This window comes from Chiloscyllium plagiosum, unplaced genomic scaffold, assembly GCF_037043375.1.
Source record: "Chiloscyllium plagiosum isolate Xiang-an unplaced genomic scaffold, Cpla_swu_hap1 HiC_scaffold_32, whole genome shotgun sequence".
NCBI classification, from domain to species: Eukaryota; Metazoa; Chordata; class Chondrichthyes; order Orectolobiformes; family Hemiscylliidae; genus Chiloscyllium; species Chiloscyllium plagiosum.
This window is the reverse complement of record NW_028270170.1, coordinates 52,927,574-53,215,931: the sequence shown is the minus strand read 5'-3', so window position 1 is coordinate 53,215,931 and position 288,358 is coordinate 52,927,574. Positions and strand designations below refer to the sequence as shown.

Here is a 288,358-nt window from a genome sequence, read left to right as displayed (position 1 = left end):
TTGGTACTCGGTAATGAACCGGGACAAGTGGTGGACTTGTTAGTGGGTGAACATTTTGGTGATGGTGACCACAATTCTGTGACTTTCACCTTGGTTATGGAGAGAGATAGGTGCGCACAACAAGGTAGATTTTATAATTGGGGGAAGGGAAATTACGATGCTGTAAGGCAGGATTTGAGGAGCATACGTTGGGAGCTTAGGCTGTCAGGGAAGGATGTGGTGGAAATGTGGAACTTTTTCAAAGAGCAGATACAACGTGTCCATGATATGTATGTACCTATCAGGCAGGAAAGAAATGGTCGTGTGAGGGAGCCTTGGTTGACGAGAGAGGTTGAATGTCTGGTAAAGAGGAAGAAGGAGGCTTACATAAGGTTGAGGAAACAGGATTCAGACAGAGCAGAGGAGGGATACAGGATAGCCAGAAGGGACCTGAAGAAAGGGATTAGGAGAGCTAAGAGAGGGCATGAAAAATCGTTGGCGGATAGGATCAAGGATAACCCCAAGGCATTTTATGCGTATGTGAGAAACCTGAGAATGACGAGAACGAGGGTAGGTCCGATCAAGGACAGTAGTGGGAGACTGTGTATTGAGTCGGAAGAGATAGGAGAGGTCTTGAACAAGTACTTCTCTTCAGTATTTACGAACGAGAGGGACCGTATTGTAGAAGAGGAGAGTGTGAAATGGACTGGTAAGCTAGAAGAGATACCTGTTAGGAAGGAAGGTGTGTTGGACATTTTGAACAACTTGAGGATAGACAAGTCCCCCGGGCCTGACGGGATATATCCTAGGATTATGTGGGAAGCAAGAGAGGAAATTGCAGTACCGTTGGCAATGATCTTCTCGTCTTCACTGGCAACGGGGGTGGTACCAGGGGACTGGAGAGTAGCAAATGTTGTGCCCCTGTTCAAAAAAGGGAATAGGGATAACCCCGGGAATTACAGGCCAGTTAGTCTTACTTCTGTGGTAGGCAAAGTAATGGAAAGGGTACTGAGGGATAGGATTTATGAGTATCTGGAAAGACACTGCTTGATTAGGGACAGCCAGCACGGATTTGTGAAGGGTAGGTCTTGCCTTACAAGTCTTATTGAATTCTTCGAGGAGGTGACCAAGCATGTGGATGAGGGAAGAGCAGTGGATGTAGTGTACATGGATTTTAGTAAGGCATTTGATAAGGTTCCCCATGGTAGGCTTATGCGGAAAGTCAGGAGGCATGGGATAGAGGGAAATTTGGCCAATTGGATAGAAAACTGGCTAACCGGTCGAAGGCAGAGAGTGGTGGTAGATGGTAAATATTCAGCCTGGAGCCCAGTTACAAGTGGAGTTCCGCAGGGATCAGTTCTGGGTCCTCTGCTGTTTGTAATTTTTATTAATGACTTAGATGAGGGAGTCGAAGGGTGGGTCAGTAAATTTGCAGATGATACGAAGATAGGTGGAGTTGTGGACAGTGAGGAGGGCTGTTGTCGGCTGCAGAGGGACTTAGATATGATGCAGAGCTGGGCTGAGGAGTGGCAGATGGAGTTCAACCCTGTCAAGTGTGAGGTTGTCCATTTTGGAAGAACAAATAAGAATGCGGAATACAGGGTTAATGGTAGGGTTCTTAGTCAGGTGGAGGAACAGAGGGATCTTGGGGTCTATGTACATAGATCTTTGAAGGTTGCCACTCAGGTGGATAGAGTTTGTAAGGAGGCCTATGGAGTATTATCGTTCATTCGCAGAGGGATTGAATTCAAGAGTCGTGAAGTGATGTTGCAGCTGTACAGGACTTTGGTTAGGCCACAGTTGGAGTACTGTGTGCAGTTCTGGTCGCCTCACTTTAGGAAAGATGTGGAATCTTTGGAGAGGGTGCAGAGAAGATTTACCAGGATGTTGCCTGGAATGGAGAGGAAGTCGTACGAGGATAGGTTGAGAGTTCTCGGCCTTTTCTCGTTGGAACGGCGAAGGATGAGGGGTGACTTGATAGAGGTTTATAAGATGATCAGAGGAATAGATAGAGTAGACAGTCAGAAACTTTTTCCCCGGGTACAACAGAGTGTTACAAGGGGACATAAATTTAAGGTGAAGGGTGGAAGGTATAGGGGAGATGTCAGGGGTGGGTTCTTTACCCAGAGAGTGGTGGGGGCATGGAATGTGCTGCCTGTGGGTGTGGTAGAGTCGGAATCATTGGCGACCTTTAAGCGGCATTTGGATAGGTACATGGATGGGTACTTAATCTAGGTTAGAAGTTCGGCACAACATCGTGGGCCGAAGGGCCTGTTCTGTGCTGTATTGTTCTATGTTCTATGTTCTATGTTCACAGAGTTACTGCTCACCTCCAGGTTCTCTCTGGATCATCAGGAGCGAGACCCGATTCATTGACAAATCAAACTGTTTTAATTCCAAAGACTGGATGACAAGGACAGCCTTAAAGTAATTGATAACCAGAGACCTATTTTACTATTGGCCTGATTTTAGCAAGTCTTTTCCCTGAGGGTTTAAGCGAGGAGACTCAGTTTGAATTTTGGACAGAATGGTTGTAATGCAGCAACACTGGGCTGTAATGGAGATACAGCCTTCTTACAAAATATTATTCAAAAGGAGCCCAGAGCAATAGAAAGGATCTTTCCGTTGTCTTGGAACTGGCTACAGCCTTCAACTCCATCACAAACTGCTGGTGTTAAAAACTTCAGAAGGTTTGTGTCCCTAAATCATTTTATTCAACTAATTACTGATTTATATTCTAAATCACACAGCAATTGCCCTCGAACAGGAGAGTAGGCTAAACCCATTTCGGGAATGGTGGGGGATGTGGCTCTATTTGTGGATGGGGTGTCCCTGGAAGCCTTGCTTGTGTAGTCACCGTTGAGAGAGTGTTTGTTCAGATTTTTATCTCACGATGTTTAGTTGTACCTCATGGTTCCTCTGGTACTGGCAGTGGGAGAGTGTACCTGTTTAACTCATTGCTTGTTTTTAGCTGGTTTTACTGGTCTTTGGACCTGAGTACTGGCTTTAGGTTTGTGGTACAGCCGGTTGGCTTGGTCTGGCTCGATCCACTGTTGACCCGTGTGGATTGTAGGCACTGCCATTGGACGGTGCTATTAAATAAATAATGGGAGATTTAGTTAATCTCCTGAGTTCTGGATGGACAGATACCTGGCCACACCCTGTACGCTCACTTGTGCTGGGGGGGATTGTGACAAATATTAGTCACACCAGAAAAATGACTACCATCTCAACACTAACTGACCGCTGGAGACCCACAGATCTGTGTCCATTGCTGATATCAGGTTGTAAGCCCATCGGGTCAGTGAATAGATCAGAGAGTGACGTTAACCTCCAATAAAGGCTCATGTGGTTTAGGACTAATGGAGGTTTTTTTCCACTCACCACCTGATGGAGCCAACGAGTAGAGGAAATGGATGATCATTCGTGGGGTGGGTCCCAGAACAGCAGCAGGACCCAATGGTATTGGGTTAAAGGAAATAAATGGCATTAAAAAGACAGTTCAGAAATTGTGTGAACATGTTGGTAAATACCGTTAGAAAACATTTGTAGAAGTTTGGATAAGAGCTGAGGATGAAAGATGATGGAAGTTGGACATTATTCTCCGGAAAATGTTTGGTGGTCATTGTCGATGTCACGGGTGTGTTTGAGAAGGAGGACAGTTCACTGGAGAAGGTGTGCAATGAAAACGTGCACAATCTTCCCACACAGCTAGTTAGTTTTCATTCAGTCAGCAAACTTACATCCAGAACCTCAACCTGAGTAACAAATCTTCACAAAACTCACCAAACATTAGTACAATTACTGAGATAATTGGTCATTTAGCTGGACTCCTGTTAATTCCATCCCCCAGTAGAGACAGAACTATTCAGGGGTATGGGTTGACCCTTGGGCAGGTCCACAGGAAGCAGGATGGGAGGAAAAATTGCAAAAACCTGGTCTAATTTAAAATCAACTGCTCTAAATGTCAAAAGTGTCATTCTTTCAAACAATGACTCCCCACAAGTGTACCATCTGATTTTAAATAGAAGCATCTCAAAACATCCAAAGTATTAGTAATTTTACAAAAGGAGGTCCACCATCTTCCCATGATACAACCGCTGGGATCATCTGCCCAAGGAACAGGGATGGTGGCCGTGGGATGCTGAGACTGAGAGACACATTCCCATTCCAATCATTAACCAGGAAAACCTGGAATCTCCCACCAGAGTGGGCCTGGCCGCCTCCTATTTCCGAATGGAATTTGTCAAACTCCATTTAAAGGGCAAAGAACAGCTGGGTGGCATTAGAGTTCAACTACAAGGGAGCTATGGAACTGTGAACACCCATCAGTTCCCCAATATCCTCCAAAGGGTATATTCCATCTCTGTCCAGTCTTGTAAAGACAGACTCCATTCTCTCAATGTCACTACTAGTCTGATAATGACTTGTTGAGAGCAGTTAATGATGTTCTGAAAAAAACATGACACATGAACTAATTAAAAGGTCATCATGCCAAGTACATAATTAGATAGACTTCATTCTCCAAATACATGACTAGATGTGACCACAGAACGGATTTGAGCTGAGACTCCAAGGACAAACCGAATGCTTAGGTAGTGAGGAAAGTGGGCCCTATTTTTGTGGTCAAAGGGAGACCAATTAGTTCTGGCTTGTAGGTGAGTTACTGATGAGTGGTGGAGGACAACAATGTGCAACCTGACCCATGGAGGGCAAGTACTGAAACTGCATTTAATAAACTTGGATATTCATGAACTTCGGCTTCCAACTGAGCCAAGACCACAAAGTCGAGCTGTCACAATCTTCAGTTGTGTGGGTTATTATCCCAAATTCATTGTTCACATGGAATTAATTGGTGTTGATGGGATCAAGGGATTAAGCTCAGATGTGCATTTGTCAATCACTTTTGTTAAGTGGGACTCAGTCATAACCAGAGTGGATTAGTTCATCCTCCATGTCTTCATGTCCAGACTGAATTAAGCTGCTCCAGCGTAGCTTGCACTATTTTAAATGGAGCCGAGCGTTTGGGTATAGATAGCTTTAACTAAACACTGGCTCCAAGTAGAAAGCCAGGTCATATTTCTGCTTTGCCTCAGTGAGACAGTGTGCCTCAATATAATTAACAGACACCTGGAGTAGTGAGGATCCATGATTAAGGCAGGGGCGGTCATTGAAGGGTTAACTGCTCTCAGAGCAAAACTCTAGCAGTAGATAGAACACCCTGGAGGTTTCAGGCTTGCTCTCACCACCTCTTTACCATCCCTTCCTCAGCCTCCTCCAGGTCTTGGGTGACTGGATCTATTCATCTCAATCACTGATCATGGGACAGTGGTTAACTCACCACATTATGCAGTTACAGTTCTGTTGTTTATTAAAGTCAGTGTAGCAGTTTAATTCCCCGCACAAAGGACTTATCAGTCACTGTATTGGCAGGGACAGCAAGTGAAGAGAATATCATGCAAATTCCCTGCTCTTCAAGATAAACAACGTGGTGAGATAAACCAGACAGTCTGAATTCTACATCAATCCAGCTCCCTGTCCCGGTCACCGCGCTCCCCGCTGTTTAATCCAGCTCCCTGTCCCAGTTACTGCACCCCCTGCTTTTCCAGCACCTTTCTAATCTAGACTCTAATCTAGTCCCTGCCATTTCACCCTCCGTTCCAGTGAAGGAGGGTCAGATCAATTCCTTCTGGAACCTGGAGCCAGGCTGGTCGTGGTTTCCATCCCCACCCTCTCAGATGGTGCACACTCCAGAATCAGTTTAGTGCCGATTGTCAATTGTGGGTCAGTTTGTGTTTTGTTCCAGTGAGGGACAAGTCAGTGGGAACAACCATTTCTCAGATTAGCAGCTCTTCCCTACAATCCTAACTCCATCTCACAGTACAGTCTTTTACTTTCATAAAAGAATTCCTTTCCTCTCCAGATGGAGAGGGTTTTTTCACTGGGAATTGGAGGATTGTTTGGAATACAGAGAGACAGGAAAGGAGAAACATGATTTCGAGTAGACACCAGCTGTTGGCCAGGAACAAGCTGCTCCAACACCTTCCACTGGTTTCCCAGACTGAGGAAGGGCCTGAACATTTTCCTTGATGCTCAAACCCACATTGAGAAGGTTTCTCCCCCTGCCAAGAGCAAGCTAGACTTGTATCTGTTAGCAATCCCCCTTCTCTGTACTAGTTGTCCTTGTCCCTCACAGCTACAGAGCAGTGTCTATCCACACAGCCTCCCGAACTGAAAGGGCAGCTCCTGACCCACAGGCCCTTTTAATCAGCTGCTAATCAGCCCCTTAGCTGCTTCAGCTGAGCAATCACTCAGTGAGAGATTGAAAACAAAGTGACCCTGAGGAGATGGAACAGACACAAAGAAACTATTTAAAGAGACAGCCTTGGAAAAATGGAAATTCCAGAATATAGAAAATGACTGAGCTAGGAGATGGCTAAACATACTTGATGTGTATGTATTTATTAATGATCTATATTTTGTTAATGTGACAAGAAAATGTTCATTCTAATAATCATGTTTTAACTTTAAGAATGTTTTGAAAACTACAAAACATGAGCTACGAGTTTCAATTGCAGAGCTTCGTTTTGAGATGGGAGAATCTCATGTGAGGTGCTCAGAACAAGTCACTGGGTGAGGGAGAGAATGGAGAGAAAGGGAACTAAATTGTGAGAGACAGAGAGAGACCATCTGTCAGTCTGTCTATGTATGGGTTGGATAAAGAGACAGTGAGGGACACACCTAGAGATGAAAATGTGACAGACCGAGAGGGAGTGACCTGAATAGTCAGACAGACAAAGATTTCTTTTCTTTTTGAGATCTGGATGGAATGTTTTTCTCTGCTGAGGCCTAGGCAGGAGAGGAGCCTGTTGTGTTGATAATCAGGGACTTCATCCACAAGCACAGGGAGGGCCAGGGGCAGCAGGGTGGGCTGTGGGACACAATGGCCCTCATTGGCCAGAAGCTGCAGCAGGGCAGACAGTCATGTGACTGTCCGGCTGGGCCCGTCTCTCCCTCAGGGTCTGCTGGAGGGGTGTACACTTAATCAGAAGAAAAAGACATGACCAGTTTCGTATTCTGAGCTTTTATTCAGAGATGGGATGTGGATATTTGTTGCCTGTCCCTAATTGCCCTTAGCTGAGTTGTTTCATTTCAGATAACAATTAAGAATCAGAGTCAATCACCTTGGTCTGGAGCCCCGTGTCAGCCAGACTGGCCAAGAATGGGAGATTTCCTTCCCTAAAGTATATTATGAACCAAGTGGTTTTTCACAATAATGGCCACGTAGCCACCATGAGGGAAGTTTTTAATTCTCAATGTTATTGATCACTTGCTGCAATGAACTTTGAACTGATATTCCCGGGATATTAGCCTCGTGCTCCTGATTACGGATAGGAACATGACCATGCTTCCCGCTAAAGTCTACTGATCAGCAATTACACCCTGCTGGATTTCATAATCACAAAACCCGAGATTTTTACAAAACAGATGGAACCTATTTGGTTTTGCCTTTGAAGGAATTGCTTTGTTTTGTCTACCCTGCCTGCTATGTTCGCTGGAACTGAAAATTCCTCATAACATGATTTATCCTGTTCCATTTGAAACCCAGGATTGAATCTGCTTCCATCAAGTCCTGAGGCAGTAGATTCCCAGATTTAAACAACTCTCTGCAGCTGAAAACAATTTCCTTTTTTCTCCTCAGCTTTTAAAATCCTTCTCGTAGTGAATGGGTCCTTGAAAGTAATGTCCATTATGTATCAGTTAAGGTCAATCGTATGTTTCAGAGGAGTCAGTGCTGCCAATGCTGACCCCTGGGCAATATCACGGTGTTCTCGCCTTCCAATCTGAACCATGACCATTCACCCATTCCCATTATAATCTGTCCCTTAACCAATGCCTTATCCACACTCTCACTGCACCTTTTTCATCAACGTTTTTCAGTTTCTTAATGTGTGTGAATTAAAAGCCCATCAACAACCAAATGGATTAACCCAATAGCTACTCCTCATCTTCTCTATTACTTCACCAACAGAATTTCATAAAATGAGTCAGAAGCGATTTTCCTTTCATGTATGTTTGCTACTTTTCAAATATTATCTCATGGTTTTTCTGAGCCCCACACTAAATTGTCCCAAAATGTGGAATTTAAAAGCTCCCTACATATATTTTATTGACAGTAGACTGACTGTTCTGTAGTTGAAGGGTTTAGCCATCTCGACTTTAATTGTGAAAGATGAAGTCGTGCACACTGTTCGAGGGAGCAGGGTCTTACAGAGCACGAGACATCCATTTTTAACAGTGAGCATTGAAACATATGTTGGATTCAGTTTGACTTAACCCATATTCTCTCGACTATGGATCTGTCCTGTGTGGCTGTCTGTTTATGTAATAAATATATATATTGACAGGAAAAACAGCTTCCATGTCATAGAGTCATAGAGATGTACAGCATGGAAACAGACCCTTCGGTCCAACCCGTCCATGCCGACCAGATATCCCAACCCAATCTAGTCCCACCTGCCAGCACCTGGCCCATATTCCTCCAAACCCTTCCTATTCATATACCCATCCAGATGCCTCTTAAATGTTGCAATTGTACCATCCTCCTCCACATCCTCTGGCAGCTCATTCCATACACGTACCACCCTCCGTGTGAAAATGTTGCTCCTTAGGTCCCTTGTATAGCTTTCCCCACTCACCCTTAAAGTGTGCCCTCTACTTCTGGACTCCCCCACCCCAGGGAAAAGACTTTGTCTATTAATCCTATTCACGCCCCTCATAATTTTGTGAACCTCCGACTCTCCAGATGTTTGGAGGTTTTAGATTTTTTCTATTGCATCCAGGTTGTTTCAGTAAGTAGGTGTTTATTGAGTCACTACTGGTAAAGGGATTGTGATCTCCCACCAAGGCCTGGTTGAAATATGTAGCTGGTTGGAGCTGAGCTACCCAGCAACACCCCGTCAGTCGGAGCTCAGTCGATGGTGGCTGGGTTAAGGCAAAAAGATGGGCAGGTTTCTGTGATGCCCCCATGAGTTGAACTGCTTGTGGCACTCTCTGAATAAGCCGACGGTGGCCATCGATGCATTGTCACTCATGACTAAGTAGAAAGCAGTTTCCCGCCTCCTGATTTGGAAGATTTTGGGTTCAATCTTTATTCTTGAGGCTTGATCAGGAAATGCAGGCTGATACACCCCTGTTCAGTACAGAGGCAGCGGTGCACTGTCAGAAGTGACCATTCTTTCAGATGAGATATTAAAAGAGATCTTGTCTACCCCTCAAGTGGGTGTAAAAGATCCTATTTTAATAAATTTCATGGGAATTCAAGTCAGGCCAATAATTACCAGTATCCTTCATTCACCATCACTTCAAATAAAAATGGGAGATCAGTGATCAGCCTGCTATGTGTCTGGACTTGGTGTGTGAAAATCAGCTGCTGTATTTTGTTACAACAATGATCACATTTCACAAAATAATTTGTCCGTCATGGAATGCTTTAGAGTCACCTCCCCTATCTGTTGTCACCTTTAGAATCACCTCCCCTATCTGTTGTCACCTTTAGAATCACCTCCCCTATCTGTTGTCACCTTTAGAATCACCTCCCCTATCTGTTGTCACCTTTAGAATCACCTCCCCTATCTGTTGTAACCTATAGAATCACCTCCCCTATCTGTTGTCACCTTTAGAATCACCTCCCCTATCTGTTGTCACCTTTAGAATCACCTCCCCTATCTGTTGTCACCTTTAGAATCACCTCCCCTATCTGTTGTCACCTTTAGAATCACCTCCCCTATCTGTTGTCACCTTTAGAATCACCTCCCCACCTGTTGTCACCTTTAGAATCACCTCCCCTATCTGTTGTCACCTTTAGAATCACCTCCCCTATCTGTTGTCACCTTTAGAATCACCTCCCCTATCTGTTGTCGCCTTTAGAATCACCTCCCCGATCTGTTGTCACCTTTAGAATCACCTCCCCGATCTGTTGTCACCTTTAGAATCACCTCCCCTATCTGTTGAAGTATTGAGCAAAGGAGCATCCATGACCCTCTTGAACAGCAAAGTCTGAAAATTCAGAATCCTTTGGGTGAAGAAATGTCTCCTGTCATCTCAGTCTGAAATGATTGGCCCTTTCTCCTGAGTGTCACATGTTCCAGATTTCCCAGCTTGTGGGGAAAACACCTCTGTGTTCATCTTACGAAATCCCTTCCAACTGTGCATATTTCTGTGAGATCACCTGGAATTCCTTTCAAGTGAAGAGACTGTAGATCTAATCCACTCAGCTGCTCATAAGGCAGTCCTGTCATCCCAGGGACCAAGCTTTGCTGTATGACCTCCAATATATCCTTCCTTAAATAGAGAGAGTGAAACTTTGCATAGTATTCGAGATGTGGTCTCATCAAATACCTGTAGAATTATACCAACACGTCCTTATCCGAGCACTCCAGTTCCTTTGTAGTAAAAGCCAACATGTCTTGCCTTCCTAATTGCTCACTGCACTTGTATGCAAACTCTGTGTTCTGTATAAGACTACAGCCAAGTCTCCCTGAACATCATCATCTCCAACTTTCCCACCTTTTACAACATAGTCACCTTTTCCATTCGCCCACTTAACTGCAATATACTCCGTCTGTCACCTTGTTGCAGGCTTACTTCACCGGTCTGATCACATTGCAGCTTCTTTGTGTCCTCCTCACAGCTTTATACTGCCAACAAACATTAATCTGAAACTCCCTCTCTAAATTATTAATCTTGGTTGTAAATAGCTGAGGCCCAAAGCTGTTCCTTGCTGCACTCCTTTAGCCATAGCCTGCCCAACACTAAAAGCGAGTCCCAGAGACACATTGATTCTCTTTCTCTCTCCACTTCCTGCTTTTTATTACAGATCTCCAGCATCCCCAGGACTTTGCGCTTTACTTTAAAAGTGTCTTATTTCTGCCTGTTCTCTGCTTCCTATCTGTTGACTAATTCTCTCTCCATGCTCATACCACGGCCCTGTGAGCCCAGAGCTTATTGAAGATGCTCTAATCCTGCAGGTTTATATTTTTTCGACATTGCTTGTAGAGCAGGACCACAACAACAGTTAGTGCTTTTTGGAGCAAGCACATAGTCCCTGTAGTCGTTGCCAATTTGTCCTTTGTCTGTCACAGCCTTTTCTGCACAGTGCGATCTTTGAGAGAATTGGCGACGTCCTGACTTGACATTGTTTCCCAGATGGCAGTACCATGTGTGAAGCTCTTCAGCTTGTCTGATCTGTGTCAGAGGATCTTGCATCTCTCTCAACACAGCATTAAATTACATGGAATGTGATTCACACATGACCTTGGTTTTGCTGCTTCTGCAGGTGGATCTCCCCCAGTTGGAGAACATGTGGGATTTGTACTGGGTGTTCGCACTAGAACAGGGTTAGCTGCCCCATATTTAGCAAATACATGGAACTGATAGCACAGAAGCAGGCCGTTCCCCTGCCCTTCACATCCCAAACACAGATTGAATCGGTGTTTATATTGTGCAAGAACCTTCTCCCTCTTTGATGTCTGACCTAATGTTGACCACGTAAGCACTGTCAAAAAAATCCACCTGGTTTACTAGTTTACTTCAGGGAAGGAAATCTGTCACCGTTACTGGATCTGGCCAACATGTGACCCACAGCAATGTGGTTGACTTTGAATTGCCCACTTAGCAAATCCAGAGGGTAATAAAACACTGGCCAAGTCAGTGACACCAACATCCCATGATCCATTAAAAGAAAAACAAAAGCCCTTTTCCCACACTGCTCCTTCTCTCACCTTCTCCCTCATTTCCATCAAACTGCTGCATCCTTCTGAAGGCTTCCCAGTTCTTCACTGAAGGATTTTTTGTTACAAAAGCCACGAGCCTCTTCAGTCTTTTACTTTTTCCATCTTGCTGCAGTTATACAGGGCCTTGGTGAGGGTACACCTTGAGTATTGTGTGCAGATTTGGTCTCCTAGTCTGAGGAAGGACATTCTTTCTATTGAGGGAGTCCAGTGAAGATTCACCAGACTGATTCCTGAGATGGCAGGACTGAAATGAAGAAAGACTGGACTTGGACTCACTGGAATTTCGAAGAATGGGGGGTGGGGGGGGTGGATTTTGTAAAAAAATATACAATCGTGATGGGGCTGGACAGGCTAGATGGGGGAAGACTATTCCCAATGTCAGGGAAGTCCAGAACAAGGGATCACAGTCTAAGGATAAGGGATAAGCTATTCACAACTGAGATGAGGAAGAATGCCTTCCCTCAGAGTTGTGACCCTGTGGAATTCTCTATCACAGAAAGCTGTTGGAGCCAGTTTGTTCGATAGATTCACGAGGGAGCTGGATGTGTCCCTTGCGGCTCAAGGGTTCAAGCGATATGGAGAGAAAGTGGGAATGGGGTATGGAGACAGCATGGTCAGCCATGGTCACATTGAATGGGGATGCAGGCCTGAAGGACCAATCAGCGTACTCCTGCACCGATTTTCTATGTTCACTGGCAGCTCGTCCACTCAATCCTGATCATACCCTTATCAATCGTTTCTGCAGGTTTGTCATTGGGTCATTATCCCTTTTCTACATCAGAGCTGCTGGTGTAGGCTTCCACATTATTGTCAGCTAGACTGCCTGTTTTTTACCCTCAAAGTTTAAGAAACAGCCATACTCGGGGCCCCTTGCTGAGATATTTGTATCATCAATAGTCACAGGTGAGGTACTGGAAGACTGGGGGTTGACTAACGTGGTGACACTATTGAAGAAGGGTGGGAAGGACAAGCCAGGGACCTATAGACCAGTGAGCATCCGAGGAACAGGAGAATCGACGTTTCGGGCATAAGCCCTTCTTCAGGAACGTCGATTCTCCTGTTCCTTGGTTGCTGCCTGACCTGCTGCACTTTTCCAGCAACACATTTTCAGCTCTGATCTCCAGCATCTGCAGCCCTCACTTTCTCCTATAGACCAGTGAGCCTGACATCGGTGGTGGGCATGTTGTTGGAAGGAATCCTGTGGAACAGGATTTACATGTATTTGTAAAGGCAAGGACTGATTAGGGATAGTCAACATGGCTCAGTGCTTGGCAAATCATGTCTCAAACTTGATTGAGTTTTTTGAAGAAGTAACAAAGAGGATTGATGAGTACAGAGCAGTAGATGTGATCTATATGGACTTCAGTAAGACGTTCGACAAGGTTCCCCATGGGAGACTGGTTAGCAATGTTCGATCTCACGGAATACAGGGAGAACTAGCCATTTGGATATAGGACTGGCTCAAAGGTGGAAGACAGAGGGTGGTGGTGGAAGGTTGTTTTTCAGACTGGAGGTCTGTGACCAGTGGAGTGCCACAAGGATCGATGGTGGTCCTCTAGTTTTTGTCATTTACATAAATGATTTGAATGTGAGCATAAGGGGTATAGTTAGTAAGTTTGCAGATGACACCAAAATTGGAGGTGTAGTGGACAGCGAAGGTTATCTCAGATTACAACAGGATCTTGATCAGATGGGCCAATGGACTGAGACGTGGCAGATTGAGTTATATTAAATAAATATGAGGGGTTGCATTTTGAAAAAGCAAGTCTTAGCAGGAGTTATACACAAAACGGTAAGGTCCTAGAGAGTGTTGCTGAACAAAGAGATCTTGGAGTGCAGGTTTATAGCTCCTTGAAAGTGGAGTCACAGGTAGATAGGATAGTGAAGGCTACGTTTGGTAGGCTTTCCTTTCTTGGTCAGAGTATTGAGTACAGGAGTTGGGAGGTCATGATGCAGCTGTACAGGATGTTGGTTAGGCCACTTTTGGAATATCGCGTGCAATTCTGTTCTCCTTCCTATGGGAAGGATGTTGTTAAACTTGAAAGGGTTCAGAAAAGATTCATAAGGATGTTGCCATGATTGGAGGATTTGGGCTACAGGGAGAGGCTGAATAGGCTGGGGTTGTTTTCCCTGGAGTGTTGGAAGCTGAGGGTGGCCTTATTAAGATTTATAAAATCAAGAGAGGCATGGATAGGACAAATAGATAAAGTCTTTTCCTTAGAGTGGGGGATTCCAGAACTAGAGGGCAAAGATTTTGGGTGAGAGGGGAAAGATATGAAAGAATCATAAGGGGCAACGTTTTCATGCAGAGGGTGGTGCGTATATAGAATAAGCTGCCAGAGGAGGTGGTGGAGGCTGGTACAATTGCAACATTTAAAAGGCATTGGGATGGGTATGTGAATTGAAAGGGTTATGAGGGATATGGGCCGGGTGCTGGCAGGTGGGACTAGACTGGGTTAGGATATCTGGTCAGAATGGACGGGTTGGACTGAAGGGTCTGTTTCTGTGCTGTACATCTCTATGACTCTCCCTTCCTAAGAAGGATTGAATGTTTCAGACTGACCTTTATGCAATTTCTCCAATTTCCCTCAGCAACCCTCTTACATTCCACCCAGACAGGCTAACAGTTTTAGTTTATGGTGGGACATAAAGTGCTGGATTGAAAGAGGTTAATTGGACTTGGTTGTTCAGTGTTTCTGACTGATGTCAGTCTCCATGGATCCTAATTGTGTCACTGCAGAGTTTCTGACTTTTATTAATAAGAGGTTCCTTTTAATGCATTACCCCACAGGATCAGCAGGAACATCACCTTCCAGCAGCAACAGGCCTCTGGACAGAGGGAAAGGAGAGATTGGAATCTGAGAATAGATTGGAATTTACAACAATGGACAAAGGATTAGACTCCGCTCTCTACATGCTTTCTCTAGATCGAACCCCATTAGAATGGCGGGTCAGATTCACACTTCAGGTTATTCAAGTCGGTTACTATCCCATCCTGGCTATGCTTGGTGTCCCTGGTAAGTCTCTCTAACTAGTTATTGACTTGATGACCCATATTTAACTCTATTATTGTTCCTGTCGTTGACATTTTGTGAAGCCTTTAGATTTAGATTAGATTAGATTACAGTGTGGAAACAGGCCCTTCGGCCCAACAAGTCCACACCGACCCGCCGAAGCGAAACCCACCCCATACCCCTACATTTACCCCTTACCTAACACTACAGGCAATTTAGTATGGCCAATTCACCTGACCCTGCACATCTTTGGACTGGGGGAGGAAACCGGAGCACCCGGAGGAAACCCACGCAGACACGGGGAGAACGTGCAAACTCCACACAGTCAGTCGCCTGAGGCGGGAACTGAACCCGGGTCTCTGGCGCTGTGAAGCAGCAGTGCTAACCACTGTGCCACCGTGCCGCCCACAATGAAGCCTGTAACCAGTTGCTTCATTTCCAATGACAAATCCCATTCCCTGTGCCTTGATACAAACCCCTTCCCTGACCAAAGGCTAAGATAGAAGCAGAATGGTCCCAACCTTGGGTTCTCGTGTACACAAAGCTGATTTCAACCCCCTTCACCTCTCCATCCTAATCCCCTGATAACCACATCCATTATGTCACCCATCTCCATCTTTTCCTGAGTCTGTCTGCTCAATAAATACACACCAAACACTTCCTCAAGTCTGTGAAAAGACAGAGGTGATAAAGTGAGACTTTGTTCCATTGAATATGACACTGAGGGAAACAAGGAAATAGCAGAGAATTTGAGCATGTCAGTCGGATCGGTCTTATAGTTGGGATCGAGAAAATAATTCAAGAACAGTTGAAAATCTAGAGGGAAAGGGAGGGAGAAAGTTTAAACCAGCATGGTCATGAGACAAACGTATGAAGCAAACAACAGAATTAAATGCTGTCAAGTGCCATTTACCTGCCAACCACATTTTAATATCTTCTAAAAGTGATTAGATTAGATTACTTACAGTGTGGAAACAGGCCCTTCAGCCCAACAAGTCCGCACCAAACCGCCGAAGCGCAACCCACCCAGACCCATTCCCTTACGTTTACCCCTGCCCCTAACACTACGGGCAATTTAGCATGGCCAATTCACCTAACCTGCACATTTTTGGATTGTGGGTGGAAACCGGAGCACCCGGAGGAAACCCACGCAGACACGGGGAGAATGTGCAAACTCCACACAGTCAGTCACCTGAGGAGGGAATTGAACCGAGGTCTCTAGCACTGTGAGGCAGCAGTGCTAACCACTGAGCCACCGTGCTGCCCACTGGTTGCAGACATTGTTGTACTTCTGTTATCCAATGTCTCATGTTATTTATGTTAAGCCTTATCTGCACTGCTCATCAATAAACACCATTAGGTAAGAGTTTTGTAAACTATCTGAAGATTCAAATAAGTTGAGAGTCAGCCATGGATCAGCTGAACTGCAAATGTAAATGGGCTCAGGAATTTACTGCAGATGGAAATCGTACGAGTGTTTCAAAAGGTAAACCCTCTGGAGCTTGGGTCATTCAAGCATTGACATATGGAAGATCGAGGGTTTTGATGGGACAGACACAGAGAAACTGTGTTCCATTCCAAGATTGACACATTGACAGATATTTTAGATGAATTGACATATTTGCTGGTCTCTAACCTGTTCTGTCTGTGCTCGTCAATTGCCCTGTTAGGCTTACTCTCACTCTGGTGGCTGGTCTTGGTTTTATTCCAACATCCTCATGTTCCATTCCATCCCTAATTATAATTTGCATTTTATACTCGCTTTCTTTGAATGTTAATCTGTCTCAAGCAGATAATTCTGTGGCAGGTACAATCATTTCAATACATCACTAGGCAGAGTAACAGAGATAAAAAAAGACAGTAAATCATGAGCCAAATCAATATCTTTGATCCAAACTGATGAATAACCCTTGTTTAATTCCTTTTGTTACAGTTAACATAGTGACGATTGTGATACTGTCTCAGGGTAAGTGCGGTCTCTCAATGTGTTCCATACAACCTGGTGGCCTTGGCAGCAGCTGACCTCCTGGTTATCATCCTTGATCTGATATTGAGGCACATTCCAATTGTTTATCAGGAGCAGTTTGTCTTCCTGGAGTCCATCCCAGTGTGTAATATCCACGCCATCCTGCTTTATGCAGCCATTGACTGTTCCGTCTGGTTCACCGTCACTTTCACCTTTGATCGGTTTATGGCCATTAGTTGCCAGAAGCTGAAAAGCAAATATTGCCCCAAAAACACTGCAGCTGTGGTTCGGGGAACAGTGACTGTGCTGAGTGGATTAAAGAATACTTAGCCGGATACTCCTTGCAAACTCCGGCGCGCAGATCTAAATTTCCTGTTTTCGACAATCGTTCTACACTCTTTAAACATAATGGTATCCTTTTAAAGAATTACCAATAACTATGTTTTATCTGAACTCACAGGTTTGAAGCTCCTCTGATCCTCAAAGCCAGCTTACTGGATAAAGCTTACTGACAAACCTATCCCAACAGTCACTGGGTCAGAGGTCAGATCGGTTTTCCTTTGTGTGAATCCAAGGAAAGTGATGGGACGAGATGGAATACCAGGCCGTGCTCTCAGAGCATGTGCAGATCAACTAGCAGAGGTCTTCTCAGACATCTCCAACCTCTACCTGCAGCAGGCCACTCTCCCTGCCTGTTCCAAGAGGGACAACATCATCCCTGTGCCTAAGAAGGATCTTGCAGCCTGTCTCAATGACAACCGCCCAGTGACCCTAACTTCGGTGATCATGAAGTGCTTTGAAAGGCTGGTCATGGCATTAGTCAACTCCAGCCTCCCCACTACTCTTGACCCACTCCAATTTGCCTGTCAGACCAACAGATCCATGTCAGATGCCATAATCACTTGCCCTTCACTCCTCCCCAGAACATCTTGACACCAAGAACAGCCAAGTAAGAATCCTACTCATTGACTACAGTCCGGCCTTCAACACTATTATCCCCTCGAGACTGATTACTAAACTTAGTGATCTCGGACTAAGCCCCACTCTCTGCAACTGGATCCTGACCCACAGGCCACAATCAGTGAAGATTGGGGACAATATTTCATCCTCACTAACACTCAACACTGGAGCCCCTCAGAGGTGCATACTCAGCCCCCTACTGTACTCACTGTATACCCAGGACTGTGTCGCTAAATGCTAGACTAATGCCATTTACAAGTTCGCTGATGACTCCACCATAGTCGGTCGAATATCAGATGGTGATGAAACAGACTACAGACGGGAGGTGGAAGACCTAGAAACATGGTGCACTGAGAACAACCTACTCTCAATGCTGGCAAAACCAAGGAACTCATTACTGACTTTCAGCAGGATGTTACTCATGCCCCCCCCCCCCCCCCCCCTACACATTAACAGCACAGAGTTGGAGCGAGTGGACAGTGTCAAGCTCCTGGGAGTGGTCATCCACAACAAGCTTTCTTGGACTCTCCATGTGGACGCACTGGTTACAAAGGCCCAGCAACATGTCCTCTTCCTCAGGCAGCTGAGGAAATTTGGTATGACGGCGAATACCCTTGTCAACTTTTATAGGTGCGCCATTGAGAGCATTCTGTCTGGATGTATCACTACCTGGTATGGCAACTGTACCATTCAAGATCGGAGACGGTTACAGAGAGTGGTGAACTCGGCCCAGACAATCACAAAGGCCAACCTCCCATCTATAGAATCCATCTACCAGGCCCACTGTCAAGGAAAGGCCACCAGCATTCTCAAAGATCCATCCCACCCGGCAATGTTTTTCTACAGCCCCTACCATCGGGGAGAAGGTACAGATGTCTGACCACACGCACCAGTTGGTATCAAAACAGTTTCGACCCGACTGTTGTTAGAATACTGAATGGGCTCACAAACTCTCAACATTCGCCTGAATGTGGTTTTGTTTTTGCTGCTGTTTCCTTATTATTTACTATCGATGCTACTTAACTCTGGGATCTGCCTGTATTGCTCACAAAACAAAGGTTTTCACTGTGCCTCGGTACATGTGACAATAAATTCAGTTAAATTCAAACCGCCCTCTGCGTGAAAAAACTTGCCCTTTATGTCCCTTTTATATCTTTCCCCTCTCACCCTGATCCTCTGCCCTCTGGACTCCCAACCCCAGGGAAAAGACTTTGTCTATTTATCCTATCCATGCCCTTCATGATTTTATAAACCTCTATAAGGTCACCCCTCAGCCTCCAACTCTTCAGGGAAAACAACCCCAGCCTGTTCAGCCTCTCCCCATAGCTCAAATCCTCCAACCCTGGCAACATTCTTGTAAATCTTTTCAGAATCCTTTCAAGTTTCACAACATCTTTCCAATAGGAGGGAGACCAGAATTGAACACAATATTCCAAAAGTGGCCTAACCAATGTCCTGGACAGCCACAACATGACCTCCCAACTCCTGTACTGAATGCTCTGACCAATTAAGGCAAGCATACTAAACGCCTTCTTCACTATTCTATCTCCCTGCGACACATATTATCCTGGAAAAAAATCTGTCCTTTTCTCATCCTGGTCTCTAATCTGTTATACCCTCAAAATATCCGACAGTAATTCACAGGCAAGCAGCAATCATGGAAGGAAGAATGAGATAAGACAAAATAATTGTCATTGTACAGTTTTGAACAGAATGACCAGGGGGTGCATGAACACAAATTTTTGAATGTAGCTGGACACTTTAATGAGGCTGCTTATAAAAAGCTTCATTCATGGAGACATGGAGCAGCAAATCAAGGGATTATCCGGAATCCTTCGACATTCCTGACTTCTTCAGCTGAAAGGTTGCCTTCAATTCTGAGCACCAGATGTTAGAAAAGATGTCAAGGCTTTCAGAAAGTGTTTTCCAGAATACCATCAGGCACCGACACAGCAAAGGTTAGAAGGCCAATGGCAGATTGTATTCAACAACATTCAAGACGCTCAAAGCCATCCAGGGCAACACAGTTTTCTGGAATGGTATCCCACTCACAAGCTTCAACATTCAGTCCCTTCACTACTGAAGCACAGTGTGTACCATCTACAGGATCTACTACAGTAACTCACCAACGTTCCTTTGACAGCATGTTCCATACCTTCAAGTTCTACCATCGAGAAGGACACGGGCACAGAATCACAGGCAGACGGCCACTTCCAAGTGCCCCTTACCTCCCAGTCACACAGTATTCTGACTTGGAGTGACTGGTTTTAATCTCATGTGGGTGGTGGAAATCACTGGCTGGCCAGCATTTATTGCCTTTCCCTAGCTGCCCTTAAACTGTTTGCCAAGTCATCTCGAGGGGTAGTTAAGAGGTCAAAATTTGTGAAAAGATATGTAGCTCGGGTGCTCGTTGTTGTGGTTGTGTTCGCCGAGCTGGGAATTTGTGTTGCAGACGTTTCGTCCCCTGTCTAGGTGACATCCTCAGTGCTTGGGAGCCTCCTGTGAAGCGCTTCTGCGATCTTTCCTCCGGCATTTGTAGTGGTTTGAATCTGCCGCTTCCGGTTGTCAGTTCCAGCTGTCCGCTGCAGTGGCCGGTATATTGGGTCCAGGTTGATGTGCTTATTGATTGAATCTGTGGATGAGTGCCATGCCTCTAGGAATTCCCTGGCTGTTCTCTGTTTGGCTTGTCCTATAATAGTAGTGTTGTCCCAGTCGAATTCATGTTGTTTGTCATCTGTGTGTGTGGCTACTAAGGATAGCTGGTCATGTTGTTTCGTGGCTAGTTGGTATTCATGAATGCAGATCGTTAGCTGTCTTCCTGTTTGTCCTATGTAGTGTTTTGTGCAGTCCTTGCATGGGATTTTGTACACTACATTGTACACATGAGAAAAACCAGCTCGGCGAACAGAACCACAACGGTAGTTAAGAGCAAACCACATTTCTGTGGGTCTGAAGTCACATACAGGCCAGACCAGGTAAATATGGCAGATTTCCTTCCCTGGAGGACTCTCGTGAGGCAGATGGTTTTTTTCTTAAACAGCAGTTGGCAATGGCTTCGCTGGGGTGGGGACTGGGGTGGGGACGACGTGTGGCTGGGATGGGAGCTGTGAGGGATTGGGGTTGGGGCTGTGAGGGACTGGGGTGGGGGCTGTGAGGGACTGGAGTGGGGGCTGTGTGGGGCTGGGATGGGAGCGGAGAGGGACTGGGCTGGGGGCTGTGAGGGACTGGGGTGGGGGCTGGGGTGGGAGCTGGGTTGGGGACTGTTTGGGGCTGGGGTGGGGGCTGTGAGGGACAGGGGAGGCACTGGGGTGGGGACTGGTGTGGGGGCTGGGATGAGGAGGGGGGTGGGGGCTGGGGTAGGGGCTGTGAAGGACTGGGGTGGGGACTTCGTGGGGCTGGGGTGGGGTACAGGCTTTGGCTCCTCCTCCTTTCAATGGATTCGTCTCCGAAACAGCAGAGAACCCCAAATACACAGCAAACCAGACACAGAGATATGCACACGTTAAATGCAGACACACAAACACAGACATTGGCTCACAGACAGACAGAGACACACACACACACACACACAGAAACACAGGCAGGGGCACACACTGAACCACTCACATTGCTCAGTTGGGAGAGCAATCGACTGAACATTTAAAGGCCCCTTGGTTCTCTCCTGTGCTTCAGCAGTGAATACATTTAACTTCACTGACCAAGTATCTGCTTTCTTGGCCATCAATGGTCAGTAATTCTCTGGTCTCTGATCACAGTCCGGTCAGCAAAGCTATCAAAGGTAATTTGTCAGGTTGAACTGATAACGCGACCTCAGTGAAAGAAAATAAAGAGCTCGTGTTTGCTTAATTGGAATGTTGTTTCCAAAGGGTACTCTCAGGATTCAGTATTTGTTCCCTGCCTTTCCTGGTACACCCCACCACCTGGAATTAATGTAGAGAATTACAATTTACAGATGGCATGGTAGTGATAGTGAAGGACAAATCTGCAGACTGCAAGCTGATGGAAATCAATCAGTCAGTTGAGTAGGAAAGGGGAAAGTGTAACTCGATTCGGCAAATGTGAATTCATGCAAATAACGGAATTCACAACAAGCAACAAATTGCAATCCTAGCTGACTGTTTACAAATCTAAAGTTAAAAATCACACAACACCAGGTTATAGTCCAACAGGTTTAATTGAAAGCACTAGCTTTCTGAGCGCTGCTCCTTCACCAGGTGGTTGTGCAGGCCACAATTCTAAGGCACAGAATTTATCGCAAAAATTTACAGTGAGATGCAACTGAAATTATACATTGAAAAATACCTGGATTGTCTGTTGAGCCTTTCATCTGTTTGAATACCATGATAGTTTCACTTCTTTCATGTGTAAATCACAAAACCTTTGTTTAAAAAGCTTCATTCTCAGGTTAGCTGTAACAATTGGTGTTAGCAAGACAATATGTTGAAGGTGTTTCATATGTTGAACAATGATCTGTTTGAGGTTTGGCGGTTGTTTAAAGGCAAGCAGTGGAGGTGTGGGGAAGGTCTTGGTGAGGTGCTCATCCTCATTGATAATGTGTTGCAGGTCACGAAGAACATGGCGTAGTTTTCCAGCTCCTGGGAAATACTGAACAACGAAGGGTACCCTATCGGTCGCAGCACGTGTCTGTCTCCTGAGGAGGTCATTACGGTTCCTTGCTGTGGCACGTCGGATCTGGCGGTCGATGAGTTGAGCATCGTACCCCATTCTGGAAGGGCAGCTCGTGTATTCACAACTCTCGGGATCAGTGAGAGCATCGACTCTCCCTCAGAGCGCCAGCACGGACTCTATAGCGATGAGTGATCTTCACTCCACCCTTGGCTGGAGCGCTCCTCTGGGTCACTGCAGGAGCGAGACAATCCTGAGGAACTTCCCGGACCGCTCGACGTCTCTGTCTGTGTAACCCTGGCATTTTCTGAAAAACATTTTTCTGTCCCTAAACATGTTTACACATAAAACGTGGAAATCTAGGGAACAAAATATTTCATTTGAAAATTGCAAAAGGAATCCAGTGGGAAACGATTGTCTGTGATTCTTTGGCTGCAGTGAGATCAATGAGAGTGGGATGAGGCCATGTTTTATGGGAAATGGTGGTGTCGTGGGAATGCTTCTGGGTTTGTAAACCAGAGGGCCAGGAGACAGGAGTAACAATGTCAATCTCCCACCTGGGGGGGAGTTTCTCTGAAATATTAATGAATAGGTGGGAACTGAGGAAACAGGAGCTGGAGGAGGGCACTCACAGCCCTCTGCCTCATTTAACTCTAACAGATTTGTTCTTCCACACCCTGCTATTTTCCCACGTGATGCTCAGCTTCCTCACAGGTTTCATAATGAGAAACCGATCTCGTTTTGTCCGGCACATAGTCAGGAACCGAAGCCAAACAGCACTTGGGCAAAGAGACCTCCACAGAGAGGGCATTAGCCCTGAGAAGGAATGTTATTTATTGAAATTGATTCTCTCTTTCCCTGGTCTTTATCCCCCTTTTCTAGAAGCCACTGAAATCTAGAAAATTGCAGAACGGTCAGTTCTGGTGAGCATGAAATTATTATCAATTGGACTGAAGATCCATTGGTTTATGGATCACTGTGTCTCAGGTCTCACTTGTGAATCCAGACTGACCGAGTTGGTTAACTCTGACAGATCAGTGCAAAGCCCCAGCAAGCTATTTGGCTTTGGCAATAAGAATCAGTGCGGATTGCTAGCCCCTCCTTCAATCCGCAGTCAGTGAGATGGATAGTTTGAAACAGTCGCTGTCAGCTGGGAGAGAGTGGACAGCAGGTGGAAGGAGGAATATCAGGTTAACGTTGAAGTACACAAAAGCAGTTCAGGGGGTGGGGCTGTCGTGTTTAACCACAGGCTAACCCCACACGGATTGGAACAGCAAAGACTATGAATTTGAATTTTCTAAAAACAGATTTCTGTCCATTCTGTGGAATCTCTTGGGTAGAGTATAAACAATGAAGAACTCGCCCACAATGAGGACAATGTGGAAGGAAGAGGCGACCGTCAGTCCCAAGGATGGAGAAACCGCACTTGCAGTGGTTCAGGTGCACAGAAATGTTGGTACAAACTGAAAGAAGAAGAAACACAAACATGAGTAATTATAACAAAAAGCTCCAGAATTTCTTTCTGTGGCTGGTGGTGAGAAGGGCTCTGGCTGTGAGAAGAACATGGGAGAGGCTGGACCAGCCGCTATCTCTGGACAAGCTGTCCAAGGCTCTCGAGTCCTTCAAAAAGAATAAAACTCCCGGAAGAGACTGTCTGTTCCCCGGGACGCATACCAAGACGAACATCAACTGTGCCTGGAGGATCATCAACTCGGTGAAGGACGCTCTCTGGGCGGTCCGAAACCTGTTGATCTTCCAGCTGAAGGAGTTGACCCCCGACTGAGTGTTGCAGATTGGAACATTTCAAGGTCCAGGACTACGTGTTGGGGCAGCTGCTGCCAAGGCGCGGTGGGGAAAGACCACCGTGTAATATCTGCCATCCTGAGAAGAACAGGGGCCTACGCAGTAATCGGGCCCCGCTGACGCCTCAGCTAAATATATGGATATATAACTGATAAACGTACAGCCCTGTATATATGAATGATAAATTCCGATCTCTCTATGCAAATGTTTACGTATGTATGGCATGACCAACTGTACAGACCTTCAAATTATTTTATGAATAAAGTAGATTTTTGAAATAAAATAAAGCAGCTTGAAGGAGGAAGATGGCTCGATAACATCATCTCAGGCTGACGTCATGAGGATCAGTAAATCCTTCGATGCCAGTCTGTATGACATGAAACCGACCGACAGCACGGCCTCCCAGTCATTCCTGTCCTCTATCACGGAGGTCTTAGACGACAGAACACGGGGGAGGCTGGACCAGCCGCTATCTCTGGACGAGCTGACCAAGGCCCTCGAGTCCTTCGAAAAGAATAAAACTCCCGGAAGCGACGGCTTACCGGTCGAGCTCTATTCCGCTCTGTGGGACTTGATTGGCCAGGACCTGCTGGAGGTGTATGTCAGTATGCTTCGGGCAGGTACCATGAGTGAATCCATGAGGAAAGGCATCATCACCCTCATCTACAAGCGGAAGGGGGAGAGGGAGGAACTCAGACATTGGAGACCAATCTCACTATTGAATGCGGATTACGAAATTCTCTCAAAGGTAATTGCCAACCGGGTCAGGTCTGCTCTGGGGTCTCTGGGGTGATTCACCCTGACCAAACCTGCGCTGTACCGGGCAGGAAGATCGCTGAGAGTCTCGCACTCCTCAGGGATACGATCGCCTACGTGCAGGACAGAGGGTTGGACACCTGCCTCATCAGCCTGGACCAGGAGAAAGCCTTTGAGAGGATGTCACACAGGTATATGAGAGATGTTCTCTCCAAAATGGGCTTTGGGGAGGGAATCTGCAATTGGATCAGACTGCTCTACACCAACATTGTCAGTGCAGTCTCAATCAATGGGTGGGAATCAGATAGCTTCCCAGTCAGATCTGGAGTCAGGCAGGGCTGCCCTCTCTCTCCTGCCTTGTTTGTGTGCTGCATAGAGCCATTTGCCGAGTCCATCAGGAAGGATGCGAGCCTGAGAGGGGTGACTATTCCTGGCAGCGGGGGCCTGCAGGTTAAGGCCTCCCTGTACATGGATGACGTCGCCGTTTTCTGCTCGGATCCGCTGTCCATGCACAGACTCATGCGCATATGTGACCAGTTCGAACGGGCCTCGGGGGCCAAGGTAAACCGAGGCAAGAGCGAGGCCATGCTCTTCGGGAACTGGGCTGACCAATCCTCGATCCCCTTCACCGTCAGGACTGACCACCTGAAGGTGCTGGGTATTTGGTTCGGGGAGGGGAGGGTTGGGGCGTGTGCCAAGTCTTGGGAGGAGCGTATCAGCAAAGTGAGGCAGAAACTGGGCAGATGGAAGCTACGGTCGCTCTCCATCGCAGGAAAAAACCAGATCAGGTGTGAGGCACTGTCATTGCTGTTATACGTGGCACAGGTCTGGCCTATTCCCAGAACCTGTGCTGCTGCAGTCACCCGGGCCATCTTCCAGTTTATATGGAGGTCAAAGATGGACCGGGTTCGAAGGGACTCGATGTATAAAGATCTGGGCAACGGGGGAAAAAATACACCCAATGCCACCCTCACCCTGATGGCCACCTTTGTGTGTGGCTGCATCAAGCTGTGCGTGGATCCCCGGTACGCAAACACCAAGTGTCACTACGTACTGAGGTTCTACCTGTCCCCGGTGTTGCGAAGGATGGGCTTGGCCTCGCTGCCTCGGAACGCTCCGAGTAGTTGGACCGTTCCGTATCACCTGTCCTTCGTGGAGAAGTTTATGAAGAAAAACACCTTTGACCACAAGTCCATCAGGAAGTGGTCAGCACGTAGTGTCCTTGAGACCCTTTGGGAAAAGGAGAGGACAGATCCTGTCGAGCGGTTCCCTGGGCAGACTGTCAAAGCCGTGTGACAGAATGCCTCATCGCCAGAACTTTCCAACAAGCACCAAGACATGGCTTGGCTGGTGGTGAGAAGGGCTCTGCCTGTGAGATCCTTTATGCACGCCTGGAGTCTCAGCCGCTCCGCAAGCTGCCCTCGAAGCGGCTGCGGGGGGGACGAGACTGTCACACACCTCCTTCTGGAATGTGCCTACGCAGAAGAAGTCTGGAGAGGAATGCAGTGGTGTTTGTTGAGGTCCGTCCCGAGCAGCGCCTTGACGCGGGACTCCGTGCTCTACGGCCTGTTCCCTGGGACACACACCGAGACGAACATCAACTGTGCCTGGAGGATCATCAACTCAGTGAAGGACGCTCTCTGGGCGGCCCGAAACCTGCTGATCTTCCAGCTGAAGGAGTTGACCCCGACTGAGTGTTGCAGACTGGCATATTCCAAGGTCCAGGACTACATACTGAGGGACGTGCTGAAGCTTGGGGCAGCTGCCACCAAGGCGCGGGGGGGAAAGACCACCGTGTAACATCTGCCAGCCTAAGAAGAACAGGGGGCCCACGCAGTAATCGGGCCCCGCTGACGCCTCAGCTAAATATATGGATATATAATTGATAAACGTACAGACCTGTATATACAAATGATAAATTCCGATCTCTGTATGCAAAGAAATGGAATCTTTACGTATGGATGGCAGGACCAATTGTACAAATCCTTGCCTGCAGCGTATGAGACAGACAAAGTGAGTACCTGCCGCGTACACGGTGGGAGGTGTCCCGAAGTGTCATGGTGGTATCGTGTCAACACTCTGACACACCATGCAGCAAGGTGTGACAAGGTTGTGTGGTGCTGTCCTGAAAACCAGGCAGTTTGCTGCCAGCAATGATCTGTTTAAGGTTTGGTGGTTGTTTAAAGGCGAGACATGGAGGCGTGGGGAAGGTCTTGGCGAGGTGCTCATCCTCCAATAATGTGCTGCAGGCTGTGAAGAACATGGTGTAGTGTTTCAGCTCCTGGGAAGTACTGGCCAACAAAGGGTGCCCTATCTGTAGCTGCTGATGCTGCCTGGCTTGCTGTGTTCTTCCAGCCTCCAGCCTGTCTGTGATAGAGCAGTGAAGGCAGAGTCAATTGTGACATCCAATTGGGAACGGGATCATTATCTGAAAGAAAAACATTTGAAAAGCTACAGGCAAAGAATAGGCCAGTGGGACTGGCTAACTTCATGTTGCAGAGGGCTGCATGCACATGATGGGCCAAATGGTCTCCCTCTGTGCTATAACCAGACTGTGATTGTATTTACATCAACAGCTTGTTTCAGGAAACAATTCCAAAATACACTCGATTGCAATCTACAGAAACACACCAGCTCATATTCACAGAGAAAAACACTCCGTCCAGAACTCACGAAGAAAAGATCTCTCTCTGTGTCTCTCACACACAGTTTAGTTCCCTTTTTCTCCACCTCTCTCTCTCTCCCTCACCCACTGACTTGTTCTGAGTCTCTCACATGAGATTGTCTCTCATCTCAAATGCAAACTCTGCAATTGGACATTTTAGCTCATACACTATCACTTTCAAAACATCTTCAAAATTAAATCAAGGATGTTAGAAATTACAATGTTCTTGTCACATTTACAAAATATTGATCATTAATATATAAACACACACCCAGTATCTCAGCTATCTTCTATATTCTGGAATTTCCATTTTTCCAAGGCTGTCTCTTTAAATAGTTTCTTTGTGTCTGTTCCGTCTCCTCAGGGTCACTTTTTTTTTCTTCTTTTTCTTCTTTTTTTTTTACTTTCATTTTTTTAATTTAACCCCCACATTACGACCTAAGTGCGGTAGTGCTTATTTTCTCCCCAGCACCCATGGTGTGTGTGTGTGCAGGTGTGAGACACAGTGAGAGACACAAAGTGCACCAATCTTTATTCAATTTCCACCACCAGGAAGATAGGAAAACACCCGGGTGGCCAGTGACAAGCAGTGCCCTTCACATCAAGGGACAGTGCTGTGTGATCAAACAGTGAAGGGGAGGGTAGGGACTAAATCAAAATAGAATTGGAGGGAGAAATGAGTCATTTTGTTTTTGTTTTTTTTTTCTTCTTTTTTTTTTAATCCCTATTTATATATATTTTTTTTTTTCTTTTCCTTTTTCTCTTTTTTCTTTAAACCCCCACACTACCACCTAAGTGCGGTAGTGCTTATTTTATCCCCAGCACCCATGGTGTGTGTGTGCAGGTGTGAGACACAGTGAGACACACAAAGTGCACCAATCTTTATTCAATTTCCACCACCAGGAAGATAGGAAAACACCCGGGTGGCCAGTGACAAGCACTGCCCTTCACATCAAGGGACAGTGCTGTGTGATCAAACAGTGAAGGGGAGGGTAGGGACTAAATCAAAATAGAATTGGAGGGAGAAATGAGTCATTTTGTTTTCAGTCTCTCACTGAGTGATTGCTCAGCTGAAGCAGCTAAGGGGCTGATTAGCAGCTGATTAAAAGGGCCTGTGGGTCAGGAGCTGCCCTTTCAGTTCGGGAGGCTGTGTGGATAGACACCACTCTGTAGCTGTGAGGGACAAGGACAACTAGTACAGAGAAGGGGGATTGCTAACAGATACAAGTCTAGCTTGCTCTTGGCAGGGGGAGAAACCTTCTCAATGTGGGTTTGAGCATCAAAGAAAATGTTCAGGCCCTTCCTCAGTCTGGGAAACCAGTGGAAGGTGTTGGAGCAGCTTGTTCCTGGCCAACAGCTGGTGTCTACTCGAAATCATTTTTCTCCTTTCCTGTCTCTCTGTATTCCGAACAATCCTCCAATTCCCAGTGAAAAAACCCTCTCCATCTGGAGAGGAAAGGAATTCTTTTATGGAAGTAAAAGACTGTACTGTGAGGTGGAGTCAGGATTGTAGGGAAGAGCTGCTAATCTGAGAAATGGGTGTGACCACCGACTTGTCCCTCACTGGAACAAAACACAAACTGACCCACAATTGACAATCAGCACTAAACTGATTCTGGAGTGTGCACCATCTGAGAGGGTGGGGATGGAAACCACGATCAGCCTGACTCCAGGTTCCAGAAGGAATTGATCTGACCCTCCTTCACTGGAACTGAGGGTGAAATGGCAGGGACTAGATTAGAGTCTAGATTAGAGTGGTGCTGGAAAAGCAGGGGGTGCAGTTACTGGGACAGGGAGCTGGATTAAACAGCGGGGAGCGCGGTGACCGGGACAGGGAGCTGGATTGATGTAGAATTCAGACTGTCTGGTTTATCTCACCATGTTGTTTATCTTGAAGAGTAGGGCATTTGCATGATATTCTCTTCACTTGCTGTCCCTGCCAATACAGTGACTGATAAGTCCTTTGTGTGGGGAATTAAACTGCTACACTGACTTTATTAAACCACAGCACTGTAACTGCATAATGTGGTGAGTTAACCACTGTCCCATGATCAGTGATTGAGATGAATAGATCCAGTCACCCAAGACCTGGAGGAGGCTGAGGAAGGGATGGTAAAGAGGTGGTGAGAGCAAGCCTGAAACCTCCAGGGTGTTCTATCTACTGCTAGAGTTTTGCTCTGAGCAGTTAACCCTTCAATGACCGCCCCTGCCTTAATCATGGATCCTCACTACTCCAGGTGTCTGTTAATTATATTGAGGCACACTGTCTCACTGAGACAAAGCAGAAATATGACCTGGCTTTCTACTTGGAGCCAGTGTTTAGTTAAAGCTATCTATACCCAAACGCTCAGTCCATACTGTTGGCTCCATTTAAAATAGTGCAATATACACTAAAGCAGCTTAATTCAGTCTGAACACGGAGACATGGAGGATGAACTAATCCACTCTGGTTATGACTCTCCTGATGAGTCCCACTTTCTGAAAATGATTGACAAATGCACATCTGAGCTTAATCCCTTGATCCCATCAACACCAATTAATTCCATGTGAACAATGAATTTGGGATAATAACCCACACAACTGAAGATTGTTGACAGCCCGACTTTGTGGTCTTGGCTCAGTTGGAAGCTGAAGTTCATAAATATCCAAGTTTATTAAATGCAGTTTCAGTAATTGCCCTCCATGGGTCATGTTGCACATTGTTGTGTCCTCCACCACTCATCAGTAACCCACCTACAAGCCAGAACTCATTGATCTCCTTTTGACCACAAAAATAGGGCACACTTTCCTCAGTCACTAAGGATTGTTTTTCCTGGGAGTCCCAGCTCAGACTGTTCAGTGATCACATCTAGTCATGTATTATGTGGAAAATGAAGCCTGTCTATCTAATTATATACTTGTCATGATGACCCTTAATGAGTTCATGTTCTGAAAAACATGACTCAACCTCATTAACTGCTCTCAACAATATCAGACTGCTCGTGATCTTGATGTGAGAGTCTGTCTTTACCAGACTGGGCAGAGATGGAATATACCCTTTGGAGGATATTGGGGAACTGATGGCTGTTCATGGTTCCATAGCTCCTTTGTAGTTGAACTCTAATGCCACCCAGCTGGCATTCTGTTATTTGCCCTTTCAATGGAGTTTGACAAAGATGGGCCACCCATACTTCCCAATGTGATGCTGTAATTTGTTGATCTTGTGCTTTTTAATCTCAGCATTTTTTGAAAAACAAACTCTCATTTGAGAGATGGAATAGTCTCTATTGGTTCATGATGTCAACATTAATCTTTCAAACATGGTCTGCCTTGAGGCAGTGATTCTCAGGGGGTATAAATAGTCTGGAGATTTAATTTGGAAGATCCCATTTAAAGCTGTTTCAGTCTATGAATCGGAGACCTTGTCTCCCTTAAAGTAACCAATTCCAATTAACCCATTTGGCAGACTCAAACTCCCTCCTATATCTTATGGTTAATAGCAGATGTTCAAATCTGTACAGGGTTCCAGGGATTTATGTTGCTCTGATGTGAGGGTTTTGCTGGGATTTCTCTCACACTTCAACTTCTTTGAAAACCTTCAACTGAAGAAGCTCGAACTTCCCAAATTCCTTTCCATTCGGAAATGGGAGGAGGCCTGGCCCACTCTGTTGGTGGGAGATTCCAGGTTCTCCTGGTTAATGATTGCAATGGGAATGTGTCACTCAGTCTCAGTCTCAGCATCCCAAGGCCACCATCCCTATTCCTTGGGCAGATGATCCCATCGGTTGTATCATGGGGACGATGATAGACGTCCTTTTTGTAAAATTACCAATAATTTGAATATTTGGAGATGCTTCTATTTAAAATCACATGGTACACCTGTCGGGTGCCATTGTTTAAAATAAAAATCTCCACTTTTAGTGTCAGTGTGGCTGATCTTAAATTAGCCCAGATTTTTGCAATTTTTCTTCCCATCCTGCTTCCTGTGGACCTGCCCAAGGGTCAACCCATACCCTGAATAGTTCTGTCTCCACTGGGGGATGGAATTAACAGGAGTCCAGCTAAATGACCAATTATCTCAGTAATTATACTAATGTTTGGTGACTTTTGAGGAGAATTGTCACTCAGGTTGAGGATGTGGATATAAATTTGCTCACTGAGCTGAATGAAAACTAACGTCCCAGCTCAGTGAGCAAACTCTCATCCAGAAATGTTTTATCCACATGGGGTCAAATGAACTCCTTGGTCTCTCATGTTTAATGACCAAGCCAGTACAATCTCAACATTGACCTGTTTCCAGGTTTCTGGTTATCCCCTGCTGAGTTGCTTTAGTGCTATATTGTTGGTGAAGGTCAAAGTGGAGCAGTTAATCTAATCCTCATGGAAAGGTATAACGCCATGATCAGCTTCCTCCAAGGCTGCAAAGCAAGGGATCCGACACTGTTGAAGAGAAATCTCCCTGCTTCACTCCCCTCTTTCTGTACTAAAACACTACAAAATAGTGCCATCTTTGAGTTTTATTGTTGCTCATCAACACCTTTCTGGATACCTCTATCGCGAAGCCAGCTCGATGTTAGAGACGGCAAAATAATAACTCACCTGACAATTGGCCAAGTGAGGGACGTTGAGCTGGGTCCAATAAGCTGCTCGGTTAGTTCTCACACCTAAAGCTGTCACTTGTGTTGTGTGAAATTGAGAAGACCCCAATTACCCATCACCCTGCGAGTGAACTAAATTACAATCAACTTTATTAATATCAACAAATCACTACACTAAAATTATTAACTATCATTAAAGATCTGCAAAAGTTCAAGAGTCAAAGATCTAACCAATTGAAATGCACGCTGGCAGAAAAGTTTAAACTGGTGAATCACTTGGGGATTCAAAATTTTATCATTTGTCTTCACCCACTTTCCACCAGGACCCATTACAAACCCATAACAAGATGGAGTCACTCCTCTTGTTAATCCCGTTAGCTGTGTGGGAAGGTATTTGTTCGTCCACACTTGCATCACACACCACCTCCAACACACCCGAGACATCGACAATGACCACCAAACCTTTCCTGGAACATAATGTCTGACTTCCATCCTCTGCTCTTATCCAAGCTTCTACATACAATTTCTCAACTATCTTTTAATGCCATTTAATTCTCATTTGTAACTGCAGGGCACCAGCTGGGGGTATGTGGAAGTGTTTCATATGGGGTAGAACATCTCTGACAAGCCTGTCTTCCGATATCTTTCATGGCTAAGGGTTGTTCCAGTGGATATAAATCTGGAGGTCTTCCTAATTATTGCTGTCTTTCTCCACACGTTGGAGATTCTTGAAGTATCTCACTTGCCTCCATTGTCTCCAGCTATTACTAAATAGGCTCACCATTATCTTGTTCTTCCTCATCCACACCATCATCTGGTCATATTTCTTGAGCCTTTCATTTTGCCAGCATCCTTAGAACATTGGTATTGCTTTCTTTTGCTGTACTGAAAGGAAACGTGGATTACATTATCAGTTGGTTTTTCACGTTTTCTTCATTGTGACTGGTAGAACACCAGTTTGGAGCCACGATGAAACCAGCCTGGACAGACGTGTACTATCATCCATATGAATGGACTCGGTCTCCTTTAACCCAATACCATCGGGTCCTGCTGCTGTTCTGGGATCCACCCCATGAATGATCATCCATTTCCTCTACTCGTTGGCTCCATCAGGTGATCAGTGGAAGTAATACCTCCATTAGACTTAAATCATATCATGAGCCTTTATTGGAGGTTAATGTAACTCTCTGATCTATTCACTGTCCCGATGGGCTTACAACCTGATATCAGCATTGGACACAAATCTGTGGGTATCAAATGGTCAGTTAATGTTGAGACGGTAGTCATCTTTCTGGTGTGGTTGATATTTGTCACAATACCCTCAGCACAAGTGAGCTTACAGGGTGTGGCCAGGTATCTGTCCATCCGGAACTCGGGAGATTGACTAAATCTCCCATTATTTAATAGCACCATCCAATGGCAGTGCCTACAGTCCACACGGGTCAACAGTGGATCGAGCCAGACCAAGCCAACCAGCTGTACCACAAACTTAAAGCCAGTACTCTGGTCCAAAGACCAGTAAAACCAGCTTAAAAACAAGTGACAGGAGTTAAAAAGGTACACTCTCCCAATGCCATTACCAGAGGGACCATGAGGTACAGTTTGTGATGGAGTTGAAGGCTGTAGCCAGTTCCAAGACAACGGAAAGATCCTTTCTATTGCTCTGGGCTCCTTTTGAATAATATTTTGTAAGAAGGCTGTATCTCCATTACAGCCCAGTGTTGCTGCATTACAACCATTCTGTCCAAAATTCAAAGAGTCTCCTCGCTTAAACCCTCAGGGAAAAGACTTGCTAAACTCAGGCCAATAGTAATAGGTCTCTGGTTATCAATTACTTTAAGGCTGTCCTTTTCATCCAGTCTTTGGAATTAAAACAGTTTGATTTGTCAATGAATCGGGTCTCGCTCCTGATGATCCAGAGAGAACCTTGAGGTGAGCAGTAACTCTGTGAATGTTAATGGCCTCCAGGTTCATCCCATTGGGTCCTGGGACACGTTTCGGATTGATCTCCTCAATCCTTTGGGCGGCACAGTGGCACAGTGGTTAGCACTGCTGCCTCACAGCGCCAGAGACCCGGGTTCAATTCCTGCCTCAGGCGACTGTGTGGAGTTTGCACGTTCTCCCCGTGTCTGCGTGGGTTTCCTCCGGGTGCTCCAGTTTCCTCCCACAGTCCAAAGATGTGCAGGTCAGGTGAATTGGCCATACTAAATTGCCCGTAGTGTTAGGTAGGGGGTAAATGTAGGGTTATGGGTGGGTTGCGCTTCAGCGGGGCGTTGTGGACTTGTTGGGCCGAAGGGCCTGTTTCCACACGAAGTAATCTAATCTAATCTAATCGCTGCCTTGATTTCACTTCCTTCTATGGGGCTCATCAGGAGCTTGACATTCCCCCTGATGGTATATGGCTAGAACTAATGTCTCAGCTTCATGATTGGGAATGGATCATTCCCCACTGTATACCCTTTCCAGCTCCTCACTGGGTAGAGGACAGAGGGGAACAGTCAGTGTCCCAGAGTTTACTGGGTACATTATCTCCTATTGTTATTCAGTATTTGAGTCTCTTTATTGGGATTTCTTAGCCAAATGTTTCCAGGCAACACTATTGATGTCCTCTTTCTGCCTTCTCTTACTAGTCCTCTGTGACCTCCTGCCATGATCTGCTTTTCCTCCCTTTCCCTGAAGTTGTTTCTCCTTGAGTCAATGATTCCGTGTTCTGAGCCCCAGACCCTGCTCTCGTTTCTGGATCCTTTTTAACTGATTAATTCTTCTGCCTGGAGTTAATTGTTCTTCAATATCTGTATGGGAGTATAGGCAGGTCATTGAATAATCTCTTTAGCAATCTCAAGGAGTTGGATTTACTGAACTGATTCCATACCTAAATTTTCAATGTTTTCCAAAGGTCCTTCCCCTTGGGATGGGGAAGGGGCTTGAGCTCCATGGAGTTGTGAATTACTGGTTCAGTAACACTACCATTATACCAGCATCGCCTCACCTGTCAGTCTAGGACAGGGAGATGGGCATTAACTGGGATCGGCATGCTGGGTAAATTCTCATGTACCACTGAGATGCTGCTGAGTCGTTTCCAGTCTGTGACATACAGCACAGAAACTGACCCTTCGGTCCAACCCGTCCATACTGACCAGGTTTCCCAATCTGAACTTGTCCCACGGGCCTGCATTTGGCCCATATCCCTGTGAGCCTTCCCTATTCATGGACCTGTCTTTAAATGATATATCTGCCTCTCCCACTCCCTCTGGCAGCTCATTCCATATGTGCACCAGCCTCTGAAAATAACGGAGATGCAAATGGAACATTGCTCTTCATTCCATTAAACTGATGGAACACTCCCGTGTTATACAAAGCAGATGGCTTTCTGAATAAAGCATCCTCTGAGCTATCGCAATATTAGACCACACTGACGACCAAGTGTGACCATGTTTAAAATCCTGTCGTCGGCTCTCCAGTGGGACTGACTTCAAAGTGAGTGGAGAGAGGCCAAGTACTTAATTCAGGGCCATTGGGGTCTTCACGAGTGACCGTGCAGGATGGGGTGTTGTGACTGTGTCTGTAGACCAATTCCATTTTATAACAATCTCCATGTAATGCCTTTCCTCGTGGAAGGATTTGAAATTGAAATTCAAATTAATTTCTTGTAGTCAATGTTTGTTTTTTTTCTGGGATGTGGGTATTATTGAGAACACTGGTGTTTGTTACCACCCCTAATATCCCTCATCCAGTCAGCTGCTCAGTTCAGAGTCAGCCATGTTGCTGTTGATCTGGAGTCACATACAGACCAGACCAGGTAGAGACAACAGATTGTTTTCCCTGGAAAGCTGTGTGTAAGCTAGAGGCTTGCTGAACATTTGTTGTCTCGGTCCCCAATCCTCAGACCAGCTTTACATTCCTGACTTTTTAGCTGAAAATCCATTGGCCTGCCAGGACACAGTATTTGAACCCATGTTCCCAGAGCAGTAGCTGAGCCTGCTGGGTTGTGAGTCTAGTGACGCTGCCATCGTACCAGCATCTTCCCCACCATCCCGCCCTCCCCTTGCCTCTATCTAATTGACTCCCCTTCAAAATGAAGGCTCCTACCTGAAACACTGACCTCTCCTCCTCCTCCTGATGCTCCCTGGCTTGCTGTGTTCCTCCAGCCTCCTGCTTGTCCACTTTCTCTTCAAAATGGCTGTCAAATTGAACTGCATCTACTTCCTGCACTGATTACTGTCCAATTGTCTGGCAAGCTCTTCAAATCTCTCACCTCACATGGCACTGCAACAAGTTTTCATCTTGGAGGGTTTCAATAACTTCTAGTATTTCCAACTTGGTTTCTGTGGGCAGTCTCTAACATATAATGCATGTGTTCCAGTGTCATGCCTTATTCAGGCAGCTCTTCAAACTCCTGAATACCAACTGCCCATCATAATTACACCCCCAAATCTAAACGAGGTCAGGGTTTAGTGTCCACTGGAGTTGAAAGTAAGTGGAAGCTGAACTGAAATGGAAGACTTTGTGGATGTGGAAAAGCTGTTCTCGTTTGGGACAATCTAGAACCAGAATTTGCTGTTTGTTTTAAAACAGTCATCAACTGAAGAGAGATGAGAATTTTGTTTTTCAGAAGATTGGTCTGGAGCTGCCTTTATCAAACAAGGAAAGCGGAGTCTTTGTTTGAAGGTGGAGGTAGGTTTTTGATCATGAAGAGTTGGTTTGTAACGATGGCAGTGTGGAGCGACCAGATCAGCTATTATCCTGGTGAATGGCAGCACAGGCTTGTGTGGCTACAGCCTGAGCTTAATGCTAATTCTGTTTGTTCCAATTTCTAACTCAGCCCAGACTCTCTGGCACATATCACATTGAAATATGAAGATCTCAGTTAACTAATAAAATCTGACTTTTAAATGAATGAGGATTGTCAAGAGGCATGTTAACATTTCAGCAAAGGCTCTGTCACTGTGGATCACAGACCTATCACAACTGCTCAGTGAAAGTAACATGAATTGACTTAAATGTTGTAATGTCTCATTCAAACTGGCTGCAAGCAAACTAAATGGGAGAGGGAGGGGGAGCAGGATTTGGGTGGGTGGGTGGAATGGTGTTAAAGAGCGTGTTGGTGTCTGTCCAGTGAAGAGTTGGAACGCATCGATATTTTACCCAGAATGAAACTGATGTGTGGAGGAATCCACTGAAACAGGAAACTGTTCAGCCCATTGGCCAGTTCCTGGGGTTCTCATTCATCTTCTGGACTTCAGATGAAGTTCAACACCTTTTTTTAAAATTGTGAACCTTTCCTTGCCTTAAGCTTGTTATCATCTCCCCTCGGGGAGAAAGTGAGGTCTGCAGATGCTGGAGATCAAAGTTGAAACTTTATTGCTGGAACAGCACAGCAGGTCAGGCAGCACCAGGGAACAGGAGATTCGACGTTTCGGGCACAGGCCCTTCTTCAGGATTCCTGAAGAAGGGCCTGTGCCCGAAACGTCGAATCTCCTGTTCCCTGGATGCTGCCTGACCTGCTGTGCTGTTCCAGCAATAAAGTTTCAACTATCATCTCCCCTCCCCCATCCCACTTACTGTCCTTTCCAGGCTGGCAGAAGACACACCATTAATCTGTCGGTCTCACTTTCTGATCACAGAAGCTGAACGATCAACATCTTTTCCCCAGCAGCACCTTACACCCACTACCCCCACTCCAGGCACACCCCCGCCCCCCCCACCCCCCCAAACTGCAGCATCATGACTGTCCCCTCCACACTTCACTTCAGCTCTGATAAAGAGCCATCTAGACTCGAACCATGAGCTTGCTGTCTCTCCATGGATGCTGCCTGACCCCCCTGTGATCTCCAGCGTTTCTGCCTGACATGTGACTCCAGATCCAGAGCAATGTGGCTGACTCATTTTTTTCCTTGTTGGTCTTCATTGTGTCTGACACCTGCACACAGATGACAAGTGTGTACCTTTTGATTTATATTCCACCACCAGGAAGAAAGGAAACACCCGAGTGGCCAGTGACAAACACTGCCCTTCACATCAAAGGGTAATGCTGTGTGATCAAACAGCGAAGGGGAGGGCAGGGACTAAATCAAAATACAGTTGGAGGGGAAAATAATGCACTCCACTCCCAATATATACATGGTTCATGCACTCCACCGGAACCATGCACTCCACTCCCTGGCAGGGTGGGGCCCGCACCACGGCCCTCGTGGTCCATTCCTGGGATCAGAGACCGCTCCAGTATCGAGTACCTTGTCAGAAATAGGGTCCACTCCTTAAGGCAGCAAATACCCACCCGACAGCACGCAGGTGTTCATCTCCATGGAGGCCTGGCCCATCCTTGGAGAACCAGGCCCACTCACACAGGAACACAGTATATTGTAAAGGTGCAGTCAACTCAGGGGTTTGGTCCATTCAGTGAAGGCAGGATCTTCTCCCAAAATCCAGGATACCGCAAGTGCTCACCTCCCAACACACACGTGTTCAGTCTTTACAGAGGCCCAGTCCCAGGGCTAAGCCTACCCACAGGAACAGCTGCTCTGGTCAGGTGCATTTTCTCACAAGGGCTCAGTCCAAACACCAAAAAGAAAAGTGAAGACACAAAAAAAAAAACCAAGAATTAGAGTGCAAGGGCCAAGCCCTGCCTCAAAATCAACCCTGTCCTTTTCTCAAAGTAAAAGAGAAAAGAGTAACACAGGCAGTAACCAGCCAGTGCAACAACAACCCCCTAATGAGGCCTGAGTTACACCTGAAACACACTGGCTGTGGGGATCAGGCAGTTTAGAAATCAGTCCTCGGTTTTTTTAACAAAGGAATGAGTTTACAAAACTGGCTTTGTAAACCAGCCAGTTCAAGAATCGGGCTTACCCCAAAAATCACAGTAACCAAGAGCACCAGCACACCCTGGATGTGGGCAGCCATCTGAGTCAGTCCCCTCCCTGATACAAAGGGAGAGTCCTGGACACTGATCCAGTTCCCTCAGAGGCAGCTCTCAGAATGAACAGGATATCTGACACTCCTCCTGTTTATCATTTCCCAGCACCCATGGTGTGTGTGTGCAGGTGTGAGACAGTGACAGGCACAAAGTGCATGAATCTTCATTCAAATTCCACCACCAGAAAGATAGGAAAACACCCAGGTGGCCAGTGACAAGCAGTGCCCTTCACATAAAAGGGCAGTGCTGTGTGATCAAAGTGAAGGGGAGGGCAGGGACTAAAACAAAATAGAGTTGGAGGGGGAAATAATGCACTCCACTCCCCGCGGCACCCACCTCTCCCTGAACAACTCCAGGGTGTTGGTGGACACCGCGTGCTCCTTCTCCAAGGACCCCCGGGCCCTAACGTAACCGCGGAAGAGGGGCAGGCAGTTGGCCATAACTACCCACTTCACGGCCCGCTGCCTGGACCTGTTGATGGCCAGTTTGGCTAGGCCCAGGAGCAGACCCACGAGGAGGTCTTCAGACCTCCCCTCCCTCCTCCATACCGGGTGCCCAAAGATCAGGAGCGTGGGACTGAAATGCAGCCAAAAACAGGAGAAGGTTAAGGAAGTCAAAAAGGGAGTGCAAACGCGCACACCCAATATACACGTGGTCCACGGACTCCACAGCGCCACAGAACAAGCAGTTGGGCTGGGAGTCTGTGAACCACCGCAATCTGCGGTTGCAGGGGACTGCTGCGTGCAGCACCCTCCACCCCAGATCCCCGAGAGAAAGGGGGAGGACTCCCGCGTAGAGAGCCCTCCACTGGGGATCCCCACCGCCCGGTGGCAAATGGGCACGCCAAGGCGTGTCCGGACGGTGGATGAGGGAGAAGAGGTGGATGGTGTGCAGCAGCAGTCTGTACAGGGCCCTCCATTTTACCCCCAGAAGGGAACAAAGATTAATATTCCGGAGGCGGCTCAGGTTGTGGGGCACAGGCTCCCGCGGGAAGTACGGGACCTTGGGGCCAATGTGAAATTCCGTCCGGGCTGGGGTGAGCGCGGACGGGATCCCACCGCACACCTGAGCGTCCTCCAACTGGTGCACTACGTCGGGTCCGAGCACCGCCGTTTTAAGGCGTCGGATGGCGGTGGCCACGTACTGGACGTCTACCTCTGCCCTGCCTGCTATGTCCTGCGGCAGCGTCCAGCCCAGGCCCCCGGCACCCAGCACGTCCCCGACCCTGGTCACCCTCGCCGCCGCGGCCCTCCCCTCCGACAGCCACTCGAACCCGCGAGTACGGAGGTGCGGATTCCTGAGCAACGGCTCCCTGACGACAGCCGCTACTCCAGCCGGAGGGTAGGCGCGACGCGATTCGACCATGTTCCAGACAGTGATCAGGTCCTGGTAAAAGACAGGCAGCGTCTTGAGGGCGACCTCCAAACCGTCACGGTTGACGAACAGGAGCTGTGTGTCGTAGTTGAGGTTACGCACCTGGCGGAAAAAATACGTCGCCAGGGGGCACCACCTAGGAGGAGGCTCGACGTAAAGGTATCGCCGCAAGGTCTGACGGCGGAACGTCGCGACCTGGGTGCGGACGCACACCAGCGACTGACCGCCCTCCTCAATAGGGAGACTCAGAACCTGCGCGGCGACCCAGTGCATCTTTTTGTCCCAGAAGAAATCGACCAACGTTCTCTGGATGTCAGCGACAAAGCCAGGAGGAGGGACCAAAGTGACCAGCCGGTACCACAGCATGGCGGCCACCAGCTGGTTTATGACCAGCACTCGACTCCTGTAAGATAGCACTCGGAGCAGTCCTGTCCAGCGGCCTAGGCAAGCCCAGACTTTGGCCTCCAGCTCCTGCCAGTTGGCCGGCCAGGATTCCTCAGCCGGGCTGAGGTAGACCCCCAGGTAGAGGAGATGGGTGGTGCTCCAGCTGAACCCCCGTAACTCCTCCGGCAGAGAGTCCACCCGCCACGGACCGACCAGTAGTCCGGAACATTTGGCCCAGTTGATCCTGGCGGAAGATGCCGCCGAGTACACGGCCTGGCACTCGCGCATCCTCCCCAGGTCAGCCGGGTCGGTGAAAGTGAGGAGCATGTCGTCGGCGTAGGCCGAGAGGACCACCCCCGTGCCCGCGCCGCGAAGAACCAGCCCCGACAACCTCCTCCGCAAGAGGCGCAGGAAAGGCTCCACGCACAGGGAATACAGCTGGCCGGACAGGGGGCAGCCTTGACGCACTCCTCTCCCGAAGCGAAGGGGCACCGTCAGGGACCCGTTAACTTTAACCAGACACTCTGCGGTGGCATACAAAGGTCGGATACGGGCGACGAACTGCGTCCCGAACCTGAATGCCCGCAGAGTCCCGAGCAGGTACTCGGGATCGACCCTGTCGAACGCCTTCTCCTGGTCGAGAGACAGGAAGGCGCTCGGCAGACCAGCCCGTCGACAGAAATGGATCAGGTCCCGGACCAGGTGGACGTTATCGTGTATCCTCCGGCCCGGGACCGTGTAGGACTGGTCCGGGTGAATCATGTGGGCCAGCACGGAGGCCAGGCGAGAAGACAACACCCTGGCAAAGATTTTGTAATCCGTGCTGAGGAGGGAGACCGGACGCCAGTTCTTTAAGGAACGAAGGTCCCCCTTCTTTGGCAGCAGGACGATGACTGCCCTGCACCAAGAAAGGGGCAGCAGTCCGGCATTTAGGCACTCCCCCAGGACCTGTGCGTCGTCGCTCCCCAGGACGTCCCAGAACGCCCTGAAGAACTCCACAGTCAGCCCGTCCAGCTCCTCCAGGCGGTCGATTCTGGACGCTCCGACCCCAGGCCTCACGAAGGTGAAGGCGATGGAGTCGGGATGGAGATTCCGCCAGACGTCCACCAGGTCGAAGGACTTGGTCAAGTCCCCCAACCTCTTCCCCGATGCCCAGCCAGTGCGGGCACCGCCGTGGCCCCTGCCCTCGAGGACGCAGTTAAAATCTCCCCCGAGGACGACGCACTGGTTCTCGTCGATGGAAGCGAGATGAGCGGACACTTCTTCGAAGAAGCTTGCTTGCCTCGGCCCGGCCAGGGGAGCGTAGACGTTCACCAAGTGAGGCACCGCGCCCCCCAACCGAACCGTCAGGTGAAGCAAACGGCCTGGCACTGGCTCCCTGACCCCCAAGATCTCCGGCTGAAAATGGGGGGCCAACAGGATAGCCACCCCGCCAGATCTGCGGGTGAGGTGACTCATGTAGACCCCCCCCTCGCCACTCCAGGAGCCAGGTGGCTTCGTCTCCCGGGGTAGTGTGGGTTTCTTGCAGGAAGCACACCGCATACCTCCCGTCCCGAAGGACCGAGAGGGTCTGGAATCTGCGCTGCGACTCCCTGCTGCCGTTGATGTTGAGGCTGGCTATAGTCGTCTCCATGTCGGAAGCTTTGTGCAACCACCACCGGTACAATTAACAAACCCGTGTATATATTTACAGGGAGGACGAGGGAGGGGCACTGAAGTCCCTCACCCTCACCAGGAGTGCCCCCAGGAAGTTCCTGACTCGCTTTCGCTCGTTAATGTCGAGCCCAGGCGCCTGGCGGGCAGCGAGGGTCGACCAGTAAACTTTCTCAAAAGAGCTCCAGCGGTCGAGCGCCAGTTGGGCTCTATCCCGGTGACTCCGAGTTTCCTCGACAAATTCCCGGAGTTCCTCGAGGGGGATGAGGGGGAGATCGGTGGGGGGCACCCGGGACTCAAAAACGTCACTGCAGACGGAGTCCGCGTCGTCCCCGGTGTCCGCCACCGATCCCAAACCCTCCTCCGGGAGGTCGCCCTCGGTCACCGACCCCTCCCCCACCGAGAGGATGGGGGCTGGTCCGGCGCCGCCAACCGGCCTCAAACCCCCGGCGACCCCACCCCCAGGGTCACCGGCGGTACCTTCCTCGACGCACCCCTTCCCGGAACGCCCCGAGTTCGGGTCGTCGGGCGGCAGAGGCTCGGGGCCCCGCTCCTCTCCCGACACCGGGACGCCTGGCTCCTCGGGGAAAAGGTCATCCCCCAGGAAAAGGTCATCCCCCAGGGCCAAGGCCCCCGGATAAACAGTTTGGGAGGGAGGAGCGAGGATTACACCCTCCTCCCCTCCACCGCTCGACGACCCAGCAGAGGGTCCTCCGTCGTCGCCCGCACCACGGCCCTCGTGGTCATCGAGGTCCTCCCCAGGGGCCGGAGGAGTCGAGGCAGCAGGAGGCCCTGCTGTAGCCCCCAGGGGTTTGGGCGAGTCGGGCCGCGGTGCGAGACAGTCGAGGGGCACTGTTGGTTCGTCCCCCAGTGAGGGGCAGCACCGCCGGCGCGCTGCTGGAGAGCCACTCCCCTCCCCACCCCGGGCCGGTGCCTCTTCCCCAGAGAGACCGGGGGATTTATTTTTTTTTTTTTTGTTTTTTATTCTAATAGAGACCGGGGGGGATTTTTTTTTTTTTTTTTTTTTTTTTTTTCCTTCCCCCACACTACCATCTAAGTGCGGTAGTGCTTATTTTATCCCCAGCACCCATGGTGTGTGTGTGCAGGTGTAAGACACTGTGAAAGACACAAAGTGCACGAATCTTTATTCAGTTTCCACCACCAGGAAGACAGGAAAACACCCGGGTGGCCAGTGACAAACACTGCCCTTCACATCAAAGGACAGTGCTGTGTGATCAAAACAGTGAAGGGGAGGGTAGGGACTAAATCAAAATAGAATTGGAGGGAGAAATGATGCACTCCACTCCCTGCGGCGCCCACCTCTCCCTGAACAACTCCAGGGTGTTGGTCGACGCCGCGTGCTCCTTCTCCAAGGACACCCGGGCTCTAACGTAACCGCGGAAGAGGGGCAGGCAGTCGGCCCTAACGACCCCCTCCACGGCCCGCTGCCTGGACCTGTTGATGGCCAGTTTGGCCAGGCCCAGGAGCAGACCCACGAGGAGGTCTTCAGACCTGCCCTCCTTCCTCCGTACCGGGTGCCCAAAGATCAGGAGCGTGGGACTGAAGTGCAGCCAAAAACAGAGGAGAAGGTTTTTCAGAAAATCAAAAAGGGAGTGCAAACGCCCACACCCAATATACACGTGGTCCACGGACTCCACAGCGCCACAGAACAAGCAGTTGGGCTGGGAGTCCGTGAACCACCGCAATCTGCGGTTGCAGGGGACTGCTGCGTGCAGCACCCTCCACCCCAGATCCCCGAGAGAAAGGGGGAGGACTCCCGCGTAGAGAGCCCTCCACTGGGGATCCCCACCGCCCGGTGGCAAATGGGCACGCCAAGGCGTGTCCGGACGGTGGATGAGGGAGAAGAGGTGGACGGTGTGCAGCAGCAGTCTGTACAGGGCTCTCCTGTTCACCTCCCTAAACGAAACAAAGTTAAAATTTCGGAGGCGGCTCAGGTTGTGGGGCACAGGCTCCCGCGGGAAGTACGGGACCTTGGGGCCAATGTGAAATTCCGTCCGGGCTGGGGTGAGCTCGGACGGGATCCCACCGCACACCTGAGCGTCCTCCAACTGGTGTACTACGTCGGGTCCGAGCACCGCCGTTTTGAGGCGTCGGATGGCGGTGGCCACGTACTGGACGTCTACCGCCGCCCTGCCTGCTATGTCCTGCGGCAGCGTCCAGCCCAGGCCCCCGGCACCCAGCACGTCCCCGACCCTGGTCACCCTCGCCGCCGCGGCCCTCTCCTCCGACAGCCACTCGAACCCGCGAGTACGGAGGTGCGGATTCCTGAGCAACGGCTCCCTGACGACAGCCGCTACTCCAGCCGGAGGGTAGGCGCGACGCGATTCGACCATGTTCCAGACAGTGATCAGGTCCTGGTAAAAGACAGGCAGCGTCTTGAGGGCGACCTGCAAACCGTCACGGTCGACGAACAGGAGCTGCGTGTCGTAGTTGAGGTTACGCACCTGGCGGAAAAAATACGTCGCCAGGGCGCACCATCTAGGAGGAGGCTCGACGTAAAGGTATCGCCGCAAGGTCTGAAGGCGGAACGTCGCGACCTGGGTGCGGGCGCACACCAGCGACTGACCGCCCTCCTCAATAGGGAGACTCAGAGCCTGCGCGGCGACCCAGTGCATCTTTTTGTCCCAGAAGAAATCGACCAACGTTCTCTGGATGCCAGCGACAAAGCCAAGAGGAGGGACCAAAGTGACCAGCCGGTACCACAGCATGGCGGCCACCAGCTGGTTTATGACCAGCACTCGACTCCTGTAAGATAGCACTCGGAGCAGTCCTGTCCAGCGGCCTAGGCGAGCCGAGACTTTGGCCTCCAGCTCCTGCCAGTTGGCCGGCCAGGATTCCTCAGCCGGGCTGAGGTAGACCCCCAGGTAGAGGAGATGGGTGGTACTCCAGCTGAACCCCCGTAACTCCTCCGGCAGAGAGTCCACCCGCCACGGGCCGACCAGTAGTCCGGAACATTTGGCCCAGTTGATCCTGGCGGAAGACGCCGCCGAGTACACGGCCTGGCACTCGCGCATCCTCCCCAGGTCAGCCGGGTCGGTGAAAGTGAGGAGCACGTCGTCGGCGTAGGCCGAGAGGACCACCCCCGTGCCCGCGCCGCGCAGAACCAGCCCCGACAACCTCCTCCGCAAGAGGCGCAGGAAAGGCTCCACGCACAGGGAATACAGCTGGCCGGACAGGGGGCAGCCTTGACGCACTCCTCTCCCGAAGCGAAGGGGCGCCGTCAGGGACCCGTTAACTTTAACCAGACACTCTGCGGCGGCGTACAAAAGTCGGATCCGGGCGACGAACTGCGCCCCGAACCCGAATGCCCGCAGAGTCCCGAGCAGGTACTCGTGATCGACCCTGTCGAACGCCTTCTCCTGGTCGAGAGACAGGAAGGCGCTCGGCAGACCAGCCCGTCGACAGAAATGGATCAGGTCCCGGACCAGGTGGACGTTATCGTGTATCCTCCGGCCCGGGACCGTGTAGGACTGGTCCGGGTGGATCATGTGGGCCAGCACGGAGGCCAGGCGAGAAGACAACACCCTGGCGAAGATTTTGTAATCCGTGCCGAGGAGGGAGACCGGACGCCAGTTCTTTAAGGAACGAAGGTCCCCCTTCTTTGGCAGCAGGACGATGACCGCCCTGCGCCAAGAAAGGGGCAGCTGTCCGGCATTTAAACACTCCCCCAGGACCTGTGCGTAGTCGCTCCCCAGGACGTCCCAGAACGCCCTGAAGAACTCCACAGTCAGCCCGTCCAGCCCCGGGGTTTTGCCCCTCGAGAGCCGGTCGAGGGCGCCGGTCAGCTCCTCCAAAGTGACGGGAGCGTCGAGCCTTCCGGCGTCCTCCGGGCCGAGCTGCGGCAGGTCCTCCCACAGAACTCTGCGAGCATCCTCGCTGGACGGATCCGGAGAGAACAGGGCTGTGTAATAGTTTCGGACGTGGGCCCTGACGCCCTCCGGATCCGAGACGAGGGACCCGTCGTCGGCCAGCAGCACAAGGAGCTGCTGACGGGTGCCACGCCTTTTTTCCAGCGAGTAGAAGAAGGGGGAGCCGCGGTCCAGGTCCTGGAGGAGCTGGATCCGCGACCTCACGTACGCGCCCCGAGCCCCGACGAGCTGCAGGTCCCGGAGCGCGGCCTTCTTCTCTTCGTACACCCCGCGCAGGGCCGGGTCCGCGTCGGGCTGACCGAGGCGTGACTCCAGGTCGAGCAACTCCCTCTCCAACTCCCCGATCCTGGATTTCCGCCTCTTCGTCGACCCCCTCGCGTACTCCTGACAGAAGACGCGGACGTGAGCCTTGCCCACGTCCCACCATAGCCTCAGGGAGGGGAAGCTTCCCCGCTTCCTTCTCCAGCCGGCCCAGAAGCGACGAAACGAGTCCCGGAACCGCTCGTCCTCCAGCAGCAGGTTGTTAAAGTGCCAGTACGCGGAGCCGAGCCTGGCGCCGAACGGAAGGAGTTCCGCCCACACCAGGTGGTGGTCCGAGCACGACACCTGCCGCGTGGAGGCCTTCGGAAAACAGGAGGCGTACGCCCGCGAAACGTACAGGCGGTCGATTCTGGACACTCCGACCCCAGGCCTCACGAAGGTGAAGGCGATGGAGTCGGGATGGAGATTCCGCCAGACGTCCACCAGGTCGAAGGACTTGACCAAGTCCCCCAACCTCTTCCCTGACGCGCGGTCAGTGCGGGCACCGCCGTGGTCCCTGCCCTCGAGGACGCAATTAAAATCTCCCCCGAGGACGACGCACTGGCCCTCGTCGATGGAAGCGAGATGAGCGGACACTTCTTGGAAGAAGCTCGCTTGCCTCGGCCCGGCCGGGGGAGCGTAGACGTTCACCAAGTGAAGCACCGCGCCCCCCAGCCGAACCGTCAGGTGAAGCAAACGGCCTGGCACTGGCTCCCTGACCCCCAAGATCTCCGGCTGAAAATGCGGGGCCAACAGGATAGCCACCCCGCCAGATCTGCGGGTGAGGTGACTCATGTAGACCCCCCCTCGCCACTCCAGGAGCCAGGTGGCTTCGTCTCCCGGGGTAGTGTGGGTTTCTTGCAGGAAGCACACCGCATACCTCCCGTCCCGAAGGACCGAGAGGGTCTGGAATCTGCGCTGCGACTCCCTGCTGCCGTTGATGTTGAGGCTGGCTATAGTTGTCTCCATGTCGGAAGCGTTGTGCAACCACCACCAGTACAATTAACAAACCCGTGTATATATTTACAGGGAGGACGAGGGAGGGGCACTGAAGTCCCTCGCCCTCACCAGGAGTGCTCCCAGGAAGTTCCTGACTCGCTTTCGCTCATTGACATCGAGCCCAGGCGCCTGGCGGGCAGCGAGGGCCGACCAGTAAACTTTCTCAAAAGAGCTCCAGCGGTCGAGCGCCAGTTGGGCTCTATCCCGGCGACTCCGAGTTTCCTCGACAAATTCCCGGAGTTCCTCGAGGGGGATGAGGGAGAGATCGGTGGGGGGCACCCGGGACTCAAAAAAGTCACTGCAGACGGAGTCCGCGTCGTCCCCGGTGTCCGCCACCGATCCCGAACCCTCCTCCGGGAGGTCGCCCTCGGTCACCGACCCCTCCCCCACCGAGAGAATGGGGGCTGGTCCGGCGCCGCCAACCGGCCTCAAACCCCCGGCGACCCCACCCCCAGGGTCACCGGCGGTACCTTCCTCGACGCACCCCTTCCCGGAACGCCCCGAGTTCGGGTCGTCGGGCGGCAGAGGCTCGGGGCCCCGCTCCTCTCCCGACACCGGGACGCCTGGCTCCTCGGGGAAAAGGTCATCCCCCAGGAAAAGGTCATCCCCCAGGGCCAAGGCCCCCGGAAAAACAGTCTGGGAGGGAGGAGCGAGGATAACACCCTCCTCCCCTCCACCGCTCGACGACCCAGCAGAGGGTCCTCCGTCGTCGCCCGCACCACGGCCCTCGTGGTCATAGAGGTCCTCCCCAGGGGCCGGAGGAGTCGAGGCAGCAGGAGGCCCTGCTGTAGCCCCCAGGGGTTTGGGCGAGTCGGGCCGCGGTGCGGGACAGTCGAGGGGCACCGTTGGCTCGTCCCCCGGAGAGGGGCAGCACCGCCGGCGCGCTGCTGGAGAGCCACTCCCCTCCCCACCCCGGGCCGGTGCCTCTTCCCCAGAGAGACCGGGGGATTTATTTTTTTTTTTTTTTTTTTTTTTTTTTATTTTTTCCCCAGCACCCATGGTGTGTGTGTGCAGGTGTAAGACACTGTGAAAGACACAAAGTGCACGAATCTTTATTCAGTTTCCACCACCAGGAAGACAGGAAAACACCCGGGTGGCCAGTGACAAACACTGCCCTTCACATCAAAGGACAGTGCTGTGTGATCAAAACAGTGAAGGGGAGGGTAGGGACTAAATCAAAATAGAATTGGAGGGAGAAATGATGCACTCCACTCCCTGCGGCGCCCACCTCTCCCTGAACAACTCCAGGGTGTTGGTCGACGCCGCGTGCTCCTTCTCCAAGGACACCCGGGCTCTAACGTAACCGCGGAAGAGGGGCAGGCAGTCGGCCCTAACGACCCCCTCCACGGCCCGCTGCCTGGACCTGTTGATGGCCAGTTTGGCCAGGCCCAGGAGCAGACCCACGAGGAGGTCTTCAGACCTGCCCTCCTTCCTCCGTACCGGGTGCCCAAAGATCAGGAGCGTGGGACTGAAGTGCAGCCAAAAACAGAGGAGAAGGTTTTTCAGAAAATCAAAAAGGGAGTGCAAACGCCCACACCCAATATACACGTGGTCCACGGACTCCACAGCGCCACAGAACAAGCAGTTGGGCTGGGAGTCCGTGAACCACCGCAATCTGCGGTTGCAGGGGACTGCTGCGTGCAGCACCCTCCACCCCAGATCCCCGAGAGAAAGGGGGAGGACTCCCGCGTAGAGAGCCCTCCACTGGGGATCCCCACCGCCCGGTGGCAAATGGGCACGCCAAGGCGTGTCCGGACGGTGGATGAGGGAGAAGAGGTGGACGGTGTGCAGCAGCAGTCTGTACAGGGCTCTCCTGTTCACCTCCCTAAACGAAACAAAGTTAAAATTTCGGAGGCGGCTCAGGTTGTGGGGCACAGGCTCCCGCGGGAAGTACGGGACCTTGGGGCCAATGTGAAATTCCGTCCGGGCTGGGGTGAGCTCGGACGGGATCCCACCGCACACCTGAGCGTCCTCCAACTGGTGTACTACGTCGGGTCCGAGCACCGCCGTTTTGAGGCGTCGGATGGCGGTGGCCACGTACTGGACGTCTACCGCCGCCCTGCCTGCTATGTCCTGCGGCAGCGTCCAGCCCAGGCCCCCGGCACCCAGCACGTCCCCGACCCTGGTCACCCTCGCCGCCGCGGCCCTCTCCTCCGACAGCCACTCGAACCCGCGAGTACGGAGGTGCGGATTCCTGAGCAACGGCTCCCTGACGACAGCCGCTACTCCAGCCGGAGGGTAGGCGCGACGCGATTCGACCATGTTCCAGACAGTGATCAGGTCCTGGTAAAAGACAGGCAGCGTCTTGAGGGCGACCTGCAAACCGTCACGGTCGACGAACAGGAGCTGCGTGTCGTAGTTGAGGTTACGCACCTGGCGGAAAAAATACGTCGCCAGGGCGCACCATCTAGGAGGAGGCTCGACGTAAAGGTATCGCCGCAAGGTCTGAAGGCGGAACGTCGCGACCTGGGTGCGGGCGCACACCAGCGACTGACCGCCCTCCTCAATAGGGAGACTCAGAGCCTGCGCGGCGACCCAGTGCATCTTTTTGTCCCAGAAGAAATCGACCAACGTTCTCTGGATGCCAGCGACAAAGCCAAGAGGAGGGACCAAAGTGACCAGCCGGTACCACAGCATGGCGGCCACCAGCTGGTTTATGACCAGCACTCGACTCCTGTAAGATAGCACTCGGAGCAGTCCTGTCCAGCGGCCTAGGCGAGCCGAGACTTTGGCCTCCAGCTCCTGCCAGTTGGCCGGCCAGGATTCCTCAGCCGGGCTGAGGTAGACCCCCAGGTAGAGGAGATGGGTGGTACTCCAGCTGAACCCCCGTAACTCCTCCGGCAGAGAGTCCACCCGCCACGGGCCGACCAGTAGTCCGGAACATTTGGCCCAGTTGATCCTGGCGGAAGACGCCGCCGAGTACACGGCCTGGCACTCGCGCATCCTCCCCAGGTCAGCCGGGTCGGTGAAGGTGAGGAGCACGTCGTCGGCGTAGGCCGAGAGGACCACCCCCGTGCCCGCGCCGCGCAGAACCAGCCCCGACAACCTCCTCCGCAAGAGGCGCAGGAAAGGCTCCACGCACAGGGAATACAGCTGGCCGGACAGGGGGCAGCCTTGACGCACTCCTCTCCCGAAGCGAAGGGGCGCCGTCAGGGACCCGTTAACTTTAACCAGACACTCTGCGGCGGCGTACAAAAGTCGGATCCGGGCGACGAACTGCGCCCCGAACCCGAATGCCCGCAGAGTCCCGAGCAGGTACTCGTGATCGACCCTGTCGAACGCCTTCTCCTGGTCGAGAGACAGGAAGGCGCTCGGCAGACCAGCCCGTCGACAGAAATGGATCAGGTCCCGGACCAGGTGGACGTTATCGTGTATCCTCCGGCCCGGGACCGTGTAGGACTGGTCCGGGTGGATCATGTGGGCCAGCACGGAGGCCAGGCGAGAAGACAACACCCTGGCGAAGATTTTGTAATCCGTGCCGAGGAGGGAGACCGGACGCCAGTTCTTTAAGGAACGAAGGTCCCCCTTCTTTGGCAGCAGGACGATGACCGCCCTGCGCCAAGAAAGGGGCAGCTGTCCGGCATTTAAACACTCCCCCAGGACCTGTGCGTAGTCGCTCCCCAGGACGTCCCAGAACGCCCTGAAGAACTCCACAGTCAGCCCGTCCAGCCCCGGGGTTTTGCCCCTCGAGAGCCGGTCGAGGGCGCCGGTCAGCTCCTCCAAAGTGACGGGAGCGTCGAGCCTTCCGGCGTCCTCCGGGCCGAGCTGCGGCAGGTCCTCCCACAGAACTCTGCGAGCATCCTCGCTGGACGGATCCGGAGAGAACAGGGCTGTGTAATAGTTTCGGACGTGGGCCCTGACGCCCTCCGGATCCGAGACGAGGGACCCGTCATCGGCCAGCAGCACAAGGAGCTGCTGACGGGTGCCACGCCTTTTTTCCAGCGAGTAGAAGAAGGGGGAGCCGCGGTCCAGGTCCTGGAGGAGCTGGATCCGCGACCTCACGTACGCGCCCCGAGCCCCGACGAGCTGCAGGTCCCGGAGCGCGGCCTTCTTCTCTTCGTACACCCCGCGCAGGGCCGGGTCCGCGTCGGGCTGACCGAGGCGTGACTCCAGGTCGAGCAACTCCCTCTCCAACTCCCCGATCCTGGATTTCCGCCTCTTCGTCGACCCCCTCGCGTACTCCTGACAGAAGACGCGGACGTGAGCCTTGCCCACGTCCCACCATAGCCTCAGGGAGGGGAAGCTTCCCCGCTTCCTTCTCCAGCCGGCCCAGAAGCGACGAAACGAGTCCCGGAACCGCTCGTCCTCCAGCAGCAGGTTGTTAAAGTGCCAGTACGCGGAGCCGAGCCTGGCGCCGAACGGAAGGAGTTCCGCCCACACCAGGTGGTGGTCCGTGCACGACACCTGCCGCGTGGAGGCCTTCGGGAAACAGGAGGCGTACGCCCGCGAAACGTACAGGCGGTCGATTCTGGACACTCCGACCCCAGGCCTCACGAAGGTGAAGGCGATGGAGTCGGGATGGAGATTCCGCCAGACGTCCACCAGGTCGAAGGACTTGACCAAGTCCCCCAACCTCTTCCCTGACGCGCGGTCAGTGCGGGCACCGCCGTGGTCCCTGCCCTCGAGGACGCAATTAAAATCTCCCCCGAGGACGACGCACTGGCCCTCGTCGATGGAAGCGAGATGAGCGGACACTTCTTGGAAGAAGCTCGCTTGCCTCGGCCCGGCCGGGGGAGCGTAGACGTTCACCAAGTGAAGCACCGCGCCCCCCAGCCGAACCGTCAGGTGAAGCAAACGGCCTGGCACTGGCTCCCTGACCCCCAAGATCTCCGGCTGAAAATGCGGGGCCAACAGGATAGCCACCCCGCCAGATCTGCGGGTGAGGTGACTCATGTAGACCCCCCCTCGCCACTCCAGGAGCCAGGTGGCTTCGTCTCCCGGGGTAGTGTGGGTTTCTTGCAGGAAGCACACCGCATACCTCCCGTCCCGAAGGACCGAGAGGGTCTGGAATCTGCGCTGCGACTCCCTGCTGCCGTTGATGTTGAGGCTGGCTATAGTTGTCTCCATGTCGGAAGCGTTGTGCAACCACCACCAGTACAATTAACAAACCCGTGTATATATTTACAGGGAGGACGAGGGAGGGGCACTGAAGTCCCTCGCCCTCACCAGGAGTGCTCCCAGGAAGTTCCTGACTCGCTTTCGCTCATTGACATCGAGCCCAGGCGCCTGGCGGGCAGCGAGGGCCGACCAGTAAACTTTCTCAAAAGAGCTCCAGCGGTCGAGCGCCAGTTGGGCTCTATCCCGGCGACTCCGAGTTTCCTCGACAAATTCCCGGAGTTCCTCGAGGGGGATGAGGGAGAGATCGGTGGGGGGCACCCGGGACTCAAAAAAGTCACTGCAGACGGAGTCCGCGTCGTCCCCGGTGTCCGCCACCGATCCCGAACCCTCCTCCGGGAGGTCGCCCTCGGTCACCGACCCCTCCCCCACCGAGAGAATGGGGGCTGGTCCGGCGCCGCCAACCGGCCTCAAACCCCCGGCGACCCCACCCCCAGGGTCACCGGCGGTACCTTCCTCGACGCACCCCTTCCCGGAACGCCCCGAGTTCGGGTCGTCGGGCGGCAGAGGCTCGGGGCCCCGCTCCTCTCCCGACACCGGGACGCCTGGCTCCTCGGGGAAAAGGTCATCCCCCAGGAAAAGGTCATCCCCCAGGGCCAAGGCCCCCGGAAAAACAGTCTGGGAGGGAGGAGCGAGGATAACACCCTCCTCCCCTCCACCGCTCGACGACCCAGCAGAGGGTCCTCCGTCGTCGCCCGCACCACGGCCCTCGTGGTTATTGAGGTCCTCCCCAGGGGCCGGAGGAGTCGAGGCAGCAGGAGGCCCTGCTGTAGCCCCCAGGGGTTTGGGCGAGTCGGGCCGCGGTGCGGGACAGTCGAGGGGCACCGTTGGCTCATCCCCCGGAGAGGGGCAGCACCGCCGGCGCGCTGCTGGAGAGCCACTCCCCTCCCCACCCCGGGCCGGTGCCTCTTCCCCAGAGAGACCGGGGGATTTTTTTTTTTTTTTTTTTTTTTTTTTTTTTTGTTTTAACCCCCACACTACCACCTAAGTGCGGTAGTGCTTATTTTATCCCCAGCACCCATGGTGTGTGTGTGCAGGTGTAAGACACTGTGAAAGACACAAAGTGCACGAATCTTTATTCAGTTTCCACCACCAGGAAGACAGGAAAACACCCGGGTGGCCAGTGACAAACACTGCCCTTCACATCAAAGGACAGTGCTGTGTGATCAAAACAGTGAAGGGGAGGGTAGGGACTAAATCAAAATAGAATTGGAGGGAGAAATGATGCACTCCACTCCCTGCGGCGCCCACCTCTCCCTGAACAACTCCAGGGTGTTGGTCGACGCCGCGTGCTCCTTCTCCAAGGACACCCGGGCTCTAACGTAACCGCGGAAGAGGGGCAGGCAGTCGGCCCTAACGACCCCCTCCACGGCCCGCTGCCTGGACCTGTTGATGGCCAGTTTGGCCAGGCCCAGGAGCAGACCCACGAGGAGGTCTTCAGACCTGCCCTCCTTCCTCCGTACCGGGTGCCCAAAGATCAGGAGCGTGGGACTGAAGTGCAGCCAAAAACAGAGGAGAAGGTTTTTCAGAAAATCAAAAAGGGAGTGCAAACGCCCACACCCAATATACACGTGGTCCACGGACTCCACAGCGCCACAGAACAAGCAGTTGGGCTGGGAGTCCGTGAACCACCGCAATCTGCGGTTGCAGGGGACTGCTGCGTGCAGCACCCTCCACCCCAGATCCCCGAGAGAAAGGGGGAGGACTCCCGCGTAGAGAGCCCTCCACTGGGGATCCCCACCGCCCGGTGGCAAATGGGCACGCCAAGGCGTGTCCGGACGGTGGATGAGGGAGAAGAGGTGGACGGTGTGCAGCAGCAGTCTGTACAGGGCTCTCCTGTTCACCTCCCTAAACGAAACAAAGTTAAAATTTCGGAGGCGGCTCAGGTTGTGGGGCACAGGCTCCCGCGGGAAGTACGGGACCTTGGGGCCAATGTGAAATTCCGTCCGGGCTGGGGTGAGCTCGGACGGGATCCCACCGCACGCCTGAGCGTCCTCCAACTGGTGTACTACGTCGGGTCCGAGCACCGCCGTTTTGAGGCGTCGGATGGCGGTGGCCACGTACTGGACGTCTACCGCCGCCCTGCCTGCTATGTCCTGCGGCAGCGTCCAGCCCAGGCCCCCGGCACCCAGCACGTCCCCGACCCTGGTCACCCTCGCCGCCGCGGCCCTCTCCTCCGACAGCCACTCGAACCCGCGAGTACGGAGGTGCGGATTCCTGAGCAACGGCTCCCTGACGACAGCCGCTACTCCAGCCGGAGGGTAGGCGCGACGCGATTCGACCATGTTCCAGACAGTGATCAGGTCCTGGTAAAAGACAGGCAGCGTCTTGAGGGCGACCTGCAAACCGTCACGGTCGACGAACAGGAGCTGCGTGTCGTAGTTGAGGTTACGCACCTGGCGGAAAAAATACGTCGCCAGGGCGCACCATCTAGGAGGAGGCTCGACGTAAAGGTATCGCCGCAAGGTCTGAAGGCGGAACGTCGCGACCTGGGTGCGGGCGCACACCAGCGACTGACCGCCCTCCTCAATAGGGAGACTCAGAGCCTGCGCGGCGACCCAGTGCATCTTTTTGTCCCAGAAGAAATCGACCAACGTTCTCTGGATGCCAGCGACAAAGCCAAGAGGAGGGACCAAAGTGACCAGCCGGTACCACAGCATGGCGGCCACCAGCTGGTTTATGACCAGCACTCGACTCCTGTAAGATAGCACTCGGAGCAGTCCTGTCCAGCGGCCTAGGCGAGCCGAGACTTTGGCCTCCAGCTCCTGCCAGTTGGCCGGCCAGGATTCCTCAGCCGGGCTGAGGTAGACCCCCAGGTAGAGGAGATGGGTGGTACTCCAGCTGAACCCCCGTAACTCCTCCGGCAGAGAGTCCACCCGCCACGGGCCGACCAGTAGTCCGGAACATTTGGCCCAGTTGATCCTGGCGGAAGACGCCGCCGAGTACACGGCCTGGCACTCGCGCATCCTCCCCAGGTCAGCCGGGTCGGTGAAGGTGAGGAGCACGTCGTCGGCGTAGGCCGAGAGGACCACCCCCGTGCCCGCGCCGCGCAGAACCAGCCCCGACAACCTCCTCCGCAAGAGGCGCAGGAAAGGCTCCACGCACAGGGAATACAGCTGGCCGGACAGGGGGCAGCCTTGACGCACTCCTCTCCCGAAGCGAAGGGGCGCCGTCAGGGACCCGTTAACTTTAACCAGACACTCTGCGGCGGCGTACAAAAGTCGGATCCGGGCGACGAACTGCGCCCCGAACCCGAATGCCCGCAGAGTCCCGAGCAGGTACTCGTGATCGACCCTGTCGAACGCCTTCTCCTGGTCGAGAGACAGGAAGGCGCTCGGCAGACCAGCCCGTCGACAGAAATGGATCAGGTCCCGGACCAGGTGGACGTTATCGTGTATCCTCCGGCCCGGGACCGTGTAGGACTGGTCCGGGTGGATCATGTGGGCCAGCACGGAGGCCAGGCGAGAAGACAACACCCTGGCGAAGATTTTGTAATCCGTGCCGAGGAGGGAGACCGGACGCCAGTTCTTTAAGGAACGAAGGTCCCCCTTCTTTGGCAGCAGGACGATGACCGCCCTGCGCCAAGAAAGGGGCAGCTGTCCGGCATTTAAACACTCCCCCAGGACCTGTGCGTAGTCGCTCCCCAGGACGTCCCAGAACGCCCTGAAGAACTCCACAGTCAGCCCGTCCAGCCCCGGGGTTTTGCCCCTCGAGAGCCGGTCGAGGGCGCCGGTCAGCTCCTCCAAAGTGACGGGAGCGTCGAGCCTTCCGGCGTCCTCCGGGCCGAGCTGCGGCAGGTCCTCCCACAGAACTCTGCGAGCATCCTCGCTGGACGGATCCGGAGAGAACAGGGCTGTGTAATAGTTTCGGACGTGGGCCCTGACGCCCTCCGGATCCGAGACGAGGGACCCGTCGTCGGCCAGCAGCACAAGGAGCTGCTGACGGGTGCCACGCCTTTTTTCCAGCGAGTAGAAGAAGGGGGAGCCGCGGTCCAGGTCCTGGAGGAGCTGGATCCGCGACCTCACGTACGCGCCCCGAGCCCCGACGAGCTGCAGGTCCCGGAGCGCGGCCTTCTTCTCTTCGTACACCCCGCGCAGGGCCGGGTCCGCGTCGGGCTGACCGAGGCGTGACTCCAGGTCGAGCAACTCCCTCTCCAACTCCCCGATCCTGGATTTCCGCCTCTTCGTCGACCCCCTCGCGTACTCCTGACAGAAGACGCGGACGTGAGCCTTGCCCACGTCCCACCATAGCCTCAGGGAGGGGAAGCTTCCCCGCTTCCTTCTCCAGCCGGCCCAGAAGCGACGAAACGAGTCCCGGAACCGCTCGTCCTCCAGCAGCAGGTTGTTAAAGTGCCAGTACGCGGAGCCGAGCCTGGCGCCGAACGGAAGGAGTTCCGCCCACACCAGGTGGTGGTCCGTGCACGACACCTGCCGCGTGGAGGCCTTCGGGAAACAGGAGGCGTACGCCCGCGAAACGTACAGGCGGTCGATTCTGGACACTCCGACCCCAGGCCTCACGAAGGTGAAGGCGATGGAGTCGGGATGGAGATTCCGCCAGACGTCCACCAGGTCGAAGGACTTGACCAAGTCCCCCAACCTCTTCCCTGACGCGCGGTCAGTGCGGGCACCGCCGTGGTCCCTGCCCTCGAGGACGCAATTAAAATCTCCCCCGAGGACGACGCACTGGTCCTCGTCGATGGAAGCGAGATGAGCGGACACTTCTTGGAAGAAGCTCGCTTGCCTCGGCCCGGCCGGGGGAGCGTAGACGTTCACCAAGTGAAGCACCGCGCCCCCCAGCCGAACCGTCAGGTGAAGCAAACGGCCTGGCACTGGCTCCCTGACCCCCAAGATCTCCGGCTGAAAATGCGGGGCCAACAGGATAGCCACCCCGCCAGATCTGCGGGTGAGGTGACTCATGTAGACCCCCCCTCGCCACTCCAGGAGCCAGGTGGCTTCGTCTCCCGGGGTAGTGTGGGTTTCTTGCAGGAAGCACACCGCATACCTCCCGTCCCGAAGGACCGAGAGGGTCTGGAATCTGCGCTGCGACTCCCTGCTGCCGTTGATGTTGAGGCTGGCTATAGTTGTCTCCATGTCGGAAGCTTTGTGCAACCACCACCAGTACAATTAACAAACCCGTGTATATATTTACAGGGAGGACGAGGGAGGGGCACTGAAGTCCCTCGCCCTCACCAGGAGTGCTCCCAGGAAGTTCCTGACTCGCTTTCGCTCATTGACATCGAGCCCAGGCGCCTGGCGGGCAGCGAGGGCCGACCAGTAAACTTTCTCAAAAGAGCTCCAGCGGTCGAGCGCCAGTTGGGCTCTATCCCGGCGACTCCGAGTTTCCTCGACAAATTCCCGGAGTTCCTCGAGGGGGATGAGGGAGAGATCGGTGGGGGGCACCCGGGACTCAAAAAAGTCACTGCAGACGGAGTCCGCGTCGTCCCCGGTGTCCGCCACCGATCCCGAACCCTCCTCCGGGAGGTCGCCCTCGGTCACCGACCCCTCCCCCACCGAGAGAATGGGGGCTGGTCCGGCGCCGCCAACCGGCCTCAAACCCCCGGCGACCCCACCCCCAGGGTCACCGGCGGTACCTTCCTCGACGCACCCCTTCCCGGAACTCCCCGAGTTCGGGTCGTCGGGCGGCAGAGGCTCGGGGCCCCGCTCCTCTCCCGACACCGGGACGCCTGGCTCCTCGGGGAAAAGGTCATCCCCCAGGAAAAGGTCATCCCCCAGGGCCAAGGCCCCCGGAAAAACAGTCTGGGAGGGAGGAGCGAGGATAACACCCTCCTCCCCTCCACCGCTCGACGACCCAGCAGAGGGTCCTCCGTCGTCGCCCGCACCACGGCCCTCGTGGTTATTGAGGTCCTCCCCAGGGGCCGGAGGAGTCGAGGCAGCAGGAGGCCCTGCTGTAGCCCCCAGGGGTTTGGGCGAGTCGGGCCGCGGTGCGGGACAGTCGAGGGGCACCGTTGGCTCGTCCCCCGGAGAGGGGCAGCACCGCCGGCGCGCTGCTGGAGAGCCACTCCCCTCCCCACCCCGGGCCGGTGCCTCTTCCCCAGAGAGACCGGGGGATTTATTTTTTTTTTTCTTTTTTTTTTTTTTTTTTTTTTTTTCTTTTTTTTTTCTTTACCCTACACTACCACCTAACTGCGGTAGTGCTTATTTTATCCCCAGCACCCATGGTGTGTGTGTGCAGGTGTGAGACACAGTGAAAGACACAAAGTGCACCAATCTTTATTCAATTTCCACCACCAGGAATATAGGAAAACACCCGGGTGGCCAGTGACAAACACTGCCCTTCACATCAAAGGGCAGTGCTGTGTGATCAAAACAGTGAAGGGGAGGGTAGGGACTAAATCAAAATAGAATTGGAGGGAGAAATGATGCACTCCACTCCCTGCGGCGCCCACCTCTCCCTGAACAACTCCAGGGTGTTGGTCGACGCCGCGTGCTCCTTCTCCAAGGACACCCGGGCTCTAACGTAACCGCGGAAGAGGGGCAGGCAGTCGGCCCTAACGACCCCCTCCACGGCCCGCTGCCTGGACCTGTTGATGGCCAGTTTGGCCAGGCCCAGGAGCAGACCCACGAGGAGGTCTTCAGACCTGCCCTCCTTCCTCCGTACCAGGTGCCCAAAGATCAGGAGCGTGGGACTGAAGTGCAGCCAAAAACAGAGGAGAAGGTTTTTCAGAAAATCAAAAAGGGAGTGCAAACGCCCACACCCAATATACACGTGGTCCACGGACTCCACAGCGCCACAGAACAAGCAGTTGGGCTGGGAGTCCGTGAACCACCGCAATCTGCGGTTGCAGGGGACTGCTGCGTGCAGCACCCTCCACCCCAGATCCCCGAGAGAAAGGGGGAGGACTCCCGCGTAGAGAGCCCTCCACTGGGGATCCCCACCGCCCGGTGGCAAATGGGCAAGACCGGGGGATTTATTTTTTTTTTTTTTTTTTTTTTTTTTTTCTTTTTTTCTTTGCTTTTTTTCTTTTTTTTTTTTTTTTTTTTTTTCTCCCCCTTTCTTTTTTAACCCCCACACTACCACCTAACTGCAGTAGTGCTTATTTTTTTTCCCCAGCACCCATGGTGTGTGTGTGCAGGTGTGAGACACAGTGGAAGACACAAAGTGCACCAATCTTTATTCAAATTCCACCACCAGGAAGATAGGAAAACACCCAGGTGGCCAGTGATAAACACTGCCCTTCACATCAAAGGGCAGTGCTGTGTGATCAAAACAGTGAAGGGGAGGGTAGGGACTAAATCAAAATAGAGTTGGAGGGAGAAATGATGCACTCCACTCCCTGCGGCGCCCACCTCTCCCTGAACAACTCCAGGGTGTTGGTGGATACCGCGTGCTCCTTCTCCAAGGACACCCGGGCTCTAACGTAACCGCGGAAGAGGGGCAGGCAGTCGGCCCTAACGACCCCCTCCATGGCCCGCTGCCTGGACCTGTTGATGGCCAGTTTGGCCAGGCCCAGGAGCAGACCCACGAGGAGGTCTTCAGACCTGCCCTCCTTCCTCCGTACCAGGTGCCCAAAGATCAGGAGCGTGGGACTGAAGTGCAGCCAAAAACAGAGGAGAAGGTTTTTCAGAAAATCAAAAAGGGAGTGCAAACGCCCACACCCAATATACACGTGGTCCACGGACTCCACAGCGCCACAGAACAAGCAGTTGGGCTGGGAGTCCGTGAACCACCGCAATCTGCGGTTGCAGGGGACTGCTGCGTGCAGCACCCTCCACCCCAGATCCCCGAGAGAAAGGGGGAGGACTCCCGCGTAGAGAGCCCTCCACTGGGGATCCCCACCGCCCGGTGGCAAATGGGCAAGACCGGGGGATTTATTTTTTTCTTTTTTTTTTTTTTTTTTTTTTTTTTTTTCTCTATTCTTTTTAACCCCCACACTACCGCCTAAGTGCGGTAGTGCTTATTTTATCCCCAGCACCCATGGTGTGTGTGTGCAGGTGTAAGACACTGTGAAAGACACAAAGTGCACCAATCTTTATTCAATTTCCACCACCAGGAATATAGGAAAACACCCGGGTGGCCAGTGACAAACACTGCCCTTCACATCAAAGGACAGTGCTGTGTGATCAAAACAGTGAAGGGGAGGGTAGGGACTAAATCAAAATAGAGTTGGAGGGAGAAATGATGCACTCCACTCCCTGCGGCGCCCACCTCTCCCTGAACAACTCCAGGGTGTTGGTGGACACCGCGTGCTCCTTCTCCAAGGACACCCGGGCTCTAACATAACCGCGGAAGAGGGGCAGGCAGTCGGCCCTAACGACCCCCTCCACGGCCCGCTGCCTGGACCTGTTGATGGCCAGCTTGGCCAGGCCCAGGAGCAGACCCACGAGGAGGTCTTCAGACCTGCCCTCCTTCCTCCGTACCGGGTGCCCAAAGATCAGGAGCGTGGGACTGAAGTGCAGCCAAAAACAGAGGAGAAGGTTTTTAAGGAAATCAAAAAGGGAGTGCAAACGCCCACACCCAATATATACATGGTCCACGGACTCCACAGCGCCACAGAACAAGCAGTTGGGCTGGGAGTCCGTGAACCACCGCAATCTGCGGTTGCAGGGGACTGCTGCGTGCAGCACCCTCCACCCCAGATCCCCGAGAGAAAGGGGGAGGACTCCCGCGTAGAGAGCCCTCCACTGGGGATCCCCACCGCCCGGTGGCAAATGGGCAAGACCGGGGGATTTATTTTTTTTTTTTTTTTTTTTTTTTTTTCTTTTTCTTTCTTTTTTCTTTTTTTTTTCTCTTTTCTTTTAGTTTTTAAAAATTTAACCCCCACACTACCGCCTAAGTGCGGTAGTGCTTATTTTATCCCCAGCACCCATGGTGTGTGTGTGCAGGTGTAAGACACTGTGAAAGACACAAAGTGCACGAATCTTTATTCAGTTTCCACCACCAGGAAGACAGGAAAACACCCGGGTGGCCAGTGACAAACACTGCCCTTCACATCAAAGGACAGTGCTGTGTGATCAAAACAGTGAAGGGGAGGGTAGGGACTAAATCAAAATAGAATTGGAGGGAGAAATGATGCACTCCACTCCCTGCGGCGCCCACCTCTCCCTGAACAACTCCAGGGTGTTGGTCGACGCCGCGTGCTCCTTCTCCAAGGACACCCGGGCTCTAACGTAACCGCGGAAGAGGGGCAGGCAGTCGGCCCTAACGACCCCCTCCACGGCCCGCTGCCTGGACCTGTTGATGGCCAGTTTGGCCAGGCCCAGGAGCAGACCCACGAGGAGGTCTTCAGACCTGCCCTCCTTCCTCCGTACCGGGTGCCCAAAGATCAGGAGCGTGGGACTGAAGTGCAGCCAAAAACAGAGGAGAAGGTTTTTCAGAAAATCAAAAAGGGAGTGCAAACGCCCACACCCAATATACACGTGGTCCACGGACTCCACAGCGCCACAGAACAAGCAGTTGGGCTGGGAGTCCGTGAACCACCGCAATCTGCGGTTGCAGGGGACTGCTGCGTGCAGCACCCTCCACCCCAGATCCCCGAGAGAAAGGGGGAGGACTCCCGCGTAGAGAGCCCTCCACTGGGGATCCCCACCGCCCGGTGGCAAATGGGCAAGACCGGGGGATTTATTTTTTTTTTTTTTTTTTTTTTTTTTTTTTTTTTTTTTTTTTTTTTTTTGCTTATTTTATCCCCAGCACCCATGGTGTGTGTGTGCAGGTGTGAGACACAGTGAAAGACACAAAGTGCACCAATCTTTATTCAATTTCCACCACCAGGAAGATAGGAAAACACCCGGGTGGCCAGTGACAAACACTGCCCTTCACATCAAAGGGCAGTGCTGTGTGATCAAAACAGTGAAGGGGAGGGTAGGGACTAAATCAAAATAGAGTTGGAGGGAGAAATGATGCACTCCACTCCCTGCGGCGCCCACCTCTCCCTGAACAACTCCAGGGTGTTGGTGGACACCGCGTGCTCCTTCTCCAAGGACACCCGGGCTCTAACATAACCGCGGAAGAGGGGCAGGCAGTCGGCCCTAACGACCCCCTCCACGGCCCGCTGCCTGGACCTGTTGATGGCCAGCTTGGCCAGGCCCAGGAGCAGACCCACGAGGAGGTCTTCAGACCTGCCCTCCTTCCTCCGTACCGGGTGCCCAAAGATCAGGAGCGTGGGACTGAAGTGCAGCCAAAAACAGAGGAGAAGGTTTTTCAGAAAATCAAAAAGGGAGTGCAAACGCCCACACCCAATATACACGTGGTCCACGGACTCCACAGCGCCACAGAACAAGCAGTTGGGCTGGGAGTCCGTGAACCACCGCAATCTGCGGTTGCAGGGGACTGCTGCGTGCAGCACCCTCCACCCCAGATCCCCGAGAGAAAGGGGGAGGACTCCCGCGTAGAGAGCCCTCCACTGGGGATCCCCACCGCCCGGTGGCAAATGGGCAAGACCGGGGGATTTATGGGCCTTCCCCTCCCCGCCCGCCTCGGTGGTCATGCGGCCCGGGGTCCCTCCCCCCAGCCTTTCCAGGAATACGAATGGCTGGGGGAAGACAGGGGGCGTGGCCAAGGTGGGGAGGGCCATTTGTGTCACTTCCTGCCCTGCCCCGGGTTTATCAGGGAGGGCGGGCGGGGCAGGGGCCCAGTTCCCTCTCCGGGTCCCGGAGACATGGTCGCTGCAGGAGGTGGGCCAGCGGTGGTTCCCCCAGGTTAGTGCCAGGGCGTGGCTGGGTTGGGCAGGGCTCGGGCTCAGGGGCCCCCGGGCCAGGTGTCACGGCACCAGGGTTGGGCGTCAAGGCCCGAGGGGTTTCTCCATCGGGGTGGGGAGTGGATGTGGGGTCAGGGTCAGGTAAGGGTCCGGGGGTTTGAGGGTCAGGGTTCCCGCGCCGGGGCGATGCTGGCACGGCCGCAGGGGCATTGTCGTGCCGGGGTGGGGCAGGTCGTGGGCTAGGTTCCGGGGAAGGGGATAGGGTGGTCTCCCCGTGGGCGGGCCTGACGCGCCGCGTCTTCTTCTGCGCCTTCTGTCCGGCCGGACGCTCACCCCCCTCCCTGCCAGAGGCTGGAGCATTGCCAGCCCCCGGCTTAGCCTCCGGTGCCGGGGCTGGGGGTGTTGGCTTCGGGGGAGGGGGTGTGTGTGCGGCGGCACCACCATCAGCCATCGGCGCGGGCTGGGCGACCTTCGGGGTGGGGCAGCTTTTCCGTATGTGCCCCACCTCGCGGCACAGGTGGCACCGCACGCCGTCCGCCGTCCAGAAGGTGCGGTAGGCCGCGCCCTCATGGAGGACGGTGAATGAGCCCTCGGTGACCTCCTCCCGGGCCAGGCAAATAAACACCTGGCGCCGGAAGGAGTAAATGTGTCTGAGGGCAGGGTCCTTCAGACCGAGCAGGAGCGGCTGGACCCCTGACCGGATCTCCCCCAGGGTGGTGAGGTGGGGGAGAAGGAGCTCGCTGGCAATGAAGGGCGGGACGTTAGAGATCACGACCCTCTGGGCCGTAACCTCCAGAGGGTCGACGGGCAAATGTGTCCCGCCCACAGCGAGCCCCCTCTCCACGGCCAGGTGGACCGCCTGCTCGGTTTTTAGGAAAAATACGGCCTTCCCCTACATGCGGGCCGCAGCGACGATGGCCAGTGGGCCGACCACACTAGCCATGGCCTTGCTGCAGGCCTCGATGGTCATGTTGGGGTGGGGATAGGCCTTGACCCCCAGGCGTTTGGTCAGGTGCCTGAAGGGGGTTGACGTCGCAGCCGGGGTTGGGACAGCCGAGCCCAAGGCAGCGGCTACCCCGGCGTAGGTGCGGCTGGGCCCCGCGACCTTCGGGCTCGCCATATTCTGCTGCTGGATGTTGGCAGGCCCCAGGCAGCAGCAGCAGTGGTGGGGGTTGTAGGGAGGGGCCAAGGCGAGTCCCAGGCAGCAGTGGAGGAGGCAGGCCTCAGGCGACAACAGCAGTGGCAGCAGGCCTCGGGCGAGTCCTAGGTTGGCCCTCAGTCACGGCGGTGGGGGCAGACCTGTTAGGGAGGGTCCCCAAGGCAAGTAAAGTCCCAGGCAGCCCCAAGGCGAGTCCCAGGCAGCGGTGGCGGAGGCAGGCCTCAGGCGACAGCAGCAGCGGTGGAGGTCCAGCAAGGGGCCCCAAGGCAAGTCCCAGGCTGCAGCGAGGCAGGCCCCAAGCAGCAACAGCCAAGGCAGGTCCGGGCAGGGCCCCAGAGACCAGCAGTGGCGAGGCCTAGGCTGCAGCTCCAAAGGCAGGAGCCAGACCACAAAGGCTCCCACCTCCTGCTTCTGCCTCTGCCTTCCTTCTTCTTCTTCTTTCTCTTTCTCCTCCTTCTTCTTCTTCCTTCTTCCTTCTTCTTCTTTCTCTTTCTCCTCCTTCTTCTTCTTCCTTCTTCCTTCTTCTTCTTTCTCTTTCTCCTCCTTCTTCTTCTTCCTTCCTTCGTACGTACGTGTGTGCGTAAGGCAGTAGCACAGGGGCAGTGCCCCTTAAGGGGGAGAGTCCCAGCACGTGAACTCACTCCCGCTGGCGCGCTGCTGGAGAGTCCCTCCCCTCCAGGGGCCGGTGCCTGGACCTGTTGATGACCAGTTTGGCCAATCTCCAAGTTATATTTGTTAATCAGGACCTCCTGATTGGGGTCTTCAAGCCCAGGCCAATCAGGGACCTTGTAGCACACAAATCCCCCCACCCTCCCAGGGGACTGGGTCACCTCCTCTTGTAGCTTTTCCTGTGATGTTTCCACCCCAGCTCCGGTCCCTCTGATGCGGACTCTGACACGGCCTGTACCGGACTGTAGTTCCTCTCCTTGTATCCGGAACATCTCGAGAATTTCCTCCTCTTCCAGCGGTAATGGTATCGAGGCTCATCCATCTTGGACCCTGAGGTTTCCTCGACACCAGCCAGAGGGGAGAGCCCATGGTTTCTGACAGGCTTTCTGGTTGTTGACAGGGGCCTAGTATGTTTTGCTCCTGCCCTGTTTGTGAGGGAACAGTTTTCAGGTGATCCACATGTTGGTTCAGGATTGCCTCACTTTCCCCAAACTTTGTAAGTCACGGGACCTGACCTCACGGCAACCTCACCTCGTACCCATACAGAGGTGTTGCCATGGTTCTGGCACCAAACGTCATCCCCTCAATGAAATGGTCTCCCTCACTTCGAGGAGGCATGTGGCTGGCATTGGTGATCCTGCTGCTGTTTCACTCCAACAGCCCTCCCCCAGTTTGGGAAATATCAGGTTTAACCTGGTGCAGTGTCTTCTCCCCATCACCAACTCTGGAACTATCCTGTTGTTGCGTGTGGGCTGGGCCCAGAATCGATTAGGAACTGGGACTGTTTGGTATCGAGTGACACTGTAGGCTGCTGCTTTAATCCTGCCTTCAACATTTGGAACACACTTTCCACCAGACCATTGGATGATGGTTGGCATGGAGCTGTCCTTATGAGGAAAATGCCGTTTTCCCACAGAATGTGAGTATTCCCTGAGGTCAATGATGCTCCACTCTCTATGACTGATACTTCCTGGACTCTGTGTATCGTGAACGATGCTCACAGCTTCTCCATCATTATCATCCCTGAGTTTGCTGAATAAACTTTCTGCGCGTCCAACCACTTAGTTCCTGGTCATTGTCAATGCCCATTGTGCCCATGGAAGGACCTGCATAGTCGATGTGTAACCGAGCCATTCCCACAATGATGGGAGCTCAGCTGGTGGTAATTTTTATCCTTGGTACTCTGGGCACTGCCCACCAATGCAGCTGTGTTAGCATCCAATCCCAGCCACCAGACATAATTCCTTGTTTGTATCTTCATCTTGGACACCCCTGGATGACCCTGGTGGGGTTCAGTCAGTATCTGGTGATGTCCTTAACTCTGACAATCCCACTTGCTCCACATAGTAATCTGCCGTCCTCGATGGTGACCTGGTCTTGCTGGGATCAGAAAGGTTTCAATCCTGGTTGTGATGGCCCTTCTCCTTCCCCCATTCCCACCAGCTGCTTGTTTCACCAGGACAGGATCTTTGTGCCCACAGTCGGATATTGTCAGGAGTGACCGCAAGGGTGTCCAGGATGTTTTATACCAGAACAGACCCTTCCATGGGAACTGGGAGACCATTTACCCAAACAGTGTTTTTAATACCATCTGATTTGGATGTTGCTAAGCCATTGAATTGTCCCAACCCACGTGGAGGGGGGCTTTGCGAGGTGGGCACTCTCCTGGGCACCAGCCGACAAGTTTATTACTCAGGTCAGACTTTGTGGGACCCTTTGCTGTCTTGAGTCCACATTCCAGCAGCGACTACAATGGCGTCTGAGCCAGATCCTGAAGGACTCTTCAGCCAATTGGCTGAGGTCCTGCTGAGGGCTGGCCTTGGGCCCCTCTGTTCAGGACATGCCCAGCTTGAGGCTCTGGGATTGTCTACACTCAAATGGTGCTGCCCAAGCTCAGTCAGACAGGTGAGAGTGTCCCCTTCATTGGGATGGCCCGACAGCTCCCATGATGCACTTGCTGCAGTTTCTAATGACAAACCCAGGTGTAGTAGCTGTTTGAAGTCCAGTTGGGCTTCAGCCGGTAGATCCCTCTGTGTGGTTATGTCATTAATCCCACATCCCCACGTACTGACTAACAATGGGAAAGCTGGCTCCACCCCCATGTCTCCCATGCCTCAGAACGGTCTCTCAGCATCTCCTTCAGTATTAACCCAAAACCACCTGCCTCTGCCAGTCGTCTCAACCTCGTCAAAAATCTCTACGGATTCTCCAGTCCTCTAACAGCTGAAGAAAACCGATGGCGTCTTAGGACGAGAGATGGTTTGTGGTCGGAATATTCCTTAAACAACTGTCAATTCTCGGAAAGTTCTGGTACTTGGTGTCTCTGGGAACATTTAAACCCCCTGTGACTGAAAATGCTGTGGGTCTGCGAGCAGTCCGAAGGATTGCTCATTGCTTTTCACCTGCCCCAGTGTCAGTTGCCCAGAAAAAATATTGCATTCTTTCTTGCATCCTGGGCCCAGTCTTCGACAGCAGGATCAAGTAAATCAAGATTCACAAAATAAACCAGAAACGCTTAGCCCAGCAATAAGATCAAAAGTTCTTCAGGCGCGTCCTGTTTTCTCCCATAGCCACAGAAATGACTGCGCTGATGTTTAAATTTTCTGTTCCTCAGAGTTCTTATCATCTCTGGAAGTGAGTTTTTAAGTTCCAGAATAATTTCTCTCCGATCCCTGTATGTCTCTTCTATCTTTAATGCCCTCCCCTATCTATGGACGTTATGTTTAATACTTTCCAACCAGATACATGTCTGACCTGGTTCCTTTGTTGCCGACCTGCTGCCTATATGTTTCTGAAATCCATTTGTAGCCACTCGAGAGCCTGTTACCATCTTCACAATCTCTTCACACCCCCATCTGACAGCGCTGCAAACACCTCACTCGCCCCACCTACCAACTACCACTGGGGGGAACGACCATTACCCCCACAGTCTCTGGCCCAGTCATCTGCCTCGCCAGTCTCTCAAAAACAATGAAAAAGGCTTTGACATCTTTGTTATTGAATTTTGGTAATTTGGAAATTTTAGCCTGTCTGCTAATTCTGAAAGTTTCTTTCTAAACTTCCTCGGCAAATTTGGGAAGCTTCTTCAAACCCAGAACGTTTTTCACAATGTTAAAAGCCGCTTCCCCCAGCTTGTGATTTAACCAACCACAAGTAACCAAAACTAACCGTATCTTTCCACCGAAGGTTTATTTTAAGGTCTGGGACAGTAATCCCCAAGTCTGTTTGAACCGATCCAAATCCATCCCGATCTGGGCCCTGAGCCCCCAAACCCTGTCACCATATCCCCCTTGATTTACTTGGGCAGAGTACACTGGCTGTGAGCAGCCAGCTCCGAGTCAGGTTCCTGAACTGAGGAGATTCTCAATCCCCTGGTAATACTGGTCAGCCAGGGCTTCCTGATTTGGCCCAGATTAACATCCCTCATCAAGGAGCTCATAGTCCACCAGATCCACCTGGTCCCAATCACTACACGGGGGGGGGGGGGGGGGAGGGTCACTGTGACTGTCACCCACACAGCTCCTTCCAGTGGGGAGCCCTGGGTACAGTGGGGTGCTGCCAACTTCCTCGTGACCATGACTGGGTTTGGGGTGCCCTGCAGTCGTGGGCAAAGTCTCCAATTCAGCTGCATGGGGTAGGTCCAGAGGAAGGGGGTGCTGGCTTGTTCTGGAGGTGGGTGAGGTCTGTCAGGGGCTTTGTGGTATATTCCTGCCCCTTCACCTATTTATGCCCCTTCTCCCATTCCTGCCAGTTGGAGGGGGGTGGCTGTAGGAAGTCTGGACCACACTTAGACGGACTGACTTTCCTGGATGGCTGTTGTGTCCTCATGTCCCTCTCTCCTATAGCGATCAATTTGTGGATGACCCCGGCCTCATTACAGGAGGTGTTAGAGGGGTTGAATTCCACAGACCCCTCCCTCCCCCTTTTGAGGTAATGGGAGACAAAGGTGTGGACCCAGCTTTTGCCTGTGGGTTAGTGTGGTGTGGGTCATATCCCCGAAATCTTGGACAAACTGGACACAGTCTCTGGGCAAAACTGTTGGAGTGTTTGCCTGGTTGGCTGCATTTGTCTAGCACCTCGATGGGGTCTGCCTTATCTTGCCCGATGGCAGGGAGGACCTCAGTTCCTGGTGTCAGGGGTCTCCCTCCTGAGTTGCTGGTTCTCAGGGTGGGTCTGAATGGCCTGCTGGCCTGAGGCATGTGACCCTCAGTGTCCAGTCAGTGTGTGACAGCCTGGAGATAGATTTAATCAAAAAACAGACCTGAGTCTTCCTTCCCCTGGGTACATGGGTCAGGGGGTGGGTGCTGGGGGCACAGTCACCCTGGGGAAAGATGGTGGGGCTCCCTGTCTGTGGGCCAGAGGGGGATCAGGTGTGGCTGGGTCAGTGTCGAGCCTCTCACTTCTCTCCATGGGGAGGGAGAACCCCAAAGCTGCCCGTTAGCCCGTTCTGGGCTGAGACCGGTTCCTCCTGGGGACTGGATTTGTTCCTGGGACTTTGTTCTGTGTTAGGGTCAGATGCGTATCACTCCATGTTACAGACTTGGAGGAGACCGGTACAGTCCCTTGGAGCTGACTGTAATGTTGTCTCAATCAGTCCATGTACAGTAAGGCTGTCTCCTGGTCCCCAGTGACCCTCCCCTCACTAGAATAAGCATTTCCAAATGGTGGCTGGAACTGTTCCACATGGATCAAGCTTTCCTGTAACTTTCAGTCTTGTTCCTTGTTGAAGAGCTCGAGCCTTGCATTCTGCTCTGTTCTAGTGTGGAGTTGAGTTTGGGATTGCCTGGATCCCATGCTGCCTTCCCCTGGGGAGTCTGTCCCAGCTGCAGGCAGCAGCAATCACTGGGATAAGCTTTATAGCTTTCTTCCCCACTTCCCAATGGGCTTCTCCCCACAGCTCCTGGACCAGGGAACCTTCACCCCAACGCCAGGCTGGCTCCCTGGCACATGCTGCCCCTTTGGGACATTTCACACAGAGATTGCTTCAGGGTGTCCTGCTGTTTTTGCCATTGGGATCCCTTGTCATTTTAACAGGTTTATGTCGTCCTTTAATCAATCCGTTTAAAAGGAAAATGAGGATCCAGTGTAGTTACCCGGCCCGTGCTTTGCCTGTCCCAGTTTAAGGCTCCATGGTGGTCAGTGTCAGTGTTTCTCATGTTCAGTTTATACCCTGGCCTTCACGTGGGGCAGCTGCTCTCTTAAAGACCAGCTCAGGCTGAACGTGCAAGATACCGGCAAGGAAGGCAGTTCAGGTTAAAAGGACGTAAAGGGTCACTTTGTACTGAAGCCAAAATGTTATATGGAACAAGGGGCCTCTAAGACCCTGTGGACACCTTAACCAATGTACACAATATTATCTTCCCCAGGCACCATGGGGTGTGTTCGGAAGGGGCTACACAGCACAAGTCTGCAGGCAGGGAACCAGGTCTCAACTTTATTTGAACCAAGGTTAAGAGTTCAAGTTCAAACTTTGACCAACTATTTATTTTGAACTATCTGATTCTTTAGAAACTGAAAATCCTTCCCAGATGCTGGTAGCTGGTCTGTCGAATGGCTTGTCGAATCTGAGTTCATCCCTTGTGGTTTGAGGAGAAAGTGAGGACTGCAGATGCTGGAGATCTTCGAGGAGAAAGTGAGCAACACGATGGCTGGAGGAAGAGCGCCTCATCTTCCACCACCTCCATATACATCGTATCATCCATCGTCATTTCTGCCACCTCCAAACGGACCCCACCACCAGGGATATATTTTCCTCCCCTCCCCCCATCAGCGTTCCGAAAAGACCACTCCGACCGTGACTCCACTGTCAGGTCCACACCCCCCACCAACCCAACCTCCACTCCCAGCACCTTCCCCTGCAACCGCAAGAAATGCAAGACGTGCGCCCACACCTCTCCCCTTACTTCCCTCCAAGGCCTCAAAGGATCCTTCCATATCCGCCACAAATTCAACTGCACCTCCACACACATCATTTACTGCATCCACTGCACCCGATATGGTCTCCTCTATATTGGGGAGACAGGCCGCCTACTTGCGGAACGTTTCAGAGAACACCTCTGGGACACCTGGACCGACCAACCCAACCACCCCGTGGCTCAACACTTCAACTCCCCCTCCCACTCCACCAAGGACGTGCAGGTCCTTGGACTCCTCCATCGCCAGACCATAGCAACACGACAGTTTGAGGAAGAGTGCCTCATCTTCCGCCTGGGAACCCTCCAACCACAAGGGATGAACTCAGATTTCTCCAGTTTCCTCATTTCCCCTCCCCCCACCTTGTCTCAGTCAAATCCCTCGAACTCAGCACCACCTTCCTAACCTGCAATCTTCTTCCTGACCTCTCCTCCCCCACCCCCTCTCCAACCTATCACCCTCACCTTATCACCCTCACCTCCTTCCAACTATCGCATTTCCAATGCCCCTTCCCCCAAGTCCCTCCTCCCTACCTTTTATCTTAGCCTGCTGGACACACTTTCCTCATTCCTGAAGAAGGGCTCATGCCCAAAACGTCAATTCTCCTGCTCCTTGGATGCTGCCTGACCTGCTGTGCTTTTCCAGCAACACATTTTCCGCTATATTCACATGGTACAGGGTTCTTTCAATCTGGCATTGTTGAATTTCATCAGAAATCAATTGGTTTGGGAATCTTCGGCCACAGTCCCTCCTCTTGATCCTGAACAAAAGCTCGTACCAAAAATAGAAGACCAGTCTCTGTCCGGTGGGTATAAAACCATTCAGACTCGAGTAAAGCACAATACATACATAACCAACTGGAGTGTTACAGATGGCATGAGAAAGGTACATGTAACTCGTATCAGAAACTGGAATAAATAAGGTATCGGAAACATGAGCAAATACAAAACAAGAGGGAAACTACAATGGCCACACGTTATAAAGTCATTAATAATAAAAGAAAATCAAACCGTATTCATGCACAAGGGTGGCTAAGATTCACTTGCCTGATCAAACAACAAATGAAATGACAAAGCGAAACAAGTTCTAAAATCAGAAACAAATTTCTAACAAAATGTTTCATAACTGGAAACTTGAAAGTGAAGAAACGTTATAAAAACCGGGAAAAACTTTATACGTTGGAGAGTGGAAAATGGGAATATCAAGCAAATGGTTTAAATCTCAAAATTCGCTAAGAAAATAAATATCGCAGAACATTGTATGCACAATGGGAACGAAGACTGATTTAATTGGGTCTAATCAAATATCGACAAGGTTTCAATAGGCTGGGGGAGACCGGAAGTGGACGGAGAGTTTGACAGTTTGTTCTTCCAGTGGGTAAATGTAACAGTGAGGACTGGTGATGTACACTGGGCTCACCAGAGTCAGCAACACACACCGTTCTCACTGTCAGGAAGGCAGACACAGGAATGGATTTGTGTGTTGGAGCCCCAGTCCCAGAAATCCTCCCACCAAGTCATTACTCGAGTCTCCTTTACCTCTTTGTTGGTATCATGGGCCTGCTGTATCGCCTTGGTGATGGCTCTATGGGCTGTGTCCAACCGGGCTTGAATCTGCTGTGACTCCTCCGGCAGGGGCAGGAGACCGGGATTATACTTCACCGGATATTCCTGCAGCATTTGCCTGAGTTTCTCACTCCCATTGAATTCCACCCTGTCCCTTTTGTGTCTATTTATCAGCTGAGTTTGGCCTATTCTGGCAGGGATGTGGGGCCTGGTACAGAAGGTGGTGGTGGTGCTGACATTGCATTGGGCTGTCCCATACTGATAAGGGCGAGAGGAGGTTGGGGCAGTATTTCCCCCCCCCGGGTTATGTTGGTGCCCAGATTGCGAACCTTTCTGGGGCAATTCAGGCTGATGTTTGTCTTGAAGCCACACAGTGCGTGTGAATTTGAATAAATTGGGTACAGGCCTGTTATCACAGGATTAATTTGGTGATATTTGTCCAAAGTGGTGCCTATGAACCTCCTATTCTTCTCTACTACGTACTCTCCTATCCATAGATCCTCATGAATCATGCCTGTGTTTACTGCCTCAGGCACCTTTTGTCCAATTCTGTTGTGTGTCATTATTGGGAATCCTAACACCATCCCTAATGCTTTCCCAGGAGTCCCTTTACAGTCTCTGTTGAGCCAGACTCTGGTCAGTTGCCTCCGTTGGCAGTCTGATCATTTGGAGTGTTTCTTTCCCTTAAATAATTATTCGATCTGTTCATCGCTGCTCCAGAATGGACCCTGTCCCTGTCTATCACCCACTGTCCATGTATGCTGCACAGGGCCCAGTTCTGTTACATGCTGTCATCTTCTAATTTCCCTCATCATCTGGTGTATTGTTTTGGAATGTCCTTCCAGCCCAGCTAATTTCACCCACTCGCCATGTGAATGGATCGTGTCCTTTACAAGTTTTATCGTCACTTGTTGACGTAAGTGTACCCCATCTCGCTAACCGCAGCCAGACGATCTTAAAGGGAACGGGATAAAATATTATAAACCAGAATCACTGATTAAAGTGAGGAATGAGCTGGGCTTTTCAACCGTGCGGTTATATTACTGCTCATCATTTGTTGTGTTTAAATTACACCAGTGTTACCCACCACCCTTAATTAGTGAATTAAATTAATTTACTTTTATTATTAAAACATTAAAATGTTAAAATACGAAATAAAATTTAACCTATAACCTAATTAAAATTAATCTAAAATTAAACATTTAAATATTCTAAAGTTATTAAATAATGTCAAATAGAGAATCCTATGAGTCCATAAAAATCCTTAAAAGCTCAAGAGTTAAAGAAAAAACTAGATTCGTGATGTTTTGGGCAAAAGTTTTAAATTTCTCAATCCCGAGGTCTTTCATTAGTTCATTGTTCTTCTCAAACCATTTTCCTCGGGATCCCGTTACGAATCCATAAAAGGATACTCTTGTTCCTTTTGTGAGGGCAATAATTTCGCTCTCTCGATGTTTATATTTTTCTTTCTTTTCCTCCCAAGCCTGTTCAAGTGAGTTAGGTTGCATGTTCATTCTGTTACGTCTATCACCAAAACACGATTTTCCTTCTTCAAGATTAAGTCTGGGATCCATAATTTCCCAGTTTTGTCTTTTGTACGTGGTTCCACATATGTTATCCATCCTCTCATCTTAACAAACTTTGTTAATTCCGCTATTCTATTGTGTCTCTTAATCCTCATTTTTTTAAGTAGGGACACCATCCCGAAATGTGCGCGACCGTTCCTGAGGTCTCATTACAACGCTGACAATTCTGGATGTTAAATGGCCCTCCATAGGTTAACGACGCCCTTGTAGGATATAAATTTGTTCGTAATAAAATCGAGTTTATTGCTTTGGATGTCTTCGTAAGCTGAAGTTTTGTCAACCAATTATTGGAGATGGTATTGAAGTAAAGGGTGCCCGCTCCTTGACAGGGCAAGGCCACCCATTTCTGATGTTCTATATTCCTCCAGTTGGTATAGTTCTTGTTACTAAACTCTTCTATACCATTGTTCTCCTCATCAGTAATAACCATTTCTTCCAATTGCCCATTTATATTTGGATTCCAGATTTCCTTTAACGGTTTCACATTACTAAATTTTGGCATTTTTGTCGTAAGACAGGAACCCTTGAATGAAAATGTGGCATGTAAAATTTCATCCTTGGATCTGTATAACTTTTCATATTTCCTTAAAATGGCAATTGGAATAAATGTAGATCGTTTATTCAGCACCAGGCTTCCATCGCGAGTCCTAGTATATAAAAACCCATCTGTGATAGATTGTGGGAGATGTAATAATTCTTTAACCGCACTTTCAATTATATTATCAAGTCTATTAAGATAATTTAGTGATGCTTCTGATAAAATTAATAATAATAAAGTCTAGGGATAAAATATACTTTCAAGAGTTCCAATTTCTGTACGGGTTTTAAGAGATCTTGTAAGATTATCTATCCAGTCTCCTAGCAGGTCTTCACAATGCGATTGGCTTATCCCAATCCATAGATCAATTTTTGCACCTAGGTATTTTTTGGCGCTTCCAGGATCTATAAACTGTACCTCTCACTCATAAAATTTCCAGTTATCCCTATTATTATAAATAAAAGTTTCATTTTTATAAGCAAAGTAAAATCCTTTAGTTTTTCTTACGTTAACCTCCACACCAGTAATATTGCAAAATCTTTGTCAGTTTTAAATTGTAAGCCATTCCTTCATAGGATTGTCTGATAAATGCTGTATCATCGTAAACACTAGGGTTGCATAATGGTGCCTCTCCCTATCCTGACCTAAAATTATTCCTTTTTAACCCTCTTCAATAGTGTTTATGACAGGGTCCATAACTATATTAAAAAGAATCGGTGACAAGGAGTCACCCTGTTTAACTCCTTTTAAAACCTTGATCAAACTTGTTTTACAATTAAAACCTTCAATTTGACTAAAATTATTATATAAACTTATTAATTCAATAAAATCTGGAGGAAGTTGAATTCTTTTGAGGGCATTAATTATCAATTTGTGCCCAACGGTATCAAAGGCTTTAGCCAGGTCGACAAATACCACAGCTAAGTCAATTTTCTTTTTCTTGGCTCCATTGATAATGTTTTCAAGTATTTTGATGTTTTCTCCACAACCTGCGACCCCTGCCAAAAAACCTTTTAGCCGTTCATTTACATTTATTACTTAACCTATTTGCTATAATTTTTTGTAAACATTCTCAGCAACATTCGGCCCATTGTGATGGGTCTCCAATTATTAATGTCCTTTAAACAGACCTCATCACTGACTTTAGGGATTAATATAGTTCTGCTTATCTTTAATACATCTGAGATACTGCCTATTTTAAGTCAGATTGTATAAATTCTGGGGATTACTGTATTATCTTTGTTAAATATTTTAATCACATTTGAATGTCATCTGTTTCAGTCCCGCCGCGGTTTTCACATCCATCACCTTTAAGGCCTGATTGATGTCTTCCACCGTGACTGGGATGGTCAGAATATCACAGAGAGACCCCTCAAGTTGATCTTTATACTTGGCAAAGCCTCTTAAGTTACTTTTATCATTAGGAATAGACAATCTATTTTTAAAATAATCTTCTAGCTCCTCCTTGCTGAGTGGGCATTCCCATTTGGATGGAGCTCCCATCATAGTTCTAGCTCGGAACTGTCTTTTATTTTTGTGTAAAACCTGAATCTCTTTTAAATTTTCCTTCTTTCCTACTATATCTTCTCTTAGCATTGTTTAATCTTGTATTATCTTTGTCTAATATCCTTATGCTTAGTAATTAAATCCTTTTTGTTTCATTTTATTTGCTTTATTACTCTCATTAATCTACCAATGACCATATCCATAACGCTGTCATAGTCAGTTATTGTTGCTTTTGCTTATACTTATTTTTTTCCTCCATCATCTCTAATAATTCTGTTAGTGGCCGAGTTATAGATTCTGAACTCCCATTAGTATTAATATTTCCTTGATGACTATTCCCTTCTATTACTACACCTTCCATTGGAGTATCTAAATCCATGTCCCTATTCTCCTCATTTCTATTATCATTAATGGGGACTATTTCTTGACTTAGTGCCCACTTCCTTATCGCTCGTCCTATTTTGTTTTGAGTAATCTTCTTTTATCGGAGATTTGTTTTGGTGTTTTAGTTCTTAGTTTTTCTGTGAAAAGTTTATGAATATTTTTACAGCCTGTGAGTTCCTGCTCTAACCCTTTTACCATTTCTATTTCGGCGTTGGACCAAACTCCTACCTTTCTCTACCTTTTCCAAAATGCCTTTCTTTTCTTTATTTCTTTTAATATTCCTTAAATTTGGGTGCACGTGCCTCTCGTTCTGGCCCAAACCTATGGCTGTTGTAAATCTAAGTGGCCAAATTTCACATTGGAATAGTTTATCTACTTCATTACTACTTTGTTTACTGTTACATTTCGGATAGTGACAAGCGACTGAGGGGTAACTACCCTCCCAGCCACATTTACTACATTTAACTCTTACTGCTTTTATCCCCTGACACTGATTGAAGTGTTTTCTAAATAGTCCTGTCGTATTAAAAATGTTGTTACAAAATTTACAAATGAAATTATTTATCGTGTACTCTATTATTATTTCTATTTTATCTTTCTCAGTAACAATCGGAGGAAAACCCCTACTCTCTCTCCTCTCTCTATCGCTCTCTGATTCTCTGTTTTGACTAAAATTAAAGGGCCCTTTAAAATTCGAATTAAAAATTGTCCAACTATTAAAAGAACTAGATTCTAGAGGGGCCTTCTCTATGAATCCTTTAATTCGATCATGACATTTCTCGGCACTTTTCCTGGCTCCCTCATGCCTGCCTGAGGGCGGAGTAACAATTATGGTCTCTTCTGTTTGCATAGAAACGGATGGTCGAGTCCTTATTTGGCTAATGCATTTGGCACACGGTGCCGCCAATAGCAACCGTACGGGATGGTTATTTTCCCGGTCTCCCACTCAACTGGAAATTTTGGAACTCGACATAATCACCAATCTGCCAAAATAAAAGGCATTTCTAAAATTGACCGACAGGTCACCAGCCGTCTCGTGTTTTTACTCTGGTCGTATTAGCCGACCTGGTGCTCATGGAACAGAAAGAGTAAATTAAAACCACCAGTGGCTACACAGCGCTGGATAAAACCAATGATAAAATCCACACCAGTAAAACCACATAAAGCAAGCTAAAACCACTCCTCTGTTATTGAGCTTCCTCCCTCAGGCCATTTCCAGGGGAACCACGTGGCGGTTCGACCAACTTTGCACCCGGTAAAAATATATAAAAACGATTACAAAGGTGACGACATAGGCACAGTTGGGAGACCAACCAAACAAATCAATCTATCATCACATCACCCAACAAGACTGCTGGCTTTATTCCCAACTATTTCCTCGTTGGCATCCTGCTCATTAAGTGTCCAAAGTCTGTTTCCCTTGTTGGGTGAGGACTCTGAGCTTATTGTCCTGGGCGGCCAAATCAAGGGCATGACTGGTTGATGCTCCTGCCCCATGTGCTGTTGCTAAGTCATTCAATATTTCCCTTTTATGTTGTATCTCTGTCCCGGGTTTGGTCTTTCTGTCATCTGTCCCTATCTCTACCTCCCAGTGTCCCACCAATAACTGGGACGATAGTGTTTGAAGCTGGAGGGAGCACCATTTCGGCAGTTGGGTTCCTGCTAAATTCACCACCACAGGTGCCAATTCATGGGGATGTTTTCATGCAGGACTTTCCCAATTAGTTTTAAAACCAGTCTGTTTTGTGAAGCGGATGTGGCTTCAAGACAAAAGGGTTAGGGTGCCTTTGTGGCTGGTTTCAGGCCATTCCTAATCTCTTATAGAATGAACTTTCCCTTTTGAGTTTCCTGGGATATCGCTGCCAGAGTTCCAATCTCTTTTCTGGGTCTCTTGGTAAGCCTCCTGTCTCGGGGACACCCATCGCTGGAGAATCCCCACCAATCACCTGTGATTGCTACACTCCGGTAACAGTCACTTGAGCTTCCATTTCCTTTTCTGTACACTGCTCGCTGATTGTTACACCCGAACATGATACTTTTATTGGGGCATCCCCCACAGCGCACCATCCTCCATTCACCCGCATCTGGTGGGTCAAACCGTTTGTACCCCAGGGGCTGTACATCCCCAGAAATTGAAAGAGAAGTTTGGGAAGTGCAGACTTGGAAATGGTTCTGGTGAAGGGGAGAAGGATGAAAACTGGAAACAGTGACTGAAGTTATCTGAACCCCTCACTCCTGCACCATCACTCAAGCTACGTATTCATCCTGCCTATTCTTTCATTTCTACTCTGACTGGTACGTGGCACTGGTAGCAATCCTGAGATGACTTCCTCTGAGGTTCTACTTTGTAACTTGGCTCTAACTTCCTAAATTCTGCCTGTAGGACCTTATCCCATTAATTCCCTTCCTCATGTGGCCTACTTTATTACAGAGAAAACAGCTGAGCTTTCTTACTTCCCTTTCCCCTCAAAGGTTTCCTGTTTACCCTGTGGTGAACTATCATTAATATCGTCAACAAGATGTCCCTTTTCCCTTACCACGTGAGGATTTCCATTTTTCCCCAATTTCTATCCCTCTCAGATTGAAATTGATGTTGGAAGCCAAACTTAGATTTATGAACCAACTCACAATCATCTGCCTTTTCCGCTGATAACCTTGCAATCTTAACTCGCTCTTCCACGTGAGGTCTCGTTACTTCAGGAAGTGAATTTTGAAATCCTCCTTGATAATTGTCTCTCTAAGATTGTCCCATGTCTGATCGATTTTCAATGCTCTTATCCACCACTCAAAGTTACTTGGTTTGATCCTTTCAAACTCTGTGACACCAGGCCCCTCCTTAGGTTCTAAAATGTCTATAAGCTTCTGGTTGGAGCTCCTATGCACTGAAGATGGCTTTTTTCATCACCTGATACTCCCCAGATACCTCCTGATAATGACACAAATACTTCACCAGCTCCACCTACCAACTTCACTTGGATCAACAATACCCACATGGTCACTGGCCATTTCATTTGTTTAGCCACTTTCTTCAATGAAATGAAAAAGCCGCCTACATTTTTCTTGTCAAATTGAGGCAACACTTGAACATATTTAAATAGATTTGATAAAGTGTGACACTGGAAAAGGCACAGCGGGTCAGGCAGCATCTGAGGAGCAAGAGAGTCAATGTTTCAGGCATAACCCTTCATCAGGACTGGGGGAGAGGGAAGGGGGCTGAGAAATGGGGCATGGGGCTAGGGGGAAGGTAGGGTGGGCTAAGGTAGGATGTGATTGTGATTGGTCAGTGGGAAGAAAGATGGGCACGTCGGTCAGGTCAAGAGGGCAGTGCCGAGTTGGAGGGTTGGATTTGGGAGGAGAGATTTGGAAACCGATGAATTCCATGTGAAGCTCTACACTTTATCGACTCTGTCCAGCATCTACAGTCCTTGCTGCCTCCTTGTATTTAACCCAATCCTCACCACCCCTTGGCTATGATGTGATCACTCTCCACCATCCCCATCAATCCTTTCACTTCTGTCTCTGCCATTTTAAATTAAACTTTTTGTTTGCATGTTCCAACATCTGAAGTACAAGAGCTCTCTCTTTCTCCTTTTCTTCTGTAAGGTCCATCCTTCCCTTTTGTTTCTCCTGTTTTTAATTGTAATTCAAACTCTTTCATTTCCTTTTCTCTTTATTTGTTTGTTGCCTGGGACAAGCTTTCTTCCTCTTCATCCCTCGCCAAAGCCTCCAATTCAAGCTGTTGGATTTGCAATTGAATTTTGCCAGTCTCCAATAATTAGATTACTTAGTGTGGAAACAGGCCCTTCGGCCCAACAAGTCCACACCGCCCCGCCGAAGCGCAACCCACCCATACCCCTACATTTACCCCTTACCTAACACTACGGGCAATTTAGCATGGCCAATTCACCTGACCTGCACATCTTTGGACTGTGGGAGGAAACCGGAGCACCCGGAGGAAACCCACGCAGACACGGGGAGAATGTGCAAACTCCACACAGTCAGTCACCTGAGGCGGGAATTGAACCCGGGTCTCTGGCGCTGTGAGGCAGCAGGGCTAACCACTGAGCCACCGTGCCGCTTGTGGCATTGGAGTTGGAGCTGTACCCCTACAGGAAGATGAGGATGGGATTGAACTGCCAGTTGGTTACTTTTCAAAGAAGATCAACATCCACCAAAGGAAAGACTCCCTGATCGAAAAGGAACTATTGGGTTTGATGCTGACCTTATGAGATTTTAATGTGTACGTCATGAACAATGTGTCGGAGAGGGTTGTGCACACTGACCTCAATCCGCTTACGTTCTTAGAATCCTTTAAGAATGAGACTATTTCGTTGGAGTCTTATGTTACAGACTTTTAAATTTTAAATATCATATTTGCTGCAGGTCGTTAGAACGCAATTGCAAACGCATTAAAGAGTTTAGATGAAATTTGTATATATCTGCCACAGCAGCAAGTGTTCTCAATAAACTAACAATACAACACTTGGTTGAACATCCTAATTAGCTAGTTACCTGGGGACAAAAATCAAATTCAGCCAGTTTAAATTATATCCCAAAATGCCAACCTCCAATCAAGTTTAAAATTGAGTATATTGTCAATCTTAAAAGCCAATGATACATTCATTTCAAGGTCAAAGAGCATTAGATTGTAATAAGATAAAGAGAGGATACAGAAGGAGGTGTTAATATTTAATATCCGGGCTGCTATAACTTCATAGGGCAGTCAGCATTCATATCCTGGTGCTATGTAGTCAGTGCGGTGACTGGGTTCCTGGAGAGACAGACAGGGAGCACCCCTGGGCCTTCAGGAGCTGTGATGTCATTGTGAGGCAATGAATCACAGCAAAAGCTCAACATTTACAATTACCAGGAAAGCAATCAGCATTTGTGGGTGGCACAGTGGTTAGCACTGCTGCCTCGCAGCGCCGGAGACCCGGGTTCAATTCCCGCCTCAGGCGACTGACTGTGTGGAGTTTGCACATTCTCCCCGTGTCTGCGTGGGTTTCCTCCGGGTGCTCCGGTTTCCTCCCACAGTCCAAAGATGTGCAGGTCAGGTGAATTGGCCATGCTAAATTGCCCCTAGTGTTAGGTTAGGGGTATGGGTGGGTTGTGCTTCGGCAGGGCGGTGTGGACTTGTTGGGCTGAATGGCCTGTTTCCACACTAAGTAATCTAATCGAATCTAAAAAGCATAGATGGTGACATTAAAAGGTTTTGAATAGTTTGGTCTAGCTAAAACTGGTTAATATTACTTTCAAATGGGCGAATGCCTCCTGCATTGTTCTATCAAGATTAGGTTACTTACAGTGTGGAAACAGGCCCTTCGGCCCAACAAGTCCACACTGACCCGCAACCCACCCAGACCCATTCCCCCACATTTACCCATTGACCTAACACTACGGGTAATTTAGCATAGCCAATTCACCTAACCTGCACATTTTTGGATTGTGGGAGGAAACCGGAGCAACCGGAGGAAACCCACGCAGACACGGGGAGAATGTGCAAACTCCACAGTCGCCTGAGGCGGGAATTGAACCCAGATCTCTAGCGCTGTAAGGCAACAGTGCTAACCACTGTACCATCGTACTGCCCATATAAAAGTTTCTATCCACTGAAACTTTGGTGTTCTTCAGCAAATCAGTCAATGAAGTTAATACACTGCTGAAGATTGGAACAAACTTCCAACAGAACTCGCTGCGTCTTAAGAATCAAAGCACCTCTTTCTTCGAGGTTGGTCATGGAAATTCCTCAATGGCCTTTGCATCCCATGGGATCAACCTTCCATGACCGATGTTATGTCCCAAGAATGTCACCTTTGCTATTGCGAATTCAGTTTTATTTAAGTTTGTCACCAGTTTTGCTTCTCGAAGTCATTCCAAGAGCACTGCTAACTGTACCATGTGATCTTTCCAGGACTTACTAAAGATCACTACATCGTCCAAATAGACTGCACAGTTTATTAACCCAGCCACAACCCTGTTCCTGAGTCTTTGGAATGTGGTGGGTGTGTTCTTCATTCCAAGGGGCATCACCTTAAACTGATAAAGGCCATTTGGGTTTACAAACACAGACATTTTTTTTCACCGACTCTGGTAAAGGTTACCTGCCAGTAACCCCACAGTAAGTCCAACTTGGTGTAACTGGCTTGTCTGTCTTTCTGGATATGAGCGTAGAACTTGGATTGGATATGAGCCTCCACTCCTTCATCTTTCTCTTTACTTCTCACTTCATTCTGTGACTTAAGACAGTGGATCCGGTTACTACTCAGTCTGGGAGGATACCAGGATAGTCCTGTTTTAACCCCCAGTCTCTTGGTCTTCCTTGGGCTTCCCCACAATAAGGGGTGTCACTTCCACCTTGGATCCAGTCAAATCATTCCCAAGAACAAACTAAATTCCTGGTACTGCCACTCTGTCAGTTACTCCCCCTGTAACTTCCCCAGTCTTGAGTTGGCACTCCAACCTGATTGTACATGTGGGAACGTTAACTTTCTGTCCATCTATCCCCCAAATTACCACACTCTCGGGTAACAGATCAGAACGAATGCATATTCGCTCATCCTTTACGATCAGCGACTGGTTAGATCCTGTATCTCAAATTCAAACTGCTTTTCCTTCACCTTGTTCTTTGAGTAAACTTTACACACAGAGGCGAATACTTTGTCGAGATCAGGTACTAACTCCATACCCAGCCCCTGCTGAGGCTGTGCACTCTCCTGCAGCTCCTCGACTCTTCTTGGGGTCTCCTTTACTCCCTTCACTAATGCCACTGGCTTAGCTCCTTTTCCCACATCTTTTCCCACAATGCCTTTCTTTAACGACCAGCGCTGTAACTTGTGTCCCACCTTCTGGCAGTGAAAACACCTTTTCCCAGTGTCCTTCTGAAGCCACCAGCGCTGTAATGTTCTGTGTCCCACTCCATTACAGTGAACACACCTGAGGCCTTTCACCTCCTGCCCACCCTCTTCGGCGGCTTCTTTATCCTGTGGGAAATTCTTACCAGTGTTCTCTATTCTTTCTTTCGTAGTGTAGGATCTGCCCTTCTCCCAAAGTCTATCCCTCACAGGACGACATTCTGGCTGGAAGCTTGTCTGATGCACCAACATGTATTCACCTGCCATTTCTGCTGCCCTTCTCACTTGCTGAACTTTCTGTTCCTCCACGTGAATTCTTTCCATTTCTAGAAGTTAGTTTTTAATCTCCTCCAGCAGAATAATCTCTTGTGAAGACTCAAAAGTCCAATCAATTTTCAAAGCATGCGTCCATCTATCAAAATGAAATGTTTGAATTATTTGGAACTCAACGTAAATCTGACTTGATTCCTTCTTTGTGTTTCTGAACCACTGTCTAGATGGGTCTGGTACCAATTCATAAGCACTTAAAATAGCCTGTTTCACCTCGTCATAATCTCTCGACCCCCCATCTGACAGCACAGTCAGTACCTCACTGGCTCTGCCTACCAGCTCAGTCTGAACCAGCATTACCCACAAATCCTTGGGCCACTCTCTCTGATGAGCCAATTTTTCAAATGAAATAAAGAAAGCTTCAACATCTTTCTCATCAAAACGTGGCAGAGTTTTGCCATATTTGTATAAATCACTCACTACCTTCTTTCAATCTCTATCCTGTTAACTTGACTTTGCTGAGAAAGTCACAACTTCTTCAGTCCAAAGTCACTCTCTCTTTGTGCTCAGCGAAGAACCTCTCTCCCTCTCTGTTTATCTTCTCCCTCCATTTTCCTCAATTGTAATTGAAGTTTTTCTACCCCACTGCACTTATCTGTTTCTCTGACACCTAATTGAGTAACTCCTGAACAATTTCAGCTTTGTTTTTGTCCTTGGTGAAATCCAAATCTAACCTCTTTGCTAATTCTAAAAGTATGGCCTTTTTCTTCCCTTCTAAACTTCCTTGGCAAATTTGAGAATCATCTTCAAACCCCAGAACCTCTTCAGCAATTTTCAGAGCCATTTCTTTCACTTTTAATGGAACCAACCACAAGTCACCGAAAGTAAACACATTGTCTCAGCTCCATTTTATCTAAAGGTCTAGGACACTAACCTGCAAGAGTTTTAATCTGCTGGGACTTCTCACACCCCAAATTTATTCAAATCTGTCTAAACCAGTTCAAATCCCAGACAAAAGCCCCCAAATTGTTTCCTCTAACCTATTGTTCATTTTCCCTTCTAAAATACTCGTCCGTTTGGTAATTTTGGGGTATAATTTAAACTGGTCAAATTCAAGTACGTTTTTGTATCCAGGCAACCAGCTACTCTAACTGCTGGACTAAAAGGTTATGATGTAACTTCTCCAGCACCATGAGTGTATCTCTCTGAGTCCTTCACTCTCTGAAAGGTACAGTACACTTCTATACCTTCATAACACAGTGTGTCCCTGAAACACAACCTCGACAGTGTCTCCCACCCCTACTCTTCCTCTAACGAGAAAAAGGTTCTGTACGCCAGATTGGTAAGGTTACTGGTTTTATTTTTTATTTTTCAGTAATCACTGTGTGAATTGAGGTTAGTGGGAATGGAAGTTAGGGCAGTTGAATGTTCCTCCTGCAGAATGTGGGCGGTAAGGGTTACCACTCGTGTCCTTACTGACTACATCTGCAGGAAGTGCACCCAACTCCAGCTCCTCGAGAACCGCATTAGGGAACTGGAACTGGAGGTGGATGAACTTGGGATCATTCGGGAGGCGGAGGGGGTTATTGAGAGGAGTTACAGGGAGGTAGTCACACCTCAGATACAAGGAGGAGGTAGATGGGTTACTGTCAGGGGACTGAAAGGGAACCGGCAGGCAGTGCAGGCTTCCCCTGTGGCCATTCCCCTCAATAACAAGTATAGGTTTTAGATACTATTGAGGGAGTATGGTGGGGAATGATTTACTAGGGGTAAGCTGTGGGGTACAGGTCTCTGGCACAGGTCCCTGTTGCTCAGAAGGGAAAGCGGAGAAAGGAGCAGAACATGAGTCACTGGGGACTCCATAGTTAGGGGGATAGATAGGAGGTTCTGTGGGAATGAGAGAGATTCGCGGTTGGGGTGTTGCCTCCCAGGTGCCAGGGTTCATGATGTCTTAGATCGTGTTTTTTGGGATCCTTGAGGGGGAGGGGGAGCATTCCCAGGTTGTGGTCCACAGAGGCACCAATGACATAGGTTGGGAAAGGGATGGGAATGTAAGGCAGAAATTCAGGGAGCAAGGGTGGAAGCTTAGAGCTAGAACAAACCGAGTTATTATCTCTGGTTTGTTACCTGTACAACGTGCTAGTGAGGTCAGGAATAGGCAGAGAGAGAGGAGTTGAACACTTGGCTACAGGGAGGGTGCAGGAGGGAGGGTTTTGGATACCTGGATAATTGGGGCTCATCCTGGGGTAGGGGGGACCTCTACAAACAGGATTGTTTACACTTGAACCAGAGGGATCCCAATTTCCTGGGGAGGATATTTGCTAATGCTCTTTGGGAGAGTTTAAACTAATTCAGCAGGGGGATGGGAATCGAAATTGTAGTTCCAGTGTCCAAGAGGTTGACAGCAGTGAGGTCAGAAATTAAGGTTTTAAGGTCGCAAGAGTGCACCAACAAGCAGGAAGGTGGTTTGACGTGTGTCTACTTCAACACCAGGAGCATCAGGAATAAGGTGGGTGAACTTGCAGCAAGGATTGGTACCTGGTACTTCAATGTTGTGGCCATTTCGAAGACATGGATAGAGCAGGGACAGGAATGGTTGTTGCAGGTTCTGGGGTTTAGATGTTTGGGTAAGAGTAGAGAAGATGGTAAAAGAGGGGGAGGTGTGACATTGTTAGTCAAGAACAGTATTACTGTTGCAGAGAGGATGTTTGATGAGGAATCCCCTACTGAGGTAGTACAGGCTGAGGTTAGAAACAGGAGAGGTCACCCTAGTGGGAGTTTTCTATGGGTCTCTGAATAGTTCCAGAGATGTAGAGGCAAGGATTACAAAACTGGTTCTGGATAGGACTGAGGGTAACATGGTAGTTGTTATGGGAGATTTTAACTTTCCAAATATTGACTGGAAATACTATAGGAGAAAGTGAGGACTGCAGATGCTGGAGATCAGAGCTGAAAATGTGTTGCTTGAAAAGCGCAGCAGGTCAGGCAGCATCCAAGGAGCAGGAGAATGACGGAGATCGGCGTGGGGGCGGGGTTAAGCGTGGTGATGGAGATCGGCGTGGGGGTGGGGTTAGGTGTGGTGACCTTTAGTTGGTGACCAACCAACCCAACCACCCTGTGGCTCAACATTTCAATTCCCCCTCCCACTCCACCAAGGATATGCAGGTCTTTGGACTTCTCCATCGCCAGACCACAACAAAACGACGGCTGGAGGAAGAGCGCCTCATCTTCCGCCTAGGAACCCTCCAACCACAAGGGATGAACTCGGATTTCACCAGTTTCCTCATTCCCCCTCCCCCCCACCTTGTCTCAGTCAAATCCATTGAATTCAGCACCGCCTTCCTAACCTGCAATCTTCTTCCTGACCTCTCCGCCCCCACCCCAGTCTGACCTATCACCCTCACATTGACCTCTTTCCACCTATCACATTTCCGACGCCCCTCCCCCAAGTCCCTCCTCCCTACCTTTTATCTTAGCCTGCTGGACAAACTTTCCTCATTCCTGAAGAAGGGCTTATGCCCGAAACGCCGATTCTCCTGCTCCTTGGATGCTGCCTGACCTGCTGCGCTTTTCCAGCAACACATTTTCAGCTCTGATCTCCAGCATCTGCAGACCGCACTTTCTCCTGTGGAGAAGGTAGCAAAGAGTAAAATAGGTCGATAGAATAGCAATAGCACCCAGCTCAGCACCGTCCTTGTGACCTGTCCTACCTGCCAATCTTCCTTCCCATCTATCCTCTCCACCCTCCTCTCTGACCTATCACCTTCATCCCCACCCCCATCCACCTATTGTGCTCTTTGCTACCTTCTCCCAACCCCCACCCCTTTCTCATTTATCTCTCCACCCTGGAGGCTCCCCGCTTTCATTCCTGATGAAGGGTTTTTGCCCAAAACTTCGATTTTCCTGCTCCTTGGATGCTGCCTGACCTGACTGTGCTTTTCCAGCAACACTCTAATCGAGACTCTGGTTTCCAGCATCTGCAGTCCTCACTTTTGCCTGAGGGACTTTGAGGCTGTTTTTGTTAGAGAGAAGAAGGTTAAGAGGTGACTTGATTGAGACATATAAGATAATCAGAGGGTTAGATAGTTTGGACAGTGAGAGTCTTTTTCCTCAGATGATGCTGGCTAGAATGAAGGGACATAGCTTTAAATTGAGGGGTGATCGATATAGGTGAGATCTCCAAGGTCGGTTCTATACTCAGAGTAGGAGGGGCATGGAATGCACTGCCTGCAACAGTAGCCAAACTCGCCAACGTTAAGGGCATTTAAATGGTCAATCGATGGGCATGTGGACAAGAATGGAATAGTGTAGGATAGATGGGCTTCAGATTGGTTCCACAGGTCAGCAAAACATCGAGGGCCGAAGGGCCTGTACTGCGCTGGTAATGTTCGATCTTCCAACACAGATACATTGAGTGAGTGGACAAAGATTCTGCAGATGGAATACAATGTTGGTAAATGTGCAGTCATCCATTTTGGGAGGAGTAACAGGAACAAGGATTATAAATTGAACAGTAATAAATTGCAGCATGCTGCTGTGCAGAGGGACCTGGGTGTCTTGTGTGTGAATCACAGAGGGTTGGTCTGCAGGTACAACAGGGAATTAGGAAGGCAAATGGAATTTTGTCCTTCATTGCGAAAGTGATTGAGTTTAAAAGCAGGGAGGTTATGTTGTAGCTGTACAAGGTGCTGGTGAGGCCACCCCTGGAGGACTGTGTGCACTTTGGGTCTCCTTACTTGAGAAAGGATGTTCTGGCACTGGGGTTGGTGCAGAGGGGGGTCACTAGGTTGGTTCCGGAGTTGAGATGATTGGCTTATGAGGTGAGACTGAGTAAATTGGGATTATATTCATTGGAATTCAGAAGAATGTGGGTGTGTCTTAGGGAATGGTTAAGATAGGAGTAGAGAGGATGTTTCCACTGGCCGGTGAAACTAGGACAAGAGGGTATTGCCTCAAGATTAGGGGAACCTCTTCACCCAGAGAGTGTTAATCTATGGAATTCCTTGCCCAGGGAAGCAGTTGATGCTGGTTGAGTAAATGTTTTTAAGGCGAAGGTAGATCATTGTTTTTGAAAACCTAAAGGAATTAAGGGATACGGTGAGAGTGGGGGTAAGTGGTTCTGAGCCCACAAATAGATCAGCCATGACCTGATTAAATGTTGGAGCAGGCTCGAAGGGCCGGACGGCCTACTCCTGCTCCTGGTGCTTACATCCTTATGTCCCAGATCAGTTCAGGTGGAGCCCGTCCAAATGGTGCAGTCTCAAGCTGTCCCAATGAAGACATCAATGTCCCACGAATGTGAATCCCTCTTTCCCACATCACTCCTTCACCCATGTGTTTACTTCCCTCATCTTCTCACGTCTTTAGCATTTTACACATTTTCTGGTAATAACTCAGCGATTACATCCCTCGAAGTCCTTTTTAAACAGATTTTGTTCCTAATTACTGAGGTTCCCCAAACAGTACCTCTTGCCTGTTCCTGCCTATGTAGTTAGTGTTAACAGGCACCATGATACAGCACGGTCACTCAGTAGTGCCTCACAGCGCTAGGATCCTGCATTTGATTTCAACCTTCGGGGTGTGGAGTTTGTACATTCTCCGTGTGTCTCCGTGGGTCCCTCTGGGTGTTCTGGTTTCCTCCCACAGTCCAAAGATGCGAACGTGAGGTAGATTGGCAATGCTAATTTGCTCACTGTATCCCTGGATATGTAAGATAGTTGGATTAGCCTATGGGGATTGTGTGGTTACAGGAATGGGGTGAGTCTGTGAGTGATGCTCTTCCGAAGGTAACTGTGGACTCAATGGGCTGAATGGCCTGCTTACACACTCTGCATATTCTATGATTCTGTCCAACAATGAAACCCTCCTGTTCCCTCACCAGTATCCTCTCAATTCCTCTCGTGTTGTGCTTCACAGTGGCATCAGACACACAGGTCCCCATCTGATTTTTTTAATGATTCAGTGGCTCGGAAAGAATTGATTGTCCATCCCTAATTGCTGAGAGGGCTGTTAGGAGTAAACCACATTGCTGTGTGTCTGGACTCACATGTAGGTCAGAAACGGTAAGGATGGCAGTTTCCTTCCCGAAAGGAAGTTATTGAACTCGATGGATATTATTTCCTGACAATCAGCAATGGGCAGCATTAGACCCTTAATTCCAGGGTTTATTAAATTGCATTTTGTTCACCATCTGTCATGAGGAGACTCAGACCCTGAAACTCGGAACATTACCTGGGTCTTGTGAGTAATATTCTTTTGATAATACCACTGGGCCACTACCCCCCCTTATCTGTCACTCAAAGGATGCTATCTGTCCTCCTAATTATAGCATTACCAACCATTATCACTTTCATTGGTCCCCCAGTCCAATGGCTTGGTTTACAACAATACACTGCACAGTTTGATGATGCACGCTGCAGAGCACTTCCTCGTCTGCAGCGGCCATCTCTAAAATGGTGAGGGATGGTGTGAGCAATGTTAGAAACAGTAACTCCATTACTTTCCAGCACGGTTACGGGTATGAATAATTATTCATTCTTAAGTCAGACTTGTCCTGTTGTAACGCTTGGTTGACAGTCAAATTAATTCCCCGTTCTAAATATATTTCAACATCAGGGAATTAACCCAGCTGCTGCATTCTGTTTATTCAAACATTACATCAGAAAGAGTGCAGTCCCCTCAGATCCTGAGAGAGACCAGGCAGGTGATATAAAAAGAGATTGTACCATATCAGAATATGATTTACGGTGACACCCTGACACTTGAAGGAATGTATCATTTTGATAGAAAATGCATCGTCCCATTCAGACAGTCAGGAACATATTCTATCTGATCCTTGGTGTAATTGGCCTTCCTGGTAAGTGACTATAACCGTTGGGGGTTCTGCATAATTCTGAGTGAGCTGGTTTCTGCCATTAAACTGTGATTGAGAACGTCACTTGCTAATCTGATGGAACTGTTGGAAGGACAGCTCGTCAACAAAACATTTTCATTAATTCAAATATCCTCTGCTCTAAATACTCTGTATAAGCCCATACCAGAAAAGGAAAAGTTCAGTGATGATAGGTTGAGGATGTTAGAACTACTCTCCGTGAAGGGAAGGAGGCAGAGGTGAGATTTGATAGTGATTTCCAAACTCATGAGCCAGCTGTAAAGAACAGATATGAAGAAGCTGTTGTTGCTGGTGACATCAAAAGAAAAATGAGAGGGGAACAATTTAATGTGTAATGTGGGTTATGATTGATTTGTAAGACAAGCTTTTTCACACGGTCAGTAATTAGGGTAAAGTGTCTGGAAATATAGTGGAAACATGTTCAATCAAAGCATTCAAAGGGGCACGGGATCATTATTTGGATTGGAATAGTGTGCAACATTCTGTAGGAGAGGCAGGGGATCGGTATCAGGGGAAGCTGCCAGTTTGAGCGGGCTGTGCAGACACAGACGGGTGAATGGTCTCCTCATGTGCAGTACCAATTCTGCAATTCTGTGACAGCCTCCTATTGAAGTGCTATTAGCTGGAGAGGTTCATACATTGCCTGTGGTTTTACTCTTGCTACAACTCTCCTTATTCCAAACCAACTTGGGAAGGCTGTGTGAGTCATCACAGTGCAGGGTTTTGTCCTGTTGAATGTGAAAGGACACTGTGAGGGAGAGTAAGACTGGAATCATCTTTCAGTGTAGAATATCACCGAGCGTGTGTCATCATCATTGTAAGGGCATGTCAACAAATGTCCATGGGTTCATGGCATTAACTGCCCGCTAACAATATCAGGAGTGAAGTAGACTCCCTGGAATAGAACGCATCTCTGTGCCCCAGAGATGATGTATTATCTCCAGTAATTAGTGTTGAATAATTATAGGCATCCTCCTCGATCATCGTACCTTCTCTGCAAGCTCAGTTTGGCTTAGACCTATCTGGGATTGATTACTAATCCTTCCTGAACAAGGCCATGACGTCCTTTCATTCGTGGGTAGACACAGCTTTACCAAGTCTCCTTATGTGGAAGCACATCGATAATCATCAGATTTAATGTTATAGCAGATACAAAAACATTGGGATTATACTGATTAAATATTCGAGCCAAGGAGTTGCAGCACACAAACTGTTCATTCGGTAAAACTCTGCTCTGTCTGTCTTGAAACCTCCTCCATGAATGGACTGTGTTCGTTGAAGGCTGAGGTGTGACCTGATGGAAGTGTATATTATGAGAGACACCATTACAAATTATTATATGATTTTATGTGAGGTGGATAGTCACAATATCGTCTGCAGGGGGGAAATGTCAAATGCTCGAGCACATAGTTTGACGCTGAAGTGGTGAATCTCTAGAGGATCTGTGTGAACTAAATCAATTGTATTTACAGAGAGGGGGCTCGGTGCCTGGAATGTGCTGCTGGGGAGGTGATAGAAATAGATACGATAACAATGTTTAAGATGCATTTACACAGACACAGAGACAGACAGATGGCAGAGGGTTATGGAGCATGTGCAGACAGTTGGGATTTGTTCAGAATTGCACCGTCGTTACCCATAGATCCAGTTCCTGTGATCTACTCTATTGTAATTTCAGACATACCTTTCATTGGTTTGAGGAGCTATTCAATGGACACAATCCACTCCAAGTTTCCCAGCAATTTGTTTAAACGTCTCAGGGACAGTGTGATCATAATACCGAATACGTGCTCCAAACGTCGATAGTTTTATGAGGTGAAGACAAGTATTGCATAATATAATCAAGGTTTGTGCTCCCCAAAGTCTGTGTCATTGTGAAATTTCATTCTGTTTATTGATCGTCCTCTCGAATTGAAAACCAGTTCTTCGAGCATACCTTCACAGGTGTTGGAAGTTTAATCTTAAACATTTATTGTCTACACCTTTCTATCCGTTATGCACCAATCATCGTGTAATGTCCGAGAAAGCCGAGGGCCTGAAGCCTGACTGTGTTGTACGAAATTGGAAGGAAGGTTCCCTCATCCCAGAAATGATCCAAGAGGACGATGGTGATACCATCCCATTCCAGGGAATTTGTTCAACCTCAGCAGGTGTCTCTCAGTGACCTGCCTTTGGTTTCTTCATCACACTGCAGCTCTGCCTCCTGGGAGCAGCTGATTGGATATCCCATGTCAGATGTTTCAGACTGACAGTTGCACGCTTTGTAGCAATGTTGAGTTCATGTTTCAGATTCAATAAATTCTGCTCTGATTGGTGTTTGTGTGGTTTTACAAACTTTCATCATTTACTAAGAAACGGAATTGACTTTGATAAATAATTTCTAATCTCTTTTCCCTTTTCTCTCTCTTATAGTGAATTTAGTGGCTATGCTGATCTTGTCCAAGGGAAAATGCGGTGTTTCCCCTTGCACCACACGCTATTTGGTGGCAATGGCAGCGACAGATCTACTGTTCATTATACTTGAGATTATAATGTACCGATTCAATTTGTACTTTTTCCCTTGGAATTTCCTGGACATTACCCCTGTGTGCAGTGTTCGTTATGCCCTCCGCCGTGCGGTCACAGATTGCTCTGTCTGGTTCACTGTCGCCTTTACTTTTGACCGTTTTATCGCCATTTGTTGCTCGAAGCTGAGATCAAAATATTGCAATGAGAAAACCGCAGTTGTGGTTCTAGCAACTAGTGGCATTCTGCTCTCGCTGAAAAATATTCCAATCTACTTTAGATTTAGACCTTCTGAGATTTTCAACAATATACCCTGGGCATGTGTGAACACACAAGCTTATTATCATGATCCTGTATGGAGTGTGTTTAGGCTATTTGAAAAGGTTCTAACCCCAATGCTCCCATTCATTTTAATTTTGCTGTTGAACACTCTAACTATCAGACACATTGTTGTAGCCAGTCATGTTCGTAAAGTACTGATGGGTCAGAAACAGAGGCAGGATCACTCTGACACTGAGATGGAGAGCAGAAGGAAGGGTATGGTTTTACTGTTCACCATATCTGGCAGCTTCATCATTCTGTGGCTGTGGTACCTCTTAGATTATTTTGGAGTTCTAAATCACATGTTAGATGATGACTCTAAATACAGGTTTGAAAAAATTGCATACATGCTTCGGGATTTAGGTTCCTGCACAAATACTATTATTTACGTAGTGACACTGTCCAAGTTTCGGGAGAAAATTAGGAACATGGTGAAAGTTCTTTTCTCCTGAGTTGTTCAATGTGACCTGCAGCAAAATCCATTGGGAGCAATGGGGGACTAATGCTGATTGCTATAAACCGAAAAGAAAATGCCTGAAGGAGGAATGAGTAAAGTATAATTATTGACTGTGTGAGCAGTTACGTTGGAATGGACAGTTGGAAATAAACTCACAGCATTAGCTGGATGTTGGAGAGAGCCCGTTATGAAATCTGACACCCGGGGCACCTCAAGTCAGTGAGGAGGAAAAAGATCAATAGGACAATCAAATACATTTAATCTTGTGACCTACAGGTACGAGAATGGCAGAAATTAGTGACGCAAAACATGGTGAGTGGCTTAAATAAGCTAAGCTTTGAAGAAGTGATCAGAAAGAGTCCAGCAGGTGGGAATGACAGACCCTGCAGCACTGGGAGGAAAATCATGTGTACAGTCCATCCTCCAACTGCAATGTTTGACTTGTCAGCTCCTCATCTCTATTCAGAAAGAACAAGATATTCTTGCAAAAGCAAATTCTGCTCGCTATCAGAGAGCCTCTTGGGACAATTCATGTTATCGCCATTGTTAGTATCATTCTTACTACCGTTATTATGATCATAATTACCACAGTTATGATTGTCATCATTCCTATCATTATTGGTATCATTTGTGTGTCATTGGCAGAATTCTAGGCCCTAAACTCGTCATGTTGTGACAATATTCATACATTGCGTGCATTTCGGTGTTATGGAGTTGAAGGTATGTACTGTACCTTTAAGAGAGAGTGAAGTTTGCTTGCAGTCAGAATGCACAGTGAACTGTTATGTCACTGACGAGCAGTCTCAGTGTATTAGACATTTGAAAATATGTAACATTTGGCTGTGAAATGGATAATTCAGTTGTTTTGACCACCATTTGAACTTAACAAGTCAGTTTAAATTATGCTCCAGGAAACTAAAACTCAATCCAATTTGCATGTTACTGTTTTGACAACAATCAATGATGTTTGGGACATAAATAAGCGGCATTTTGAAAGTTAGTCAGAGAGAGAGAGAGAGCACCAATGGCTATTGAGAGACTGCCTGAAAAACACACTATATCAAAGAGACCTTTTTCATCTGAAATACCTTTGCAGCAGAGAACTGAAGACGACCCAGGGGTGATCCCCAAACAGAGGAAGACAGACACTGGAGACCACAGCCACTGTCTGGATTTGAAAATTAATTTCTTGTGATTTTAACAGGTGGTGTTATTGGATCAGTATTTTATTATAGGGTGGGAGATCAATAACAAGCCTTTAATAGGAAGGAGGTGCAGAGTTGAAAATAGTTGTTGGTTAATGTTCTTTTTAGAGTCAAAGAATAGAATGGAAAAGATTTTTCTTTAAATTGTGGAATTTGGGGAGTTCTCTGGCACTCCCCCTTTAACAGATTAGGATTCTTAGATTACTTACGGTGTGGAAACAGGCCCTTCGGCCCAATAAGTCCGCACTGACCAGCCGAAGCGTAACTCGCCCAGACACATGCGGATCAGTGTCCTAGATCTTTAAATGAAATGTAGGTGAAACAATTAGTTTAATGTCAGTTACTTGTGGCTGGTTAAATTAAAAGTGAGAGAAATGACTCTTAAAATTACTAAAGAGTTTCTGGGTTTGATTCCCAAATTTCCCAGAAAGTTTAGATTGAAAGAAAAAAAGACCTTACTTTTCTAACCTCTTTGTTAATTTGAATTGGGTTTAACAAAAGGCAAAAGTAAAGCTGGAATTGAGAGTTTGTTACTCAAGCACGTAGGTGTGTCAGAGAAATAGACAAGTGCAGTACAGTTAGAAAAACATAACGCACAATTGAAGAAAATGTAGTTCGACAATAAACAAAGGGAGAGAGAAAGAGAGAGAGAAGAAAGAGGGACAGAGTAAAAAGTGAGAGGAAAAGGAAGAGAGACAGGAAAAAAGGGAGAGAAGTTCTTAGCTGAGCAAAGAGAGAGAAGAAAGTGAGAGAGAAAAGGAGAGAGAATTTGAACTTCAGAAGTTGTGACTTCGTCGGGAAAGTCAAGTGAACAGGATGGAGTTGAAATGAGGAGGTCGTGATATATGTAAATATGTTAAAACTCTGTCACATTTTGATGAGAACGGTGTCGAAGCCTCCTTCATTTCATTTGAAAAATTGGCTCTCAGATGGAGTGATCAGAGGACTTGTGGGTAATGCTGGTTCAGACTGAGCTGGTCGGCAGAGCGAGTGAGGTACTTGCAGCACGGACAGATGAGGGGGTCAAGAGATTATACAGATGTCAAACAAGCTGTTTTGAATGCTTATGAATTGGTACCAGCAGCATATAGACAGTGATTCAGAAACACAAAGAAAGAACCAGGTCAGACTTATGTTAACTTTGAAAGCATTAAACACGGTAATTTTTTAAAATAGATAAGACTTATGAGGCTATAAGAGAGATTATTCAGCAAGAGGAATTTAAAAGCTCCCTCCTGAGGTAATAAGAATTCACGTGGATGAACAGAAAATTCAAGAATTGGGTCGAGCAGCAGAGATGGCGGATGAATATACATTGGTGCATGAGGCAATGTTTAGCTTCCAGCAAGAATTCCATCTGTGAGGGTGAGAAATTGGGAGAAGGGGAGGTCCTACACTACAACACAGAAGAGAATACTGGGAATCGTTTACCACCGGTTAAAAGAGGGTGGAAAGGAGGTGAAAGGCCTCATGTGTTTCCTTGTGGTAAAGTGGGACATAGCCAGTCACAGTGCTGGTCGGTAAAGAAAGGCATTGTGGGAAAAGAGGCTGAGCCAGTGGCATTAGTGAAAGTAGTAAAGGAAACTCAAAACAATTTGAGGAGTGCAGGAGAGTGCACAGCCTACACAGGGCCTGGGTATGGAGCTACTGTCTGATCTCGATAAAGGATTCACCTCTGTGGGTAAAGATTACTCAGGAAGAATGAGGGAGAAAGGAAAGAAGTTATAATTTTGAGAGATACAGGATTTAACCAGTCCCTAATATTAAGAGATGAACTTAATTGCACTCTGTCTGACCTGTTACCCAACAGAATGCTAAGTTGTGGTATAGATGGACAGAAATTTAGCGTTTGTTGTGGAAGAATCACTCAATGTTCTATTTAAAAAATTACCGGGAAATGCAGAAAATCCTTCACAAAATTAAACTTTAATCTTGCAAAATTAAAGCTATGGGAACCAGCAAAATGTTTTCCTGACTCCCCACAATCTCTTTGATCTCCTGCAATTCATACAGTTATCCTTCCCGTGTCTATCTGATAGCATTAGCATCCCCAATCACACTGGCGTGCTTTGCCTTTCTAACCTGATCGTCATCTGCCACACTAGTTCCCTCCATCACATTTACCCTGTCACATTACAGCACCATCATCTTCAGCATTAACTCATCTCCGAGTGATTTAACTAACCAATCACAATGCTCTACCATTATCTGTTACTGGAGCCCTGCAGAATGATCCCAGGCATACATTGTAGCACTAAGTTAACCACATAACTGCCAGAATTAAGGTCCATACCTTCCCCGATGTAAGATCAGGTTGGAGTGCCAACTCGAGACTGGGGAAGCAACAGTGGGAGTGATTGACAGAGCGTCAGTTCCAGGAATCCAGTTTGTTTTTGGGAACAATGTAGTAGGATCAGGGTGGGAGTGAGATTCCTTGTTGTAGAGAAACCCAAGGAAGACCAGGGAACTGAGGAATTAAAAGAAAAAATATCCTGGAATTTTCCCAGACTGTGGAGTAACAAGGTCCCACTGTCATAAGTCACAGCACGAAGCAAAAACTAAAGAGCAAGATGAAGGAGTTGAGGTTCAGTGAGCAGACCCCCTGATTGACGTAACGGTGCAGGACAAACCTGGACAGACAGAGGGCCAGGCAGAAGTGTTTGGTCCTGAAAGGCTAATGGACTTACAGCAGAAAGACAAGGCAATAAAAGGTGATGCACACTCCGAAAAGGAGGCAGAGACTATTCCTGAGGGTCATTATCTTCAAGATAAAAATGGAGACCACGGCAGGTTAGTGCAGAAGAAATGGACCAAAGTGCACCAGATTGTGTTGCCGGGAGCATACAGACAGGAAGTGACACGGGGGGAGGGGTAGCACACGAATTACCAGGAGGAGGTCACCCAGGTGTATGGAAGACTCAGGCTAAGGTACAAAAACATTTCTATTGGCCTGGAATGCACAAGGATGTGGTTAACTTTTACTGTCCGTGTCATACACGGCAAATGGTAGGGAAGCCACAGGCGGTAATAAAACCAGCACCTTTGTTGCCAATTCCCACAGCCCCAGACCCTTTCACCCGGGTTATGGTTGATTGTGTAGGTCCCCTCCTGAGAACTAGAAGCGGGAACCAGTACTTGCTCACCGTAATGGATGTGTGCACCAGATTTCCGGTGGCAATTCCATTACGGAGTATGAACGTAAAATGGGTGGGAGAGGAGTTAGGAGCTTTCTTTGTGCAGTTTGGATGACCCAGAGAGATTCAGTCAGACCAAGGGGCTGATTCACAAGCCCAACTATCCTGCCTGACCTGTCGTCTTGGCACCGACCTCGACTCCATCCTCTCCCCCTTAGTTCAGGCACTTCCCACTGACATCCGTGATTCCAACCATGTCCTTAATCTCTCCAGCAGCTTCCTGTTCCCCGGCCCCCAGCGCTTTATCTTCATTATGGACGTACAGTCCTTACATATGTCCAGACCCCACACAGAAGACCTCCAAGCCCTCAGCTTCTTCCTCTCCAACAAACCCATCCAGTCCCCCTCCACCATTACCCTCCTCCACCTCACTGAACTGGTCCCCACCCTCAAAACCCTTTCCTTCAACTCCTCCCATTGCCTTCAAATCAAGGGAGAGGCCATGGGCACCCGAATGGGCCCCGCCTACACCTGCCTCTTTGTTGGTTATATCGAACAGTTCCTCTTCAGTACCTACACAGGCACTGTGCCTCAACTCTTCCACCGTTACATCGGTGACTGCATCGGTGCAGCGTCCTGCACCCAGGCTGAACCGGAGCAGCTCATCAACTTCACCCACAACTTCCACCCTGCCCTCAAACTCACTCGGTCCATCTCAACTCCCTCCCCTTTCTTGACCTCACCATTTCCATCTCCGGTGACAGACTCCAGTGACAAACCCACAGACTCCCATAACTACCTGGAGTACTCCCCCTCCCACCCAGTGCCCTCCATCCCATTCTCCAAATTCCTCTGCATCTGCAGCATGTGCTCTGACGAGGAGACATTCCGCACGCGAGCATCCCAGATATCCACATATTTTGAACAAAGTGATTTTCCTCCCTATGTTATCCAGACAGTCCTCCTCCACACCATCTCCATTCCCTGTTCCACTGGTCCAAACACCCCCTATTGCAATAAAGACAGAGTCCCCCTTATTCTCACCCACCAGTCTCCTCATCCAACGTATCATCCTTAAACAGTTCCGCCAACTCCACCTAGACCCCACCACCAAGCACATCTTCCCCTCCCCCACCCCTCTCTGCCTTCCACAAGGACCTCTCACTTCAACAATCCTTGGTTTGTGCCCACTCTCCCCACCGACCCCCCTGAACCCCCAGGTACCTTCTCCTGCAACCAGAAAAGATGCCAAACCAGTTGGCACACCAGCCCCCTCACCTCCATCCAGGGCCACAAACACTCCTTCCAGGTGAGACAGAGATTCACCTGCCTCTCTTCCAGACTAGTTTACTGCATCAGGTGCTCCCGATGTGGTCTTCTCTACATCGGGGTGACCGAATGTAAACTTAGACGTTCTGTTCACCGAGCATCACAGCTTGGCCCACAGAGGCCGACCGGACCTCCCGGTCACCACCCATTTCAATTCCCACAATCACTCCCTTTCAAACATGACCTCTTCCATTGTGGCAATGAACCACTGTGCAAATTGGAGGAACAACACCTCATCTTCCACCTCGGCAGCCTACAGCCTGGAGGACTCAATATTGAGTTCTCCAACTTCAAATAACCTCCCTGCTCATCCCCCAAATCCCTTCCCAGCCCCACCCCTCCCTCCCAAAGCTCCCTGCCCCCAACCGATTCATTCCTCCCATTGACAAAACCAGCTCATACCCTCTACCTATCTTCACCACTTATCTGCAGCTCCTCCCACACCGACTCCGAGTCCTGAAGAAGAGTTATATCTGGAACATTGACTCTCCTCCTGCTGATGTTGCCTGGCTTGCTGTGTCCTTCCAGCCTCCTGCCTGTCTGTTTTGGATTCCAGCATCTGCGGGGTTTTTTTTGTCTCTCAGGCTGCTTAAGGAAGTCATTGACAGCTTCGGCAGACAGCATTTTAAATCAAGTGTGTATCCCCCTGAATCCCAGGGAGCTGTAGAAAGGTGTCATTACACCCTGAAGATCATGGGAAGACCATCCTGTCAGGATGACCCGAATGATTGGGATAAAGGTATCCCATTTGTATTGTTCTCCATTAGAGATACCCCAAATGAATCTACTCAGTTTAAATCCTTTGTGTTTATATTTGAATGTGATGTGACAGGGCCTTTGAAATTAATTAAAGAGAATCTGACAGGAGCAAAGTCGAGATCTCGCACTTGGATTATGTATCGGAGGTGAGGGAGAGAGGAAATCAGGTTGGTGAGTTAGCTAAACAGCACCTGAAGAGGGCACAGTGTAGAATGAAGCAGGTGTCAGTGAACATTCTGAAATTTGGATGTTTTCCCGTTGGGATGACTTATTAATATTGTCACGAGTGATCAGAGATCCTTCCAAAGCAAGGTTTAGTGGTCCTGATCAAATTGAGCAAAAGCTGAGCCAGGTAAACTATCTGGGAAAGATGCTGGATCGGAAAAACAATCTGTATCGGGTCTGTCATGTGAAGATGTTGAAACCTTAGAATAATAGAGAGAAGATGGAAATGTGTTGCTGGAAAAGCGCAGCAGGTCAGGCAGCATCTAGGGAACAGGAGAATCGACGTTTCGGGCATTAGCCCTTCTTCAGGAAGGATAATAGAGAGAAGGAAATGGAGGAACAGGTATTAATTACTGTCCCACAGAGTGCGGAATCCAATCCAGATATCGGGGAGTTTGATGTGTCTCAAATTACATTAAAGAATGAGGAAGTCTTTGAGGAGTGGGATAGGTTAGTGAGCTGTGTCTCAGGAGCAAAGAACCCAGCTGAAAGGCTTGTTGCAGCAGTATGAGGACATATGCAGGAATAAGATGGGGAGGATTAATGCTACTGTACATGAGGTAGATGTCGGGAATGCTGTTCAGATAAAACAACACCCCTATAGACTTAATCCTTTCAAAGACGCACAGGTCCTGAAGGAGGTGCATGAGATCCTCAATGAGGATATCATCGAACTGAGTCAGAGTGAGTGGAGATCACCAATCGCCTAACTTCCCAAACCCGACGGGACTCTATAATTCTGTGTGGATTATTGGAAGGTCAACGCTGTAACAAAATCAGACTCGAACCCAGGACCAAGATTGGAGGACAGTATAGAGAAAGTTGGGCAAACCAGTTACATCACAAAGTTAGACTTACTGCGTGGTATTGGCAGGTACCTTTATCAGTGACAGTGAAATAAATGTCTGCGTTTGTAACCCCACATGGGCTACATCAATTCAAAGTGACGTCCTTTGGAATAAAGAACGCACCCACCACATCCCAAAGACTCAGGAACAGACATTGGAAAGGTAGGTTAACAAACTGTGCAGTGTTTCTGGATGGTGTAGTGATCTTTAGTGAGTCATGGAGCGGTCACATGGTACAGTTGGCAGAGCTCTTTGAACGGTTCTCAGAAGCAAAACTGATAATAAATTTACAGAAAACAGGATGAGCAAAGGCAAAGGTGATGTTCTTGGGACATAACATTGGGAATGGAAGATTGAGCCGAAGGAACACAAAGATGAAGGATACCGAGGAATTTCCACGACCAACCTTGAAGAAAGAGGTGCTTCGATTTGTGGATGAAGCGGATTTTCCTGGACGTTTGTTCCAACCTTCACCAGTCTAGTCTCACCGTTAACAGATTTGCTGAAGGAGAAGACAACATTTTGGTGGACAGAACAATGCCAGGAGGCATTGGACTATTTGAAAGCAGTATTAACCACCACATCAGTTTCAGCGACACCAACCGTTTTGAAACCCTTCAAACTGCCATCAATGTTAGTGACATAGGAGTTGGAACTGCTACAGGAAGGTGATGATGGAATTAAACTGCCAGTCGGTTACTTTTCAAAGAAACTCAATACCCACCAGAGAAAATACTCTCTGATTGAAAAGGAACTATTGAGCTTGGTACTGGCCTTACAACGTTTTAATGTTAATGTCATGACAATGTGTCGGAGACGGTTGGGTGCACAGATCACAATCCTCTTACATTCTTGGAATGATTTAAAGACAAGCAAATGAGACCATTTCATTGGGGTCCTGTGTTACAGACTTTTAATTTATACATTGTACATGTCGCGGGTTGTAAGAATGTGACAGCAGATACATTATCGAGAATTTAACAGATAAAGTATCGATAAAATTGAACAGATACTGATGTTTTGTACATATATTATACGTATTTCATTGTAATTGGGTTAAGAATCAGGGGAAAATGAAACAATATTTTCATTATAATGCTTCATTTCTTTCTTAAGGGGGTGTGGTGTTGTGAAGTTGAAAGCATGGACTCTACCATTAAGAGAGAGTGAAGGCTGTTTTGGCAGTGAGAATGTGCAGGCAGCTGTCATGTGACTGACTAGCAGTCTCAGAGTATACCGGAAAATTGAAAATATGTAACATTTGGCTGTAAACTATACTTCAGTTGTTTAGACCACCCTTTGAATTTAACCAATCTGTTTAAATTATTCTAGGAGGAAATGAGGAGTGCAGATGCACCTCCGGTCAGGCAGCTTCCGAGGAACAAGGGAATCATCAATTCTCCTGCTCCTCGGATACTGCCTGACCAGCTGTGCTTTTCCAGTACCACAGTCTCGAGTTTAAATTATGTCCCAAGATGTTGTTGTGGTTCAGTTCGCCGAGCTGGGAATTTGTGTTGCAGACGTTTCGTCCCCTCTCTAGGTGACATCCTCAGTGCTTGGGAGCCTCCTGTGAAGCGCTTCTGTGATCTTTCCTCCGGCATTTGTAGTGGTCTGTCCCTGCCGCTTCCGGTTGTCAGTTCCAGCTGTCCGCTGCAGTGGCCGGTATATTGGGTCCAGGTCGATGTGCTTGTTGATTGAATCTGTGGATGAGTGCCATGCCTCTAGGAATTCCCTGGCTGTTCTTTGTTTCGCTTGCCCTATAATAGTAGTGTTGTCCCAGTCAAACTCATGTTGCTTGTCGTCTGCGTGTGTGGCGACTAAGGATAGCTGGTCGTGTCGTTTCGTGGCTAGTTGATGTTCGTGGATGCGGATCGTTAGCTGTCTTCCTGTTTGTCCTATGTAGTGTTTTGTGCAGTCCTTGCATGGGATTTTGTACACTACATTGTACACATGAGCAGTGAGATTCACTTTCTGATATCTATTGCTATTTTCTATTCTGGTTTACATCATATACCTCATCATTCTTCTTCAAGTTCTTATCAACATCGTGAGTCATCCATGGTCCTGTCGCTCTGGATAGCCAAGATTTATTTCTCATGGGTATGTACCCAGCTTGTACCCTTTTCAACCCTCCTTTGGAAGTCTCCCATTTGCCGACCCATCCAAGATATCATCCTTCCTCCCCACAATAACCAACGCAACAGCAGCCCTTCCACATTTGCATACAGGATTGTCCTCTTGTAGATCCTGTACCTCAGAATGGGCAGTTCCTATTCCTGACCCTGTCTGGACCATGTCTCCGTGATGGTAACTACATTGCAGTTCCATGTATATACTCAAGCCCTTGGCATATTTCTATTCACTGTAATGCAGCAGCCAGTAAAGGAGAGGTTATCCAGCCTTGTCTAATACGCGTGAGAGTGATGGAGTATTAGGGAAATAATAGCTAAAATTCTCCATTTTGTAAGTCTCCTTTTCACAATAATTACTTGCCTGTTAAAATGGCCAAGCACAGTGACCACGAGAATGGAATAAGGAATGGATGAATCTTGGCATAATCAAGTAACTGCCTGTTTCCCAGACAGTCGCTATAACGTCATACAGATTGTAACCTCGGTATTATCTCAGTGACACAATAACACCACATTTACAGGATTGTTTATTTTACATGCAAAACAACACTAATGTATTAATTACCACTTGAGAATCTAATTAAAACGAGAAACATTATACAGTGGGAATTGGAGAAAAATGATATGATTGTGCACATTCAGGGTACAAATTATGCTGCCTCTTTCCTGAGTCATATCTGATTGATTACTTAGTCTTTTTGCCTATTGATCTCTCAGCTGGCTTGCTAACAATACAAGAGTGCTCCTTTGCAAACTCTGAGTGGTCCGAGAATTCCCAAGTTCACATCTGGTGCCATGACTCGGTTCCCAACATAGGGAACATTTCTCTAGGCTGATTAAACAAACAAATGTTTGTGTCAGACTCAACCCTGAGGTGGGGCCCTTAGGTATTTTACCTTCAGACCACTCCTTGTGTCCCAAGAGATGATCTGCCCCTTGCCGAGTGAGACTTGTACCTTGAAGGGATCAAAAGGACCATTTAGTCCGTCAGTTTGAGGTAACTTTAAGTCTATTCTGTTTTTGTTTAATATCATCTGTTGAAAGTTGATATGTTTTGTTTAATATGGCCGTTTGAAATGTGAGACTTTTTGTTTATGTGTCCGGCTGAAATGTCTCTTTGTTTACTGTGGGGTAACCTGGCGTTTCTGTGTTCCACACAGAGAACTGACTCTTTCAGATATGGCCAGGAGAACCTTTTTAGATAATTGAAAATGGAAGGGAGTCTTGGTAATTTTCTCACTTTGTGTGTTAATATGGCCAGTGGAAATTATGAGATATTAGACATTCTGTTGTGTTAATATGATCGGTTAAAGTTGTGAGGTTATAGAGAAAGGAGGACAAGGCCGGTTGATTTTTATTTTGTTGAGCACGGAGTCATAAGCTACAACAGGACAGTCCCTCGATGCAGTTGGAAAGACTTCTCCCTTTCAACTATGTATGAGATGATATCTGATCAGGAAAATGATTCCTGGTGTTTGGAAACCCCTCAGATAAATTGGACATTTTGTTAACTCCTTTTACATGAATTGAGCAACTTGCTAAATTTTAATTGACATTTTAAAGGACACCCTGTTTGAATCATTGAATGATTGTGATAGTGTGCATGTGAGAGACATGCATGGGGAAATGATTCCAAAACTATGACTTATTCAAAAAAAAGGGTGAAATGGACAGAATAAACTGAGAAGCCACTGCCACCTGATGGCACATTTAATTGAGAACGCATAAAACAATTGGCAGAAAGTATGAATTCTTCCATTCGGCGAAGAGAACCGAGAGATGGAGAGACAGAGAGAGAGACAGAGAGAGAGACAGAGAGAGAGACAGAGACAGAGAGAGAGACAGAGAGAGAGTGACAGAGAGTGACAGAGAGTGACAGAGAGAGACAGAGACAGAGAGAGACTTGCTGTGAAGTGTTAACTCTTTGTGGTCTATTTTGAATGTACTTTTTGTTCATTAGTGATTACTTGTGCTCTTATGTAATCTTTGTTTTTTCTGTCCCCTGGAATTCCTGATCTGGGAATGTTTTGATTTAAGTCAACATTTTGGAAATCCTTATTGATTTTGATATGTTGTCTGGGCCTTTTATAAGTTTTGATCGTGCATGTTTCATGTTTTTTTTCCTTTGGAAGTGTTTTTTGCACTAATTTACATCTGTATCTGCCAGGATATGTTCATTAAAAGAGATTAGAGTGGAAACATTGGTTCAATTTATCTCTTGGAATTTGATTTTACCACATTTGGAATTTCATTTTCTGGCCAGAGTTAATTTCCAAATAGGATAAACTAATCTTTTATTTCCAGGAATGCAGTCACTTTTGAACTAAATTTTCTTCACATTTTTGACTTTCTGAGAAAGCTGATGGAGATGTGGGGGTGAATTTGAACGATATTTGGATTTTGCGGGAGATGCAGGGATACCTGCCCTTGTATGTGCTGTTGGAGACCGATAATCAGTTATGCTTGTACTTTAAGAATCTCTACAGGATATACTTAAATAAAACTCTCTCTTCTCTGGAAATAACATGTAGTCTTCTGCTGTGGAATTAAGATGTTGGCATTTCAGTCAGTATTCATGGTTAGAATATAGAACATTACAGGACAGTACAGGCCCTTCAGCACTTGGTGTTGCACTGACCTGTGAGACCAATCTGAAGTCCATCTAACCTACAATTTAAAGCTATGTCCCCTAGTTCTAGCCATCACCATCTGAGGAAAAAGGCTCTCACTGTCCACCCTATCTAACCCTCTGGTCATCTTATATGTCTCAATTAAGTCACCTCTCAACCTCTTCTCTCCAATGCAAACAGCCACAGTTCCCTCAGAAGACCTTCCCTCCATACCAGGAGAAAGTGAGGACTGCAGATGCTGGAGATCAGAGCTGAAAATGTGAAGCTGGAAAAGCGCAGCAGGTCAGGCAGCATCTAAGGAGCAGGAGAATCGACGTTTCGGGCATGAGCCCTTCTTCAGGAATCCTGAAGAAGGGCTCATGCCCGATCGTTTATTCTCACCTCATACGTTTCCACAGTAAACTCCATTTGCCATCTCTCAACCCAGCTCTGCAGCTTATCTATGTCCCTCTGGAACCTACAACATCTATCGGCACTATCCACTACCAATCTTCGTGTCATCCACAAATTTCCGTGCCCATCCTTTTGTGGCCTCATCCAGGTCCTGACCAGAATTGTACACAATACTCCAAGTGTGGCTGCACCAGAATTTTGTATAACTGCAGGATGACCAACTGACAAACAGCAGTGGCCTCAAAACAGATCCTTATGGTACACCACTAGTAACTGAACTCCGGGATGAAAATTTCTCATCAACTACCACCCTCTGTCTTCTTTCAGCTAGCCGATTTCAGATCCAAACCATTAAATCACCCTCAATCCCATGCCTCTGTATCTTTTGCAGTAACCTACCGTGGGGAACCTTATCAAACAGCTTACCGAAATCCATATACATCACATCAACTGCTTTACCCTCATCTACCTGTTTGGTCACCATCTCAAGAACTGAGAAAGCTTTGTGAGGCACGACTTACCCTTCACAAAACTCTGTTGACTATCCTCAACCAACTTATTCCTTTCCAGATGATTATAAATCCTAACTCTTATAACCTTTTCCAACACTTTACACACAACCGAAGTAATGCTCACTGGTCTATAATTTCCAGGGTTGTCTCCACTGCCCTCCTTGAACAAGGGGACAACATTTGATACCCTCCAGTCTTCTGACACCATTCCTGTGATATGGATGTTATGTTTTTTTGCTTCTTGACCCTATTCCTGACCCTTTCAGATAGTTTCACATGCAACTATGTCATTTATTCTAAATATTTAATTACGATTATTGTAGCCAGTGAAGCAGCTATTTTGACTTTATTGTTATTTTTATACAATTCAGCTTCTGGAATGTATAGATTGACCTGAGAATTCTAATCATTATCTGTTATATCACTTATTTAGTTTATTTTGTGAGAGGCACTTGCAAATGTTGTTGTTTCTGTAAAAATCACAAGGCGGAATCATGAGGGGGGGTGCACCAAGAAATAACTAACCGAAAAGGGAGGTGGTCGACTGGTACAAACAGATGTATCGACATGACCATTGCAATTGTCACGCACGTAGGGAGTTGGTCTGAACAAGATAACCAAATAAGGTGTAAAATAAATATGAGTGGGTGGGGGAGGGGGGGGTGCGACAGGCTTAGAGTAGTGGGAGGTGTAAACAGAGGCGATGTGAAGCTAGAGCTTGTGATAGGCTATGCACAACAGCAAAAGCAACCAATGGGGTTAAATGGGAGTACCAAGAGACTCATCTGAACTGTATAAATTGTAATGTAACCTTCTGATCGAGGTGCCTATTTGTTAGACACCCGTCTTGCAAGAACGTTTCAATAAAATTCGCTGCTTCAGAATTTGACTCGGACTGAAATGATTGAACAGTGAGCTTTGTTTCTCACAATTGGAGCTCGTATCCGGGATCCTGTTATAACCGGTGGAGTAGGCACCGCGACGGCTGGGAAGACGCGTCCCGTTACCTTTTAGAATGGTCCTGTGTTTCTCAACGGTGGGTGCCCCTCCTGGTAGACTGACCAGAGTCCTCAGAGAGTCATTCTGAACCAGGAAAGAGTTAAGTGGTAATACTTGAACGGTAGGCTCTGGGAGATGTCAAGCCAGGCAACTCCATGCACGGACCAAGGTGAGAAAATTGAATTTTAAGGACTACTTTGGTGGCTGGGATTGAGTTATAGGAATTAATAAGGGACTAACTAAAGAGCTTTACATGGGTAGTGCCAGGAGTAAAGAAGGAGCCTCTGGGTAAAAAGAAATGGAAATAGAGGCGGGGTCCCTGGCAACATACCTCCAGAAAGTCCATTAGGGAGGATGTTGAGGAATTGGAAACATAATACTTGGACAAGGGAAAAGGATAAGAAGAAGATGATTAAATATTGTTGTTTTGTATGGACTAAGGAGCTCATTCTTCGTCCCTCCGTCTTCTGGCCAAAGTACGGCTTGGACGAGGACTGGGCTTGTCAATATTTGAACTTATATGTCAACAGCAAACAGCCCCTCAGTCAGGAGGAATCAGATTATGCTTCATGTTGGAAGAGTGGTTCAGGAACAAATATTCATTATTTAAAACAGAGAAGAGACTCTCCCATGGCACCGCCTCCATGGGAAGTATTAGATAATCTGCCGTCCCCATATAAGGAACCTGCAAATAGGGCAGAAGGGGACTCAGGAGGAGCAGGGACAGGGGAATCGGCGGCAGGGACAGGGCCAGAGCCAGAGTCAAAGTCAGGACCAGGGTCAGGGCCGGGGGAAACTAGAACGACAGGGACGATTACCCGCAAACAAAAGGAAAGGCAGAAGGAAAAGTTGGACAAAGACCCACAAGGTAGTTCCACTATGTATTCCCTCGGTGAAGTCCCAATAGGGGATAAGGAAATCGGGTGTGTAAGTGCACCCCTAATGAGCGGGGAGGTACGGGCCTTTAAGAAGGAATTGAAGGCCCTCAGAGAAGACCCGGTGGGATTGTCCGAACAAATTGACCAATTTCTAGGTCCCAGTTTATAGACTTGGGCAGAACTAATGTCTATATTAACCATTTTATTCACTGGAGAGGAAAGAGGGCTCATTAGAGGAGCCGCGAATAAGATCTGGGACAGGGAGCATCCAGTCGGGGACGGGCAGGCTGGTGAAGGTGAAGCAAGGTTTCCCCTCAGGGACCCCGGGTGAGATAATCAAAATGAAGATCATAGAGAGGAAATGAAAGAGCTCAAAGACTTAATATTAAAGGGAATCTGAGAAGTGGCTCCGAAGTCACAAAATCTGACAAAGGCGTTTGAAGTGTGCCAGGGGAGGGGTGAGAGCCCCTCGGCCTTTCTCCAAAGGTTAAGAGATTCTATGAGAAAGTATTCTGGAATAGACCCAGAAGGGTCAGTAGCGGAAGGGCGACTGAGGGAACATTTCGTAACAAAATCATGGCCAAACAACCAGAAAAAGATTCAAAAGATAGAGGGGTGGAGTGAGACGCCCCTAGCTGAGTTGTTGCGGGAAGCTCAGAAAGTGTTTGTGAGGAGAGAGGGTGAGAAACAAAAACAGAAGGCAAAAATGATGGTAGCCATGGGGTTGATCAGGTAGTTAAGAAAAGAGTGGAACCGATAGTAAGCAACCAGAGTGATGGCTGGCAGCATGTTGAAAACAGAGGTAGGGGCACAGAATGAAGAGGACCCTTTAGGTGGGTCCAGTTGACAGGGACAGGGAGTAAGGTGGAAATCCCCACAGGCTGGATGTTACTGCTGTGGAAAGACAGGTCACTTTAAGCGGGAGTGTCTGGACCTTAAAAAGGGAAGAGATGGCGATACCGCTTATGAACTTTGATGAAGAATAGGGGTGTCAGGGGTTCCTGCCCCCGGGGACCCACCAGGAACCCTTGATAAACTTAAATGTGGAACCTTATAAAGAGGATGTCATTTTCTTCGTCCATAAGGGGGCAGAGAGGTCATCTCTAAATTTCAAGCCCAAGGGAGTGGGAATTTCGAAGCAAATATTAACTGTTTCTGGGGTAAAAGGGGAGGGATTTCCAGCCCCAGTTTTTAAACCTATGATAATTGAAATTGGAGAAGAGATAGTCAAAGGCAAACTGTTCTATATCCCTGATATTGGAAGTAATTTATTGGGGAGGGATTTAACCATACTCTTGGGACTGGAAATTGGAGAATGGGACCAGAGATTAGTGATACAAATGGCCATCCCGACCGAGGAAGAGGAGAGAGAAATAGAACCCATGGTATGGGCTCGGGAAGGGAATCGTGGAGGATTACAAATACTTCCTTTAGAGTTCAGTTTAAAGAGAGAGGGAGACGTAGTGTGCAAAAGACAGAATCCAATTTCAACAGAGGGACACAGGGGATTGCAGCCAGTGATTGAGGGATTGATTGAAGATGGATTATTGGAGCCCTGTATGTCCCCTTACAGTACCTCTATTCTTCCAGTAAAGACTTCAACTGTTCTCCATAAATCACTTTTATGTAAGGATAAAAGAGATTAGTTAGAAACTGATAGTAAGGCAGTCATGACCTGTAAAAAGAACAGGAGTTAACATTTTATTTCATTATCTGTAAAATCCTTAACCTTAAAAGAAATCATGTTAAAATTTCCATAGTAGAAATGAGATTCAAAACAGTCCCAGATCTCAAGCTCCAGGGAACATTCAATCACCAACAAACAAATGTGCATTCAAACCAAATCACAAAGGGTTAAACTTACTACTAGCTGTACAGCTCTCTCTCTCTCTCTCTCTCTCTCTCTCTCTCTCTCACACACACACACACACACACACACACACACACACACACACACACACACACACACACAGACACCGTGTCTCACAGACACTTTGAGCTTCCCGCAACGACTCCTCCAGCTTTTGAATATTTTTCTGGACGTCTGGCCATAAGTTAGTTACGAAGTGCACCCTCAGTAGCCCTTCAGCTACTAGCCCTTCTGACACGGGCTGTTTTCCATTGACATATGCTTAATTTTATATATCGCCAATTCCCCGTACTTTCGTACGTCCCGACCACCAAGACAATACTTAAAGGTCTCTTTTCTTACCTTGGTCTGTGCACAGAGTTACCTGGTCATTTTGGTGCGCCCCGGCCTGCGGCAATTCCTGCAGCAAATACCGCTGCCCCCGGTCGCCCGGATATATCCTTTAAGACCTTTCCCTACCCGGGTCTTGTGCACAAGAGTTGCCCGACCAAACCCACGGCGTCTGCCCGCCTTGTTTCCAGGGTCTCCCAGTCCGGATCGTACTCTCCCAAACCGCGAGCAACAAGCAAGGGAGTCGGAGATCACCGAAATCGGCGAGGTGCACCTCCCCCGTCGTCCCAAGAGTGTCGAGCGGTCGGAGTTTTGGATCCTGGACAAGTCCCCAATTGTGAGAAACAGAACTTACTCATAAATCAGCCTGAGACAAAGCCTTGGAAACAAGAGCAATTTCTTACAGCCTTGCAAGTACCGGACGCTTCTGCAATCAAGCAGAAATGCGTGCCAAAACAGAGCATCTAAGCTTTCTTATTCAGTTTACAAGTTGCGGAATCACTCCTCCCTTTTCCCATCCTATCATAAGCTGATTACCTCACTTGTTAGCTATTTTCTTATCTGGCCATCCTGCTGTCATTGTATGTCTGCATTCTTTGTTCCTTGTTTGTTACAGCTTGTTCTTTTATCCAGTTTCTCTTATCATACTATAAGCTTTATTGTGAAATGCCCCTACTCCTGCTTTTTGTGGTCAACTACAACACTTTAAAGTTATTTCCGAGCTTAAAACTATTTTCTTTAAAAGACCCTCTATATTCATTAAAGTCTTAGCCCTAAGTACGCTACATGCTACATGCTACATGCTACATGCTACATGCTACATGCTACATGCTACATGCTACATGCTACATGCTACATGCTACATGCTACATGCTGCAAGAATTCCATGACCGTTTGTATAATGTTCCCCTTCCCTTCCCCCCACCACACCCCCTCCCCCACCTGCAAAAACAACATTTCTAATCTCCCACAGAAGCTAGATTAACATCCTTACAATAAACTAATTGTTATCCACTCCCACAGACTCTGTTGCGCAACTAGTTTGTCTGCTTGCTCACTCAGGATGTTTTGGTAAGAGGAGTGATGGAGCCTTTTGCTTTCATTTTTGCTTGAGAGTGAGTTACTGCAAGTTTATACAACTGGCTGACAAATATAAACAGAAGTCTCTGAGATCCTCCTCTTTATAGGGACTGGCTCTGAGCTAGCTGGTCAGATTCCATGTACTTTGCATATGTAAACAAAGGGTGACTTGGTGATGGGATACCGACCTCTGGGATTTATTTCAAACTGAAAACATGAATTTCAGAAGAAAAAAAGTTCCAAAGCAGTAAACCAATAATTGAATTAACAAATAAACAATAAAAATGGCCATGGGAAAGTGCCAATACAGAACTAAGACTTTTCTTCCTTTCAATTAACAAGCAAATCTACAAAGAGATCCCCAGAATAGGCCCAAGTCCTAATCCCAAAGAAGGGGAAAGAGTGTAGCCAGGGAGTTGGGCTTATTGACATTGATCTTCATTCACTTTCGTTGATGCACACTCTGGGCTAGCCTTGGAAGTCGTCAAATGATACTGGGGGTTGAAAGTGGGTTAATTTGGGGTTTCTCCCCAGCTGTGTCGATCGGGTTTTGAGAAGGGAGGAAGAGGAAGGAAAGGTTGTGAGTGCTTGGATCACTCTAATTTTCAAGGTTCACACACTTTTTCCTTCTCGTGTGCACATTCTTCCCTCTCCCTCCCTCCTTCACACTCTCTTGCTCTCTCATTCCCATATACTGCCAAATTTCCTGTTCCTTCCTTTCTCCTCCTCCCAACACACATACACATGCTCTCAATATCTATCTCTTCCTTTCTTGCATCCACCCTTTCTCCCTCATCTATATACTCTCCGTCCATCACACATACCCTCTATCTTGCTCTCCCCTAATGACACACACATACTCTCTCACCCTCACTCCAACAGATATATTCTCTCTCCACCTCACTCACTATCTCCCATATACAGGAGGTCATGCTGGGAAATGCAAGCTTTACCTCTGCAACAGTTGTGGGCGGCACGGTGGCACAGTGGTTAGCACTGCTGCCTCACAGCGCCAGAGATCCGGGTTCAATTCCCGCCTCAGGCAACTGACTGTGTGGAGTTTGCACGTTCTTCCCGTGTCTGCGTGGGTTTCCTCCGGGTGCTCCGGTTTCCTCCCATAGTCCAAAGATGTGCAGGTCAGGTGAATTGGCCATGCTAAATTGCCGGTACTGTGAGGTAAGGGGTAAATGTAAGGGTATGGGTGGGTTGCGCTTCGGCGGGTCGGTGTGGACTTGTTGAGCCGAAGGGCCTGTTTCCACACTGTCATGTAATCTAATCTCTGGACTCATAGCAGAAGCTGTAATGCAAAGGTTAGAACAGTCTTACCACAAATTCACTCCAAACTCTGGGTCAGATATGTGGATGACACCTTTGTAATCATTAAAAACACAGAAATAGAAAACACACACCAGATCATCAACGCCACACTCACAGGAATCCGATTGACTAGAGAGGAAGTAAAGGACAACCAACTCCCATTCCTAGACGTGATGGTACAGAGAGCACCGAACGGAGAATTCACCACAAAGGTATACAGGAAAGCCAAACACACAGACCAAGTCCTGAACTACGAAAGCAACCACCGCAACTCACACAAAAGAAGTTGCATCAAGACACTGTTCAAAAGGTCCACAACACACTGCAGCACACCAGAACTGCAAAAAGAGGAAGAAGAACACCTCTACAATGTATTCGCCAAAAACGGATACCTCGCAATTTCATCAACAGATGCCTAAGGGAAAGTCAACGGAATGAGGACATGCCACAACCCAAAGGACTAGCCACACTACCATACATCAAGAACATTTCTGAACTGACAGCCAGATTGCTACGACCACTAGGACTCATAACAGCACACAAACCAACAGCCACTCTCAGACAACAACTCACCAGGACAAAAGACCCGATACCCAGCATGAGCAAAACTAATGTAGTGTACAAAATCCCGTGCAAGGACTGCACAAAACACTACATAGGACAAACAGGAAGACAGCTAACGATCCGCATCCATAAACCCAGCTCAGTCTTCCTCATTCACCCACAGACATGGGGACCTGAGGGATGAGAGGTAATTGCTCCACCATTCATATTAGACAGCCTATATTGTACATGGAGCTGAAAGGGTTAATGCTGGTTTTAGTGTGTGTTGTGGAGATTTTGTCAGAGTAAAGAAGGAGCTTTTAAGGGACAGACTGGGTTTAGTGTTCTCCTAATAGCCTCTGTTATAATGTAGGATAGATTCATATAATTTGTGAATAGTTACAGTACAACAATAAACTTCGTATTGTTCACTCAGTGAGAAATCTATGAGAGATTACTTTGAGCTTGAAGGGACCCACATACAATGGCATTGGTCTCTGCTTTAATAGATAGGTGGCCTTTGATTGAAAGGAAACTACAGTACTCTGTTTTGTTGCAAAGAAAATCTCCAAGGATTAAGCCTAAACAGTTCAATGCCCGCAACGTGCACATTTGACAGAGTAACAATGCTGAATGTCCACACCAATACTGTACTCCATCACCGCACTGAACTCCTCATTAATGGTGAGCAGCAGCTCCTGTAACGTTGCTGGCTCACCACGTTTTGCTTTATTTCCCAGACCACATTCACGCAGCTTGCCTTCCACTTCATAAAAAACACAAAATGGAAGTGAAAGAGGTGGGTTTCCCTTGCATGGTTTGGTGAGATCTTCCCCTTTCCTGGTAATGACATTGTTCAAGTGGCAAAGCTCACGCTTGTGGTATACTTGTAACATTTGAGCTCATAACCAACCCACACAGTCCCATATCTGTAAGTGGTTGATATTTCTGAATTGCCTGAAATTGTCCCTCACTTGGAGGAAAACAAAAGTCAGGAGTGTTGCTGTGGTCTGTAGCTGAACCCCCTGGGGAAATTCTCTGTGAAATTGTGCCCATGATGCTGAGCTCTCTCTATTTGCTGGGAGTTCACATCTCCTTGCTGTTGCAGATTATTATCAAATGTTTTGCATCTCGGTTTTGGGAAATACATTAGAAATTTGGGAACCTGAGGATAAAAGAGGAAGAGGTGATTTTAAGTGCATTTTACAACACAATGCCTATTCCCCAAATCAGGATTGTGAAACGGATCACCCATTTTAGAATCTGGAAGAATGAAGCAAGCATCATTGGGTGATGATGGGATTTACAGGGAGAGGGTGTGAGGGCGGGAGAGAGGATGGTTACATCTCCTTAGGTTATTGATAGGCTCTTCCAGCAATTCCCCTTCAAGGAATCTTGTTCTTCATATCCTGTTTCACTTCTCACAACCTTGTCCTTGAAATGTTTGAAAAAAAACGCAGAGTGGAAAAGCCAGGAATTTCAAAGAATGTGAGAGAGGAGTACAGAAACGTTTTGTGCTGAAGAGTTGGAATACCGGCCGGAACTCTATCAACAAACACATTGACTTTCATCCCACTTACCACCCCTGAGAAAAAGAACAGGAAATTACATCACCACAAGAAATGGCATCACTAAATTAAATGACATCACCAACCTGTAAATAGAAACTCTGCCACCAGGGTTTCATCCAGATGCTCACTGATAATGTTACCTAGCATGATGACGAAACATCTGAAAACAAACCTTCCAGCTCAGCGAGCAAACTTACATCCATAAATAAAAGTATGTGGTGTGAACTCACAAATAATTGCATTGGCTTTCCATATGATTTCACCTGATCTAGACTTCAAACCCCACAAGCATCACAAAGGAGCTGAAACCCCCAAATGAAACTGGAAATTAGGAAACAGAAATGCTGCTTGTGATGAACTTAAATGGGGGATAAAAATGGCAAATATTGCTTTATCGTCACTGACTGTAAAACTTGGGAACAAGGCAGTGGACAATTTGGAACAACTTTATTAAATTTCCCCTTAACCATGTCTATTTGTCAACCCTGTTCCAATTCTAATTAGAATTAGATTTAGCCTTTGTTCCAGTAAATTTCTCTCCAAGGCCTGAACAACCTTCTGAAAATGTGGTGTCTGGATTTCTTTGCATTAAAGTGAAAACCATTGACAAAACCAGCTATGATTGCACATGCACAGAGGTGAACTAAGTTCCTGAACTGCTGAAATCTGCAGGATGAAGACACTAGAACAGTACTACTCAGCGAGGTAGCAAGTTCCAGTATTTCAACCAAGTGACAATGAAAGAATGTTGATATATTTTTATGTCAGGATGGTGTGCGACATAGACAGGAATTCTCAGAATAGTAATTCTTGGTGGTGTTCTTATACAGGCTGTTGTTCTTGTCCTTCTTGGATATAGAGGTTGTGGCTTCATAAATATTTCTAGGAAGAGGATGGAGAGCTGTTGCAGTGCATCTAGCAGATGGTACACACTCCAGCCACATAATGCTGATGGTGGAGAGAATAAAAGCTGAAGTTGATGGATGGGTTATTAATGAAATGGGCTGCTTTGCCCTGAGGCACCAAGCTATTAAATGTTGCTGGAGTTACATTGATCAAGACAAGTAGAGAGCACTCAAACACATGCTCGACTGATGCCATGTTGATGGTGGTAACATAGCCTAGAACTCTGTGGGAAGCCAGGGAAGTGATTGCTGGGACCCTTGTTGTTTCATCGATAGTCACAGGTGAGACGTCAGAAGACTGGAGGTTGGCGAACGTGATGCCACTATTTAAGAAAGGTGGTAAGGAAAAGTAAGGGAACTATAGACTAGTGAGCCTGACATAGGTGGTGGGCATGTTGTTGGAGGGAATCCTGTGGAACAGGATTTACATGTATTTGGAAAGGCAAAGACTGATTAGGGATAGGAAGCATGGCTTTGTGCATGGGAAATCATGTCTCACGAACTTGAGTTTTTGGATGAAGTAACAAAGAGTATTGATGAGGGCAGAGAGGTGGACGTAATCTCTGTGGATCTCAGTAAGGCGTTTGACAAGGTTCCTCATAGTGGATGGGTTAGTAAGGTTAGATCTCATGGCATACAGGGAGAACTAGCCAAATGGATACAGCACTGGCTTGAAGGCAGAAGACAGAGGGTGGTGGTGGTGGAGGGTTACTTTTCAGACTGGAGGCCTGTGACCAGTGGTGTGCCACAAGGATCGGTGATGGGTCCACTACTTTTCATCATTTATAAATGATTTGAATATGTCAACATAGGGGGTACAGTTCGTAATTTTGTAGGTGAGATAAAATTGGAGGTGTAGTGGGCAGCAAAGCAGGTTAGCTCAGAGTACAATGGGATCTTGATGGACCAATGGGTTCTTGATGGATCAGATGGGCCAATGGGCTGAGGAGGGGCAAATGGAGTTCAATTTTGATAAATGTGAAGTGCTGCATTTTGGAAAAGCAAATCAGGGCAGGACTTAAACACTTAAAGGAATGATGAAGGTTGGGAGAGTGGTCCAGGAAATGGCTGATGGAATTTAACGTGAGCAAGTGCGAGGTCTTGCACTTTGGCAAAAAGAATAAAAGCATAGACTACTTTCTAAATGGTGAGAAAATTAATAAAGCCAAAGCACAAAGGGATCTGGGAGTGCTAGTCGAGGATTCTCTAAAGGTAAACATACAGGTTGAGTCCGTGATTAAGAAAGCGAATGCAATGTTGTCTCTTTTCTCAAGAGGGTTGGAATATAAAAGCAGAGATGTACTACTAAGACTTTATAAAGCTCTAGTTAGGCCCCATTTGGAGTACTGTGTCCAGTTTTGGTGCCCACACCTCAGGAAGGACATACTGGCACTGGAACGTGTCCAGCGGAGATTCACACGGATGATCCCTGGAATGACAGGTCTAACATATGAGGAACGGCTGAGGATACTGGGATTGTATTCGTTGGAGTTTAGAAGATTAAGGGGAGACTTAATAGAGACGTACAAAATAATACATGGCTTGGAAAAGGTGGATGCTAGGAAATTGTTTCAGTTAAACGAGGAGACTAGGACCCGTGAACACAGCCTTAGAATTAGAGGGGGTCATTTCAGAACAGAAATGCGGAGACATTTCTTCAGCCAGAGAGTGGTGGGCCTGTGGAATTCATTGCCACGGAGTGCAGTGGATGCCGGGACGCTAAATGTCTTCAAGGCCGAGATTGATAGATTCTTGTTGTCTCGCGGAATTAAGGGCTACGGGGAGAACGCTGGTAAGTGGAGCTGAAATGCCCATCAGTCATGATTGAATGGCGGAGTGGACTCGATGGGCCGAATGGCCTTACTTCCACTCCTATGTCTTATGGTCTTATGGTCTTATGGAAGGGTTTTTGCCCAAAACATCGATTTTCCTGCTCCTCGGATGCTGCCTGACCTGCTGTGCTTTTCCAGCACCACTCTAATCTAGACTCTTATCTTCAGCATCTGCAGTCCTCACTTGTACCGAATGGGACCTTAGAGTACAGGTTCATAGTTCCTAAATAGCGGACTTGCAGGTAGATAGGAAAGTGAAAGAGATGTTTGGTATGCTTTCCTTTATTGGTCAGAACATTGGGTTCAAGAGTTGAGAGGTTGTCTTGCGGACGTATGGGATATTGGTTAGGTCACTGTTGGAATATTGTGTGCAATTCTGATCTTCTTCCTATCAGAACGATGTTGTGAAACTTGAAAGGGTTCAGAAAAGATTCACAAGGATGTTGCCAGTTGGAGGATTTGAGCTATAGGGAGAGGCTGAATAGGCTGGGGCTGTTTTCCCTGGAGTATCAGAGGCTGAGGGGTGACCTTAACATAGAACATAGAACATAGAACATAGAACAATACAGCACAGAACAGGCCCTTCGGCCCACGATGTTGTGCCGAACATTTGTCCTAGCTTAAGCACCCATCCATGTACCTATCCAATTGCCGCTTAAAGGTCACCAAAGATTCTGACTCTGCCACTCCCACAGGCAGCGCATTCCATGCCCCCACCGCTCTCTGGATAAAGAAGCTACCCCTGACATCCCCCCTATACCTTCCACCCGTCACCTTAAATTTATGTCCCCTTGTAACACTCTGTTGTACCCGGGAAAAAAGTTTCTGATTGTCTCCTCTATATATTCCCCTGATCATCTTATACACCTCTATCAAGTCACCCCTCATCCTTCGCTGTTCCAATGAGAAAAGGCCTAGCACACTCAACCTATCCTCGTACGACCTATTCTCCATTCCAGGCAACATCCTGGTAAATCTTCTCTGCACCCTCTCCAAAGATTCCACATCTTTCCTAAAGTGAGGCGACCAGAACTGCACACAGTACTCCAAATGTGACCTAACCAAAGTCCTGTACAGCGGTAACATCTCTTCACGACTCTTGAATTCAATCCCTCTGCTAATGACCTTGTAGATGTTTATAAAATCATGAGGGGCATTGATAGTATAAGTAGGGGAGTCCAGAGCTAGAAGGTATAAGTTTAGATTGAGAGGGGAATGATTTAAAAGAGATCTAAAGGGCAACTTTTTCATGCAGAGGGTGGTATGTGTATGGAATTGGCTGCCAGAGGAAGTGGTGGAGGCTAATACAATTGCAACATTTAAAAAACACCTTGGTGGGTATATGAATAGGAAAGGTTTAGAGGGATATGATCTAAGTGCTGGGGCAAGTGGTGCGAGATTGGGTTAGGATATCTGGTTGACATGGACGAGTTGGACTGAAGGGTCTGTTTCTGAGCTGTACATCTCTATGACTGTGGTATAATAAAGTTATTGCAATTACCTAGTTCCACCATGATGGCATCACTCCTTACATTTTTAAAAAGTAAAATGATGTGATTTATTGTGATGCTGTTCATTTACTTGAGTTGCCATTGAGGTGTACAGCATGGAAATAAACCCTTCGCTCCAACTCGTCTACACCGACCAGGTTCCCCAAACTAAACGTGTCCCATTTGCCTGCATTTGTCCCATATCCCTCTAACCCTTTTCTATTCATGTCCTGGTCCAAATGTCTTTTAAATGTTCTAACTGTACCTGCATCGCCCACTTTCTCTGGCTGTTCATTTCACACACCAACCATCCTCTTTGTGAAAACGTTGCCCCTCAGAGCCCTTTCAAATCTTTCTCCTCTCATCTAAAACATGTGCCCTTTAGATTTGAAGGCCCTACCCAAGGGGACTGATTTGACACTTGAAACAGTCATATTGAGAATACACCAGATATAGTGGGCGGCACAGTGGCACTGTGGTTAGCACTGCTGCCTCACAGCGCCAGAGACCTGGGTTCAATTCCCACCTCAGGCGACTGACTGTGTGGAGTTTGCACATTCTCCCTGGGTCTGTGTGGGTTTCCTCCCACAGTCCAAAAATGTGCAGGTTCGGTGAATTGGCCACGCTAAATTGCCCGTAGTGTTGGGTGAAATGTAGGGGGGTGGGTTGTGCTTCGGTGGATCGGTGTGGACTTGTTGGTCCGAAAGGCCTGTTTCCACACTATACGTAATCTAATCTAATCTAATAAATGTCACAAGATTTCTTCACATGGATTCAGACAGCTCAGTAAAGGCCCTTCAGCCCAACGAGTCTGTACCGACATAACTACCACTCAGAGTGCGCTAATCTTAATTTCCTCCATTTGTCCCATATCCTTGAATGTTATGATACTTTAGGTGCTCATCCAAATTTATTTTTAAAGGTTGTAATGTTCCGACCTCCATTGCCTTCCCAGGCAGTGCATTCCAGATTCCCAGCACTCACTGAGTGAAACGGTTTTTCCCAAAATTCCTCTGAATCTCCTGCCCCTTAAAACTATGCCTCTTATGATTGATCCCCTCAGCCAAGGGGAACAGCTGCTCTCTACCTTCCTGTTCATATCCCCCATGATCTTATGCACCTCAATCGTGTCCCCCATCAGGCTTCTCTGCTTTTAAGAAAATAATCCAAGCCCATCTAATCCCTCCTTAGAGCTCAATTTCTCCATCCCAGGAAACATCCTGGTGAACCTCCTCTGTACCCCCTCTCGTGCTATCATATCCTTCCTGTAGTGAGGTGACCAGAACGGCACACATTGGCCTAATCGATGCTGTGTACAATTCCAACATTACTTTCTTGCTCTGATGCCATGGCTGATGAAAGCAAGTGTCCCGTGGGCCTTCTTATCCTATTCATGTGCTCTGCCACCTTCAGGGATCTGTGAATAATTACCCTCAGATCCCTCTATTTCTCTTAGCTCCCCAGTGTCCTGCCATTCATTAAATATTCCCTCATCTTGTGTCTTCTTCCAAAACATATTCCCTTGTACGTATCAGGGTTAAACACCATCTGGTCTGCTCATCTGATCAACCCATCGATATCTTCTTTACAATTAACCACTTTACCAATCTTGGTGTCGTCCAGAGCAACATTTGTTTTTCTCAGTATTAATTGCAGGATGTTTGACAGAAGTTTTTAATGGAATGGAACTCCCTGAGGGAATGTTAAATATTTTCTGTTGATATTGCATGGAATTTGATGAGTGGACATCGTGGACATTGGGTGAATGGCTCTGGAGGAATCACGTGTGCATGGAGTAAGGAGTCGGGAGGGGAGATTTCTGGAGCTTTTAAATAATGTCAGGCATCATGTTCCAGTTGTGAAAGCTGTGGGGGTGGGGGGGGATCCCTGCACCCATACTCCTCCAATGGCTCACAAACTGCATCGCAAACCCAAACTCTGAGGGAAAACAACCAGAAATATCATGGGAAACTTCACACTGCAGTTGGGAGGGTGGTTTGTGAGCTGTGAGAGCTCCGACCTGGAGAATGGTCCTCCAAGAGAAAAATCCAGCTGACTCAAAACATAAAAATGCACAAAACATTCAAAACAACACAGAAAAGGTGTATCATGGACAGTAAATTACATTCTTGTTTTAACTCAATTTATTTCTTATCATTATATTAAAATTTTAATTATCTTTCTGGAGAATGGTTTGTCTTCTTGTGTGTTCTACCTTCTAGATCACCCCAACTCCCAACAAGTGATTAAACTGCACTGCTGTCCCAGACTCTGTGACACACCTGCTTTGCTCTCATTCAGCCATCGACAGTGTTGTTACCCAGTCTCCTTCTGCATCCTGCCCTGTCTTGACTGTGCTGTTAGCCTCTCTCCCTTTCTGTGTTGCAGTGCCTTTCCTTTTACCGAGTTTCTTACCATTGTCTGCTACCAATTGGCTCAGTCTTTGGCTGCTGCTGTGGTTCCATCTCATTCAGTCTCTCTTTGCTGTACCACCTGCCTGCTCTTTCTGCTCAAAGTTTCCCTTCTCATTCAGTCACTTAGTACTGTGCTATCTGCTGGGTCTTCTGTGTTGTACAGTTTCTCTTTGCTCTGTGTTTTGCTTGGCCTCTTTCTATTAGCTTCCATGTACTTCTGAACGGTCAGCCTCTCTTTACTGGACTTTCTGCTTACTCTGCCTGTATGTGTTACAGCCCCGTTCTACTAGTTAGCCTCTCTTTGCTCTGCTGTCTGCTTCCTCTCTCTCTGTTGGCTGCAGCATTGTTTTGGCCACTGGATTTCTCTCTGCTATGTTCTCTGCTTTTCCTGCCTCTGTGCGCACTCTCCTGGATATGCTGACTGTGTGCTCTGCCTCTGTCTGGTGGAGGAAGCCTCCCCCCTTTGTTTCTGAATCCTTTCTTTCTTTGGTGGTGTGGATCCTTCAATTGACAGTCAGGTGAACTATCCAGTAAATATACCAGATAGAGAAAAAAGGTATCGAGTATGTCATGTGACCATGTTGACACCGTACTATATTGGAGAGAAAGAACTGGAGAAAAAGGTGTTAGTTACTGTCCCACAGAGTGAGGAATCAAATCCAGATGGTGTGAATTTTGATGTGCCTCAAAATAAACCAAACAATGAAGCAGTCCTTGAGGAGTGGGAAAGGTCAGTGAGCTATCTGCCTCAGGAGCATAGAATGGAGTTGAAATATTTGTTACTGCCCGATAAGGACATATGTAAGAATCAGATGGGGTGGACTATTGCTATTGTACATGAAGTAGACATAGGGAATACTGCTCCTGTAAAACAACACACCTATCGGCTTAATCCTTTCAAAGCCAGACAGGTCCAGATGGAGGTGGAGGCCATGCTCGACAAGGACATCATCGAACCAAGCCAGAGTGAGGGGAGCTCACCGATCGTCTTAGTTCCCAAACTGGATGGGACTCAACGATTCTGCATGGATTATCATAAAGTCAAAGCTGTCACAAAATCAGAATCATATTCAGTTCCTAGATTGGAGAACTGTATCATGAAAGTTGGACAAGCCAGTTGAAATGCCCATCAGCCATGATTGAATGGCGGAGTGGACTCGATGGGCCAAATGGCCTTACTTCCACTCCTATGTCTTATGGTCTTATGGTCTTATCACCAAGTTGGACTTATTGCATGATTACTGGCAAGTATCTTTAACAAAGACGGCAAAAGAAATTTCTGCATTTGTACACCCAAATGGCCGATATCAGTTTAAGGTGATGCCCCTTGGAATGAAGAACACACCCACCACATTCCAAAGACTCAGGAACCGAGTTGTGGCTGGGTTAACAAACTGCGCAGTCTATTTGGACGATGTCGTGGTAAGTCCTGGAAAGATCACATGGTACAGTTGGCAGAGCTCTTGGAATGACTTCGAGAAGCAAAACTGGTGACAAATTTAAATAAAACTGAATTCACAAAAGCAGAGGTGACATTCTTGGGACATAACATCGGTCATGGAAGGTTGACCCCACAGAATGCAAAGGCCATTGAGGAATTTCCATGACCAACCTCAAGGTTTGAGGTGTTTCGATTCTTAGGACTCAGTAGATTCTATCGGAAGTTTGTTCCAAATTTCAGCAGTGTAGTGGCACCGTTAACTCATTTGCTGAAGAAGAACACAAAGTTTCGGTGGACAGAACAATGCCAGGAGCCAATCAACCATTTGAAAGTAATATTAGTCACCAAACCAGTTTTAGTTAGATCAAACTTTTCAAAACCTTTTGAAGTCACTATTGATGCTGGTGACCGAGGAGTTGGAGCTGTACCCCTACAGGGAGATGAGGATGGGATCGAACTGCCAGTTGGTTACTTTTCAAAGAAGATCAACATCCCCCAGAGGAAAGACTCCACAACCGAAAATGAGCTATTGGGTTGTTGCTGACCTTACAGCGGTTTAATGTGTATGTCATGAACAATGTGTTGGAGATGGTTGTGTACACGGATCACATTCCACTTACCTTCTTAGAACACTTCAAAGACAAAAATATTTCATTGGACTCTTGTATGACAGAATTTTAATTTAAAAATTGTACATTGCGGGTTGTAAGAATGTAATTGCAGCTGCATTATCATTGATTTAACTGATAATGTTGGGATGAGATTTGTATTTATCCAGTGTTTTGTATACATGTGTGCGTATGGGTATATGTGGGAAGAACTTAAGGAAACCTTAGGTGAAAGTTATCTTTATGTTATGGTAATGTGTTTAAAGAACAGAGAAACAAAGAAGCCTTTTCTCATTCTGATGGTTGGTTTTTTTCTTTGGGGGAGGTGTTATGAAGGTGGAGATGTGTACTGTACCTTTAAGAGAGTTGAAAGACTTTGCAAGCACAGAGAGAATTGGAAAATATACAATGTAACATTTGTTCCAGCAGCTCGCAGTACCTCGGTTGTTATGTGACAAAAAAAAAATTCATATTTGGCCAATCAGTTTAAATTATGCCCCAAGATACTACAATGCAAACAAGTTTGAATTTGGTATTTTGACAATATTAAAACCAATGAAACAATCCGATGGTTTGGAGTATAAATATGAAGGAGAAAGTGAGGACTGCAGATGCTGGAGATCAGAACTGAAAATGTGTTGCTGGAAAAGCGCAGCAGGTCAGGCAGCATCCAAGGAGCAGGAGAATCGACGTTATGCCCGAAACATTTTCAGCTCTGATCTCCAGCATCTGCAGTCCTCACTTTCTCCTCCATCAATAGTGGGAGAATATAATAGAGAATATAATATGGACTAAGGCAAATACCCACTGGATAAAAATAAGTTAATACCAGACAGACAACATGGCTTTGTGAAGAGTAGGTCATTTCTAGAAAGAAACTTGAGTTCTTTGATGAGGTGACACAGGCAGAGAATGAGAGTACTCCTGTGGATGTTGTATATTGGAACTTTCAAATAGCATTTGATGCCACACAGCAGGATGGTTCCCAAATTAGAAATGTCTGGGATTGAGTCCTCGGCAGCACGGAATAGAAGTTGGCGAAATGAGAAGATACAGGGTGGGGCTGTAGGTGGGCATTTTCCAGTTTGGAGATGAGTTGAAATGAGTGTTTTCCAGGGATTGGTATTCATACCCTTGTCTCATCTGATTGAGAGATGGGTGTTGTTGCAAACTCTCCAAATGTGTCGATGATACCACGATAGGGAGAATGGTGAATTGTGAGAATAGAGTCATGCAGCATGGAACAGACCCTTCAGCCCACCCAGCCCATGCAGACCATGTTCCCAAACTAAACCAGTTCCACCTGCCATATTAAGGCCCATATTGCTCCAATGCTTTCTTATTCAGGAACTTATCGAAACCGATCAATTCCATTGGTCCACGACAAGTTGGTCAAAATGTGCAGATACCTGGCAAATGAATGTCAATGCTGAGAAATGTGAGGGAGTGTATTTTGGTCCAATAAATACAGACAGAAACCACAGGCTCAATGTCACAATTTTGAGGGGAATACAGGAGCTGAGGGACTGAGGGGACCATGTGCATAATTCTATGAAGGTTATCCGGCAAGTGGCAAGAGCAGGTAATAAGGCTTATCAGATCGTTGGGTTTATAAACACAGGGATAGAACATGAAAGCACGGGAGTAATACTACACCCCGGCAAATTATTGGTCAGATTACATTTGGATTCTTGTATTCAGTTGCTGGAACCTTATACATTGTTTCCACGAGTTTGTCTGTCAGTATCTGGATGATAGATTACAGAGTTATACAGCACGTACACAGACTCTTCAGACTAACTTGCCCATGCCGACCAGATTTCATAAAGTGCAGCAGTCCCATTTGACAGCGTATGGCCCATGTCACTCTAAACCTTTCCCATCCATGTCCCCATCTGGATGCCTTTTAAACGTTGTAACTGTCCCTGTCTCCACCACCTCCTCTGGGAGCTCGTTCCACACATGCACCAACTTCTGTGTGAAAAGATTGCAGCTCGAGTTCTGTTTTAAATATTTCCCCCTCACCTAAAGACAAAGGCCCTGCCTGAAACTGTGTAAACCTACCCTGGTTTATCAGAGCAAAATGGAACTCCTCACATTTATCTAAATCAAACTCCATCTGCTATTTATCGGCCCACCAGCCCAGTCGATCAAGATCATGATGTTTGCTTAGGTAAACTCCTTCACTGTCCTTTTTACCATTAATTTCGGTGTCATGTACAAACCTACTAACTATGTCTCTGAAATTCATATAACATAATTTACTGCCAGGCACAGACCTCCAGTCTTAACCAAAACCCTCTACCACCACCCCGTCTCCTACAATCAAACCAATTTTGTATCCAGTTGGCAAGGTCTCCATAGACCCCATGTGATTGAACATTCCTAACCAGTCTACCACGCAGAACCTTGACAAATATCTTGCTAAAGCCCATGTAAACAATGTCTACTGCTCTGCCTTCATGTATTTCCTTGATCACCTCTTCAAGAATCACAATAAGGTTTGTGAGACATGATTTCCCAGGTACAAAGCCATGTTGGGTATTCCTGACGTTTCCAGAATTAGGAGATCATTCCAACCCTCATGTTGAAGTTTCCAGAAATGAAAAATAGTAAACACAGTGCCCAGGGCCAAGCAGAAACCTGTTTTGGACTCATCTGTGGCAACAGAAGTCAGGAAATATGTTCTCACAGTCATTCTTGAGTTTAGATGCAGAGTCACGAGACAATAGTAATAGGGTGGTTGTTATGGGGGACTTTATGGGGGCCAGGTGTTAGAATTGGAGGTAGGTGAGCACTTTGGGGACAGTGACCACAATTCGGTGACTCTAGTGATGGAGAGGGATAAGTGTGCACTACAGGGCAAGAGTTATAGCTGGGGGCAGGGAAATTATGATGCAGTGAGGCATGACCTAGGATGCGTGGCTTGGAAAGGTAGGCTTCAAGGCATGGGCACAATTGATATGTGGAGCTTATTCAAGGAGCAACTATTGAGTGTCCTTGATAAGTATGTACCTGTCAGGCAGGGAGGAAAGGGTTGTGTGAGGGAACCGTGGTTTAATAAGGAATTGGAATCCCTTGTTAAATAGAAGTGGGTGGCCGATGTAAAGATGAGGCATGAAGGTTCAATTGGGGCAATTGAGAGTTATAAGGTAGCCAGGAAGGACCTGAAGAGAGAGCTAAGAGCAGCAAGGAGGGGACATGAAAAGTCCTTAGTTGGTAGGATTAGGGAAAACCCTAAGGCTTTCTATAGGTATGTCAAGAATAAAAGAATGACTAGGGTAGGAATAGGTCCAGTCAAGGATAGTAGTGGGAAGTTGCGTGTGGAGCCTGAAGAGATTGGGGAGACACTGAATGAATACTTTTCATCAGTATTCACTCAGGAACAGGACATTGTTGCCGATGTGAATATTGAGTCACAATTAATTAGAATGGACGGCTTTGAGGTATGTAGGGAAGAGGTGTTGGAAATTCTGGAAAGGGTGAAAATAGATAATTCCCCTGGGCCTGATGGCATTTATCCTAGGATTCTTTGGGAAGTAAGGGAGGAGATTGCAGAGCCATTGGCCTTGATTTTTATGTCTCGTTGTCTACAGGAATAGTGCCAGTAGACTGGAGGATAGCAAATGTGGTTCCCTTGTTCAAGAAGGGGAGTAGGGATAACCCTAGTAACTATAGGCCGGTGAGTCTCACTTCTGTTGTGGTCAAAGTCTTAGAGAGAATTGTAAGGGATAGGATTTATGAACATCTGGATAGGAATAATGTGATCAAGGATAGTCAGCATGGTTTTGTGAAGGGCAGGTCGTGCCTCACAAACTTTATTAAATTCTTTGAGAAGGTGACTAAGGAGGTAGACGAGGGTAAAGCAGTAGATGTGGTGTATATGGATTTTAGTAAGGCGTTTGATAAGGTTCCCCATGGTAGGCTACTGCAAAAAGTACGGAGGTATGGCATTGAGGGTGAGTTGGAGGTTTGGATTAGGAATTGGCTGGCTGGAAGAAGACAGAGGGTAGTAGTTGATGGTAAAGGTTCATCTTGGAGTGCAGTTACTAGCTGTATTCCGCAAGGATCTGTTTTGGGACCATTGCTGTTTGTCATTTTTATAAATGACCTGGAGGAGGGGCTAGAAGGTTGGGTGAGCAAGTTTGCGGATGATACGAAAGTCGGTGGAGTTGTTGACAGTGAGGAAGGATGTGTCAGGTTACAGCGGGATATAGATAAGTTTCAGAGCTGGGCAGAAAGGTGGCAAATGGAGTTCAATGTAGGTAAGTGTGAGGTGATTCACTTTGGTAAGAGGAACAAAAAGACGGGGTACTGGGCTAATGGTCGGATACTTGGTAGTGTGGATGAGCAGAGGGATCTTGGTGTCCATGTACACAGATCTCTGAAAGTTGCCACCCAGGTAAATAGTGCGGTGAAGAAGGCATATAATGTACTGGCTTTTATTGGTAGAGGAATTGAGTTCCGGAATCCTGAGGTCAAGTTGCAGTTGTATAAGACTCTGGTGTGGCCTGGAGTATTGTGTGCAGTTTTGGTCGCCATACTATTGGAAGGATGTGGAGGCACTGGAACGGGTGCAGAGGAGGTTTACCAGGATGTTGCCTGGTATGGTAGGAAGATCGTATGAGGAGAGGCTGAGGCGCTTGGGGCTGTTTTCATTGGAGAAAAGAAGGTTTAGGGGTGACTTGATAGAGGTGTACAAGATGATTAGGGGTTTAGATAGGGTTGACCATGAGAACCTTTTTCCACGTATGGAGTCAGCTATTACGAGGGGCCATAGCTTTAAATTAAGGTGTGGTAGGTATAGGAAAGATGTTAGGGGTAGATTCTTGACTCAGCGAGTCGTGAGTTCATGGAATGCCCTGCCAGTAGCAATGGTGGACTCTCCCTCTTTATGGGCATTTAAACGGGCATTGGATAGGCATATGGAGGATAGTGGGCTAGTGTAGGTTAGGTGGGCTTGGATCGGCGCAACATTGAGGGCCAAAGGGCCTGTACTGCACTGTATTTTTCTCTGTTCTATGTTCTATGTTCTAACCCCTGATCACAGTATTGTTTTAAAAAATTCTCAAGGTCAGGTTCGTAGGAGAGTAGTCTGACACAGAACAAACGACCAAGAGGCGAGTCTGCTAGAATATGGGCATTTTATTCCCCGCAGCGTCGCCACAACTGGTCTGGCTTATACTCACTCTACATGTTACCGGAACTGGGAGCCGTCAGTTCTCGTAGAGCGGTTGCCAACAACCCACGCTCGGCGGTTAAACGTAACCCCGGAGCAGACTCACCGAACTGGAGACTTTTCCAGCTGATATACTCTTTTCCAGATATAAACATTCATGTGAACAGCAGAGCAAGGCTAAAAAACACATTCCATTCTGGTTACATACAGATAAGAAGATTCACACGGGGAGGTGTGTAATAAGATTCACACAGGACTAAGCAACACCTCCATTCCGGTTAGATTCACACATGTATTGGGACATAATTTTTAACCGTTTCACCACATTCCACTGCTTGGCCCAATACATGTGTTACATTATGATTCACACATGTATTGGGACATAATTTTACACCACATTCCACTGCTTGGCCCAATACATGTGTTACATTATGCTTAATTCAGTTCAATTCGTTTCAGTTAATTTCAGTTCAGTCAATTCAGTGTAGTTCAATTCAGCTCAGTTCAGGTCTGTTCAGTTCAATTCACCTGTGTTCAATTCAGTTCCGTCCATTTCAATTCAATTTAGCTCAGTTCCATTTTGTTCCGTTCAATTTGATTCACTTCAGTTCCACTCAGTTCAGTTCAGTTCAATCCCATTCAATTCTGTTAACTCCGCTTCAGCTTTTTGGACATGCCCACATCCTCCGCTGTACCCCAGGCAAGGGGTTCTTCGGCAGGACTGGGATCCTTTCTCAAACAAACTGCCACGTACATGCCCACATCCATGCCATCCCGGGACGGTCGGGACCTCCACAGTTTGTTCTTCTGGTTTCTTAGTCTTTTTCCAAAACATTGTTCTGTATCAAAATCTCTCCTCAATTGCGATTGACCCTGCTCGACTACGCCAAATGTTTTAAAAAATTCTCAAGGTCAGGTTCGTAGGAGAGTAGTCTGACACAGAACAAACGACCAAGAGGCGAGTCTGCTAGAATATGGGCATTTTATTCCCCGCAGCGTCGCCACAACGGGTCTGGCTTATACTCACTCTACATGTTACCGGAACTGGGAGCCGTCAGTTCTCGTAGAGCGGTTGCCAACAACCCACGCTCGGCGGTTAAACGTAACCCCGGAGCAGACTCACCGAACTGGAGACTTTTCCAGCTGATATACTCTTTTCCAGATATAAACATTCATGTGAACAGCAGAGCAAGGCTAAAAAACACATTCCATTCTGGTTACATACAGATAAGAAGATTCACACGGGGAGGTGTGTAATAAGATTCACACGGGACTAAGCAACACCTCCATTCCGGTTAGATTCACACATGTATTGGGACATAATTTTTAACCGTTTCACCACATTCCACTGCTTGGCCCAATACATGTGTTACATTATGATTCACACATGTATTGGGACATAATTTTACACCACAAGTATTCATGGGAATTTGTAGCTCAGGTTGTGGATGAGGTTGTTGACTTGCTCACTGAGCTGGCGAGTTTGTTCTCAGACATTTCCTCACCATTCTAGGGAACAGAATCAGTGAGCCTCCGGTGAAGCATTGGTGTTCTGTCCTGTTTGCTGTTTAAGTGTCCGGGTCTGCTGGGGTTGGTCGTGTCATTTACAGCTTTGCTGCTGGTTCTGTTTCTTAGTGATTGGTATATGGGACCCAACTCGACATGTTTGTTCATGGAGTTCCGGGTTCAGTGCCAGGCTTCCAGGAATTCCCGTGAATGTAACTGGCATGTCACAGGATGGATACGTTGTTCCAGTCATACAGTCACAGAGTCATATAGTCCTACAGAATGGAGAGAGACCCTTTGGCCTAAACTGGGTCATGCTGACCAAAATTCTCATCAATACTCAGTCCATTTCCCTGCACTGGACCCTTGTCCATCTCATCCTTTCCTATCCATGTTATTGACCAAGTGCCTTTTAAATGTTGTTACTGTACCCACCTCACACACTTCCGCTCATTCCATGTGTGTACCACTTTCTGTGTAAAAAAGTTGCCTCTCAGGGTCCCTTTTATTCTTTCCCCTCGAAACTTCAACTGATGCCCTCTAGTCCTCGATTCCCCAACCCTGGGGGAAACAACCTGATGCATTCACTATATTCATGCCTCTTATGATCCTGCATAAGACCCTTCTAAAAGATCCCCCCCTCACTCTACTACGCTCCAAAGATAAACGTTTTAGCTTGTCTAACCTCTCCCTGTAACTCAGACCGTTGGATCTTGGCAACAGCTTCGTACATTTCTTCTGCACTTTTTCCTGTTTCATAACATCGTTCTGAAAGCACGGTGACCAAAACTGAACACAATACTCCAAGTGCGGCCTCGCCAATGTCCTATAAAACTGCAACATAACTTCCCAACTTCAGTACTCAATGCCCTGACTGATGAAGGCCAGTGTTCCAAAAGCCTTCTTCACTGCCCTGTCTACCTGGGACTCCACTTTCAGAGAACCATGTACCTGAACTCCAAGGTCTTTCTGTTCCACTACACACCTTAAGGCCCTACCATTCACTATAAAACCCCTTCCTTCATTTTATTCTCTTAGATGCAAGACCTCATACTTATCTGTATTAAACTTCATTTGCCATTTCTCAGGCCACTTCCCCAGCTTATCAAGGACCTTCTGCAATTTCTGATAACATTCCTCACTGTTGATGATATTGTCTATTTTATTATCATCTGCAAACTTACTAATCATGTCTTGTACATTCTTATTCAAATTATTGATGGAGATAACAAACAGTAATGGGCCCAGCACTGAACCCCGAGGCATTCCGCTAGTCACAGGCCTCCAGTCTGACAAACATCCTTCCACTATTACCCTCTGCTTCCTACTATCAAACCAATTGTGTATCCAATTTGCCAGCTCCCCCTGGATTCCATGCGACCTAACCTTCCACAGCAGCCTACCATGTGGAACCTTATCAAAGGCCTTTCTGAGATCCACATAGACTACTTCTTCTACCCTTCCCTCATCAACCGTCCTGGTCACTCCTTCAAAGAACTCTAACAAATTTGTGAGGCTTGATCATCAAGCCACAATGCTATGCTGAATACTCCTAATCAAACCCTCTCTTTCCAAATACATGTATATCTTATGTTGAATTGGAGTCCTTCATTGTCTGTGCGTATGTCCAAGTGATAACTGGTCATATCTCTTGGTGGCTGGTTGGTGTTCGTGTACCCTGGTGGCTAATTTCCTTCCTGTTTGCCCGATGTAGTGCTTTTGACAGTCTTTATGTGGTATTTTGTCTCTAATGCTGGTCCTGTTGTTTGTGGGTATGGGATCCTTTCTCATTGTCAGTAGCTGTTGTAGTGTGGGCCACCATGACACCCAGACATCGGAGTGGTCTGGTGGTCATTTCTGATGGGTCATTAATATATGGCAATGTGGCCAATGGGTCTGGATGTGTTGTGCCTTCCTGTTCTGGTCTGTCATGTCGGTGTTCTTTTTGGGAACCCCTTGTTTCTGAAAACGTTGTGTGGGTGTTCTTCTTCTGCTTTGCACAGTTCCAGGGTGCTGCAGTGTGTTACAACTCACTTAAACAACGGTCTGATACAGCTCTGTTTGTGGGTGTGGGATGGCTGCTGTTGTAGTTGAATACTCACTCTGTGTGGGTGCCCTTCCAGTATACGTTGGTCTGGAGCTCCCCACTGGCCTTGCGTTCCAGCATTATCTCCAGGAAGGGGAGGTGGTTGTTGCTGTCTTCTTCCTTAGTGAATTGCATGCTGGGAAGGATATTGTTTGTGAGTTGATGGGTTTCCTTGGCAACAAATGGACAGATAACCACACTCCAGCAAGAAACAATATGTGGCAGACTGGCCTGTCCATCCTATACTGCATTGCCATAGTTAGACAAGAGTCAGCCAGTGGCTCAGTATTTAGCACCTGCTGAGAATGAAAATAACACAAACATCATCATTCATAACTTGTTTATAAAATTAGTATATCATATTAAAATACAGAAAGTGCAAGAGTAATGAACAATTAATATCTGAACTTTGATCTAGGTTTGGCTGACAATCAACTTATCTAACTGTATAAGAGGGCTGGAATATTCTTTGATGACCTAATTGGTTAATTGGAGATGTTTCATTCCAAATAGCCTGACGTTACATTCATATATTCCACCCGGGTACATCGGACCTGATAGTCATTAAATATGTCAGGTCACCAAATCGGACAATGTGCCCACGTTTCTGAAACTCAGCCTTTTTCAATCATCACAATAGAGCCCTCCAAAACACAAATCACAAACTGACTGTATTGTACCTTTCCGACACTGTTTGTGTTTTGATTGGTTCTTGAATCATTTTGATATTTCTTTTCAGCTCAAACACAAGAAGTGAACTTCAGCTACAGACGGTGTTTCTCTCATGTCACCGTCCATCCTGAAACTGATTTGGAGATGCCGGTGTTGGACTGGGGGGTACAAAGTGAAAAACCACACAACACCAGGTTATATCCAACAGGTTTAATTGGAAGCTCTAGCTTTCGGAGCATTGCTCCTTCATCATGACAACCACCTGATGAAGGAGCGACGCTCCGAAAGCTAGTGCTTCCAATTAAACCTGTTGGATATAACCTGGTGTTGTTTGGTTTTTAACTTTGTCCATCCTGAAACTGATCTTCTTCTGGTTTGAAATACCTTCCCTGAGAAAATCGGTCGGCATGTTGTTGTCAGAACCCAGGCATTAAAATCCTTCAGGTATATCGGGCTACAGCAGAAAACACTTACACCTGAAATGTTATCCTTCACATCTCATTCTTGTGCTGCGTTAAATCGCTCTGTAAAACTGTCCTGAATTCTGACTTTGTAGAAATGATTGAATCCATAAGAGATACTGAGCTCTGACTAAGGCAACATTAATCACTCAGATAATCAATAGGCAAGGTATGTAAACATAGATTTAAATATTTATTCCAAGAAGTTCAAAGCACAGCAGTTGTTCAGACTGCACGTAGTTTTTGACTGATATCATTAAGTAAAAAATACTTTTCATTTCTCAATATGGTGAACAGGAAGATCTTTGTGCTGCACTACAGCATAATGATGAGCTATCTGCTGAGTTGGCCATGAGATACTCCATGCAGAATCACTGTCTCTGAAACATTAATGCAGTTCCTGTTCAGGATGCTGCCAGACCTGCTGTGTCTCCCTTTATTCTTCCATTCAGACTCCCCGGATCTGCAGTTCTTTATTTTATTGTATTTAATTATATGGTGATTCCTTGATGGACAGTATACATTTCAGAGACATCATGAAACATGGCTTTGATTTGACAGAACATTAACTCTGTGGTCGGTAATAGTCCTCAGTGGTTCAGGCATTGGGCTTTGTAAAACTTTCATTCAAACCTCGAAAGCCTTGAATGAAGATCCACATTTGGCTCAAAGTTGCCGTGTTGCCCCAGAATTCATGGCCCGAGCTGAGTCACACACTGGAGAATATCCAGAGAATGAACATTCATGAAATTAGTGACCAGAGGCCTCACTCAATGCAATGCTGCTTAGAGACTTGATGGTACATATACCCAACATTGTTTCACCTTTTTATAATCTTCACTACTTTGTATTTCCCCCAGTTTCACCTGAACACATTTGCGGTGATGAAAGAGCGTTTCTTTATAAATATGGAAAGCAACAATGGGTGGTCTTTCCTTCCATTGATGTTTTCTTCTTCCCTTGTCAGATTAGCGGGTTTGATCATTCATTTCTGTTCCGTCCTGTGTACGGCTGAGGATCAATGTTCGACTCTGTGAGAATTCTTTTGAGTGGACAGGAGATGGAAAATGAACATGGCTGAATCTGTCCGGAAATATTTCAAGATTGTTGAAATTAAATGTTCATGAAATAACTTTCTTTATGGATAATGATACCTTTGCAAATTAAAGACAGAAACAGATTGTGTATAATCAGCGAATATCGATGGAATGCATTTTTGTCAGAATGTGCAACTATTCTGCATGATAGATATTCCACACGTTTGCAAGAACAATAAGTTGCTATCCAATGAGAAAGGTAGGACGAGATCGACAAAATGGGAACTGAAGAATCAATATGATAGGTGTGCCTGATAATTATAAATATTTAGACAGGTGAAGTAACTCCAACGAGACTGGTACCCAGTCAGCAAGTCACCTTTCCTTTACACGTGTACGGTACATGGAGTCTGCCTCCATCTCGCAGAGCCAGGCCCTAGGATGAGGCGATTTTCTGAATCTCCTGGATGTACCTATTAGCCAGGGCTCTCTGGCCCAGGGGAACAAGCCCAGGCAAAGATCTCATTGTCAATGAAATCCACCTGGCCCCAGTCCCAGGGATGGAGGCCTGTTCCTCATCATGTAGCTTCTCCTGGGATGTTCTCACCTCAGGTCCAATTCTTCTGTCTCTGACTCAGACACGAGGGGCGTGTATCGGACCGTAGCCCATCTGTTGTATCTTAAGAGGCCACAGTTAGAGCTTTGCATTCATTTCTGTACGCCACATTACAAAAGGGAAGTAGAGGCTTTGGAGAGAGTGCAGAAGAGGTTTGCCAGGATGCTGTCTGGATTAGAGGGGATGAACTATAAGGAAAGACTAGAAAACTTAGGTTGCTTTCTCTGGAGTGGCAGAAGCTGAGGGGAGATTTGATAGAAATATATAAGATTATGGGATGTACAGATAGGATTGAAGGTCACATTATTTGCCTCTGAATTGAAATGTCTGATACTGGTGAGCATGCATTCAAGGTGAGAGAGGGTTAGTTCAAAATCTTTCTACACAGAGAGTGGTTGGAGACCTAAACGCACGGCCAGGGGTGGTGATGGTGGCTGGTACGATCGGGGTGTTTAAGGATCTTTTAGATATAAATATGCATGAATATGCAAGAAATGGAGGGCTATGGCAGGCAGAAATGATTAGTTTAATTTGGCATCAAGTTTAACATAACTTTCTGGGCTGAAGGGCCCAATCCTGTGCTGTACAGTTCCATGTTCTGTGTTCTATTTTTGGGGGTCAAATGCAAAAGGAAATAATACAGTAGATAGCAGGATTCTTCGGAGTATTGATATACAGAGGGATCTCGGAGTGCCAGGACACAGCTCCCTAAAGTGGAAGTACATGTCGATAAGGTGCTGTAGAGGGTGTATGGCATGCCTGTGTTTATTCATTGGCACATCGAATAGAAAAGTTGGCAAGTCATGCCAGTTGGCAGCTGTAAGTAAACAGTTAGGTTCCAGTGCAGTTGGGAATGCTGTTCTGGTTATCCCACGGTGGGCAGGACGTGGAGGCTTCGTGTGTAACATTATGAGAAGCAGGAATGGAGTGCAGAGTCGGAGTCATGTTTCGAGGATGGAGATGTCAAATACAAGGTTTTATTGATAAGGTGAGAGGGAGAAAGTTTAAAGGAAGTGTGTGAGGCAACTGTTTCTTTCCTGGGATGTGTGGTAGATGCCTAGGAGGTCCCATGATAGCAGCAGACGTGATAGTAACGCCTGAGAGGCATTTAGATGGGGATGTGCCCAGGCTGGAATAGAGGAAATGGGTCCTGTGCAGCCAGATGGAATTAGATTAACATTGAATTATTGTCAGCAGAGACATGATTGGCTGAAGGGCCTTTTGCTGTACTGTGCTATGTGCTAGTATGACCACACTAATTTGATTTTTTTAAGAAAACTTTCATCCCAGCCTGTCAAGTCAGAGGACTGGCTCAGTGCAATCCTGTATTTTTCTCTGTCTTTTTTTTCCCTTTATTAGAGTCAAAGAATCCTAGAGATATACAGCCTGGAAACAGACCCTTCGTTCCAAATCGTCAATGCTGAACAGATATCCTAACCTAATCGAGTTCCATTTGCCAGCACTTGGCCCATCTCTCTCAAACCCTTCCTATTCATATACTCACCCAGATGCTTTTTATTGTCCCAGCCTCCACCACTTCCTCTGGCAGCCTCATTCCATACATGCACTACCCTCTGCATTAAAAGGTTGTCCCTCAGGTCCCTTTTAAATCTTTTCACTCTCACCCTAAACTTATGCCCTCTAGTTCTGGTCACCCTCACCCAGGGAAAAGACCTTGTCTATTTACCCTCGCCATGCCCCTCAATATGTTATAAACCTCTATAAGCTCACCCCTCAGCCTCCAATGCTCCAGGGAAAACCCTCCAACCCCCAACCCCCAGCAACAAAGCTCATAGAATCCCTACAGTGTGGAAACAGGCCCTTCGGCCTGACAAGTCCACACTGACCCGCCGAAGAGTAACCCGCCCAGACCCAATCTCCTAACCTATTATTCTACATTTACCCTCTGACTAATACACCACAACTACACATCCCTGAACATTACGGGACAATTTAGCTTGGATAATTCACCCTAACCTGCACATCTTTGGACTGTGGGAGGAAACCGGGACACCCAGAGGAAAACCACGCAGACATGGGGAAGAGAACATGCAAACTCCACACAGAGAGTCATCCTGAGGGTGGGATCGAACCCAGGTCCCTGGTGCCGTGAGACAGCGGTGCTAACCATTGAGCCACCATGCTGCCCCTGAGCCACCGTGGGGTGGGGTTGGGGGGGTTGGGTGAATGAGGGGTTGGGGGGTCAGTCCGGTAGAAAACTAAAAAAGCCCACCGACTCTCCCACTGCATCCACTGTCTTGTTAAACTGTTATTAAAACCATGCCAGGACATCTTGTTCTTGTTTAATGTTCCACATGACTGTCAGCCCCATTTTCAGGATACCTGGGCTCGGACATGACTGTATATTAGAGGCGTATGCTTATTACTTCAGCATCAGATGAAGTGGTAACAAGGTGAAGTTTGGTCCATTCTGTGTGTACATGTTACTGGTATGGACTAGGCCAGACCACTCAAAACATACTGAAGCAGGCAACCCAGAACAGAACCTTTCAATTTGTTTCGGTACGTGTACAGTGACAATTACCCGGAGTAAGTTCACTCGGTTGACTACCAGGTTTCAAAACAGGAAAAAATGTATTCACAAAATTACACAATGCAACACATAGAACAGAATAAAGAACCCCTTCAGAACTCAGTCTATCCAAACTAAACTTAATTAGGATGCTCCGAACATACACAACAGTCCCAATATGCAAAACAGCTTTAAAACTTGGTAAAAATGGAACCAATGCTTACAGAAAAGCAGAAAGAGAGAGCGAGAGTTTTCGCAGCCTGTTTCCACACAGCTGAGTTCCTAACTAGTTCTGGACTGAACTGCTCAGCTAGAGAGCTGGCCACTCCCCTATCATTATACAGGTCATTTCTAAAACATGACCACTTTGGCCTGAAGTCTCATCTGTTGACACATAAACAAAAAGGCCTCTCAATACTCTTTAATCTCTGTATCAAACCAGTCGAATTATAACCAAGAGCTATTTATAACTCTTCTGAATAAAACCAAGGACACAGTATCCTTGGGAAAGGCAACAGCTTTTAGAGAAATGGACCAGCTTTGTGACGTTGCTGATTTACTGTTTTCGATTATTTATTCCGGGATGCAGTTTGATACAAAACAGGCAGATCACCAGACGTGGCTGTGCCAGAGTAAGCAAAGAAGTTGGTTCTAATAGCACTCCAGTGAAATGTAGGGTCGGTCAGTCAGAAAGGAAAGCAAACAGCTGCAGTTTCATCCAGGTGGACGGGTTTATAAAGGGATGCTGTAGCGACAGAGTTTGAGACAGGTGCTGAGTAAAAGGTTATCATTTTCACTGCAAGAAATGATCTACTCTAGTTCAAAAACACCATTCTCTTGTCTGTACAGATGCAAAATGTCTGCTTAACATCTTTCTGAGGCTGCACAGTGTTATGAAGTTGAAGGTATTAATCATGTCTCACAAACTTGATTGAGTTTCTTGAAGAAGTAACAAAGAGGATTGATAAGGGCAGAGTGGTAGATGTGATCAATGTGGACTTCAGTAAGGTGTTCGACAAGGTTCCCCATGGGAGGCTGATTAGCAAGGTTAGATCTCACGGAATACCTCAGAGTACAATGGGATCTTGATCAGATAGACCAATGGGCTGAGAAGAGGCAGATGGAGTTTAATTGAGATAAATGTGATGTGCTGTATTTTGGGAAAGCAAATCTTAGCTGGACTTATCCACTTAATGGTAAGGTTCTAGAGAATGTTGCTGAACAAAGGGACCTTAGAGTGCAGGTTCATAGCTCCTTGAAAGTGGAGTCGCAGGTAGATAGGATAGTGAAGAAGGCATTTGGTATGCTTTCCTTTATTGGTCAGAGTATTGAGTACAGGAGTTGGGAGGTCATGTTGCAGCTGTACAGGACATTGGCTGTCTCTTATCTCAAGAGGGTTGGAATATAAAAGCAGAGATGTACTACTAAGACTTTATAAAGCTCTGGTTAGGCCCCATTTGGAGTACTGTGTCCAGTTTTGGTCCCCACACCTCAGGAAGGACATACTGGCACTGGAACGTGTCCAGCGGAGATTCACACGGATGATCCCTGGAATGACAGGTCTAACATATGAGGAACGGCTGAGGATACTGGGATTGTATTCGTTGGAGTTTAGAAGATTAAGGGGAGACTTAATAGAGACGTACAAAATAATACATGGCTTGGAAAAGGTGGATGCTAGGAAATTGTTTCCGTTAAACGAGGAAACTAGGACCCGTGGACACAGCCTTAGAATTAGAGGGGGTCATTTCAGAACAGAAATGCGGAGACATTTCTTCAGCCAGAGAGTGGTGGGCCTGTGGAATTCATTGCCACGGAGTGCAGTGGAAGCCGGGACGCTAAATGTCTTCAAGGCAGAAATTCTTGTTGTCTAGAGGAATTAAGGGCTACGGGGAGAACGCTGGTAAGTGGAGCTGAAATGCACATCAGCCATGATTGAATGGCGGAGTGGACTCGATGGGCCGAATGGCCTTACTTCCACTCCTATGTCTTATGGTCTTATTGTCTTATGGTCTTATGGTTAGGCCACTGTTGGAATATTGCATGCAATTCTGGTCTCCTTCCTATTGGAAGGATGTTGTGAAACTTGAAAGGTTTTCTGAAAAGATTTACAAAGATGTTGCCAGGGTTGGAGGATTTGAGCTATAGGGAAAGGCTGAACGGAATGGGACCATTTTCCCCGGAACATTGGAAGCTGAGGGGTAACCTTATAGAGGTTTATAAAATCATGAGGGGCATGGAGAGGATTAATAGACAAAGTCTCTTCCCTGGGGTCGGGGAGTCCAGAACCAGAGCACATAGGTTTAGGGTGAGAGGGGAAAGATATAAAAGAGACCTAAGGAGCAATGTTTTTACACAGAGGGTGATACGTGTGTGGAATGAGCTGCCAGAGGAAGTGGTGGAGGCTAGTTCAATTGCAACATTTAAGAGGCATTTGAATGGGTATATGAATAGGAAGGGTTTGGAGGGGTATGGGCCAGGTGCTGGCAGGTGGGACTAGATTGGTTTGGGATATCTGGTCGGCATGGACGGGTTGGACCGAAGGGTCTGTTTCTGTGCTGAATATCTCTGTGACTCTGCAACTCTGTATGTGCTATATCTTTCAGAGAGAGTGAATGCTGATCTGAACTGAGAGATTCCGAGTGTTTGTGTATGTGACTAGATGCCAATCCCAGCCTGTTCATGGCTTGTGTAAAGAATTGTGACTTGGGTGCCACTTGTTGTGGTTGTGGGTGTGCTCACCGAGATGGGACGGTGATTTGCAGATGTTTCGTTCCCTGTCTCGGTGACCTTTTCAGTGCTTTTGGAGTCTCCTGTGAAGTGCTGCTGTCATGTGTCTTCTGGAAGTTATTTGGTTCCATTCCTGCAGCTTCCAGATGCCATTCCAGTTGTTCATTGCAGTGCCAGTGTATTGGGTGTATGTCTATGTGTTTGTTGATGGAGTTCATGGATGAGTGCCATGCTTCTAGAAATTCTCTGGCTATCCTCTGTTTAGCTTGTCCTATGATCATTGTGTTATTGCAGTCGAGTTTGCAGTCTTTGTCATCTGTGTGTCTGGTTACTGGGGACAGCAGTCATGGCGTTTAGTGCTTGGTGGTGTTTTTTTAAAAATTACATTCTCAAGTTAACTTTAACAATTGGTGTTAGCCCAGATTATGTTTTAAAGGTGTTAGCCCCCTGTGTGCTGCTGTCTGTACCATAATGTTTAGACTGATTCTAATCTAAAAAAATGAATTAACAGAACCATACATGGATTCATGCAGTTCCTGAGCAAAGTACAATATAACTCTGCAACTACAAATTCACCCCACAGAGTTATATGCATATGTGTGAGCGTGTGTGTGCCTGTGTCTGTGTGTGTGTATGTGTGTGTGTGAGAGTGTGTGTGTATAGTGTAATGGGGTCACCTGTAGTATGACATGAATCCGAAGTCCCGGTTGAGGCCCTCCCTATGGGTATGGAACTTAGCTATCAGCCTCTGCTCAGCCACTTTTCGCTGCTGCCTGTCCCGAAGTCCGCCTTGGAGGATGGTCACCCGAAGGTCCGAGGTCGAATGTCCTGGACCACAGAAGTGTTCCCCAACTGGGAGGGAACCCTCCTGTCTGTTAATTGTTATACGGTGCCCATTCATCCGTTGTCGTAGCCTCTGCTCGGTTTCCCCATTGTACCAAGCCTCAGGGCATTCTTGCCTGCAACGTATAAGATAGACAACGTTGGCTGAGTCACATGAGTACCTGCCACGTACATGGTGGGAGGTGTCCCCATGCGTAATAGTGGTATCTGTGTCGACACTCTGACACATCTTGCAGCGTCTACGGTGACAGGGTTGTATGGAGTTGTCCTGAAAGCCGGGCAGTTAGCTACTAACAATGATCTGTTTGAGGTTTGGTGCTTGTTTAAAGGTGAGCAGTGGAGGTGTGGGGAAGGTCAGGTTTAGTGGTCCCTACCAAAACGAGTAGAAGTTGAGTTTGGTGAACTATCCAGTAAAGATGCCAGATAGGAAAAAAATGGTATTGAGTATGTCATGGGAACATGTTGAAACTGTATTGTACCAGAGAGAAAGAAGTGGAGAAACAGATGTTAGTTACTGTCCCACAGAGTGAGGAATCAAATCCAGGTGATGTGGATTTTGATGTGCCTCAGAATAGATTAAAAAAGAAAGAACTCCTTGAGGAGTGGGATAGGTTAGTAAGCTATCTGCCTCAGGAGCACAGAACACAGCTGAAAGATTTGTTACTGCCCGCTAAGGACATACATAAGAATCAGATGGGGAGGACTAATGCTATTGTACGTGAAGTAGACGTAGGGAACACTGCTCTGATAAAACAACACCCCTATTGGCTTAATCCTTTCAAAGCCAGACAGGTCCAGATGGAGGTGGAGACCATGCTCGATGAGGACATCATCGACCCAAGCCAGAGCGAGTGGAGTTCACCGATCGTCTTAGTTCCCAAACCGGACGGGACTCAACGATTCTGTGTGGATTATCGGAAGGTCAATCCCAATACAAAATCAGAATCATACATTCCTCCAATCTAGGAGCTGGATATCAAGAAATTTGGCCAAGCCAGTTACATCACCAAGTTGGACTTATTGCGTGGTTACTGGCAGGTACCTTTATCAGAGACAGTGAAGTAAATTTTTGCCTTTGTAACCGCAAATGGCTCATATCAGTTTAAGGTGATTGACTCGAGGTATGTTCTTCATTCCAAAGGCCAAGAGTCATAGAGATGTACAACATGGAAGCAGACCCTTCGGTCCAACCCGCCTATGCCGACCAGATATCCTAACCCAATCTAGTCCCACCTGCCAGCACCCGGCCCATATCCCTCCAAACCCTTCCTATTTGTATACCCAGCCAAATGCCTCTTAAATGTTGCAATTGTACCAGCTTCCACCACTTCCTCTGGCAGCTCATTCCATACACGTATCACCCTCTGCGTGAAAACGTTGCCCCGTAAGTCTCTTTTATGTCTTTCCCCCCGAAACCTATGCCCTCTAGTTCTGGACTCCCCAACCCCAGGGAAAAGACTTTGCCTACTTACCCTATCCATGCCCCTCATAATTCTGTAAACCTCGATAAGGTCACCCCTCAGCCTCCGAGGCTCCAGGGAAAACAGCCCGAGCCTGTTCAGCCTCTCCCTATAGCTCAAATCGTCCAGCCCTGGCAACATCCCTGTAAATCTTTTCTGAACCATTTTGAGTTTCACAATATCTTTCTGATAGGAAGGAGACCAGAATTGCATGCAATTTTCCAACAGTGGCCTAACCAATGTCCTTACACATTCCAAAGACTCATGAACAGAGTTGTGGCTGGGTTAACAAACTGTGCTGTCTGTCTGGATGATGTAATGATCGTTAATAAGTCCTGGAAAGATCACATGGTACAGTTGGCAGAGCTCTTGAATGACTACAAGAAGCAAAACTGGTGATAAACTTAAATAAAACGGAATTTGTGAAAGCAGCGGTGACATTCGTGGGACATAACATCGGTCATGGAAGGTTGACCCCATAAAATGCCAAGACGAAGGCCATTGAGGAATTCCCACAACCAACCTCAAAGAAAGAGGTGCTTCAATTGTTAGGACCCAATGGATTCTATCAGAGGTTTGTTCCAAACCTCAGCAGTGCAGTGGCACCAGTAACCGATTTGCTGAAGAAGAACACTAAGTTTCAGTGGACAGAACCATGCCCAGCGGCGTTCGACCACATGATTATAATATTAACTCCCAAACCTGTTTTCGGGACACCAAAAACTTTTAAAATCACCATCGATGCTTTTGAGGTTGGAGTTGGAGCTGCACTGCTACAGGAAGATGAGGTTTGGGGTTGAGGTGCCAGTTGGTTACTGTTTGAAGAAACTCCACATCCATCAGAGAAAACATTTCACAATCGAAAAGGAACCATTGAGTTTGGTACCGGCCTTTCAACATTTGAATGTGTATGTCACGAACAATGTGTCGGAGACGGTTGTGTAACGGATCACATTGCACTTACCTTCTTTGAACGCATTAAAGACACGAATATGAGACTATTTCATTGGAGTCTAATGTTACAAAGTTTTAATTTAAAAATCATACATGTTGCAGGTCACAAGAAAGTAATTGCAGATGTGTTATCGTGGGTTTAACTGGTAAAGTTTCACTCAGATTTGTATTTATCCAATGAAGAGACATTAGGTGAATTAATTGCTATGAAAGCTATTGGTATGTTATGGCAATGTGTTTATAGGATAGAAAAAAGTGAAGCCATCTTTTCATTATGATGGTACATTTTTTTCTAAAGGGAGAAGATGGTATGAAGGGGTGGAGGTGTGCTTTACCCTTAAGAGAGTTGAAGGACTAAGCAAGCACACAGACTGCTGGAGAATTTACAATGTTACATTTGGTCCAGCAGCTAGCAGTACCTGGGTTGCCATGAGACAAAGAAAAAATCAAATTCGGCCAATCGGTTCAAATAATGCTCCAAAATACCAACTCCAATCAAGTTTGAATTTAGGATTTTGACAATATTGGCAGAAATGAAATGATCCAATGCTTGTTTAATTAACAGTGGGGGGGGGGGGGGGGGGGGGGGGAGCAGGGTTAACCCTTGTAGTAACAGAAGGTACAGGGATATCTGCTCTTGGGGAATGCTCTGTCGAGGTGTTCTTCTTCTTCCCTTCGTGGATGGGGAGTGCTGCAGTGTGTTGTAGCCCTTTTGAAGAGGGTCCTAATGCAGCTTTGTTTGTGTGTGTTCGGCTGGTTGTGGTTGTAGTTCAGGACGTGGTCAGTGTGTGTGCCTTTCCTGGATAGGTTTATGGTGCATTCACCGTTCTGTGTTCTTTCTAACATCACATCCAGAAACGGCAGTTGATAGTTAGCTTTTCCCTCTCTCGTAAATCTGACCCTTGTGAGTATGGGATGGATAATCCGGTGTGGATGCTCAATTTCTGTTGTCTTCATGATAAGAAAAGTGCAGTGCATGTATCTGATCCAGAATTTGGGTTGGATTTGTTGGAGAGCTGTTTGTTTCAGTCTTTGCCTCATTGCTCCTGCTGTGAGCCCAGAGATGGGTGAGCCCAGAGGTGTCCCATTGATCTGTTCATATATTTGATTGTTGAAAGTGAAGAGTATCATCCAGCACAGGTCTAGTAGTTTGAGTGTGCAGTCCTTGTTGATAGGTTCCCCATCATGCTGTCTGTTCTATTTGTCTATTTGGTTATTGTCTCTCTGGCTAGGGTTATGTCAGTTGAAGTGAACAGTGCCGTTATATCCAATGAGACCATTGCTTCACCCTTGTCTATGTTTAAGTTCTTGATGTTGTTTCGGAATTCCTGTGATGATTGTACGGAGTATTTGGATCCGCTGATAAGATGTTTCAGATTTTGTTGAAGTCCTTTTGCCATTTTATATGATGGAGTTTGAGAGAGTGCCTCAATGGGTCTAAGTGAGATGATTGGTTGGTGTACTTTGGGTAATCCAGAAAATCTTGGGGTGTTATTGCTTTGTGGTTTCATCCTTTGTCGATCAATTCTGGTTATGAGTCTGTTTTTTGTTGGTTTTGTAGTGTGTTGTTTATTCTATTGGTTACTGTGGTGTGAGGTCACACTCCCTCTGGAGGTAGGTGTCAGTATCTGCAAGTAGTTTCTCTGCTCTCTGAATATATTCGGTCTGGTCCATGATGACCAGCATTCTGCCCTGGTTCGCTGGTACTATGATTATGGAATGTTATTTTTGACGTTTTTTATGGCTTCTCTCTCTTTGGTGGTGAGGTTGTTCGTTTGTCTTTTCTTTGTTAGTAAGGGTACAAGGGTTTGCCTGACTGCTTGCTGTGCCTCTTCAGTGAGTCTGTTAGTTCTGGGTGAACATTCTAGTGCAGCTGGGAAGTCTGTTGTTTTTGTGTCAGTGTGATTGCAGTTGAGTCCTTTGGCTAGTCCAGCTTTTCTGTGTCTGTCAGCTGTCTTTTGGAGAGGTTTCTTACTCGGATGTCTGTCATGTTGTCTTCTCTGCTGTTGGTGAGCTTAGTCATTTTGTCTTGTCGTGCCGTTCTCCTTCTGTGTGGACGTAATTGTTCATTCTGAGTGATAGTTGGGCATCTCTGATTTCCTTTGTGTCCATCATGTCAGAGCGTTTGGTGGATAGACTATCCAGTTCTGTCACCTCCACCTGAGAATCTTCTATCTTTCAGAAACGACTCCTCTCAATCTTCCAAACTCCGGCTCCAGTGGATTACCGTTGGTCATAAACTGATGTTACACACAACAGGAAACCCTTCTGCTAATTAAAGAAAACACACAGAAAAGTTCACCATGCCTCCTCATCTGTTAAAGTAGGATAAACATGAACATTAAACAACAACTACTTACAACTCTACACCTCCTTTCTTTTAAAGGTTTGTTATCTATCTCCCACTCTATAATAATAGACTGATCCAATAAAAACACCTAATAAAATGACAGCAACTTAATTTTCAAAACCAGACAGTGGCTGTGGTCTCCAGTGTCTGTCTTCCTCTGTTTGTTGATCACCCTGAATTGTTTTCAGTCTTCTGCTGGGGAGAGGTTTCTCATGAAAACCGTACCTTTGATGCAGAGTGTTTTTCGTGCAGTCTCTCAAGAGCTGTTGGTGTTGTCGTTCGTTGTGTCTCTCGCTCTCTCTCTCTCTCTCAATGTTGGATTATTTATACACCAAACGTCGGATCATCTCAGTGGTTCGATGCTGTCAAAACAGAAATATTCAAAATTGATTGGGATTTAGTATCCTGGGGCATAATTTAAACTCAAGAGTGTGGTGCTGCAAAAGCGCAGCTAGTCAGGCAGCATCCAAGGAGCAGGAGAACCATCGATTCAATTGTCCCTCAGATGCTGCCTGACCGGAGGTGCTTTTCCAGCACCACACTCTCGACTCTGATCTCCAGTATCTGCACTCCTCACTTTCTCCTAACATAATTTTAACAGATTGGTTAAATTCAAAGGGTAGTCTAAACAACTGAAGTATAGTTTACAGCCAAATGTTACATATTTTCAATTTTCCGGTATACTCTGAGACTGCTAGTCAGTCACATGACAGCTGCCTGCACATTCTCACTGCCAAAACAGCCTTCACTCTCTTAATGGGAGAGTACATGCTTTCAACTTCATAACACCCCCCCACCCCCCACCTTAAGAAAGAAATGAACCATTATACTGAAAATATTGTTTCATTTTCTCTCCTAATTATAATGAAATATATATAATATATGTATAAAACATCAGTATCTGTTCAATCTTATCTATACTTTATCTGTTAAATTCTCGATAATGTATCTGCTGTCACATTCTTACAACCCGCGACATGTACAATGTATAAATTAAAAGACTGTAACACAGGACCCCAATGAAATGGTCTCATTTGCTTGTCTTTAAATCATTCCAAAAATGTAAGAGGATTGTGATCTGTGCACCCAACCGTCTCCGACACATTGTCATGACATTAAAATTAAAACGTTGCAAGGCCAGTACCAAGCTCAATAGTTCCTTTTCAATCAGAGAGTATTTTCTCTGGTGGGTATTGAGTTTCTTTGAAAAGTAACCGACTGGCAGTTTAATTCCATCATCACCTTCCTGTAGCAGTTCCAACTCCTATGTCACTAACATTGATGGCAGTTTGAAGGGTTTCAAAACGGTTGGTGTCACTGAAACTGGTGCGGTGGTTAATACTGCTTTCAAATAGTCCAATGCCTCCTGGCATTGTTCTGTCCACCAAAATGTTGTCTTCTCCTTCAGCAAATCTGTTAATGGTGAGACTACACTGGTGAAGGTTGGAACAAACTTCCAGGAAAATCCACTTCATCCACAAATCGAAGCACCTCTTTCTTCAAGGTTGGTCGTGGAAATTCCTCGGTATCCTTCATCTTTGTGTTCCTTCGGGTCAATCTTCCATTCCCAATGTTATGTCCCAAGAACATCACCTTTGCCTTTGCTCATCCTGTTTTCTGTAAGTTTATTATCAGTTTTGCTTCTGAGAACCGTTCAAAGAGCTCTGCCAACTGTACCATGTGATCGTTCCATGACTCACTAAAGATCACTACACCATCCGGACAGACTGCACAGTTTGTTAACCCACCTTTCCAATGTCTGTTCCTGAGTCTTTGGGATGTGGTGGGTGCGTTCTTTATTCCAAAGGACATCACTTTGAATTGATGTAGCCCATGTGGGGTTACAAACGCAGACATTTATTTCACTGTCACTGATAAAGGTACCTGCCAATACCACGCAGTAAGTCTAACTTTGTGATGTAACTGGTTTGCCCAACTTTCTCTATACTGTCCTCCAATCTTGGTTCTGGGTTCGAGTCTGATTTTGTTACGGCGTTGACCTTCCAATAATCCACACAGAATTGTTGAGTCCCGTCGGTTTGGGAAGTTAGGCGATTGGTGAACTCCACTCACCTGTCTTTGAAAGGATTAAGTCTGTAGGGGTGTTGTTTTATCGGAACAGCATTCCCTACATCTACCTCATGTACAATAGCATTCGTCCTCCCCATCTTATTCCTGCATATGTCCTCACACTGCTGCAACAAGCCTTTCAGCTGGGTTCTTTGCTCCTGAGACACAGCTCACTAACCTATCCCACACTTCAAAGACTCCCTCATTCTTTAATGTAATTTGAGCCACATCAAACTCCCCGATATCTGGATTGGATTCCGCACTCTGTGGGACAGTAACTAATACCTGTTCCTCCATTTCCTTCTCTCTATTATCATAAGGATTCAACATCTTCACATGACAGACCCGTTACAGATTGTTTTTCCGATCCAGCATCTTTTCCAGATAGTTTACATGGCTCAGCTTTTGCTCAATTTGATCAGGACCATTAAACCTTGCTTTGGGAAGGATCTCTGATCACTCGTGACAATATTAATAAGTCATCCCAACGGGAAAACATCCAAATTTCAGAATTTTCACTGACACCTGCTTCATTCTACACTGTGGCCTCTTCAGGTGCTGTTTCACTAACTCACCAACCTGATTTCCTCTCTCCCTCACCTCCGATACATAATCCAAGTGCGAGATCTCGACTTTGAAATTAATTAAAGAGAATCTGACAGGAGCAAAGGCCCTGTCACATCACATCCAAATATAAACACAAAGGATTTAATCTGAGTAGATTCATTTGGGGCAACTCTAATGGAGAACAATACAAATGGGATACCTTTATCCCAATCATTCGGGTCATCCTGACAGGATGGTCTTCCCACGATCTTCAGTGTGTGATGACACCTTTCTACAGCTCCCTGGGATTCAGGGGGATACACACTTGATTTAAAATGCTGTCTGCCGAAGCTGTCAATGACTTCCTTACGCAGCCTGAGAGACAAAAAAAAAACCCCGCAGATGCTGGAATCCAAAACAGACAGGCAGGAGGCTGGAAGGACACAGCAAGCCAGGCAACATCAGCAGGAGGAGAGTCAATGTTCCAGATATAACTCTTCTTCAGGACTCGGAGTTGGTGTGGGAGGAGCTGCAGATAAGTGGTGAAGATAGGTAGAGGGTATGAGCTGGTTTTGTCAATGGGAGGAATGAATCGGTTGGGGGCAGGGAGCATTGGAAAGGAGGGGTGAGGCAGGGAAGGGATTTGGGGGATGAGCAGGGAGGTTATTTGAAGTTGGAGAACTCAATATTGAGTCCTCCAGGCTGTAGGCTGCCGAGGTGGAAGATGAGGTGTTGTTCCTCCAATTTGCACTGTGGTTCATTGCCACAATGGAAGAGGTCATGTTTGAAAGGGAGTGGTTGTGGGAATTGAAATGGGTGGTGACTGGGAGGTCCGGTCGGCCTCTGTGGGCCCGGCTGTGATGCTCGGTGAACAGAATGCCTAAGTTTACATTCGGTCACCCCGATGTAGAGAAGACCACATTGGGAGCACCTGATGCAGTAAACTAGTCTGGAAGAGAGGCAGGTGAATCTCTGTCTCACCTGGAAGGAGTGTTTGTGGCCCTAGATGGAGGTGAGGGGGCTGGTGTGCCAACTGGTTTGGCATCTTTTCTGGTTGCAGGAGAAGGTACCTGTGGGTTCGGGGGTTCGGAGGGGAGAGTGGGCACAAACCAAGGATTGTTGAAGTGAGAGATCCTTGTGGAAGGCAGAGAGGGGTGGGGGAGGGGAAGATGTGATTGGTGGTGGGGTTGAGGTGGAGTTGGCGGAACTGTTTAAGGATGATACGTTGGATGAGGAGACTGGTGGGTGAGGATAAGGGGGACTCTGTCTTTATTGCAATAGGGGGTGTTTGGACCAGTGAACAGGGAATGGAGATGGTGTGGAGGAGCACTCTCTGGATAACGAAGGGAGGAAAATCACTGTTCAAAATATGTGGATATCTGGGATGCTCGCGTACGGAATGTCTCCTCGTCAGAGCACGTGCTGCAGATGCAGAGGAATTTGGAGAATGGGATGGAGGGCACTGGGTGGGAGGGGGAGTACTCCAGGTAGTTATGGGAGTCTGTGGGTTTGTCACTGGAGTCTGTCACCGGAGATGGAAATGGTGAGGTCAAGAAAGGGGAGGGAGTGTCTGAGATGGACCGAGTGAGTTTGAGGGCAGGGTGGAAGTTGTGGGTGAAGTTGATGAGCTGCTCCGGTTCAGCCTGGGTGCAGGACGCTGCACCGATGCAGTCACCGATGTAACGGTGGAAGAGTTGAGGCACAGTGCCTGTGTAGGTACTGAAGAGGAACTGTTCGATATAACCAACAAAGAGGCAGGTGTAGGCGGGGCCCATTCGGGTGCCCATGGCCTCTCCCTTGATTTGAAGGCAATGGGAGGAGTTGAACGAAAGGTTTTTGAGGGTGGGGACCAGTTCAGTGAGGTGGAGGAGGGTAATGGTGGAGGGGGACTGGATGGGTTTGTTGGAGAGGAAGAAGCAGAGGGTTTGGAGGTCTTCTGTGCGGGGTCTGGACATATGTAAGGACTGTACGTCCATAATGAAGATAAAGCGCTGGGGGCCAGGGAACAGGAAGCTGCTGGAGAGATTAAGGACATGGTTGGAATCACGGATGTCAGTGGGAAGTGCCTGAACTAAGGGGGAGAGGATGGAGTCGAGGTTGGTGCCAAGACGACAGGTCAGGCAGGATAGTTGGGCTTGTGAATCAGCCCCTTGGTCTGACTGAATCTCTCTGGGTCATCCAAACTGCACAAAGAAAGCTCCTAACTCCTCTCCCACCCATTTTACGTTCATACTCCGTAATGGAATTGCCTCCGGAAATCTGGTACACACATCCATTACGGTGAGCAAGTTCTGGTTCCCGCTTCTAGTTCTCAGGAGGGGACCTACACAATCAACCATAACCCGGGTGAAAGGGTCTGGGGCTGTGGGAATTGGCAACAAAGGTGCTGGTTTTATTACCGTCTGTGGCTTCCCTACCATTTGCTGTGTATGACACGTACAGCAAAAGTTAACCACATCCTTGTGCATTCCAGGCCAATAGAAATGCTTTTGTACCTTAGCCTGAGTCTTCCATACACCTGGGTGACCTCCTCCTGGTAACCCGTGTGCTACCACATCCCCCCCCCCCCCCCACCCCGTGTCACTTCCTGTCTGTATGCTCCCGGCAACACAATCTGGTGCACTTTGGTCCATTTCTTCTGCACTAACCTGCCGTGGTCTCCATTTTCATCTTGAAGATAATGACCCTCAGGAATAGTCTCTGCCTCCTTTTCGGAGTGTGCATCACCTTTTATTGCCTTGTCTTTCTGCTGTAAGCCCATTAGCCTTTCAGGACCAAACACTTCTGCCTGACCCTCTGTCTGTCCAGGTTTGTCCTGCACCGTTACGTCAAACAGGGGGTCTGCTCACTGAACCTCAACTCCTTCATCTTGCTCTTTAGTTTTTGCTTCGTGCTGTGACTTATGACAGTGGGACCTTGTTACTCCACAGTCTGGGAAAATTCCAGGATGTTTTTTCTTTTAATTCCTCAGTTCCCTGGTCTTCCTTGGGTTTCTCTACAACAAGGAATCTCACTCCCACCCTGATCCTACTACATTGTTCCCAAAAACAAACTGGATTCCTGGAACTGACGCTCTGTCAATCACTCCCACTGTTGCTTCCCCAGTCTAGAGTTGGCACTCCAACCTGATCTTACATCGGGGAAGGTATGGACGTTAATTCTGGCAGTTATGTGGTTAACTTAGTGCTACAATGTATGCCTGGGATCATGCTACAGGGCTCCAGTAACAGATAATGGTAGAGCATTGTGATTGGTTAGTTAAATCACTGGGAGATGAGTTAATGCTGAAGATGGTGTTGTAATGTGACAGGGTAAATGTGATGGAGGGAACTAGTGTGGCAGACGACGATCAGATTAGAAAGGCAAAGCAAGCCAGTGTGATTGGGGATGCTAATGCTATCAGATAGACACGGGAAGGATAACTGTATGAATTGCAGGAGATCAAAGAGATTGTGGGGAGTCAGGAAAACATTTTGCTGGCTCCCATAGCTTTAATTTTGCAAGATTAAAGTTTAATTTTGTGAAGGATTTTCTGCATTTCCTGCTAATTTTTAAAAATAGAACATTGAGTGATTCTTCCACAACAAACACTAAATTTCTGTCCATCTGTACCACACGGTGGCACAGTGGTTAGCACTGCTGCCTCATAGCGCCCGTGATCCGGGTTCAATTCCCGCCTCTGGCGACTGACTGTGTGGAGCTTGCACGTTCTCCCAGTGTCTGCGTGGGTTTCCTCCGGGTGCTCCGGTTTCCTCCCACAGTCCAAAGATGTGCAGGTCAGGTGAATTGGCCGTGCTAAATTGCCCGTCATGTTAGGTAAGGGGTAAATGTAGGGGCATGGGTATGTTGCGCTTCGGCAGGTCGGTGTGGACTTGTTGGGCCGAAGGGCCTGTTTCCACGCTGTAATGTAATGTAATCTAATCTAATCTAAAATCTAAACAACTTAGCATTCTGTTGGGTAACAGGTCAGACAGAGTGCAATTAAGTTCATCTCTTAATATTAGGGACTGGTTAAATCCTGTATCTCTCAAAATTATAACTTCTTTCCTTTCTCCCTCATTCTTCCTGAGTAATCTTTACCCACAGAGGTGAATCCTTTATCGCGATCAGACAGTAGCTCCATACCCAGGCCCTGTGTAGGCTGTGCACTCTCCTGCACTCCTCAAATTGTTTTGAGTTTCCTTTACTACTTTCACTAATGCCACTGGCTCAGCCTCTTTTCCCACAATGCCTTTCTTTACCGACCAGCTCTGTGACTGGCTATGTCCCACTTTACCACAGTGGAAACACATGAGGCCTTTCACCTCCTTTCCATCCTCTTGGGCTTCTTTTTTAACCGGTGGTAAACGATTCCCAGTGTTCTCTACTCTGTTGTAGTGTAGGACCTCCCCTTCTCCCAATTTCTCACCCTCACAGATGGAATTCTTGCTGGAAGCTAAACATTGCCTCATGCACCAATGTATATTCATCCGCCATCTCTGCTGCTCGACTCAATTCTTGAACTTTCTGTTCATCCACATGAATTCTTATTACCTCAGGAGGGAGCTTTTAAACTCCTCTTGCTGAATAATCTCTCTTACATCATCATAAGTCTTATCTATTTTTAAAAATTACCTTGTTTAATGCTTTCAAAGTCAACATAAGTCTGACCTGGTTCTTTCTTTGTGTTTCTGAATCACTGTCTATATGCTGCTGGTACCAATTCATAAGCATTCAAAACAGCTTGTTTGACATCTGTATAATCTCTTGACCCCCTCATCTGTCCATGCTGCAAGTACCTCACTCGCTCTGCCGACCAGCTCAGTCTAAACCAGCATTACCCACAAGTCCTCTGACCACTCCATCTGCCGAGCCAATTTTTCAAATGAAATGAAGGAGGCTTCGACACCGTTCTCATCAAAATGTGACAGAGTTTTAACATATTTATATATATCACAACCTCATTTCATCTCCATCCTGTTCACTTGACTTTCCCAACGAAGTCACAACTTCTGAAGTTCAAATTCTCTCCTTTTTTCTTTCTCACTTTCTTCTCTCTCTTTGCTCAGCTAAGAACTTCTCTCCCTTTTTTCCTGTCTCTCTTCCTTTTCCTCTCTCTTTTTACTCTGTCCCTCTTTCTTCTCTCTCTTTCTCTCTCCCTTTGTTTATTGTCGAGCTACATTTTCTTCAATTGTGCGTTATGTTTTTCGAACTGTACTGCACTTGTCTATTTCTCTGACACACCTACGTGCTTGAGTAACAAACTCTCAATTCCAGCTTTACTTTTGTCTTTTGTTAAACCCAATTCTAACCTCTTTGCTCATTTGAAAAGTAAGGTCTTTTTTCTTCCAATCTAAACTTTCTTGGCAAATTTGGGAATCAAACCCAGAACCTCTTTAGTAATTTTAAGAGTCATTTCTCACTTTTAATTTAACCAGCCACAAGTAACTGACATTAAACTAATAGTTTCACCTACATTTTATTTAAAGATCTAGGACACTGATCCGCATGTGTTTAAATCTGATGGGATCTTTTACTCCAAATCTGTTCAAATCCACCAAAATCTCAGACTGGATCTGGCTAAACCTCTCCAAATCATGGACCAGACCCCCCAAAACCGATATGACATGGTGGGAAACCCTCCTGCAAATTCAACTCGATGCTCAGAAAAGCTCACCTTGCACTGCTGCCTCACAGCGCCAGAGACCCAGGTTCAATTCCCACCTCAGGCGACTCTCTGTGTGGAGTTTGCACATTCTCCCCGTGTTGTGTGGGTTTCCTCGGGTGCTCCGGTTTCCTCCCACAATCCAAAAATGTGCCGGTTAGGTGAATTGGCCATGCTAAATTGCCTGTAGTGTTATGTGTAGGGGTAAATATAGGGGAATGGGTCTGGGTGGGTTACGTTTCGGCAGGTCAGTGCGGACTTGTTGGGCCGAAGGGCCTGTTTCCACACCGTAAGTAATCTAAGAATCCTAATCTGTTAAAGGGGGAGTGTCAGAGAACTCCCCAAATTCCACAATTTCAAGAAAAATCTTTTCCATTCTATTCTTTGACTCTAAAAAGAACATTAACCAACAACTATTTTCAACTCTGCACCTCCTTCCTATTAAAGGCTTGTTATTTATCTCCCACCCTATAATAAAATACTGATCCAATAACACCACCTGTTAAAATCACAAGAAATTAATTTTCAAATCCAGACAGTGGCTGTAGTCTCCAGTGTCTGTCTTCCTCTGTTTGGGGATCACCCCTGGGTCGTCTTCAGTTCTCTGCTGCAAAGGTATTTCAGATGAAAAAGGTCTCTTTGATATAGTGTGTTTTTCAGGCAGTCTCTCAATAGCCATTGGTGCTCTCTCTCTCTCTGACTAACTTTCAAAATGCCGCTTATTTATGTCCCAAACATCATTGATTGTTGTCAAAACAGTAACATGCAAATTGGATTGAGTTTTAGTTTCCTGGAGCATAATTTAAACTGACTTGTTAAGTTCAAATGGTGGTCAAAACAACGGAATTATCCATTTCACAGCCAAATGTTACATATTTTCAAATGTCTAATACACTGAGACTGCTCGTCAGTGACATGACAGTTCACTGTGCATTCTGACTGCAAGCAAACTTCACTCTCTCTTAAAGGTACAGTACATACCTTCAACTCCATAACACTGAACTGCACGCAATGTATGAATATTGTCACAACATGACGAGTTTAGGGCCTAGAATTCTGCCAATGACACACAAATGATACCAATAATGATAGGAATGATGACAGTCATAACTGTGGTAATTATGATCATAATAACGGTAGTAAGAATGATACTAACAATGGCGATAACAAGAATTGTCCCAAGAGGCTCTCTGATAGCGAGCAGAATTTGCTTTTGCAAGAATATGTTGTTCTTTCTGAATAGAGATGAGGAGCTGACAAGTCAAACATTGCAGTTGGAGGATGGACTGTACACCTGATTTTCCTCCCAGTGCTGCAGGGTCTGTCATTCCCACCTGCTGGACTCTTTCTGATCACTTCTTCAAAGCTTAGCTTATTTAAGCCACTCACCATGTTTTGCGTCACTAATTTCTGCCATTCTCGTACCTGTAGGTCACAAGATTAAACGTATTTGATTGTCCTATTGATCTTTTTCCTCCTCACTGACTTGAGGTGCCCCGGGTGTCAGCTTTCATAACGGGCTCTCTTCAACATCCAGCTAATGCTGTGAGTTTATTTCCAACTGTCCATTCCAACGTAACTGCTCACACAGTCAATAATTATAATTTACTCGTTCCTCCTCCAGGCATTTTCTTTCCGGTTTAGAGCAATCAGCATTAGTCCCCCATTGCTCCCAATGGATTTTGCTGCAGGTCCCATTGAACAACTCAGGAGAAAAGAACTTTCACCGTGTTCCTAATTTTCTCCCGAAACTTGGACAGTGTCACTACGTAAATAATAGTATTTGTGCAGGAACCTAAATCCCGAAGCATGTATGCGATTTCTTCAAACCTGTATTCAGAGTCATCATCTAACAAATGCTTTAAAACTCCAAAATAATCTAAGAGGTACCACAGCCACAGAATGATGAAGCTGCCAGATATGGTGAACAGTAAAACCATACCCTTCCTTCTGCTCTCCATCTCAGTGTCAGAGTGATCCTGTCTCTGTTTCTGACCCATCAGTACTTTACAAACATGACTGGCTACAACAATGTGTCTGATAGTTAGAGTGTTCAACAGCAAAATTAAAATGAATGGGAGCATTGGGGTTAGAACCTTTTCAAATAGCCTAAACACACTCCATACAGGATCATGATAATACGCTCGTGTGTTCACACATTCCCAGGGTATATTGTTGAAAATCTCAGAAGGCCTAAATCTAAAGTAGATTGGAATATCTTTCAGCGAGAGCAGAATGCCACTAGTTGCTAGAACCACAAATGCGGTTTTCTCATTGCAATATTTTGATCTCAGCTTCGAGCAACAAATGGCGATAAAACGGTCAAAAGTAAAGGCGACAGTGAACCAGACAGAGCAATCTGTGACCGCACGGCGGAGGGCATAACGAACACTGCACACAGGGGTAATGTCCATGAAATTCCAAGGGAAAAAGTACTCATTGTATCGGTACATTATAATCTCAAGTATAATGAACAGTAGATCTGTCACTGCCATTGCCACCAAATAGCGTGTGGTGCAAGGGGAAACACCGCATTTTCCCTTGGACAAGATCAGAATAGCCACTAAATTCACTATAAGAGAGAGAAAAGGGAAAAGAGATTAGAAATTATTGATCAAAGTCAATTCCGTTTCTTAGTAATTGATGAATGTTTAGAAGGACACACAAACTCTGATCAGAGCAGAATTTATTGAATCTGAAACATGAACTCAACATTGCTACAAAGCGTGCAACTCTCCGTCTGAAACATCTGACATGGGATATCCCATCAGCTGCTCCCAGGAGGCAGAGCTGCAGTGTGATGAAGAAACCAAAGGCAGGTCACTGAGAGACAGCTGCTGAGGTTGAACAAATTCCCTGGGATGGGATGGTATCACCATCATCCTCTTGGATCATTTCTGGGATTAGGGAACCTTCCTTCCAATTATGTACAACACAATCAGGCTTCAGGCCCTCGGCTTTCTCGGACATTACACGATGATTGGTCCATAACGGATAGAAAGGTGTAGACAATAAATGTTTAAGATTAAACTTCCAACACCTGTGAAGGTCTGCTCCAAGAACTGGTTTTCAATTCGAGAGGACGATCAATAAACAGAATGAAATTTCACAATGACACAGACTTTGGGGAGCACAAACCTTGATTATATTATGCAATACTTGTCTTCACCTCATAAAACTATTGACGTTTGGAGCATGTATTCGGTATCATGATCACACCGTGCCTGAGACGTTTAAACAAATTGCTGGGAAACTTGGAGTGGATTGTGTCCATTGATAGCTCCTCAAACCAATGAAAGGTATGTCTGAAATTGCAATAGAGTAGATCACAGGAACTGGATCTATGGGTTACCACGGTGCAATTCTGAACAAATCCCAACTGTCTGCACATGCTCCATAACCCTCTGCCATCTGCCTGTCTCTCTGTCTGTGTAAATGCATCTTAAACATTGTTATCTTATCTATTTCTATCACCTCCCCTGCAGCACATTCCAGGCACCGAGCACCCTCTCTGTAAAAACAAGTGATTTAGTTCACACAGATCCTCTAGAGATTCACCACTTCAGCGTCAAACTATGTGCTCGAGCATTTGACATTTCCCCCCTGCAGACGATATTGTGACTATCCACCTCACATAAAATAATTTGTAATGGTGTCTCTCATAATATATACTTCCATCAGGTCACACCTCAGCCTTCAACGAACACAGTCCATTCATGGAGGAGGTTTCAAGACAGACAGAGCAGAGTTTTCCCGAATGAACAGTTTGTGTGCTGCAACTCCTTGGCTCGAATAATTAATCAGTATTTTCCCAATGTTTTTGTATCAGCTATAACATTAAATCTGATGATTATCGATGTGCTTCCACATAAGGAAACTTGGTAAAGCTGTGTCTACCCACGAATGAAAGGACTTCATGGCCTTGTTCAGGAAGGATTAGTAATCAATCCCAGATAGGTCTAAGCCAAACTGAGCTTGCAGAGAAGGTACGATGATCGAGGAGGATGCCTATAATTATTCAACACTAATTACTGGAGATAATACATCATCTCTGGGGCACAGAGATGCGTTCTATTCCAGGGAGTCTACTTCACTCCCAATATTGTTAGCGGGCAGTTAATGCCATGAACCCATGGACATTTTTTGACATGCCCTTACAATGATGATGACACACGCTCGGTGATATTCTACACTGAAAGATGATTCCAGTCTTACTCTCCCTCACAGTGTCCTTTCACATTCAACAGGACAAAACCCTGCACTGTGATGACTCACACAGCCTTCCCAAGTTGGTTTGGAATAAGGAGAGTTGTAGCAAGAGTAAAACCACAGGCAATGTATGAACCTCTCCAGCTAATAGCACTTCAATAGGAGGCTGTCACAGAATTGCAGAATTGGTACTGCACATGAGGAGACCATTCACCCGTCTGTGTCTGCACAGCCCGCTCAAACTGGCAGCTTCCCCTGATACCGATCCCCTGCCTCTCCTACAGAATGTTGCACACTATTCCAATCCAAATAATGATCCCGTGCCCCTTTGAACGCTTCGATTGAACATGCTTCCACTATATTTCCAGACACTTTACCCTAACTACTGACCGTGTGAAAAAGCTTGTCTTACAAATCAATCATAACCCACATTACACATTAAATTGTTCCCCTCTCATTTTTCTTTTGATGTCACCAGCAACAACAGCTTCTTCATATCTGTTCTTTACAGCTGGCTCATGAGTTTGGAAATCACAATCAAATCTCACCTCTGCCTCCTTCCCTTCACGGAGAGTAGTTCTAACATCCTCAACCTATCATCACTGAACTTTTCCTATTCTGGTATAGGCTTATACAGAGTATTTAGAGCAGAGGATATTTGAATTAATGAAAATGTTTTGTTGACGAGCTGTCCTTCCAACAGTTCCATCAGATTAGCAAGTGATGTTCTCAATCACAGTTTAATGGCAGAAACCAGCTCACTCAGAATTATGCAGAACCCCGAACGGTTATAGCCACTTACCAGGAAGGCCAATTACACCAAGGATCAGATAGAATATGTTCCTGACTGTCTGAATGGGACGATGCATTTTCTATCAAAATGATACATTCCTTCAAGTGTCAGGGTGTCACCGTAAATCATATTCTGATATGGTACAATCTCTTTTTATATCACCTGCCTGGTCTCTCTCAGGATCTGAGGTGACTGCACTCTTTCTGATGTAATGTTTGAATAAACAGAATGCAGCAGCTGGGTTAATTCCCTGATGTTGAAATATATTTAGAACGGGGAATTAATTTGACTGTCAACCAAGCGTTACAACAGGACAAGTCTGATCTAAGAATGAATAATTATTCATACCCGTAACCGTGTTGGAAAGTAATGGAGTTACAGTTTCTAACATTGCTCACACCATCCCTCACCATTTTAGAGATGGCCGCTGCAGACGAGGAAGTGCTCTGCAGCGTGCATCATCAAACTGTGCAGTGTATTGTTGTAAACCAAGCCATTGGACTGGGAGAGCACCAATGAAAGTGATAATGGTTGGTAATGCTATAATTAGGAGGACAGATAGCATCCTTTGAGTGACAGATAAGGGGGGGTAGTGGCCCAGTGGTATTATCAAAAGAATATTACTCACAAGACCCAGGTAATGTTCCGAGTTTCAGGGTCTGAGTCTCCTCATGACAGATGGTGAACAAAATGCAATTTAATAAACCCTGGAATTAAGGGTCTAATGCTGCCCATTGCTGATTGTCAGGAAATAATATCCATCGAGTTCAATAACTTCCTTTCGGGAAGGAAACTGCCATCCTTACCGTTTCTGACCTACATGCGAGTCCAGACACACAGCAATGTGGTTTACTCCTAACAGCCCTCTCAGCAATTAGGGATGGACAATCAATTCTTTCCGAGCCACTGAATCATTAAAAAAATCAGATGGGGACCTGTGTGTCTGATGCCACTGTGAAGCACAACACGAGTGGAACTGAGAGGATACTGGTGAGGGAACAGGAGGGTTTCATTGTTGGACAGAATCATAGAATATGCAGAGTGTGTAAGCAGGCCATTCAGCCCATTGATTCCACAGTTAACTTCGGAAGAGCATCACTCACAGACTCACCCCATTCCTGTAACCACACAATCCCCATAGGCTAATCCAACTATCTTACATATCCAGGGATACAGTGAACAAATTAGCATTGCCAATCTACCTCACGTTCGCATCTTTGGACTGTGGGAGGAAACCAGAACACCCAGAGGGACCCACGGAGATACACGGAGACTGTACAAACTCCACACCCCGAAGGTTGAAATTGAATACAGGATCCTAGCGCTGTGAGGCACTACTGAGTGACCGTGCTGTATCATGGTGCATGTTAACACTAAATACATAGGCAGGAACAGGCAAGAGGTACTGTTTGGGGAATTTCAGTAATTAGGAACAAAATCTGTTTAAAAAGGACTTCGAGGGATGTCATTGCTGAGTTATTACCAGAAAATGTGTAAAATGCTAAAGATGTGAGAAGATGAGGGATGTAAACACATGGGTGAAGGAGTGATGTGGGAAAGAGGGATTCACATTCGTGGGACATTGATGTCTTCATTGGGACATCTTGAGACTGCACCATTTGGACGGGCTCCACCTGAACTGATCTGGGACATAAGGATGTAAGCACCAGGAGCAGGAGTAGGCCGTCCGGCCCTTCGAGCCTGCTCCAACATTTAATAAGGTCATGGCTGATCTATTTGTGGGCTCAGAACCACTTACCCCCACTCTCACCGTATCCCTTAATTCCTTTAGGTTTTCAAAATAAAAAAATCTACCTTCGCTTTAAAAACGTTGACTCAACCAGCATCAACTGCTTCCCTGGGCAAGCAATTCCATAGATTAACACTCTCTGGGTGAAGAGGTTCCTTCCCAATTCAGTCCAAAATCTGCTCCCTCTAATCTTGAGGCAATACCCTCTTGTCCTAGTTTCACCGGCCAGTGGAAACATCCTCTCTACTTCTATCTTAACCATTCCCTAAGTTACACCCACATCTGGCCTTGCCCCCTTGTTGGCTTGTCTACATACTACATTCTATACATACTGTATAGAAAATTCCCAACAGGGTAACCTCTTCTTTCCGGTTTCTAATCTCAACATATACTACCTCAGTAGATGAGTCCTCAAACACCCTTTCTGCAAACATAGTACTGTCCTTGACTAATAATGCCACACCACCCCCTCTTTTACCATTTTCTCTGTTCTTTTCGAAATATCTAAATCCTGAAACCTGCAATAACCATTCACTATCCTATCTACCTGCGACTCCACTTTCAAGGAGCTATGAACCTGCACTCCAAAGGTCTCTTTTGTTCAGCAACGCTCCCTCGGACCTTACCATTAATTTGCTTTCCCAAAATGCAGCACCTTGCATTTATCTGAATTAAACTCCATCTGCTACTTCTCAGCCCATTGGCCCATCTGATCAAGATCCTTTTGTAATCTGAGGTAACCTTCTTCGCTTATATTCCCAGCAACCCCTTGATCTTTCAGCCACCTCTTGCTCTGCTGCTGTCTGTAAAATGAAGGCTGCTCTCATGCTCAAGGTAAGTCCTTGAAGTGGGAAATTGACCTTCCCAGCAGCCCCCACCTCACCCTCTGCTTTCAAACTGACCAATCTCCCCTGGCAACAGCAGAATTGAGGGGCTGTAGTTACCTCCCTCACTAATATTGACCAACAAGGTCTAGTCAGTAAGAGCTCTGTGGGTCCCAAGGGTCAGCTTATCCAATACCAGCAATCTTATAACAAACAATTCTCGTTCTTCCTGTTTAGCCGGGGGCTGACAGGAAGGTGAATCACGATTTTAAAACTTACCTCATGAATAGGCGGAGCGCACGCTGAGCAGGAGCAGACTCGGGACTGCTGGGTAAGTGAAGGAACATATTTGGGCAGTTACTTTAACCAAAACACTACTTAATTAGTGCCTCCCACCCATCCTTATCCTTTAATCAATCAATAAAAGTTCTGAGAGACAGGTTGGTAAGATAACTTGCTTTTCTTTATTTATTTTTCAGAAGACTCGTTAGGAATTTGGAATAGTGAGAATGGAGGTGAGGGCAGTTGAATGTTCCTCCTGAGAATGTGGGAGCTAAGGGTCACTTGTGTCCTTACTGACTTTATCTGTGGGAAGTGCACCCAACTGCAGGTCCACGAGAACTGTGTAAGGGAACTGGAGCTGTAGGTGGATGAACTTGGGATCATTCGGGAGGCGGAGGGGGTTATTGAGAGGAGTTACAGGGAGGTAGTCACACCTCAGGTACAAGGAGGAGGTAGATGGGTTACTGTCAGGGGACAGAAAGGGAACGGGCAGGCAGTGCAGGGATCCCCTGTGGCTGTTACCCTCAATAAAAAGGAACCCATTTTGGATACTGTTGGGGGGGGGGGGGGGGGGGGGCAGGGAAATGACTTACCAGGGGTAAGCAATGGGGCACAGGTCTCAGGCAGATTCTGTCCGTGTTGCTCAGAATGAAACAGGAACAGGAGAAGAGCATTAGTCATTGGGAACTCTATAGTTAGGGAAACAGATAAAGGTTCTGGGGAAACAAGAGAGACTCACGGTTGGTGTGTACCCTCCCAGGTGCCAATGTCTCAGATCGGGTTTTTAGGATCCTTGAGGGGGAGGGGGAGCAGCCCCAAGTCGTGGTCCACATTGGCACCAACGTAAGTAGGAAAAGGGATGGGGATGTAATACAGAAATTCAGGAGCTAAGCTGGAAGATTAAAGCTGGTTGTTCGCTGTGCCACATGCTTGAGGGGGGTGAGGAATAGGGAGAGAGAGGGGTTGAACACGTGGCAACAGGAATGATGCAGGAGGGAGGGATTCAGATTCCTGGATAATTGGGGCTCATTCTGGGGTAGGAGGGACCTCTACAAACAGGATGCTCTTCACCTGAAACAAAGGGGTGACAATATCCTGTGGAGCAGGGCGGGGGGAGGAGGGTCCTCAACTGGGACCTTGGGTTCATGTCATACTACAGGTGACCACCATTGCACTATACACACACACATCCCCTCACAGACTTAAGACACACACACACACACATTTTGTGGGGTGAATTTGTACTTGCAGGGTTACATTGTACTTTGCTCAAAAACTGCATGCATTCATGTCGAACTCTTCTCACTTTTTAGATTAGAATCAATCTAAACATCATGGCATAGACAGAGAACACAGGGGGCCAATACCTTCAACATATTGTCTAGTTATCACCCATTGTTACAGCTAACTCGAGAATGCAACTATTTAAAAAAGGTTTTGTGATTTACACATGAAAGAAGTGAAACTATCAAGGTATTCTAACAGATGAACGGCTTAACACAATCAATGTCTCAATGTATAATTTTAGTTACATCACACTGTAAATCTTTGCTATAAATTCTGTGTGTTAGGATTGAGCCCTCCACTATCACCTGATGAAGGAGCGATGCTCCGAAAGCTAGTGTGCTTCCAATTAAAGCTGTTGGACTATAACCTGGTGTTGTGATTTTTAACTTTGTACACCCCAGTCCAACACCGGCATCTCCGAATCATTGGTGGAGGAGATAATTGAGATGACTGTTCAACTCCAGGTCAAACAGAGCACCAAGCTCATGAACAGTCTGGTTCAGACTCAAAGTTACTCAGGATAAGGTGGAGTCAGTGGCTGGCAGAGCTTGTCACAGGAGCAAGGTCATTAATTCAGGAATCCCAAAACCCCTGACAAAACAGTCTACATGTCCAAAGCAAAATGTTGGACAAGAGGTTTGGTAACACAGGGTGGTATGGGGATTGAAGATGGTGGTTTCAGATAACTGCGGCTTCATCAGCCAAAAGGTTCAACCAAATTAATGAAAAAGTGGAAAATTTAAATTCACAAGAGAAAACATTTTGTTTAGTGGATGGTTATTACTTCAAGATGTGATGGAGGCAGATTAATTCATTCAAAAAAAAAGCTGGACAGTTACCAAGAGAGAAACAATTTACAGAGCAACAGGGAATAAAAACAAGGGATGTGACACAGATGATTTGCTAATACAGAGAGCCAGCACAGACAGGAACAGGCTGAATAGACTCCTTCTACATTGTAGTCTTTCTATCATTTGAGGTGTTATTTTGATTATAGCACATTTAGAGTGAAGTTTAAGCTATTGGGTTAAAGGCTCTTCACAATTAGTTGCTGTGCTCAAATTCAAACCAGTGATCAGCAGACACTCCACTGGGAATCTGATATTGTGTTGACAAATCACTAATAGCATTAGAAAGAGGGTACTGGACCAATGATTACATTCTATCCTATCTCCTTCAAGTGACTGTCACAAACAGAACAAAGCACCCTCCATCCAAATAATATCGAACAGGAAAATCATCTCCATAGCATCCAGGCACCGTTTCTTGACTATCGCATAGGGAATGTTTTGCTGTGACTGGACATTATATTGTAGCTGTTACCCATTTGTCAAGAACATAAACAATGTGCTGGATTGCAAAATAAGTAGACATTTTTTCATTTCATTGAAGAAAGTGGCTAAACAAATGAAATGGCCAAGTGACCATGTGGGTATTGTTGATCCAAGTGACGTTGGTAGGTGGAGCTGGTGAAGTACGTGTGTCATTATCAGGAGGTATCTGGGGAGTATCAGGTGATGAAAAAAAGCCATCTTCAGTGCATAGGAGCTCCAACCAGAAGCTTATAGACATTTTAGAACCTAAGGAGGGGCCTGGTGTCACAGAGTTTGAAAGGATCAAACCAAGTAACTTTGATCGGTGGGTAAGAGCATTGAAAATCGATCAGACATGGGACAATCTTAGAGAGACAATTATCATGGAGGATTTCAAAATTCACTTCCTGAAGTAACGAGACCTCACATGGAAGAGCGAGTTAAGATTGCAAGGTTATCAGCGGAAAAGGCAGATGATTATGAGTTGGTTCATAAATCAAAGTTTGGCTTCCAACATCAATTTCAATCTGAGGGGGATAGAAATTAGGGAAAAATGGAAATTCTCACGTGGTAAAGGAAAAAGGGCATCTTGTTGAAGATATTAATGATAGGTTTCCTCTTTACCCTGTGGTGAACTGAGGGGGAAAAGGGAAGTAAGAAAGCTCAGCTGTTTTCTCTGTAATAAAAGTAGGCCACATGAGGAAGGGAATTAATGGGATGAGGTCCTAAAGCAGAATTTAGGGAGTTAGGAGCCAAGTTACAAAGTAGGATCTCAGAAGAAGTCATCTCAGGATTGTTACCAGTGCCACGTGCCAGTCAGAGCAGGAATGAAAGAATAGGCAGGATGAATGAGTGGCTTGAGAGTTGGTGGAGGGGGGAGGGGTTCAGATTTTGGGACATTGGGACCGATTCTGGGGGAGGTGGGACTATTACAATCGGATGGTCGACACCTGGGCTGGACTGGATCCAATGTCCAGGGAGTGCTTTTGCTAACGCTGTTGTGGAGAGTTTAAACTAATGTGGCGGGGGGGATGGGACCCAAATGAGGTGGTGGTTAGTGGGCAGTAAGGAGGTAGTAACTAAAACCTGTAAGGAACGAGAAAATGAATTCAGCGTGACTAAGGGGAAGAGTAGGCAGAGACCAGATGAAGAGGACAAAGGGATTGATGGTCTGAGATGCATTTGTTCTGATGTAAGAAGTCAAGTGAACTTTGGGTGTGGATTAGTACCTGGGAGTACAATGTTATTGCTATGACAGACTTGGTTGAGGGAAGGGCAAGATTGGTAACTAAATATCTCAGGATATCGATGCTTCAGATGGAATAGAGAGGGAGGTAAAATGGGCGGAGGAGTTACATTACTGGTCAGGGAGGATATCACAGCTGTACTGAAGGAGGGTACTATGGAGGACTCAAGCAGTGAGGCAATATGGGCAGAGCTCAGACAGGAAGGGTGCAGTAACAATGTTGGGGCTGTACTACAGGCCTCCCAACAGTGAGCATGAGAGGAGGTACAAATATGTGAACAGATTATGGAAAGATTCGGAGCAACAGGGTGGTGGTGTTGGGAGATTATAATTTTCCCAACATTGCCTGGAATTCACTTAAATTCTGCTCCATTTAGACCTCTAACACTAAGGGGCATCCAGGAGGGCTTTTATAGAGCAGTATGTAAATAGTCCAAACTTGGGAAGGTGCCATTCTGGACCTGGTGTTGGGAAATAAGCCCAGCCAGGTTGTTGAACATTCTGTCATGAGTTACTTTGGGAATAGTGATCAGAATTCCATAAGTTGTAGAATACTCATGGACAAAGACAAGAGTGGTCCAAAAGGAAGACTGCTACATTGGAAGGCGGCCAATAACAGTATAGGAGTTGGGAGGTCATGCTGAGGCTGTACAGGACATCGGGTAGGCCACTTTTGGAATAGAGTGCAATTCTGGTCTCCTTCCTATTGGAAGGAAGGATGTCATGTAACTTGAAAGGGCTCAAAATACTTACAAGGATGTTGCCAGGTTTGGAGGATTTGAGCTAGAGGGAGAGTCATAGAGTCAGATGTACAGCATGGAAACAGACCCTTCTGTATAAGAGGCTGAATGTGCTGGGTCTGTTTTCCCTGAGCGTCAGAGGCAGAGGTTTATAAAATCATGAGGGGCATGGATAGGATAAACAGACAAGGTCTTTTCCCTGGGGTGGGGGAGTCAGGAACTAGAGAGCATAGGTTTAGGGTGAGGGGGAAAAGATATAAAAAGGAGAGTGGTGCATGTTTGAATGAGCTGCCAGAGGAAATGGTGGAGGCTGGTACAATTACAGCATTTAAAAGGTACCTGGATGGGTATATGGATAGTAAGGGTTTAAGAGGGATATTGGACTATAGGATTAGATTAGACTGGAATATCTGGGTGACATGGATTTGGATGGAAGGGTCTGTTATATCTCTATGACTATGACTCGAAAAAGCAGCTGGATGGGTAGATGAGTAGGAAGGGTTTAGAGGGATATGGGCCAAGTGCTGGCAAATGGGACTAGATTAATTGAGGACATCTGGTCAGTATGGATGAGTTGGACCAAAGGGTCTGGTTTCATGCTGTACATCGCTGACTCTGAATAGCAAAATTTAGCAGGAGCTGGAAAATGTGGATTGGGAACAGCTGTTTGAAGGTAAATCCAAATTTGATATGTGGAAGGCTTTTAAAGCGACGATGATTAGTACGGGATAGACATGACCCTGTGAAAATGAGGGCTAGAAATGGTGAGATTAGGGAACAAGGGATGACTGATGAAATTGAGAGACTAGCTCAGAGGAAAAAGGAAGCATACATAAGGTCTAGGTGACTGAAACCAGACAAACATTTGGAAGAATAGGGGAAAAGTTAGACCAATCTGGAATGGGGAATTAAAAGGGCTAAAAGGAATCATGAAATATCTTTAGCAAATAGGGTTAAGGAAAATCCCAAAGCCCTTTATTCATATAAAAGGGGCAAGAGGGTAATGAGAGAAATTTTTAGTCCACTCAAGGACAAAGGAAGGAAGTTATGCATGGAGCCAGAGAAAATGGGTACTTGGCATCAGTATTCACAGAGGAGAGGGATACGACGGATGTTGAGGTTAGGGATAGATGTTTGATCACTCTAGGTCAAGTCACGTCTGCAGAAGGAGGGAGGAAGTGTTCCGTATTCCAAAAGGCATTAAGATGGACAAGCTCCCAGGTCCAAATGGGATCTCTCAGCGAGAGCACGTGCGAGCGAGAGCGCGCTGCAGCCTTGACATATCTTTGCAGCATCCGTGAACACAGGTGAGGGCCCAGAGGATTGGAGAGTTCCTAATGTTGTCCCCTTGTTTAAGGAGAGTAGCAAAGATAATCTAGATAATTATAGACCAGTGAGCCTGACATCAGTGGGAGGGAAGCTGCTGGAGAAGATACGGAGGGATAGGATCTATTTACATTTGGAAGAAAATGTGTGTATCAGTGAAAGGCAGCTTGGTTTTGTGCAGGGCAGATCACATCTTACCAATTTAATAGATTTATTTGAGGAAGTGAAAAAGGTGATTAATGGGAGAAGAGATGTAGATGTTATAGACATGGACTTCAGTAAGGATTTTGCTAAGCTTCCCCATGGTAGGCTGATGGAGAAAGTGAGGTCGCAAGGGGTCCAGGGTGTCTGAGCTAGGTGGATGCAGAACTGCCTGGGCAACAGGAGACAGTAGTACTAGTGGAAGGGAGTGTCTCAAAATGGAGACCTGTGACCAGTGGTGTTCCACAGGGATCCATGCTGGGACCACTGTGTTTGTGATATACATAACTGATCTGAAGGAAGGTATAGATGGTCTAATTAGTAAGTTCGCAGATGGCAATATGATTAGTGGAGTTGCAGAGGACAGACGGACAACTCAGTGAGCGAGTTTCTCAAAAGATTCTATCACCAAGTCCCAGCAGATGAGGGGTTGACCGAGTGGTAGGTTTAGAGAGAGACCATGGTGAAGCTTACCTTGTGGACCCATCTGTCTCACACAACCAACATTCAGACAATCACTTATTCATTTCACCTGGAAGTTCCGTGTATGTTGGAGTCCCACCGCTGCTACCATCTGTTCAGTTCTTTTCCCTGAGGTTTCACACACGAGATGCAATTGGCACACACCAACTTCTGCAAACAGTTGAAGTTTATTAAAGCCTGTACAAGCAAGGTGACCACTTTTGACCCTCTTCACGGGCATGCAAGGTCAAGCCAATGTGAAGCCCTGAAGAAAACACATCCTTTTTATACAGGTCAGTTGGTAATGTTCACATGTACTCTGGCCATGCCCTCACAGTCACATGTTACCCCAGGTACAATGGTAGGATGAGATCATCCTCAGGGATAATGCAAGTGCTAAATGTCCTAATCCTGGGGAATCATTATGCAGATGATTTCATATCTCTGATTCCCCAAGACAATGCAGGTGTGACATACCTAGCTTCAGGGTCTGGCTAGGAAGCATTTCCGAATAGAAGAGATTGAATGATAGTCATTTGCTATTACTCCCCATACCATTATCAAATTAAAATTGTCTAATGGGGGGGGGGGAATGATTCACATTCTTGCATGAATGTTGTCCCCACCACTTTCAGAATATTCAAATCAGTGCAGTTTAACCCTTTGATATTACATTAATGTCCAGAGATATTCCAATTTAATCGTGAAACATTACATTCCACCCTTTGATCATTCCATGATCACTACCCAGATGACACCAGCAGCTTTCATCAGACCGACAGCCAGTTTGCAGAATTCTCCCACATGGGGACAAAGTTCACCAGTAAAGTTCTTAAATCCACAGTCCTTAGGGACCACTCTGTCCCCTCCAAGTCGAGTGGAAATGAGCCAATTCTCCAAAATCTCCTTCAGTAAAGTCCAACCTGAAAATAAAATCCCGTCTGTCCTTGCACTCCACGGAGAAATCTGAATTCTTGGGCAAGGACAGTTAAATACCTAACAAAACTGACAAGACTTGCAGAGCTGCTTCAGACAGAGGATACCAGCATATCTGTGGGTGCAGTGTAACAGCTGCAGCTCCAGGCTCAGTGAACACAGCATTCTTTGCTGGGCCTACCCCCACTCTGCTGTCAAATGTAACAGAGCCAACTGGCTGTTGTGATGTGAGCTTGATCCGTGAACCTTCATATCCCTTCAATGATCGAAAGAGAGGGTAACGTTCAGGTGGTTTAATGCCCAGAGGAAGGCCACTGACAAAAAGCGTGTGGACCTCCTCTTCACTGCTGATAGCTTCTTGACTTTTCGTGCTGATGACTGGGGAGCTGATTAAGTCCGTTGGATCAGGTTGTGGAGAGGTGGGCGTTGGGCCGAAGGCATGCTTTACCTGTGAATGGAGAAACTCTAGAGACTGTCAGCTGCTGGAAGTATCTCTGCATTTCCTCTCTCATTTCTTCCTTGTCAAGGTGGTTATGACAACAGTCACACATTTACCTGCACTAAATTGTAATCAACATTCTCAGTCATCTTGAACTCTTACACTGTTCATCATTTATGACATTAGAAGTTTATGGATTGTATAAAACTTGATAACTGAATTGTTTCGGCAGTACAAGTTTTTTTTTTTTACAAACAACAATCCACGGCCTAAAATCAAACCCTCGGGGAACATCATTCAGGTTAGTCAAAACTATTTTCCTTTGACAAATTGATACTTGGCTAATGTGAAAGCTCAGGTAAGCATTTTTCCAAAATCTGGAACAGCAAGAAAACAGCAATGTTTCCTATCCTTTAGAAATTGAAGAGAAACTTTCAGTTCAGATTTAAATCTCAAACACTCACAGGAAACAAATGCAGGACATTTAATGTAAATCTGGGCCAAATCAGGAAGCCCTGGCTGACCAGTATTACCAGGGGATTGAGAATCTCCTCAGTTCAGGAACCTGACTCGGAGCTGGCTGCTCACAGCCAGTGTACTCTGCCCAAGTAAATCAAGGGGAATATGGTGACAGGGCCTGGGGCATCAGGTCCCAGATCGGGATGGATTTGGATCGACTTAAACAGACTTGGGGATTACTGTCCCAGACCTTAAAATAAACCTTCAGTGGAAAGATATGGTTAGTTTTGGTTACTTGTGGTTGGTTAAATCAAAAGCTGGGGGAAATGGCTTTTAACATTGCGAAAAATGTTCTGGGTTTGAACAAACTTCCCAAATTTGCCGAGAAAGTTTAGAAAGAGAAACTTTCAGAATTAACAGACAGGCTAAAATTTCCAAATTACCAAAATTCAATAACAAAGGTGTCGAAGCCTTTTTGAATTATTTTGAATAACCGGTGAGACAGATGACTCGGCCAGAGACTGTGGGGGTAATGGTCGTTCCCCCCAGTGGTAGTTGGTAGGTGGGGCGAGTGAGGTGTTTGCAGCGCTGTCAGATGGGGGTGTGAAGAGATTGTGAAGATGGTAAACAGGCTCTCGAGTGGCTACAAATGGATTTCAGAAACATATAGACAGCAGGTCGGCAACAAAGGAACCAGGTCAGACATGTATCTGGTTTGAAAGTATTAAACATACCAACGTCCATAGACAGGGGAGGGCATTAAAGATAGAAGAGACATGCAGGGATGTTAGAGATATTATTCTGGAACTTAATGTGTTCATTTGATCCTGCTGTCGAAGACTGGGCCCAGGATGCAGGAAAGAACGCAATATGGTTTCCGGGAAACTGACACTGGGGCAGGTGAAAAGCAATGCATAATCCTTCGGACTGCTTGCAGACCCACAGCATTTTCAGTCACAAGGAGTTTAAATGTTCCCAGAGGCACCAGATACCAGAACCTTCCAAGAATTGACAGTTGTTTAAGGAATATTAGAACCACAAACCATCTCTATTCCCAAGATGCCATTGGTTTTCTTCAGCTGTTAGAGGACTGGGGAATCCGTAGAGATTTTTGACGTGGTTGAGGCGACTGGCAGAGGCAGGTGGTTTTGGGTTAACACTGAAGGAGATGCTGAGAGACCGTTCTGAGGAATGGGAGACATGGGGATGGAGCCAGCTTTCCCATTGTTAGTCAGTACGTGGGGATGTGGGATTAATGACATAACCACACAGAGGGATCTACCGGCTGAAGCCCAACTGGACTTCAAACAGCTACTACACCTGGCTTTGTCATTAGAAACTGCAGCAAGTGCATCATGGGAGCTGTCGGGCCATCCCAATGAAGGGGACACTCTCACCTGTCTGACTGAGTTGGGCAGCACCATTTGAGTGTAGACAATCCCAGAGCCTCAAGCTGGGCATGTCCTGAACAGAGGGCCCTAAGGCCAGCCCTCAGCAGAACCTCAGCCAATTGGCTGAAGAGTCCTTCAGGATCTGGCTCAGACAGCCATTGTAGTCGCTGCTGGAATGTGGACTCAAGACAGCAAAGGAGACCCACAAGGTCTGACCTGAGTAACAAACTTGTCGGCTGGTGCCCAGGAGAGTGCCCACCTGGCAAAGCCCCCCTCCACGTGGGTTGGGACAATCCAATGGCTTAGCAACATCCAAATCAGATGGTATTAAAAACACTGTTTGGGTAAATGGTCTCCCAGTTCCCATGGAAGGGTCTGTTCTGGTATAAAACATCCTGGACACCCTTGCGGTCACTCCTGACAATATCCGACTGTGGGCACAAAGATCCTGTCCTGGTGAAACAAACAGCTGGTGGGAATGGGGGAAGGAGAAGGGCCATCACAACCAGGATTGAAACCTTTCTGATCCCAGCAAGACCAGGTCACCATCGAGGACGGCAGATTACTATGTGGAGCAAGTGGGATTGTCAGAGTAAAGGTCATCACCAGATACTGACTGAACCCCACCAGGGTCATCCAGGGGTGTCCAAGATGAAGATACAAACAAGGAATTATGTCTGGTGGCCGGGATTGGATGCTAACACAGCTGCATTGGTGGGCAGTGCCCAGAGTACCAAGGATAAAAATTACCACCAGCTGAGCTCCCATCATTGTGGGAATGGCTCGGTTACACATTGATTATGCAGGTCCTTCCATGGGCACAATGGGCATTGACAATGACCAGGAACTAAGTGGTTGGATGTGCATAAAGTTTATTCAGCAAACTCAGGGATGAGAATGATGGAGAAGCTGTGAGCATCGTTCACGATACACAGAGTCCAGGAAGTATCAGTCATAGAGAGTGGAGCATCATTAACCTCAGGGAATACTCACATTCTGTGGGAAAATGGCATTTTCCTCATAAAGGACAGCTCCATGCCAACCATCATCCAATGGTCTGGTGGAAAGAGTGTTCCAAATGTTGAAGGCAGGATAAAATCTGCAGCCTACAGCGTCACTCGATACCAAACGGTCTCGGTTCCTGGTCGATTCTGGGCCCAGCCCAAACGCAACGACAGGATAGTTCCAGCAGAGTTGGTGATGCGGAGAAGACACTGCACCAGGTTAAACCTGATATTTCCCAAACTGGGGGAGGGCTGTTGGGGTGAAACAACAGCAGGATCACCAATGCCAGCCACATACCTCCTCGAAGCGAGGGAGACCATTTCATTGAGGGGATGACGTTTGGTGCCAGAACCATGGCAACACCTCTGTATGGGTACGAGGTGAGGTTGCCGTGAGGTCAGGTCCCGTGACTTACAAAGTTTGGGGAAAGTGAGGCAGTCCTGAACCAACATGTGGATCACCTGAAAACTGTTCCCTCACAAACAGGGCAGGAGCAAAACATACTAGGCCCCTGTCAACAACCAGATAGCCTGTCAGAAACCATGGGCTCTCCCCTCTGGCTGGTGTCGAGGAAACCTCAGGGTCTAAGATGGATGAGCCTCGATACCATTACCGCTGGAAGAGGAGGAAATTCTCGAGATGCTCCGGATACAAGGAGAGGAACTACAGTCCGGTACAGGCCGTGTCAGAGTCCGCATCAGAGGGACTGGAGCTGGGGTGGAAACGTCACAGGAAAAGCTACAAGAGGAGCTGACCCAGTCCCCTGGGAGGGTGGGGGGATGTGTGTGCTACAAGGTCCTTGATTGGCCTGGGCTTGAAGACCCCAATCAGGAGGTCCTGATTAACAAAAATAACTTGGAGATTGGCCAAACTGGCCATCAACAGGTCCAGGCACCGGCCCCTGGAGGGGAGGGACTCTCCAGCAGCGCGCCGGCGGGAATGAGTGACTGACTGTGTGCGTGTGCTGGGACTCTCCTCTGCTATCGCCTTACGGAGGAAGGGAGAAAGAAGAAGAAGAGAGGCAGGAGGTGGGAGCCTTTTTGGTCTGGCTCCTGGTCTTGGAGCTGCGGCCTGGGCCTCGCCACTGCAGGTCTCTGGGGCCCTGCCCGGACCTGCCTCGGCTGGTGCTGCTTGGGGCCTGCCTCAATACAGCCTGGGACTTGCCTTGGGGCCCCTCGCGGGACCTCCACCGCTGCTGCTGTCGCCTGAGGCCTGCCTCCACCACTGCTGCCTGGGACTCGACTTTGGGGACCCTCCCCAACAGGTCTGCCCCCACCACTGCAACCGAGGGAACTTCCCAGGACTCGCCAGAGGCCTGCCTCCACCGCTGCTGCCTGGGACTCGCCTTGGGCCCATCTCCACCACTACTGCCTGGGACTCTACTTCGGGGCTGCCTGGGACTTGCCTCGGGGACTCTCCCCAACAGGTCTGCCCCCACCACTGCGACCGAGGGCTTACCTTGGACTCGCCCGAGGTCTGCTTCTGCCACCGCTGTTGCCTGAGACAGGTCTCCGCTGTCGCTGCCTGGGACTTGCCTTGGGCCCTTCCTCACAGCCTCCGCCACTGCTGCTACCAGGGGCCCACCTCCACCGCTGCCTGGGGCAGAAATACAAAGCGGCAGAATATGGCGAGCCCCAAAGTCGCGGGGCCCAGCCGCACCTACGCCGGAGTAGCCGCTGCCTGAGGCTCGGCTCCCACAACCCCGGTCTCTAACGTAAGCCCCTTCAGGCACCTGACCAAACGCCTGGGGGTCAAGGCCTATCCCCACCCCAACATGACCATCGAGGCCCGTAGCAAGGCCATGGCTAGTGTGGTCGGCCCACTGGCCATCGTCGCTGCGGCCCGGATGTACGGGAAGGCCGTCTTTTTCCTGAAGACCGAGCAGGCGGTCCACCTGGCCGTGGAGAGGGGGCTCGCTGTGGGGGGGGGGAACACATCTGCCCGTCGACCCTCTGGAGGTTACGGCCCAGAGGGTCGTGATCTCCAATGTCCCGCCCTTCATTGCCAGCGAGCTCCTTCTCCCCCACCTCACCACCCTGGGGGAGATCCGGTCAGGGGTCCAGCCGCTCCTGCTCGGTCTGAAGGACCCTGCCCTCCGACACGTTTACTCCTTCTGGCGCCAGGTGTTTATTTGCCTGGCCCGGGAGGAGGTCACCGAGGGCTCATTCACCGTCCTCCATGAGGGCGCGGCCTACCGCACCTTCTGGACGGCGGACGGCGTGCGGTGCCACCTGTGCCGCGAGGTGGGGCACATATGGAAAAGCTGCCCCACCCAGAAGGTCGCCCAGCCCGCGCCGATGGCTGATGGTGGTGCCGCCGCACACACTCCCCCTCCCCCGAAGCCAACACCACAGGCCCCGGCACCGGAGGCTAAGCCGGGGGCTGGCAATGCTCCAGCCTCTGGCAGGGAGGGGGGTGAGCGTCCGGCCGGACAGAAGGCGCAGAAGACGACGCGGCGCGTCAGGCCCGCCCACGGGGAGACCACCCTATCCCCTTCCCCGACACCTAGCCCACGACCTGCCCCGCCCCGGCACGACAATGCCCCTGCGGCCGTGCCAGCGTCGCCCCGGCGCGGGACCCCTGACCCCCACACTCCCGAACCCTTACCTGACCCTGACCCCACTGACCCCACATCCACCCCCCACCCCGATGGAGAAACCCCTCGGGTTTTGACGCCCGACCCTGGCGCCGTGACACCTGGCCTGGGGGCCCCTGAGCCCGAGCCCGAGCCCTACCCAGCCACGCCCTGGCACTAACCAGGGGGGGAACCACCGCTGGCCCACCTCCTGCAGCGACCGTGTCTCCGGGCCCCGGAGAGGGCACCGGGCCCCTGCCCCGCCCGCCCTCACCTGATAAACCTGGGGCGGCGCAGGAAGTGACATAAATGGCCCTCCCCACCTTGGCCACGCCCCCTATCTTCCCCCAGCCATTCGTATTCCTGGAAAGGCTGGGGGGAGTGACCCCGGGCCCCATGACCACCGAGGCGGGCGGGGAGGGGAAGGCCCATAAATCCCCCCCTGCTGCACGCAGCAGTCCCCTGCAACCGCAGATTGCGGTGGTTCACGGACTCCCAGCCCAACTGCTTGTTCTGTGGCGCTGTGGAGTCCGTGGACCACGTGTATATTGGGTGTGGGCGTTTGCACTCCCTTTTTGATTTTCTGAAAAACCTTCTCCTCTGTTTTTGGCTGCACTTCAGTCCCACGCTCCTGATCTTTGGGCACCCGGTACGGAGGAAGGAGGGCAGGTCTGAAGACCTCCTCGTGGGTCTGCTCCTGGGCCTGGCCAAACTGGCCATCAACAGGTCCAGGCAGCGGGCCGTGGAGGGGGTCGTTAGGGCCGACTGCCTGCCCCTCTTCCGCGGTTACGTTAGAGCCCGGGTGTCCTTGGAGAAGGAGCACGCGGCGTCGACCAACACCCTGGAGTTGTTCAGGGAGAGGTGGGCGCCGCAGGGAGTGGAGTGCATCATTTCTCCCTCCAATTCTATTTTGATTTAGTCCCTACCCTCCCCTTCACTGTTTTGATCACACAGCACTGTCCTTTGATGTGAAGGGCAGTGTTTGTCACTGGCCACCCGGGTGTTTTCCTGTCTTCCTGGTGGTGGAAACTGAATAAAGATTCGTGCACTTTGTGTCTTTCACAGTGTCTTACACCTGCACACACACACCATGGGTGCTGGGGATAAAATAAGCACTACCGCACTTAGGCGGTAGTGTGGGGGTTAAATTTTTTAAAAGAAGAAAAAGAAGAAAAATAAAAAAAAAAAAAAAAAAAAAAAAAAGAAAAGAAAAAAAAAAAAAAAAAAAAAAAAATAAATCCCCCCCTGCTGCACGCAGCAGTCCCCTGCAACCGCAGATTGCGGTGGTTCACGGACTCCCAGCCCAACTGCTTGTTCTGTGGCGCTGTGGAGTCCGTGGACCACGTGTATATTGGGTGTGGGCGTTTGCACTCCCTTTTTGATTTTCTGAAAAACCTTCTCCTCTGTTTTTGGCTGCACTTCAGTCCCACGCTCCTGATCTTTGGGCACCCGGTACGGAGGAAGGAGGGCAGGTCTGAAGACCTCCTCGTGGGTCTGCTCCTGGGCCTGGCCAAACTGGCCATCAACAGGTCCAGGCAGCGGGCCGTGGAGGGGGTCGTTAGGGCCGACTGCCTGCCCCTCTTCCGCGGTTACGTTAGAGCCCGGGTGTCCTTGGAGAAGGAGCACGCGGCGTCGACCAACACCCTGGAGTTGTTCAGGGAGAGGTGGGCGCCGCAGGGAGTGGAGTGCATCATTTCTCCCTCCAATTCTATTTTGATTTAGTCCCTACCCTCCCCTTCACTGTTTTGATCACACAGCACTGTCCTTTGATGTGAAGGGCAGTGTTTGTCACTGGCCACCCGGGTGTTTTCCTGTCTTCCTGGTGGTGGAAACTGAATAAAGATTCGTGCACTTTGTGTCTTTCACAGTGTCTTACACCTGCACACACACACCATGGGTGCTGGGGATAAAATAAGCACTACCGCAGTTAGGTGGTAGTGTAGGGTAAAGAAAAAAAAAAAAAAAAAAAAAAAAAAAAAAAATCCCCCCCCGGTCTCTCTGGGGAAGAGGCACCGGCCCTTGGAGGGGAGGGACTCTCCTGCAGCACGCCGGCGGGAGTGAGTGACTGTCTGTGTGCTGGGACTCTCCTCTGCTATTGCCTCACACAGGAAGGGAGAAAGGAGGAGGAGAAGAAGAAGAAGAAGAAGGAGAAGAAGAAGAAGGAGAAAGGCAGGAGGTGGGAGCCTTTTTGGTCTGGCTCCTGTTTTTGGAGCTGCGGCCTAGGCCTCGCCACTGCAGGTCTCTGGGGCTCTGCTCGGACCTGTCTCGGCTGTTGCTGCTTGGGGCCTGCCTCCAATACAGTCTGGGACTTGCCTTGGGGCCCCTCGCGGGACCTCCACCGCTGCTGCTGTGGTCTGAGGCCTGCCTCCGCAACTGCTGCCTGGGACTCGGCTTGGGGCTGCCTGGGACTTGCCTTGGGGACTCTCTCCAACAGGTCTGCCCCCACCACTGCAACCGAGGGGACTTCCCAGGACTCGCCAGAGGCCTGCCTCCACCGCTGCTGCCTGGGACTCGCCTTGGGCCCATCTCCACCACTACTGCCTGGGACTTGCCTCGGGGACTCTCCCCAACAGGTCTGCCCCCACCACTGCGACCGAGGGCTTACCTTGGACTCGCCCGAGGTCCGCTTCTGCCACCGCTGTCGCTGCCTGGGACTTGCCTCTGGCGACTCGCCTCGGGCCCCTCCACCACTGCTGCTACCAGGGGCCCACCTCCACCGCTGCCTGGGGCCGAAGTACAAAGCGGCAGAATATGGCGAGCCCCAAAGTCGCCGGGCCCAGCCGCACCTACGCCGGGGTAGCCGCTGCCTTGGGCCCGGCTCCCACAACCCCGGCTGCGACGTCGACCCCCTTCAGGCACCTGACCAAACGCCTGGGGGTCAAGGCCTATCCCCACCCCAACATGACCATCGAGGCCTGCAGCAAGGCCATGGCTAGTGTGGTCGGCCCACTGGCCATCGTCGCTGCGGCCCGCATGTACGGGAAGGCCGTATTTTTCCTGAGGACCGAGCAGGCGGTCCACCTGGCCGTGGAGAGGGGGCTCGCTGTGGGCGGGACACATTTGCCCGTCGACCCTCTGGAGGTTACGGCCCAGAGGGTCGTGATCTCTAACGTCCCGCCCTTCATTGCCAGCGAGCTCCTCCTCCCCCACCTCAACACCCTGGGGGAGATCCGGTCGGGTGTCCAGCCGCTCCTGCTCGGTCTGAAGGACCCTGCCCTCCGACACGTTTACTCCTTCCGGCGCCAGGTGTTCATTTGCCTGGCCCGGGAGGAGGTCACCGAGGGCTCATTTACTGTCCTCCATGAGGGCGCGGCCTATCGCGCCTTCTGGACGGCGGACGGCGTGCGGTGCCACCTGTGCCGCGAGGTAGGGCACATACGAAAAAACTGCCCCGCCCAGAAAGCCGCCCAGCCCACACCAATGGCTGACGGTGGTGCCGCCGCACCCACTCCCCCTCCCCCGAAGTCAACACCACAGGCCCCGGCACCGGAGGCTAAGCCAGAGGCTCCCAATGCTCCAGCCTCTGGCAGGGAGGGGGGTGAGCGTCCGGCAGGCCAGAAGGCGCAGAGAAAGACGCGACGCGTCAAGCCCGCCCATGGGGAGACCACCCTATCCCCTTCCCCGGAACCTAGCCCACGACCTACCCCGCCCCGGCACGACAATGCCCCTGCGGCCGTGCCAGCGTCGCCCCGGCGCGGGACCCCTGACCCTCAAACCCCCGAACCTGTACCTGACCCTGACCCCAATGACACTACACCCACTCCCCACCCCGATGGAGAAACCCCTCGGGCTTTAACACCTGGCCCGGGGGCCCCCGAGCCCGAGCCCTGCCCAACCCAGCCACGCCCTGGCACTAACCTGGGGGAGGCCACCGCTGTTCCGCCTCCTGCAACGGCCGTGTCTCCGGGCCCCGGAGAGGGAACTAGGCCCCTGCCCCGCCCACCCTCACCTGATAAACCGGGGGTGGGGAAGGAAGTGACACGGCTGGCCCTCCCCACCCTGGCCACGCCCCCTGTCTTCCCCCAGCCATTCGTATTCCGGGAAAGGCTGGGGGGAGGGACCCCGGGCCCCATGACCACCGAGGCGTGCGGGGAGGGGAAGGCCCAGAAATCCCCCCCGGTCTCTCTGGGGAAGAGGCACCGGCCCTCGGAGGGGAGGGACTCTCCTGCAGCGCGCCGGCGGTGCTGCCCCTCTCCGGGGGACGAGCCAACGGTGCCCCTCGACTGTCCCGCACCGCGGCCCGACTCGCCCAAACCCCTGGGGGCTACAGCAGGGCCTCCTGCTGCCTTGACTCCTCCGGCCCCTGGGGAGGACCTCGATGACCACGAGGGCCGTGGTGCGGGCGACGACGGAGGACCCTCTGCTGGGTCGTCGAGCGGTGGAGGGGAGGAGGGTGTTATCCTCGCTCCTCCCTCCCAGACTGTTTTTCCGGGGGCCTTGGCCCTGGGGGATGACCTTTTCCTGGGGGATGACCTTTTCCCCGAGGAGCCAGGCGTCCCGGTGTCGGGAGAGGAGCGGGGCCCCGAGCCTCTGCCGCCCGACGACCCGAACTCGGGGCGTTCCGGGAAGGGGTGCGTCGAGGAAGGTACCGCCGGTGACCCTGGGGGTGGGGTCGCCGGGGGTTTGAGGCCGGTTGGCGGCGCCGGACCAGCCCCCATTCTCTCGGTGGGGGAGGGGTCGGTGACCGAGGGCGACCTCCCGGAGGAGGGTTCGGGATCGGTGGCGGACACCGGGGACGACGCGGACTCCGTCTGCAGTGACTTTTTTGAGTCCCGGGTGCCCCCCACCGATCTCTCCCTCATCCCCCTCGAGGAACTCCGGGAATTTGTCGAGGAAACTCGGAGTCGCCGGGATAGAGCCCAACTGGCGCTCGACCGCTGGAGCTCTTTTGAGAAAGTTTACTGGTCGGCCCTCGCTGCCCGCCAGGCGCCTGGGCTCGATGTCAATGAGCGAAAGCGAGTCAGGAACTTCCTGGGAGCACTCCTGGTGAGGGCGAGGGACTTCAGTGCCCCTCCCTCGTCCTCCCTGTAAATATATACACGGGTTTGTTAATTGTACTGGTGGTGGTTGCACAACGCTTCCGACATGGAGACAACTATAGCCAGCCTCAACATCAACGGCAGCAGGGAGTCGCAGCGCAGATTCCAGACCCTCTCGGTCCTTCGGGACGGGAGGTATGCGGTGTGCTTCCTGCAAGAAACCCACACTACCCCGGGAGACGAAGCTACCTGGCTCCTGGAGTGGCGAGGGGGGGTCTACATGAGTCACCTCACCCGCAGATCTGGCGGGGTGGCTATCCTGTTGGCCCCGCATTTTCAGCCGGAGATCTTGGGGGTCAGGGAGCCAGTGCCAGGCCGTTTGCTTCACCTGACGGTTCGGCTGGGGGGCGCGGTGCTTCACTTGGTGAACGTCTACGCTCCCCCGGCCGGGCCGAGGCAAGCGAGCTTCTTCCAAGAAGTGTCCGCTCATCTCGCTTCCATCGACGAGGGCCAGTGCGTCGTCCTCGGGGGAGATTTTAATTGCGTCCTCGAGGGCAGGGACCACGGCGGTGCCCGCACTGACCGCGCGTCAGGGAAGAGGTTGGGGGACTTGGTCAAGTCCTTCGACCTGGTGGACGTCTGGCGGAATCTCCATCCCGACTCCATCGCCTTCACCTTCGTGAGGCCTGGGGTCGGAGTGTCCAGAATCGACCGCCTGTACGTTTCGCGGGCGTACGCCTCCTGTTTCCCGAAGGCCTCCATGCGGCAGGTGTCGTGCACGGACCACCACCTGGTGTGGGCGGAACTCCTTCCGTTCGGCGCCAGGCTCGGCTCCGCGTACTGGCACTTTAACAACCTGCTGCTGGAGGACGAGCGGTTCCGGGACTCGTTTCGTCGCTTCTGGGCCGGCTGGAGAAGGAAGCGGGGAAGCTTCCCCTCCCTGAGGCTATGGTGGGACGTGGGCAAGGCTCACGTCCGCGTCTTCTGTCAGGAGTACGCGAGGGGGTCGACGAAGAGGCGGAAATCCAGGATCGGGGAGTTGGAGAGGGAGTTGCTCGACCTGGAGTCACGCCTCGGTCAGCCCGACGCGGACCCGGCCCTGCGCGGGGTGTACGAAGAGAAGAAGGCCGCGCTCCGGGACCTGCAGCTCGTCGGGGCTCGGGGCGCGTACGTGAGGTCGCGGATCCAGCTCCTCCAGGACCTGGACCGCGGCTCCCCCTTCTTCTACTCGCTGGAAAAAAGGCGCGGCACCCGTCAGCAGCTCCTTGTGCTGCTGGCCGACGACGGGTCCCTCGTCTCGGATCCGGAGGGCGTCAGGGCCCACGTCCGAAACTATTACACAGCCCTGTTCTCTCCGGATCCGTCCAGCGAGGATGCTCGCAGAGTTCTGTGGGAGGACCTGCCGCAGCTCGGCCCGGAGGACGCCGGAAGGCTCGACGCTCCCGTCACTTTGGAGGAGCTGACCGGCGCCCTCGACCGGCTCTCGAGGGGCAAAACCCCGGGGCTGGACGGGCTGACTGTGGAGTTCTTCAGGGCGTTCTGGGACGTCCTGGGGAGCGACTACGCACAGGTCCTGGGGGAGTGTTTAAATGCCGGACAGCTGCCCCTTTCTTGGCGCAGGGCGGTCATCGTCCTGCTGCCAAAGAAGGGGGACCTTCGTTCCTTAAAGAACTGGCGTCCGGTCTCCCTCCTCGGCACGGATTACAAAATCTTCGCCAGGGTGTTGTCTTCTCGCCTGGCCTCCGTGCTGGCCCACATGATCCACCCGGACCAGTCCTACACGGTCCCGGGCCGGAGGATACACGATAACGTCCACCTGGTCCGGGACCTGATCCATTTCTGTCGACGGGCTGGTCTGCCGAGCGCCTTCCTGTCTCTCGACCAGGAGAAGGCGTTCGACAGGGTCGATCACGAGTACCTGCTCGGGACTCTGCGGGCATTCGGGTTCGGGGCGCAGTTCGTCGCCCGGATCCGACTTTTGTACGCCGCCGCAGAGTGTCTGGTTAAAGTTAACGGGTCCCTGACGGCGCCCCTTCGCTTCGGGAGAGGAGTGCGTCAAGGCTGCCCCCTGTCCGGCCAGCTGTATTCCCTGTGCGTGGAGCCTTTCCTGCGCCTCTTGCGGAGGAGGTTGTCGGGGCTGGTTCTGCGCGGCGCGGGCACGGGGGTGGTCCTCTCGGCCTACGCCGACGACGTGCTCCTCACTTTCACCGACCCGGCTGACCTGGGGAGGATGCGCGAGTGCCAGGCCGTGTACTCGGCGGCGTCTTCCGCCAGGATCAACTGGGCCAAATGTTCCGGACTACTGGTCGGCCCGTGGCGGGTGGACTCTCTGCCGGAGGAGTTACGGGGGTTCAGCTGGAGTACCACCCATCTCCTCTACCTGGGGGTCTACCTCAGCCCGGCTGAGGAATCCTGGCCGGCCAACTGGCAGGAGCTGGAGGCCAAAGTCTCGGCTCGCCTAGGCCGCTGGACAGGACTGCTCCGAGTGCTATCTTACAGGAGTCGAGTGCTGGTCATAAACCAGCTGGTGGCCGCCATGCTGTGGTACCGGCTGGTCACTTTGGTCCCTCCTCTTGGCTTTGTCGCTGGCATCCAGAGAACGTTGGTCGATTTCTTCTGGGACAAAAAGATGCACTGGGTCGCCGCGCAGGCTCTGAGTCTCCCTATTGAGGAGGGCGGTCAGTCGCTGGTGTGCGCCCGCACCCAGGTCGCGACGTTCCGCCTTCAGACCTTGCGGCGATACCTTTACGTCGAGCCTCCTCCTAGATGGTGCGCCCTGGCGACGTATTTTTTCCGCCAGGTGCGTGACCTCAACTACGACACGCAGCTCCTGTTCGTCGACCGTGACGGTTTGCAGGTCGCCCTCAAGACGCTGCCTGTCTTTTACCAGGACCTGATCACTGTCTGGAACATGGTCGAATCGCGTCGCGCCTACCCTCCGGCTGGAGTAGCGGCTGTCGTCAGGGAGCCGTTGCTCAGGAATCCGCACCTCCGTACTCGCGGGTTCGAGTGGCTGTCGGAGGAGAGGGCCGCGGCGGCGAGGGTGACCAGGGTCGGGGACGTGCTGGGTGCCGGGGGCCTGGGCTGGACGCTGCCGCAGGACATAGCAGGCAGGGCGGCGGTAGACGTCCAGTACGTGGCCACCGCCATCCGACGCCTCAAAACGGCGGTGCTCGGACCCGACGTAGTACACCAGTTGGAGGACGCTCAGGTGTGCGGTGGGATCCCGTCCGAGCTCACCCCAGCCCGGACGGAATTTCACATTGGCCCCAAGGTCCCGTACTTCCCGCGGGAGCCTGTGCCCCACAACCTGAGCCGCCTCCGAAATTTTAATTTTGTTTTGTTTAAAGAAATAAAAAGAAGAGCCCTGTATCGACTGCTGCTGCACACCATCCACCTCTTCTCCCTCATCCACCGTCCGGACACGCCTTGGCGTGCCCATTTGCCACCGGGCGGTGGGGATCCCCAGTGGAGGGCTCTCTACGCGGGAGTCCTCCCCCTTTCTCTCGGGGATCTGGGGTGGAGGGTGTTGCACGCAGCAGTCCCCTGCAACCGCAGATTGCGGTGGTTCACGGACTCCCAGCCCAACTGCTTGTTCTGTGGCGCTGTGGAGTCCGTGGACCATGTATATATTGGGTGTGGGCGTTTGCACTCCCTTTTTGATTTCCTTAAAAACCTTCTCCTCTGTTTTTGGCTGCACTTCAGTCCCACGCTCCTGATCTTTGGGCACCCGGTACGGAGGAAGGAGGGCAGGTCTGAAGACCTCCTCGTGGGTCTGCTCCTGGGCCTGGCCAAGCTGGCCATCAACAGGTCCAGGCAGCGGGCCGTGGAGGGGGTCGTTAGGGCCGACTGCCTGCCCCTCTTCCGCGGTTATGTTAGAGCCCGGGTGTCCTTGGAGAAGGAGCACGCGGTGTCCACCAACACCCTGGAGTTGTTCAGGGAGAGGTGGGCGCCGCAGGGAGTGGAGTGCATCATTTCTCCCTCCAACTCTATTTTGATTTAGTCCCTACCCACCCCCTCACTGTTTTGATCACACAGCACTGCCCTCTGATGTGAAGGGCAGTGTTTGTCACTGGCCACCCGGGTGTTTTCCTATCTTCCTGGTGGTGGAAATTGAATAAAGATTGGTGCACTTTGTGTCTTTCACTGTGTCTCACACCTGCACACACACACCATGGGTGCTGGGGATAAAATAAGCACTACCGCACTTAGGTGGTAGTGTAAAAAAAAAAAAAAAAAAAAAAAAAAAATAAATCCCCCCCTGCTGCACGCAGCAGTCCCCTGCAACCGCAGATTGCGGTGGTTCACGGACTCCCAGCCCAACTGCTTGTTCTGTGGCGCTGTGGAGTCCGTGGACCACGTGTATATTGGGTGTGGGCGTTTGCACTCCCTTTTTGATTTTCTGAAAAACCTTCTCCTCTGTTTTTGGCTGCACTTCAGTCCCACGCTCCTGATCTTTGGGCACCCGGTACGGAGGAAGGAGGGCAGGTCTGAAGACCTCCTCGTGGGTCTGCTCCTGGGCCTGGCCAAACTGGCCATCAACAGGTCCAGGCAGCGGGCCGTGGAGGGGGTCGTTAGGGCCGACTGCCTGCCCCTCTTCCGCGGTTACGTTAGAGCCCGGGTGTCCTTGGAGAAGGAGCACGCGGCGTCGACCAACACCCTGGAGTTGTTCAGGGAGAGGTGGGCGCCGCAGGGAGTGGAGTGCATCATTTCTCCCTCCAATTCTATTTTGATTTAGTCCCTACCCTCCCCTTCACTGTTTTGATCACACAGCACTGACCCTTGATGTGAAGGGCAGTGTTTGTCACTGGCCACCCGGGTGTTTTCCTGTCTTCCTGGTGGTGGAAACTGAATAAAGATTCGTGCACTTTGTGTCTTTCACAGTAAAATAAAGAAAAAAAAAATAAATCCCCCCCGGTCTCTCTGGGGAAGAGGCACCGGCCCTCGGAGGGGAGGGACTCTCCTGCAGCGCGCCGGCGGCGCTGCCCCTCTCCGGGGGACGAACCAACGGTGCCCCTCGACTGTCCCGCACCGCGGCCCGACTCGCCCAAACCCCCAGGGGCTACAGCAGGGCCTCCTGCTGCCTTGACTCCTCCGGCCCCTGGGGAGGACCTCGATGACCATGAGGGCCGTGGTGCGGGCGACGACGGAGGACCCTCTGCTGGGTCGTCGAGCGGTGGAGGGGAGGAGGGTGTTATCCTCGCTCCTCCCTCCCAGACTGTTTTTCCGGGGGCCTTGGCCCTGGGGGATGACCTTTTCCCCGAGGAGCCAGGCGTCCCGGTGTCGGGAGAGGAGCGGGGCCCCGAGCCTCTGCCGCCCGACGACCCGAACTCGGGGCGTTCTGGGAAGGGGTGCACCGAGGAAGGTACCGCCGGTGACCGTGGGGGTGGGGTCGCCGGGGTCGGTGACCGAGGGCGACCACCCGGAGGGGGGTTCGGGATCGGTGGCGGACACCGGGGACGACGCGGACTCCGTCTGCAGTGACGTTTTTGAGTCCCAGGTGCCTCCCACCGATCTCCCCCTCATCCCCCTCGAGGAACTCCGGGAATTTGTCGAGGAAACTCGGAGTCGCCGGGATAGAGCCCAACTGGCACTCGACCGCTGGAGCTCTTTTGAAAAAGTTTACTGGTCGGCCCTCGCTGCCCGCCAGGCGCCTGGGCTCGATGTCAATGAGCGAAAGCGAGTCAGGAACTTCCTGGGGGCACTCCTGGTGAGGGCGAGGGACTTCAGTGCCCCTCCCTCGTCCTCCCTGTAAATATATACACGGGCTTGTTAATTGTACCGGTGGTGGTTGCACAAAGCTTCCGACATGGAGACGACTATAGCCAGCCTCAACATCAACGGCAGCAGGGAGTCGCAGCGCAGATTCCAGACCCTCTCGGTCCTTCGGGACGGGAGGTATGCGGTGTGCTTCCTGCAAGAAACCCACACTACCCCGGGAGACGAAGCCACCTGGCTCCTGGAGTGGTGAGGGGGGGTCTACATGAGTCACCTCACCCGCAGATCTGGCGGGGTGGCTATCCTGTTGGCCCCGCATTTTCAGCCGGAGATCTTGGGGGTCAGGGAGCCAGTGCCAGGCCGTTTGCTTCACCTGACGGTTCGATTGGGGGGCGCGGTGCTTCACTTGGTGAACGTCTACGCTCCCCTGGCCGGGCCGAGGCAAGCGAGCTTCTTCGAAGAAGTGTCCGCTCATCTCGCTTCCATCGACGAGAACCAGTGCGTCGTCCTCGGGGGAGATTTTAACTGCGTCCTCGAGGGCAGGGACCACGGCGGTGCCCGCACTGGCTGCGCGTCGGGGAAGAGGTTGGGGGACTTGGTCAAGTCCTTTGACCTGGTGGACGTCTGGCGGAATCTCCATCCCGACTCCATCGCCTTCACCTTCGTGAGGCCTGGGGTCGGAGCGTCCAGAATCGACCGCCTGTACGTTTCGCGGGCGTACGCCTCCTGTTTTCCGAAGGCCTCCACGCGGCAGGTGTCGTGCACGGACCATCACCTGGTGTGGGCGGAACTCCTTCCGTTCGGCGCCAGGCTGGGCTCCGCGTACTGGCACTTTAACAACCTGCTGCTGGAGGACGAGCGGTTCCGGGACTCGTTTTGTCGTTTCTGGGCCGGCTGGAGAAGGAAGTGGGGAAGCTTCCCCTCCCTGAGGCTATGGTGGGACGTGGGCAAGGCTCACGTCCGCGTCTTCTGTCAGGAGTACGCGAGGGGGTCGACGAAGAGGCGGAAATCCAGGATCGGGGAGTTGGAGAGGGAGTTGCTCGACCTGGAGTCACGCCTCGGTCAGCCCGACGCGGACCCGGCCCTGCGCGGGGCGTACGAAGAGAAGAAGGCCGCGCTCCGGGACCTGCAGCTCGTCGGGGCTCGGGGCGCGTACGTGAGGTCGCGGATCCAGCTCCTCCAGGACCTGGACCGCGGCTCCCCCTTCTTCTACTCGCTGGAAAAAAGGCGTGGCACCCGTCAGCAGCTCCTTGTGCTGCTGGCCGACGACGGGTCCCTCGTCTCGGATCCGGAGGGAGTCAGGGCCCACGTCCGGAACTATTACACGGCTCTGTTCTCTCCGGATCCGTCCAGCGAGGATGCTCGCAGAGTTCTGTGGGAGGACCTGCCGCAGCTCAGCCCGGAGGACGCCGGAAGGCTCGACGCTCCCGTCACCTTAGAGGAGCTGACCGGCGCCCTCGACCGGCTCTCGAGGGGCAAAACCCCGGGGCTGGACGGGCTGACTGTGGAGTTCTTCAGGGCGTTCTGGGACGTCCTGGGGAGCGACTACGCACAGGTCCTGGGGGAGTGTCTAAATGCCGGACTGCTGCCCCTTTCTTGGCGCAGGGCAGTCATCGTCCTGCTGCCAAAGAAGGGGGACCTTCGTTCTTTGAAGAACTGGCGTCCGGTCTCCCTCCTCAGCACGGATTACAAAATCTTTGCCAGGGTGTTGTCTTCTCGCCTGGCCTCCGTGCTGGCCCACATGATTCACCCGGACCAGTCCTACACGGTCCCGGGCCGGAGGATACACGATAACGTCCACCTGGTCCGGGACCTGATCCATTTCTGTCGACGGGCTGGTCTGCCGAGCGCCTTCCTGTCTCTCGACCAGGAGAAGGCGTTCGACAGGGTCGATCACGAGTACCTGCTCGGGACTCTGCGGGCATTCGGGTTCGGGACGCAGTTCGTCGCCCGGATCCGACTTTTGTACGCCGCCACAGAGTGTCTGGTTAAAGTTAACGGGTCCCTGACGGCGCCCCTTCGCTTCGGGAGAGGAGTGCGTCAAGGCTGCCCCCTGTCCGGCCAGCTGTATTCCCTGTGCGTGGAGCCTTTCCTGCGCCTCTTGCGGAGGAGGTTGTCGGGGCTGGTTCTGCGCGGCGCGGGCACGGGGGTGGTCCTCTCTGCCTACGCCGACGACGTGCTCCTCACTTTCACCGACCCGGCTGACCTGGAGAGGATGCGCGAGTGCCAGGCCGTGTACTCGGCGGCGTCTTCCGCCAGGATCAACTGGGCCAAATGTTCCGGACTACTGGTCGGCCCGTGGCGGGTGGACTCTCTGCCGGAGGAGTTACGGGGGTTCAGCTGGAGTACCACCCATCTCCTCTACCTGGGGGTCTACCTCGGCCCGGCCGAGGAATCCTGGCCGGCCAACTGGCAGGAGCTGGAGGCCAAAGTCTCGGCTCGCCTAGGCCGCTGGACAGGACTGCTCCGAGTGCTATCTTACAGGAGTCGAGTGCTGGTCATAAACCAGCTGGTGGCCGCCATGCTGTGGTACCGGCTGGTCACTTTGGTCCCTCCTCCTGGCTTTGTCGCTGACATCCAGAGAACGTTGGTCGATTTCTTCTGGGACAAAAAGATGCACTGGGTCGCCGCGCAGGTTCTGAGTCTCCCTATTGAGGAGGGCGGTCAGTCGCTGGTGTGCGTCCGCACCCAGGTCGCGACCTTCCGCCTTCAGACCTTGCGGCGATACCTTTACGTCGAGCCTCCTCCTAGGTGGTGTGCCCTGGCGACGTATTTTTTCCGCCAGGTGCGTAACCTCAACTACGACACGCAGCTCCTGTTCGTCGACCGTGACGGTTTGGAGGTCGCCCTCAAGACGCTGCCTGTCTTTTACCAGGACCTGATCACTGTCTGGAACATGGTCGAATCGCGTCGCGCCTACCCTCCGGCTGGAGTAGCGGCTGTCGTCAGGGAGCCGTTGCTCAGGAATCCGCACCTCCGTACTCGCGGTTTCGAGTGGCTGTCGGAGGGGAGGGCCGCGGCGGCGAGGGTGACCAGGGTCGGGGACGTGCTGGGTGCCGGGGGCCTGGGCTGGACGCTGCCGCAGGACATAGCAGGCAGGGCAGCGGTAGACGTCCAGTACGTGGCCACCGCCATCCGACGCCTTAAAACGGCGGTGCTCGGACCCGACGTAGTGCACCAGTTGGAGGACGCTCAGGTGTGCGGTGGGATCCCGTCCGCGCTCACCCCAGCCCGGACGGAATTTCACATTGGCCCCAAGGTCCCGTACTTCCCGCGGGAGCCTGTGCCCCACAACCTGAGCCGCCTCTGGAATTTTAATCTTTGTTCCCTTCTGGGGGTAAAAAGGAGGGCCCTGTACAGACTGCTGCTGCACACCGTCCACCTCTTCTCCCTCATCCACCGTCCGGACACGCCTTGGCGTGCCCATTTGCCACCGGGCGGTGGGGATCCCCAGTGGAGGGCTCTCTACGCGGGAGTCCTCCCCCTTTCTCTCGGGGATCTGGGGTGGAGGGTGCTGCACGCAGTAGTCCCCTGCAACCGCAGAGGTTCACGTACTCCCAGCCCAACTGCTTGTTCTGTCGAGTCAGTGGACCACGTGTATATTGGGTGTGGGCGTTTGCACTCCCTCTTTGATTTTCTGAAGAACCTTCCTCTGTTTTTGGCTGCACTTCAGTCCCACGCTCCAGATCTTTGGGCACCCGGTACGGAGGAAGGAGGGCAGGTCTGAAGACCTCCTCGTGGGTCTGCTCCTGGGCCTGGCCAAACTGGCCATCAACAGGTCCAGGCAGCGGGCCGTGGAGGGGATCGTTAGGGCCGACTGCCTGCCCCTCTTCCGCAGTTACGTTAGGGCCCGGGTGTCCTTGGAGAAGGAGCACGCGGTGTCCACCAACACCCTGGAGTTGTTCAGGGAGAGGTGGGTGCCACAGGGAGTGGAGTGCATCATTTCCCCCTCCAACTCCATTTTGATTTCGTCCCTACCCTCCCCTTCACTGTTTGATCACACAGCACTGTCCTTTGATGTGAAGGGAACTGCTTGTCACTGGCCACTTGGGTGTTTCCTTTCCTCCTGGTGGTGGAAGCCAAATAAAGCTTGGTGGACCTTGTGTCTCTCACTGTAATAAGGAAAAATATTAAACAGGGGATGTCATACATCATGTTGGAGAGAGCTGGCTCTGAGGGAGTTGGATCAGTGTCAAGGACTTCCCACATACAAAGAAAGGATGACTCGGTGACAGAACACCATCCTTTGTGGAGTTATTTCAGCAATGTGCGACATTTTACTTTCCTGACCCAAGAAAAAGAAACCCTTAATTGATTATTACTTTCATGAATTCTGCCAGTAATAATAGCAAATTTATATACTAATAGCACTATAGTAGAAGGTTTTTGACATTTTCAATAAAGGTACAAAGCAGGGAGATTCATTATCACCTGTTTTCAATATCTCTATTACCCTCTTCGAGTACTTAAGAGGGTCAAAAAAAAAAAATCCCTTTAAATCCCACTGGGGACAACTATCATTGCATTAGTAAGTCGTACGTGCGAAGGAATGGCATTTAACCTTAAAATAGAGCAGAAATTGAGTGATTACAGAATTGGACGTAAACATCAGGAAAACTGAAGGGTTACATTTTATTTGTAAAAATGTAATGTTTATAATAGGATTAATTGGACTCAATATATTAAAGTTCATCGAGCCCGGAAATGTGGGCAAGTATCTTGGAGCTGAAATTGGTCCATGGCCGAGTATAGACATGGCCAATCAGGAAGAGGTTTTCAAACATTGGGTAAGGAATTTAAAAAGATCCTGACTTAAATAACTCTGCTTTCTGCACCTGTTTCAAACATTTTATCCCCAGATTATACAACTATTTAACCTTTAGTAGCTTCACAAAATTATCTTTCCAGATTAGATATGATAATTCAGGGTTTGAGAGAGTTGACATCTGCCAGTCGATTACAGATGGCTTTTTACATGCCCGTAAGAGAGGTGGTGGACTCGGACTAAGTTAGCGATTTTAATTCCAATCGCAGTAATACGAAAGTACGAGGCATTTACAAGATCCTCTGACAAGATACCTCACTCCGATGTAATGAATCTGAAATATCGGAAAGAATTAGAGAATCCTCGAATTAGTACCCAGTCAGGTGGATCCGGGACTACGCAGCTTACAAATAATTGTGAAGAGATAGAGGAGACCATTAGTAAAAATGATAAATGGAGGGAATTAGAGGTAGAGAAGTGGATGGTGTTGCCCAGTCAAGGGGCTGGCGTCCACTACTTTAAAAATGATCACCTAATAATTGGACTAGATCATGGTTATATACAAAGACATTGAAGGTCATCAACACTTTTCTACTTAAAACCAACTCCTATCCCACAAGGTCAACTCCTATCCCACAAGGTCAACTCCTATCCCACAAGGTCAACTCCTATCCCACAAGGTCAACTCCTATCCCACAAGGTCAACTCTATCCTTTCAGTAACAAGAATTGTAGGTGATGCAATGTAGCCATGGAAACAGTTCCTCATATTGAGATTAGATTCAATTCCCTACAGTGTGGAAACAGGCCCTTCGGCCCAACCAGTCCACACCGGCCCTCCAAAGAGTAACCCACCCAGACCCATTTCCCTCTGACTAAAGGCACACAACACTATGGGCAATTTACCACGGCCAATTCACCTGGCCTGCACATCTTTGGACGGTGGGAGAAATCCGGAGCAAACCCACGCAGACACGGGGAGAATGTGCAAACTCTACACAGACAGTCGCCCAAGGCTGGAATTGAACCTGTGACCGTGATGCTGTGAGGCAGCAATGCTAACCACTGAGCTACAGTGCTGCCTCTAAATTGGTGCCCCATGAACATGAGGATTAAGAGCCATAACAAAGTTGTAGAAGAGTTCACTCAATTTACAAAGGAAATGGTTGGACAATCTTTATTGAAGCCCATTTAAAAGATATGGAAGGGACGCTGGGGATTCCTGACCTAAATCGTGCCTAAGGATAATTGAGCAGTATTGGTGGGCATCACTATATGGTTTGAAAATGAAAATGATTCTTTGCAATTAGTATGGGAAGAGAAGGTAAAGAAGGAACAACATTGAAAGGAGGAGATTTTGCACCGAACTAAAAAGGTGCCAATATATCCTTTTCTGGCTTCATGATAGGATCAAGGGGGTAGATGGCATGAGAATAATGAATTGATGAAGATATTAGGAATTAAACATGACAAGACATTTACCCAAGAGATCATTCGTCTTACAAGTTCCCTAACAGTTAATTCACATTTTTATGGACTTTTTAAATCAGCTTGCTAACTTTAATTATAAATGTTAAATTCCCAGTTATATTTGTTTTAATACATTTTAATATTTTACATTTAATTTTAGTCATAAAGTGTTATATTTTAGAGTTGCCTCTCTAAATCTGTGGCAACAATAGATTGGGGTTTGGTCTCACATCGACGAGAGACGACAACAAAACTCTGAACAGACACGACCCATACAATAGATGGCGAGTGTTCAATGTCACCAAATGCCTCGCCATCTAATTATTGATGCGCATGAATGGATGAACGAGATTCCCACTGTCCCTACCTACTATCGAGCAAAAACACAGCCAAGGGAACGGGCTTGGCAGCATTAATGGGAAAAGAAGAATTCTCTCAATGTCTGCACTGTTTTAAGGTTAAATGCCATTCCTTGAGGTTGCTAAGGAGATTATGCAATTACCTGCCTATTGTCTAATACAGATCCTGAAGAACAATTAACTCAGGCAGAAGAATTAATCAGTTAAAAAGGATCCAGAAACAAGAGAGCAGGGGCTGGGGCTCAGAACATGGAATCATTGACTCAAGGAGAAACAACTTCAGGGAAAGGGAGGAAAGCAGATCATGGCAGGAGGTCACAGAGGACTAGTAAGGGAAGGCAGAAAGAGGACATCAATAGTGTTGCCTGGAAACATTTGAGTAAGAAATCCCATTAAAGAGACTCAAATACTGAATAACAATAGGAGATAATGTACCCAGTAAACTCTGGGGCACTGACTGTTCCCCTCTGTCCTCTACCCAGTGAGGAGCTGGAAAGGGTATACAGTGGGGAATGATCCATTCCCAATCATGAAGCTGAGACGTTAGTTCTAGCCATATACCATCAGGGGGAATGTCAAGCTCCTGATGAGCCCCATAGAAGGAAGTGAAATCAAGACAGCGATTGAGGAGATCAATCCGAAACGTGTCCCAGGACCCAATGGGATGAACCTGGAGGCCATTAACATTCACAGAGTTACTGCTCACCTCCAGGTTCTCTCTGGATCATCAGGAGCGAGACCCGATTCATTGACAAATCAAACGGTTTTAATTCCAAAGACTGGATGACAAGGACAGCCTTAAAGTAATTGATAACCAGAGACCTATTACTATTGGCCTGATTTTAGCAAGTCTTTTCCCTGAGGGTTTAAGCGAGGAGACTCAGTTTGAATTTTGGACAGAATGGTTGTAATGCAGCAACACTGGGCTGTAATGGAAATACAGCCTTCTTACAAAATATTATTCAAAAGGAGCCCAGAGCAATAGAAAGGATCTTTCCGTTGTCTTGGAACTGGCTACAGCCTTCAACTCCATCACAAACTGCTGGTGTTAAAAACTTCAGAAGGTTTGTGTCCCTAAATCATTTTATTCAACTAACTACTGATTTATATTCTAAATTGCCCTCGAACAGGAGAGTAGGCTAAACCCATTTTGGGAATGGCGGGGGATGTGGCTCTATTTGTGGCTGGGGTCTCCCCGGAAGCCTTGCTTGTGTAGTCACCGTTGAGAGTGTTTGTTCAGATTTTTATCTCACGATGTTTAGTTGTACCTCATGGTTCCTCTGGTACTGGCAGTGGGAGAGTGTACCTGTTTAACTCTTATTGCTTGTTTTTAAGCTGGTTTTACTGGTCTTTGGACCAGAGTACTGGCTTTAGGTTTGTGGTACAGCCGATTGGCTTGGTCTGGCTCGATCCACTGTTGACCCGTGTGGATTGTAGGCACTGCCATTGGACGGTGCTATTAAATAAATAATGGGAGATTTAGTCAATCTCCCGAGTTCCGGATGGATAGATATCTGGCCACACCCTGTAAGCTCACTTGTGCTGGGGGGATTGTGACAAATATTAACCACACCAGAAAAATGACTACCATCTCAACACTAACTGACTGTTGGAGACCCCCAGATTTTTGTCTATTGCTGATACCAGGTTGTAAGCCCATCGGGTCAGTGAATAGATCAGAGGGTGACGTTAACCTCCAATAAAGGCTCATGATGTGGTTTAAGTCGAATGGAGGTATTATTTCCACTGATCACCTGATGGAGCAACCAGTAGAGGAAATGGATGATCATTTGTGGGGTGGGTCCCAGAACAGCAGCAGGACCCAATGGTATTGGGTTAAAGGAAATAAATGGCATTAAAAGACAGTTCAGAAATTATATGAACATGTCGGTAAATACTGTTAGAAAACATTTGTAGAAGTTTGGATAAGAGCTGAGGATGAAAGATGATGGAAGTTGGACATTATTCTCCGGAAAATGTTTGGTGGTCATTGTCGATGTCACGGGTGTGTTTGAGAAGGAGGACAGTTCACTGGAGAAGGTGTGCAATGAAAACGTGCACAATCTTCCCACACAGCTAGTTAGTTTTCATTCAGTGAGCAAACGTACATCCAGAACCTCAACCTGAGTCACAAATCTTCTCAAAACTCACCAAACATTAGTATAATTACGGAGATAATTGGTCAGTTAGCTGGACTCCTGTTAATTCCATCCCCCAGTGGAGACAGAACTATTTAGGGGTATGGGTTGACCCTTGGGCAGGTTCACAGGAAGCAGGATGGGAGGAAAAATTGCAAAAACCTGGTCTAATTTAAAAATCAACTGCTCTAATGTCAAAAGTGTCATTCTTTCAAACAATGGCTCCCCACAAGTGTACCATCTGGTTTTAAATAGAAGCATCTCAGAACATCCAAAGTATTAGTAATTTTACAAAAGGAGATCCACCATCTTCCCATGATACAACCGATGGGATCTGCCCAAGAAACAGGGATGGTGGCCTTGGGATGCTGAGACTGAGTGACATATTCCCATTGCAATCATTAACCAGGAGAACCTGGAATCTCTCACCAACAGAGTGGGCCAGGCCTCCTCCCATTTCCGAATGGAAAGGAATTTGTCAAACTCCATTTAAAGGGCAAAGAACAGCTGGGTGGCATTAGAGTTCAACTACAAGGGAGCTATGGAACCGTGAACACCCATCAGTTCCCCAATATCCTCCAAAGGGTATATTCCGTCTCTGTCCAGTCTGGTAAAGACTGACTCCATTCTCTTAGTCACTACCAGTCTGATGAGGACTTGTTGAGAGCAGTTAATGATGTTCGGAAAAAAAATGACAACATGAACTAATTAAACGGTCATCATGCCAAGTACATAATTAGATAGACAGACTTCATTCTCCAAATACATGACTAGATGTGATCACAGAACTGATTTGAGCTGAGACTCCAAGGACAAACAGAATCCTTAGGTAGTGAGGAAAGTGTGCCCTATTTTTGTGCTCAAAGGGAGACCAATTACTTCTGGCTTGTAGGTGGGTTACTGATGAGTGGTGGAGGACACAACAATGTGCAACATGACCCATGGAGGGCAATTACTGAAACTGCATTTAAGAAACTTGGATATTCATGAACTTCAGCTTCCAACTGAGCCAAGACCACAAAGTCGAGCTGTCACAATCTTCAGTTGTGTGGGTTATTATCCCAAATTCATTGTTCACATGGAATTAATTGGTGTTGATGGGATCAAGGGATTAAGCTCAGATGTGCATTTGACAAATCATTTCAATTAAATTGGACTCCTCAGTGGAGTCATAACCAGAGTGGATTAGTTCTACACTGAAGCTGCTTCAGTGTAGATTGCACTATTTTAAATGGAGCCAACATTATGGAGCTGAGCGTTTGGGTATAGATAGCTTTAACTAAACACTGGCTCCAAGCAGAAAGCCAGGTCATATTTCTGCTTTGCCTCAGTGAGACAGTGTGCCTCAATATAATTAACAGACACCTGGAGTAGTGAGGATCCATGATTAAGGCAGGGGCAGTCATTGAAGGGTTAACTGCTCAGAGCAAAACTCTCGCAGTAGATAGAACACCCTGGAGGTTTCAGGCTTGCTCTCACCACCTCTTTATCATCCCTTCCTCAGCCTCCTCCAGGTCTTGGGTGACTGGATCTATTCATCTCAATCACTGATCATGGGACAGTGGTTAACTCACCACATTATGCAGTTACAGTGCTGTGGTTTAATAAAGTCAGTGTAGCAGTTTAATTCCCCGCACAAATGGCTTATCAGTCACTGTATTGGCAGGGACAGCAAGTGAAGAGAATATATGCAAATTCCCTGCTCTTCAAGATAAACAACATGGTGAGATAAACCAGACAGTCTGAATTCTACATCAATCCAGCTCCCTGTCCCGGTCACCGCATTCCCCGCTGTTTAATCCAGTTCCCTGTCCCAGTAACTGCACCCCCTGCTTTTCCAGCACCTCTCTAATCTAGACTCTAATCTAGTCCCTGCCATTTCACCCTCAGTTCCAGTGAAGGAGGGTCAGATCAATTCCTTCTGGAACCTGGAGTCAGGCTGGTCGTGGTTTCCATCCCCACCCTCTCAGATGGTGCACACTCCAGAATCAGTTTAGTGCTGATTGTCAATTGTGGGTCAGTTTGTGTTTTGTTCCAGTGAGGGACAAGTCGGTGGGAACAACCATTTCTCAGATTAGCAGCTCTTCCCTACAATCCTGACTCCATCTCACAGTACAGTCTTTTACTTTCATAAAAGAATTCCTTTCCTCTCCAGATGGAGAGGGTTTTTTCACTGGGAATTGGAGGATTGTTCGGAATACAGAGAGACAGGAAAGGAGAAACATGATTTCGAGTAGACACCAGCTGTTGGCCAGGAACAAGCTGCTCCAACACCTTCCACTGGTTTCCCAGACTGAGGAAGGGCCTGAACATTTTCTTTGATGTTCAAACCCACATTGAGAAGGTTTCTCCCCCTGCCAAGAGCAAGCTAGACTTGTATCTGTTAGCAATCCCCCTTCTCTGTACTAGTTGTCCTTGTCCCTCACAGCTACAGAGCGGTGTCTATCCACACAGCCTCCCAAACTGAAAGGGCAGCTCCTGACCCACAGGCCCTTTTAATAAGCTGCTAATCAGCCCCTTAGCTGCTTCAGCTGAACAATCACTCAGTGAGAGATTGAAAACAAAGTGACCCTGAGGAGATGGAACAGACACAAAGAAACTATTTAAAGAGACAGCCTTGGAAAAATGGAAATTCCAGAATATAGAAGATAGCTGAGATACTGGGTGTGTGTTTATATATTAATGATCTATATTTTGTTAATGTGACAAGAACATTGTAATTTCTAACATCCTTGTTTTAATTTTGAAGATGTTTTGAAAGTGATAGTGTATGAGCTAAAATGTCGAATTGCAGAGTTTGCACTTGAGATGAGACACAATCTCATGTGAGAGACTCAGAACAAGTCAGTGGGTGAGGGAGAGAGAGAAGTGGAGAAAAAGGGAACTAAACTGTGTGTGAGAGACACAGAGAGAGATCTTTTCTTCGTGAGTTCTGGACGGAGTGTTTTTCTCTGTGAATATGAGCTGGTGTGTTTCTGTAGATTGCAATCGAGTGTGTTTTGGAATTGTTTCCTGAAACAAGCTGTTGATGTGAATAGAATCACAGTCTGGTTATAGCACAGAGGGAGACCATTTGGCCCATCATGTGCATGCAGCCCTCTACAACATGAAGTTAGCCAGTCCCACTGGCCTATTCTTTGCCTGTAGCTTTTCAAATGTTTTTCTTTCAGATAATGATCCCGTTCCCAATTAATGTCACAATTGACTCTGCCTTCACTGCTCTATCACAGACAGGCTGGAGGCTGGAAGAACACAGCAAGCCAGGCAGCATCAGCAGCTACAGATAGGGCACCCTTTGTTGGCCAGTACTTCCCAGGAGCTGAAAAACTACACCATGTTCTTCACAGCCTGCAGCACATTATTGGAGGATGAGCACCTCGCCAAGACCTTCCCCACACCTCCATGTCTCACCTTTAAACAACCACCAAACCTTAAACAGATCATTGCTCGCAGCAAACTGCCTGGTTTTCAGGACAGCACCACACAACCTTGTCACACCTTGCTGCATGGTGTGTCAGAGTGTTGACACGATACCACCATGACACGTCGGGACACCTCCCACCGTGTACGCGGCAGGTACTCACTTTGTCTGTCTCATACGCTGCAGGCAAGGATGCCCTGAGACACGGTACGAGCAGAGGCTACGACAATGAACAAATAGACACCGCACAACAATCAACAGCCTGAGGGGTTCCCTCCCAGTCGGGGAACACTCCAGCGGTGAGGGACATTCGGCCTCGGACCTTCGGGTGACCATCCTCCAAGGTGGGCTTCAGGACAGGCAACAACACAGAGTGGCCGAGCAGAGGCTGATAGCCAGGGTCGGTATCCATGGGGATGGCTTCAACCGGGACCTTGGGTTCATGTCACTCTACAGGTCACCCCACTGCACCACACACTCTCACACTCACACTCACAGTCACACTCTCTCACTCACGCCTACAGAGCCATACACTCACGCAGATGGTCTCTCATCTCCGAGATCTGTCATTCACTCACATATGTAATCCCCTCACACACACACCCTCTCTCACAGACACTCACACACCCCTGACACACCCACCCTCTCCACCCTCCTGCTGCACACACACACACACACACACACATATAAATGTGGGGTTGAATTTGTACTTGTACAATTACATTTATTTTGCTCAAAAACCGTGTAAGATTCGGTAAATTGCTTTTTTTGAAATAGTATAAATCTGAACATTGGAACACAGACAGACAGACAGACTTTATCCTCACACCCTTGATGCATTATCTGAGCTGACATGGCACCTATTGTATTAGTTCACTTGAGAATGTGACTTTAAATAAAAGGTTCTGGGATCTTCAATCTGAAAGAATTGAAACCGAGGTGGTCATTCTAAAAGATGAGAGATTGAACAAACAGCCCCAGGTCTTTTTCCAAATATCGTTCCAGGAGATCCAAGATGGCGGTGACCCAGCAAGTCTGAGTCTATCGTGCTCCTCCCAAGACTTGGGAAAAATGGGCCACCCACCTCCACCACACTCACCAAACCATTTAAAATAGTTTTTATTTAATGTAATTAGTTGCTCTGTACTAAGTTTAAACAGTCTAGTCTCCTGCAAAAATGTCTAAGGGGAAAGGTGCCCGCGGTTCTCAGCAGGCGGGAACCCCTCCCCCACCCTCCCCAGCTGCAGCAGAGGGATCCGCAGCCTCCCCGGGGGACTTACCTACGGTGGCGAGCCTCGTGGAAATAATTTCCAAACTGGACGTGAAGATCGACGCCTTCATCGAAGAGTCCCGGAGCCGGTGGGACTCACTCTCGGCCGCGCGACAAAAGCACGGCCGAGACATCGAGGAAATCGAGCGCCGAGTCAGAGGGGTGGAGCTAAAGGCTGCAACCTCCGAGACTACCCAGCATCGGCCGTGGGTCGGGTCCGGACTCTCGAACAGTGAGTCTGGACCTTAGAGAATCACATTGATGACCTGGAGAATCAAGGTCATCAAAGAAATATTTGTTTGCTGGGCCTTCCCGAACGGGAAGAGGAAGGCCAGCTTACAGTGTCCCTCGAGCAGTGGCTTCCACATCTGTTAAATCTGGAGGCTGGATCAGGCCAGGTAAGGGTGGAATGGGCCTACCGGGTCGCAATACGCGGGCTCGACTCGATCCAGCACCCCTGCCCGGTCATGTTCCGGCTTCAGAGCTACAAGGAGAGGCAGATAATCTTAGAAGCTTCCAGAACTCTTGGGAAAGATCCCCGAGCCAAGATTTACAAATGATCCAAGATTATGCTATTTTAGGACATTTCCCCAGCTTTGGTCAGAAAGAGTAAGGTGTTTGACAAAGCGAAGAAGCGTTTAGGGGACTTAAACATTCAGTACTCCTTGCGCTACCCAGCGACGCTACGTTTTAGCCATGAAGGGTCCGTGTATAACTTCGGATCGCCGGAGAAGGCCAAGGAATTTCTGGACTCTCTTAGATAAATTGTAAGAGTTAATTTGAGTGGTGAATGATGTTGTTCTGCCCTCGCCACACACCCCCACCCCGGTTGACCCCCTTTTTTTTCCTTTTCCTTACTGTTTAATATTATCTCCGGGGGGGGGGGGGGAGAGGGGTTTATTTATTTGTTCTTCACTTCGCGATTTCCCATCTTTTTTATTTTTTATATATATATATAGGCCAGGTGGTCTAGTTAATGTTGGTGGGGGGAGGTGGTTACCTTATCCTATTTTCTCTCTGTCTTTAGGAGCGGGGTTGTTTTCCCCTGTTATTTTGTATTACTATATTTAATTATTATTTGTTGAGACTGTAATTTTATAGTTATATATGTTCATACATGGTATTAACGTTACCAAATATATCCAGGGGGTGGGGGGGTAGGGTACTCATTTCCAGTGCGAGCAGCAGCGAAGGTAAGACCGTTTGGTTTTAAAAGTACTTACCGGTAGCGGGCAGCGGTGTTTTTTTTCTCTCTCTTCACAGAAAGAGCGGGAGCACCAGGGGGAAGTGACGACGACCAGAGGGGCAGCCGAGACCCGGAAGCAGTTAGTGTAAGCTTACCTGGGTAGGTTTTTTCCCCCTTTAAAAGCGCGAAGGAGAGGAACCCGAGGCACTACACGGGTAGTGCCTCCCACCCGCCCTCCTCCTCTAACCTAATAATAACACCTGTTGTGGTAAGTAGGTAAGTGCTGAATTTTGCTTGTTGTATTCTTTAGACCCAGTTTTTTTTTTAAAATAAAAGTTAGCTTTAGAGGGATGGCAGTGAAGGCAGTGCAATGTTCCTCCTGCAACATGTATGAGGTGAGGGATGCCATCGACATCCCTGCTGATTACACTTGCAGGAAGTGCACCCATCTCCAGCTCCTCCAAGACCGTGTTAGGGAACTGGAGCTGGAGTTGGATGAACTTCGGATCATTCGGGAGGCAGAGGGGGTCATAGATCAGAGTTATAGGGAAGTAGTAACTCCAAAGATGGCAGATAGATGGGTGACAGTGAGGGGGACTGGGAGGAAGCAGCCAGTGCAGGGACCCCCTGCGGCCGTTCCCCTCAAGAACAAGTATACCGTTTTGGATACTTGTGGGGGGGACGACTTACCAGGGGTAAGTAACGGGGCTCAGGTCTCTGGCACGGAGCCTGTCCCCGTTACTCAGAAGGGAAGGGTGAAGAAGAGCAGAGCAGTAGTAATTGGGGACTCGATAGTTCGGGGCACAGATAGGCGGTTTTGTGGGAACGAGAGAGACTCACGTTTGGTATGTTGCCTCCCAGGTGCAAGAGTACGTGATGTCTCTGATCGTGTTTTCCGGGTCCTGGAGGGGGAGGGGGAGCAGCCCGAAGTCGTGGTCCATATTGGCACCAACGACATAGGTAGGAGGAGTGCCGAGGATGTTAGGCAGGCTTTCAGGGAGCTAGGTTGGAAGCTCAGAGTTAGAACGAACAGAGTTGTTGTCTCTGGTTTGTTACCCGTGCCACGTGATAGAGAGTCGAGGAATAGGGAAAGAGAACACTTAAATGCGTGGCTACAGGGATGGTGCAGGAGGGAGGGATTCCGGTTTTTGGATAACTGGGGTTCTTTCTGGGGACGGTGGGACCTCTATAAACAGGATGGTCTACACCTGAACCTGAGGGGCACCAGTATCCTTGGGGGGAGGTTTGCTAGTGCTCTTGGGGGGGGTTTAAACTAACTCTGCAGGGGCATGGGAACCCAGATTGTAGCTTCAGGGTGCAGGGCCTGGAGTGTAGGGAGGTTAGGAACATGGCATCAATTTCCAAGGAGGGTGCCTGTAAACAGGAAAGTGGCTTGAAGTGTGTATACTTCAATGCAAGAAGTATACGAAATAAGGTAGGTGAACTTGCAGCGTGGGTTGGTACCTGGGACTTCGATGTTGTGGCTATTACGGAGACATAGCTAGAACAGGGACAGGATTGGCTGTTGCAGGTTCCAGGATTTAAATGTTTTAGTAGGGTCAGAGGTGGGGGTAAAAGAGGGGGAGGTGTGGCATTGCTTGTCAAAGATAGTATTACAGTGGTGGAAAGGACGATGGATGAGGACTTGCCATCTGAGGTAGTTTGGGCTGAGGTTAGGAATAGGAAAGGTGAGGTCACCCTGTTAGGAGTCTTTTACAGGCCTCCTAATAGTCCTAGAATCATTGAAGAAAGGATAGGGAAGGTGATTCAGGAGATGAGTGACAGTAATAGGGTGGTTGTTATGGGGGACTTTAACTTTCCTGATATTGATTGGGAAAGCTATAGCTCAAGTTCGTTAGATGGGTCAGTGTTTGTTCAATGTGTGCAGGAGAGTTTCCTGACACAATATGTAGACAGACCAACAAGAGGTGAGGCCATACTGGATTTGGTTCTGGGTAATGAACCAGGCCAGGTGTTAGAATTAGAGGTAGGTGAGCACTTTGGGGACAGTGACCACAATTTGGTGACTTTTACTCTAGTGATGGAGAGGGATAAGTGTGCACTACAGGGCAAGAGTTATAGCTGGGGGCAGGGAAATTATGATGCGGTGAGGCATGACTTAGGATGTATGGCTTGGAAAAGTAAGCTTCAAGGCATGGGCACAATTGATATGTAGAGCTTGTTCAAGGAGCAACTATTGAGTGTCCTTGATAATTATGTACCTGTCAGGCAGGGAGGAAAGGGTCGTGCGAGGGAGCCGTGGTTTAATAAGGAATTGGAATCCCTTGTTAAATGGAAGAGGGTGGCCTATCTCAAGATGAGACGTGAAGGTTCAATTGTGGCGATTGAGAGTTATAGGGTAGCCAGGAAGGACCTGAAGAGAGAGCTAAGAGCAGCAAGGAGGGGACATGAAAGGTCCTTAGTCGGTAGGATTAGGGAAAACCCTAAGGCTTTCTATAGTATGTTAGGAATAAAAGAATGACTAGGGTAGGAATAGGTCCAGTCAAGGATAGTAGTGGGAAGTTGCGTGTGGAGGCGGAAGAGATTGGGGAGACACTGAATGAATACTTTTCTTCAGTATTTACTCAGGAACAGGGCATTGTCGTCGATGTGAATACTGAGTCACAAATAAGTAGAATGGATGACTTTGAGGTATGTAGAGAAGAGGTGTTGGAAATCCTGGAAAAGGTGAAAATAGATAAGTCCCCTGGGCCTGATGGCATTTATCCTAGGATTCTCTGGGAAGCAAGGGAGGAGATTGCAGAGCCATTGGCCTTGATTTTTATGTCCTCTTTGTCTACAGGAGTAGTGCCAGAAGACTGGAGGATAGCAAATGTGGTTCCCTTGTTCAAAAAGGGGAGTAGGGATAACCCTAGTAACTATAGGCCGGTGAGTCTCACTTCTGTTGTGGGCAAAGTCTTAGAGAGAATTGTAAGGGATAGGATCTATGCACATCTGGATAGGAATAATGTGATCAAGGATAGTCAGCATGGTTTTGTGAAGGGCAGGTCGTGCCTCACAAACCTTATTGAATTCTTTGAAAAGGTGACGAAGGAGGTTGATGAGGGGAAAGCGGTAGATGTGGTATATATGGATTTTAGTAAGGCGTTTGATAAGGTTCCCCATGGTAGGCTACTGCAGAAAATACGGAGATATGGCATTGAGGGTGAGTTGGAGGTTTGGATTAGGAATTGGCTGGATGGAAGAAGACAGAGGGTAGTAGTTGATGGCAAAGTTTCTTCATGGAGTGCCGTCACTAGCGGTGTTCCGCAAGGATCTGTTTTGGGACCATTGCTGTTTGCCATTTTTATAAATGACCTGGAAGAGGGGTTAGAAGGTTGGGTGAGCAAGTTTGCGGATGATACGAAAGTCGGAGGAGTTGTTGACAGTGAGGAAGGATGTGGCAGGTTACAGCAGGATATAGAGAAGCTGCAGAGCTGGGCAGAAAGGTGGCAAATGGAATTCAATGTAGCTAAGTGTGAGGTGATTCACTTTGGGAAGAATAACAAAAAGATGGGGTACTGGGCTAATGGTCGGATACTTGGTAGTGTGGATGAGCAGAGGGATCTTGGTGTCCATGTACACAGATCTCTGAAAGTTGCCACCCAGGTAAATAGTGCGGTGAGGAAGGCATATGGCGTACTGGCTTTTATTGGTAGAGGAATTGAGTTCCGGAGTCCTGATGCAGTTGTATAAGACTCTGGTGCGGCCGCATCTGGAATATTGTGTGCAGTTTTGGTCGCCATACTATAGGAAGGATGTGGAGGCACTGGAACGGGTGCAGAGGAGGTTTACCAGGATGTTGCCTGGTATGGAAGGAAGATCGTATGAGGAAAGACTGAGACACTTAGGGCTGTTTTCATTAGAGAAAAGAAGGTTTAGGGGTGACTTGATTGAGGTGTACAAGATGATTAGGGGGTTAGATAGGGTTGACAGTGTGAACCTTTTCCCGCGTATGGAGTCGGGTATTACAAGGGGGCATAGCTTTAAATTAAGGGGGGGTAGATATAGGACTGAAGTTAGGGGTAGGTTCTTCACTCAGCGAGTTGTAAGTTCATGGAATGCCCTGCCAGTAGCAGTGGTGGACTCTCCCTCTTTATGGGCATTTAAGCGGGCATTGGATAGGTATATGGAGGATAGTGGGTTAGTATAGGTTAGGTGGGCTTGGATCGGCGCAACATCGAGGGCCAAAGGGCCTGTACTGCGCTGTATTGTTCTATGTTCTATGTTCTATGTTCTAACTCTAGCTCTGTAGTATATTTGAATTTTCTTTATCATATCGTGGAGTGCCTGGGTCAAGGGTGGGGCACTGGTTGGGAGAGGATATGATGGGCTTTTGGAAAGGAAGTGATGCCCCCTGGGAACAAGGGGAAAATCTCCGTTTAAATATGTTTTATATTTTTTCTATTTAGAAATAGATTTTTATTATATTGATGTGAGTGTATTAAAGGACCTCTATTTTTGTGAATTTTATATGTTCTATGCTCGGGATGTTTTGGATGGGGTTTCCCCTCCCAAGGGGTCTCAGACTTGCCCGGACGATTATGGTTAATCAGTCGGTTAAATGGTGCACCTGGAATGTCAAGGGGAGTAATTCACCAATCAAAAGGAAGAAAATATTATCAAACCTCAAGAAAGAAAGGGTTGATATAGCTCTCCTACAGGAGATACATTTATTGGATAAAGAACACTTGAAATTACGGCTGGGTGGATTTGATCAGGCCTTCTTTTCTTTCTCCAGCTCAAAAAGTAGGGGAGTTGTCCTCCTTATTCAGAAGAATCTCCCTTTCAAAATCCTAAATCAGATAAAAGACGAATCTGGAAGATATATTCTGATTAAAGCCCTTAAAATGAAGAGGAATATGGGATCTTAAATCTATATTGTCTCCAAATTGATGACTCTTGGTGCTCGTCATACAATTATAGGGGGAGACTTTAATTGTATTATGGATCCGGAAATAGATAGGATTCCCAAGAGTGCTGCAGGAGTATCCCCCAGATCCAGACAATTGGTGGATTTGAACAAAGAATTAGGACGAGTAGATGTGTGGAGATGCCTTCACCCACAGGACAGAGATTTTTCTTTTTACTCCGATCCACATAAATGTCACACCGGAATTGATATGGTTTTTGCCCCCTTGACTTTTAAAAATTCCATATCATCCTGTAAAATCGGTAGTATAGCAATTTCTGATCACGCTGCTGTATATATGGAAATCAAGGTGAGGAACAATGGGACATCCCCTCGGTATTGGCGTATGGATTCCTTCCTGATGAAAGATAGTAAATTTGTAAAGTACTTCTTTCAAGAATGTAAAACTTTTTTAGAAATTCATTCAGATACGGCTAGCAACCCATGTGGGAGACCATCAAAGCTTACGCGTGAGGTTTGATCATTTCATACTCAGCGACCCAGAAAAAATTAAAGGGAGAACAACAGCATCTGCTTGACGTTTGCTCAAAAGCAGCTGAAACAGCACACACTGACAGACCTTCTATTATCAAATTACAAAGGATTACGGCCCTTAGGACAGCTCTAAACACCACGCTTACCCAAACGGCTAAGAGGGAAATATTATTTGCAAAACAAAGGTTCTAGGAATTGGGCGATAAACCTGATAGATACAGAGCATTTCTTGTAAAGAAAAAAAAGGCTCCTCAAACTATCACGTCTATCAAGGAAAGTGCGGGTACTCTGACTCATGATCACAAAAGGATTAACACAATCTTTAGAAAATTTTATTCTGTTTTATATAAATCACAGGATTGCGAAGATAGAGCTAGGAGGATGCAGTCATTATTTTTAAAAACCTGACCTTTCCGGACCTAACTCCGGAACAGGTATCGGTCCTGAATGTTCCCTTAACAAGCCAAGAAATACTTGACACAATCAGGCAGCTTCAGAGCGGTAAGGTCCCTGGCCCAGATGGCTTTCAAGCTGAATTCTCTCAAGAATTTACAGGAATATTGGCTGGTCCACTTATGGACATGTATAACTACTCATACAGTCAGGGCTGTCTCCCGCCTTCGCTGAAAGAGGCAAATATCTCCCTTATTCTCAAAAAAGGAAAGGACCCAGAAGATTGCGCGTCATACAGACCAATATCCTTGCTAAATGTAGATTTTAAAATCCTTTCTAAAACGTTAGCATTGAGGCTAGAGAGGGTATTGCCGTATATCATAAAGGAAGATTAGACGGGGTTTATTATGGGCTGTAGATCATCCAATAATGTTAGAAGGGTTTTGAATATGATTCAAGCCTGTCATCAGGGAAAGATACCAGGAGTAGTAGTCTCATTAGACGCGGAAAAGGCATTCGACAGGGTTGAATGGTCATATCTGTTTTACACATTGGAAAGGTTTGGCGTTGGAAAGGTGTTTGCCAAATGGGTCTCAACATTGTATAGTGATCCCAAAGCAGTTGTGATTACCAATGGATTAGGCTCGGAAAGCTTCAGTGTGGGTAGGGGCTGCCGTCAGGGATGTCCTCTCTCACCATTGCTATTTACGCTAATAATCGAGCCACTAGCAGAAGCCATACGGGCTGACCCTAATATAACGGCCCCGAGGATTGGTACAGGTATACATAAAATTACCCTTTATGCAGATGATGTTCTCCTATTCCTCAGTATTTCCCTGATGTCCGTGCCTCGCTTAATCCAAGTTATTAATATATTTAGCGCATCCTCAGGCTATAAAATTAATTTTTCAAAATCAGAGGCTTTGCCAATGGGTGGCCTCGCTAGTGTTTCCACCTATCGGACGGATCCCACTTTCCCTTTCGATGGTCCCTGGAGGGTTTTTTATATTTAGGCATTTTTATTACCCCAGTATTTAGCCAGCTATACAAGGCTAACTTTGTGCATTTACTGGAAAGGATAAGGCAGGACCTCCAGCGATGGGGAGACCTTCCAATTTCCTGGCTGGGTAGAATAGCACTAATTAAAATGAATGTCCTGCCCCGTCTCCTATACCCTCTTAGAATGCTTCAAGTGATGCTGCCAAGGCTGGCACTATGTAAATTGTATGGCTGGTTGGGTTCCTTTATCTGGAATCATAGACGGCCTCTCATTAAGCTTCTCAAGTAAAATGCCCACTTATTAACGTCTTATTTTCAGACAAGAAGAAAATCATCACTGATCACTGTAAAAACCCTATAATACGAAATACAATTAAAGCTTGGAATATAATGCAGCAAAATGAGGGCAATTCACATAAAACATCCCCCTATACTCCGATAGTGGGGGCATGGGGATTTGAACCGGGGCTTACAGATGTCACTTTCAAACTCTGGAGATCCTGGGGTATCTCCTGTTCAGGGGATCTGTTTAAGGAAGGGGTCCTGATGTCTTTTGAACAGCTGCATCTGAAATTTGGATTACCTAATGGTGATCTCTTTCGATACTTCCAAATTCGAGATTACATACAGAAGAAGACTACACTATTAGATAGTCTTTATAAATCAGACAGAGAACGTAGAGTGCTATGGCCAATGGGGGTATTTTTGGTCAGCACTATTTATCATTTATTACATGATGAAGTATTGGAAGATATGGACAATCTGCTTAAAACATGGGATCAGGATTTGGGGCTGGAAATCTCCATAGAAATATGGAATGACATTTGGGAAAATGCCAGAAAAACCTTCATCTGCAACAGAACCCAGGCCATTCAGTTGCAGATACTTCACAGGGCCCGTATAGCACCGGACCGATTGGCAAAATGTAAGGCAGGAGCATCTCCAATGTGTCCCAATATGTAAAACACAGGTGGGCACTCTTGTACACTGCTTATGGACTTGTCATAAGATCCATAAATATTGGACTAAAGTAGCAAATGCCCTGACAGAAATCTTGGGAACTGAAATTAGACTGGATCCAGTATCTCTCCTTTTGGGCTTTTCAATCTTACCTTCCCTGGATGTACACGGGAAGAGATTATTTTCCATTCTCTCTTTCTGTGCAAAGAAAAATATTTTGGGTGAACTGGGTGGCTGAGGGCCCTCCTGGACTTTCGAATTGGCTCAGAATAATCATGGAATATATTCCCCTTGACTTCCTTACAAACATGGTGCACCAAAAAACCGAATTATTCTATAAAATATGGCAGCCCTTCTTGAAATACACAGATACAGATATTTCGGCCATTCTAACAAGGGCTTTTATCGAGTTGAGACAACGACTCTGGCTGCTCCGGGCCCCTTGGGAGAGGAATCCCACACGAGTACGGGTTTTGTTACGATCTGATGTTAACACATTCCGAGCATGTACTTTACGACTCAATTTCTGTGTTATCCGTCGTTTATTCTTTTCTTGAGTAATGTAAGAGATTTAATCATACACGCTGGTTAGTTGTAGGTTAGATTAGTAGTTAGTTGAGTTTTGTCTTTTTTTCTTTTCAGTATCTCTTCTTTTGTTTGATAGAGTTTGGCTATTATTTATTTAAGATTTAATTGTATATCAATGTTTATACCTGGATTTTTTATTTGTAAACTTGGAAAAGCATGTTATGTTTTCAATAAAGATATCTATTAAAAAATCATTTCAGTGACATCACACCGTAAATGTTTGCTATAAATTCTGTGTCTTACAATCTTACAAATAAACCTATTGGACTATAACCTGGTGTTGTGTGATTTTTAAATCACAACAGGGAGAGAGAGAGACTAAATATTTAAATTTCAAAGTAGCACCAGAATAATACAGCTCCATAGTGAGTATTTTAACACGAGCAGCGAGTTCTGGAACGCCGGGAGCAGCGAGTTCTGGAACGCCGGGAGCAGCGAGTCCTGGAACGCCAGGAGCAGCGAGTTCTGGAACGCAGGGAGCAGCGAGTCCTGGAACGCCGGGAGCAGCTGAGGTCTGGGGCTTGGAGCGGGGGTCAGGGACAAACTGGGAGTTCTCTTCTTGCTGCTCGAATTGGATGTGAGACAATCTGTTTTACTGAATGTGCCTTTGTCAAGGGGTGTGGTTATGGGATGTTCCTATATTGGAACAGATAATTATAATAGTTACTCCATCTATTATTTGGCTCTGGATTTGGATCGAGTTACACCTGAGCCAGTTCTTTTCTTTATCTTTCCTCCTGTTGTCTTTTTAACGATAGTGTACAAATAAAGTGTGTTTTGCTTCATATCTGGTTTTCCCAATCCAATTGCACCTGGAACACAACATCTCACACTGACCTTTCAAATACAAAATAGTTCAGGTCTAGATTATCTTCTTATTGTATGTTGAGGGTGTTCAGTCAGGTCCATAATACATGTTGTAATTGTAAGAGAGTGCAGGAGCACAATCTGGTGAGCAGCTCACGGTGAGAGCTCCCCAGTTGGTGAGGGAGACATGCCCCAGGTGGCTGGCACTGGGAGGATGGTCAGACACCATGTACCTGCTCAGGCCTAGGCAGGAGAGGAGCCTGTGGTGTTGACAATCAGGGATTTCATCCACATGCACAGGGAGGGCCAGGGACAGCAGGCTGGGCTGTGGGACACAATGGCCCTCATTGGCCAGAAGCTGCAGCAGGGCAGACATGTGACTGTCCGGCTGGGCCCGTCTCTCCCTAAGGGTCTGCTGGAGGGGTGTACACTTAATCAGAAGAAAAAGACATGACCAGTTTCGTATTCTAAGCTTTTATTTGAGATGGGATGTGGACATTTGTTGCCTGTCCCTAATTGCCCTTAGCTGAATTGTTTCATTTTGGAGAACAATTAAGAATCAGAGTCAATCACCTTGGTCTGGAGCCCCGTGTCAGCCAGACTGGCCAAGAATGGGAGATTTCCTTCCCTAAAGTATATTATGAACCAAGTGGGTTTTCACAATAATGGCCACGTAGCCACCATGAGGGAAGTTTTTAATTCTCAATGTTATTGATCACTTGCTGCAATGAACTTTGAACTGATATTCCCGGAATATTAGCCTCGTGCTCCTGATTATGGATAGGAACATGACCATGCTTCCCGCTAAAGTCTACTGATCAGCAATTCCACAGAAGGGAAGACTGGCTGGATTTCATAATCACAAAACCCAAGATTTTTACAAAACAGATGGAACCTATTTGGTTTTGCCTTTGAAGGAATTGCTTTGTTTTGTCTACCCTGCCTGCTATGTTCGCTGGAACTGAAAATTCCTCATAACATGATTTATCCTGTTCCATTTGAAACCCAGGATTGAATCTGCTTCCATCAAGTCCTGAGGCAGTAGATTCCCAGATTTAAACAACTCTCTGCAGCTGAAAACAATTTCCTTTTTTCTCCTCAGCTTTTAAAATCCTTCTCGTAGTCCTTGAAAGTAATGTCCATTATGTATCAGTTAAGGTCAATCGTATGTTTCAGAAAGGGCAGTGCTGCCAATGCTGACCCCAGGGCAATATCACGGTGTTCTCGCCTTCCAATCTGAACCATGACCATTCACCCATTCCCATTATAATCTGTCCCTTAACCAATGCCTTATCCACACTCCCACTGCACCTTTTTCATCAACGTTTTTCAGTTTCTTAATGTGTGTGAATTAAAAGCCCATCGACAACCAAATGGATTAACCCAATAGCTACTCCTCATCTTCTCTATTACTTCACGAACAGAATTTCATAAAATGAGTCAGAAGCGATTTTCCTTTCATGTATGTTTGCTACTTGTCAAATATTATCTCATGGTTTTTCTAAGCCCCACATTAAATTGTCCCAAGATATAAAATTTAAGAGCTCCCTGCATATATTTTATTGACATTAGACTGGCTGTTCTGTAATTAAAGGGTTTAGCCATCTCTACGTTCATAAACCTCCCCTGCTTGTCTGGTAACCCCCCTTCCCAAGAAGGATTGAATGTTTCAGACTGACCTTTATGCAATTTCTCCAAATTCCCTCTTCGCCTGTCTGGGTGTAATGTAGGAGCAGAGAGCTTCTTCAAGGAAGGCATCCTTGTAAGAGGATTCGGAGTAGGTTGAAATCTTCGAGGAGAAAGTGAGGTCTGCAGATGCTGGAGATCAAAGTTGAAACTTTATTGCTGGAACAGCACAGCAGGTCAGGCAGCATCCAGGGAACAGGAGATTCGACGTTTCGGGCACAGGCCCTTCTTCAGGAATGAGCAGAGAGTGTTCAGCAGGAGAAGATAAAAGGTAGGGAGGAGGGACTTGGAGGATGGGCGTTGGAAATGTGATAGGTGGAAAGAGGTCAAGGTGAGGGTGATAGGTCGGAGTAGGATGGAGGCGGAGAGGTCAAGAAGACGACTGCAGGTCAGGAAGGCGGTGCCGGGCTGGAGGGATTCGGCTGCGACAAGGTGGGGGGAGGGGGGTGAAGAAACTGGTGAAGTCCAAGTTCATCCCCTGTGGTTGGAGGGTTCCCAGTCGGAAGATAAGACGCTCCTCCTCCGACCGTCGGGTTGTTGTGGTTTGGCGGTAGATGAGTCCAATGACCTGCATATCCTCGGTGGAGTGGGAGGGGGAGTTGAAATGCTGTGCTACAGGGTGGTTGGGTTGGTTCGTCCGGGTGGCCCAGAGGTGCTCTCTGAATCGCTCCGCAAGTAGGCGGCCTGTCTCCCCAATATAGAGGAGGCCACACCGGCTGCAGCGGATGCAGTAGATGATGTGGGTGGAGGTGCAGGTGAATCTGTGGCAGATATGGAAGTTTCCTTTGGGGCCTTGGAGAGAAGTGAGGGGGGAGGTGTGGGCGCAAGTGTTGCACCTCCTGCGGTTGCAAGGGAAGGTGCCGGGAGTGGTGGTTGGGTCGGTGGGGGGTGTGGATCTGACAAGGGAGTCGCGGAGGGAGTGGTCTCTACGGAAAGCTGATAGGGGAGGGGAGGGAAATATATCCTTGGTGCTGGGGTCTGTTTGGAGGTGGCGGAAGTGACGGCGGATGATGCGCTGTACATGGAGATTGGGGGGTGATAGGTGAGGACCAGTGGGGTTCTGTCCTGGTGGCGGTTGGAGGGGCGGGGCTCAAGGGCGGAGGAGCGGGAAGTGGAGGAGATGCGGTGGAGGGCACCGTCGACCACGTCGGGGGGGAAATTGCGGTCCTTGAAGAAGGAGGCCATCTGTGTTGTACGTATTTTGAACTGGTCCTCCTGGGAGCAGATGTGGCAGAGACGAAGGAATTGGGACAATGGGATGGCGTTTTTACAGGGGGCAGGGTGGGAGGAGGTGTAGTCCAGGTAGCTGTGGGAGTCGGTTGGTTTGTAGTAGGTGTCCGTGTTGATTCGGTCGCCTGAGATAGAAACAGAAAGGTCGAGGAAGGGGAGGGAGGAGTCCGAGACTGTCCAGGTGAATTTGAGGTCGGGGTGGAAGGTGTTAGTGTAGTGGATGAACTGTTCAACCTCCTCGTGGGAGCACGAGGTAGCGCCGATACAGTCATCAATGTAGCGAAGGAAAAGATGGGGAGTGGGGCCAGTGTAGTTGCGGAAGATGGATTGTTCCACATACCCTACGAAGAGGCAGGCATAGCTGGGGCCCATGCGGGTGCCCATGGCTACTCCTTTTGTTTGGAGAAAGTGGGAGGATTGGAAAGAAAAGTTGTTCAGGGTGAGGACCAGTTCGGTCAGTCGAAGGAGGGTGTCGGTGGAAGGGTACTGGGTGGTACGGCGGGAAAGGAAGAAGCGGAGTGCTTTGAGTCCTTCGTGATGGGGGATGGAGGTGTACAGGGACTGGATGTCCATGGTGAAGATGAGGCATTGGGGACCGGGGAAGCGGAAATCCTGGAGGAGGTGGAGGGCGTGGGTGGTGTCACGAACGTAGGTGGGCAGTTCTTGGACTAATGGGGACAGGACCGTGTCGAGGTATGCCGAGATGAGTTCGGTTGGGCAGGAGCAGGCTGAGACGATGGGTCGGCCAGGGCAGTCAGGTTTGTGGATTTTGGGCAGGAGGTAGAAACGGGCAGTGCGGGGTTGTGGGACTATGAGGTTGGAGGTGATGGATGGGAGGTCCCCTGAGGTGATGAGGTTATGGATGGTCTGGGAGATGATGGTTTGGTGGTGGGGGGTGGGGTCATGGTCAAGGGGACGGTAGGAGGAGGTATCTGCGAGCTGGCGTTTGGCCTCAGCGGTGTAAAGGTCGGTGCGCCAAACTACTACCGCGCCTCCCTTGTCTGCTGGTTTGATGGTGAGGTTGGGGTTGGAACGGAGGGAGTGGAGGGCTGCGCGTTCCGAGGGCGAGAGGTTGGAGTAGGTGAGAGGGGTGGGGGAGTTCAGGTAGCGGTTAATATCGCGGCGGCAGTTTGCTATGAAGAGGTCGAGGGCAGGTAGGAGGCCAGCACGGGGTGTCCAGGTGGACGGGGTGTGTTGGAGGTGGGAGAAGGGGTCGTCAGAGGGTGGGCGGGAGTCTTGGTTAAAGAAGTAGGCACGGAGGCGAAGGCGGCGGAAGAATTGTTCGATGTCACGCCGCGTGTTGAATTCATTAATCCGGGAGCGTAGGGGAATGAAGGTGAGGCCTCTGCTGAGGACTGATCTTTCATCCTCAGAGAGGGGCAAGTCTGGAGGGATGGTGAACACACGGCAGGGCTGGGAGCTAGGACCTGGTGTGGGGCTGGAGCTGGATGTGGGGGCGGGGTTAGGCCTGGGGGCGGGGACAGAGGTCGGCGTGGGGGCGGAGTTGGACATGGTGATGGACACCGGCGGGGGGGCGGGGTTAGGCGCGGTGACGGAACGCGGCGGGGGGCGGGGTTAGGCGTGGTGACGGATCGTAGCGGGGGGGCGGGGTTAGGCGCGGTGACGGAACGCGGCAGGGGGCGGGGCTAGGCGCGGTGACGGAACGCAGCGGGGGGGCGGGGTTAGGCGCGGTGACGGATCGCGGCGGGGGGGCGGGGTTAGGCGCGGTGACGGAACGCGGCGTGGGGGCGGGGTTAGGCGCGGTGACGGATCGCGGCGGGGGGGCGGGGTTAGGCGCGGTGACGGAACGCGGCGTGGGGGCGGGGTTAGGCGCGGTGACGGATCGCGGCGGGGGGGCGGGGTTAGGCGCGGTGACGGAACGCGGCGGGGGCGGGGTTAGGCGCGGTGACGGAACGCGGCGTGGGGGCGGGGTTAGGCGCGGTGACGGATCGCGGCGGGGGGGCGGGGTTAGGCGCGGTGACGGATCGCGGCGGGGGGGCGGGGTTAGGCGCGGTGACGGAACGCGGCGGGGGGGCGGGGTTAGGCGCGGTGACGGAACGCGGCGGGGGGGCGGGGTTAGGCGCGGTGACGGAACGCGGCGGGGGGGCGGGGTCAGGCGCGGTGACGGAACGCGGCGGGGGGGCGGAGACACATGCGGCGATGTCCGAATGCAGGTCGCTGACGTCACTGGGGGCGGAAGTAGCTGCGGCGACCACGCAGACAGAGTTCTTCCCCGTAGCCGCGGAGGTCGCCAATCTGTTGGCGATTGTCTTCATGACGATGGCAGAGCGGGTTGTCTGTGCGGCGATCCCGGAGGCGGTTGTTTGGGCCGCAATCATGAAGGTTGCGAGGTCGGTGGGGGCGGAAGTGACGTCATCGGCGGCGGCGTCTGCGGCTATTGCCGCGGGCGCTGTAGCGGCCGCGTGTGTAATGGCGCCGGACTGGTTTTGGAGGCCGATGGAAGTTTCTGGAACGGTTGAGGAATCCGGAGTTTGGGGGTAAGTGCATGAAAGTTCTTGGTACTTACTGCCTTTAATTTCCGATATGGCTAGAAAGAACTGTTTGTTCAGTCTATGGATTCTTCTGTAAATGAAGAACAGTAGAGGTCCTTTACAGGTCTGTGAGAGAGTTGTCCTGAGCTGGGGTAGGTCGAGCTGCAGGGAGTGTAGGTACCGGCGCATGGCTGCAAGCGTGGAGTGGAGGATCCGGAGGGAGGTCCGTTGCTGGAGGCTGCGGATTTGTTGCAGGTACTGGTAGTCCTGGTTGGGTCCAAATTGTGTTGGTCGGAAGGTGATCTGGAGTCCATGGGGGATCAGTCGGTTCCGTAGGCAGGTGCTGAGAAAGGAGATATGGCTGTGGTAACGAGTCTGCTTCAGAATGTGGCTGAAGAGCTTCTGTGCAGAGGAGATGACCTGGGGTGTGCAGTGAGAGAGGGACTCACTGAGATCTTTATAGAGAGAGGCAGAGAGCTTCTTCAAGGAAGGCATCCTTGTAAGAGGATTCGCAGTAGGTTGAAATCTTCGAGGAGAAAGTGAGGTCTGCAGATGCTGGAGATCAAAGTTGAAACTTTATTGCTGGAACAGCACAGCAGGTCAGGCAGCATCCAGGGAACAGGAGATTCGACGTTTCGGGCACAGGCCCTTCTTCAGGAATGAGCAGAGAGTGTTCAGCAGGAGAAGATAAAAGGTAGGGAGAACTGTTTTAGTTTATGATGGGACATAAAGTGCTGGATTGAAAGAGGTTAATTGGATTTGGTTGTTCAGTGATTCTGACTGATGTCAGTCTCCATGGATCCTAATTGTGTCACTGGAGGGTTTCTGACTTTTATTAATAAGAGGTTCCTTTTAATGCATTACCCCACAGGATCAGCAGGAACATCACCTTCCAGCAGCAACAGGCCTCTGGACAGAGGGAAAGGAGAGATTGGAATCTGAGAATAGATTGGAATTTACAACAATGGACAAAGGATTAGATTCCGCTCTCTACATGCTTTCTCTCGATCGAATCCCATTAGAATGGCGGGTCAGATACACACTTCAGGTTATTCAAGTCGGTTACTAGCCCATCCTGGCTATGCTTGGTGTCCCTGGTAAGTCTCTCTAACTAGTTATTGACTTGATGACCCATATTTAACTCTATTATTGTTCCTGTCGTTGACATTTTGTGAAGCCTGTAACCAGTTGCTTCATTTCCAATGACAAATCCCATGCCCTGTGCCTTGATACAAACCCCTTCCCTGACCAAAGGCTAAGGTTGAAGCAGAATGGTCCCAACCTTGGGTTCTCGTGTACACAAAGCTGATTTCAACCCCCTTCACCTCTCCATCCCAATCCCCTGATAACCACATCCATTATGTCACCCATCTCCATCTTTTCCTGAGTCTGTCTGCTCAATAAATACACACCAAACACTTCCTCAAGTCTGTGAAAAGACAGAGGTGATAAAGTGAGACTTTGTTCCATTGAATATGACACTGAGGGAAACAAGGAAATAGAGACTTTGAACATGTACTTTGGATCGGTCTTACAGTTGGGATACAGCAAGTAATTCAAGAACAGTTGAAAATAAGCGGGAAAAGGGAGGGAGAAAGTTTAAACCAGCATGGTCATGAGACAAATGTATGAAGCAAACAACAGAATTAAATGCTGTCAAGTGCCACTTACCTGCCAACACATTTTAATATCTTCTAAAAGTGGTTGCAGACCTTGTTGTTCTTCTGTTATCCAATGTCTCATGTTATTTATGTTGGGAATTGGTTTAGCTCAGTTGCTGGATTGTTGGTTTACAGAGCAGTGTGGGTTCAGTTCCCATCACCACTTTGTGGTTACCATGAAGGACTCTCCTTGTGAATCTCTTCCCTTGCCCGATTTCTGTGGCCCTCAGGTACAATCACCACCAGTCACTTCTCTCTGTAATGAGAGAGCAGCTCCTGTGGTCTGGTAAGACAATAGCAACATAAACATTTTTTTATGTTACACCTTATCTGTATTGCTCATCAACATTAGGTGAGAGTTTTGTAAACTATCTGAAGATTCAAATAATTTAAGAGTCAGCCATGGATCAGCCGAACTGCAAATGTAAATGGACTCAGGAATTTACTGCAGATGGAAATTGTATGAGCGTTTCAAAAGGTAAACCCTCTGGATCTTGGGTCATTCAAACATTGTGTCTGTCCCATCAAAACCCTCGATCTTCCATATGTCAGAGAAATTGTGTTCCATTCCAAGATTGACACATTGACAGTTTTTTAGATTCATTGACATATTTGCTGGTCTCTAACCCGTCTGTGCTCTTCAATTGCCCTGTTAAGCTTACTCTCACTCTGGTGGCTGGTCTTGGTTTTATTCTGCCACACTCTTTATTCAGCCGCCTCTCTCTACTCTACTCTCATTGCTGTTCAGGCCAGCTCTGTCGCTGCTCTTTACCCCCGTTCATCTCTTCACTGCAGGTGGAATGAAAATGTCAGCTTAGCGGTGACTTTTATCCAATATTCTATAACATCATGTTTCATTCCATCCCTAATTATAATTTGCATTTTATACTTGCTTTCTTTGAATGTTAATCTGTCTCAAGCAGATAATCCTGTGGCAGGTACAATCATTTCAATACATCAGGCACAGTAAGATACATGGAAAAGACAGTAAATCATGAGTCAAATCAATTCCTTTGATTCAACCTGATGAATAATCCTCGTTTAATTCCCTCTCTTACAGTTAACATAGTGACGATTGTGATTTTGTCTCAGGGTAAGTGTGGTCTCTCAGAATGGGTTACTTATTACCTGGTGGCCATGGCAGCAGCTGATCTCGTGGTTATCATCCTTGATCTGATATTGAGGCACATTCCAATTGTTTATGAAGAGCAGTTTGTTTTCCTGGAGTCCATCCCAGTGTGTAATATCCACGCCATCCTGCTTTATGCAGCCACTGACTGTTCCGTCTGGTTCACCGTCACTTTCACCTTTGATCGGTTTGTGGCCATTAGTTGCCAGAAGCTGAAAAGCAAATATTGCCACAAGAAAACTGCAGCCGTGGTTCTGGGAACAGTGACTGTGCTGAGTGGATTAAAGAATATTTTCTGGTACTTTATGTTAATGGGTCGATATTCACTGAGGAATGACCCTTGGTTTTGTGATGTAACACTCATGACTCTGTTTTCTCGAATCTGGGTAACAATAGAGTTTCTCCATCATATTCTCACCCCAGCTGTCCCATTTGTCCTGATTTTGCTGCTAAATGTTTTCACCGTGAGACACATTTTACTGAGCAGCAGAGCTCGCAGGAGACTCCGGACTCCCAGCAGTGGCCAGGGATCCAGAGACACAGAGATGGAGAATCGAAGGAAGTCCATTATTTTACTGTTTGTTATCTCAGCAAATTTCATCCTATTATGGGCAACATTAATGCTGTTTTCTATCTGTAGGCGAATGTGGTTACTGGGCTATCGCTCTGTATATATACAGATGGTTTTGTACAGGAATGTGGCTTCATGCTGCAGCTCCTGAGTTGCTGCACAAACACTTGTATTTATGCTGTTACTCAAACCAAGTTCAGGGAACAGCTGAAAAATGCACTGAAATATCCCTTCACATCAATTGTTAAATCTACTGGATGATCAGAATAACCCATTGTTGAGAGTTTCCAGCGTTCTCTCATTATATTCCATCTTTCCAAGAGGGACCAGGCTGTTGCTGTGATAAGGTATGGGTGGTCTATTTGCCCTCCCTGGGGATAATGTTATGGACCAGAACAGATCCCCTCAAAGTATTTTGAGAAGGTAGCCTCGACCCAAATGTTTTCTTCTTAAATGTAGATGTAGTGTTGTGTTCCAGAGGCAATTCGATTGGTCAAACTGCTCAACGTTAGCAAAATACAATTTATTCAAACGCGACAGATAAAATACAAATAAAAAGAGGAACATAGAATAACTTAACTCTGTTGGAAAACTTAACAGAATAATAAATCCAGTAGCAACCCATAAACACACCCTTTTGTAAAAAGGCAAATTCGGAAAACAGATTTTCTCACATGCAACCCAACGGCAGAGAGAAAGAAAAAAAATGAAGCATAACTCAGAGAGAGTAGTATGAGGAGACATTTCCTGCTGCTTCCAAGCCTCTTTTGACTCCAATAGCAACTACTGACAGTGACCTAAAATTCTGTGACAGCTTGCGCACACCTATTCAGGCTGCTTCTATTGTTGCAACTTTAAAAAAACAAGACCTCACAAAAGTTGTTTATCTTCCCATAGACTGCTCCGTACCTGTTCCCCAATCTCTCATTAAAAGAAACGAGGACAAAACACACCTCTGAAAATCACAGCCTTGTCACAGTAATGCAATCAACGTGGGGCCTGTTCCTGATGGTGATGAGATGGAAGGACATAGGAGTCATTTAGGAGTAGGAAATCAGAGAAACTATCTGCAAACAGAATAGCCTGAGGACCCTCTGATTGTTCATTAAACAGTAGCATCATTAATCTCCACCCAGCATTGCTCCCTTCCCCAGAGGCTAAACTTGTTTCCTCACTGAACAGCTTCTCTTTTACCTCATTTAACTGCCGCCAACTGAAGGGGAATGCAACGTGTCCCCACAATGACCCCAGCTTTTTTTTTTATTGGTTATGTTGAGCTTTTCTTGATCTAATCCTGCAAGGCCCCCTCCGTCAACTCGATTTTTTTGTCAGTACATTGATGACTAGATCAGTACACTTCATGGCCACATGATGTATTGGATCATTTTGGTCACCATTTCCAGGTTTGATCCTTCTCCCCTTCACCAGGTCCATTTCCAAATCCTCCCTTCTCCTCTTCAACTTCTCTTTCAATTTCTGGGGATGAGCAGCCAATGAATACTCGTTATGAGCTCAGCCACACATCCTCAGACTGCCCTTTCTGTAAGGATTCCATTCCATTCTGAGTTTATTGGTGTACCTCATCTCTGTTGGGAGAGCATAGCCTTCCACATTTGAAGGTCCTTTTACTTTTCTCTTGTATGAGGATTCTCTCACACTCCCCCAACCCCATGTTTGATAAGACCCCTGTGTAAGAACCCTTCCCCTCCCTCTTTGTTGGTTTCCTCCCTCCCTCCCTCCTCCACACTCAATGCATTATCTCCTGCCCCAACTCTAACGTGACGCCATCACAAAACATCTTGGCCCTGCATTTCCCTTGCAGCCTTCCCAAGGGTCTATTCCCTCTGGAGTGGCCTCAGTCATCCTGCTTACAGCACCTTGCTGTGCGACTGGAGTAGGCATAACATTCACCTCATCCCTCGTCCAAGTGTAAGACCCTAAACACTCCTTTCCACTGGGAAAAAAAACAAAGGATTTTCCTTCTTTTACCTTTTTCAAAATCAAGAGACTTAATTTGCTCCTGAAAATGCTGTGTCCTCTACAGAGGGAGAGGGGCCTGTTCACCAGAGGGACAGGGGATCGAGAGTGGGGTTCGTACCCGTGGTGATGGAGGATTGGGAGTGGGGCCTGTTCAGCAGACGGGTGGGGAATGGGATGATAGACGATTGGTTGTGGGCCAAGTTCCCATGGTGTCCGGACAATGGGAAGACCGTAATGTCCACACTCACTTTCAATAACATTGACCCATTGGAGCAGGGAGAGGGCATGAGGGGTATGTGCAACAAGCACACACCAGACAGAGATGGCCATTCCCCAGAGGAGAGATTAAGAGAAGGAGGAGTAGGAAAAGCTTTTGGGATTGGGACTGGGATTACTCCCATCCAGAGATGCATGGTTCAGCAGTTTGCCTCAGGCCCTGTGTGTAACACGTGGGGATCTCTCTCCAGCTGAATTCATCTCAGATTGACTGGACACCTCTGTTCTTTATTTGGAATATTTAGCTCTCAGTCTGTGTCAGGGGCATTAGTATCATTTTAAAATGATCAGATTCCACTCACAGGGTCCACACCGGGACTAGGAAATGAACAGGACCCAGTGTCACAAATCAATTCCACACATAGCTCCCACTTTCTAATAAAGCCAGTCAGCTCCATTTCTTCAACCCCTCTCTCTTTATCTAATGGTCAGGGTTGGAACGTCACCTGGGTGTAAGGATCCTGATGTCTGAACCGAACTGGGAGGGGGAGACTGAGCCCAAACCTCCTGGCAGTGAGACTGGGATATACGTGTGAGGGAGTGAGGGAGGGAATGAGGGAGGGAGTGACAACAGGTTTTATTGAGTAAACTGATTTCCAGAAGTGACAGCAGGGGAGGATTTTATACTTTCTGGAGTCCAGACTCCACTTCCATACAGATGTCACTATAACAAAGCTCCATCTCCACACACTCAGAAGATAAACTGGGATTAAAGGTCCAATTCCGTTCCCTTTACACCTCCCCCAGGTTCTTCAATGCTAATGCTTTTTACCATGACCATACAGCCATTAGCACTGAACTGGTTTATTCTGATCCCCACACAGCTCATCAGTCTATTTTGCTCAAGGGTCAAATCTCCCACGGTGTGCTTTGGGAAAGTGTAGGATATAGACGATCTCTTGTCGATTCCCAGAGCAATGATGTAATGGTGGATGAGAATGGCGGCTGGTTGTTGTGCTGTGACACTCAGGAAGAGGAGCCTGCAGCAGTGAAAACCACTCAAGAAAGAATGGATTTCCAGGAGGAGAGTCCAGGCTGTAAACAGACCCAGCTTTTAGAAAGGAAGGCAAAGTAGTGACATTCTCATGGTCCTTTCTCTCAGCTTTGCTCTTTGACCTGGAGATGAATGTAATCAGATGGAGAGGGGAATGTAGGGTGTTCCACAGAGAAGGGTGGAGACAAGGAAATACAGATTGCACCATTATTCTAGGGTTGGGATTTGTTCTGTTATGTCTCATGGACTGTGTGTCTGTATACAATACAGAGACATGCTCATGGAATCATCATGGTGTATGGCCTGAGGGTGGAAAGGTCACCGACTCCATCAGACCGCCAGGAACAATTGGAGCATGACATGTGGCTAGGAGAATGCTGCTTTCTGCTGTGACCCAGTCGTTAATGTTAGCCCATTCACCTGCAGGTGTACCTGCAAATACAAGGTTTTCTATATAATAGTCAGCTGCAATAAATGTCATTTGGAATCAATACAATGATGCTCACAACCAGTTTCTTATGTAACCATGGAAACATCAGCATTGTCACATCGGGTAAAACACTCTCCTAGATCAAACTCTCACGAGGAATTTCTTTCCCTGAAGGTGTTTCTGTTGTTAAGGCTTGAGGTGACTGAGGTGCAGAGAGGGACAGTGTGGGGAGTCCGTGAAAGTGTCAGACTGTGCCATCATGGACAATAAAATAACTACAGGAACAGGGTCAACAGGAACTTCCTGCAGATCCACTCCCACAGCCACCATCATTCTGTAGGTGATTCCTTCATGAAGGAGGGAACAAAATATCCTGGTTTTCTCTCTCTCCAGACTTCCCTCTTCAAGAGTTAGGTCACTCAGTAACTGTAGCAGAAAGTTTCCTGCAGCTAATCATTTCCAGACCTTGGAGTTCTGAATATTGCTGCAATGCAGAGGCTGTTTTGTTCATTAATGCCTCTCACTATGATGTCAATTAGGGATGAACACTGGATGTTTGAGTGTAAGAGTTTTGTAAATCTTCTGCAAGATTCTCAGTTTCCACCTGAAAAGCTTGACTGCCTTATGTGCCTGTTAATAGTTGGTCTTTATATTCTGTCGTCTCACTGAGGGAGTCACACTGTGCCATTCCTTGCTGAGATTGAATGGGTCAAGCTGGTTTTAACATTTCCACGTTAACATTTACCGAGGGACACTCTCTGTACGCAGGAGCTCTATAGTCTGTTCTTATCGACTTTGACTGAACAAACATTCCAGTTTATCCCTGGCTGACTGATGGGTTGGTTTTATAACTTCCTGCTACCATCTACATATCTCAGCGATTTCAGCACAGGGGATATTAACTTGTTCTAAGTTCAGCTTAAAGATCTCTTTATCCCTGGGTAGCTTTTTATTAGCTACTTGGTGGTAATGGACTTTAGGAGAAAGTGAGGACTGCAGATGCTGGAGATCAGAGCTGAAAATGTGTTGCTGGAAAAGCGCAGGTCAGGCAGCATCCAAGGAGCAGGAGAATTGATGTTTGGGCATGAGCCCTTTTTCAGGAATGAGGAAAGTGTCCAGCAGGCTAAGATAAAAGGTAGGGAGGAGAGACTTGGGGGAGGGGTGTTGGAATAGGTGGAGGGAGGTTAAGGTGAGGGTGAGAAGGTGAGGGTGATCATGGACTTTCCCAAGGATTGAAGTTTCTCTGAATGTGCTAAGCGCAGGTTGATCCTCTCTATACACATTTGCAAAGATGTGCTTGAATACACAGGCTGCCTATTCTGTCTGTGAAGGTGAGACAGTGTCTTGCCCAGAATTAGTCTCATTTGGAACAAAGACCTCTCACTCCGACTCCAGTAAATAAATGACTTCAATGAATGATTTCCTTTTCGAAAATTATATTCTGAAAGAGTGAACCTGGTCCAGAATCCCTTACATCTGGTCACTGCCATCTTTAATGGGCCTTCTTTTCCTGCTGATTTCACCTTCTGTTACCCACACTCTCTCAAAGCTGGGTCGGAGTGTCTGAAGGGGAAGGTGATCATTTGCAGACTGAGCCAATGGCTGCATCTTCTATGTCTGCCAAGCAAAGGCTGTCTAAAGTTGTACAGAGAGATCTGCTTAATGAGGAATCATAGTCATCAAGAACAGTGTACAGTGTCACTCTAAATTTACTTGTGGACAAGGCCAGCAATGGAAGTGACCTTTTGGGGGTTATCCATGGGATCATAGAGAGATGGGGTTCAGATCAGGAGGGTAACAGGTGACAGATCTCACCTGCCTCCCGAAAGAAACAGCACCCACCCCCTTCCTCCAGACCTCCCCCATGCAGCTGAATTGGAGACTTTGCCCGCGACTGCAGGGCACCCCATATACCATCATGGTCATGAGGAAGTTGGCAGCACCCCACTGTACCCAGGGCTCCCCCCTGGAAGGAGCTGTGTGGGTGACAGTCACAGCGACTCCCCCACCCCCCGTGTAGTGATTGGGACCAGGTGGATCTGGTGGACTATGAGCTCCTTGATGAGGGATGTTAATCTGGGCCAAATCAGGAAGCCCTGGCTGACCAGTATTACCAGGGGATTGAGAATCTCCTCAGTACAGGAACCTGACTCTGAGCTGGCTGGTCACAGCCAGTGTACTCTGCCCAAGTAAATCAAGGGGGATATGGTGACAGGGTCTGGGGGCTCAGGGCCCAGATCGGGATGGATTTGGATCAGTTCAAACAGACTTGGGGATTACTGTCCCAGACCTTAAAATAAACCTTCGGTGGAAAGATACGGTTAGTTTTGGTTACTTGTGGTTGGTCAAATCAAAAGCTGGAGGAAATGGCTTTTAACATTGCAAAAAACGTTCTGGGTTTGAACAAACTTCCCAAATTTGCCGAGGAAGTTTAGAAAGAGAAACTTTCAGAATTAGCAGACAGGCTAAAATTTTCAAATTACCAAAATTCAACAATAAAGACATAGAAGCCTTTTTGAATTATTTTGAATAACCGGTGAGACAGATGACTGGGCCAGAGACTGTGGGGGTAATGGTCGTTCCCCCCAGTGGTAGTTGGTAGGTGGGGCGAGTGAGGTGTTTGCAGCGCTGTCAGATGGGGGTGTGAAGAGATTGTGAAGATGGTAAACAGGCTCTCGAGTGGCTACAAATGGATTTCAGAAACATATAGGCAGCAGGTCGGCAACAAAGGAACCAGGTCAGACATGTATCTGGTTTGAAAGAATTAAACATAACAACGTCCATAGATAGGGGAGGGCATTAAAGATAGAAGAGATATACAGGGATTGGAGAGAAATTATTCTGCAACTTAATGTGTTCATTTGATCTTGCTGTCGAAGACTGGGCCCAGGATGTAGAAAGAACGTGATATTTTTTCTGGGCAACTGACACTGGGGCAGGTGAAACGCAACAAGTAATCCTTCGGACTGCTTGCAGACCCACAGCATTTTCAGTCACAGGGAGTTTAAATATTCCTAGAGGCACCAGATACCAGAACCTTCCGAGAATTGACAGAGTTGCTTAAGGAATATTACGACGACAAACCATTTCTACTCCTCAGACGCCATCGGTTTTCTTCGGCTGTTAGAGGACCAGGGAATCCGTAGAGATCTTTGACGGGGTTGAGGCGACTGGCAGAGGCAGGTGGTTTTGGGTTAACACTGAAGGAGATGCTGAGAGACCGTTCTGAGGAATGGGAGACATGGGGATGGAGCCAGCTTTCCCATTGCTCATCACCAGATACTGACTGAACCCCATCAGGGTCATCCAGGGGTTTCCAAGATGGAGATACAAACAAGGAATTATGTCCGGTGGCCGGGATTGGATGCTAACACAGCTGCATTGGTGGGCAGTGCCCAGAGTACCAAGGATAAAAATTACCACCAGCTGAGCTCCCATCATTGTGGGAATGGCTCGGTTACACATCGACTATGCAGGTCCTTCCATGGGCACAACAGGCATTGACAATGACCAGGAACTAAGTGGTTGGATGTGCATAAAGTTTATTCAGCAAACTCAGGGATGGAGAAGCTGTGAGCATCATTCACAATACACAGAGTCTGGGAAGTATCAGTCATAGAGAGTGGAACATCATTGACTTCAAAAGATACTCAAATTCTGTGGGAAAATGGCATTTGCCACATAAGGTACTCCATGCCAACCATCGTCCAATGGTCTGGTGGAAAGAGTGTTCCAAATGTTGAAGGCAGGCTTAAAGCAGCAGCCTACAGTGTCACTCGATACCAAACAATCCTGGTTCCTGATCGAATCCTCACACTTCCTCCAGACCAAAGGGGTGGCCATGGGCGCACGTGTGGGCCCCAGCTATGCCTGTCTCTTTGTTGGCTCCATAGAGCAGTTGATCATCTGTAATTACACCAGCACCACTCCCCACCTCTTCCTCCGCTACATTGATGACTGCATCGGCGCCACCTCGTGCTCCCGCGAGGAGGTTGAGCAATTCATGAACTTCACCAACACATTCCACCCTGACCTTAAATTTACCTGGACCATCTCTGACACCTCCCTCCCCTTCCTGGACCTCTCCATCTCCATTAATGACGATTGACTTGACACTGACATTTTTTACAAACCCAGACTCCCACAGCTACCTGGATTACACCTCTTCCAACCCTACCTCTTGCAAAAATGCCATCCCGTATTCCCAATTCCTCCGCCTCCGCTGTATCTGCTCCCAGGAGGACTAGTTCCACCACAGAACACACCAGATGGCCTCCTTCTTTAGAGACCGCAATTTCCCTTCCCACGTGGTTAAAGATGCCCTCCAACGCATCTCGTCCACATCCCGCACCTCCGCCCCCCCTGACCCCACCCTCCAACCGTAACAAGGACAGAACGCCCCTGGTGCTCACCTTCCACCTGACCAACCTTCGCATAAACCAAATCATCCACTGACATTTCCGCCACCTCCAAAAAGACCCCACCACCAGGGATATATTTCCCTCCCCACCCCTTTCCGCCTTCCGCAAAGACCGTTCCCTCCGTGACTACCTGGTCAGGTCCACGGCCCCCCTACGACCCACCCTCCCATCCTGGCACTTTCCCCTGCCACTGCAGGCACTGTAAAACCTGTGCCCACACCTCCTCCTCACCTCTATCCAAGGCCCTAAAGGAGCCTTCCACATCCAAAGTTTTACCTGCACATCCACTAATATCATTTATTGTATCCGTTGCTCTCGATGCGGTCTCCTCTACGTTGGGGAGACTGGGCGCCTCCTAGCAGAGCGCTTTAGGGAACATCTCTGGGACACACGCACCAATCAACCAAACCGCCCCGTGGCCCAACATTTCAACTCCCACCCCACTCTGCCGAGGACATGGCGGTATTGGGCCTCCTTCACCGCCGCTCCCTCACCACCAGATGCCTGGAGGAAGAACGCCTCATCTTCCACCTCGGAACACTTCAACCCCAGGGCATCAATGTGGACTTCAACAGCTTCCTCATTTCCCCTTCCCCCACCTCATCCTAGTTCTAAACTTCCAGCTCAGCACTGTCCCCATGACTTGTCCGGACTTGTCCTACCTATCTCCTTTTCCACCTATCCACTCCACCCTCTCCTCCCTGACCTATCACCTTCATCCCATCCCCAACTCACCCATTGTACTATGCTACTTTCTCCCCACCCCCACCCTCTAGCTTATCTCTCCACGCTTCAGGCTCTCTGCCTTTATTCCTGATGAAGGGCTTTTTCCCAAAACGTCAATTTCGCTGCTCCTTGGATGCTGCCTGAACTGCTGTGCTCTTCCAGCACCACTAATCCAGAATCTGGTTTCCAGCATCTGCAGTCAGTTTTTACCTCTATTCTGGGCCCAGCCCACATGCAACAACAGGATAGTTCCAGCAGAGTTGGTGATGGGGAGAAGACACTGCACCAGGTTAAACCTGATATTTCCCAAACTGGGGGAGGGCTGTTGGGGTGAAACAGCAGCAGGATCACCAATGCCAGCCACATACCTCCTCGAAGTGAGGGAGACCATTTCATTGAGGGGATGACGTTTGGTGCCAGAACCATGGCAACACCTCTGTATGGGTACGAGGTGAGGTTGACGTGAGGTCAGGTCCCGTGACTTACAAAGTTTGGGGAAAGTGAGGCAGTCCTGAACCAACACGTGGATCACCTGAAAACTGTTCCCTCACAAACAGGGCAGGAGCAAAACATACTAGGCCCCTGTCAACAACCAGATAGCCTGTCAGAAACCATGGGCTCTCCCCTCTGGCTGGTGTCGAGGAAACCTCAGGGTCCAAGATGGATGCAGCCTCGATACCATTACCGCTGGAAGAGGAGGAAATTCTCGAGATGCTCCGGATACAAGGAGAGGAACTACAGTCCGGTACAGGCCGTGTCAGAGTCCGCATCAGAGGGACTGGAGCTGGGGTGGAAACGTCACAGGAAAAGCTACAAGAGGAGCTGACCCACACCCCCGGGCCAGTGGGGATTTATGTGCGACAAGATCCTTGATTGGGGTTTCAAGCCCAGGCCAAACAGGAAGCCCTGGTTAACACCTTCAACACATTGTCTAGCTATCACCATTGTAAACAGCTAACCAGAGAATGCAGCTTTAAAAAAAAAGGGTTTGTGATTTACACATGAAAGAAGTGAAACTATCACTGTATTCTAACAGATGAAAGGCTTAACAGACAATCAATTCTTCAATGTATAATTTCAGTTACATCACACTGCAAATTTTTGCTATAAATTCTGTGTTACGATGGAGCCCTCCACTATCACCTGATGAAGGAGCGTCGCTCCGAAAGCGAGTGTGCTTCCAATTAAACCTGTTGTATTATAACGTGGTGTTGAGATTTTTAACTCTGGTTAACAAAGATAACCAGGAGATCACCTGCGCACACACATGGGTGCTGGGGAAAATAAGCACTAACGCTGTTAGGCGGTAGTGTGGGGGTTTAATAAAAAAGGGGAAAAAAACCCAGGAGATTTGGGAGTGGAGTGCATAATTTCCCCCTCCAGCTGTATTTTGATTTAATCCCTACCCTCCCCTTCACTGTTCGATCACACAGCATTACCCTTTGATGTGAAGGGCACTGCTTGTCACTGGCCACTCGGGTGTTTCCTTTCTTCCTGGTGGTGGAAATTGAGCTGAAAATGTGTTGCTGGAAAAGTGCAGCAGGTCAGGCAGCAACCAAGGAGCAGGAGAATCGACGTTTCAGGCATAAGCCCGATTCCTGAAGAAGGGCTTATGCCCGAAACGTCGATTCTCCTGTTCCTTGGATGCTGCCTGACCTGCTGCGCTTTTCCAGCAACACATTTTCAGCTCTGATCTCCAGCATCTGCAGCCCTCACTTTCTCCTCGGTGGAAATTTTGAATAAAGATCCATGCACCTTGTGTCTTACACTGTGTCTCTCACCTGCACACGCACAACATGGGTGCTGGGGAAAAAATAAGCACTACCTCCAGGAGGAGGTCACCGAGGGCTCCTTCACCCTCCCCCACGAGGGCATGGCCTACCGCGCCTTCTGGACGACGGACGGTGCCACCTGTGCTGCGAGAAAACTGCCCCACCCAGAAGGCTGCCCAGCCCACACCAACAGCTGGGGGTGGCACCACCGCACCCACTCCCCCTCCCCCGAAGTCAACACCACAAGCCCCAGCCGCGGGGGCTAAGGCAGAGGCCTCCAATGCCTCAGCCTTTGGCAGGGAGGGGGGTGAGCGTCTGGCCGGACAGAAAGCGATAAAAAAGACCCAATGTGCCAGGCCCGCCCACGTGGAGACCACCCTATCACCTTCCCCAAAACCAGACCCTCACTCTGTCCCACACTGGCACGATAATGCCCCTGCACCTGTGCCGGCGTCACCCCGGCGTGGGAACCCTGACCCCCCAAACCTGTACCTGTTCCCAGCCCTGCTGCCCCCACTGACCCCCGCCCCATTACAGAAACCCCTGGGGCTTCAACGCCTGCCCCTGGCCCGGGGGCCCCGAGCCCTGGCACTAACCTGGGGGAACCCACCTCTGCCTCACCTCCTGCAGTAGCTGTGAGTCTGGGCCCCTGCCCCACCCACCATCACCTGATAAACCAGGGGCAGGGCAGGAAGTGACACAGCTGACCCTGGCCACACCCCCACTTACCCCAGCCAATAATATTCCAGGAGAAACTTGGGGTGGTGGGGGAGAGAGACCAGGTCCATAAACTCCCCCAGTCTCGCTGGGGAAGAGGTGCCAGCCCTTGGAGGGGAGAGCCATCCAGCCGGCAGCTCTGCCCCTCTCCGGGGGGATGAGCCCACGGTGCCTCTTGCCTGTCCCACACCCTGGCCTGGCCTGGCCTAACCACCTGAACCCCCAGGGGCTGCAGCAGGACTTTCTTCTGCCGTAATTCCACCAGCCCCTGCGGAGGACTTTAAAAGCCACACCAGCCGCGGTGCGGGCAACAATAGGGAACTGGCCAATGGGTCGTCGAGCAGGGGAGGGGAGGAAGGTGTTACCTCACTCCTCCCGCCCAGACGGTTTTTCCGGGGGCCCTGGCCCTGGGGTAGGACCTTTCCCCCCCCACCACCCGAGGAGCCGGTCATCCTAGTGTCGGGAGAGGAGCGGGGCCCCGAGCCTCTACCGCCTGACGAAATGAACTCGGGGCATTCTGGGAAGGGGTGCGCTGAGGAAGGTACTGCCAGTGAGCCTGGGGATGGGGATCGCTGGGGGTTTGAGGCCTGACCAGACCCCACTCTCATGGTGGGGGAGAAGTCAGTGACTGAGGGACACTTCCCGGAGGGTTCGGGGATCGGTGGTGGACACTGGGGACGATGCGGAGTCTGTCTCCAGCAACATTTGAGTCCCAGGTGCCCCCCACCGATCTCGCCCTCATCCCCCTCAAGGAACTCCGGGAATTTGTTGAGGAAACTCGGAGTCGCCGGGATAGAGCCCAACTGGCGCTCGACTGCTGGAGCTCCTTTGAGAGAGTTTACTGGTCGGCCTACGCTGCCCGCCAGGCGCCTGGGCTCGATGTCAATGAGCGAAAGCGAGTCAGGAACTTCCTGGGGGCACTCCTGGTGAGGGCGAGGGACTTCTGTGCCCCTCCCTCGTCCTCCCAGTAAATGTGTATATAGGTTTGTAACTGTACTGGTGGTGGTTGCACAACGCTTCAGACATGGAGACGACTATAGCCAGCCTCGACATCAACGGCAGCAGGGAGTCGCAGCGCAGATTCCAGACCCTCTCGGTCCTTCGGGACGGGAGGTATGCGGTGTGCTTCCTGCAAGAAACCCACACTACCCCGGGAGAAGCAGCCACCTGGCTCCTGGAGTGGCGAGGGGGGGGGTCTACATGAGTCACCTCACCCGCAGATCTGGCGGGGTGGCTATCCTGTTGGCCCCGCATTTTCAGCCGGAGATCTTGGGGGGCAGGGAGCCAGTGCCAGGCCGTTTGCTTCACCTGACGGTTCGGTTGAGGGGCGCGGTGCTTCACTTGGTGAATGTCTACGCTCCCCTGGCCGGGCCGAGGCAAGCGAGCTTCTTCGAAGAAGTGTCCGCTCATCTCGCTTCCATCGACGAGAACCAGTGCGTCGTCCTCGGGGGAGATTTTAACTGCGTCCTCGAGGGCAGGGATCACGGCGGTGCCCGCACTGGCTGCGCGTCGGGGAGGAGGTTGGGGGACTTGGTCAAGTCCTTCGACCTGGTGGACGTCTGGCGGAATCTCCATCCCGACTCCATCGCCTTCACCTTCGTGAGGCCTGGGGTCGGAGCGTCCAGAATCGACCGCCTGTACGTTTCGCGGGCGTACGCCTCCTGTTTTCCGAAGGCCTCCACGCGGCAGGTGTCGTGCTCGGACCACCACCTGGTGTGGGCGGAACTCCTTCCGTTCGGCGCCAGGCTCGGCTCCGCGTACTGGCACTTTAACAACCTGCTGCTGGAGGACGAGCGGTTCCGGGACTCGTTTCGTCGTTTCTGGGCCGGCTGGAGAAGGAAGCGGGGAAGCTTCCCCTCCCTGAGGCTATGGTGGGACGTGGGCAAGGCTCACGTCCGCGTCTTCTGTCAGGAGTACGGGAGGGGGTCGACGAAGAGGCGGAAATCCAGGATCGGGGAGTTGGAGAGGGAGTTGCTCGACCTGGAGTCACGCCTCGGTCAGCCCGACGCGGACCCGGCCCTGCGCGGGGCGTACGAAGAGAAGAAGGCCGCGCTCCGGGACCTGCAGCTCGTCGGGGCTCGGGGCGCGTACGTGAGGTCGCGGATCCAGCTCCTCCAGGACCTGGATCGCGGCTCCCCCTTCTTCTACTCGCTGGAAAAAAGGCGTGGCACCCGTCAGCAGCTCCTTGTGCTGCTGGCCGACGACGGGTCCCTCGTCTCGGATCCGGAGGGCATCAGGGCCCATGTCTAAAACTATTACACAGCTGTTCTCTCCGGATCCGTCCAGCGAGGATGCTCGCAGAGTTCTGTGGGAGGACCTGCCGCAGCTCAGCCCGGAGGACGCCGGAAGGCTCGACGCTCCCGTCACTTTAGAGGAGCTGACCGGCACCCTCGACCGGCTCTCGAGGGGCAAAACCCCGGAGCTGGACGGGCTGACTGTGGAGTTCTTCAGGGCGTTCTGGGACGTCCTGGGGAGCGACTACGCACAGGTCCTGGGGGAGTGTCTAAATGCCGGAAAGCTGCCCCTTTCTTGGTGCAGGGCGGTCATAGTCCTGCTGCCAAAGAAGGGGGACCTTCGTTCCCTAAAGAACTGGCGTCCGGTCTCCCTCCTCAGCACGGATTACAAAATCTTCGCCAGGGTGTTGTCTTCTGGCCTGGCCTCCGTGCTGGCCCACATGATCCCCCCGGATCAGTCCTACACGGTCCCGGGCCGGAGGATACACGATAACGTCCACCTGGTCCGGGACCTGATCCATTTCTGTCGACGGGCTGGTCTGCCGAGCGCCTTCCTGTCTCTCGACCAGGAGAAGGCGTTCGACAGGGTCGATCACGAGTACCTGCTCGGGACTCTGCAGGCATTCGGGTTCGGGACGCAGTTCGTCGCCCGGATCCGACTTTTGTACGCCGCCGCAGAGTGTCTGGTTAAAGTTAAAGGGTCCCTGATGGCGCCCCTTCGCTTCGGGAGAGGAGTGCGTCAAGGCTGCCCCCTGTCCGGCCAGCTGTATTCCCTGTGCGTGGAGCCTTTCCTGCGCCTCTTGCGGAGGAGGTTGTCGGGGCTGGTTCTGCGCGGCGCGGGCACGGGGGTGGTCCTCTCGGCCTACGCCGACGACGTGCTCCTCACTTTCACCGACCCGGCTGACCTGGGGAGGATGCGCGAGTGCCAGGCCGTGTACTCGGCGGCATCTTCCGCCAGTATCAACTGGGCCAAATGTTCCGGACTACTGGTCGGTCCGTGGCGGGTGGACTCTCTGCCTGAGGAGTTACGGGGGTTCAGCTGGAGTACCACCCATCTCCTCTACCTGGGGGTCTACCTCGGCCCGGCTGAGGAATCCTGGCCGGCCAACTGGCAGGAGCTGGAGGCCAAAGTCTCGGCTCGCCTAGGCCGCTGGACAGGACTGCTCCGAGTGCTATCTTACAGGAGTCGAGTGCTGGTCATAAACCAGCTGGTGGCCGCCATGCTGTGGTACCAGCTGGTCACTTTGGTCCCTCCTCCTGGCTTTGTCGCTGACATCCAGAGAACGTTGGTCGATTTCTTCTGGGACAAAAAGATGCACTGGGTCGCCGCGCAGGTTCTAAGTCTCCCTATTGAGGAGGGCGGTCAGTCGCTGGTGTGCGTCCACACCCAGGTCGCGACGTTCCGCCTTCAGACCTTGCGGCGATACCTTTACGTCGAGCCTCCTCCTAGGTGGCGCCCCCTGGCGACGGATTTTTTCCGCCAGGTGCGTAACCTCAACTACGACACGCAGCTCCTGTTCGTCGACCGTGACGGTTTGGAGGTCGCCCTCAAGACGCTGCCTGTCTTTTACCAGGACCTGATCACTGTCTGGAACATGGTTGAATCGTGTCGCGCCTACCCTCCGGCTGGAGTAGCGGCTGTCGTCAGGGAGCCGTTGCTCAGGAATCCGCACCTCCGTACTCGCGGGTTCGAGTGGCTGTCGGAGGGGAGGGCCGCGGCGGCGAGGGTGACCAGGGTCGGGGACGGGCCGGGGGCCTGGGCTGGACGCTGCCGCAGGACATAGCGAGCAGGGCAGCGGTAGACGTCCAGTACATGGCCACCGCCATCCGACGCCTCAAAACGGCGGTGCTCGGACCCGACGTAGTGCACCAGTTGGAGGACGCTCAGGTGTGCGGTGGGATCCCGTCCGCGCTCACCCCAGCCCGGACGGAATTTCACATTGGCCCCAAGGTCCCGTACTTCCCGCGGGAGCCTGTGCCCCACAACCTGAGCCGCCTCCGGAATTTTAAATTGTTCCCTTCTGGGGGTAAAAAGGAGGGCCCTGTATCGACTGCTGCTGCACACCGTCCACCTCTTCTCCCTCATCCACCGTCCGGACACGCCTTGGCGTGCCCATTTGCCACCGGGCGGTGGGGATCCCCAGTGGAGGGCTCTCTACGCGGGAGTCCTCCCCCTTTCTCTCGGGGATCTGGGGTGGAGGGTGCTGCACGCAGCAGTCCCCTGCAACCGCAGATTGCGGTGGTTCACGGACTCCCAGCCCAACTGCTTGTTCTGTGGCGCTGTGGAGTGAGTGGACCACGTGTATATTGGGTGTGGGGCGTTTGCACTCCCTTTTTGATTTCCTGAAAAACCACCTCCTCTGTTTTTGGCTGCACTTCAGTCCCACGCTCCTGATCTTTGGGCACCCGGTACGGAGGAGGGAGGGCAGGTCTGAAGACCTCCTCGTGGGTCTGCTCCTGGGCCTGACCAAACTGGCCATTAACAGGTCCAGGCAGCGGGCCGTGGAGGGGGTCGTTAGGGCCGACTGCCTGCCCCTCTTCCGCGGTTACGTTAGGGCCCGGGTGTCCTTGGAGAAGGAGCACGCGGTGTCCACCAACACCCTGGAGTTGTTCAGGGAGAGGTGGGTGCCGCAGGGAGTGGAGTGCATTATTTCTCCCTCCAACTCCATTTTGATTTAGTCCCTACCCTCCCCTTCACTGTTTGATCACACAGCACTGCCCTTTGATGTGAAGGGCACTGCTTGTCACTGGCCACCCGGGTGTTTTTCTTCCTGGTGGTGGAAACAGAATAAAGATTCGTGCCCCTTGTGTCTCTCACTGTCTCACACCTGCACACACACACACACACACACGGGTGCTGGGAAATGATAAACAGGAGGAGTGTCAGATCTCCTGTTCATGCTGAGAGCGGCCTCTGAGGGAACTGGATCAGTGTCCAGGACTCTCCCTTTGTATCAGGGTGGGGACTGTCTCAGATGGCTGCCCACATCCAGGGTGTGCTGATGCTGTTGGTTATTGAGAGTGTGGGCCTGGTTCTCCAAGGATGGGCCAGGACTCCATGGAGACCAACACCTGCGTGCTGTGGGGTGCGTATTTGCTGCCTTCAGGAGTGGACCCTATTTCTGACAAGGTACTCTATACTGGAGCAGTCTCTGATCCTAGGAATGGAGTCTGTACCAGAAAGGACTCTTGTTTGTTTGTTGATAATTGACTGTCATGTTGCTTATTGTGTTTATCACCTGCACTGTCTTGTGTCCCTGGGTCGAGTCGGCTTCATTGTGAGCTGGAAGGCTCATGGGTCATCCTGAAACCTGTCACCCCGAGAGCTGGAGGGTGGGTAGGCTGTTGTGTGAACCTGAGAGTTCACAGAAAAATAACCAGGGGAAAATAAATGAGCAATGGACTGACCTGCACACAGAACGTGCGCACTGGGGAAAATAAGCACTACTGCAGTTAAACAGGAGGGTCAGAGGTTCTGTTCACTCTGAGCTGGCTCTGAGGGAGCTGGACCAGTGTGTGAGAGAGAAGGGAAGGACTCTGCTCTTTCAGGAGAAGAGGAGACTGATTTTTGTTCTTGGTTCCTTTGCAGTATGGAGTTTATTTTGTGGATGGTTGGTTGTTTTCTGGCTTGTCTTTTTTGCTTATTTGAAGCTGTGCTCAGCTCACAGGCAGCTATTACTATCACTGCTGCTACTAGTTTGGGCCTGTTCCCACTACTGGAGCCCGGGCCTACCTACACCTGGGGCCTGCTCTGACCCCTGCTGCCTGGGCCCCACCCACACCCAGGCCTGCATCAACTGCTTTTGCCTGGGGTCCCTTTCTGCTGCTGACCAGGTCCCACCTGCACCCAGGCCTACCTCAACTGCTGCTAACTGGTCCCCACCTGTACCTGGGACTGCTGCTACTCTCTGGGCCCCACCTGTACCTGGGACTGTTGCTGTGGACTGAGCCCCACTGGTACCTGGGGCGGCTGCTGCTGCTGCCTGTGATCCCCTACATCTAGCCCCTTTCCACTGCTGTTGGCTGGGTCCTGTTTGCATCTGGGACTGCTGCTGATACCTGGGCCACAGGCACACCCAGGCCTACTTGCATTGCTGCTGCCTGGGCCCCACCTGCACCGCTGTCACTAGGGCTCACTGGGACTCTGGACTGCCTGTACTACTGCCCTAGTCTCAAAATTACCAGCGCCCGAGGCTCACACAGAGGAAGAACACCTGGGGTTGCACAGCAGCACTCATGGCGAGACCAAACACAGCAGGCCCCAGCCGCACCTACGCCAGGATAGCTGCTGCCTTAGACTCGGCCGCTTCAGCCCCAGCTACAACCCCGACCCCCTTCAGGAACCTCAGCAAACGCCCCAGTATCAAGGCCTACCCACCACCTGGACATGACCGTTGAGGCCTGCAGTAAGGCCATGGCTAGTGTGGGTCACCCCACTGGCCATCGTCGCTGCGGCCCGGATGTATGGGAAGCCAGTCTTCGGCTTGAAGACTGAGCAGGCGGTCCACCTGGCCGTGGAGAGGGAGCTCACTAGGCTGGACACATCTGCCTGTCGACCCTTTGGAGGTTACGGCCCAGAGGGTAGTGATCTCCAATGTCCTGCCCTTTGTTCCCAGTGAGCTCCTTCCCCACTCAACACCTTGGGGGAGATGTGGTCGGGTGTCCAAACGCTCCTGCTTGGTCTCAAGGGCCCTGCCCTCTGGCACATTTACTCCTTCCGAGGCCAGGTGTTCATGTGCCTGGCCCGGGAGGAGGTCACCGAGGGCTCATTTACCCTCGAGGGTGTGGCCTACTGTGTCTTCTGGATGGTTTGTGGTGCCACCTGTGCCGCAAGGTTGGGCGCATAAGCAAAACTGCCCAACCCAGAAGGCTGCCCAGCCCACACCAACAGCTGAGGGTGGCACTGCTGCACCCACACCCCCTCCCCCGACATCAACACAATGCCTCAGCCTCTGGCAGGGAGGGGGGTGAGCGTCCGGCCTGCCAGAAGGCACTAAAGATGACCCAACACGCCAAGCCTGCCCATATAGAGACCACCCTGTCACCTTCCCCAAAAACAGACCCTCGATCTGTCCCACCCCAACACAACAATGCCCTGTGGCTGTGCCAGTGTCCCCCTGGCACAGGAACCCTGACCCCCACCCACCCCCCGAATCAGTGCCTGATCCCTGCCCTGCACCTCCTGACCCCAGGCTCAACCCCTGGAGCATCGATGCCTGGTCATGGTCCTGGCTCCGGTGTGGAGGAGGAGGGGGGGGGAAAGGAGAAGAGGGGGGGGGTGTAAGAAAGAGACGAGGGGGAGGAGGTCCCTGAGCCCAGTCCCGGCCCCACCCTGCCAGGGAGCGGAGTGCATGGTTCCAGTGGAGTGCATGAACCATGTATATATTGGGAGTGGAGTCCATTATTTCCCCCTCCAACTGTATTTTGATTTAGTCCCTGCCCTCCCCTTCGCTGTTCGATCACACAGCATTACCCTTTGATGTGAAGGGCAGTGCTTGTCATTGGCCACTCGGGTGTTTCCTTTCTTCCTGGTGGTGGAGGAATGTAAATTAAATGTATACACTTGTTGGTCTTCATTGTGTCTGACACCTGCACACAGGTGACAAGAAAATAAAATGAGTCGGCCACATTGCTCTGGATCTGGAGTCACATGTCAGGCAGAAACACTGGAGATCACAGGGGGGTCAGGCAGCATCCATGGAGAGACAGCAAGCTCACGGTTCGAGTCTAGATGGCTCTTTATCAGAGCTGAAGTGAAGTGGGGGGGGGGGGGGGGGAACAGTCATGATGCTGCACTTTGGGGCGGGGGGGGGGGGGGGGGGGTTGCCAGGAGTGGGGGTAGTGGGTGTAAGGTGCTGCTGGGGAAAAGATGTTGATCATTCAGCTTCTGTGATCAGAAAGTGAGACCGACAGATTAATGGTTTGTCTTCTGCCAGCCTGGAAAGGACAGTAAGTGGGATGGGGGAGGGGAGATGCTAACAAGCTTAAGGTAAGGAAAGGTTCACAATTTAAAAAAAAAGTGTTGAACTTCATCTGAAGTCCAGAAGATGAATGAGAACCCCAGGAACTGGCCAATGGGCTGAACAGTTTCCTGTTTCAGTGGATTCCTCCACACATCAGTTTCATTCTGGGTAAAATATCGATGCGTTCCAACTCTTCACTGGACAGACACCAACACGCTCTTTAACACCATTCCACCCACCCACCCAAATCCTGCTCCCCCTCCCTCCCCCATTTAGTTTGCTTGCAGCCAGTTTGAATGAGACATTACAACATTAAGTTAATTCATGTTACTTTCACTGAGCAGTTGTGATAGGTCTGTGATCCACAGTGACAGAGCCTTTGCTGAAATGTTAACATGCCTCTTGACAATCCTCATTCATTTAAAAATCAGATATTTTATTAGTTGACTGAGATCTTCATATTTCAATGAGATATGTGCCAGAGAGTCTGGGCTGAGTTAGAAATTGGAACAAACAGAATTAGCATTAAGCTCAGGCTGTAGCCACACAAGCCTGTGCTGCCATTCACCAGGATAATAGCTGATCTGGTCGCTCCACACTGCCATCGTTACAAACCAACTCTTCATGATCAAAAACCTACCTCCACCTTCAAACAAAGACTCCGCTTTCCTTGTTTGATAAAGGCAGCTCCAGACCAATCTTCTGAAAAACAAAATTCTCATCTCTCTTCAGTTGATGACTGTTTTAAAACAAACAGCAAACTCTGCTTCTAGATTGCCCCAAACGAGAACAACTTTTCCACATCCACAACATCTTCCATTTCAGTTCAGCTTCCACTTACTTTCAACTCCAGTGGACACTAAACCCTGACCTCGTTTAGATTTGGGGGTGTAATTATGATGGGCAGTTGGTATTCAGGAGTTTGAAGAGCTGCCTGAATAAGCCATGACACTGGAACACATGCATTATATGTTAGAGACTGCCCACAGAAACCAAGTTGGAAATACTAGAAGTTATTGAAACCCTCCAAGATGAAAACTTGTTGCAGTGCCGTGTGAGGTGAGAGATTTGAAGAGCTTGCCAGACAATTGGACAGTAATCAGTGCAGGAAGTAGATGCAGTTCAATTTGACAGCCATTTTGAAGAGAAAGTGGTCAAGCAGGAGGCTGGAGGAACACAGCAAGCCAGGGAGCATCAGGAGGAGGAGAGGTCAGTGTTTCAGGTAGGAGCCTTCATTTTGAAGGGGAGTCAATTAGATAGAGGCAAGGGGAGTGCGGGATGGTGGGGAAGATGCTGGTACGATGGCAGCATCACTGGACTCTCAATCCAGCAGGCTCAGCTACTGCTCTGGGAACATGGGTTCAAATACTGTGTCCTGGCAGGCCAATGGATTTTCAGCTAAAAAGTCGGGAATGTAAAGCTGGTCTGAGGACTGGGGACCAAGCCAACAAATGTTCAGCAAGCCTCTAGCTTACACACAGCTTTCCAGGGAAAACAATCTGTTGTCTCTACCTGGTCTGGTCTGTATGTGACTCCAGATCAACAGCAACATGGCTGACTCGGAACTGAGCAGCTTACTGGATGAGGGATATTAGGGGTGGTAACAAACACCAGTGTTCTCAATAATACCCACATCCCAGAAAAAACAAACATTGACTACAAGAAATTAATTTGAATTTCAATTTCAAATCCTTCCACGAGGAAAGGCATTACATGGAGATTGTTATAAAATGGAATTGGTCTACAGACACAGTCACAAAACCCCATCCTGCACGGTCACTCGTGAAGACCCCAATGGCCCTGAATTAAGTACTTGGCCTCTCTCCACTCACTTTGAAGTCAGTCCCACTGGAGAGCCGACGACAGGATTTTAAACATGGTCACACTTGGTCGTCAGTGTGGTCTAATATTGCGATAGCTCAGAGGATGCTTTATTCAGAAAGCCATCTGCTTTATATAACACGGGAGTGTTCCATCAGTTTAATGAAATGAAGAGCAATGTTCCATTTGCATCGCCGTTATTTTCAGAGGCTGGTGCACATATGGAATGAGCTGCCAGAGGGAGTGGGAGAGGCAGATACATCATTTAAAGACAGGTCCATGAATAGGGAAGGCTCACAGGGATATGGGCCAAATGCAGGCCCGTGGGACAAGTTCAGATCGGGAAACCTGGTCAGTATGGACGGGTTGGACCGAAGGGTCAGTTTATGTGCTGTATGTCACAGACTGGAAACGACTCAGCAGCATCTCAGTGGTACATGAGAATTTACCCAGCATGCCGATCCCAGTCAATGCCCATCACCCTGTCCTAGACTGACAGGTGAGGCGATGCTGGTATAATGAACCAGTAATTCACAACTCCATGGAGCTCAAGCCCCTTCCCCATCCCAAGGGGAAGGACCTTTGGAAAACATTGAAAATTTAGGTATGGAATCAGTTCAGTAAATCCAACTCCTTGAGATTGCTAAAGAGATTATTCAATGACCTGCCTATACTCCCATACAGATATTGAAGAATAATTCTTCTGCCTGGAGTTAATTGATCAGTTAAAAAGGATCCAGAAACGAGAGCAGGGTCTGGGGCTCAGAACACAATCATTGACTCAAGGAGAAACAACTTCAGGGAAAGGGAGGAAAAGCAGATCATGGCAGGAGGTCACAGAGGACTAGTAAGAGAAGGCAGAAAGAGGACATCAATAGTGTTGCCTGGAAACATTTGGCTAAGAAATCCCAATAAAGAGACTCAAATACTGAATAACAATAGGAGATAATGTACCCAGTAAACTCTGGGACACTGACTGTTCCCCTCTGTCCTCTACCCAGTGAGGAGCTGGAAAGGGTATACAGTGGGGAATGATCCATTCCCAATCATGAAGCTGAGACGTTAGTTCTAGCCATATACCATCAGGGGGAATGTCAAGCTCCTGATGAGCCCCATAGAAGGAAGTGAAATCAAGACAGCGATTAGATTAGATTACTTCGTGTGGAAACAGGCCCTTCGGCCCAACAAGTCCACAACACCCCGCTGAAGCGCAACCCACCCATACCCCTACATTTACCCCCTACCTAACACTACGGGTAATTTAGCATGGCCAATTCACCTGACCTGCACATCTTTGGACTGTGGGAGGAAACCGGAGCACCCGGAGGAAACCCACGCAGACACGGGGAGAACGTGCAAACTCCACACAGTCAGTCACCTGAGGCAGGAATTGAACCCGGGTCTCTGGCGCTGTGAGGCAGCAGTGCTAACCACTGTGCCGCCCAAAGGATTGAGGAGATCAATCCGAAACGTGTCCCAGGACCCAATGGGATGAACCTGGAGGCCATTAACATTCACAGAGTTACTGCTCACCTCAAGGTTCTCTCTGGATCATCAGGAGCGAGACCCGATTCATTGACAAATCAAACTGGTTTAATTCCAAAGACTGGATGACAAGGACAGCCTTAAAGTAATTGAGAACCAGAGACCTATTACTATTGGCCTGATTTTAGCAAGTCTTTTCCCTGAGGGTTTAAGCGAGGAGACTCAGTTTGAATTTTGGACAGAATGGTTGTAATGCAACAACACTGGGCTGTAATAGAGATACAGCCTTCTTACAAAATATTATTCAAAAGGAGCCCAGAGCAATAGAAAGGATCTTTCCGTTGTCTTGGAATTGGCTACAGCCTTCAACTCCATCACAAACTGTACCTCATGGTCCCTCTGGTACTGGCAGTGGGAGAATGTACCTTTTTAACTCCTGTCACTTGTTTTTAAGCTGGTTTTACTGGTCTTTGGACCAGAGTACTGGCTTTAAGTTTGTGGTACAGCTGGTTGGCTTGGTCTGGCTCGATCCACTGTTGACCCGTGTGGATTGTAGGCACTGCCATTGGATGGTGCTATTAAATAATGGGAGATTTAGTCAATCTCCCGAGTTCCGGATGGACAGATACCTGGCCACACCCTGTAAGCTCACTTGTGCTGAGGGGATTGCGACAAATATCAACCACACCAGAAAGATGACTACCGTCTCAACATTAACTGACCATTTGATACCCACAGATTTGTGTCCATTGCTGATACCAGGTTGTAAGCCCATCGGGACAGTGAATAGATCAGAGAGTTACATTAACCTCCAATAAAAGCTCATGATATGATTTAAGTCTAATGGAGGTATTACTTCCACTGATCACCTAATGGAGCCAACGAGTAGAGAAAATGGATGATCATTCATGGGGTGGATCCCAGAACAGCAGCAGGACCCGATGGTATTGGGTTAAAGGAGACCGAGTCCATTCATATGGATGATAATACACGTCTGTCCAGGCTGGTTTCATCGTGGCTCCAAACTGGTGTTCTACCAGTCACAATAATGAAGACAACGTGAAAAACCAACTGATAATGTAATCCACGTTTCCTTTCAGTACAGCAAAAGAAAGCAATACCAATGTTCTAAGGATGCTGGCAAAATGAAAGGCTCAAGAAATATGACCAGATGATGGTGTGGATGAGGAAGAACAAGATAATGGTGAGCCTATTTAGTAATAGCTGGAGACAATGGAAGCAAGTGAGATACTTCAAGAATCTCCAACGTGTGGAGAAAGACAGCAATAATTAGGAAGACCTCCAGATTTATATCCACTGGAACAACCCTTAGCCATGAAAGATATCGGAAGACAGGCTTGTCAGAGATGTTCTACCCCATATGAAACACTTCTACATACCCCCAGCTGGTGCCCTGCAGTTACAAATGAGAATCAAATGGCATTAAAAGATAGTTGAGAAATTGTATGTAGAAGCTTGGATAAGAGCAGAGGATGGAAGTCAGACATTATGTTCCAGGAAAGGTTTGGTGGTCATTGTCAATGTCTCGGGTGTATTGGAGGTGGTGTGTGATGAAAGTGTGGACGAACAAATACCTTCCCACACAGCTAACGGGATTAACAAGAGGAGTGACTCCATCTTGTTATGGGTTTGTGATGGGTCCTGGTGGAAAGTGGGTGAAGACAAATGATAAAATTTTGAATCCCCAAGTGATTCACCAGTTTAAACTTTTCTGCCAGCGTGCATCTCAATTGGTTAGATCTTTGACTCTTGAACTTTTGCAGATCTTTAATGATAGTTAATAATTTTAGTGTAGTGATTTGTTGATATTAATAAAGTTGATTGTAATTTAGTTCACTCGTCAGGGTGATGGGTAATTGGGGTCTTCTCAATTTCACACAACACAAATGACAGCTTTAGGTATGAGAACTAACCGAGCAGCTTATTGGACCCAGCTCAACGTCCCTCACTTGGCCAATTGTCAGGTGAGTTATTATTTTGCCGTCTCTAACATCGAGCTGGCTTCGCGATAGAGGTATCCAGAAAGGTGTTGATGAGCAACAATAAGACTCAAAGATGGCACTATTTTGTAGTGTTTTCGTACAGAAAGAGGGGAGTGAAGCAGGGAGATTTCTCTTCAACAGTGTCGGATCCCTTGCTTTGCAGCCTTGGAGGAAGCTGATCATGGCGTTATACCTTTCCATGAGGATTAGATTAACTGCTCCACTTTGACCTTCACCAACAATATAGCACTAAAGCAACTCAGCAGGGGATAACCAGAAACCTGGAAACAGATCAATGTTGAGATTGTACTGGCTTGGTCATTAAACATGAGAGACCAAGGAGTTCATTTGACCCCATGTGGATAAAACATTTCTGGATGAGAGTTTGCTCGCTGAGCTGGGACGTTAGTTTTCATTCAGCTCAGTGAGCAAACTTACATCCACATCATCAACCTGAGTGACAATTCTCCTCAAAAGTCACCAAACATTCGTATAATTACTGAGATAATTGGTCATTTAACTGGACTCCTGTTAATTCCATCCCCCAGTGGAGACAGAACTATTCAGGGTATGGGTTGACCCTTGGGCAGGTCCACAGGAAGCAGGATGGGAAGAAAAATTGCAAAAATCTGGGCTAATTTAAGATCAGCCACACTGAAACCTAAAAGTGGAGATTTTTATTTTAAACAATGGCACCCGACAGGTGTACCATCTGATTTTAAATAGAAGCATCTCCAAATATTCAAATTATTAGTAATTTTACAAAAAGGACGTCTATCATCTTCCCCATGATACAACCGATGGGATTATCTGCACAAGGAACAGGGATGGTGGCCTTGGGATGCTGAGACTGAGACTGAGTGACACATTCCCATTGCAATCATTAACCAGGAGAACCTGGAATCTCCCACCAACAGAGTGGGCCAAGCCTCCTCCCATTTCCGAATGGAAAGGAATTTGGGAAGGTTTTCAAAGAAGTTGAAGTGTGAGAGAAATCCCAGCAAAACCCTCACATCAGAGCAACATAAATCCCTGGAACCCTGTACAGATTTGAACATCTGCTATTAACCATAAGATATAGGAGGGAGTTTGAGTCTGCCAAATGGGTTAATTGGAATTGGTTACTTTAAGGGAGACAAGGTCTCCGATTCATAGACTGAAACAGCTTTAAATGGAATCTTCCAAATTAAATCTCCAAAGACTATTTATACCCCCTGAGAATCACTGCCTCAAGGCAGACCATGTTTGAAAGATTAATGTTGACATCATGAACCAATAGAGACTATTCCATCTCTCAAATGAGAGTTTGTTTTTCAAAAAATGCTGACATTAAAAAGCACAAGATCAACAACAAATTACAGCTTCACATTGGGAAGTATGGGTGGCCCATCTTTGTCAAACTCCATTGAAAGGGCAAATAACAGAATGCCAGCTGGGTGGCATTAGAGTTCAACTACAAGAGAGCTATGGAACCATGAACAGCCATCAGTTCCCCAATATCCTCCAAAGGGTATATTCCATCTCTGCCCAGTCTGGTAAAGACAGACTCTCACATCAAGATCACGAGCAGTCTGATATTGTTGAGAGCAGTTAATGAGGTTGAGTCATGTTTTTCAGAACATGAACTCATTAAGGGTCATCATGACAAGTATATAATTAGATAGACAGGCTTCATTTTCCACATAATACATGACTAGATGTGATCACTGAACAGTCTGAGCTGGGACTCCCAGGAAAAACAATCCTTAGTGACTGAGGAAAGTGTTGCTTTATTTTTGTGGTCAAAAGGAGATCAATGAGTTCTGGCTTGTAGGTGGGTTACTGATGAGTGGTGGAGGACACAACAATGTGCAACATGACCCATGGAGGGCAATTACTGAAACTGCATTTAATAAACTTGGATATTTATGAACTTCAGCTTCCAACTGAGCCAAGACCACAAAGTCGGGCTGTCAACAATCTTCAGTTGTGTGGGTTATTATCCCAAATTCATTGTTCACATGGAATTAATTGGTGTTGATGGGATCAAGGGATTAAGCTCAGATGTGCATTTGTCAATCATTTTCGTTAAGTGGGACTCATCAGGAGAGTCATAACCAGAGTGGACTAGTTCATCCTCCATGTCTCCGTGTTCAGACTGAATTAAGCTGCTTCAGTGTAGATTGCACTATTTTAAATGGAGCCAACATTATGGAGCTGAGCGTTTGGGTATAGATAGCTTTAACTAAACACTAGCTCCAAGCAGAAAACCAGGTCATATTTCTGTTTTGCCTCAGTGAGACAGTGTGCCTCAATAGAATTAACAGACACCTGGTTCCATGATTAAGGCAGGGGCAGTCATTGAAGGGTTAACTGCTCTCAGAGCAAAACTCTAGCAGTAGATAGAACACCCTGGAGGTTTCAGGCTTGCTCTCACCACCTCTTTACCATCCCTTCCTCAGCCTCCTCCAGGTCTTGGGTGACTGGATCTATTCATCTCAATCACTGATCATGGGACAGTGGTTAACTCACCACATTATGCAGTTACAGTTCTGTGGTTTAATAAAGTCAGTGTAGCAGTTTAATTCCCAGCACAAATGGCTTATCAGTCACTGTATTGGCAGGGACAGCAAGTGAAGAGAATATCATGCAAATTCCCTGCTCTTCAAGATAAACAACATGGTGAGATAAACCAGACAGTCTGAATTCTACATCAATCCAGCTCCCTGTCCCGGTCCCCGCGCTCCCCACTGTTTAAATCCAGCTCCCGGTCCCAGTTACTGCACCCGCTGCTTTTCCAGCACCTCTAATCTAGACTCTAATCTAGTCCCTGCCATTTCACCCTCAGTTCCAGTGAAGGAGGGTCAGATCAATTCCTTCTGGAACCTGGAGCCAGGCTGGTCGTGGTTTCCATCCCCACCCTCTCAGATGGTGCACACTCCAGAATCAGTTTAGTGCTGATTGTCAATTGTGGGTCAGTTTGTGTTTTGTTCCAGTGAGGGACAAGTCGGTGGGAACAACCATTTCTCAGATTAGCAGCTCTTCCCTACAATCCTGACTCCATCTCACAGTACAGTCTTTCACTTTCATAAAACAATTCCTTTCCTCTCCAGATGGAGAGGGTTTTTTCACTGGGAATTGGAGGATTGTTCGGAATACAGAGAGACAGGAAAGGAGAAACATGATTTTGAGTAGACACCAGCTGTTGGCCAGGAACAAGCTGCTCCAACACCTTCCACTGGTTTCCCAGACTGAGGAAGGGCCTGAACATTTTCTTTGATGCTCAAACCCACATTGAGAAGGTTTCTCCCCCTGCCAAGAGCAAGCTAGACTTGTATCTGTTAGCAATCCCCCTTCTCTGTCCTAGTTGTCCTTGTCCCTCACAGCTACAGAGCGGTGTCTATCCACACAGCCTCCCGAACTGAAAGGGCAGCTCCTGACCCACAGGCCCTTTTAATAAGCTGCTAATCAGCCCCTTAGCTGCTTCAGCTGAGCAATCACTCAGTGAGAGATTGAAAACAAAGTGACCCTGAGGAGACGAAACAGACACAAAGAAACTATTTAAAGAGACAGCCTTGGAAAAATGGAAATTCCAGAATATAGAAGATAGCTGAGATACTGGGTGTGTATTTATATATTAATGATGTATATTTTGTTAATGTGACAAGAACATTATAATTTCTAACATCCTTGTTTTAATTTTGAAGATGTTTTGAAAGTGATAGTGTATGAGCTAAAACTTCCAATTGCAGAGTTTGTGTTTGAGATGAGAGACAATCTCATGTGAGAGACTCAGAACAAGTCAGTGGGTGGGGGAGAGAGAGAGAGGTGGAGAAAGGGAACTAAACTGTGAGAGATTGAGACAGAGAGAGATCTTTTCTTACTGAGTTCTGGACGGAGTGTTTTTCTCTCTGAATATGAGCTGGTGTGTTTCTGTAGATTGCAATCGAGTGTGTTTTGGAATTGTTTCCTGAAACAAGCCATTGATGTAAATACAACCACAGTCTGGTTGTAGCACAAAAGAAGATCATTTGGCCCATCATGTGCATGCAGCCCTCTGCAACATGAAGTTAGCCAGTCCCACTGGCCTATTCTTTGCCTGTAGCTTTTCAAATGTTTTTCTCTTCAGATAATGATCCCGTTCCCAATTGGATGTCGCAATTGACTCTGCCTTCACTGCTCTATCACAGACAGGCTGGAGGCTGGAAGAACACAGCAAGCCAGGCAGCATCAGCAGCTACAGATAGGGCACCCTTTGTTGGCCAGTACTTCCCAGGAGCTGAAAAACTACACCATGTTCTTCACAGCCTGCAGCACATTATTGGAGGATGAGCACCTCGCCAAGACCTTCCCCACGCCTCCATGTCTCGCCTTTAAACAACCACCAAACCTTAAACAGATCATTGCTCGCAGCAAACTGCCTGGTTTTCAGGACAGCACCACACAACCTTGTCACACCTTGCTGCATGGTGTGTCAGAGTGTTGACACGATACCACCATGACACGTCGGGACACCTCCCACCGTGTACGCAGCAGGTACTCACTTTGTCTGTCTCATACGCTGCAGGCAAGGATTTGTACAATTGGTCCTGCCATCCATACGTAAACATTCTATTTCTTTGCATACAGAGATCGGAATTTATCATTCATATATACAGGGCTGTACGTTTATCAGTTATATATCCATATATTTAGCTGAGGCGTCAGCGGGGCCCGATTACTGCGTGGGCCCCCTGTTCTTCTTAGGCTGGCAGATGTTACACCGTGGTCTTTCCCCCCCGCGCCTTGGCGGCAGCTGCCCCAAGCTTCAGCACGTCCCTCAGTACGTAGTCCTGGACCTTGGAATGTGTCAGTCTGCAACACTCAGTCGGGGTCAACTCCTTCAGCTGGAAGATCAGCAGGTTTCGGACCGCCCAGAGAGTGTCCTTCACTGAGTTGATGATCCTCCAGGCACAGTTGATGTTCGTCTCGGTGTGTGTCCCAGGGAACAGGCCGTAGAGCACGGAGTCCCGCGTCAAGGCGCTGCTCGGGACGGACCTCAACAAACACCACTGCATTCCTCTCCAGACTTCTTCTGCGTAGGCACATTCCAGAAGGAGGTGTGTGACAGTCTCGTCCCCCCCGCAGCCGCTTCGAGGGCAGCTTGCGGTGCGGCTGAGAGTCCGGGCGTGCATAAAGGATCTCACAGGCAGAGCCCTTCTCACCACCAGCCAAGCCATGTCTTGGTGCTTGTTGGAAAGTTCTGGCGATGAGGCATTCTGTCACTTGGCTTTGACAGTCTGCTCAGGGAACCGCTCGACAGGATCTGTCCTCTCCTTTTCCCAAAGGGTCTCAACGACACTACATGCTGACCACTTCCTGATGGACTTGTGGTCAAAGGTGTTTTTCTTCATAAACTTCTCCACGAAGGACAGGTGATACGGAACGGTCCAACTACTCGGAGCGTTCCGAGGCAGCGAGGCCAAGCCCATCCTTCGCAACACCGGGGACAGGTAGAACCTCAGTACGTAGTGACACTTGGTGTTTGCGTACCGGGGATCCACGCACAGCTTGATGCAGCCACACACAAAGGTGGCCATCAGGGTGAGGGTGGCATTGGGTGTATTTTTTCCCCCGTTGCCCAGATCTTTATACATCGAGTCCCTTCGGACCCGATCCATCTTTGATCTCCATATAAACTGGAAGATGGCCCGGGTGACTGCAGCAGCACAGGTTCTGGGAATAGGCCAGACCTGTGCCACGTATAACAGCAATGACAGTGCCTCACACCTGATGATCTGGTTTTTTCCTGTGATGGAGAGCGACCGTAGCTTCCATCTGCCCAGTTTCTGCCTCACTTTGCTGATACACTCCTCCCAAGACTTGGCACACGCCCCAACCCTCCCCTCCCCGAACCAAATACCCAGCACCTTCAGGTGGTCAGTCCTGACGGTGAAGGGGATCGAGGATTGGTCAGCCCAGTTCCCGAAGAGCATGGCCTCGCTCTTGCCTCGGTTTACCTTGGCCCCCGAGGCCCGTTCGAACTGGTCACATATGCGCATGAGTCTGTGCATGGACAGCGGATCCGAGCAGAAAACGGCGACGTCATCCATGTACAGGGAGGCCTTAACCTGCAGGCCCCCGCTGCCAGGAATAGTCACCCCTCTCAGGCTCGCATCCTTCCTGATGGACTCGGCAAATGGCTCTATGCAGCACACAAACAAGGCAGGAGAGAGAGGGCAGCCCTGCCTGACTCCAGATCTGACTGGGAAGCTATCTGATTCCCACCCATTGATGGAGACTGCACTGACAATGTTGGTGTAGAGCAGTCTGATCCAATTGCAGATTCCCTCCCTAAAGCCCATTTTGGAGAGAACATCTCTCATATACCTGTGTGACATCCTCTCAAAGGCTTTCTCCTGGTCCAGGCTGATGAGGCAGGTGTCCAACCCTCTGTCCTGCACGTAGGCGATCGTATCCCTGAGGAGTGCGAGACTCTCAGCGATCTTCCTGCCCGGTACAGCACAGGTTTGGTCAGGGTGAATCACCCCAGAGACCACAGAGCAGACCTGACCCGGTTGGCAATTACCTTTGAGAGAATTTCGTAATCCGCATTCAATAGTGAGATTGGTCTCCAATCTCTGAGTTCCTCCCTCTCCCCCTTCCGCTTGTAGATGAGGGTGATGATGCCTTTCCTCATGGATTCACTCATGGTACCTGCCCGAAGCATACTGACATACACCTCCAGCAGGTCCTGGCCAATCAAGTCCCACAGAGCGGAATAGAGCTCGACCGGTAAGCCGTCGCTTCCGGGAGTTTTATTCTTTTCGAAGGACTCGAGGGCCTTGGTCAGCTCGTCCAGAGATAGCGGCTGGTCCAGCCTCTCCCGTGTTCTGTCGTCTAAGACCTCCGTGATCGAGGACAGGAATGACTGGGAGGCCGTGCTGTCGGTCGGTTTCACGTCATACAGACTGGCATCGAAGGATTTACTGATCCTCATGACGTCAGCCTGAGATGATGTTATCGAGCCATCTTCCTCCTTCAGGCTGCTTTATTTTATTTCAAAAATCTACTTTATTCATAAAATAATTTGAAGGTCTGTACAGTTGGTCATGCCATACATACGTAAACATTTGCACAGAGAGATCAGAATTTATCATTTGTATATACAGGGCTGTACGTTTATCAGTTATATATCCATATATTTAGCTGAGGCGTCAGCGGGGCCCGATTACTGCGTAGGCCCCTGTTCTTCTCAGGCTGGCAGATATTACACGGTGGTCTTTCCCCACCGCGCCTTGGCAGCAGCTGCCCCAACACGTAGTCCTGGACCTTGAAATGTTCCAGTCTGCAACACTCAGTCGGGGGTCAACTCCTTCAGCTGGAAGATCAACAGGTTTCGGACCGCCCAGAGAGTGTCCTTCACCGAGTTGATGATCCTCCAGCCACAGTTGATGTTCGTCTTGGTATGCGTCCCGGGGAACAGACAGTCTCTTCCGGGAGTTTTATTCTTTTCGAAGGACTCGAGAGCCTTGGACAGCTTGTCCAGAGATAGCGGCTGGTCCAGCCTCTCCCATGTTCTTCTCACAGCCAGAGCCCTTCTCACCACCAGCCACAGAAAGAAATTCTGGAGCTTTTTGTTATAATTACTCATGTTTGTGTTTCTTCTTCTTTCAGTTTGTACCAACATTTCTGTGCACCCGAACCACTGCAAGTGCAGTTTCTCCATCCTTGGGGCTGACTGGTCGCCTCTTCCTTCCACATTGTCCTCATTGTGGGCGAGTTCTTCATTGTTTATACTCTACCCAAGAGATTCCACAGAACGGACAGAAATCTTTTTTTAGAAAATTCAAACTCATAGTCTTTGCTGTTCCAATCCGTGTGGGGTTAGCCTGTGGTTAAACACGACAGCCCCACCCCCTGAGCTGCTTTTGTGTACTTCAACGTTAACCTGATATTCCTCCTTCCACCTGCTGTCCACTCTCTCCCAGCTGACAGCGACTGTTTCAAACTATCCATCTCACTGACTGCGGATTGAAGGAGGGGCTAGCAATCCGCACTGATTCTTATTGCCAAAGCCGAATAGCTTGCTGGGGCTTTGCACTGATCTGTCAGAGATAACCAACTCGGTCGGTCTGGATTCACAAGTGAGACCTGAGACACAGTGATCCATAAACCAATGGATCTTCAGTCCAATTGATAATAATTTCATGCTCACCAGAACTGACCGTGCTGCAATTTTCTAGATTTCAGTGGCTTCTAGAAAAGGGGGATAAAGACCAGGGAAAGAGAAAATCAATTTCAATAAATAACATTCCTTCTCAGGGCTAATGCCCTCTCTGTGGAGGTCTCTTTGCCCAAGTGCTGTTTGGCTTCAGTTCCTGACTATGTGCCGGACAAAACGAGATTGGTTTCTCATTATGAAACCTGTGAGGAAGCTGAGCATCACGTGGGAAAATAGCAGGGTGTGGAAGAACAAATCTGTTAGAGTTAAATGAGGCAGAGGGCTGTGAGTGCCCTCCTCCAGCTCCTGTTTCCTCAGTTCCCACCTTTCATTAATATTTCAGTGAAACTCCCCCCCCAGCTGGGAGATTGACATTGTTACTCCTGTCTCCTGGCCCTCTGGTTTACAAACCCAGAAGCATTCCCACGACACCACCATTTCCCATAAAACATGGCCTCATCCCACTCTCATTGATCTCACTGCAGCCAAAGAATCACAGACAATCGTTTCCCACTGGATTCCTTTTGCAATTTTCAAATGAAATATTTTGTTCCCTAGATTTCCACGTTTTATGTGTAAACATGTTCAGGGACAGAAAAATGTTTTTCAGAAAATGCCAGGGTTACACAGACAGAGACGTCGAGCGGTCCGGGAAGTTCCTCAGGATTGTCTCGCTCCTGCAGTGACCCAGAGGAGCGCTCCAGCCAAGGGTGGAGTGAAGATCACTCATCGCTATAGAGTCCGTGCTGGCGCTCTGAGGGAGAGTCGATGCTCTCACTGATCCCGAGAGTTGTGAATACACGAGCTGCCCTTCCAGAATGGGGTACGATGCTCAACTCATCGACCGCCAGATCCGACGTGCCACAGCAAGGAACCGTAATGACCTCCTCAGGAGACAGACACGTGCTGCGACCGATAGGGTACCCTTCGTTGTTCAGTATTTCCCAGGAGCTGAAAAACTACGCCATGTTCTTCGTGACCTGCAACACATTATCAATGAGGATGAGCACCTCACCAAGACCTTCCCCACACCTCCACTGCTCGCCTTTAAACAACCGCCAAACCTCAAACAGATCATTGTTCAACATATGAAACACCTTCAACATATTGTCTTGCTAACACCAATTGTTACAGCTAACCTGAGAATGAAGCTTTTTAAACAAAGGTTTTGTGATTTACACATGAAAGAAGTGAAACTATCATGGTATTCAAACAGATGAAAGGCTCAACAGACAATCCAGGTATTTTTCAATGTATAATTTCAGTTGCATCACACTGTAAATTTTTGCGATAAATTCTGTGCCTTAGAATTGTGGCCTGCACAACCACCTGGTGAAGGAGCAGCGCTCAGAAAGCTAGTGCTTTCAATTAAACCTGTTGGACTATAACCTGGTGTTGTGTGATTTTTAACTTTAGATTTGTAAACAGTCAGCTAGGATTGCAATTTGTTGCTTGTTGTGAATTCCGTTATTTGCATGAATTCACATTTGCCGAATCGAGTTACACTTTCCCCTTTCCTACTCAACTGACTGATTGATTTCCATCAGCTTGCAGTCTGCAGATTTGTCCTTCACTATCACTACCATGCCATCTGTAAATTGTAATTCTCTACATTAATTCCAGGTGGTGGGGTGTACCAGGAAAGGCAGGGAACAAATACTGAATCCTGAGAGTACCCTTTGGAAACAACGTTCCAATTACGCAAACACGAGCTCTTTATTTTCTTTCACTGAGGTCGCGTTATCAGTTCAACCTGACAAATTACCTTTGATAGCTTTGCTGACCGGACTGTGATAAGAGACCAGAGAATTACTGACCATTGATGGCCAAGAAAGCAGATACTTGGTCAGTGAAGTTAAATGTATTCACTGCTGAAGCACAGGAGAGAACCAAGGGGCCTTTAAATGTTCAGTCGATTGCTCTCCCAACTGAGCAATGTGAGTGGCTTAGTGTGTGTCACTGCCTGTGTTTTTTCTGTGAGTGTGTGTGTTTCTGTGTCTGTGTGTGTGTGTGTGTCTGCGTCTCTGTCTGTCTGTGAGCCAATGTCTGTGTTTGTGTGTCTGCATTTAACGTGTGCATATCTCTGTGTCTGGTTTGCTGTGTATTTGGGGTTCTCTGCTGTTTCGGAAATGAATCCATTGAAAGGGGGAGGAGCCAAAGCCTGTACCCCACCCCAGCCCCACGAAGCCCCCACCCCAGTCCTTCACAGCCCCTACCCCAGCCCCCACCCCCCTGCTCATCCCAGCCCCCACACCAGTTCCCACCCCTGTCCCACACAGTCCCCAACCCAGCTCCCACCCCAGCCCCCAACCCAGTCCCTCACAGCCCCCAGCCCAGTCCCTCACAGCTCCCATCCCAGTCCCTCACAGCCCCCAGCCCAGTCCCTCACAGCCCCCACCCCAGTCCCTCACATCTCCTACCCAGCCCCACATAGTCCCCATCCCAGCCCCCACCCTAGTCACTCACAGCCCCCACCCCAGCGCCCACCCCTGTCCCTCACAGCCCCCACCTCAGCCCCACACAGTCCCCAACCCAGCTCCCACCCCAGCCCCCACCCCAGTCCCTCACAGCCCCCAGCCCAGTCCCACGCAGCCCCCACCCCAGTCCCTCACAGCCCCCAGCCCAGTCCCTCACAGCCCCCACCCCAGTCCCTCACATCTCCTACCCAGCCCCACATAGTCCCCATCCCAGCCCCCACCCCAGTCACTCACAGCCCCCACCCCAGCCCCACACAGTCCCCAACCCAGCTCCCACCCCAGCCCCCACCCCAGTCCCTCGCAGCCCCCAGCCCAGCCCCACGCAGCCCCCAGCCCAGTCCCTCACAGCCCCCAGCCCAGTCCCTCACAGCCCCCACCCCAGTCCCTCACAGCTCCCATCCCAGCCCCACATAGTCCCCACCACAGCCCCCACCCCAGTCCCTCACAGCCCCTACCCCAGTCCCTCACAGTCCCCAGCCCAGCCCCCATTCCAGTCCCTCACAGCCCCCACCCCAGTCCCTCACAGCCCCCACCCCAGTCTCTCACATCTCCTATCCCAGCCCCACGTAGTCCCCACCCCAGTCCCCACCCCAGCGAAGCCATTGCCAACTGCTGTTTAAGAAAAAAACCATCTGCCTCACGAGGGTCCTCCAGGGAAGGAAATCTGCCATATTTACCTGGTCTGGCCTGTATGTGACTTCAGACCCACAGAAATGTGGTTTGCTCTTAACTACTGTTGTGGTTCTGTTCGCCGAGCTAGGATTTTGTGTTGCAGACGTTTCGTCCACTGTCTAGGTGACATCCTCAGGGCTTGGGACCCTCCTGGGAAGCGCTTCTGTGATGTTTCCTCCGGCATTTATAGTGGTTTGTCTCTGCCGCTTTCGGTTGTCAGTTCCAGCTGTCCGCTGCAGTGGCCGGTATATTGGGTCCAGGTCGATGTGTTTGTTGATAGAGGCATAGCACTCATCCACAGATTCTAAGAATTCCCTGGCTGTTCTCTGTTTGGCTTGTCCTGTAATAGTAGTGTTGTTCCGGTCAAACTCATGTTGCTTGTCATGTGTGTGTGTGGCTACTAAGGATAGCTGGTCGTGTTGTTTCGTGGCTAGTTGGTGTTCATGGATGCGGATTATTAGCTGTCTTCCTGTTTGTCCTATGTAGTGTTTTGTGCAGTCCTTGCATGGGATTTTGTACACTACATTGTACACATGAGCAAAACCAATGTAGTGTACAAAATCCCATGCAAGGACTGCACAAAACACTACATAGGACAAACAGGAAGACAGCTAACGATCCGCATCCATGAACACCAACTAGCCACGAAACAACACGACCAGCTATCCTTAGTAGCCACACACAGATGACAAACAACATGAATTCGACTGGGACAACACTACTATTATAGGACAAGCCAAACAGAGAACAGCCAGGGAATTCCTAGAGGCATGGCACTCATCCACAGATTCAATCAATAAGCACATCGACCTGGACCCAATATACCGGCCACTGCAGCGGACAGCTGGAACTGACAACCGGAAGCGGCAGATTCAAACCACTACAAATGCCAGAGGAAAGATCGCAGAAGCGCTTCACAGGAGGCTCCCAAGCACTGAGGATGTCACCTAGACAGGGGACGAAACGTCTGCAACACAAATTCCCAGCTCGGCGAACAGAACCACAACAACGAGCACCCGAGCTACAAATCTTCTCCCAAATTTTGAGCTCTTAACTACCCCTCGAGATGACTTGGCAAACAGTTTAAGGGCAGCTAGGGAAAGGCAATAAATGCTGGCCAGCCAGTGATTTCCACCTCCCATGTGAGATTAAAACCAGTCACTCCAAGTCAGAATACTGTGTGACTGAGAGGTAAGGGGCACTTGGAAGTGGCCGTCTGCCTGTGATTCTGTGCCCGTGTCCTTCTCGATGGTAGAACTTGAAGGTATGGAACATGCTGTCAAAGGAACGTTGGTGAGTTACTGTAGTAGATCCTGTAGATGATACACACTGGGCTTCAGGAGTGAAGGGACTGAATGTTGAAGCTTGTGAGTGGGATACCATTCCAGAAAACTGTGTTGCCCTGGATGGCTTTGAGCGTCTTGAATGTTGTTGAATACAATCTGCCATTGGCCTTCTAACCTTTGCTGTGTCGGTGCCTGATGGTATTCTGGAAAACACTTTCTGAAAGCCTTGACATCTTTTCTAACATCTGGTGCTCAGAATTGAAGGCAACCTTTCAGCTGAAGAAGTCAGTAATGTCGAAGGATTCCAGATAATCCCTTGATTTGTTGCTCCATGTCTCCATGAATGAAGCTTTTTATAAGCAGCCTCATTAAAGTGCCCAGCTACATTCAAACATTTGTGTTCATGCACCCCCTTGGTCATTCTGTTCAAAACTGTACAATGACAATTATTTTGTCTTATCTCATTCTTCCTTCCATGATTGCTGCTTGCCTGTGAATTACTGTCGGATGTTTTGAGGGTATAACAGATTAGAGACCAGAATGAGAAAAGGACAGATTTTTTTCCAGGATAATATGTGTCGCAGGGAGATAGAATAGAGAAGAAGGCGTTTAGTATGCTTGCCTTAATTGGTCAGAGCATTCAGTACAGGAGTTGGGAGGTCATGTTGTGGCTGTCCAGGACATTGGTTAGGCCACTTTTGGAATATTGTGTTCAATTCTGGTCTCCCTCCTATTGGAAAGATGTTGTGAAACTTGAAAGGATTCTGAAAAGATTTACAAGAATGTTGCCAGGGTTGGAGGATTTGAGCTATGGGGAAAGGCTGAACAGGCTGAGGTTGTTTTCCCTGAAGAGTTGGAGGCTGAGGGGTGACCTTATAGAGGTTTATAAAATCATGAAGGGCATGGATAGGATAAATAGGCAAAGTCTTTTCCCTGGGGTTGGGAGTCCAGAGGGCAGAGGATCAGGGTGAGAGGGGAAAGATATAAAAGGGACATAAAGGGCAAGTTTTTTCACGCAGAGGGCGGTTTGAATTGAACTGAATTTATTGTCACAGTGAAAACCTTTGTCTTGTGAGCAATACAGGCAGATCCCAGAGTTAAGTAGCATCGATAGTAAATAATAAGGAAACAGCAGCAAAAACAAAACCACATTCAGGCGAATGTTGAGAGTTTGTGAGCCCATTCAGTATTCTAACAACAGTCGGGTCAAAACTGTTTTGATACCAACTAGTGCGTGTGTTCAGCCATCTGTACCTTCTCCCTGATGGTAGGGGCTGTAGAAAAACATTGCCGGGTGGGATGGATCTTTGAGAATGCTGGCGGCCTTTCCTTGACAGCGGGCCTGGTAGATGGATTCGATAGATGGGAGGTTGGCCTTTGTGATTGTCTGGGCCGAGTTCACCACTCTCTGTAACCGTCTCCCATCTTGAATGGTACAGTTGCCATACCAGGTAGTGATACATCCAGACAGAATGCTCTCAATGGTGCACCTATAAAAGTTGACAAGGGTATTTGCCGTCATGCCAAATTTCCTCAGCTGCCTGAGGAAGAGGACATGTTGCTGGGCCTTTGTAACCAGTGTGTCCACATGGAGAGTCCAAGAAAGCTTGTTGTGGATGACCACTCCCAGGAGCTTGACACTCTCCACTCGCTCCACCTCTGTGCTGTTAATGTGTAGGGGGGGGGGCATGAGTAACATCCTGCTGAAAGTCAGTAATGAGTTCCTTGGTTTTGCCAGCATTGAGAGTAGGTTGTTCTCAGTGCACCATGTTTCTAGGTCTTCCACCTCCCGTCTGTAGTCTGTTTCATCACCATCTGAGATTCGACCGACTATGGTGGTGTCATCAGCGAACTTGTAAATGGCATTAGTCTAGCATTTAGCGACACAGTCATGGGTATACAGTGAGTACAGTAGGGGGCTGAGTACGCACCCCTGAGGGGCTCCAGTGTTGAGTGTTAGTGAGGATGAAATATTGTCCCCAATCTTCACTGATTGTGGCCTGTGGGTCAGGAAACTGAGGATCCAGTTGCAGAGAGTGGGGCTTAGTCTGAGATCACTAAGTTTAGTAATCAGTCTCGAGGGGATAATAGTGTTGAAGGCTGGACTGTAGTCAATGAGTAGGATTCTTACTTGGCTGTTCTTGGTGTCAAGATGTTCTGGGGAGGAATGAAGGGCAAGTGATTATGGCATCTGACATGGATCTGTTGGTCTGACAGGCAAATTGGAGTGGGTCAAGAGTAGTGGGGAGGCTGGAGTTGATTAATGCCATGACCAGCCTTTCAAAGCACTTCATGACCACCGAAGTTAGGGTCACTGGGCGGTAGTCATTGAGACAGGCTGCATGAGCCTTCTTAGGCACAGGGATGATGTTGTCCCTCTTGGAACAGGCAGGGAGAGTGGCCTGCTGCAGGGAGAGGTTGGAGATGTCTGAGAAGACCTCTGCCAGTTGATCTGCACATGCTCTGAGAGCACGGCCTGGTACTCCGTCTAGTCCCATCACTTTCCTTGGATTCACACAAAGGAAAACCAATCTGACCTCTGACCCAGTGACTGTTGGGATAGGTTTGTCAGTAAGCTTTATCCAGTAAGCTGGCTTTGAGGATCAGAGGAGCTTCAAACCTGTGAGTTCAGATAAAACATAGTTATTGGTAATTCTTTAAAAGGATACCATTATGTTTAAAGAGTGTAGAACGATTGTCAAAAATAGGAAATTTAGATCTGCGCGCCGGAGTTCGCAAGGAGTATCCGGCGAAGTATTCTTTAATCCACTCAGCACAGTCACTGTTCCCCGAACCACAGCTGCAGTGTTTTTGGGGCAATATTTGCTTTTCAGCTTCTGGCAACTAATGGCCACAAACCGATCAAAGGTGAAAGTGATGGTGAACCAGACAGAACAGTCAGTGGCTGCATAAAGCAGGATGGCGTGGATATTACACACTGGGATGGACTCCAGGAAAACAAACTGCTCCTCATAAACAATTGGAATGTGCCTCAATATCAGATCAAGGATGATAACCAGGAGATCAGCTGCTGCCAAGGCCACCAGGTTGTATGGAACACATTGAGAGACCGCACTTACCCTGAGACAGTATCACAATCGTCACTATGTTAACTGTAACAAAAGGAATTAAACAAGGGTTATTCATCAGTTTGGATCAAAGATATTGATTTGGCTCATGATTTACTGTCTTTTTTTTATCTCTGTTACTCTGCCTAGTGATGTATTGAAATGATTGTACCTGCCACAGAATCATCTGCTTGAGACAGATTAACATTCAAAGAAAGCGAGTATAAAATGCAAATTATAATTAGGGACGGAATGGAACATGAGGATGTTGTAGAATATGGGATAAAAAAGTCACCGCTAAGCTGATGTTTTCATTCCAACTGCAGTAAAGAGATGAAGGGGGGTAAAGAGCAGCAACAGAGCTGGCCTGAGAACAGCGATGAGATTCGAGTAGAGAGAGACGGCTGAATAAAGAGTGTGGCAGAATAAAATCAAGACCAGCCACCAGAGTGAGAGTAAGTTTAACAGGGCATTTGAAGAGCACAGACAGAACGGGTTAGAGACTAGCAAATATGTCAATGCATCGAAAATAACTGTCAATGTGTCAATCTTGGAATGGAACACAGTTTCTCTGTGTCTGTCCCATCAAAACCCTCGATCTTCCATATGTCAATGCTTGAATGATCCAAGTTCCAGAGGGTTTACCTTTTGAAACACTCGTACGATTTCCATCTGCAGTAAATTCCTGAGCCCATTTACATTTGCAGTTCAGCTGATCCATGGCTGACTCTCAACTTATTTGAATCTTCAGATAGTTTACAAAACTCTTACCTAATGGTGTTTATTGATGAGCAGTGCAGATAAGGCTTAACATAAATAACATGAGACATTGGATAACAGAAGTACAACAATGTCTGCAACCAGTGAGCAGCACGGTGGCTCAGTGGTTAGCACTGCTGCCTCACAGTGCTAGAGACCTCGGTTCAATTCCCGCCTCAGGTGACTGACTGTGTGGAGTTTGCACATTCTCCCCGTGTCTGCGTGGGTTTCCTCCAGGTGCTCCAGTTTACTCCCACAGTCCAAAAATGTGCAGGTTAGGTGAATTGGCCATGCTAAATTGCCCATAGTGTTAGGGGCAGGGGAAAACGTAAGGGAATGGGTCTGGGTGGGTTGCGCTTCGACGGTTTGGTGCGGACTTGTTGGGCTGAAGGGCCTGTTTCCACACTGGAAGTAATCTAATCTAATCACTTTTAGAAGATATTAAAATGTGGTTGGCAGGTAAATGGCACTTGACAGCATTTAATTCTGTTATTTGCTTCATACGTTTGTCTCATGACCATGCTGGTTTAAACTTTCTCCCTCCCTTTTCCCGCTTATTTTCAACTGTTCTTGAATTATTTTCTCGATCCCAACTATAAGACCGATCCGAATGACATGCTCAAATTCTCTGCTATTTCCTTGTTTCCCTCAGTGTCATATTCAATGGAACAAAGTCTCACTTTATCACCTCTGTCTTTTCACAGACTTGAGGAAGTGTTTGGTGTGTATTTACTGAGCAGACAGACTCAGGAAAAGATGGAGATGGGTGACATAATGGATGTGGTTATCAGGGGATTGGGATGGAGAGGTGAAGGGGGTTGAAATCAGCTTTGTGTACACGAGAACCCAAGGTTGGGACCATTCTGCTTCAACCTTAGCCTTTGGTCAGGGAAGGGGTTTGTATCAAGGCACAGGGAATGGGATTTGTCATTGGAAATGAAGCAACTGGTTACAGGCTTCACAAAATGTCAACGACAGGAACAATAATAGAGTTAAATATGGGTCATCAAGTCAATAACTAGTTAGAGAGACTTACCAGGGACACCAAGCATAGCCAGGATGGGCTAGTAACCGACTTGAATAACCTGAAGTGTGTATCTGACCCGCCATTCTAATGGGGTTCGATCTAGAGAAAGCATGTAGAGAGCGGAATCTAATCCTTTGTCCATTGTTGTAAATTCCAATCGATTCTCAGATTCCAATCTCTCCTTTCCCTCTGTCCTGAGGCCTGTTGCTGCTGGAAGGTGATGTTCCTGCTGATCCTGTGGGGTAATGCATTAAAAGGAACCTCTTATTAATAAAAGTCAGAAACCCTCCAGTGACACAATTAGGATCCATGGAGACTGACATCAGTCAGAAACACTGAACAACCAAGTCCAATTAACCTCTTTCAATCCAGCACTTTATATCCCACCATAAACTAAAACAGTTAGCCTGTCTGGGTGGAATGTAAGAGGGTTGCTGAGGGAAATTGGAGAAATTGCATAAAGGTCAGTCTGAAACATTCAATCCTTCTTAGGAAGGGAGAGTCATAGAGTCATAGAGATGTACAGCACAGAAACAGAGCCTTCAGTCCAACCCATCCATTCTGACCAGATATCCTAACCCAGTCTAGTCCCACCTGCCAGCAACTGGCCCATATCCCCCCTAACCCTTTCAATTCACATACCCATCCCAATGCCTTTTAAATGTTGCAATTGTACCAGCCTCCACCACCTCCTCTGGCAGCTTATTCTATATACGCACCACCCTCTGCGTGAAAAAGTTGCCCCTTATGATTCTTTTATATCTTTCCCTCTCACCCAAAATCTTTGCCCTCTAGTTCTGGAATCCCCCACTCTAAGGAAAAGACTTTATCTATTTATCCTATCCATGGCCCTCTTGATTTTATAAATCTTAATAAGGCCACCCCTCAGCTTCCAACACTCCAGGGAAAACAACCCCAGCCTATTCAGCCTCTCCCTGTCGCCCAAATCTTCCAATCATGGTAACATCCTTATGAATCTTTTCTGAACCCTTTCAAGTTTAACAATATCCTTCCCATAGGAAGGAGACCAGAATTGAACGCGATATTCCAAAAGTGGTCTAACCAACATCCTGTACAGCTGCATCATGACCTCCCAACTCCAATACTCAATACTCTGACCAAGAAAGGAAAGCCTACCAAACGTAGCCTTCACTATCCTATCTACCTGTGACTCCACTTTCAAGGAGCTATAAACCTGCACTCCAAGATCTCTTTGTTCAGCAACACTCTCTAGGACCTTACCGTTTTGTGTATAACTCCTGCTAAGACTTGCTTTTCCAAAATGCAACCCCTCGTATTTATTTAATATAACTCAATCTGCCACTTCTCAGTCCATTGGCCCATCTGATCAAGATCCTGTTGTAATCTGAGATAACCTTCGCTGTCCACTACACCTCCAATTTTGGTGTCATCTGCAAACATACTAACTATACCCCTTATGCTCACATTCAAATCATTTATGTAAATGACAAAAACTAGAGGACCACCATCGATCCTTGTGGCACTCCATTGGTCACAGACCTCCAGTCTGAAAAATAACCTTCCACCACCACCCTCTGTCTTCCACCTTTAGGCCAGTCCTATATCCAAATGGCTAGTTCTCCCTGGATTCCGTGAGATCGAACATTGCTAACCAGTCTCCCATGGGAACCTTGTCGAACGCCTTCCTGAAGTCCATATAGATCACATCTACTGCTCTGTACTCATCAATCCTCTTTGTTACTTCTTCAAAAAACTCAATCAAGTTTGAGACATGATTTGCCAAGCACTGAGCCATGTTGACTATCCCTAATCAGTCCTTGCCTTTTCAAATACATGTAAATCCTGTTCCACAGGATTCCTTCCAACAACATGCCCACCACCGATGTCAGGCTCACTGGTCTATAGGAGAAAGTGAGGGCTGCAGATGCTGGAGATCAGAGCTGAAAATGTGTTGCTGGAAAAGTGCAGCAGGTCAGGCTGCATCCAAGGAACAGGAGAATCGACGTTCCTGAAGAAGGGCTTATGCCCGAAACGTCGATTCTCCTGTTCCTTGGATACTCACTGGTCTATAGGTCCCTGGCTTGTCCTTCCCACCCTTCTTCAATAGTGGCACCACGTTAGTCAACCCCCAGTCTTCCAGTACCTCACCTGTGACTATTGATGATACAAATATCTCAGCAAGGGGCCCCGAGTACGGCTTTTTCTTAAACTTTGAGGGTAAAAAACAGGCAGTCTAGCTGACAATAATGTGGAAGCCTACACCAGCAGCTCTGATATAGAAAAGGGATAATGACCCAATGACAAACCTGCAGAAACGATTGATAAGGGTATGATCAGGATTGAGTGGACGAGCTGCCAGTGAACATAGAAAATCGGTGCAGGAGTACGCTGATTGGTCCTTCAGGCCTGCATCCCCATTCAATGTGACCATGGCTGACCATGCTGTCTCCATACCCCATTCCCACTTTCTCTCCATATCGCTTGAACCCTTGAGCCGCAAGGGACACATCCAGCTCCCTCGTGAATCTATCGAACAAACTGGCTCCAACAGCTTTCTGTGATAGAGAATTCCACAGGGTCACAACTCTGAGGGAAGACATTCTTCCTCATCTCAGTTGTGAATAGGTTATCCCTTATCCTTAGACTGTGATCCCTTGTTCTGGACTTCCCTGACATTGGGAATAGTCTTCCCCCATCTAGCCTGTCCAGCCCCATCAGGATTGTATATGTTTTTACAAAATCCACACCCCCCCCATTCTTCGAAATTCCAGTGAGTCCAAGTCCAGTCTTTCTTCATTTCAGTCCTGCCATCTCAGGAATCAGTCTGGTGAATCTTCACTGGACTCCCTCAATATCCTTCCTTCCTGGAGACCAAATCTGCACACAATACTCAAGGTGTACCCTCACCAAGGCCCTGTATAACTGCAGCAAGACGGAAAAAATAAAAGACTGAAGAGGCTGGTGGCTTTTGTAACAAAAAAACCTTCAGTGAAGAACTGGGAAGCCTTCAGAAGGATGCAGCAGTTTGATGGAAATGAGGGAGAAGGTGAGAGAAGGAGCAGTGTGGGAAAAGGGCTTTTGTTTTTCTTTTAATGGATCATGGGATGTTGGTGTCAATGACTTGGCCAGTGTTTTATTACCCTCTGGATTTGCTAAGTGGGCAATTCAAAGTCAACCACATTGCTGTGGGTCACATGTTGGCCAGATCCAGTAACGGTGACAGATTTCCTTCCCTGAAGTAAACTAGTAAAGCAGATGGATTTTTTTGACAGTGCTTCCGTGGTCAACATTAGGTCAGACATCAAAGAGGGAGAAGGTTCTTGCACAATATAAACACCGATTCAATCCGTGTTTGGGATGTGAAGGGCAGGGGAATGGCCTGCTTCTGTGCTATCAGTTCCATGTATTTGCTAAATATGGGGCAGCTAACCCTGTTCTAGTGCGAACACCCAGTACAAATCCCACATGTTCTCCGACTGGGGGAGATCCACCTGCAGAAGCAGCAAAACCAAGGTCATGTGTGAATCACATTCCATGTAATTTAATGCCATGTTGAGAGAGATGCAAGATCCTCTGACACAGATCAGACAAGCTGAAGAGCGTCACACATGGTACTGCCATCTGGAAAACAATGTCAAGTCAGGACGTCGCCAATTCTCTCAAAGATCGCACTGTGCAGAAAAGGCTGTGACAGACAAAGGACAAATTGGCAACGACTACAGGGACTATGTGCTTGCTCCAAAAAGCACTAACTGTTGTTGTGGTCCTGCTCTACAAGCAATGTCGAAAAAATATAATCCTGCAGGATTAGAGCATCTTCAATAAGCTCTGGGCTCACAGGGCCGTGGTATGAACATGGAGAGAGAATTAGTCAACAGATAGGAAGCAGAGAACAGGCAGAAATAAGACACTTTTAAAGTAAAGCGCAAAGTCCTGGGGATGCTGGAGATCTGTAATCTGATCTCCAGCATCTGCAGACCTCACTTTCTCCTAAAGGAGTGCAGCAAGGAACAGCTTTAGGCCTCAGCTATTTACAACCAAGATTAATAATTTTGATAGGGAGTTTCAGATTAATGTTTGTTGGCAGTATAAAGCTGTGAGGAGGACACAAAGAAGCTGCAATGTGATCAGACCGGTGAAGTAAGCCTGCAACAAGGTGACAGACGGAGTACATTGCAGTTAAGTGGGCGAATGGAAAAGGTGACTATGTTGTAAAAGGTGGGAAAGTTGGAGATGATGATAGAACATAGAACATAGAACATAGAAGAATACAGCGCAGTACAGGCCCTTCAGCCCTCGATGTTGTGCCGATCCAAGCCCACCTAACCTACACTAGCCCACTATCCTCCATATGCCTATCCAATGCCCGCTTAAATGCCCATAAAGAGGGAGAGTCCACCACTGCTACTGGCAGGGCATTCCATGAACTCACGACTCACTGAGTAAAGAACCTACTCATAACATCTGTCCTATACCTACCCCCCCTTAATTTAAAGCTATGCCCCCTTGTAATAGCTGACTCCATACGTGGAAAAAGATTCTCACTGTCGACCCTATCTAAACCCCTAATCATCTTATACACCTCTATCAAGTCACCCCTAAACCTTCTTTTCTCCAATGAAAACAACCCCAAGTGCCTCAGCCTTTCCTCATACGATCTTTCTACCATACCAGGCAACATCCTGGTAAACCTCCTCTGCACCCATTCCAGTGCCTCCACATCCTTCCTATAGTATGGCGACCAAAACTGCACACAATACTCCAGATGTGGCCGCACCAGAGTCTTATACAACTGCAACATGACCTCAGTACTCCGGAACTCAATTCCTCTACCAATAAAAGCCAGTACGCCATATGCCTTCTTCACCGCACTATTTACCTGGGTGGCAACTTTCAAAGATTTGTGTACATAGACACCAAGATCCCCCTGCTCATCCACACTACCAAGTATCCGACCGTTAGCCCAGTACCCCATCTTTTTATTACTCTTACCAAAGTGAATCACCTCACACTTAGCTACATTGAACTCCATTTGCCACCTTTCTGCCCAGTTCTGCAACTTATCTATATCCCGCTGTAACCTGACACATCCTTCCTCACTGTCTACAACTCCTCCGACTTTCGTATCATCCGCAAACTTACTCACCCAACCTTCTAACCCCTCCTTCAGGTCATTTATAAAAATGACAAACAGCAATGGTCCCAAAACAGATCCTTGCGGAACACCGCTAGTAACTGCACTCCAAGATGAACCTTTGCCATCAACTACTACCCTCTGTCTTCTTCCAGCCAGCCAACTCCTAATCCAAACCTCCAACTCACCCTCAATGCCATACCTCCGTATTTTTTGCAGTAGTCTACCATGGGGAACCTTATCAAATGCCTTACTAAAATCCATATACACCACATCTACTGCTTTCCCCTCGCCCACCTCCTTAGTCACCTTCTCAAAGAATTCAATAAGGTTTGTGAGGCACGACCTGCCCTTCTCAAAACCATGCTGACTATCCTTGATCACATTATTCCTATCCAGATGTTCATAAATCCTATCCCTTACAATTCTCTCACAACAGAAGTGAGACTCACCGGCCTATAGTTACTAGGGTTATCCTTACTCCCCTTCTTGAACAAGGGAACCACATTTGCTAGCCTCCAATCTTCTGGCACTACTCCTGTAGACAACGAGGACATAAAAATCAAGGCCAATGGCTCTGCAATCTCTTCCCTTGCTTCCCAGAGAATCCTAGGATAAATGCCATCAGGCCCAGGGGACGTATCTATTTTCACCCTTTCCAGAATTTCCAACACCTCTTCTCTACATTGCTCAAAGCCATCCATTCTAATTAATTGTGACTCAGTACTCACATTGACAACAATGTCCTGTTCCTGATTGAATACTGACGAAAAGTATTCATTCAGTGTCTCCCCAATCTCTTCAGCCTCCACACGCAACTTCCCACTACTATCCTTGACTGGACCTATTCCTACCCTAGTCATTCTTTTATTCCTGACATACCTATAGAAAGCCTTAGGGTTTTCCCTAATCCTACCAACTAAGGACCTTTCATGTCCCCTCCTTGCTGCTCTTAGCTCTCTCTTCAGGTCCTTCCTGGCTACCTTATAACTCTCAATCGCCCCAATTGAACCTTCACGCCTCATCTTTACATAGGCCGCCCTCTTCCATTTAACAAGGGATTCCAATTCCTTATTTAACCACGGCTCCCTCACACGACCCTTTCCTCCCTGCCTGACGGGCACATACTTATCAAGGACACTCAATAGTTGCTCCTTGAACAAGCTCCACATATCAATTACACCCTTGCCTTGAAGCTTACTTTTCCAGGCCACACATCCTAAGTCATGCCTCACCGCATCATAATTTCCCTGCCCCCATCTATAACTCTTGCCCTGTAGTGCACACTTATCCCTCTCCATCACTAGAGTAAAGGTCACCGAATTGTGGTCACTGTCCCCAAAGTGCTCACCTACCTCTAATTCTAACACCTCGCCTGGTTCATTACCCAGAACCAAATCCAGTATGGCCTCACCTCTTGTTGGCCTATCTACACATTGTGTCAGGAAACCCTCCTGCACACATTGGACAAACACTGACCCATCTAACGAACTTGAGCTATAGCTTTCCCAATTAATATCAGGAAAGTTAAAGTCCCCCATAACAACCACCCTATTACTTTCACTCTTCTCTTGAATCATCCTCGCAATCCTTTCTTCTACATTTCTAGGACTATTATGAGGCCTGTAAAAAACTCCTAACAGGGTGAGCTCACCTTTCCTATTCCTAACCTCAGCCCAAACTACCTCAGATGGCAAGTCCTCATCCATCGTCCTTTCCACCACTGTAATACTAACTTTGACAAGCAATGCCACACCTCCCTCTCTTTTACCCCCACCTCTGACCCTGCTAAAACATTTAAACCCTGGAACCTGCAACAGCCAATCCTGTCCCTGTTCTACCCATGTCTCCGTAATAGCCACAACATCGAAGTCCCAGGTACCAACCCACGCTGCAAGTTCACCTACCTTATTTCGTATACTTCTTGCATTGAAGTATACACACTTCAAACCACTTTCCTGTTTACAGGCACCCTCCTTTGAAATTGATGCCATGTTCCTAACCTCCCTACACTCCAGGCCCTGCACCCTGAAGCTACAATCTGGGTTCCCATGCCCCTGCAGAGTTAGTTTAAACCCCCCCCCAAGAGCACTAGCAAACCTCCCCCCAAGGATACTGGTGCCCCTCAGGTTCAGGTGTAGACCATCCTGTTTATAGAGGTCCCACCTTCCCCAGAAAGAACCCCAGTTATCCAAAAACCGGAATCCCTCCCTCCTGCACCATCCCTGTAGCCACGCATTTAACTGTTCTCTCTCCCTATTCCTCGACTCTCTATCACGTGGCACGGGTAACAAACCAGAGACAACAACTCTGTTCGTTCTAACTCTGAGCTTCCAACCTAGCTCCCTGAAAGCCTGCCTAACATCTTCAGCGCTCCTCCTACCTATGTCATTGGTGCCAATGTGGACCACGACTTCGGGCTGCTCCCCCTCCTCCTTAAGGACCCGGAAAACACGATCAGAGACATCACGTACCCTTGCACCTGGGAGGCAACATACCAAACGTGAGTCTCTCTCGTTCCCACAAAACCGCCTATCTGTGCCCCGAACTATCGAGTCCCCAATTACTACTGCTCTGCTCTTCTCCACCCTTCCCTTCTGAGTAACGGGGACAGGCTCCGTGCCAGAGACCTGAGCCCCGTTACTTACCCCTGGTAAGTCATCCCCCCCACAAGTATCCAAAACGGTATACTTGTTCTTGAGGGGAACGGCCGCAGGGGGTCCCTGCACTGGCTGCTTCCTCCCAGTCCCCCTCACTGTCACCCATCTGTCTGTAATCTTTGGAGTTACTACTTCCCTAAAGCTCCGATCTATGACCCCCTCTGCCTCCCGAATGATCCTAAGTTCATTCAACTCCAGCTCCAGTTCCCTAACACGGTCTTGGAGGAGCTGGAGATGGGTGCACTTCCTGCAAGTGTTATCAGCAGGGCATCCCTCACCTCAAACATGTTGCAAGAGGAACATTGCACTGCCTTCACTGCCATCCCTCTGAAAGTAACCTTTTATAAAAAAAACTGGGTCTAAAGAATACAACAAGCAAATGCAGCACTTACCTACTTACCACAACGGGTCTTATTATTTCGGTTAGAGGAGGAGGGCGGGTGGGAGACACTACCTCTGTAGTCAGGGAGACTTGGCTGTAGTCTTATACAGAACACAGAGTTTGCATACAAGTGCAGTGAGCAATTAGGAAGGCAAGACATGTTGGCTTTTACTACAAAGGAACTGGAGTGCTCGGATAAGGACGTGTTGGTATAACTCTACAGGTATTTGATGAGACCACATCTCGAATACTATGCAAAGTTTCACTCTCTCTATTTAAGGAAGGATATATTGGAGGTCATACAGCAAAGCTCGGTCCCTGGGATGACAGGACTGCCTTATGAGCAGCTGAGTGAATTAGATCTACAGTCTCTTCACTTGAAAGGAATTCCAGGTGATCTCACAGAAATATGACAGTTGGAAGGGATTTCGTAAGATGAACACAGAGGTGTTTTCCCCACAAGCTGGGAAATCTGGAACATGTGACACTCAGGAGAAAGGGCCAATCATTTCAGACTGAGATGACAGGAGACATTTCTTCACCCAAAGGGTTCTGAATTTTCAGACTTTGCTGTTCAAGAGGGTCATGGATGCTCCTTTGCTCAATACTTCAACAGATAGGGGAGGTGATTCTAAAGGTTACAACAGATAGGGGAGGTGATTCTAAAGGTGACAACAGATAGGGGAGGTGATTCTAAAGGTGACAACAGATAGGGGAGGTGATTCTAAAGGTTACAACAGATAGGGGAGGTGATTCGAAAGGTGACAACAGATAGGGGAGGTGATTCTAAAGGTGACAACAGATCGGGGAGGTGATTCTAAAGGTGACAACAGATAGGGGAGGTGATTCTAAAGGTGACAACAGATAGGGGAGGTGATTCTAAAGGTGACAGCGGATAGGGGAGGTGATTCTAAAGGTGACAACAGATAGGGGAGGTGATTCTATAGGTTACAACAGATAGGGGAGGTGATTCTATAGGTTACAACAGATAGGGGAGGTGATTCTAAAGGTGACAACAGATCGGGGAGGTGATTCTAAAGGTGACAACAGATAGGGGAGGTGATTCTAAAGGTGACAACAGATAGGGGAGGTGATTCTAAAGCATTCCATGACGGACAAATTATTTTGTGAAATGTGATCATTGTTGTAACAAAATACAGCAGCTGATTTTCACACACCAAGTCCTGACACATAGCAGGCTGATCACCGATCTCCCATTTTTATTTGAAGTGATGGTGAATGAAGGATACTGGTGATTATTGGCCTGACTTGAATTCCCATGATATTTATTAAAATAGGATCTTTTACACCCAGTTGAGGGGGTAGGTAAGATCTCTTTTAATATCTCATCTGAAAGAATGGTCACTTCTGACAGTGCACCGCTGCCTCTGTACTGCACAGGGGTGTATCAGCCTGCATTTCCTGATCAAGCCTCAAGAATAAAGATTGAACCCAAAATCTTCCAAATCAGGAGGCGGGAAACTGCTTTCTACTTAGTCATGAGTGACAATGCATCGACGGCCACCGTCGGCTTATTCAGAGAGTGCCACAAGCAGTTCAACTCATGGGGGCACCATAGAAACCTGCCCATATTTGCCTTAACCCAGCCACCATCGACTGAGCTCCGACTGACGGGGTGTTGCTGGGTAGCTCAGCTCCAACCAGCTACATATTTCAACCAGGCCTTGGTGGGAGATCACAATCCCTTTACCAGTAGTGACTCAATAAACACCTACTTACTGAAACAACCTGGATGCAATAGAAAAAATCTAAAACCTCCAAACATCTGGAGCGTCGGACGCTGAGGGGTGACCTGATAGAGGTTCACAAAATTATGAATAGGGGCATGAATAGGATTAATAGACAAAGTCTTTTCCCTGGGGTGGGGGAGTCCAGAAGTAGAGGGCACAGTTTAGGGTGAGTGGGGAAAGCTATACAAGGGACCTAAGGGGCAACATTTTCACGCGGAGGGTGGTACGTGTATGGAATGAGCTGCCAGAGGATGTGGAGGAGGCTGGTACAATTGCAACATTTAAGAGGCATTTGGATGGGTATATGAATAGGAAGGGTTTGGAGGGATATGGGCCGGGTGCTGGCAGGTGGGACTAGATTAGGTTGGGATATCTGGTCAGCATGGACGGGTTGGACCGAAGGGTCTGTTTCCATGCTGTACATCTGACTCTATGACATGGAAGCTGTTTTTCCTGTCAATATATATATTTATTACATAAACAGACAGCCACACAGGACAGATCCATAGTCTAGAGAATATGGATTAAGTCAAACTGAATCCAACATATGTTTCAATGCTCACTGTTAAAAATGGATGTCTCGTGTTCTGTAAGACCCTGCTCCCTCGAACAGTGTGCACGACTTCATCTTTCACAATTAAAGTCGAGATGGCTAAACCCTTCAACGACAGAACAGTCAGTCTACTGTCAATAAAATATATGTAGGGAGCTTTTAAATTCTACATTTTGGGACAATTTAGTGTGGGGCTCAGAAAAACCATGAGATAATATTTGACAAGTAGTAAACATACATGAAAGGAAAATCGCTTCTGACTCATTTTATGAAATTCTGTTGGTGAAGTAATAGAGAAGATGAGGAGTAGCTATTGGGTTAATCCATTTGGTTGTCGATGGGCTTTTAATTCACACACATTAAGAAACTGAAAAACGTTGATAAAAAAGGTGCAGTGGGAGTGTGGATAAGGCATTGGTTAGGGGACAGATTATAATGGGAATGGGTGAATGGTCATGGTTCAGATTGGAAGGCGAGAACACCGTGATATTGCCCCGGGGTCAGCATTGGCAGCACTGCCCTTTCTGAAACATACGATTGACCTTAACTGATACATAATGGACATTACTTTCAGTTCAAAGTTCATTGCAGCAAGTGATAAATAACATTGAGAATTAAAAACTTCCCTCATGGTGGCTACGTGGCCATTATTGTGAAAACCCACATGGTTCATAATATACTTGCCTTAACCCAGCCACCATCGACTGAGCTCCGACTGACGGGGTGTTGCTGGGTAGCTCAGCTCCAACCAGCTACATATTTCAAAGTCAAAGGGTTAAGGAAATCTCCCATTCTTACCCAGTCTGGCTGACACGGGGCTCCAGAACAAGGTGATTGACTCTGATTCTTAATTGTTATCTGAAATGAAAGAACTCAGCTAAGGGCAATTAGGGACAGGCAACAAATGTCCACATCCCATCTCAAATCAAAGCTTAGAATACGAAACTGGTATTTGAAAGGTCAGTGTGAGATGTTGTGTTCCAGGTGCAATTGGATTGGGAAAACCAGATATGAAGCAAAACACACTTTATTTGTCCACTATCGTTAAAAAGACAACAGGAGGAAAGATAAAGAAAAGAACTGGTCAGGTGTAACTCGATCCAAATCCAGAGCCAAATAATAGATGGAGTAACTATTATAATTATCTGTTCCAATATAGGAACATCCCATAACCACACCCCTTGACAAAGGCACATTCAGTAAAACAGATTGTCTCACATCCAATTCGAGCAGCAAGAAGAGAACTCCCAGTTTGTAGCTGTAACAGAGAGAGGGAGAAATAGCTTCCACACCTTCAGGACCCCAGCAGCAAGTGCTGAAAGTCCAAACTAAAAATCCCCGTTGCGTGGGAGCTTGACCCCACCCATTCAGGCTGCTCCTATTGTTCTAGATTTTTTAAAATCCAAGGCTTCTCAAGCTGTTTACTTTATTCACTTCAAATAGCCAGTGCAGCAACTCTGTCTGAATCCCTCTCTTCCAAAAAATAATTAGAACAAAATACAACTCTTAAAGCCATATTATTGTCATGTATTTAAAAGACATTTGGACAGGTAAATGGATGGAAAAGGTTCAGAGGGATATGGACCATGTGCCGGCAAATGGGACAAGTTCAGTTTAGGAAACCAGGTCAGCATGGATGACATGGACCGAAGGGTCTGTTTCCATGCTGCATAACTCTATGACACTATAAAAAGAAAACTCTGATATCACCTGATCCCTGACCAGACACCCATTGGTGAGGTCATGGGTCACCAATCTCACACTCTTGCCAAGCCCTGCAAGGCGATGCCTCTGGTATCTCCTCCACCTCTGATCCTGTTGTATTTAATTTCTGCATGGCACCATTGGATAATGGAACATCCCAGACAGGGATCATGTGCATGGGGTCATGAAGGAGGGGATGGGGTGACAGGATTGCATGATGGGGTCTGAGGAGGATAGCTGACAGTTTGGAGGGGAAGGGAGGAGGGTAGTGACAGTTTGGAGGGGAAATGCTCCAATAACTCAGAGGGTTATAGGCTGTGATGTCCTTTGAAGCAGGGAGACGGTATAAGGTGGTTTTGAACAGCCAGGGTCTGGGGCTCAGGGTCTCCTGCCTACAGTGTATACAGGGAGAAAGTGAGGACTGCAGATGCTGGAGATCAGAGCTGAAAATGTGTTGCTGGAAAAGCACAGCAGGTCAGGCTGCATCCAAGGAACAGGAGAATAGACGTTTTGGGCATGAGCCCTTCTTCAGGAATCGTGAAGAAGGGCTCATGCCCGAAACGTCGATTCTCCTGCTCCTTGGATGCTGCCTGACCTGCTGCGCTTTTCCAGCAATGTATTTTCAGCTACAGTGTATACACTCTCACTGCCCATGGGGAGACTGAATGTCAACGGTGTCCCACATCCACCAACATCAGACCCACTCCCACAGGCAAGGTCAGGAAACCCATCACAGAAGAGGAAGTCTCAATACAACACAGTGTGTCCAATTCTGGCCATCCCCCTTTCGGGAGGATGGGAAGGTTTTACAAAACAACACAATATCCTTTTATTGTCATGTGTCCTCCATTGGTGGAGCACAGTGCAAAGTTTTTACAGTGTCTGCTGCCTTGTAGCAACATCTGAGATACAAGTCCCCAGGTACAATTCTTGGATACAGCGGAGAGAGAAAAGTAGATGCATTACTCAGCGTTGAAAATAAGTTAAAAACAGGACATCATTAAAGGGTTGACATTACAGTAAGGTCAGAAATTTCAAGTAGACATTACAGTGTAACAGCTCAGCACAGGGTCTCCACACGTGGTCTGACCACCCACACCAGAGCCTTCTCCAACAGCCGTCCCTGCCCCCGCTCCAAGCCCCAGACCACTCTGTACCAGCACTCAGCTGCTCCCGGCGTTCCAGAACTCGCTGCTCCCGGCGTTCCAGAACTCGCTGCTCCCGGTGTTCCAGAACTCGCTGCTCCCGGCGTTCCAGAACTCGCTGCTCCCGGCGTTCCAGGACTCGCTGCTCCCGGCGTTCCAGAACTCGCTGCTCCCGGCGTTCCAGGACTCGCTGCTCCCGGCGTTCCAGAACTTGCTGCTCCCGGCGTTCCAGAACTCGCTGCTCGTGTTAAAATACTCACTATGGAGCTGTATTATTCTGGTGCTACTTTGAAATTTAAATATTTAGTCTCTCTCTCTCCCTGTTGTGATTTAAAAATCACACAGCACCAGGTTATAGTCCAATAGGTTTATTTGTAAGATTGTAAGACACAGAATTTATAGCAAACATTTACGGTGTGATGTCACTGAAATGATTTTTTAATAGATATTTTTATTGAAAACTTAACATGCTTTTCCAAGTTTACAAATAAAAAACCCAGGTATAAACATTGATATACAATTAAATCTTAAATAAATAATAGCCAAACTCTATCAAACAAAAGAAGAGATACTGAAAAGAAAAAAAGACAAAACTCAACTAACTACTAATCTAACCTCCAACTAACCAGCGTGTATGATTAAATCTCTTACATTACTCAAGAAAAGAATAAACGACGGATAACACAGAAATTGAGTCGTAAAGTACATGCTCGGAATGTGTTAACATCAGATCGTAACAAAACCCGTACTCGTGTGGGATTCCTCTCCCAAGGGGCCCGGAGCAGCCAGAGTCGTTGTCTCAACTTGATAAAAGCCCTTGTTAGAATGGCCGAAATATCTGTATCTGTGTATTTCAAGAAGGGCTGCCATATTTTATAGAATAATTCGGTGTTTTGGTGCACCATGTTTGTAAGGAAGTCAAGGGGAATATATTCCATGATTATTCTGAGCCAATTTGAAAGTCCAGGAGGGCCCTCAGCCACCCAGTTCACCCAAAATATTTTTCTTTGCACAGAAAGAGAGAATGGAAAATAATCTCTTCCCGTGCACATAAGCAGTGTACAAGAGTGCCCACCTGTGTTTTACATATTGGGACACATTGGAGATGCTCCTGCCTTACATTTTGCCAATCGGTCCGGTGCTATACGGGCCCTGTGAAGTATCTGCAACTGAATGGCCTGGGTTCTGTTGCAGATGAAGGTTTTTCTGGCATTTTCCCAAATGTCATTCCATATTTCTATGGAGATTTCCAGCCCCAAATCCTGATCCCATGTTTTAAGCAGATTGTCCATATCTTCCAATACTTCATCATGTAATAAATGATAAATAGTGTTGACCGAAAATACCCCCATTGGCCATAGCACTCTACGTTCTCTGTCTGATTTATAAAGACTATCTAATAGTGTAGTCTTCTTCTGTATGTAATCTCGAATTTGGAAGTATCGAAAGAGATCACCATTAGGTAATCCAAATTTCTGATGCAGCTGTTCAAAAGACATCAGGACCCCTTCCTTAAACAGATCCCCTGAACAGGAGATACCCCAGGATCTCCAGAGTTTGAAAGTGACATCTGTAAGCCCCGGTTCAAATCCCCATGCCCCCACTATCGGAGTATAGGGGGATGTTTTATGTGAATTGCCCTCATTTTGCTGCATTATATTCCAAGCTTTAATTGTATTTCGTATTATAGGGTTTTTACAGTGATCAGTGATGATTTTCTTCTTGTCTGAAAATAAGACGTTAATAAGTGGGCATTTTACTTGAGAACCCTCGATGTCCAGCCAGATTGGGTCTTGTCTGACCCGCAATCAATCAGATATGTTGCTTGATAGGGAACTTAACTGATATTTCCTAAAATCTGGAAAATCCAGTCCTCCCCTTACCTGTGGAAGTTGTAGCTTCTTCAGCTTAATGAGACGCCGTCTATGATTCCAGATAAAGGAACCCAACCAGCCATACAATTTACGTAGTGCCAGCCTTGGCAGCATCACTTGAAGCATTCTAATAGGGGAAAGGAGACGGGGCGGGACATTCATTTTAATTAGTGCTATTCTACCCAGCCAGGAAATTGGAAGGTCTCCCCATCGCTGGAGGTCCTGCCTTATCCTTTCCAGTAAATGCACAAAGTTAGCCTTGTATAGCTGGCCAAATACTGGGGCAATAAAAATGTCTAAATATAAAAAACCCTCCAGGGACCACCGAAAGGGAAAGTGGGATCCGTCCGATAGGTGGAAACACTAGCAAGGCCGCCCATTGGCATAGCCTCTGATTTTGAAAAATTAATTTTATAGCCTGAGGATGCGCTAAATATATTAATAACTTGGATTAAGCGAGGCACGGACATCAGGGAAATACTGAGGAATAGGAGAACATCATCTGCATAAAGGGTAATTTTATGTTTACCTGTACCAATCCTCGGGGCCGTTATATTAGGGTCAGCCCGTATGGCTTCTGCTAGTGGCTCAATTATTATCGTAAATAGCAATGGCGAGAGAGGACATCCCTGACGGCAGCCCCTACCCACACTGAAGCTTTCCGAGCCTAATCCATTGGTAATCACAACTGCTTTGGGATCACTATACAATGTTGAGACCCATTTGGCAAACACCTTTCCAACGCCAAACCTTTCCAATGTGTAAAACAGATATGACCATTCAACCCTGTCGAATGCCTTTTCCGCGTCTAATGAGACTACTACTCCTGGTATCTTTCCCTGATGGCAGGCTTGAATCATATTCAAAACCCTTCTAACATTATTGGATGATCTACAGCCCTTAATAAACCCCGTCTAATCTTCCTTTATGATATATGGCAATACCCTCTCTAGCCTCAATGCTAACGTTTTAGAAAGGATTTTAAAATCTACATTTAGCAAGGATATTGGTCTGTATGACGCGCAATCTTTTGGGTGCTTTCCAGCCAATATTCCTGTAAATTCTTTATAGAATTCAGCTTGAAAGCCATCTGGGCCAGGGGCCTTACCGCTCTGAAGCTGCCTGATTGTGTCAAGTATGTCTTGGCTTGTTAAGGGAACATTCAGGACCGATACCTGTTCCGGAGTTAGGTCCGGAAAGGTCAGGATTTTTTTTTAAAATGACTGCATCCTCCTAGCTCTATCTTCGCAATCCTGTGATTTATATAAAACAGAATAAAATTTTCTAAAGATTGCGTTAATCCTTTTGTGATCATGAGTCAGAGTACCCGCACTTTCCTTGATAGACGTGATAGTGTGAGGAGCCTTTTTTTTCTTTACAAGAAATGCTCTGTATCTATCAGGTTTATCACCAAATTCCTAGAACCTTTGTTTTGCAATTAATATTTCCCTCTTAGCTGTTTGGGGAAGCGTGGTGTTTAGAGCTGTCCTAAGGGCCTTAATCCTTTGTAATTTGATAATAGAAGGTCTGTCAGTGTGTGCTGTTTCAGCTGCTTTTGAGCGAACTTCAAGCAGACGCTGTTGTTCTCCCTTTAATTTTTTCTGGGTCGCTGAGTATGAAATGATCAAACCTCACGCGTAAGCTTTGATGGTCTCCCACATCATTGATGGGTTGCTAGCCGTATCTGAATGAATTTCTAAAAAAGTTTTACATTCTTGAAAGAAGTACTTTACAAATTTACTATCTTTCATCAGGAAGGAATCCATACGCCAATACCGAGGGGATGTCCCATTGTTCCTCACCTTGATTTCCATATATACAGCAGCGTGATCAGAAATTGCTATACTACCGATTTTACAGGATGATATGGAATTTTTATAAGTCAAGGGAGCAAAAACCATATCAATTCCGGTGTGACATTTATGTGGATCGGAGTAAAAAGAAAAATCTTTGTCCTGTGGGTGAAGGTATCTCCACACATCTACTCGTCCTAATTCTTTGTTCAAATCCACCAATTGTCTGGATCTGGGGGATACTCCTGCAGTACTCTTGGGAATCCTACCTATTTCCGGATCCATAATACAATTAAAGTCTCCCCCTATAATTGTATGACGAGCACCAAGAGTCATCAATTTGGAGACAATATAGATTTAAGATCCCATTTTCCTCTTCATTTATAAGGGCTTTAATCAGAATATATCGTCCAGATTCGTCTTTTATCTGATTTAGGATTTTCTTCTGAATAAGGAGGACAACTCCCCTACTTTTTGAGCTGAAGAAAGAAAAGAAGGCCTGATCAAATCCACCCTGCCGTAATTTCAAGTGTTCTTTATCCAATAAATGTATCTCCTGTAGGAGAGCTATATCAACCCTTTCTTTCTTGAGGTTTGATAATATTTTCTTCCTTTTGATTGGTGAATTACTCCCCTTGACATTCCAGGTGCACCATTTAACCGACTGATTAACCATAATCGTCCGGGCAAGTCTGAGACCCCTTGGGAGGGGAAACCCCATCCAAAACATCCCGAGCATAGAACATATAAAATTCACAAAAATAGAGGTCCTTTAATACACTCACATCAATATAATAAAAATCTATTTCTAAATAGAAAAAATATAAAACATATTTAAACGGAGATTTTCCCCCTTGTTCCCAGGGGGCATCACTTCCTTTCCAAAAGCCCATCATATCCTCTCCCAACCAGTGCCCCACCCTTGACCCAGGCACTCCACGATAGGATAAAGAAAATTCAAATATACTACAGAGCTAGAGTTAACAGTGAGTACCCTACCCCCCCACCCCCTGGATATATTTGGTAACGTTAATACCATGTATGAACATATATAACTATAAAATTACAGTCTCAACAAATAATAATTAAATATAGTAATACAAAATAACAGGGGAAAACAACCCCGCTCCTAAAGACAGAGATAAAATAGGATAAGGTAACCACCTCCCCCCACCAACATTAACTAGACCACCTGGCCTATATATATATTAAAAATAAAAAAGATGGGAAATCGCGAAGTGAAGAACAAATAAATAAACCCCTCTCCCCACCCCCTGGAGATAATATTAAACAGTAAGGTAATAAAAGGAAAAAAAAGGGGGTCAACTGGGGTGGGGGGAGGGCAGAACAACATCATTCACCACTCGAATTAACTCTTACAATTTATCTAAGAGAGTCCAGAAATTCCTTGGCCTTCTCCGGCGATCCGAAGTTATACACGGACCCTTCATGGCTAAAATGTAGCGTCGCTGGGTAGCGCAAGGAGTACTGAATGTTTAAGTCCCCTAAACGCTTCTTCGCTTTGTCAAACACCTTACTCTTTCTGACCAAAGCTGGGGAAATGTCCTAAAATAGCATAATCTTGGATCATTTGTAAATCTTGGCTCGGGGATCTTTCCCAAGAGTTCTGGAAGCTTCGAAGATTATCTGCCTCTCCTTGTAGCTCTGAAGCCGGAACATGACCGGGCAGGGGTGCTGGATCGAGTCGAGCCCGCGTATTGCGACCCGGTAGGCCCATTCCACCCTTACCTGGCCTGATCCAGCCTCCAGATTTAACAGCTGTGGAAGCCACTGCTCGAGGGACACTGTAAGCTGGCCTTCCTCTTCCCGTTCGGGAAGGCCCAGCAAACAAATATTTTTTTGATGACCTTGATTCTCCAGGTCATCAATGTGATTCTCTAAGGTCCGGATTCACTGTTCGAGAGTCCGGACCCGACCCACGGCCGATGCTGGGTAGTCTCGGAGGTTGCAGCCTTTAGCTCCACCCCTCTGATTCGGCGCTCGATTTCCTTGATGTCTCGGCCGTGCTTTTGTCGCGCGGCCGATAGTGAGTCCCATCGGCTCCGGGACTCTTCGATGAAGGCGTCGATCTTCACGTCCAGTTTGGAAATTATTTCCACGAGGCTCGCCACCGTAGGTAAGTCCCCCGGGGAGGCTGCGGACCCCTCTGCTGCAGCTGGGGAGGGCGGGGGAGGGGTTCCCACCTGCTGAGAACCGCGGGCACCTTTCCCCTTAGACATTTTTGCAGGAGACTAGACTGTTTAAATTTAGTACAGAGCAACTAATTACATTAAATAAAAACTATTTTAAATGGTTTGGTGAGTGTGGTGGAGGTGGGTGGCCCATTTTTCCCAAGTCTTGGGAGGAGCACTATAGACTCAGACTTGCTGGGTCACCGCCATCTTGGATCTCCTGGAACGATATTTTGAAAAAGACCTGGGGCTGTTTGTTCAATCTCTCATCTTTTAGAATGACCACCTCGGTTTCAGTTCTTTCAGATTGAAACTCCCAGAACCTTTTATTTAAAGTCACATTCTCAAGTAAACTAATACAATAGGTGCCATGTCAGCTCAGATAATGCATCAAGGGTGTGAGGATAAAGTCTGTCTGTCTGTCTGTGTTCCAATGTTCAGATTAATACTATTTCAAAAAAAGCAATTTACCGAATCTTACACGGTTTTTGAGCAAAATAAATGTAATTGTACAAGTACAAATTCAACCCCAAATTTATATATGTGTGTGTGTGTGTGTGTGCGCGTGTGTGTGTGTGCGTGTGCAGCAGGAGGGTGGAGAGGGTGGGTGTGTCAGGGGTGTGTGAGTATCTGTGAGAGAGTGTGTGTGTGAGGGGGAATACATATGTGAGTGAATGACAGATCTCGTGGATGAGAGACCATCTGCGTGAGTGTATGGCTCTGTAGGTGTGAGTGAGAGAGTGTGACTGTGAGTGTGAGTGTGAGAGTGTGTGGTGCAGTGGGGTGACCTGTAGAGTGACATGAACCCAAGGTCCCGGTTGAAGCCATCCCCATGGATATCGAACCTGGCTATCAGCCTCTGCTTGGCCACTCTGTGTTGTTGCCTGTCCTGAAGCCCACCTTGGAGGATGGTCACCCGAAGGTCCGAGGCCGAATGTCCCTCACCGCTGGAGTGTTCCCCGACTGGGAGGGAACCCCTCAGGCTGTTGATTGTTGTGCGGTGTCTATTTGTTCATTGTCATAGCCTCTGCTCGTACCGTGCCTCAGGACATCCTTGCCTGCAGCGTATGAGACAGACAAAGTGAGTACCTGCCGCGTACACGGTGGGAGGTGTCCCGACGTGTCACGGTGGTATCGTGTCAACACTCTGACACACCATGCAGCAAGGTGTGACAAGGTTGTGTGGTGCTGTCCTGAAAACCAGGCAGTTTGCTGCCAGCAATGATCTGTTTAAGGTTTGGTGGTTGTTTAAAGGCGAGACATGGAGGCGTGGGGAAGGTCTTGGCGAGGTGCTCATCCTCCAATAATGTGCTGCAGGCTGTGAAGAACATGGTGTAGTTTTTCAGCTCCTGGGAAGTACTGGCCAACAAAGGGTGCCCTATCTGTAGCTGCTGATGCTGCCTGGCTTGCTGTGTTCTTCCAGCCTCCAGCCTGTCTGTGATAGAGCAGTGAAGGCAGAGTCAATTGTGACATTAATTGGGAACGGGATCATTATCTGAAAGAAAAACATTGGAAAAGCTCCAGGCAAAGAATAGGCCAGTGGGACTGGCTAACTTCATGTTGCAGAGGGCTGCATGCACATGATGGGCCAAATGGTCTCCTTCTGTGCTATAACCAGACTGTGATTCTATTCACATCAACAGCTTGTTTCAGGAAACAATTCCAAAACACACTCGATTGCAATCTACAGAAACACACCAGCTCATATTCAGAGAAAAACACTCCGTCCAGAACTCACGAAGAAAAGATCTCTCTCTGTGTCTCTCACACACAGTTTAGTTCCCTTTTTCTCCACTTCTCTCTCTCCACCACCCACTGACTTGTTCTGAGTCTCTCACATGAGATTGTGTCTCATCTTAAATACAAGCTCTGCAATTGGAAATTTTAGCTCATACACTATCACTTTCAAAACATCTTCAAAATTAAAACAAGGATGTTTTGAAAGTGATAGTGTATGAGCTAAAATGTCGAATTGCAGAGTTTCCATTTGAGTGGGAGCAGCGGCCGAGTAAAGGCGAACCCGGGAGACTACAGCTAAGGTAAGACAGTTTGTTTCAAAATTACTGACCTGTAGCGGGCAGCGGTGTTTTTTATTCTTCACAAAAAGAGCGGGAGCAGCAGAGGAAGTGACGGCAAACAGAGGGGCAGCCGGGAAGGAGAACTATGAGTATAAATACTCACCCTTTAATCACCAACGGTCATTTGAGTGGGAGCAGCGGAAGTGAGGTTGGAGCGCATAGCTGGGCGGGAAGGTAAGTGATTAGTATTTGAGTGGGTGTGTTCTAGACCCCAGGTAAGTGACTCAGTGTTATTGACTCAGTGTTCTTGTTTTTGGAGAAAGTGTAGGGTAATGGCAGCGCAGGCGGTGGAATGTTCCTCCTGCAGGATGTTTGAGGTGGGGGTGACCACCGATACTCCTGCCGACTTCGTCTGCAGGAAATGCAGTCAGATCCTGATCCTCACCGAACGAGTTAGGGAACTGGAACTGGAGTTGGATGAACTGAGGATTATTCGAGAGGCTGAGAGGGTGATTGATAGAAGCTACAGGGACATAGTTACGCCGGAGAACAGAGGTAGCTGGGTAACAGTTAGAGGTGGGAAGGGGAAGAAGCAGGCAGTGCAGGGTTCCCCTGTGGTCGTTCCCCTAAAAAATAAGTATACAGCTTTGGAAACTGCTGGGGGGGACAGCGTTGCAGGTGTAAGCTGCAGTGAAGGGGTCTGTGGCTCTGAGACTCAGAAGGGAAAGGGGGAGAGGAGGAGAGTGCTAGTTATAGGGGACTCTCTAGTTAGAGGGACGGACAGGCGGTTCTGTGGACATGGGCGAGACTCACGGATGGTTTGTTGCCTCCCGGGTGCTAGGGTCCGAGACGTCTCAGACCATGTCTTCAGAATCCTTAAGGGGGAGGGTGTGCAGCCAGAAGTCGTGGTACACATTGGCACCAACAACATAGGTAGGAAGAGGGGTGGGGAGGTCATTCACGAGCTCAGGGAGTTAGGCTGGAAGCTAAAAGCTAGGACAGACAGAGTCGTCATCTCTGGGTTGTTGCCGGTGCCACGTGACAGTGAGGCAAAGAATAGGGAGAGAGTGCAGTTGAACACGTGGCTGCAAGGATGGTGTAGGAGGGAGGGCTTCAGGTATTTGGACAATTGGACTGCATTCTGGGGAAGGTGGGACCTGTACAAGCAGGACGGGTTGCACCTGAACCAGAAGGGCACCAATATCCTGGGGGGTAGGTTTGCTAGCACTCTTCGGGGGGGTTTAAACTAATTTGGCAGGGGGATGGGATCCGGACTTGTAGTCCAGCAAGTAAGCTAGCTGTGTGTCAGGATGCCCAAGAATGTAGGGAGGCTATGGAGAAGGTAGCACTGACAGGGACTACTTGCGGACACAGAGATGGGCTCAAGTGCGTATACTTCAACGCAAGGAGTATCAGAAATAAGGTGGGTGAACTTAAGGCGTGGATCGGTACCTGGGACTACAATGTTGTGGCCATCACGGAAACGTGGATAGATGAGGGACAGGAATGGCTGTTGGAGGTTCCTGGTTACAGGTGTTTCAGTAAGATTAGGGAGGGTGGGAAAAAAGGAGGGGGGGGTGGCATTGCTAATTAGAAATGGTATAACGGCTGCAGAAAGGAAGTTTGAGGGGGATCTGCCTCTGGAGGTAGTATGGGCTGAAGTCAGAAATAGGAAAGGTGCAGTCACCTTGTTGGGTGTTTACTATAGGCCCCCCAATAGCAGCAGAGATGTGGAGAAACAGATTGGGAAACAGATTTTGGAAAGGTGCAGAAGCCACAGGGTCGTAGTCATGGGCGACTTCAACTTCCCAAATATTGATTGGAAGCTCTTTAGGTCAAGTAGATTGGATGGGGCGGTGTTTGTGCAGTGTGTCCAGGAAGCTTTTCTAACGCAGTATGTAGATTGTCCAACCAGAGGGAAGGCCATATTGGATTTGGTACTCGGTAATGAACCGGGACAAGTGGTGGGCTTGTTAGTGGGTGAACATTTTGGTGATGGTGACCACAATTCTGTGACTTTCACCTTGGTTATGGAGAGAGATAGGTGCGCACAACAAGGTAGATTTTATAATTGGGGGAAGGGAAATTACGATGCTGTAAGGCAGGATTTGAGGAGCATACGTTGGGAGCATAGGCTGTCAGGGAAGGATGTGGTGGAAAGGTGGAACTTTTTCAAAGAGCAGATACGACGTGTCCATGATATGTATGTACCTATCAGGCAGGAAAGAAATGGTCGTGTGAGGGAGCCTTGGTTGACGAGAGAGGTTGAATGTCTGGTAAAGAGGAAGAAGGAGGCTTACGTAAGGTTGAGGAAACAGGATTCAGACAGAGCAGTGGAGGGATACAGGATAGCCAGAAGGGACCTGAAGAAAGGGATTAGGAGAGCTAAGAGAGGGCATGAAAAATCGTTGGCGGATAGGATCAAGGATAACCCCAAGGCATTTTATGCGTATGTGAGAAACATGAGAATGACGAGAACGAGGGTAGGTCCGATCAAGGACAGTAGTGGGAGACTGTGTATTGAGTCGGAAGAGATAGGAGAGGTCTTGAACAAGTACTTCTCTTCAGTATTTACGAACGAGAGGGACCGTATTGGAGAAGAGAAGAGTGTGAAATGGACTGGTAAGCTAGAAGAGATACCTGTTAGGAAGGAAGATGTGTTGGACATTTTGAACAACTTGAGGATAGACAAGTCCCCCGGGCCTGACGGGATATATCCTAGGATTATGTGGGAAGCAAGAGAGGAAATTGCAGTACCGTTGGCAATGATCTTCTCGTCTTCACTGGCAACGGGGGTGGTACCAGGGGACTGGAGAGTAGCGAATGTTGTGCCCCTGTTCAAAAAAGGGAATAGGGATAACCCCGGGAATTACAGGCCTGTTAGTCTTACTTCTGTGGTAGGCAAAGTAATGGAAAGGGTACTAAGGGATAGGATTTATGAGTATCTGGAAAGACACTGCTTGATTAGGGACAGCCAGCACGGATTTGTGAAGGGTAGGTCTTGCCTTACAAGTCTTATTGAATTCTTCGAGGAGGTGACCAAGCATGTGGATGAGGGTAGAGCAGTGGATGTAGTGTACATGGATTTTAGTAAGGCATTTGATAAGGTTCCCCATGGTAGGCTTATGCGGAAAGTCAGGAGGCATGGGATAGAGGGTAATTTGGCCAATTGGACAGAAAACTGGCTAACCGGTCGAAGGCAGAGAGTGGTGGTAGATGGTAAATATTCAGCCTGGAGCCCAGTTACAAGTGGAGTTCTGCAGGGATCAGTTCTGGGTCCTCTGCTGTTTGTAATTTTTATTAATGACTTAGATGAGGGAATCGAAGGGTGGGTCAGTAAATTTGCAGATGATACGAAGATAGGTGGAGTTGTGGACAGTGAGGAGGGCTGTTGTCGGCTGCAGAGGGACTTAGATATGATGCAGAGCTGGGCTGAGGAGTGGCAGATGGAGTTCAACCCTGCCAAGTGTGAGGTTGTCCATTTTGGAAGAACAAATAAGAATGCGGAATACAGGGTTAATGGTAGGGTTCTTAGTCAGGTGGAGGAACAGAGGGATCTTGGGGTCTATGTACATAGATCTTTGAAGGTTGCCGCTCAGGTGGATAGAGCTTGTAAGAAGGCCTATGGCGTATTAGCGTTCATTAGCAGAGGGATTGAATTCAAGAGTCGTGAAGTGATGTTGCAGCTGTACAGGACTTTGGTTAGGCCACAGTTGGAGTACTGTGTGCAGTTCTGGTCGCCTCACTTTAGGAAAGATGTGGAAGCTTTGGAGAGGCTGCAGAGAAGATTTACCAGGATGTTGCCTGGAATGGAGAGGAAATCGTACGAGGATAGGTTGAGAGTTCTCGGCCTTTTCTCGTTGGAACGGCGAAGGATGAGGGGTGACTTGATAGAGGTTTATAAGATGATCAGAGGAATAGATAGAGTAGACAGTCAGAAACTTTTTCCCCGGGTACAACAGAGTGTTACAAGGGGACATAAATTTAAGGTGAAGGGTGGAAGGTATAGGGGAGATGTCAGGGGTGGGTTCTTTACCCAGAGAGTGGTGGGGGCATGGAATGCGCTGCCTGTGGGAGTGGTAGAGTCAGAATCATTGGTGACCTTTAAGCGGCATTTGGATAGGTACATGGATGGGTACTTAATCTAGGTTAGAAGTTCGGTACAACATCGTGGGCCGAAGGGCCTGTTCTGTGCTGTATTGTTCTGTGTTCTATGTTCTATGTTAGAAATTACAATGTTCTTGTCACATTAACAAAATATAGATCATTAATATATAAACACACACCCAGTATCTCAGCTATCTTCTATATTCTGGAATTTCCATTTTTCCAAGGCTGTCTCTTTAAATAGTTTCTTTGTGTCTGTTCCGTCTCCTCAGGGTCACTTTGTTTTCAATCTCTCACTGAGTGATTGCTCAGCTGAAGCAGCTAAGGGGCTGATTAGCAGCTTATTAAAAGGGCCTGTGGGTCAGGAGCTGCCCTTTCAGTTCGGGAGGCTGTGTGGATAGACACCGCTCTGTAGCTGTGAGGGACAAGGACAACTAGTACAGAGAAGGGGGATTGCTAACAGATACAAGTCTAGCTTGTTCTTGGCAGGGGGAGAAACCTTCTCAATGTGGGTTTGAGCATCAAAGAAATTGTTCAGGCCCTTCCTCAGTCTGGGAAACCAGTGGAAGGTGTTGGAGCAGCTTGTTCCTGGCCAACAGCTGGTGTCTACTCGAAATCATGTTTCTCCTTTCCTGTCTCTCTGTATTCCGAACAATCCTCCAATTCCCAGTGAAAAAACCCTCTCCATCTGGAGAGGAAAGGAATTCCTTTATGAAAGTAAAAGACTGTACTGTGAGGTGGAGTCAGGATTGTAGGGAAGAGCTGCTAATCTGAGAAATGGTTGTTCCCACCGACTTGTCCCTCACTGGAACAAAACACAAACTGACCCACAATTGACAATCAGCACTAAACTGATTCTGGAGTGTGCACCATCTGAGAGGGTGGGGATGGAAACCACGACCAGCCTGGCTCCAGGTTCCAGAAGGAATTGATCTGACCCTCCTTTACTGGAACTGAGGGTGAAATGGCAGGGACTAGATTAGAGTCTAGATTAGAGAGGTGCTGGAAAAGCAGGGGGTGCAGTAACTGGGACAGGGAGCTGGATTAAACAGCGGGGAGCGCGGTGACCGGGACAGGGAGCTGGATTGATGTAGAATTCAGACTCTGATTTATCTCACCATGTTGTTTAT

The 288,358-nt window shown here is 48.4% G+C and overlaps 1 pseudogene across 1 annotated transcript; it reads left to right on the top strand.

Annotated features, from left to right (window-relative positions):
• Positions 1 to 216,100: 216,100 nt before the first annotated feature.
• Positions 216,101 to 220,388, top strand: LOC148141832 (putative G protein-coupled receptor 139; annotated as a pseudogene). Its single transcript, XR_015752456.1, has 3 exons — positions 216,101 to 216,285; positions 217,151 to 217,376; positions 219,001 to 220,388. The product of XR_015752456.1 is annotated as a putative G protein-coupled receptor 139 (transcript).
• Positions 220,389 to 288,358: the final 67,970 nt, after the last annotated feature.